At 33.6% G+C, this 243,793-nt stretch overlaps 22 protein-coding genes and 1 long non-coding RNA gene across 38 annotated transcripts; 15 read left to right on the top strand and 8 right to left on the bottom strand.

The window, feature by feature from the left end:
• The first annotated feature begins 756 nt into the window (after positions 1-756).
• On the top strand, positions 757-4,365 carry LOC140060884 (uncharacterized). The gene is made up of 3 exons (XM_072107246.1): positions 757-766; positions 1,268-3,735; positions 3,889-4,365. The coding sequence occupies exons 1-3, from the start codon at positions 757-759 to the stop codon at positions 4,180-4,182; spliced, it is 2,772 nt and encodes a 923-aa protein (XP_071963347.1). The 3' UTR covers positions 4,183-4,365.
• A 176-nt stretch (positions 4,366-4,541) lies between these two features.
• LOC140060883 (uncharacterized) lies at positions 4,542-14,015 on the top strand. The gene is made up of 7 exons (XM_072107245.1): positions 4,542-4,771; positions 5,744-5,840; positions 6,064-8,525; positions 8,723-9,015; positions 9,286-9,315; positions 11,036-13,157; positions 13,672-14,015. Exons 2-7 carry the CDS (start codon positions 5,753-5,755, stop codon positions 13,927-13,929), a joined length of 5,253 nt encoding a protein of 1,750 aa, XP_071963346.1. The 5' UTR covers positions 4,542-4,771; positions 5,744-5,752; the 3' UTR covers positions 13,930-14,015.
• A 1,057-nt stretch (positions 14,016-15,072) lies between these two features.
• LOC140060036 (uncharacterized) lies at positions 15,073-18,703 on the bottom strand. 2 transcript variants are annotated; one of them, XM_072106076.1, is made up of 2 exons: positions 17,037-18,703; positions 15,073-16,444 (listed from the first exon to the last, which is right to left on the bottom strand). In XM_072106076.1, exon 1 carries the CDS (start codon positions 18,600-18,602, stop codon positions 17,367-17,369), a length of 1,236 nt encoding a protein of 411 aa, XP_071962177.1. In that variant the 5' UTR covers positions 18,603-18,703; the 3' UTR covers positions 15,073-16,444; positions 17,037-17,366. The 2 variants fall into 2 exon arrangements, with proteins under 2 accessions (XP_071962177.1, XP_071962176.1); XM_072106075.1 differs by having other exon boundaries at positions 15,074-15,557; positions 16,402-18,703.
• Positions 18,704-18,790: 87 nt separating this feature from the next.
• On the bottom strand, positions 18,791-67,155 carry LOC140060034 (uncharacterized). Of its 2 annotated transcripts, XM_072106071.1 has the most exons (24): positions 67,066-67,155; positions 66,320-66,387; positions 66,017-66,102; positions 65,414-65,578; positions 64,994-65,076; positions 64,442-64,519; positions 63,809-63,863; positions 62,356-62,454; positions 59,515-59,634; positions 58,909-59,018; positions 58,658-58,739; positions 58,479-58,551; positions 56,759-56,822; positions 56,213-56,323; positions 55,643-55,850; positions 55,252-55,383; positions 54,990-55,128; positions 22,195-22,274; positions 21,629-21,661; positions 20,922-21,074; positions 20,710-20,812; positions 20,298-20,504; positions 19,864-20,013; positions 18,791-19,590 (listed from the first exon to the last, which is right to left on the bottom strand). In XM_072106071.1, the coding sequence occupies exons 2-24, from the start codon at positions 66,381-66,383 to the stop codon at positions 19,529-19,531; spliced, it is 2,457 nt and encodes an 818-aa protein (XP_071962172.1). In that variant the 5' UTR covers positions 66,384-66,387; positions 67,066-67,155; the 3' UTR covers positions 18,791-19,528. The 2 variants fall into 2 exon arrangements, with proteins under 2 accessions (XP_071962172.1, XP_071962173.1); XM_072106072.1 differs by lacking the exon at positions 21,629-21,661.
• LOC140060037 (uncharacterized) lies at positions 22,780-23,092 on the top strand. Its single transcript, XR_011847272.1, has 2 exons — positions 22,780-22,821; positions 23,017-23,092. It is a non-coding gene; the product is annotated as an uncharacterized lncRNA (long non-coding RNA).
• Positions 28,558-34,196, top strand: LOC140060035 (cell adhesion molecule 4-like). Of its 2 annotated transcripts, XM_072106074.1 has the most exons (3): positions 28,558-28,776; positions 30,083-30,830; positions 31,141-34,196. In XM_072106074.1, the coding sequence occupies exon 3, from the start codon at positions 31,142-31,144 to the stop codon at positions 32,816-32,818; it is 1,677 nt and encodes a 558-aa protein (XP_071962175.1). In that variant the 5' UTR covers positions 28,558-28,776; positions 30,083-30,830; position 31,141; the 3' UTR covers positions 32,819-34,196. The 2 variants fall into 2 exon arrangements, with proteins under 2 accessions (XP_071962175.1, XP_071962174.1); XM_072106073.1 differs by having other exon boundaries at positions 30,083-34,196.
• Positions 67,156-68,908: 1,753 nt separating the features above from the next.
• On the bottom strand, positions 68,909-80,026 carry LOC140061087 (BTB/POZ domain-containing protein 17-like). Of its 5 annotated transcripts, none has more exons than XM_072107522.1 (3): positions 79,931-80,026; positions 72,553-72,966; positions 68,909-71,219 (listed from the first exon to the last, which is right to left on the bottom strand). In XM_072107522.1, the coding sequence occupies exons 2-3, from the start codon at positions 72,934-72,936 to the stop codon at positions 70,125-70,127; spliced, it is 1,479 nt and encodes a 492-aa protein (XP_071963623.1). In that variant the 5' UTR covers positions 72,937-72,966; positions 79,931-80,026; the 3' UTR covers positions 68,909-70,124. The 5 variants fall into 5 exon arrangements, with proteins under 5 accessions (XP_071963623.1, XP_071963625.1, XP_071963627.1 ...); XM_072107524.1 differs by lacking the exon at positions 79,931-80,026 and adding an exon at positions 75,860-75,957; XM_072107526.1 differs by lacking the exon at positions 79,931-80,026 and adding an exon at positions 75,493-75,561.
• A 254-nt stretch (positions 80,027-80,280) lies between these two features.
• On the top strand, positions 80,281-87,569 carry LOC140061086 (polyribonucleotide nucleotidyltransferase 1, mitochondrial-like). Its single transcript, XM_072107520.1, has 24 exons — positions 80,281-80,463; positions 80,741-80,801; positions 81,089-81,163; positions 81,263-81,368; positions 81,611-81,660; positions 81,998-82,061; positions 82,337-82,498; positions 82,605-82,791; positions 83,023-83,074; positions 83,272-83,329; positions 83,438-83,534; positions 83,943-84,045; positions 84,302-84,372; positions 84,482-84,518; positions 84,633-84,699; positions 84,803-84,892; positions 85,011-85,064; positions 85,358-85,464; positions 85,646-85,717; positions 85,868-86,012; positions 86,275-86,465; positions 86,566-86,621; positions 86,852-86,930; positions 87,060-87,569. Exons 1-24 carry the CDS (start codon positions 80,306-80,308, stop codon positions 87,234-87,236), a joined length of 2,319 nt encoding a protein of 772 aa, XP_071963621.1. The 5' UTR covers positions 80,281-80,305; the 3' UTR covers positions 87,237-87,569.
• A 70-nt stretch (positions 87,570-87,639) lies between these two features.
• LOC140061088 (zinc finger protein ubi-d4-like) lies at positions 87,640-93,622 on the bottom strand. The gene is given in 10 exon segments (XM_072107527.1): positions 87,640-88,186; positions 88,188-88,227; positions 88,313-88,394; positions 88,653-88,765; positions 88,892-89,020; positions 90,237-90,368; positions 91,596-91,683; positions 92,171-92,382; positions 92,809-93,089; positions 93,571-93,622. Coding segments are annotated over 10 exon segments (1,194 nt in total). The 5' UTR covers positions 93,612-93,622; the 3' UTR covers positions 87,640-88,110.
• Positions 93,623-93,890: 268 nt separating this feature from the next.
• Positions 93,891-105,230, top strand: LOC140060067 (uncharacterized). The gene is made up of 21 exons (XM_072106125.1): positions 93,891-94,136; positions 94,582-94,786; positions 94,990-95,189; positions 95,480-95,643; positions 95,999-96,189; positions 96,691-96,776; positions 97,097-97,187; positions 97,353-97,485; positions 97,799-97,922; positions 98,233-98,631; positions 98,730-98,785; positions 99,005-99,445; positions 99,776-99,941; positions 100,110-100,188; positions 100,523-100,875; positions 101,219-101,703; positions 101,975-102,189; positions 103,099-103,343; positions 103,507-103,702; positions 104,174-104,280; positions 104,554-105,230. Exons 1-21 carry the CDS (start codon positions 93,982-93,984, stop codon positions 104,693-104,695), a joined length of 4,233 nt encoding a protein of 1,410 aa, XP_071962226.1. The 5' UTR covers positions 93,891-93,981; the 3' UTR covers positions 104,696-105,230.
• Positions 105,231-105,321: 91 nt separating this feature from the next.
• Positions 105,322-112,102, bottom strand: LOC140060068 (general transcription and DNA repair factor IIH helicase subunit XPD-like). The gene is made up of 21 exons (XM_072106127.1): positions 111,967-112,102; positions 111,706-111,805; positions 111,293-111,433; positions 111,028-111,141; positions 110,680-110,796; positions 110,175-110,291; positions 109,693-109,816; positions 109,459-109,555; positions 109,185-109,318; positions 108,901-109,069; positions 108,679-108,797; positions 108,421-108,490; positions 108,216-108,285; positions 107,850-107,951; positions 107,518-107,581; positions 107,097-107,188; positions 106,660-106,855; positions 106,295-106,449; positions 106,118-106,177; positions 105,887-106,030; positions 105,322-105,775 (listed from the first exon to the last, which is right to left on the bottom strand). The coding sequence occupies exons 1-21, from the start codon at positions 111,969-111,971 to the stop codon at positions 105,683-105,685; spliced, it is 2,283 nt and encodes a 760-aa protein (XP_071962228.1). The 5' UTR covers positions 111,972-112,102; the 3' UTR covers positions 105,322-105,682.
• Positions 112,103-112,227: 125 nt separating this feature from the next.
• On the top strand, positions 112,228-120,460 carry LOC140060658 (RNA polymerase-associated protein RTF1 homolog). Its single transcript, XM_072106960.1, has 17 exons — positions 112,228-112,380; positions 112,938-113,039; positions 113,209-113,329; positions 113,499-113,694; positions 114,083-114,279; positions 115,061-115,232; positions 115,319-115,402; positions 115,723-115,813; positions 115,921-116,003; positions 116,410-116,497; positions 116,866-116,973; positions 117,268-117,345; positions 117,475-117,596; positions 117,728-117,863; positions 118,094-118,198; positions 118,408-118,537; positions 119,138-120,460. The coding sequence occupies exons 1-17, from the start codon at positions 112,306-112,308 to the stop codon at positions 119,239-119,241; spliced, it is 1,992 nt and encodes a 663-aa protein (XP_071963061.1). The 5' UTR covers positions 112,228-112,305; the 3' UTR covers positions 119,242-120,460.
• Positions 120,461-122,386: 1,926 nt separating this feature from the next.
• On the top strand, positions 122,387-128,795 carry LOC140060053 (transmembrane protein 26-like). Its single transcript, XM_072106100.1, has 3 exons — positions 122,387-122,593; positions 126,641-126,839; positions 127,528-128,795. The coding sequence occupies exons 1-3, from the start codon at positions 122,406-122,408 to the stop codon at positions 128,392-128,394; spliced, it is 1,254 nt and encodes a 417-aa protein (XP_071962201.1). The 5' UTR covers positions 122,387-122,405; the 3' UTR covers positions 128,395-128,795.
• Positions 128,796-130,591: 1,796 nt separating this feature from the next.
• On the top strand, positions 130,592-143,320 carry LOC140060881 (uncharacterized). Its single transcript, XM_072107242.1, has 9 exons — positions 130,592-130,730; positions 131,248-131,369; positions 136,537-136,678; positions 138,773-138,894; positions 139,276-139,386; positions 140,358-140,403; positions 140,830-140,890; positions 141,199-141,289; positions 142,587-143,320. Exons 1-9 carry the CDS (start codon positions 130,592-130,594, stop codon positions 142,701-142,703), a joined length of 951 nt encoding a protein of 316 aa, XP_071963343.1. The 3' UTR covers positions 142,704-143,320.
• Positions 143,321-143,712: 392 nt separating this feature from the next.
• On the top strand, positions 143,713-151,495 carry LOC140060753 (uncharacterized). The gene is made up of 2 exons (XM_072107090.1): positions 143,713-145,243; positions 147,991-151,495. The coding sequence occupies exons 1-2, from the start codon at positions 145,177-145,179 to the stop codon at positions 150,360-150,362; spliced, it is 2,439 nt and encodes an 812-aa protein (XP_071963191.1). The 5' UTR covers positions 143,713-145,176; the 3' UTR covers positions 150,363-151,495.
• Positions 151,496-159,692: 8,197 nt separating this feature from the next.
• Positions 159,693-166,810, top strand: LOC140060096 (uncharacterized). Its single transcript, XM_072106165.1, has 6 exons — positions 159,693-159,707; positions 162,965-163,305; positions 163,675-163,910; positions 164,601-164,670; positions 164,880-165,443; positions 165,682-166,810. Exons 2-6 carry the CDS (start codon positions 162,972-162,974, stop codon positions 166,404-166,406), a joined length of 1,929 nt encoding a protein of 642 aa, XP_071962266.1. The 5' UTR covers positions 159,693-159,707; positions 162,965-162,971; the 3' UTR covers positions 166,407-166,810.
• A 298-nt stretch (positions 166,811-167,108) lies between these two features.
• LOC140060680 (vesicular acetylcholine transporter-like) lies at positions 167,109-168,909 on the bottom strand. Its single transcript, XM_072106991.1, has one exon. It carries the CDS (start codon positions 168,735-168,737, stop codon positions 167,268-167,270), a length of 1,470 nt encoding a protein of 489 aa, XP_071963092.1. The 5' UTR covers positions 168,738-168,909; the 3' UTR covers positions 167,109-167,267.
• A 241-nt stretch (positions 168,910-169,150) lies between these two features.
• Positions 169,151-172,403, top strand: LOC140060757 (tRNA (adenine(58)-N(1))-methyltransferase catalytic subunit TRMT61A-like). The gene is made up of 4 exons (XM_072107097.1): positions 169,151-169,650; positions 170,099-170,265; positions 170,452-170,551; positions 170,693-172,403. The coding sequence occupies exons 1-4, from the start codon at positions 169,320-169,322 to the stop codon at positions 171,148-171,150; spliced, it is 1,056 nt and encodes a 351-aa protein (XP_071963198.1). The 5' UTR covers positions 169,151-169,319; the 3' UTR covers positions 171,151-172,403.
• Positions 172,404-180,148: 7,745 nt separating this feature from the next.
• Positions 180,149-185,205, bottom strand: LOC140060880 (synaptotagmin-7-like). The gene is made up of 11 exons (XM_072107241.1): positions 185,178-185,205; positions 184,414-184,635; positions 183,986-184,072; positions 183,767-183,834; positions 183,030-183,150; positions 182,476-182,549; positions 182,201-182,326; positions 181,803-182,015; positions 181,339-181,450; positions 180,728-180,942; positions 180,149-180,427 (listed from the first exon to the last, which is right to left on the bottom strand). Exons 1-11 carry the CDS (start codon positions 185,203-185,205, stop codon positions 180,308-180,310), a joined length of 1,386 nt encoding a protein of 461 aa, XP_071963342.1. The 3' UTR covers positions 180,149-180,307.
• Positions 185,206-185,333: 128 nt separating this feature from the next.
• On the top strand, positions 185,334-192,335 carry LOC140060879 (sialin-like). Its single transcript, XM_072107240.1, has 7 exons — positions 185,334-185,385; positions 187,172-187,326; positions 187,805-188,041; positions 188,748-188,835; positions 189,079-189,180; positions 191,581-191,822; positions 192,192-192,335. The coding sequence occupies exons 1-7, from the start codon at positions 185,334-185,336 to the stop codon at positions 192,333-192,335; spliced, it is 1,020 nt and encodes a 339-aa protein (XP_071963341.1).
• A 1,898-nt stretch (positions 192,336-194,233) lies between these two features.
• LOC140060299 (adenosine 3'-phospho 5'-phosphosulfate transporter 1-like) lies at positions 194,234-198,130 on the top strand. Its single transcript, XM_072106446.1, has 4 exons — positions 194,234-194,318; positions 194,833-195,074; positions 195,388-195,488; positions 195,815-198,130. Exons 2-4 carry the CDS (start codon positions 194,834-194,836, stop codon positions 196,805-196,807), a joined length of 1,335 nt encoding a protein of 444 aa, XP_071962547.1. The 5' UTR covers positions 194,234-194,318; position 194,833; the 3' UTR covers positions 196,808-198,130.
• A 27-nt stretch (positions 198,131-198,157) lies between these two features.
• On the bottom strand, positions 198,158-201,778 carry LOC140060298 (mitochondrial ribonuclease P catalytic subunit-like). The gene is made up of 7 exons (XM_072106445.1): positions 201,644-201,778; positions 200,198-201,177; positions 199,842-199,980; positions 199,464-199,619; positions 199,048-199,190; positions 198,724-198,913; positions 198,158-198,295 (listed from the first exon to the last, which is right to left on the bottom strand). The coding sequence occupies exons 1-7, from the start codon at positions 201,656-201,658 to the stop codon at positions 198,170-198,172; spliced, it is 1,749 nt and encodes a 582-aa protein (XP_071962546.1). The 5' UTR covers positions 201,659-201,778; the 3' UTR covers positions 198,158-198,169.
• A 1,112-nt stretch (positions 201,779-202,890) lies between these two features.
• Positions 202,891-241,304, top strand: LOC140061008 (kinesin light chain-like). 9 transcript variants are annotated; one of them, XM_072107396.1, is made up of 16 exons: positions 202,891-203,025; positions 203,761-204,044; positions 206,635-206,865; positions 208,551-208,629; positions 211,386-211,617; positions 211,944-212,031; positions 212,957-213,058; positions 213,911-213,994; positions 214,344-214,571; positions 216,835-216,902; positions 217,394-217,502; positions 220,751-220,984; positions 225,508-225,626; positions 227,443-227,484; positions 230,514-230,565; positions 238,139-241,304. In XM_072107396.1, exons 2-16 carry the CDS (start codon positions 203,790-203,792, stop codon positions 238,235-238,237), a joined length of 2,022 nt encoding a protein of 673 aa, XP_071963497.1. In that variant the 5' UTR covers positions 202,891-203,025; positions 203,761-203,789; the 3' UTR covers positions 238,238-241,304. The 9 variants fall into 9 exon arrangements, with proteins under 9 accessions (XP_071963497.1, XP_071963498.1, XP_071963496.1 ...); XM_072107397.1 differs by having other exon boundaries at positions 208,548-208,629; positions 220,751-220,957; XM_072107395.1 differs by having other exon boundaries at positions 208,548-208,629.
• The last annotated feature ends 2,489 nt before the right edge of the window (positions 241,305-243,793 follow it).

Below are 243,793 nucleotides of genomic sequence, written 5' to 3'. Positions count from 1 at the left end.
CCCACAGGGGAGCCTCACCAGAGGTGCTGACCGGAGGTGCTGACCGGTCTTGGGCGACCAATGTTTTTTACTTTTTTTTAAAATAATTAGGTGATCATTTAGAATAAAATCATCACGGTGACCCCCAATTTTGTTAACTAATTTTGAAAGCCGTTGAGTTGTAGATATGAATTCATGTACACATTTTGACGTACAAAAAGACGTGACGTCATCAAATGGCCACTTCAATTTAAAAATTAGGATTTTTTATCTTTTTATTTTAGGTTATCACATTCAATAGAGCGCATCTCCGTTATTTGATCCCGAATTTCGCTCAAATTTTAGTATGTGCTTGCTAAATTAATTATCTTTATGATGAGTTGACACCATTTTCATTTTGATGACGTCATCACGCCTAAAACTTGAATAACGTAGGTCGTGTAATTCCACCTGCAGCGTATATTTGAATATCGCACAATTAAAGTTGACCTTGGTGATTATAATTTATTATGAAAGCTGATGAAATGTAGATATGAATTTATATAAAAATTAAGCTTATCAGATGTTGTGACGTTATGATATGGCCAGTTGAAGTTAAAAAGTAATTTTTTCATTTCTTTAGTCAAAGTTATACAAATTTCAAAGAGCGCGCACCGCCATTCTACGAGCCAAATTTTCTTCTAAGTCTTATCTTTATTTGTTCAACTCATTATCTTTCGATAATGTTATTCACAATTTTATTTTGATAATGTCATCATACCAAAAAATTAGAACATAATGTGTGTCCGTAATTTCACCTATGCTACACGTGTATATAGAAATACAGTACGGTATACTGTACATAATGTATGGCATATAGTGCACAACTCGGCACTATAGCGTATAATATGATGGAATACACCAACATTTTCCGATCGTATATTAACCTACGTGCATGTTTAAAAAATATTAATGTCAATAAAATTATAAAAATGATCACCTATAATTCGTCAAAGTGACGAATTAAATTCTAGTTGTTGTTTTATGTTGTATGTATATGTAGATGCATTTAAATAATAGTCCCCAAACTGACAAGCACTCGCTTCTTTTTTGGTGTACTGTTGGGTGATGTTGTAAAATTGTAAATTGTGAAAAAAAAAATGTAAATTGAAATTGTAATTCAGTAATACAAAGTATTAAAAAATGTACATTTGGAAATCATTCTAAATGCTGATGCGGGATTGCTATTGTAAATATAGATAATTCCATTCATCAATAATAAATTACGTTTGTTCTTTTTATTCATTAGAAACATTCACTATATATGGAACTGATGTTGGTGTTTGTTCAAATAATCACCTTTGCCAAGATAGATGCGGAAGTAGCCCTTCTGAGGCTAGGCAATGTGGATGTGACACTGAGTGTAAATATTACGGTGACTGTTGCTATGATTACTGGTCTGCTTGTACTTCTGAACCTAATCCTTCAGTTGTATTGATGTCCAGCCAATTGGAATGTTTTGACGGAGATGATAGCTTCTTTGATGGATATTATATTATAGCATTTTGTAGAGATGATAGTACAGTTGATACAGACACGATACAGAAATGTGAAAACCCTGGTTCTGGCGATGTTCTTTTAGCAATTATTGTATCGGACACAGAGAATAACATTTACAAGAATGTGTATTGCGCCTTGTGTAATAATGTGTTAATAACGGACGTGACAGCCTGGAAGGTAACGTTTATCTGTAGTGCCGACGATGTTAGAGTCGAGTTTGGTGAAGATCCCGCTGGGCCTATCGCTCCTCAACCTATCCCTGTCCCTGTACCTGTTCCTGACCCGTCCCTACCTACCCTACCACCCCTTACTACACTTCCTCCTACCACAACCGAAGCTCCTCAACCAAATATACACGAACAAATCAATGATGGTACATATTGTCCTTCTATGAGTTTTAGACCACCATCGGGAAAACAAGATACACGGCGTCCATGTTTGGCGACAGCAGTGTCACAATGTAGCGGTAGTTACATGAATGAAAGTGTTATTGAAGCATGTTTGACCAACTACAAAGCTATAGTGTACGTTAATGGGCCTGTTTACAGGAATCCACATTGCGCAATTTGTAACGATAAGCCATCTTACAATTGTGACGTTTTTGTTACTTCTTCAATTTTTCCTGATGGTTTCACGTCACTGACAGTAATAGTGGATTTTTCTGATCAAAGTAGTATCTCTGTTAGTTCGAAATACGGATCTTACACTAATGGGGGAGTCAGTTGTTCTACTGGTGAAGTTTTTGATCCATTTACTAATCAATGTCTTCAACTAACATGTAAAGATGGATTCACACTCGAAGGTAGCAAATGTGTCGTCATTTCCACTGAAACCGGCTGTAGCAAAAACGCCCTCCATATATCGAGTGAAGTCTTTTGTGAATGCAAGCTACAGCAGCAGTCTCTACAAATTGAGTATGAATACGATTTTGAAGTTGATAATTTTGCAACAGTTGTCGAATTTACAAACTCTTTGACAACATTTGACATCGAATACACTAACCAATCTTCAAATGCCTTTAACAAAACCATTATAATTATATCAATTGAACAGATGAATTGTCAGTTAGTCTATGACATATCGGAATTGGTCGTAAGAGCGATAAATAATAACACTGATGCACATTTAAATGTCGTCACTTTTCGACAAAACTGTTCAACAAAAGCAATTCCAAATGCGCTGCTATGTGAACAAGACAGCATTGTATTGACAGCAAATGAAGCATTGGAATATGACAATGTTACAAAGAATATCCATGTTGATAATTCATCTTTACAAATTCCTGACGAGCAGTATGTTTTAGAAATCGTTCATGAACTTGGAAATGAGTCGTCCGTTTGTAGTATTCTGTCGGTATCCACTTGTAATGTATGTCCACAGATTCAGTTATCGATAGAAGCTTTTGAAGAACAAGTTAATGCAACTCTCATTTACAAAACAACTGGCGACGTATTTCAAGAGCATCAGTACATGTTCACAAACACATCCAATTCGAGTTTACTAGTTTGTTCTTTCTTAAATCAAACTGGAGGGACAGAAGAAAACACCGAGTTCTTCCATTATTCTGGTGCTTTATTGATAATCAGTGTGGTCGGTACAATTATCTCACTTATTAGTCTTCTTATTACGATCCTTCTTCGTGTTTTCATTGCTGAATTAAGAACACTTTCAGGAAAGATAATTTTAAACATTTCAATATCCTTATTTATTGCATTGCTTCTGACACTAATCCAAGGCAATTTTACTCAATGGCCAACATTCTGTGAAGTAATGTCAGCTGTCTTGCACTATATGTGGTTAGTCTGTTTCCTTTGGATGAATTCGATGGCCTTTGAAATTTTCCAAACTTTTCGAACGGTCCGAAGTTCATCGAGATCTTCTAGAAGTAGCAAATCACAGAGAAAATCTTTCATAAAATACTTCATTTATAGCTGGGGTTTGCCTGCCATCTACGTCCCTATCATCGTAGGTATAAGTCTGTGTGAATGTACCAGTTTGGACGTCAGGTATGGTGATGATAATGTTTGTTGGATTCGAGATGAACTTGCATCATTGTATGTCTTTGGAATTCCACTGGCTGTTATTCTGGTCCCTAATCTTATACTATTTGTGGCTACAATCAAAGGACTCAGAAAGTCAATGAAATCGACTGCAGCAGTTCGAAGTGGAAAATCAGGTCAAGATCAACAAACTGAGGAAATGATTATATACATACGGGTATGTTAATATCGTATTTAATGATCTTAAAGTTTCAAGCAAAATATGTTTTGAATTAAACCTAAAATTATAAATTATCACACTCTATTGATGACGTAACCACTAATTATGAATTCTAAACCATATGATATTAACCTCGTTTTTTTGTTACAGATTTCAACCGTCATGGGATTAACATGGATATTTGGTTATGTTGCGTCATTCGTTGATCACGTGATATTCTGGTATATCTTTACCATTCTAAACTCTCTTCAAGGCTTGTTTATCTTTATAGCATTCAATATTAACTATTCAATGAAGAATTTAATGAAAGCACGTAGAGAAAAGCAAACGTCTTCTTCGCAACCAAAAACGACAGAAACTCTCTTACAAACGAACGAAAAACCTTCTGGTACAAATATAACGCGTCAGAATGAATCTGAACCACTGGATTCAACGCGTTTATAATGATTTTTCAACTGGTATTATGGACCAACTTCGTTTTACGCGACTGTCCAAATTCTCCATCGCAGAGGCAATGGATCTCTGTTCCAACCTAGAACACATTAGATTAGACGATTAGTAGGCTCTAAGTAATATACCGAGTACTGTAATAATATCTAAGTACTTAAGAAACCTTCGTTCGTTTTATCAGCCTATATTAATTATTATTATTATTGTTATTAGTAGTGTTATTATCATTATTATTATTATTATTACAGTATTATTAGTATATTATTAAATTTTATATACGATTGTAACGAAGTAGTGTAATAAAGTTTTAAAGTCTACTATCGTAATTTGTTTGTTAATTCATCCTAGCCCCATCAATTTTGGCCGAGAGTATCGTAACACAAAAGGTGTATCCTGCGAAGGCGTGTATACAAAGGCCGGATTAAGAAATAACGAGCAAGGTCAGTTTAGTCAGATATGGGCCCGTGAATACATCCTGTATCTACTCATACAACAAACTGTTGTATTTAATACGGTTCGTCACCAACAGATCACCAGTAAAGAAAATAACTATCAGTCATACAGTACATATATTAATATAAAGGTAAGTACACACAACATTATACACTTTATTTTACATTTAGCATCAACAGATGTAGCCTACTCGTACCATCTCTGTTAAGAGATATAACAGAGACAGCGGTGGGCCCAAAAAAGGTGAATCTATTTTATCTTGGCCCGGTGTATAATAATTGTTTTGAATGTGGTGTGATATTCTGTAGAAGGGTCTTTATTTCGTATGTAATTCTATAAACTTATTTATTAATTGCCTTTTGTTGCTTTTAGTCAGTATTACCGTGAACCTATAAAGTACCACAGAGTTGTAAATACTTGTATTTTTGTATTGTACTGAGTTACGGTCCCGGGTTGTTACGGTATTGTTATTTCCGGTACCGAAGTTCACAATCGTACAGTACTACAGTAGTAGTATAATCACAGGAAATAGCGAGTGAAATTCATTCTTGTATAAATGTCAAATGAAAAATATTAACAATATTATATATACCACTTGTATTCTGAAATAGGCTTTTACTTCACCAATTAATTTAAGCTTGCAGGCCTAGTCTTATTAATACAAATACCACTAAAAGTAACGTACGTCACGTCAGACAATTAACTAACTCTATGACCCGGATATAATTAGACATTACATTGAGTACTTCGGAATGATGATGACACAAATACTACAGATTCCGAAATTTGCATTTGATGAAATCAGAATAATGGTAGACTGACGATAGCATAACGATATAGTATTACTAAAAGAGAAAATTGAATCATAATTGTATTGCTATGCCAATGTCCTTTTTTAATGAATAAAATAAATATCAGTCAATATAACGATAATTCGTGAACTGGTTCATTCTAGAAAACAATAAAAGTCCGAGGTATTCATATGGATAAAAAGTAAACACTCCTAATCCCAGCAAATCTTGTATTAAAATGGAAAGGGTAAGTGACCTACTGTACCTTTGACAGAACATGCTCATACCAAAGAACACATTTTTCTTTACAGATTGGAAACATGAATGTACAGGCATCAAGGTTGTACACATATCTACTAGTCGTACTGTGTATGACTTACGAAGCCTTTTGCCAGTTTAGACCAGACGGTAAGTCAGTAAATACAGTAGCTAGCTGTTTTTCCAGCTGGCGTAAGATAAGAGATAAGATAAAAACCCGATATCTTTCGACATCTCAGTAATAAAAAGTATTCAAAAATGTACAGTTGACCATGGAAATCCTTCTAAATTCTGGTGCGGGATGGCTATTGTCAATAGACAATCCCATTCATCAATAATAAATTACCTTTGTTCTTTTTTTATTCATGATTAGAGAAATTCACTATTTATGGAACTGATGTTGGTGTTTGTTCAAATAATCACCTTTGTCAAGATAGATGCGGAAGTAGTCCTTCAGAGGCCAGGCAATGTGGATGTGACACTGAGTGTGAATACTACGGCGACTGTTGCTATGATTACTGGTCTGCTTGTACTTCTGAACCTAATCCTTCAATTGTATCGATGTCCAGCCAATTGGAATGTTTTGACGGAGATGATAGCTTCTCTGATGGATATTATATTATAGCATTTTGTAGAGACGATAGTACAGTTGATACAGACACGATACAGAAATGTGAAAACCCTGGTTCTGGTGATATTCTTTTAGCAATTATTGTATCGGACACAGAGAATAACATTTACAAGAATGTGTATTGCGCCTTGTGTAATAATGTGTTAATAACGGACGTGACAGCCTGGAAGGTAACGTTTATCTGTAGTGACGACGATGTTAGAGTCGAGTTTGGTGAAGATCCCGCTGGGCCTATCGCTCCTCAACCTATTCCTGTCCCTGTACCTGTTCCTGACCCGTCCCTACCTACCCTACCACCCATTACTACACTTCCTCCTACCACAACCGAAGCTCCTCCACCAAATATACACGAACAAATCAATGATGGTACATATTGTCCTTTTATGAGTTTTAGACCACCATCGGGAAAACAAGATACACGGCGTCCATGTTTGGCGACAGCAGTGTCACAATGTAGCGGTAGTTACATGAATGAAAGTGTTATTGAAGCGTGTTTGACCAACTACAAAGCTATAGTGTACGGCGGCACTGTTTACAGGAATCCACATTGTGCAATTTGTAATGATGAGCCATCTTACAATTGTGACGTTTTTGTTTCTGTTCCGAGGCGTGTTGGTTTCACGTCATTGACAGTAATAGTGGATTTTTCTAAACAAAGCAGTATATCTGTTAGTTCGGAATACGGATCGTATAATAATGGGGGAGTCAGTTGTTCTACTAGTGAGGTCTTTGATCCATTCAGTAATCAATGTCTTCAACTAACATGTAAAGATGGATTCACACTCGAAGGCAGCAAATGTGTCGTCATTTCCACTGAAACCGGTTGTAGCAAAAACGCCCTCCATATATCGAGTGAAATCTATTGTGAATGCAAGCTACAGCAGCAGTCTCTACAAATTGAGTATGAATACGATTTTGAAGTTGATAATTTTACAACAGTTTTTGAATTTACAAAAGCTTTGACAACATTTAACATCGAATACACTAACCAATCTTCAAATGCCTTTAACAAAACCATTATTATTATATCTATTGAACAGATGAATTGCCAGTTAGTCTATGACATATCGGAATTGGTCGTTAGAGGGATACATAATAACACTGATGCACAGTTAAATGTCGTCACCTTTCGACAAAACTGCTCAACAAAAGCGATTTCAAATGAGCTTCAATGTGAACAAGACAGAATTGTATTGACAGCAAATGAAGCATTGGAATATGACAATGTTACAAAGAATATCCATGTTGATAATTCATCTTTACAAATTCCTGACGAGCAGTATGTTTTAGAAATCTTTCATGAACTTGGAAATGAGTCGTCCGTTTGTAGTATTCTGTCGGTATTCACTTGCAATGTATGTCCACAGATTCAGTTATCGATAGAAGCTTTTGAAGAACAAGTTAATGGAACTCTCATTTACAAAACAACTGGCGACGTATTTCAAGAGCATCAGTACATGTTCACAAACTTATCCAATTCGAGTTTACTAGTTTGCTCTTTCTTAAATCAAACTGGAGAGACAGAAGAAAACACAGAGTTCTTCCATTATTCTGGTGCTTTATTGATAATCAGTGTGGTCGGTACAATTATCTCACTTATTAGTCTTCTTATTACGATCCTTCTTCGTGTTTTCATTGCTGAATTAAGAACACTTTCAGGGAAAATAATTTTAAACGTTTCAATATCCTTATTTATTGCATTGCTTCTGACACTAATCCAAGGTAATTTTACTAAATGGCCAACATTCTGTGAAGTAATGTCAGTGTTCTTGCATTATATGTGGTTAGTCTGTTTTTGTTGGATGAATTCGATGGCCATTGAACTTTTCCAAACGTTCCGAACGGTCCGAAGTTCATCAAGATCTTCTAGAAGTAGCAAATCGCAGAGAAAATCTTTCATAAAATACTTCATTTATAGCTGGGGTTTGCCTGCCATCTACGTCGCTATCATCGTAGGTATAAGTATGTGTGAATGTACCAGTTTGGACGTCATGTATGGTGATGATAATGTTTGTTGGATTCGAGATGAACTTGCATCATTGTATGTCTTTGGAATTCCACTGGCTGTTATTCTGGTACCTAATCTTATACTATTTGTGGCCACAATCACAGGACTCAGAAAATCAATGAAATCGACTGCAGCAGTTCGAAGTGGAAAATCAAATCAGGATCAACAAACTGGGGAAATGATTATATACATACGGGTATGCTAATATCTTATTTATTGATCTAAAGTTTCAAGCAAAATATGTTTACATTAAACGTATAATATAAAGCATTAACCCACTGTAGGCCTACTGATGACGTCGCCACTGATTATGAATTATAAATATGACTTATGCTTATAAATATGACAAAAACATCTATGATATTAATCATTTGTCTTGTATTTTTGTTACAGATTTCAACCGTCATGGGATTAACATGGATATTTGGTTATGTTGCGTCATTCGTTGATCACGTGATATTCTGGTATATCTTTACCATTCTAAACTCTCTTCAAGGCTTGTTTATCTTTATAGCTTTCAATATTAACTATTCAATGAAGAATTTAATAAAAGCACGTAGAGAAAAGCAAACATCTTCTTCGCAACCAAAAACGACAGAAACTTTATTACAAACGAACAAAAAACCTGCTGGTACAAATATAACGCGTCAGAATGAATCTCAACCACTGGATTCAACGCGTTTATAATAGACATTATTTCAAATGTCATTACTGACATTATAGACTGAGAGTTTGGCCTTTTTACACGACTGGACAAACTCTTCTGCGCACGTAGACATTTCTATACAAAGTAATATGAAAGGTGCCTAAGGGAAATTTATCTGTAAAACTACCCAATCCAGAGAAAACCCCAGATAAAACTGCACACGCATTCCCCTTCCTGAAATTTATGGGTAATCTCAGTTAAAACAAACAATTAAATACTGTATTGCTAAATATGATTATTTAAACTATAGCAGTCCTCTATGTACACACTATGTGAAAAGGTTAGTATATTTAGAATGAGGGTATACCCCCAAGTATATATGGGAGAAACAGTGAACAAATATAAATAAAACACAAACATTTTTCAATGTTTTTATATTTAAAAATACTATACTATGTATATATATATATGTATTTATGCATTACTGTATATCATACATTTGCTAAAACATTAAATTACTTATATTATAGAAAATAATACGTTTCTATTTCATGTTTAATTTAACAGTAGATTAAGTAATTGACCTGGGTTCCATCAATCAACAATAACATGTAATATAATCACAATATACCAGCAAATAACCAATCCGACAACTTTCAATACACTGTGACCATTCAATTTTTTTACAGGGAGGTTTTGATTTTTATTTAATTGTGTATTTAATGAAAATTCAATAATATGACCAATCTGAAATTATGAATTTAGGCATACAAGTCAAAAGCAATAGGTGCGTATCTTTAATAAATATAATGGAGGATTTGTGTTTGTATTATCGTTATTACGAAAATATGGCCTCCTGAGAAGTAGTGTGTTCGGCTGTGAAGATAATCTGTTTTGCTTTCTTAGCATACATAAATTCATCACGAGTAATTTATCGTTCAGTGTGTACATTTGAAATCTAACATACAGGTACGTATAACAATCTTTATATTTTGCATGTGGTAGGTCTATGCATTTAACAATCTTTATATTTTGCATGTGGTAGGTCTATGCATTTGACTATGGTCTATGCGTTGTTGCCGAGTCCCCTTCTTTCGAAGAAAGTTGTTTCCGGAGGAAAGGTTCGGCAAACATAATAGACCAAATAATAACGTCATATAATATCCAATATTACTGACGACACCAGGTTTGCCAAAATGCGTTCCGACGATGGCTGATTGGTTTAAATTAGTAGATGCGGTATAGACAAGCCAAAACACAGACAGATAATCAATTAAAGAAACAAAGTCTGACAAAGTGTTATCATTTGTTTGAGTTACGTTAAATGTATTCAGTACAGTGTCAATTACATTAATTGTATGGTTTAAAACTAAATATCTAACTTTGTATTTGCATTTAAGTCAATATTTTAGTATATAAGAATTATATTTTAAACACATGGGTGTCGATATAAAGATTGAGCCTATTTTATTTTTCTAAATAATTAACAACTACAGTACTGTATCTATTTCGTAGCAAACGTGAACGTTGGTGAACATTCTCCAAGAGGTTTGAATGCAATATCAAGAAGAACTCGGCTATTTCCCTTGTTTCTCAGAAATATGAAGACCAATAAGTTCTTTTGGTATATTTTATTCATCTTTTCCACCTTTGAGTTGAGAACAAATCAACAATATTATCCATATCAAGCAACAGGTAAGTTGCACGTCATTTCCTTTTTTACGTAGTCGGTATCGTCGTACTGTAGGCTTAAGTATCATCCAGCGTCATAATCACCGTACCACCAAAGTAAAGACATTTACAAAGATAAGTGTAATAAAGATGTTTTAAATTGTATAATTCGCAGATTCTCCGTCTCTTGTGCCTACTACGCTTTATGGATCAGAAGTGGATATATGCCCTTCTAGTCACCTGTGTATGGGAAAGTGTGGACTTCCGCCAATCGACGCTTATACGTGTGGATGTGACGCATTGTGTACATACTACGACGACTGCTGCTATGATTACCCATCTGTTTGTAATTCGTCTGATATCACTCCTCCATCGGTGGTCGACTTTAGACAAATGAAATGCATTAAAGGCGATTTAAAGTTTACATACGGGTATTTTGCTATATCCAGTTGCAAGAACACAAGCTCTGTTAACATCGAAACTAAAAATAATTGTGAAAACCCGAGTCCGAACGACATAATATCAAACATCCTTGTATCGGATACGCAAGATCATGTATATACAAATGTATTTTGCGCGCTGTGTAACGATGTGCCGGTCAATGAACTGTCGGCGTGGAATGTAACTTTCCATTGCTCCAATACAAGTCAGTCTGTAGAAGAGATATTAAACGGAATGGCTTGTCCAAATTTTGATTCACTGGCACCTTCTAATAGAAAAGATTCTAGGAGACATTGTTATTTTGACGCAATATACAGTTGTAATGAAACATACACAGATCAAACCGTTATCGACGCGTGTAAGGTCGGTTACAACGCCGTTGTCTGCCGCGAGGCACAAACCACGTACAGGAACCCACATTGCGCAATATGCAATTACGATTCTTCTTACACATGCTACGTGGAACAACCTGCTGATAAAACAACCCTTGTGGGTGAAAACGGTGAAAGCTTGACGTCATTAACGATAATTATGGATTTCTCCAATCCAAACAGCGTCACAGTCAACTCTGTCAAATACGACGTTAAAGAGGTAAATTGTGTTGTTGGTGAAGTTTTCGATCCGTTCAGCAGTAAGTGTCATCAAGTGTCGTGTCAAACCGGCTATGAACTTCAAGGCTCCAAATGCGTAACCCCTTCATCTCCATCACCAGACTGTAACGATCGTGCTATTTTAGTGTCAGAAGAACTGTTCTGTTTGTGTCAATTAGCAGAACACTCAATGTTAATTGCATATCATGACAGTAAAGTTGAAGACGAACAGACAAATGTTGCTAATTACACTGACGTATTGGTAAACTTCTTCAAGGAATATGACGTCACATATTTCAAACAGGAATATACAGATACAACAGAATTTGCTATTGAAACCATAAATTGCACAATGGCTCATGTAATTTCTAGTCTTATCACCGATAATATAAACAGAGATGTTAAGAACTTTAACAACAAAAAAATAACCATTCAACAACAATGCTCTATGAAAGAAATCGAAAAGAGGTTGTTGTGCGAGGAGGAAAATATTCCAAACTTGAAGATGTTGAAAGTGAACACAAGTGCGCGCACTATCAGTACTTCTAACGTTTCTATAGACGTCCCGGAAGAATACATTCTACGAATCGTGCACCAAATTGTCAACGAGTCCTCAATATGCAGTAGTTCGTCAGTATCGACATGTGAAGTTTGTGGCCAAGTCACTCTGGAATCGCATGCATTTGAGGATGTAGGCAATGAGACTCTTCTATACAAAGCGACAGGTGATAAGTTTGATAAAAACGAGTATTTTCTTTCCAATTCGTCAAGCTTTGTTACAATATGTTCGTTTTTAAATCAAACTGGAGTGGTAACGTCAGAAACACAGTTCTTCAACTATTCAGATGCTCTTTTAATAATAAGTGTCATCGGTACCGTCATTTCTCTCGTTTGTCTGCTAATTACCATCATTCTTCGCGCCATTGTCAGTGAACTAAGGACACTTTCTGGACAGATCATCTTGAACTTGTCAGTTGCGTTGTTTTTCGCATTATTATTGACGTTAGTTCAAGGAAACTTTACTAAAACCGTAAAGCTTTGCCGAACAGTTGCTGCCGTGTTGCATTACTTGTGGTTGGTTTGTTTTTGTTGGATGAACACAATGGCCATTGAGCTTTTCAGAACATTTACATTCTTCAGAGTTTCTTCAAGAAGTAAACGCTCTCAGAAGAAAGCTTTTCTAATTTACTTTCTCTATAGTTGGGGTCTCCCGGCAATTTTTGTTGGCGTCATTGTTGCCATAAGTTTGTGTGAATGTACCAGTTTTGAAGTTCGATACGGTGACGATACAGTTTGTTGGATTCGAGACGAACTCGCCCTATTTTATGTTTTTGGAATCCCGGTTATTGCGATATTGCTGCCTAACATAATATTATTCATAGCGACAGTGTTTGGAATTCGGGAATCCAAGAAATCTTCTGCAATCGTAAACAAGTCGGCGCAGAAGAAGTTGAACAAAGAAATGATTATCTACATCCGGGTAAGTATATGCATTTAAGCAGAGAGATGATCTTCCCGATTCAAGTGGGAAAAAAAGTGGAACAGTAAATTAATTAACAACCACCGTATTTAGTTGTTAAATCAAGATAGTATATCGTAACTCTTGTCATTAAGTTGGTCAAATTTGATTGATGTCTAATACTCTTATATCGGATTTTGTCTTTTTAATCATAGAGAAAGGATATTCTTATTTGGTTTTTACTTTAATAACGTTAAATTATATGCATCAATCAGGGCCGATATAGATTGTCATCCGGAATAAACGTTTTTGACAGTTTAATATCAAATAAATCTAAGCTGGAATTATAAGATCAATACTAATTGTGATTCTGATAACAGAAGCCTTCACTAATTGCAAAACTGTTTTGTTGTGAAAGACAGTCAAAACTACGTCTCACTTAAACTCTGTAATCTTCATACGCAACATTTGCAAAACAATTACCGTATTTTAAGTATACAGTAGTAACATTTGTCATGTTATTGTTTAATTGCAGATCTTTACACTGATGGGGTTAACTTGGATATTCGGCTTTCTCGGTTCTTTCACTGGTCACATGATATTTTGGTATTTATTCACCATTCTGAATACCCTACAGGGCTTGTTTATTTTTCTAGCATTCAACCTCACTTACTCTGTCTACAACATACTAAGAAAGTATCGAGGAGGAGATGACGGTACATCATCGTCAAAGTACAAGACAAAAGAAATATCGACATCAAAAATAAAGATGACGGACAAAATATTAACTTAAAAAATCCAGACGGGTAATAATGAAATTGTATATAGACACAATTAGGAACAAATTAAGAGTTCCATCCACTTTAAAATCGTTTATTTGTTGTAATCCGTCATATTATATATGATGTACTCCTAATAAGATGCATGATAGACTGTTTATTATTGATCATAATGAAATGAAAATACTGTAGTGATTAATTTAGCACCTACGACGAAAACAAGTCTGGATCTATGTTGCAGTAATATGTAGCGATATTATCTACCTTGGCATTATTTATTAATAATTATAAATACGTATTCGTTTTTATACTGTATAGCATTTACATGCAATCGAATTGTATCGGTTAAAATTAAAATAGCATCTATGCATGTGTAGGTACTGTAGTTTTTTCTAGATGCAATTTACTATATTGGAGCCTCCCAACCATAATAATAATCGATTTCCTAGAAATTTCGAGTCATCACCCGTTAAAAATAAATATTACTAAGGCAAAAATGCATTGGTCCAACGCACTTCCACCTTTGCCATACCTGGAAATGCATGTCCCAAGTTTTGTGAAAGCGCCCTCTGTAGTTCGATGTATTTTTTATACCGCCCTTTCTTGTTTGGAAACGCTTTGATAAATTTTCTGTGCTGTACTGTGTTTCATATTTGTTGTGGAGTGGTCTTGTGCACGACGAAAATAGGCATACATAACTACTTCATCATCATACTGCATGAATTGAAATGAGACAAATCTACATGGGCCAGTAATAAGACGGGATGCATTGTGCTTACTTTATGTAATGTTGCAGCGAAATGAACACAAAATATTTACCCGTTAATGATTGGTTAAAAGCTTCAGATGATATTTCAACTACTGCATGCATTTCAAAAGGTTAGCATGTTCGAAGCGTTTACAAATACTCATGGAGATAATTTTACCTCCATGAAATACCGTAGTAAAAATCTGCTAAACGACGACGATGTTGGTGGTGAATAAGGCGCGATTGAAAACGAACCTGCCGAGTACCAAGTCTGCTGCCAAATTTAAGCGAAGTATTTTACACGGCGTATAAATTTACTTCCGAACATTAATTACTATTACTGTCTATATGTAGTCTCCGAACAGTAATATTCACATCTGTATATTGACAGCAAACAACTGAATTAAAGTATTTATAAACAATTTATTCAACGTAAACTTAACTACAATATACAGTATATATATATATCGACTTATGTATAAATATAACACTCTATTTTCAATATGTAAATCATTAGAAATAAAAACAAAACTTAACTCTTTTAGTCAAAACAAAACGTCTTAAACAGTATCACTGCTTGTATAGTTATACCCCTTTAACTATGATGCCACACACTGGCAAGTACTTGCGTGGTTTGGTTGGGTACTTTGGCATGGAAAACTGTCCTACAAATTTCAAAACTACGATAGTAGATTTTCTAAACGTTCTGCAACACTTTACCAGTACTGTACCACTGACTTGAGATCAAGAAGAGAAATTAACCTAGACTAAACCTTTTGAATACATATAATTACCTAATTCATAACTTACTAGATAGAGGCTAACCTTCAACATGGTGCAACGAAGGCTAACAGGTTCAAAGTTCAAGGCTCTTCTATTAAGTAGTAGGTCAAGCTATGGTTGTTGGAAGGAAAAATGAAAAAAAAAGTGTTATATAATAATTCTAAATAGTATTCTCCGAAACATTCTATACTTGCATGCAACCACAAAAACTGAACACCTCAATGGTGGAATTTGAATTTTCCAGTGCTAAATTTAAGAGGTTATTGCCTTCACTGATCATTAAAGAAAATTATTGAACATAGTTATCTTGGCAAATTAATGATTAAAATGTTAGGACATTCACAGTAAAATTATGTTGATTGACTCAAATATAGATTGGTTCAGAGATGAGATATCTATGCAAAGACTTTTGAAACCAAATTGTTTTTTTTTTAACGGCCTCCAACCTCCCCTTATAGCCGTCCACACCACCCAATTTATTTACATATCATACAGTTATATTATACAGATAAGAATTTGACGTCTTTGCATAAGATAGTTTTAAACTTAAATAATGTTGATGCCACAATGAATAAACCATTGTTGGTTATGCAACAACTACAACACTTTTATAATTTTGGGTTTATGAAACAAACTAAATGTTGGCTTTCAAAACTGCATTTTTCTGAAAATATCAATTTTTTCCACAAAAAAATGTTTTGCCTAGGACCAGTACATTACACTTAAAATTCCATACAACACTACTACATAAATAACAAACCATTCTTTTGTTCTGGCATTGCAATCAGAGAGGCACTTACAGTCATCAGGCTAAATATATTTCAGATAGTCATCTGTCCACATTTATCAAGAAATGTAAACTGCCTTAACTTGTCAAGTGCCACACCCTGTGAACAAGCAATGCCAGCATCAAATAAAATGATTTTTTTTTCTGCGCAAGTCTAAGAGACCTTACCATAAGTACTTGTTATTGAATAAACACCAGTCTGCATGGTATTCTGTAAAAAAACAAATGGCTTTGAAAGCAGATTTCACATGTGTTCTACCCAAACTGAATGGCTCTTACTTTTTATATTATACGGTACTAAATTTAAACCATCTCTATCAAATAAATTTTCTTGAACAAAACAAATGCTATTTCATCTGAAAGCATAGAATATTTTTTTTATTTGTAATTCCTTTCAAATTCATTTATTTTTTATGTTGAATTTTAGCATTTTTTTTTTATTTTTTATATACAGTAAAAGCAATTTACTTACATAATTTTCTATATGCGATTACTACATCCAAATATAAAAAACGAAATAAACATTTTTTTTTTCAATTGATTTTCTTTTTTTCAAAGCATAATTTTTTGTTTTAAATGTTATTCTACAATAAAAGTCCAAAAAGTTCTGTTCAGTATCTTGAATAGATGGATTTAAAAAATCATCAAAAAAGTACAAATTTATTTATAAATTTTCTGCCTTTATAAATTTTGTTTTTGTCAATTTGTGAAGTTTTAAACTTGTATTCATATTGTCTTCAGTTGATTTGCATCGAAACTCATGCATTGAGGATAATACCCTTTCAATAATACATGATACAGACCATTTAAGTAATACGAATACCGGTTGACATTTAGTGTAGAGAAGCTCCCACCTGGTGCCTGGTGAAATCTGGAGGGAAAAAAAACACATTAGCCTCATACATTGTAAGAGACATTCATTAGTTTCAGTAATATACATCTTAAATCCTACACAATAATAAAGGGTATACAGTATGTTTCATAAACAGTACAGTAAAACAATAATTGTTTTTGTTCTCATGGAATGTTACTTTTTTTTTAAATCACTCTGGTCATCTTTTCCAGTTTCAATCATTAACAATACCGACCATTTTAAATTTTTTTGTCCACAGTAAATGTTTGACCTTTCATCTTCACACTATTTTGCTTGAGGACGTCGTCTGAATTGTGCTCTGAGCCTGCCGACTACAATGTGAACAGAACTCAAGAGAAACATTTTTTCCGGATACGTGAAGACAAACTCCAGCTGCTGGTTGGATTTTTAATGAGGCCTGTTTCTTTCCATTCAATCTCACTGATCTCCTCTGCTCTTCATCACCCTCTTGCACGAATGTCTTGATTTTCTTTTTCTCAACTGAATTATCTTGTGTGCGGCTTCGTTTCCTTGACTGGGATGGTTTCTCATCTGAAAGACTCACTACATCAACGTCTTCATCATCAGATTTAGATTGGAAAACAGAGTCAATGTCTTCTTCGGGTATCTTATGAATAAGGTCCATCGATGTGTGAAAATTTAGATTTGTTGCTTGTATGTTTGATAACAATGATGACAAAGAACTTTGATTTGCCAGTATGCCTTTCAAGTAACTGACTTCTGTTTCGAGGGAAGACACTCGTGAGTTCAAACAATTATTTTGTTGCAAAAGTTCAGCATTTTCTGTTTGCAGATTGTTCACGGTTTCCTGAAGTGATTCAACATGGTTCTTTTTTCTTAACCTATTCAAGCGAGCTGCAATGGCATTTCGATTAACTGGATCGCATACTAGAAGTTCCTTTTCCAACTGTTCAATCATGCTTACTTCGCTTGACTTTTTGGATTTCTTAAATTTATTTGATGTGGTAACGTACTTCTTGAACAGCTTTGTCGAATCAACTTTCATATCTTGACAAGATGTGGCAGGTCTAGTGACATCATCAATAACACACTTTTGGATTTGTTGAGATGATTCAGCAGCCATTTTCTTTATGATTTTCAACTTTGGAGTCACGCCATTTTTTAGATCTTTTCCCATCAAATATTTAACCAATGCAGTTTCATCTTTAGATGAATTAACAATCACTTTAATCACAGACTTTCCTTTCGTCGATGAGGTAGTCATTAACGTTGGATTATTACTAGGGCTAACAATACCTTGTTGTGTGTTCGAAGTAGCCTCGCCGGTATCTTCACATTCATTGGCTTGATCGCTGCTAGTGCTGGCGGCGTTCACCTCGGTCTCGGCAAGCTCGTCGAAGCCAGTGTTTAAAAAGTCTGACTGGACGGAATCCAGGAACGACAAATCTGGAAAAAGATCCATTTCACTGCCGTCGTACGGGGGGCTTAGATCACCAATAACTTGTTGATGTGCTTCGTATTCCATACCAAACATATTTTTTAGTTTAAAATGTTTAAAAACAAGAATTTTACGGTAAAGAAATTCTTGATCAAACAACAAAGAAAACTGGCAAAGCACAATTATGGCAGAAATGCCGCTCTCAGAAAAAAGCGTTTTCACAACGTTTGATCACGTGAGTCACGCGCCCTCTTACGAGCAATTACGTCATTTTCTATTTTTAAATTGTTTTTGTTAACCCCCTCTATCAGTAAGTTGAATTGAAACTTTTGTGCTGTAGTGCAGTATAATAACAGTAGCGAAATATATATTAATACTACTATAATCTAATTCACAATCATTTGTTTAAAGTATAGGATTATACTAAAATGTACATGTAAGACAAACAAAATTAACACACACAATTATAAAATCTTTATTCAAATATGTAATAAAATATTTACATAGAAACTGTTTATTATTTGTATTATTATCTGGAAAGATGAAATGTTCATACTTTTCCCTGGTGTGGCACCTGTACAATAGGTGCTGATGATAAAACAAAACACATGACTTGTTTGTAAGCAAGAAAATTAAATGCTCTTCAGATTAATACCACCTGAATATGGTAATAATTGATAATAACAACACTTTCTCTTGTTGAATTGATTTTAATTCTGTCTTTTCTGTCCGTGTTTTCCTGTATGTATAAGGAAATAGGCGCATAAAGATATATAAATTATGATTATAATAATAATATTTATTTGGTCACAATGATAGGACCACTCAGGGTGCTTTAGACAGTCATGGCTTGGTTTCATCCATCATTCAGATGAATGTAAAACTATTGACATTGTTGTTTGTGACATACACAAACATCATAAAATGCAATGAAAAGGATGGACCAGACAAGTATGCAGAGCTTTTAAATGTAAAGCCCCAAAATAAATAAACATATAAATTAATAATTGCATTCATCTGTTTCATTTCAAATCAATAACATTTTCTTGCTCAACATCAACAATCTCTGAAAGTGGTTCTGCCCCTATTATTGAAAAACAAAAATAATGGTAGATGAAGATTAGAACACATTTATATTTCTTCAAGAAAGTTAAAATTTTGTCTGCAACAAGAAAATCTAAACATTGTTGCTAACAATAGTATTTATTACATCTTAATGAATAGGAGCCACCAAGAAAATTGTTTTTTTTTAGCATTTTACATTATCTGTTTTAATCTTTCTTGATTGGTATTAAAAAAAAATACAATATCTTAAAAAAAATACAATATCTTAAGAAAATATATATATATATCTTACATCTGACATCACCATCTCCGGTCATTGATTCTTGCTGTCTTAGCTTTGTAATGCTCTTTGGTGGAAGGCTGGTATAGGAGTCTAAGTAATTATTAAAGGCTGTTGAGGGCCTAATTGATGGTTGATCTGGTTTACTACCTTGTCTTGTATCTGTATTAAATACAAACCATGTTAAGCCTTGTTTACTCTATCAAACTTTATGTGACAAACAAAATAGTTATGTGCCCACATGATGATGTCATATCACTACCATATTTGGGCATATCACTACCATATTTGAGTACATCATTATTTTTGTCAAACTAGTGTAGAAAGAAATTTAAAGAAGTTTATGATTTTGCAACAGAGGAGAAAAATCTATTGTATACTGCCTAGATAAAGGTAAAATAAATCGCTATGCTGCCCTCGCCTACTCTATCTTCTGTTGAACTCACCAAGAGGTCGTCTGCTTGATACGTTTTCAAGAAACGTTGACAGAAGTACAAGTTCTTGACAAAGCTGGTCTGTGACCCCCGCTACTTTTTGTTCTCTTTCATTGGTGCGATGCTGAAGATCGGTAATTCCATCAAGGAACACTTGATCCCGTTTTGCAAATTGTTTTTCTAATTTTTTATTCTCCTTCCATCCTTTCTCTAAAACACCTTCAATATGAATTAAATAATATTTATTAGTAATATTCATAGAATAATATTATTAGCAATATATAAGAAAAATTGAAAGATGAAAAAAAGTGAACTTATGTTGAGATCTGAAATTAAACAATGAATTACATTGATTTTGTGTGTTAAATTTTGAAAACCGACTGTTAAATGATTCATGAGAGAGATAGTGAACACTGAGACTGACCTCGTTGCGAGATAACTTCTGTCTTCAAGGTCTCTTCCAATACGTCATTCAACTTTATCAGTTCTTCTAATTCTGTAGTATCAACATCCATCTTCGTATTAAACTAAAAGTTTGTAGAAAAAATTGAGAGCAAAAAGTTTGCAAAAATAATTATGATAATGAGTAAGAAAGAATGATAATTAAACTTCAATATACTTTGAATAATTACCAACCGTTTTAAACTTGTCATTTTCTTCAAAAACAGCTTTCAGTTTGCGACCGGCGTGGTAGATTTTTGTTTCAATATCTTTCAACTCCTTGCCTTGTGTCTTCATGGTGTCCAGGGCAACACTGCGTTGCTCTTTTATTTTCTGTCGAAGTTGTGTCTTTAAAAACAAATTGTGTCAAAATAATATTTGAATTTAAAAATTAATATCATACAGTGGGTACAGTGGGCTGCTGTGGGTGCAATAAGCCCTCTTAATTTGAAACAAATTTAATTTTTAAAAAATCAATGTTAGTAATGCTAAAAAGTTGTGGAAATAGTCTGACACTTAATAAAGTAAAATCTGAACAAAACAATTGCAAAGATTTGTTGGTGACAAATATATTAGTGCTTTACAGTGTTAGTTTTATGTAAAATAGTAACTAAAATAAAGATACAAAATTAGTCTTAGCTTTTATCAAACAAAAAGATATTTGTAATAATCATAAAAACAACATAAACTACAGCTATACATACTTACTCAAAGCATGAAGGTATAAAAATAATTATTTATTACCTCTATGCTCAAGTTATGTACATACTTAAGTTTAAAAAAGGTTTAGGAAAGTTGACACATATTATTTTTTAAATAGGACAAAATAAAAAGTGCAAAATCCACTGAAAAAGTGAAAATTAATAACATTTAAAATCAATGAAACAAATTGTTGTTTAAACCTGTTGAGATGGTGAAGTCTCTTCACTCTCCTCCTAAATTATTGATATCATGTTTGGTATAAGAAGAGAAAATAAACACATTAAAATAAGTAATGAGTGTTGATATCTGCTGTGGTACTTTTTTGTGTCTCAGTTCTTACTGTTTTCATTAATCTTCCATCAACTAAAATTGACAAGATCATTCTAGTTGCCATTTAGGTATACGTCTAATTAACCCATTTAAATAACATGCAACATCTTATGTAACTACAGTCAACAAGTCTGTCAATACCGGACAACATTGGGATAGCTAGGCCTTAAATATGTCTACTTTTCCAGTTATTCTGGTTTCTAGTCCACAAGAAAGTCTTTTTTCCGGTTTCCAGAGAGTTTGGTATTGGGAGAGTCGAATGTATACCAAAAGGGTAACATTTTTTATCAGAAACTTCAATGACATTGCTCTATCTAAAATCGTTTGTGGTCAAAATGATGATGATGATGAAGTACAATCTGATGACGGTCCCAAGTACAAAGACCTCTTACCCTACGATATAGGGATGGGCTGTGTTTATTAAGAGGATACTCACAATTGGGATGGCCAGTTTTTCTATTCTATGTTTGGTTTGACTGGTTGTTGTCTCCAAATTTTGCTTCTTGTTTTTCAGTTCTAAAATAAGAAAAATTTTAAGAACGTTAAAAAATCATATTAAATAAAATGATGACATATCACAGAGCTTTATACCACTTTTCTCACAAAATCAAAACTGGTAAAATAATAAAAAATATAATTCATACATTGATATAAGCACATTCCCAGTAATTTTCTGGAAAATGGTGAATACATATTTATGTATGTTTGATTTATAGTAATTCTTGGTCAATGGTAGTAATTTGTATAAAAGTGCAATACTAATTTTGTTATGTCCAAGAGTAAAGATTTGTCTTGGAATAAACAAAAGATATTTAATACAGTGCAGCATTCAATTTCTATACTTGCTATTGCTTTAAATTGTAAACATAATTCAGTATAAACAAAACTGAAACAAATGTTCACAAAGCAAGCGAGCGCAATCAAGACTAACTTTGCTGAAGAAAACAGATTTAGATTTCTATACGGTTACATTTTTGTAGACAACAGTATTTCATAACCGTAATAAACATTGTATCGTCTTTAAAAAGGAAACCATGATTGTATACAGAGAAATCAATGTACTGTAAGTAATTTTTAGTTTATACTATAAGAAAATAGCATGTACAGTATTTAAGTTATTAATGTGTCAGAAGGGTAATATTTATGTTAGATGGCCGTCAGGCCGTCAGTACAAAACTTAAATTGAATGATCATTTTGATCGAATGTATGAATGTGTTGAGGTAAGCTACAGTTAACTTTTGTTTTATTTATTTGTAGAAATAAATATTACAATGGGTCCAGAAGACATCTTTGCAATTGAAGAATAACAATTCTAAGTACTGTAGATCCAAGATATTTTTATTTTCTTCAAGAAAATAAAAATATGAAACTGCTAGTTCAAACAGAATTGTCAGGTACACTGATATCAGGATTATTACTTATTTACTCCATTGTTGCCATAGCTTGTATTTTATTATGTGTAAAATCACGAATTAAAAAACCACAAAAGAACTGTCGTAAATATGCGCATGCTCAGAATACCAATCGCAATTGTGGGACTAAAAACAAAGCAAGCAAGCCTAAAAACTGGGATACTATCAGCAAACGTCCACCGATGCCTGCACCAAAGCCAAACTACACCAATTACGGGAAAACTAAATTTAGAGAATACGATACCGTCGAAATACAAACTTTAGAAACAACACAACTAAACAATGATGATGAAAGCAGCACGTTCAACGTAGTTGAAGTTCTACATAGGAACAATTTCTTGCCAAGATACACCAATGAAATAGTCGCTAAACATCATCATAGTAGGATAAATAAACAAGAATTGCAAACTGTACACACATATGTATGATCAAACATTTTAAGGAAAACACTTACCCTTAAATTTTAACAAATCACCTAAGTGAATTTAAGGGAAATACTTAAATATATATTAGGTTAAGTGAAATTTAAGGGAAATATCTCACTTAAGTGTGATTTCAATTTTAAATAAATCTTTTGTAGAAACTAAATGTTATCTTTCATATTGAAGGCAAGAAACAAACTGACTACATAGTATTTCACTTTTAATGGGAAGAATGAGGTACTATAAACTGCAGACATAACGCGGAAAATAGATGAATGTGGAACGGCAAAGATGACTTACTTTGCCAGTAAATTTGTTTATGCCATGTTTTAATGGTCTCTCTCTTCCAATTGTCTTCCTCTTGCAAAACTAGAAATGTCCAAAAATTTCCAAATCCTTTACTCATTTGAAAACTAGACTTTTAGCCAAGCCCAAGGGTGTCCACTGATATGAGGAGGGTTGTGTTAAAGCTCTGCATAGGATGGTGGGTATTTAATTAATATACATGATATTAATTAAAACGATGAATGCACAAATTATGCAAATGACCACAATTGCTTTTGTTTCAATAGTTTCGCTTCCAATTTCACACAATGAACTTATGTCACACTTGTGAAACCCAAAATACAAAGTCTAATAAGCGTTTAAAACACGGAACTTGACATTATACAGCATCAGACCTGTTGTTGCTTTCACATTTGATTGTTTTGCCAGCAAAGCATACCGTTTTTACTTCTACTACTCAGAAGCATTGTCGTAAACAGGTATTGTTCTTTTTCTTTTTGCCTTATATTATTATTTTTTTTACATCAAAAATATTGTCTAGATATTTTCCCTACTCTAACGTACGTAATTGTACTTACTACTCTAACGTACGTAATTGTACTTACTACTCTAACGTACGTAATTGTACTTACTACTCTAACGTACGTAATTGTACTTACTACTCTGTATATAAAGTGTATAAACAATCAGTAGTTACGGTCAATTGTTTACAAATTGTTTTTGTATCAATAACAATTAAATCAAAGCTGGGCAAAACATCTGACCAATTAAATTCCTTGATGCAAGACTACTTTAGTTTTGTTAATGTTACATTAAAGGAACTAAGGCATATGCGCATAAACAATTCCAACTTTTATTGATACAGGTTAAAGTATTTGGTTTTTATTAGACAGAGCATGTTCATACATATAATGAGCCCATATATGGATATGATATCATATCACTACCATATTTGGGCATATCACTACCATATATTTTGTCAAAGTAATTTGATAGTGTAGACAGAGCTTTTTTTCAGATAAACCAGAACTTTAAAAAAAAACCTATCAATTGATTTTACAGTTTGCATTTATCAATTCCAATCTTGAAGATGAATACTACCATGTTGGGTTTGTTTTTGATGGTTGCTAGCAATATGGTATTCGGAGACAACATAACAATTTTTCCTAATTTGACGATGATGACCACAGATTCACCACGAGAAAACAGTGCTTTTATCATGATAGTCTTTGTAACTATCTCACTCTTTACGGTCACTTCTTTCATCGTCTCTCTATTGTTCTGTTGTTATTGGAAATGGCATAAAAAGTCAAAACATATGCCTCGATCTACTCAAGCTGTGATCACTGGCAAGAAATCACCGAAGCAAATGAAAATGCACTATCAAAACGCTCTCTTTCAAAAGAAGAATAACGAAAATGTTAAATGTACAGAGTATGCAAAAATCTCACAACCTGAAGAGGTGGAATACACATATGTTGAGGCAAGCCCGTCGAAACAAGAGAACTACTATGAGAAACCTGTGAATTGCAAACCGTTGTCTTCAACACTCAACAGCAACGAGTGTTATGTTAACGGGATGTTACGTACAAATAAGAAAAACAAACCCAAACAATAATATGCACGAGCCAGCAAAGTAAAAAATAACTTTTAGTTTTATAAAAATATGAATAATTGTTGAGAAAACCGGAAAATATTTTTTTTTTCATTTCGAAACTAAATTAATTACATTTCATTGTTTTATTCATTGAAAGTGATTGATATTTGTTTTTCGTAGAAAAAAATTGTTTTACGACGCATCATTTTAATCACCAAATATAAAAGTAATATATAAGTAAATATTGAATCAGGCTGTCATAATTTAGTTTAGACTTAACCAATGAAGCTATTATGTAGTCCTAGTATTTCGTTTCTCTTACACTACTCTGAATGGTGAGGATACCTGCAATGAAAGAGAATAAGGCCATGGGAAAATGTTTAGAAACGGTACCATTTTATTCCTCATTTTGTTTACATTTTAAGGGTAGCCATAAAAATGAGCAATGCTCTTTAGGTTTTTCCCTTCATTTTTACTTCATTTTAAATATTTACTTTATAATTTAATCTCATGCAAAAAAATAAATTAAAAAATTGAAATTTATTATTTGGATACAAACTTTGAAATGTGCATCTTCTGATTAAAAAAATACAGCAGCAATATGTTCAGGGAAATGGGTTCTTGGGTCCATGTCTCATCAAGGAAAAATAAAGCCAAATTTCTAGTATGCAAATATTACTGTTTAAAATGTTATGTGGGAATCCATCATTTTAAGATCATCATGTTTAAAAATGAATGTAATGCGTCTAACTAACAATAGTTGTTTCCCAATAATAGTAGATTTAGAGAAAATATTACAATTTGGGACCTTCTGCATGCTATATATGTCGTCATAAATATAAGTTTCATTTCTTAGTCATCATGTTTTCATCCTTAACATTCTTATCCTCCTTAGTCATCACAGCACTATATCTAAATATATCTGTAATAGTATCTCATAGCTTTGCCGCAATCTCAATTTCTGTCATCTCAATTTCCAGAATACAGTAAACCCCTATTATCAGAGGACACCATGGGACCCAGCAAAGGGTCTTCTTAATACGGGTTTCCTCCCAGAATAATGATTGGCCATAGTTAGTTAATACATACACCTTATTTCATTTTATGGGAAAGTGTTCCAAAGGAGTGGTTCTCTACTGTACTATAACGTTGTTACTGCAGTTTAGAAAAGCTTTTAATTTTGTGATTTTTCCAAAATCTTATGTGCCCAAATATGGTAGTGATATGACATCATTATGTCCATGGGAACATCATATTTATTGTAACATTAAGTTTGATAGTGTATTTTTCAAATTATAGAAAAGATACCAACATAATTTTTGCAAAATTGTGTAAATTGATGGAAATAAAAGAGTAGAAATAAGATTTTAGTTCTGCGAAAATAAAATATTATTTTATTGTCAAAGAAAAATCGTGTAAATCTATTTGTGAAAGTGATCTCGTCATCATAACCATTGTGGTTTATTGGATTCTTTAATAAGCAGTCATACCGATAATTAACAATAGTTTTTACCTCCCACTAACACTAATTATCAACTAACACAAGATAAGAAGAGTAATTACCTGAGAAAACTGTGACTTATGGTTTACAATACAAGATTCCTGCCTTAGTAATTATGGCTTGATATTAATGAGAACAGGTAATTATAATGTTCAAGGAAAGACGACGATAATAGTTTAATTAAAAATACTCTAATAATATACACTGATCACCTTGAAGAAACACATCAACATTGTTAAAGTCCTAATTTCATGGTTAAAGTAATTTGGTATAATTTTAAGCATGAAAACCAAGTCATAGCGTTAAGATACAAACATGATTTTCGTGACCATAAATATTGTCTACAAATTTCCTAAGCTCCACATTGAAAGAAGGATAGTAAAAATAATGCCCTTCTCAAAGGTGGTAATCCCGTTCACAAGACAAAATACAAAAGATGCTCTACATAAAACAAAGTCTTAAACAAGTCTTTGGGAGTGGAGTTGTCATTAGCCAGACACAAAGAAAGAAATATCATACTTAAAAAACCTCAAGACAATAACCAAAATAAAAAGCAATATTATCAAAATGATGATGATCAAATAAAGATCGAAAAATGAATCATGGCTTGCCTCTCATTATTTTTATACTATGTTTATTGAAACAAAATTATTGTATAGTTTAATATAACTATAATTAACACTATTTTCCCTATTTATTGCATTAGTATTAGTACCATTATTATAATAATATATTACAGCAAATTCAAGAAGATCATCGTTATGTAAAACAGTTTATGCCAACGATAATAATATTGCATGTAATGCATTTAACAGCTGTGAAAAAGAATACTAAATATATATTTATAAAAACAGACATTAGTAACGGATAAGTAAGCACATTGGTGAAAGTGGTTTGACAGTGGACTGTTGTAAACATTGGATATTTACAAGTCATTCTTAACTCAACTAAGTCATACTTAACTCAACTGATTCACTTCGCAAATATAATATGCACGACACCATGGAATATATCTTGTGGGTGAACTTAAAACAGATTGTATAAGATTTTTTAACTTTAAAACTAAGGTGAGACTTATAATATGTTTGTTTATTACGACAAAACATATGTTTTGATTGTAGAGTAATTGCAATTCAGGTAAATAATGTGTTCTTTATAATATCATTTAGCATTCAGTTGGAACTATTCTAACTTTTGTGAAATTTAAAGCAGTACATAAAACTAATAATAATATAAATGAATAAAAATTAGGCATTTTTTTTTCATTCTTTAGATAATAAACTGTGTTTTATACTCGCTCCAAATCATGAACAAAAGTGCTTGATAGAAGATGTTTGACGTCACTATTATGTTAATTAAATTCAAGGCTATTTACACCACCTGTCCTGCATAAAACCTAAATCCATGCACACTCCAACCTGCAAATAATATAATCTTTATCCTTAGAGCAAAGTGTAATGCCAGTATTATTATCTTCAATGCGCCATACACAAACAAAGACCAGGCTGTGAGTGAGCCCTCTTTATTTAATTGGTTTAGCAAACTTGCTGGTACTGTAGGTATACAAGTATGATATTTAGATAGTTCATTCTGCCATATGATAGGTTGGTGATGAGTGTATTCAGTCGATATGTGTACAAGATCTCAAATACATCTATTCTGTGAAACTTTATTGTACAGTCTATGCTAATTTCAATAAAATTCTTTAATGAGAGGGAACATAAAAAATCTTTTTCTACTTGGACATATAAAATAATTCTGTTCCTTCCTGGAATATTAAACTGTATACCAGTATCTAAGGTAAGAAAACACCTTTAATTATTCTAATTAGTTAAATATTGAGTTTTTAATTTAGTCTTAATCTCCAATTATTAAAGAGAATGAATAATTTTTAAAAAAGAATGCTGATTATGTTTCAAATGATGTACATAATATTCAACTTCCTTTTAAACAAATTACGCTGAAATAAGAAAATAACAATAATTTAATAATGGGTTCTTTGATCCAAAACCATTACTGTAATTGAAAATATAGATTTTCAATTATCAAACCAAAATTATTTATTAATAAATGAAAAAAAGACCACCATTTTCCTGAATAAACGACATTTCATTTTAGGAAGGTAGACCATAGTTAATATTCAGCAGTATGATGTACAAACCTGTTATACAAATTACTGTATGAACCGTGGGCGTCAATAAATAAAAATTAACATTTTTGCATCATGTAGCTATTGTTCAAAACAATTATATTCATCTCGTTTGAATAATTCTACTGTTTTAAAATATGAAATTCTACTAGAAAAGTTATTTATAAATTTTTTTTAAAAAGTACTTAAATTGGGGGCGCATACAAATTGCGTATTTTTATTGTGTCCCACTTGGCCCATTTATTGAACTCTGTGTTTGGCTCAGACTTTTTTGCCATTTCAGGACAAGAACTAAAAATCACAAATAAGTTTCACATAACGTATTTGATTGATTTATTTATAGGCACACAGCCAAAGTTTGTGTGATACTAAAAGGTTATTGTTTATTAATGATTGAAAAGTGCCAATATTAAAAAGACATTCACTAGTACATAGGGTTAGTTAGATTTTAATAACTCCTATTTTTTTAGTCTAACTTAAATGTTTTAAAAAGAAAACATGCATGATGAATATCATATCAGGTCAGACTCTTGTGCATTTAAATGAATATGCAACTAAACACACATCCAATTAAATGATGTTCCTTATCATCCTAGTAAGTAGGCCTTTAGTACGCAAAGCAACTAAAACTGATTTTTATACAATAACTATTGTTCTACAGTATAATAGAGTAATGTTATTATTATATATTTATTCATTTCTTTTGACTGAATTGCATTTTCAGTAACGTATCATAGTAGGTCTTTATTAATGATTTGATTGTACCTGGGCTCCTACAGAGATTGCTAATATTGTTTGTTTTTATTCCTTAAGGCATAAAAGGCAATTGAAGTGTAGTGCTGCTATTGGTGAAAATAGAATCAAATTGTTACTTTATTTTATATAATAATAAATAATAATAATTAGAATTGACTGTTTAAACATAAAGATTGATTGTGTTTTAATATTCATTTACAGTATCTAATTTGATTGGAGTTTCACCTTACAACTACAAATAGGATTCGAATCTAAACAGAAAAAGGTAGGCATCCCAACATCATTTGTTGTCCAATGAAACAGGAGTATCTTTTACCATATTAAAGTGATTGAGAACTTAACTTTTGTGAACGGCTGGTACTGTTTAGACAGGAGTGTGACCAATCACATCAAATCAACTACAACAACACAAGGTTTTGTTAAAGGATCATTACTCGAAGGTCAATAGAGTGTATGAAACAATTGCAATTGGTACATAAGCTTAAAAACACATTATATTAGAGGAAAAAGGAAAGGTGGCTGTGTATTATACCATATTGGTATGGACATTTCGACAAGTGTTTACACAGTACAACACGGTAGCAGACGACGTGACACGGTAGCAGACGACGTGACAAGGTGGCACAACTTAAGTGAATTCCAAAGATCATTCACAGCTTCAGTAAGCAAACTATTGGTTGATTAAATATAATTGAGAGGTGGACAAATTAAGATCACCGATGCAAGTTAAACACAACCAAAGAATCAGTTTAATTTAAGGCGGGTAATATATTGTGTTTATATTGAAATTATTCATGAGTGATAAAGGAATGGAAACTTAGTGGAGCCGAAAACTTTTCTTTAAAGACGAAAGGTAAACACCATCAGGAGCTGACTAAATTTGCCGTTTTACACCCAGGTTTTAAATCTGTACTAGAAGGCCCTGATCTTGTAAATATTTATACCATAGGTAAGTTTTCAAAATATCAAATATACTTTTGAGAATGACAATCTTGCCTGGCGAAAATATCATTTGAGCAACAGTTGACAGTACTGCAAATTATAATTTGAATGACAGTATGTTTGATTTCTAAAAATATCTTTTAATGAATATCTAATCTTCGTGTTATTGTTTAAACAGCTTAGCATGTGCCCCATAGGGTTAATATTCACCCCCATGGGGTTACAAAATGAACTGGTATTATGACTATTATAGGAAGTATATAATCTAGATAGTATTAAAACATTTTAACATTCTATATTTCTATGTCTTTCCATAGGATGGCGGAGACTGGTTTTTATCGACTGATGATAATCACAATCTATGTAATAAAAACTATGGTACTAGCCGGTCGTTTTTCTGGCACTCCACAAGATGCAGAAGTTATTGAATCAGCAGATGCATTATACACATGCACGGTACAATCGTTATATGATAACGAACTAATTAAATTTTCCAAAGATGGCGTTAAAATAGAACCAGGGATAGGTAAATGGGAACGGTTCGAGGTTGAACCTCTACATACGTTTGTAGTAAAATTGAGAATTTCTTCAGTTGAACGTTCAGATCGCGGTAGTTATTCATGCGAGATACGTACAACAAATGATGACCTTGTGGAGAAATCTGCAGAGGGAATGCTTACTGTTTTGGAAATACCAGGAGACAATTGGCCAAGTTGCCAAAGCACTGCTGCATCAAAGAGTTCGCATGTTGAAGGTGAATCTGTGGAGCTGGAATGTATCTCAGAGGAGACTAACCCATTACCTACTCTAAACTGGGATATAGATGCCGACGTGAAGGACTCGCAGATACGGAATTCAACAGACAATGGATTCTTTTCTTTACATTACAGTTTTATTACGCAACAGAGTGATAACGGCAAAACATTTAAGTGTTTGCTTCAGACAGCGTTAGACACGGGTGTTAATCGTGAATGCTTTTATGGACCAATTTCGGTTCAGTACGCTCCAAATGTAACTATAATCACTCAAGATTACTACACCGGTAAAGAGATGGTTTTAATTTGCAATGCACAAGCAAACCCAAACCCAGCTACATTTTCTTGGTCGTTTTCAAAAGCGCTTGACGATACGCAGCATAAAATAGAGAACAATAATCAGATTTTGCGATTACATCATTTAAACCCAGAGCATGACAATCTAAAAATAGAATGTACTGCTACCAATACGGTAGGAAGTCGTAGCGCACAGTTCACAGTCATTTTTAAAGACGAACAAACAACAAATTATCCAATGGAAAACGACCCTGTACAACAAGACGCAAACACAAGCATGAGTAACTCTGATGCTACAACCGACGGCCTTGTAGTAATTCTCGCTATAATTTTTATCTGTTTGTTTTTTGTTGTTCTCGTATTAGCAATTCCAATTTGTATAATAAAACTTCATAAAAGTCGAATGGAATTAAATCAAAGTCAACGTGAATTACCACCACAACCAAGCGGTTACTACGATCAATTCAATAACTTTCACATCGGACATCAACACATGCAAAACCAAAATACGATGGGTTATAAAACAATGAACAGCAGTAACGGCAGTGAACATAGTTTTCCCGTTTTTGAAAGTCATACATTACCACTAAGCCACAGACTTCCACAAACAAATAACATTAGCCAAGACTCGTGGGTAATGACGCTTCCTGTACGGCCGCACACGGAAAGGAAACTCACACGTCATAGAAGCGTGGAAATTCAAGCGTCAGAAGACACTTGTCCTATATATGAGGAACTTGGAAAATCCCGGGGGAAGGCTCGCACCGAGAGCAAAAGCATTATGACAGAGCCAACATCAAATCATTATGGAAGATCTGATACAGTCTTGGAAAATATTTGTGAGGAAAATGGAATAACCAATAAACTGGACAAAGTAATTGTAGCAAAAAGTCCAGAATTGAATCCGGAATTAATAGTATATGCAAAAACTGAATTTGTATAAGTAACCGGGACTACAATGAGGATAGAAAAAAGGGGGATATTACTAGTGAGATACAGAATTTACTGTGGGGTAGAATAAAGGGGGTTACAAGGGGGTTACTAGTGGGATACAGTAACAGGGCTACTGCGTGAATAGAATATAGGGGTTACTATTAGGATAGAGTAAAGGGGTCTTAAATAAATTTAGACAATATAAATAAAAGTTTTAATATAAATTTATATTTTGTATTAGGAATAAGATACTTTATCTAATTTTGTTTTTAAATATTACACAGATTTTTTTTTTACACAATATCAGCTAATAATTTATTGAATGGCAATTGTACAGTATTTTTTTTAAATATTTTTTTCATACATAAATTATGATATAAAAAGAAGTATAGTTTTAATATGGAAAACATTTCATCTATAATTTCTTTTATATGTAATAATAATAATAAAACATGGTTTTTGTTGCACTATTTATAAACACACTCTGGAGTATATTAATAAGTTCACCATGAGTATATAAACTCCCTATTAAATTTTAGGAATATCTTAGGCTTGTCACAAGTTGACTACTGTATATATCAAGTTTAAGTCTTTTACTTAACATTTATCACTGCAAACAAGAAAAACAATACTTGTATGATTAATGTTAGACATTATAAAATGATTTTAATGCAGACCTTGCATGTCATAAATTATGTAGATAAAAGAAAGTACATCACAGCGTCACCGTGGCAGTCTGTTATCAGCTGCACTTTTATATTGTTTTTTTTTATTATGTCGCAACAAAATTAAAAATACCATCATGAATATTCATGAACAAAATCTATGTTGTATTTGTAAAGGTAAAATGAAAAATAGATTGGTGCTTCATTAAGGAACATTTTCAAGAAAATAAGTTACTGTAATTATCTAATTATTTTGTTAAAATTATAATATGATTCCAGAAGAATTCTAATGAAACAACATTTATTTTAAACTATTTTTTTTATCTCAAATTTGAACAACTCAGATCATATTAGTTAAAGAGTACTTTATCTCAGATACTCAGAAAACATTCTTTTACTAAAATACACTAAGTGAAAATGTTTACAAAATTAAACGTTCATAACAAATTGTAAACCTTTTCACTTTGATAATACTATCAGTCAAAAATGATGCATCTTTAATACAGTATCACCATATATAGCAATGTTATATTCTAAGATTAGAAAGAAGTGATACCCATATATGGTGTGCAACAGTATTTGTATGTTTACCGAACAAAATCAATATGTTTGGGCCTAGTTTATGGTACATCATGTATTTGTTTTATTCAAGTTACTGTAAGAAAACATTATTATCATATAAATACTTTTTTTTGCTAAATAAAAGAAATGTTATTATTATAATCATCAATGCTTTTATGTTTATTTGCGGAAACCAACATTTTGTGACGGACTCAGGATTTTAATATAGAGACAATTTTTTTTTCTTAATTTTAAATTTTTTTAACGTAAAATTACTAAACTTAATCTGATTCCCTACTAATTGTCTAAACTGAATTATTTATAACTGATTGACTAGATTTATTAATTTTTAATTTTTTTAACTTAAAATTACTAAACTTAATCTGATTCCCCACTAATTGTCTAAACTGACTGACTAGATTTACTTTTGACTGCTCCAGGTTATGAACATGTCACAATGCATATAAAAAATTGTGATATGCACACTAAGCACATACCGTAATCGAATAATATTTGGGTCAATATTAATTAAATGAAGAATATTCAGCAACCGATAAGCTGCTATATAAAACAGACAGAAGCAAGAGTCAGCGAGTTAGACAGATATTCAAAAGTAATGACATCTTTGAATCGTTACCAGCTTTTGAAGTCAAATAGCTTTTAAAGGAGTGTTGAAATACCAATAGGCCTAGAAGTCATTAGGCCTACAAGTCATTAGGCCTGCTGTCAATAAGCCTCAACTAGGGTGTTTAAACACCCCACATTAGTAACATCCTACAGCTTTATATTGAATTATAGGCTGTTTGAGGAGTTTAAATATGCAGAGAATTAAAATTCAATTGTTTTTACCAATTCAAATTTAACAAACAAACAAAACCATGCATAAACTAAAAATGATGATATATTTGAAAGGAAATTGAACAAATATAATACATAGCTATATTTGATTTTATCATCTTTCTAAGAAGAAAAACCTTGTTTTTTTTGTTGTTGCAATAAAGTCAATCATACTACTATAGGATATCAAACTGATGACAGTGTTTGAAGAAATCGTTATGCAAAGCTGAAACGAGGATAAACTGCGTTTAGAGTCACTCACGTGCAAGTACCAGTAAAAGGTGTTTTACAGTTCCATGTCATTAGCTTTCAACGTTGATACGATCAGTTTACATTGATTAAGAATCTTATTAAGCATCTAGTATTAAGAATCTTATTTTCACCCATATTTTCTCAATAATATCTACTGTATATTCAGTTGAAATCTAACTTCTAATCTGGCATTTTACTGCTAATTTGAGATGACAGATCGCAGTTTCTTAATTAATTTTGATTGAGAATTACCACTACATCAACTTAATGACTTTGCTCTCGGGAAACTGTAAAGATATTAAAATATTACACTTTATTTCGTCAACAACTTTATTGTTTTCAATTACAGTAGGATTTTACGTACCCTGATTTTCCGTTCACTGGATTTTATGTTATCATAAAATGACTGACAACATATCATTTTGAGTGATTTAATACAATACTAATAATAATACTATATTGTTTTCTGTGTATTTTTCATTTATGTAAAGTTTGTGCTTTTCTAGGCCTACTCTTCCTTTTCAAACATTTTCCGTCAATGCGACATTACGCTTTCCACAATTTGTTTCCATATTTTATGTTTTGAGCAGGATGGTTTGTTATTGTGCTAAATTCTACTTTTTTTATTTGATTTATCCAGTTTTGTGGGTCTTCCTGGTGGTTGTCTTATCTAGGCCTAGCTGTACACAAAATATTACTACAGCCTTAGCTAGAATCCAGTATTTGTTTGGTGGAGGTGGTGGGGTAAATTTAATGTGAACTTGGATTTTACAAACCCCATGTTTTTGGTCCCTTACCAAATGTAAAATGTAGGTCTAACTGTATTAAAAACAGAAAACAAAAAATGTTAGAGCATAATCGACCCTGAATGAAAGCAATTTTAATAATTAGTACCTTTAAGAATGATATTTTTTTCTCTTTTAGTTAATATTAATGTATTCAAATTAAAACTACTCTAGATACTAGTAAATAGCCACTCGTGTTGAATTGAGTTTAAGATGTAATCGATCCGCATCAGTTATTTGAATTGATCTGATAATGAGGAAATCGTTTAGGTACAGTAAACTGAAATGATGTAAGCCATAGAGCAAAGGGGAATTTAGTGTCATTCACCATTCTTGACATTCGCAAAGTGTGAATTAACTGTCACTTGCACAAAAATTGGCATTAATTTATGGCTTATCATCTTCAATGATGACATATATTATGGATTCTATATCTATGCATAGTGAGCCGTTCAATGCTGGAATTATAGTCCAAATTCTTTTAGTCCACAGGCTTATAAACCGCACAATAGTTTCAATTGACACTTTATCAGATCATGTCAGGAGTCAAAACTTAATCTACTTTTATGTTTTATATACTAAATAAGAATTAATTGTTCTTTATGTAATCTTTCCCTACTCCTAATCCTATCGCCACAATAGCATTTGCATTTGTGGTATTGTAGACTTGAATTGAAGCAATATAAAGTTATGGGTTCAAATCTATGATTGTTCTCACATGTCCAACATAATGCTAAAAAACCATCTCTTTTGCATAGCATATGCAATGACGTAATTTCTACCTAGTTCAAGCCTTGCGGTCGTAGCGCCTTGGAGAACATTTATTTTGGTTAGGCGCTATATAAAAGACAATTATTATTATTATTAATTAGCTATTATTTGTGATTTAATTAATTGCTGGATGTACGCTTAAAATATTCTTGTCTAGTTACAAAACATTCTGAATTCTAATATTACCATAAGTTAGCTTAGTATTACGATTGCTTAGTTCTGAATCAATATCTTGTCGTCAATATACTGTGTACTCTTTACACTAATAGGTGACAAGAGATACCTCTTCTCCTAGCTATCCTTCAAAAGGCCTCAGTTTCACAGCTATAGAGTCATGTACACGTCGTGATCAGACGTTCAAAATCAATATAAATTTTCAATTATTTTTTATTTCTTACATATTATGTTAAAAAAGGAACTCATACTTTTATATCATTTGATTGCATAAATGGACGTGTGTCATATCGTATTAGTATTAATACGGTACAGAATAGCAGTTTGGTTTTTAAAAATTATCTTGAAACAACATTCTTTGATGATGGATATTGAGCCTAGAAAAACAGTTTCAATTTATAAAACATAATATAGTTTCTCTTTTTGTGTTTTTAATGTTCATCTGTAAGGAAACCTAAGAAAATATTACTGTGTTTTTATTCAAAGCAAAAGTGCATTACACATCACCAATGTCAATTTAAGAGGCAAAAATAAATTAAGATACTATATATAAAAAACATTTTCTAAGAATCAAATTAACATATAAATTATTATTTGCACATTGAATTATTCCTAGGCAATAATTTAACAATTTTATGATGTAATAAATATAATTGGTATAATTTGCTATCAAAAATACAATACTCTATTATTATAGAAGTTCGATGCAGACCTACTGTATAGTTCAGAAATCATAATAGAAAATTTAAACAGAAAATTAGTATTTTTATTTATGGTATTATTTATAAGAAAATAGTTGGTTTAAAAACATACTACAGTTTTTTGGGAAAATAGATTGCATGATAATATTATTGTATGCTAAAAGTTCATTTAGCCTTCACAATGAGAACGTTTTAAGTTTCAACATCAACAAGCCACAATATACATTACACCAGCAGAGTGTGCATTTGGTATTTAGACCAGTTAATGCATATCTGGTGATGTATTCATTCTGGTGGTCTGCTCAGAAATAACAGATTGAGGTGCATGATGGTCATGCATAAATGTGTTTATTCTGTAAGCTTTGTGTTAAAAGACTGGGGTATCTTTGAAAATACCAAGGAAATATTGTATGTGTAACATCCAAAAGATAATGATTTTAATATTAATATATTTTAGCAATTTCAATTTGACAACACCGACGGTCCATTTATGAAAAGAGTAAGAATAAACGAATGTGGAAATAATTGATGATTTAAATTAATAAAGGAAAGAGAGAAATGAAGGGGAAAACAGGGATAGAATGAAGGCATAAGCAAACAAATGAATATCTATCATTGAATAAAATAAATGAACAAAATTATGAGTGAATGACCGGATTAGAAAACGGATGAAAGAAAAGCAAATGAATACTTGATACATTAATGAATAAATTAATAGGTATTTTCTGAGAATGCTTGATATCACCAACATACATCAATATGCGTGTAATGTCAAAACTGTAACCTCAGTTTCCTATGACAATCAATAACTTCTATTTTAATATTAAATTTTGTAGATATCATTATTTTACAGCTTTGGCATGGATATTAATAAATATATAATTCAGTATCATTCAGTATCACAATCATGTGGACATTGAAATATGGAGAGGCACATGTACTAAAATTCATTGCTGTGTATTTGCCCCTTTTATCAGTTACTATAGGGTGGTTTTTAATTGTACTTTTGATACGCCATTTGTATGGAAGCTTAAAATTGCAAAACATCGTGCAACATTTATAATCAACGTTTAAACGCTATGGATTATCGCTTAAACTGTAGAGGGTAAATCTGTAAAACTGTTTATCCAATCACAAATAGTACAACGAACTTTCAACAAGAGAAAGTTTATGTTCAATGATTTATTTAAAATTCCATCTCTTTTTTTCATGTTTGGCCTTTCGAAAAAAAATTGCTTGAACAATAATAAATTTACTTTCAATTCCATTTAAAAGTACCTTGGGACGAGCGAGCTCTAAACCCGCAACCGCACTCAACTTGTTATTATCTGGATCTCAGGAAGACAAAGACTTTCTTGGCTCGGTGAGTTTTACGATCACCGTCACGGTAAGTTCTATGCGATGACGACTTATGCCACCCTTTCCCCACGCGTGAGTATATAAAGCACATTATATAAACCATTTTTACCAACTATTACATAAATTGTTTGAAGGTTATACAATGTACTGATGTCATTCTACGCTACATTGACTTTGGTTTTCATCACGTTTTTCTTTCATCAGCCGATGTTTAACATTACATTATTATAATTCAGATTTGTTTAAAACATATTATTATATACCTCAAAAACATGTTAAATTATAGATAACAATATTGCAAAAAACATCATAAATAAATCAACAGAAAACAGACATTGCTAATACCGTGCGTTCTGAGAAAATTTGAAATGAATTTTGAACATGACTGACGCCCTTCTGATTTTAGGAGGTATGTATGATTACAATTTAATCTAAAGCTCTGTCTACACTATCAAACTAGTTTGTGATATGCCCAAATATGGTAGTGATATACCCAAATGTAGTAGAGTGATATGACATCACCATGTCCATATATGGATATATAAAAATGTTTTTGTCACATAAAGTTTAGTGTAGACAGAGCTTGCACATAAATTACAAGCAAGAAAAAGAAATCCAAATTCAATAAGTATACGTTTTGATTAGACTGATTTGGTACTCAATAAGAACATACAATAATTCAATTACAATTTTAATCAAAATCAGTATGGTAACATATATAGAGAAATATTAAAGCATTTCAAACTATAATATATATGATAACTTTAAAAAGTTTTAATCGTGACAACAAACCTACACATTTATAACCAAATTATCAAGCAGAGAAGCTAGAAAAACAAAGTATAGGTGGGAAGCAAACAGATGTATATTACTCAAATCTCACAATATGACAATAATTGGTGAACATCATCAAATCAATTCAGTGGGTTTATTTATATTTCCATTGCATCACTTAAATAAACTATCCACCGACAAAAACTAATATTTACGAGGCCAGATTTGACAGAAATGCGAAGCTATCCGCGATTATTCAACCGTACTGTGAAACTCTCATTGATCAAGAGTATGACAAAGCAGATGACACGCTTCATTGAGCAATAAGTCGAATAACCCTCGATAAATAGGGTGAGTGGATAAACTGCAAAACTTCATTGGATCGTGTAAATCAGTCTCACAAGGCCGGTTGTGCGTCGGCTTTGAGTGAGGTGTGTCTGGTGCGTGAATCACGAGTGCGGAGCGTAATCACTTTGTGTTATCGCGTGTTATCTTTGCGCATTGTTATCTATCAGGTCTTTTGTAGTAAGCGACTCGGTTAACTCGTGTGTGAATTTGTATATTTGTCTTGCTCACCTAGCATTTCATTTGATTTTATTTGTTTAAATGATTTGTCATTGTTTAAATTAGAAGCTAAGTTTGTTGAAACGTCTGTCATAGACCCCAGGATTGTTCATCACAAATATCTACTAATTAACAACTATTTGTAATTGTTACATCTTAAAAAGCAAAGCTTAAACATCTGGGAAACTCACCATCTGTCAAAAATATAATTAACATAAACCAGGTGTTATCAAATATTAAACATTTGATGTCCAGGTGTAATTGTTTGTAGTTATACATAACAAGCTGGTGAAGATTGGATATACAGTAAGTATATACAAAATAATTAATAGGGGTCTGTAATTATAAGTAACTGATACAGATTTACCTTCACTACTGCTTTTTTTAAATGCATTTTTTCTAATGATAGATATTAATTTTAATTAGTATCTTCCTTGAAAATTGTTTATGTACAGTGTTTACTTTTTTTTGTTAATGTATTATGGGCAATCCCAAATTTTGATTATATTTTTACCATCAATGTAATTAAATATTGTACAACTAAATCTAATTCAGTGTAAATTTTACCAAAAAAGAGCTTTTTTATATTGTATGAAAGATCGAATATTGAGGTCTATTAGATATTGTAAGATTCTGTATAATAAGCAAATTGTTAACACGCATCAGGATGTGTACATCAGGGGTTGTAATGGCTTAAACATCATTTAGTATGTTAAATTAATTTAACTAGGCATGGTATAAAGTGTGTGCGTGTTTCTCTCTCTGTGTGGGCCCTACAATTCAGTGCGTAAAATAATGTTAATCTATTCCTCCTTCACTGTACTTAGAAAACTATTATTAATTAAGCATACTCTATTTCAAAACTGAAACAAATAACAATTTTTCCAACATGTTTTCATAATTGATTGTACAACACTGAGGCAGAAAAGAATCAAACAAATTCGCTATCAATATCGTAATAATAGTACATAGTTTGAAGATTGAAAGGTACGGTAGAAGAAAAAAATATTGAAGGATTACGGAAACAATTTACAGAAATCCATTTTGATTAAGTAAATATTGTAAGCGCCTGGAGGTACAAAGATAATTCCTGGTAAATACAATCTGCTCATTTATAATAATTGATGAACTATGGTTAAATTTGAAAGACAAAATATACATTTTATTTATTTATTTGTTCTTTCTTTAAACTGAAATACACTTTCAATACAAATTAAACATTAAACAGTAAACATATTTATAACAAAAATAAAATATAAAAAAAAAAGCAAAAAGAAAGAAAAGAGATATAAAACTATTTACAACTATGAGGCAAAAAGGTTAATACATATGTTTTCTATAGTGAAGATTTAAAAGTTGCCAAAGACATGGGGTTCTGATTTTATGTTATTTGGTAGAGAATTCCATAGTTTAGTTGATATTGGCCCTGTTTCTGCTGCCAAGAAAATACCGTATTTTATACGGTATTCAAAAAATACTGTATAAAATATATAATATATACCATATTTTTTGTCAGCAGAAACTGCGCTCATAAAAAAATACCGTATTTTGTAAACCGTATTTTTCCAACAAAATTTGTGGATAAAATACGGTATTTACAAATTTATACCGTATTTTTTGTACCCTTTTCTGCTGCCAATAAAAAATACCGTTTTTTTTTTTACCTATGACATGAGGACAACATCGTGTTTTTATTTTCTGTCGCTGTCAGACACGTGTATAGATATATTCGGCGATAATGTGGAGCGAAGACGTCACAGTATTTACTATATAAATCTGTGTGGGGAAGGAGCTAAAATGTCCGGCCAACTAAAAGGTAATAAAAGGGACAACCACATTTATAAAGACATTTCTAAAAAAATAAATCAGCAGGAGTACGGAATAGACTTGTCTCCAAAGCAAGTAAATTCAAGGCTAAAGAGCCTGCGAAGCAGTACAACATTGCAAAAGAAAATAACTCGTGGAGGGAATGAATTACTTGTCCCCATTACGATGTTTTCTGTGCTCTCACAACATCTCTATCACTAGGGCTAGGCTGTTGAAAGTGAGACGTAAAACTTCCTTTATTGCGACTTTTAATTATCGACCAAATAAATGAATTGCAATTTGGGTAAAAAGGATGAAATTTAACACGACCACCCAAGAAGTATTGTTAGCAGAAACGGGATACTAAAAAATACCGTATTTTTATACCGTATTTTGAGCAGTTGCAGCAGAAACAGGCCCCTATAAACAAAAGTTCTTTTACCATGAGAGTTATTCCATAACAGAATAGATAAGTCATTATTACTTTGAGAGCGAGTGCATTTATTATGGTTATCTAACAGTAAATTGAAATATTTGTACTCAAATTGTACTCAATTAGGTCCAGATAAATAATAACAAAATATGGAATCCATGCTACTATAATCCATGTAATGTTAATATTGAAAAGATTTCTGGCATCTACTATTATACTGTATAAAACAAACAAATTAATACTGTATCAAAAACAGTACTAAGTGTCGAACGTGATGTAATAATATTCAACACAGTTCATCAACAGAAGGTTAATGTATATTTTCTATTTGGGTTGAAATCTGTGGCCTCTTATAAGCATTCAGTTACAGATTTTTGGTATAAAAGAGTGCGAAAAAACAATAACACCTAACCTTAAAATGTACTTTATTTAAACAACAGTATGGATGATAAAGGGCATGTTTACAGTTCATTTTAAAAACACTTCCTTATGTATTGTAACATGGTACCATATTGCGATTGTTTCGAAGATTATTCGAAAAGGAAATAAGGACATACGGGCCAAACCACTTGAACAATATTACCTCTTTAGAACAGAACTGGTAAACATAGAACTTCAGCCAAATTACATGGTTCTTCAAGAAAACCTGACATAATATTCTATTAACTATTGCCAAAAGCACATGATAACGATACTAGGCCTTGAACAAAAAAAAAGGGTTTTTATAACTTGAAAGTAATTCCACAAGGAAAAGTAGCTTTGGTTTTACAGTGTTTTTCTTCCTTTTTTATCATCTGCCAAAATAGTTTAAAACCAATATTTTAATAGACAGTGAGGAAGTTGTTAGAGTGAAAGGGAGAAAGAAACCTCTGAATAACCTTTTTAAAGTAGTGTCTTCTTGACCGTTTTGTATAAAGGCAGTGTTTACAGTAAATAACTTAGTACTCAAAATTAATTAAAATTAATGGTAGATTTCATAATTGCTAGTTGAGGAGAGAATTTTAAAACTCAATTCAATTTGAATGTATTTTCTCCTTTTCTTCCATGATCATAAAACTATTAATAATGGTAAATAACTTAACATTATGTTTGCAAGTTATGTAATATAAAGGCAGTGTCTAGAGTAACTCAGTGTTGAAAGAGACTTGATCTGACACTTGTAGGCCCTGTTTCTGCTGCATAAAATTGGTAATTCTAACAATTAATACCAACTGATTTAAATTAAACAGTTATTTTGGATAAAAAAATTGAGCAGAAATGCAATCCATATAAAAATTAGATTTTTTAAATAATCGGTTTATTCGGCACTATGTAGCAGAAGCATAATATTTATTTAGTTGCCAGGGAAACTTTTTGCACTCTTTGATCTTCAATATTTTAATGCTAGGAAGTTTTTGAATTTCTTTGCATTTAGATAATAAACACACTACAAACAATGATACTGCATTTATCATTATTCAAATAGCTATTATCCCAGATAAAGTATTTCTTTCTTTTCATTCAGAAAAGAAAACTTTTCATGAAATGTTTGAATAGGAAAGTGTTTGTCAAATGTTTGTATATAGAAGTGTTTTTAAAGCATATGGCTCTTGAGTTAATTACTTTAACAGACTGGTTACATATCCTGGATAACAATAGGATCAAAGCCAAAACTAAAACCTAATACAGTACACACACAGGAACAAGTTGAAATAGGGATTAAAGCTGTATCAAAGATTTAATCACACGAAAATATAACATCCCTAAAAAAAAACTTGTAGGATAATATTAATAGTTAAAATCTTTTCAAGGAACAAGGTGGGTCATATCAATACTAGATCATCGCCTGGACCCAGAAACCATCAAAACAGTCAATGGTGGAGACGGTGAAAGCCTGTTCACACTTTTGTAACAAATCACAACTTACATAATGTAAAGTATTATAATGCCTGGATAGCAGTTAAAAGAGCAGTTTATAATTTATCAGTTAAGGAAACCTATTCTTTAATTGTGTAATAAGAGTATGTAAAAGCTATTGGGTTTAAATAATTTTGAAGTCAAAAATACTATTACAGCTAGATGAGGATAAATGGCAGCACTCAAAAAAAAAGTAAAATCTCTACTACGTAACCTCATATCACAATTTATACAGTATTTATGATAAAATCTATTTCTCTAAACAACAAAACCATTTTTAACACTTATATCAAAGACTCTTGAAACTGTAAGCTTTTTCCTCATTTTTAACGGACCTGATTTTTACAAATACAATAATAAAATAATCCTCCAAACCATAGAATTTGGCGCCCATCTCTTAACTATTATTCTGTAAAACAAAACTTCCCTCTGTAAATAGATGTCTTTTATCAATAAAGAGTTGTTCTTTTATCAGATGCATTCATTACCAAAACAAATGTTTGTTGTAAAAAGGCCTATTGTTAGTTTATCATAATGACTCACAAAAAGTTTTTAAAACCACAAACGCGCTTTATGAGTAATAGATGTTGACTTATTGACATTTTTTGTTACGATTCATATATCATATATATTGTTATATTATTGTTTGAAGGTTGCCATGGCAAATGTGTACATTTCTAAAAAGAATTGTCGAGTTTATTGATGTTTCGATATACTTTGATTGTCCTTAGGGTTGAGCATTCAATTTCGGAATCATTCAACTTTTGTAAAAATTTAGTTCAAAATAAAAGGGTATCTAGAGCAACTACAGTATCTACGCTTTCATTGTTATTTGGAAAACAAAATGCACAGGATCAAGGGTTAATATACAATAACTTGTTAGTATAAAGGGTGGAATAAATTGGGGGTGGAAACTAACAATTCAATAATGATGACTCATCATATTCAAGCTATAGAGAATAAAAAGCCAAAGAAAAACATTAGAGTGTATATGATAATAAACTTTAATAGGTGTGAAAAGAAAGAATAGAATAGCAATCACTGAAAGTATTGAGATGGAGCCATTATTATAAAACTACTTTTTCAAATAAATTGAAAACGCATATTTGAATTTTATCACAAAAATGTATTTCATCATTTTTTTTGTTGTTTTATACTTAGGTTTATAGGTTTCAAATCCAAGTTAGAAAACAAGAAAACAAGAAAACTTGTACAGTACAGTAATCTAGTATTGACCAAGGGCATACATGTTCACATAAGAAATCTTCGCCACACACCTGTCGTAATACATTTTATTTCTAGCGTTTAATAATCTATTTCAGAAAATCAATAAGCCATCCATCCTAAAGCAGTTTTTGAAAAGATTAATTTACTTACAGTACAGTTCTCTAATCAACCACTATGAATAAACGAATAATCTAAAGTTGACTTATTACTGCTACTATTAAATCATTAACACAGATTAAATTTACATAGTACAGCTCAGTGTGTCTGGTTAACATTTTGATGGTGGTCTCTAAAATTAAGTAACAAAATCAGTATATTACATATATGTTAAGTTCAGCAAGACAATGACTACAGAATTAATTGCTATAAAGAAGATGGTTATTTCAGAAGGATATGGACCACAACAAACTAATAATAAAGTTGGGTTGCCAGACATTATTACCTTAGTGTGAACAAGGAAGACAATACAATAATATCTGTGGTAATAGATGAAATTAAAGTACAAAATAAAAAGAAAACGAAAGGATGTCAAAAATTGACAATGGTTTTGTGAGGAACCAACTAATGACTATCAGACTCGAACTATGACATTAAGGAACATTGTTGCTTACCACAAACAATTTTACTAGAACAGAAACGGTTTAAAAGAAAAACTGCAACACTTATTGTAACAATTCTTAAAGACCCCTTCCCTGCAATTTTGGACGTTTTTTGGAAAATAATAAATATATCACTTTAAAAACATTAAACCATGTCATTCCTTGTCTTAAATGTACGTTTTATGGTAAATTATGATAAAAAGTGAGAAACAATGCACTACCTAAGTAGCTCGCGGCGATCGACCTCTTGTGGACGGTCTTAGGCCTGGCCTAGCTAGGCTTAGTTTTGTAGGCCTAGCTGGTAAACATCGATAACGTACGAACATCGTACGCTAGCTATATACCTAGCCTGACGTTGTATAGTTGCTGCATTAATTGTCTTTCTATTTTTGCCAGACTCCGTTGATACAAATTGGGGAAAACCCGGTATTTTCGCTGAAAAGTTAGGAGTCTTCCATTTGTTTTGGCTTCACGATCGATCGAAAAGTGGGCGAATTACAGGTGAAAAACAAAAATATCAATCCGCGCGCAATGCATTTTGGGATTTATAGCGGGCCGCTATAATTATTAGAATCGATTTATTTTTCACATTTTTAACTGTTTAAAAGACGAAAAAAGTTATCGCAATAGGACCATATAGTATTATTTTTACATTAAATATAGTTTGTGATCTTAAATTAGATCTAAAAAACGTAGGGAATGGGGCTTTAAACATTACAATAAGTTGCCATATTTTGTATCATTCTCTCTAAAAACAGAAACAGTTGAAAATGAGGCTGCAGCAACATTTGAGGAAAAATTAAAGAATATGATCAATGCAGATGAACATATTCATACATTTTCGCATTCAAACCAAAAAAAATACTTGTCAAAATGCAGTAGCAACAGAGAGTATTTAACATTTTCATCTCATATTGAAGATGCAGATATAATATTAATAACCTGATATTTTAATAAGCTTTTATGACATTAAATCAAGATATCGATTTTCTTAAAAAATCAATTTAGGACGACAACTTGAAAATTGCGGACGTTATCGTGCAAAAAAATCAACAAAGCAAGCAATATATACTTGCTATTTTGACAAGTATGATGATGATGATAGTTGATACTGATGAAGATGATGATAATGACGATGATGATGATGATACTGATGATGAAGATAGGAATATTAAATTAAAAGCAATTATAAAATGGGTTCAAGGATGTAGCCAATAAGACGAGCTGAAATGACTTACGTGTGCACTCTTTATTTTTTCACTATCATGCACTTTGCATGATACTTTCCCTAGTGCATATCGCACCATTGTAAATACCCTTTAGTGCGCCACATCTCCACTAACGCACTCTGACTTGTGCATTATTTGTATACTAATAATATTTCTTGTATGATGCATCAAGAATGCATTATAGACTACGGTAGTCCAGATTTGAGAAAAATGAAATGCTGTAGGCATTTTGTGTTAAAAGCGAATAAACATGTGTTTTAGGGTAATTTTGGGGTGCTAAATTCAAATTTGCTGTTTAGCCGGCTCAATTTTTAGATCTTCACCATTAAAATGTGAAAAACAAAATGGCCGCCATTTCAGACTTATTTTGGCTTATAAGTTGACTTTTAAGTGACGTAGCAAGTTAAAAATGGTGTCTATGCCTATGTTTGTGATAGTGAAGATTCCAACTATATTGTTATTAAAGTTGAAAATATTCTATTTCAGCCATCATGTTGAAATCCAAGATGGCCGCCATTTTAAACGTATTTTGGCTTATAACTTGACTTTTAATTAACATAGCAAGTTAAAAATGGTTTCTACCTATAGTCCAGTAAAAGTATGGTTGAACCTAGAACAAATTGCAACATAATTTGTTTTTGTTTTGTCTGGTTGATATGGTCCAAATTAACATCATATCCAAAGTTTACCAAAATCGGACATCGTGAAGTGGGTTCATTAGCATAAATTAAAAATGGCCGCCATTTACCATTTTGAAGCCCTGTATATTATCTCCTTAACAGTTGGTTTTACTTATAGACCACCTACTGTAAGTGAATTACTATTAATTATTATTAATCAGATGTCTTGTTAATTTTGGACTGAACAAAAGATGCATGTTTCGAATTCATTCATAATTCATATCTTTGTTTCTTTGCAAGTACAGATCGTTTCTCATTCGAAATGCCATTGAAGATGTTGCCATTTGCTCCCCAGTGTTTTCCTTAACTACAGATTTTTCCACTATATTGCTTCTTCTGTCTTAAAATATTTTGTTAATGATAACAAAGTAATAGTAGGCCCCTAATAGATTTAATGCTCCATCTGCATTCAAAGTTTCGATTCCATTTCCTGAAATTTTTTGCCAAGGAAGTTAAATACTGCTTGTTGTAGAAATTTAAATACTGTAATTAAGTACCAATTATCAATTTATTCACCATTTCTAATTATTTCAAATTCATAAAGATTTATAACAAATGCTGGTGTGGATGAACAAAGCTTGTTTACCGGTCACCGGTAGTGATGGCAAGTTAGAAAATTACCCAAACCCTTTGAATACCGTTGATATGCAGTATCTTTAACTGATGGTTCTTCATCCTTGTTGGCACAATATAATGTCCTTTATGCTCGATGAATCTTGGAAACAGCATTATAATATAAGCCAAAAAAGTTGTTGACTTGGTCACCAAACAGGTAAAATTCTGGCAATGAAATAGCAACTTTGATTGCAGATGAAGATGCTCACTTGTTATACCAAAAACTGCAATATGAAATTATTTATTTCATGTGTCATTTCAATTTTGGATGTTTCCATACACGTTTGATCCAATAGACTGGGGTAATAATGTTTCACAACATTAGGCGCTATATAAATCAACGATAGTATTGTATGAAAACTATTAATTTGATATCTAATTATTATACTATAAATTAAACTTATATTTATGTGTGTAGGCCTACATATTACCACTAATTGCAAAGCATATATAGCTTAATGTTTATTGCGTAATAATTGTTTAATGGGCTAGGCCGGCTATGTGCAGTTGTTCACAGGTCCCCAGGGCACAGAGAACTACATGCACAACAGGCCTAGGATATGCGCAAAAGCAAGGCAAGTCAGAAATGTATGCGAGGCATCGTTTTACCATCATCAAAAAATGCGAGGCATCATTTTATCATTTCCCAAAATTTAGGATCGATTATTATTCTTTGAAAACAGAACAGTATCAGCAGTAACATATTACAGCATTTTTATTGACAAATTAACAAATATATTGAGATTAAACGTGTTTTTCACCAATAAATGCATGAGAAATTGACGCATTCCACTTTGTTTTAGTCCTCTATTATCATTTTGGCCGTGAAGCTAGTTAATTCTATTTCCTTATTCTGAATTGAAGGCATTATATATAATACTGTAGATGAAAATACCTCAAAACGAATCCTCTACTTCCTCTGGTATCCAGTATCATTTACTACTATGGCTAATGCTATCATCTTACACTATTGATAATTTTATAAATTACAGTACCTTTTTTTTATAAACATTTTGTACTGTACTTTTATAAGTGTTACACCCAAATTTCACAACAATCATTAAAGATGTATTGTCCCTTTGACTAATTCCAAAAAAATAAAAAATAATAGATTTCGAAAAAAGGTGGGTCATTTTGAAGTATCATAATAGTTATTAACTATCACCAAAAATTTTTCGAAAAAAAAAAAATTTAACTGAAATACAGACGTTTTTTTGGTAAAAAAATAACTTTGACTTCCAGTCAAAGTTTTCAATCAAAACATATCCCATAATGAAACGCGCTTGTTTGGCTACTCTGTATGCATAATCATAAAACTTCCTCATGATCTGTGTGAAAATACCTTCTTAACCGTGACGAGTTGTAAACAATCCTAATTTAGCATATGCATAATGCGTACTCATGGTTTGAAATCTTTGTTTACTTTCGCTCGTGACGATTTTCCAGATGAAATGTAATCAAACTAATTTACCTGTTAATTATGTAAACTTGTTGTTTTTGGCTCAAATTTTCGACTTAAAGTGAATAACTTTAATATTACTTTGATATGGCCACTTTAAATTTAGAATATTTTGACCTTCATTTTTTTGTGTTTCAAGGGACAATACATCTTTAATATATGGTAATATCAATGCATAAATAAAATAAATTATACACTATTTTTTAGCAGTTTTCTCAATTTATATATTATTATTATACTGATGTCTTTATCAATTGTTGTTTGTATACATTTAACATGTTTGTTTTTTTACCAATTTTACAATCTATTTCTATTCCGAGAAATGTTTTGATATAAATACGTTGTTGTTGTATTGAATTAATTCTGTGAAGTCTTTTTGACCAACTCTTTCATTATCATTATGAACAAACAATTTGAACATTGTAGTCAACTTATAGTAAATACCATATGACTTGAATGAAAAAAACAATCGTAACATTTTTACATTTATGAATTCCGTATTACCTCCTTTTTTCATAAATTTGTCTAAACACTTGACAATGATCATCATTATCATCTATCTCGTTTTAAAATATTTTACACATAAAGAACAATCCCTTTGTGAGTTTTTCATTTTCATTTGTTTGTTTGCCTCGCACTTTGTAACTACCCTGTGTGTGTGTGTTTAAAATAGGCGCCATCTTTGATTTCAACATGGCGGCTATTTACAACTTTAATAACAATATATTTGGAATCTTCAGTATCACAAACATAGGTACTGTGTAGACATCATTTCTAACCTACTATGTTACTTATATGTCAAGTTATAAGCCAAAATACGTTTTAAATGGCGACCATCTTGAATTCCAACATGGTGACTGAAATAGAATATTTACAACTTTAATAACAATATATTTGGAATCCTCAGTATCACAAATATAGGTACCGTATAGACATCATTTCTAACCTACTATGTTACTTATATGTTAAGTTATAAGCCAAAATACGTTTTAAATGGCGACCATCTTGAATTCCAACATGGAGGCTGAAATAGAATATTTACAACTTTAATAACAATATATTTGGAATCCTCAGTATCACAAACATAGGTATAGAAACTATTTTTAACTTGCTATGTTAATTAAAAGTTAAGTTATAAGCCAAAATACGTTTAAAATGGCGGCCATCTTGGATTTCAACATGGCGGCTGAAATGGAATATTTCCAACTTTAATAACAATATAGTTGGAATCTTCACTATCACAAACATAGGTATAGACACCATTTTTAACTTGCTACGTCACTTAAAAGTCAAGTTATAAGCCAAAATAAGTCTGAAATGGCGGCCATTTTGTTTTTCACATTTTAAGGGTGAAGATCTAAAAATTGAGCTGGGTAAACAGCAAATTTGAATTCAGCACCCCAAAATTACCCTAAAACACATGTTTATTCGCTTTTAACACGAAATGCCTACAGCATCTTATTAGAGTGGAAACATGACTATCTGGACTAGTCTATTATTGAGATCACCAATTGGAAACTAGGACATGATATCCATCACACAGTGTCACATTACATGCACTTCACGTCAATCTTTATCGTCATAACAATTAAATGTACTAATGATCTCACATGTTTCAGTTACCTGTTAAGCTGGTATGTAAACAATATAACTAACCATTAAAAGCTTGTTTATCAAAACAAATCATGTCTAATTGTCATCAAACACAACACCCAACGCAATGACTAACCAAGACAAAATATCATAATTATCATCTTCTCTAGGAAAGATCTTTTGTGAGTTGCATATGCAGTGGGTGGTCACATTATGCAGCTAAGCTTTCCAAATTTGATGTTCCATACGATTAATTAAATTTTTCATGTTTATTTAAAGCTCTGTTTACACTATCAAACTAGCTAAAAGTGTGCCCAAATATGGTAGTGATACAGTATACTTAAATATGGTAGTGATGTGATCATCATGTCCATATATGGGCACATCACAATTTTTTGTCACATAAAGTTCGATAGTGTAGACAGAGCTTTAAACATGTAAATCAAAAGGCAAAATTTTAATCTAGTAAATCATGCAAAAGATCCTACCTCACTCTTGCTGTATTGCTGTAACAATTTAACATACATTGCATCATGGAAGTGAATGTATATTGTACTTTAAAGCATCTCGAGTAATCACTCTTGCATGAAATAAAATTATGAGCTTTGGGGCTGATGGATGTTTTTCTGATTGTCAACTGCCCACACATTCATCAACTATGTTTAACAACTTGTTGAAAATAACTGCATCTTGCAGTCTTTCAAAACCACTAAATTAGCCGAGTTGAATCGGTCAGATGTAGGCATATAAGTTCTATCAGATCTTACATTGTGTTAAAACATGTTATTGTTCTTTATCATCACACGGTCCTCAAGTAATATGAAAGGTGAGTGAATACTATGCAAATTCGGTCTAGCTATGGACAACCATTGGAAATTCAAATAAATACCTACGACAATATATACAAACTGGCTAAATTATGATTTACTGTCGTCTACAATTATCTTTAAGCCAAAGCAACGGCCCATCCACCATAAAAAGTTCTTTATCTGGATTTACAATGAGCGTTAAATAACACCGCAAGGTAGCTTTTCGTTATTTCATGACATGTCATGTGACTCCTATATGCACATGAGCAGAACGACATAAACTCATATTTGTTTGAAAGCATCAATGTCATTATCCTATTTATTTTCTGGTCATCTGTGATAATTCTAATAAAAATAGCTATGCAAATTGGCTATCTCTTTATTTATGTGATTATTAAACAAGATCATTTTTTATTGCAACTTGGGGAGTTCCGATATACAAGGATTATTATTTGTTATTGTTAACTAGTATTAGAATGATCCCACATATCCTTTTCCTTGCCCCTAAGGTCATCTACACTTGGCAGGTCTTAATATTTGCTGGTAGATAACTCATTTCTCTGATTCAATACACCGCTATATATTGCTTCCTTTAATTTTCTAATGAATCAATTTTATTAGTTACTCTATCTGGCACAGTACTGTAAACGTTTCTAATATAATTGTATTGTATTATACTCTTAATTTTGTTAAAGATTTAAGATACCAACAAATAAATCAATATCCTAAACATGGAGTTATAAACAAGTCTAGGAACTCAAAGCCAATAAGGTGTATCTGTATTAGCCGCGGATAAGGCCAAGGAGAAACCGTAAACCATAGTTGGAGTTAAAGAGCTTATAATAATAGATGATAACTTTATAGTGAAAAAAACAAAAGTTTAAACTATGACATTTAGATGACCTACAGAAATTATATTGTCTTCCCACACCACCTTCAAATAATGAATTTAATAATCCTTATCTTAAAAAAATTCATATTCTTAGAATGAATCCAAATTTACATTATATGGTCTATCTTTAAAAAAAAAAAGACAGTTTTTTTTACTAATGTTTGAATAGAACATAAAACAGTCAAAATCCCATATGACATTGACAACATATAGTGTCTAGATTTACAGTACACTTCCTCGGAAACAGCTGCAGCACAACACTTCCATTCTGCCCACTTAAAATCAAACAATTCTTTATTCCCTAATTATTGTACACTAACAATGGGTTAATTAAATATTATAATGACAATTATTTTAGCTATACGAAGTAACTTTGCGCCAAGGAGTAATATAGAAAGTTTAGTTAATGTTTTTTCCAACTCTAAAGTAATTGTATTGAAAATGGTCAGTACACATTGTAAACAACAACTTATAATAATTACTATCTGTTATCAGAATATGCATATGAGTTGAAATTACGTCATCAATAAAAGTTAAAGGCAATTCTAGGAAAAATTTGTACAGGCAGTGGGCAATAGGTTGTTAACCAATATGATGCAGTTATATACAAAAGGGATTTAAAACAATGTACACCTCCCCTCAGGTTTGGCACATGGTTGACCACTATAAGTTAACCACATCCTATCTGATATCAAACAAACACAAGCTATCAAAACATTCTAATTTAAAAAACAGGAAACTTCACTATAATTTATGAGTTTGGTGTTGATAATAACACAAAACTTGAAACGTTTCCTATAACGTTTTATGATGGATATTTGCTGTGGAAAAACAGGTTAAATGGGTTTAGGAGCAGGATAAAATAAGGTGGATCTTCCTCTTTAAATGCAAGTTTGAGTTCCTTTGTTCGATTATTGTAAGATACTAAAGTAAACATATGGTTTCAATTATACATTTAACATTTTTTTGCCATTTTCTTTTAATGTAATTATTGTTTTTCTGAATAATTTCTCCTTTTTTCTTACTGATTTTCTAAGAACTGCAACAACTTCAGTAAAAGTACAAGCTTTAAATAAAGACCAGTAGTAGTAGTAGACCATATATGTTTTTTTAGCTAAAAATTTTGATTATTTGTTGTTTTTTTTAAAGTTTTTTTATTTCATTTACAGAATACAGCTTCAAAAACAATTAAAAAGACTCCGTTAGCACATTACTTAACTACAAACAAACAAACACCAATGGAACACCAAAGTTCAAAGGTTATTATTTTAAAGAGTATTGTTATAATATGAAGCACATACAGACAGGATGGCCTGTTTGCTAGTATGAAAATGATCACAGTAACACCTTCAATTACAAACACATTATTTTACAAGCTGAGTAGTTTCAATGTTTCTATAAATTCTATTTTGTGCCAAAACTGATAAATAACATTTTTTTTAAATGTGTTGGAGGTGCACATAAATGATGATGATCTTCTATATAGTTGTTTGTACTTACTGACAATTTTCTTCTTCTTATCTTCATATTCTTTAACTTCTTCCATATATGTATTTTCCAGTTTCTCATATGCTGGTGTCCTTTCTTCAATAGTATGTATCTTTTCTGCTAGTTGGTTTTCTAGTTCTTCAATTTCACCCTGAATTATAAATTTAAATTAATGAGTTTTTTCTTATTTCAGTAATTGGAATGGTCAGTAATTGGAATGGTCAATAATTTGAATGGTCAATAAAATCGAGACTTGTTTTGATAAGAATCTTACCTGTAAGTGACCAATAACATTTTCAAGTTGTGACTTCATCTTCCCAAATGCATTCTCTGATGTATGTAATTCTGATCCCAGTGTTTCCATATCTATTTCATCCTGTCCAATATTTTTCTTAAGCTGAATCGCCTGTAAATAAAATAAAACTTAACAATGAAAATCAATCCAAGTTTAAAGATGTATTGTCCCCCAAAAACATAGAAAAACGAAGAGTAATAAAAAAAAAAATTTCAAAAATTATTTTTTTCAGGGGATATTTGTAATACTTTCCCAAAACCATAACTTTATATAAAGCCTAATTAAATTGTTATCGTTAAAATAAATATTTTGAAAACTGGGTCATTTTGGGCAACTCTAAGGGTGTTTTGACAATTGTATGTATAAGCACCTCATTTTTCAGATCTCTGTGATCGGTCTTTGCTTTGTCCATTCTTTCGTTGATATTATGCATAAATTTGTTAAAACCTGAGCGAAAATCTTCCACTTCACGACTGAGTGCATCCCGTTTTTCCTGAAGGTCAAAGCGTTCTTTTCTTTCTTTCGCAAGTTGATTTCGAAAATCCTCGATTTGCTTCTGTAGCAGTTGAATTGTAATCCTGTGGCACAAAAGGTATTTTTAAATTAAAGAGGTATAAATTGGCAGGATTTGAAAGTCTAGAGAGTGACATTCTATCTAAAGGCTTAAGGTGCTTTCACATTGCGCCAGATTCGCTCCAGTGCCCCGAGAAAAATATCGTGGAAAATGGATCAAGAGGCCATTTTTTATTTAAAAATCGTACAATTTTTTACTTACATCCAATTAGCAGTGAGCATGAATGACCTCGCTTGACCAAAATCAAATTTGTGCTCGATGTGAAAGCACACTCAACACTCGCGATATTTTCCTCACGGCACTGGACCGAATCGAGGCGCGATGTGAAAGTATCTTTACACTAGTGTCATCATTTTCCCAACTTACTGATGGTTTTCATCTAATTGTTTCATTTGCATTTCCATTACGTCATTTTCTTGCTTCATTCTTGCCGTCTCATTTGCTTTCGTCATTAATTCAGATTTTTTGCTTTGTAATCTGAAAAAAAAACCTTTATTTGGTCATTCAGAAGGGATGATTGGTTTTTATACATGCATTAAAATTAACTACATAAAGCTCTGTCTATACTATCAAACTAGTTTAACAACAAAAGTGTGATGTGCCCAAAAATTTCATATTTATATGCCCAAATCCAGTAGTGATATGACATCACCATGTCCATTATAAAGGTACAGTCTATTTTTTTTTTACAGTTTGGTAGTGTAGACAAGGCTTTAAAATGTCTCTTATGGGACTCCCCTATTAGGGAGGTTTCATGTGATACAAACAATGTGTTTATTGTATCTCGATGGTGTTCCCTTTCAAGTGTAGCTTGACTAATATTTAAAATATTGTATGTAATTTAATTCAATATTCTTGATATTCATTCATACAGACATTAATTTAATTTAAAATTAATTTAATCAAACTCACGCATCATCTAATTCTTTAACTTTGACGCCTTCTCTCTTTTGAATATCAGAGGCAGTCGCTTCATCTGGTTATAAGAAATAAAGATAACATAAGAATAAAGATAATACAATAAATCATAATAGTTTTATTTAGATGTTTACATCTTGACGAGAAAAATGTGACACAAATTTGGCATAATGACTTGTTTTATATCTTCTCACCAGCCAAGAGTGTGATTGAAAACAAAACATGACAGAATGCAGCAGTCTTGCTGGTACATAATAAAATGTGTTAGTAATGTTAACTTGATCTACTATTTTTGTGGGATACCCTGTTCAAGGTACATATTCAACATACTGATGGTTTTCATCTAATTGTTTCATTTGAATAAAAAGTATATATACCGTACTGACGCGGGTATAAGCCCACCCCCCTTGAACATGAAATCACGTCAAGTTTGGGGGGTGGGCTTATACCCGAGGATCCAAAAATGCAGATCGTCAAAAACAGCACATGTACTGTGTATTCAATCATGGACATTCCTCCTCTGAAACCACCATGCGAGCGCCCTCACAAGGTGTTGCGACGTGTACGACGAAGAATATCTTATTTTAAACAACAAGAATTCATCAAGCAGAAAAGCAAGTATACAATGTTCGTTAGATAGAAATGTACCAAAGAAATTTAATAAGCTTGTTTATGGCAGCCGATACCAAATAGGGGTTTTCCGTTTTGGCGACTTGTGATTCGAGCGTCGTGTGTGAAGCGATTTTCGACCGTGATGGAGTGTAAACAAAACAGGACCGTTAGGCCTCATATGGCCTAGCGTATATTGTCAATTGTCAAGGGGACAATTATCTGAATATAAATTGAACTACTATTTCTGTGGGATACCTCTGTTCAAGGGACATCACTATTAAAATATAAGGAGACACTTTGAAAAGGATTATACGCCATATATGTTTTAACACTACAAGAAACTGCTATTCAGGAGATACATACACTATTAAGACATTGTTGGGTCACACAGGTATACTATGATATGATAGGTAAATATTACCCCTTTCTCACCAAAAGCAAAACTCCGGAGACACTCCAGAGTTGACGCCCCGCTGTTTGGTGTGAAAGGTAAAATCAAGCAACTCCGGAGTTTAAAACTGCGGGGTTGAACAGCTGAACATTCTCCGGAGAGCAAACTGCGGGGACACTCTGGTGTTTTGGTGTGAAAGGTACCAACATCAAACTCCGGAGTGTTCGGGTCAAAAGGTCATCCTCACACGATCACTCATTGCTTTAGTTTTATTTCAAAATACTTTAAATATTTGTATAAAATATATAGCGGGTCTAGTAAATAATAAGTAGTATCAATAAAACATTATATTACTTCTGAGACTTTTGAAAGTAATTATTAAATTTAAAATATAATTAAAATGATTCTAATGATCGTCGCTATGTAAACAAACAAAATAGAGGGCGACATTTACAATTTTATTTTATAAATCCCGGTGTTGCTAGGTTGGTGTGAAAGGGGTATCTCCGGAGTTTCTCGACGTTTTGAATGGTCATAAACCCTGCGGTGTCTCCGGAGATCACTCCGGAGTTTTGGTGTGAAAGGGGTATATGACCCATTGCATACACATCACTCTAGCATAGCTCTACTATAGTACACATTGAGAGCACACATGTGCATTTAATATTCAAAACTTGTTATTTTCTTATTCTTCTCAATCTGGTAACTCACCTACTCGCAAGTCTTTCCATTCCTCATCTAACTTGTCATATCCAACTTTTGTCTGGGCGATTTCTGATTGAAGCTATAAACAAAATAAATACATTATTGTACTCAGGAAGCTAAAATAGTAAATATACAATTCTGAAATGAATGAATGAAAGAAAGAAATCACAGACAGACGGACGAACCTGTTTCATGTTTTCATTATGCTCAAGTTTATTTCTTTCATATTTGTTTGTTAATTTCAGTTGCATATTAGCAAGATCCTCCCTAAAAAAAAAGAGATAAAATGAAGATAAAATAGACAATGAGATAATGTCATGATGATAAAATTATACCATGAGCATGAATTTCAATGTTGTATTGATAAAAAAATGATGTCATGATTAGAAGATGAATCATCATCATCATCATCATCATCATCGTCGTCATCATTTACCCCTTTTGGACCAGGTCTTCATTTTCTTTAAGTTCTTTGTTTAATTGAATTGTTAACTCTTCTTCCTGACCCTCCAAACGTAACCTAGATGTTTCATAGCGCCGTACCGTCTTTGAAATAAAACAAAACCCATTTTAAAACATAAAAAATAATCTCCTCATAAAATATTATATTGATTGAAATAGAATGGTATAGATACATATGTGTGCTCTCAAAAAAATCAAATTAAATGTTAGTAGCTTTTATTTATTTTTTTGTTTCAATGTTACATAAAAGTTATTCTTCAAAATCTTGCATGAATGATTAATATACACAAAAGTGAAATTAAAAAAAAATCAAGTCATCAATTATTGCAAAATGAATTAATTGGTATAAAGGTCTGTCTACACTATCAAACTAGTTGATAAAAAAGTATGATGTGCCCAAAAATGGTAGTGATATGCTCAAATTAATATAATAGTGATATGACATCATCATGTCCATGGGCACATCACATAAAGTTTGAGTGTAGACAGAGCTTTACACGAAGTAGTTTGATTTTTTTTAGAATATATACTTTTCTTAACAATATGACAAAACATAGATGAGCATTTAAGTAGTTTATACCCTTCGAATATCTGACAACTGATTCTCACTGATCAAGACCTGGTCATGAAGTTGGTCCAATTCCTTTTTCTTGGCAATATTTGCTTCTTTTTGTTTCTTTGTCCTTTTTGTCGTGTCATGCTAAAAATGAATCATACTACATACAGTCAAGTTACACTTTTCAGAATACTCTTTAAGGTATTGAGAATCTCAAGAAAGGTTTAACTGCTGACTTTATTTATTAAAACCATTATTATTATAGATAATGTTAGTGCTTTTGTGCGTAAACCCTAAAAAACCTATAGATTCTCTTCAATTTTTTATGACTGCGCTCAGATTTACATAATAATGTGTGGGCTGTGGCATAACGGCTATGAGCGCTCACTGGCTAAATCTAGACGCCCCAGAGCTCAGACCCCAGCAGTCCAATGAAACTACTCAGCGTTGGAGGGCACCTTAAGAGAGCTGTGTGCAGGCTGTGCAAAAATTGCCTAGATTACTCCAAACTAACATACTAAGGAGCTTTTCATTGCGAAGACCTACAAACATATGCATTCATTAAATTATTCCCTGGACTTAGAATTTGCCAAAACTTTGTCAAGGAATTGAGCAATGAAGTACATCTTATCTTCTCTGCATGCGCACAATGAATTAACATGACATGACTAGTTTCTAGGTCTTAGAAAATCCCAAGCTATTATTAGGTGGTGTGAAGAAGTGGTAATATTACTGTATGTATACTGAATATTATTATGCAAACTTTTTGGGGAAAAAATCTGAATCTATTAATATTATTGATTTGTTGATGTTGATGTTAATATTCATTCAAAGCATAAAAGACTCATAAAAAATGACAAACTAATAAATCAAGTGTCAAACTTTACTGTCATTTTATGACTATTAATAAATCTCACTATCAATTAGTTGATTTCAAACTATAGTCCCTAAAAGGCGTTGAAACACCGGTTCTCGTCAGATCACAGAAGTTAAGCAACAGTGAGTCGGGGTTAGAGCTTGGATGGGAGAGACCACCTGGGGATATCGGGTGCTGTATATATGGAGCTGGGGTCCCATTAGGCATTTGAAATCAGCACTGCTGACTCTTATGGCAGCCCCTTCATCTAGTATTGAGGTATTGACTCTCCTCTGGTCAAGGCAGGCACTAGACAAAAGAAGCCCTTGATCAATGATTGGACCAATCAAGGTGCTTTAAATATTTTTGCCTTAGGTCATCCATCATTCAGATGAATGTAAGACTAATTGACATAGCCACGACAAAATATTATATTATACCTTAGCTATAATATGTTAACAGTTGGTACAAGTAAATTGAAAAAACTAATTTCAAAGGTGACGTTAGGTCAGACTGTAACTACAGAAACAAAAACTTTAAAAAGTAAATTATTTATATTTGTACTTATTTATTTTCTTGTATTTTGAATAAAGAAAATTGTATTTATGAATTTAAAATCGGGAGGATTCTTAATACAGTTTTACAGTTGGCTGAATCAAGTTTATCTATGGTAGAATAAAACGTAATACTATTTAGTATTACCCACCTGCCTAATGTCAATTTATGATAAATCACATTCCTAAATAAACCTACTATACTGTATAAAAGAAATCCTTTTTCAAAATCCAATGCTTTGTAGATGGTAATAAAATAATATCATCTGCTGTTCACCTTAGTAACTTAGTAACACATTTTATATCAGTTTAATGAGTTGACATAAATTTGAGGCTCTGTACAGGTCAGTAGATAAGTTGAACAAGACAACGATGATACATATACATATACTATAATCATTTTCATTTCAGGTTGTGAAATATGCTAGTAACTAAGGTATAATAGTAAGTTGTCAACTTTATAAACATAGTTTATTGCATCAGCTGATGTCAGCTGACTCACTACACAGATGCAAGCAACTTTTAGTGACTGGCTAACTTGGTTTTAGTGACTGGCTAACTTAGTTTTAGTGACTGGCTAACTTGGTTTTAGTAGCTGCTAACTTGGTTTTAGTGATTGACTAACTTGGTTTTAGTGACTGGCTAAATTGGTTTTAGTTACTGGCAAACTTGGTTTTAGTGACTGACTAACTTGGTTGTAGTGGCTGGCTAACTTAGTTTTAGTGACTGACTAACTTGGTTTTAGTAGCTGCTAACTTGGTTTTAGTGATTGATTAACTTGGTTTTAGTGACTGGCTAAATTGGTTTTAGTTACTGGCTAACTTGGTTTTAGTGGCTGGCTAACTTGGTTTTTGTGACTGGTTAATTTGGTTTTAGTGACTGGCTAATTTGGTTTTAGTGACTGGCTAACTTGGTTTTAGTGACTGGCTAAATTGGTTTTAGTTACTGGCTAACTTGGTTTTAGTGGCTGGCTAACTTGGTTTTAGTGACTGGGTATACTTGGTTGTAGTGGCTGGCTAACTTGGTTTTAGTGACTGGCTAACTTGGTTTTAGTGATTGACTAACTTGGTTTTAGTGATTGACTAACTTGGTTTTAGTGGCTGGCTAACTTGGTTTTGTGACTGGCTAAATTGGTTTTAGTTACTGGCTAACTTTGTTTTAGTGGCTGGCTAACTTGGTTTTAGTGAATGGTTAACTTGGTTTTAGTGAATGACTAACATAGTTTTAGTGATTAGATGATGGACTAAATTGGTTATTTTGGCAAACTTAGTTTCAGCGACAAAAATTTGGATAGAAAAAATAGCACATTGAAATTAAAATAATTAAAATGTCTTGAACAAATAAAGAAATCTGCAAAAACAAACGTACTACATATAACACAAAAAAAGTGTGGCCATAGTTTGGTCACAAGACGGCGGATGCGATAACCAAGTAGTCTGAATGGCAGTGACTTACCACAGCTTGTTTGAGTCGTTTTTTCTCCTGTCTTGCATCAGCTCTTTCCTGTATCATATCCTCCTTCAGAATGATAATTCCTGTCTCTAAGTCTACAATCTGTTATACAATCAAAAGTCAACATTTTTAACCTGTAGCATTTGTCAGAATATCATCAGATATTTTCTGTTGTAGTGGAGCTTGGTGATTAACATGCTTTCCTTCCAATCCTAAGGTCCAGGGTTCAATCCTTACCTTGTGCAGTGTTGTAACTCACAACTCTTTCAACTACACTACCTAAGCCTCAAATGAGACTTAGTTAAGCATGATAAAATATAAAATAGTTTATCCATCCTGTAATTGGTGAATTACTCACTGTTGGATGCATATGAAAAAAAAAAGTGTTTTATATTGTGGCAGTATGACATTGATAGTGAAAATGATGCATGATGTAAGAAGGATGAAGATAATGATTATGCTGTTGATAATGAAAAAAGATGCAAATGATGATGGTAATGATGATGATGTAAAAGATGATTATAATGACATTATAATGAAATAAATAAAATTTACAACCACATATTCATATATAAATCTCCACCATTATATCATTACATATTTTTTTTCCAGATATCATAAAATCTATGAAAAACAGACACAGCCTGTGAAACAAACTTTAATGAGACAATAAAGAATTATAGACCAGTACAAAGCCTTAGTTACCCTTATATTACTAATTCTACGGCCTTGATCAGATCAGATCTTACCCTTATCTCACTATTTCTATGACCTTGCTAAATCATTTTTAACACAATGGGGGTCTGGCTTTGTACAGTTTTTTTTATCCAATTAAAATGAATGTTAAAATACTCATATTTGGACATCAATTTTTTAATTTTTTTATTTTATACGCATCCAACAGCGAGTAACTCGCCAATTACAGGATGGATAAATTATACTACTAACTAAACTATATAATTTATCGCGCTTATAAACTAAGTCTCTTGTTTGTGCAGTTGTGAGTTACAACCCTGGCACTAGGTCAGGATTGAACCCTGGCACTAGGTCAGGATTGAACCCCGGACCTTGGGATTGGAAGGTAAGCATACAGCCTACTATTAACAAGCATAGAAGAAAATCTAAACCACCCAGTGATTCTGAATATTAATTGATTTGAAATAATAAAACCACTAGACATAATTATTATACTTACAGTACATGGTTTGAAAGTAAACCAAAACAATAGAGGGCACTATATCAAATAAACCATGAATTTGTAATAATAATAATACTGCACATCAAACAATACAGACTTTCAATTACACCAATACCATCAATATTTCAAGCAGGAAAATATTGTAATGACAATCACAACAGGGAATACTTTGTGGGCATGTACAGATTGACTATGCTATATTGTCGTGAGTAGTGTCAATTATAAATTGATGACAATATCACAATGATTGTCACTAACCTTCTGATTGGTGTCTCTCAGCTGATCTCTGGTTTCATTCAATGTGATTTGCTTGCTATAAATAAACACATTTTTTTTACATTGTGGACAAGTCAGGCCTTTATAATTTAATAATCTATTTATTTTCACTTTTACAACAGTGGCACACTTTGATGATAAAAGTGCGTCCAAATAAGTGAAACAAAATAAATACAAAAACAACATGCGTGAAATACGCAGCAAAGAAAAAATTACATTATTATAACATTAAACAAGTATTTGCTAACAATAACACTGTAATGTACACAGCTAAGACCTACTTGAACAGGTAATTACTAATAACACTGTAATGTGGTTTAGGGAAAAATTTCATTTCAAAATTCTGTTTAGCAATATTGCTAATCAAACTAATTTTTGATTCGAGAAACATAGTTTTGTATTGTATTTTTTGCTACACAATTGTACAAATGTGTAGCAATAACGTTGTTTTGTATAGCTTTTTGCTATGCTACACTGGCGAAATTATTCCCTGTCCGGTTACCATTGGATTCTATTTTTAGTTTAAAAAAAATTAAAATGCCTCTTTCAAACTGACAACATTAAAGTTTTAATTATGATTGAATGATGAAACCAGAGATAGGGCAACAATTATACCTTGCTTTGTCCGCCATACGCTGGTTAAGCTGTGAGATGACCTCTTCATGTTGTTGCCGTACCATATCACGTTCAGGACTATTGTAGAAGAATATTATAAACACAAAACATGTTAAGCTCTGTCTACACATCAAACTAGCTGACAAAATATGTGATGTGCCCAAATATGGTAGTGATGTGCCCAAATATGGTAGTGATATGCCCTAATATGGTAGTGATATAACATCATCATGTCAATATATGGGCACACTACATTTTTTGTGCACATCACATTTTTTTGTCACATAAAGTTATTTACTCTATAGTATATTATGATATTAAAGTTAATTCACATTACACCTAGCTAGTTATCTACCAAGTAAATTCTTCTCTTTGCCAATCCGTTTTCAGATGAAATTAGAACTGAAACTACAGTCATGATTTTCTGATGTTAAATACTTTATGATGTGTTGCCATATATATGCCACAGATCACTAATAATAACTACTTATGTAATGCAATGTTTTTAATATGAATCTAACTTGTAAGAAATTCAAACCAATTTACACTTACTGTAGGATGGCATTTTCTTTGCTTAAATTCTTCTGTTTGTCTTCAAGATAAATGAGGCTATCATTTAAAGCGGTAAGTTCATCCTGAAAATGAATCAAATACACTACACTTTGTTTCTGAACTAGTAGCCGAGACTTAAGCTCTGTCTACACTATCAAATATATGTGACAAAAAAATGATGATGTGCTCATATATGGACACAATGACATCATATCACTACCATATTTAGGCACATCACTACCAATCCATATTTAGGCACATCACACTTAATAGTGTAGACAGAGGTTAGACAAGATCAGGTCATCGGGGTAAAGACTTGTCTATGGAGTAGTGATATATATAGTATATATATAATAGTGCACAGCTTGGTGGTAATAAATGTTTTGTTCAAAACGTAACAAAAACAAGTAAATATAATACCTGTAGATTTTTCAACTCTTCCGCATTTGAAGACCTAGCTGACTCCACAGCGTCTTTGATCTCTCTCTTGATACTTGATGGGAAGAATTGAAGCTTGTTCCTTAGCAAACTAGCGGCTATTGTCTCGATTTCAAGCGTGTTGTGCACCTGGACACGCTCTATATCCTGTTGCAGAATCAGTGAATAAAAAACTTGTTTCATTACAAATATATTATATTGTTCATAACACAATAAAGCTCTGTCTACACTATCAAGTTGTATGTGATATAAATATGATGTACCCATATAATGGACATGATGACATCATATCACTACCATATTGGGAATATCACTGCCAGGTTTGGGCACATCACACTTTTTGATAGTGTAGACAGAGCTTTAGATCATCCTTTATCTGTTTGTTTCATAATATTTAAGTGAGAAAATTCGGATTAGGTTCTGTGTGAACCAATGCCTACTAATCCTATGAATGTTTACGCAGAGTGTGAAAACAACTTGGTATAGTGGTTATGTTATTAGTTTCTATTATCAGTTACCAATTTCCCTTAAATTAATTAAAACTTGTGTTTTATTCAAGAAATAAACTTTAAATTAAATATTTACCAAATCTTTTATTGATTGTGAGATAGCATTTAGTAAATCCACATCTGCATCTTGGAATGTATATTCAGATGTTCTCATACGATCACCTAAATAATTTTTTTGAAATAAAAAAGAAATTAAACACATGTATATGTCTCATCTCTCAACTACTATGCATGAAATATATTTTTTATAAATTATATATACTTTTTAAAAGTTCACTTTTTAGTAGTAGGCTATGTATAATATCAACTTGTCATTATTAATATTATATGATCATTCTATATCATTATTATTATTCTTGTTATTGAGAGGTTATCCTACCTAACTCTTGTAGATGTTCAATAGTGCTGTTCACATTGGGTGCCTTTGTTACTGCTGTCATCATGAACCTTATAGGAATAATAACAAGTATGTTGTCAAGTATGGTTATGATTATGAGCAGCTCTACAACAAGTGGTTGAAATTGGCCATCCATGTCATCCACCATGCTGCGGTAGTGTTGATTGTCTGACAAACTGTTTTATTCATATAAGGTTTATTGTAAATAGCTTGATTTCGCGAGGGAATGTCATTGCACAATGCATGATAGGAATTTGAGAGCAAACGTCACGGCGCGTAAAAACAGGCAACAAAACGTATGTACGCACCATGACGTTTGCTCCCAAATCCTCCCATCATGGCATCGCGCACACTATATTTCTATTTAGCCCTAACTTGTGGTAAACCTTGTTATATTATTGTTATTAATATTAGTCCATTCAATGGCATACTCATAGGCCTACCGCACCGATAGAGAACCACCCACCACCAATACAACTAAGACATGAGGCTCATGCTTAGCTAGGAGCGGAATGTGAGGGTATAGTTAGCCTAGGCCTAGTAGTAACTACTGACACTGTGACTGTGTGTGGCACCACCTGGTCTGCTCCTCCTCCTCTCCGATCCTCCGATCCTATTTTTCTAGGCCTAGGGCAGGCCTACCTAGCCTACCACCACTTAACTGCCCAGCTGCTAGTGAATAGCTATCCTGTTATTGCAGTTCACTATGACTACATTATTAAACTTACTGGAAATGGTTCTATTCATTAAGATTTAACAAACTATAAATAAAACTAAATTCACGACGAAAACTTGTTTTTGAAGTAACCGGAATGGTAGCTATGGTCATGACAATAGAGGGCGACGTTTTATCCATCGTAAAAAAAGTTGATAAAAATTTAAATATTGAGCATTCAGGCTGATCACGTTTTTCTTATAATGATGTATTGTTTTGAATGATTCATAGGCTTAAGTTCGTTTGGTATAAGCCAGTTTAACCTCAAAGAAACGTTAATTTTAGTTTGAAAAGCTGCATACATCGAGTAATGCATTTTAAGGTCACTACACTACATTACTAATAGTAATACTATACGTGATCCACAAGTAACTACATTTTAATTTTTAATAGCAGAAACATATTTCAGCGGATTTTAATATATTTATTACTTTTTTTGTAGAGAAATTTTCCAAGTAGCAGATAACCTAATACGGTAATATTAATTGCTGACCAAATATTGAATCGAAGATGTCATAAGAGCTAATATTCACAATCATTGGGTTGGACATCAATAAATGTCAGAACATCGTGCTTTCTGATTATTTTCGTAACTTTTTTTCAGGGGAGGTATTTATTAATTCCCATATTGGGAAAGTTAATAGCTATATAATTTGTAAGAATCTCACATACGTTGCGTCTGTTAATACAGGGCCTTAAAATAATACATGTTGAAAAATATACTGGATTGAAATACCCTATGGTCAGGTGTTGTAAGCCCTGGGGAATGATGTTGTTCTATTGTCGGATTATTGGTATGAGAAAGGTCAATAGATTAGAATCAAATCTCAGATTTAATCTTCAATAGGACCAATAAATACTGTAGCATATCTGTAATTTGGGATTTTCTATTTAGGTCAATCAGTACAAGATGTAAATTCTGTTTTGTTTTTTTTCCTTGAAGTGTAATTAAAACTACGTTCACACTGAGCCCTAATGCGGTCAAGTTGTCGGAGAAAAGTCCGTGCCACGTTTTGCAATATCATGGGATGAGTTAAAGCTTGGTTCCCACTAGGACGCTATGCAAGGACGTAAACGCAAGCGTGTTGACCAATGACAAGGGAATAATCCATTGCTTGTGACTGGTCAACTCATTTACGTTGCGTTACGTCCTTGCGTTTCGTCTCCAGTGGGAACCAAGCATTAGTGCGAACGGTCGTCTTAAAACACCACACGTCAAACTCAACGAAAACGTGTGAAATGCGTTGGGGTTTTTGCAAATACTTATGTTCTGTACTGTATTACGGAATTTTTGTATTTGTATGGGTCGAAACTTTCGTTTACGTTTTATCACCAATAAAGCTTGGTTCCCACTAGAACGTAACGCAAGGACGTATAAACGCAACGCAAGCGTTTTAACCAATGACAAGCGAAGTTATAGAAAGTTAGCAATCACAAGCGAATAAGCCATCGCTTGTGATTGGTCAATTCACTTGCGTTGCGTTACGTCCTTGCGTTGCGTCGCTAGTGGGAACCACGCTTCAGTTTGCTCGAGTCGAAGAATATAAATAACATATATCAAATATTATCAGGAAATTGGTAGTACAGCAATTGGTCTAAAGTTTAAAATCGCTACAATATATCCCCTGATAGCTGATACTACGATATACTGTAATTGATTGTAAGCCTAAAGCTTGGTTCCCATTAGCAACGTAACGCAAGGACATAACGTAACGTAAGTGTTTTGACCAATCACAAGCGATGGAATATTCAAACAGTGGCTTGTCATTGGTCAAGTCGATGTCGTTGCGCGTAGGTCTTTGCGTCGCGTCTCTAGTGGGAATGAATGCAAAACAAATGAAAAACGTAAACAACAATTTATTTTCATTTTCATTTATTCTTTGAGTTAGTTAAAGATGTATTGTCTTAAAATAAAATATTTAAAAAAAAAGTGGTATCATAATAGTTGTTCACTTTCACCAAAAATTAGTCTGAAAAAAAAATCATTTAACTAAAATACAGACGTTTTTTGTTTAAAAAAAATAACTTTGACTTCCAGTCAAAGGTTTCGATCAAAACATATCTCATAATGCAACGTGTTTGTTTGGCTACTCTGTATGCATAATCATAAAACTTCCTCGCGATCTGTGTGAAAACACCTTCTCAACCGTGACGAGGTTGTAAACAATCCTAATTAGCATCATGCATAATAATGCAATAATGTATATAATGCATACTCGTGGTTTGAAATCTTTGTTTAGTTTCGCTCGCGACGAATTTCCAGACGAAATGTAATCAAATTAATTTACCTGTTAATTACGTAAAAGCGAATAACATTAATATTACTTTGATATGGTCAATTTAAATTTAGAATATTTTGACCTTTTGATATTTTTTGTGTTTTAAGGGACAATACATCTTTAAGTATATTCTAATGCACACACAAGTTAATTAACTTAACAGTTCATATCGATGATGATCCATTTATTAAATTTATTTCATACTGAATGTTGCAATGACTAATTCCAAGACATACAGATCTATATAATATTCTAAAATAGATAATAAATAATAGATAAAAATCCGCCAAAATAGCCAACACACATTAAATAATAAAATGGTTACAGTTTTTCTACAACTTCACAAACAACTGCAAACTTTCAATAAGTTTGTAATCAATTAATATATTCTATATATTAATGTTAAAAATTAATATTTTACATAATAATTTGGCAAATCAAACATTAATCTTGTTTGTTAAATTTGTATTCAATATTTTGAAAATCAGTTCACATTGAGCAGTACAAACTATTCTAAGGGGGAGGGGGAGAGGCGGCACCTAGTAATGAACGAAGGGGGGGGGGGGCAATATATGTTTTAACACTACGGAAAATCCTTATTCATTGAAAACCGGGACACTAATTAAGGGGACAATTGTTGGGTTTTGACAGTGTCCTCTTAATATAAATAGTGAACAAAGGAGGGCCAATATATTTTTCAACACTATGAGATATCCATATTCATTAGAAACCCCCAGGACACTATTAAGTTATTTTGTTGGGTCCTGAAGGTGTCCCCTTAATCTGCTGTAGTTCATTGTAATGGCTTGATAGAAACCTGTAGTACAACAGAATCATTGATAAGAAGCGGGCAACCAGGAGCCATCAACTCCTCCAACGTCACTTTCTTATCAATCTCAGTATCAACTTGATACCTCGTTTTCGAAAAGTTCTTTTTTCCTGATACAGTACGCAAGACGGCGTTATTACTCACCAACGACAGCAAGTACTCCATTGGCCTAGGCTGATCTAGGACCACGTTAGAATATAAGATGGCACGGAAATCATCGTTAGTTGACGACGACCCCTTAGGGTAAATTTTAATTTCCCAGTCCCAACTTGTGTGCGGATAGGCTGAGGAACGTGTTGAGAAACGAGGCATAACTTCCGAGACTTTTATATACTGCGAATAACCGGTTAGAACAATACGTTTATCCCAACGTAGGTCTGTGTAATTTCTCAGTAAGAAGGATGAAGTCGTAAAGTCTTTATTATTTGCGCGGTGCTCCAGTGTTAGCGAGTTGAATTTATAGGCTTGTAGAAGTAACGGTAGAAAAAGATCTTTGTGCTGTTCAATAATCTTATGATGCTCAAGGGCATCTAATTGTTCTGGCGTCATCATCGGAAACCGAATAAAATGCATCAGCTCGCGTAGAAGTTTTTCGCTGTTTTGCATCCGATTAGGATGTGTTGCCGACTCGATCCACTTAACTACAGCATAAAATAAAGTAATCTCGTTTCGGATTGTCAAATCAGAGCTGCGTAAAAACTCTGTCAATTGTTCTTTATCAAGGTTTAACCATTCGTGAGTCCATTCCGGCATGGACATGATGTCGTCAGCTTTCGGAGAGAGCGCTTGTATACAGTTTGTGATGAGTCGCTGATGATAGCACTTTGTTGCATACTGATACCAAATATGAAATACGTCTTTAAGCTGAAGTTTTGGTATTATATTGGTCATTGCGAAATGAATGCATACCCTTCGTAGATCGGCGACGTTGTACTTGTCTGCCAGCATGAGGGCCGGTAGCGTGTTCTCAGTTGTTAGTACTATGTGGCACCCGTACAAGAATCGTAGAAATGATGGGAATACATCAAGACATTCTGGTTCTTCGACGAGTTCCAACTCCTATGAAATTATAAAAAAACATGTGCGAGTAGTTTATTTAACAATAATTTTAGATAAGCTCTTTGTTCAAAAATAAAATTACATGGAAATATTTAAACATTATTGTGAAACCTAAAAAAAAAATTTTATTTGTTGAATATGCCATTTTAATGTCACATAATAGTTACTTAGTTTAGTTAATTCACTTTGACCAAAAACTGGATCGAAAAAAAAGAAGAAATTACCTGAAAAAAAATGTAATTTAAAGCAAAAAATGCTTAAATTGTCTGTCAGATAATGGGCTTTTGGTTGAAAATAACCATTTATTTTGTCTTTTTATAAGTGAAATGATTATTGTTTTTTTACAGAAGTAAGAACAGAAAAACTCTATTAAAACTGCAAAAAGTCTGATTTCATTAATTTTCATTTTTCATGTTTATGGGAAACAATACATCTTTAACATAAAAATGATTCAGAATTAACCATGGTTAAAAGAAGGTCTCATCTCCTGTTCTTATAACATTTATAATTGTAAATGTATATTTAAAGGAAAAGGAAATGTTTACATATCTACCTCCTACACATATCAAATGATAATTTATTCTGAATATCAGTGATGATATAATTCTATTTATGCCAACAATTAATTTGTTTGGCATTTGCTGAATTTTGTTTTGGAACAGTTTAAATGAAAACAAGCCAAGTAACAATTAACTGTTTCCACTTCTTGCCAATTTGTACTTATGAATTTGGCACAGTTTGGTTTGTTATCTAGCAAACTTTAATCCTAAGTACCTCTAGCTTTAAATTTTACGTTAATATTTACTGGTATAATTTAATAAGATACCAAGTATTAATGACTGTAATTTCAGATGCACAGACCATAAAAAATATCCTTTATTTCATATTCATTGTTTATCGACACCAGAATTGTTATTGTCATGTGCAATCAAGCGTTTAATGTCTGCAGCACACCTATGTATATCTATTGTTATCAGCTCACAAAATTAGTTGTGATGTCATCACAATTATTAAGATATATTGACATATTACAATAGTAACAGAGTTTCTTTCATCAAGAAATCAATATAGCAAAGTAAACACAGTAATAGCTTTGAACAATGTAAATAATTCTTCTAACACATATTAACAATAGAAATTTAAATACAATGAGAAATAAGATGTTGATACTCAATTTGAACAGGGAAATTGAACTACAATTATTGATAGTACATGTAGTACCATAGTCATATAATTGTAATATTAACCATTTCATTTAAGTATAAAGAATATTATATTTTTGCCATTGTTCTATGATTCTAGATGACAATTATTATCAAAACTTTTTTCTTACCCCTTTGTTAGGATCAATCCAATCAGCACTCAGCATTCTCTCAAACACTTCACTTGAACGGACGAGAATCAGCTTATGAGCGAAAAATGTAACCTCTCCAACACGCAATTTTATATCGCTGAGCAGGCTGTTGTTAAAAAACTTTTCCATATCACTCAGGGATTGTCGTTCATCGCCATGGCAATCCATACCACTCATTAATTTTGAAATGTCTGCTTCGTCAATGAGTTCTTGGCTTACGGACGATATAGAGACAGGCGGTTGAGGTTGTTGGTTTGGGGGGACCATGTAGATCGCTTGAAGGGCAGGTATATCGTTAAGATTGGCACCATGAGGGAAAGCCACATTCCCCCCTCCTCCTCCACCTACACCACCGGCAGCCATGACTCTATAGCCTACAACACGAGGATCAGTCTAAAAAAATAATAGAACGTTTTAATGCAATAATAATCGATTTCAATTTTTTTTTCTATATTTTTCCAACAATAAAACACAAATCCAGAAAGTTTGTTATTTAAAAAAAATCTTGAATGTAAATTTCTACATATTCTTTGTGAGTGATAAAAAGGTGAAAATAAATGTATTGTATTGTTAGCCCAAAACCTACCATTCCTAATGACACACGCATGAATACATCTGGAACAAAGACATTCCTAAACTAGACAAATATCATTTACAAATAACATTAATATTACATTCTTTGTAAAATAAAGACATCCAATGAAATAAAACCTTACCATATTTAGTCTTATAACTACTGTACATGAAACTAGCTGATAATATTCCACAAAAATAATTATTGCACACAAAAGAAAACATTGAACAGCTGAAAAAATTCCAGCTAATAAATTAATATCGATGACATCAAAGTTTCCTCTGAAACAAAGGATTTCCTAAACCAGACTTATCCCAATGCCGATAAACCCGCAGGATCCCCACTGCTTCAATTATGAATTTCACATGTTGCTTCCAACACGTATAATGTCGTCGACGACGTCCTTCCTAGACTGTAGGACATTATGTACTGGATTAATGTATACAAACTAGCCTACTGGCTTTTGTTGTAGACAAAGATGAACTCAAAATCAATTGAGAGTCATGCTTGAGTGCTTTTGGAGCCGTTCATGCATGAATTATGAAGTTGATTGTTAATATTGTATACAATATTGTAATACCATGTGATGGTCTACTTAGGACAAATGTCAACATTGACACAATCAGGGAAGAGTGAATGACATTATAATAATATATAAAAAATAAAATAAATAATTGTTCTGAAATTAAAAAGTTTAACTACTATCTATAACATACAATTTATTTTTTTGCACAGTAAAGTAAATATACTAACCCATTCTGCACATTGATACAGCAGACAGTACAAAAATAAATATTTAAAGAAATTCTCAACTTCACAAAAGTAAATGGATTGGAACATCGCAAACCATAGTGCAAACCTTATTCAACTATTATAACATTTCCTTATAAAACTATAAATCTGGGAAGAGTAAAATTTCACTCTTCCCTGCTATAAATAATATTTAAAAAAAAATAAAATAAATACAATATTTACTATTTCTGTTTCTACATACCATGTTGTTTTCCGGTACCGCCTCAGTGAATGGTGGCAGAATACTAAGCAAGCAACACAGAATCTAATCTACATTCCCTGGTAGATAGATGTGGCCAGGAGAAGAGACTAAAAACTACAAACACTAAACAAAGACAATGCTTACAAATACAGTATCAATCAAGTGGAATTCCCTATCCTAATCACTGTCCTAAACAAAGGCATTGATAATGAGGCAATTTGTGGAAAACTAACCTTAATATTAAAAGCAACAATTTCCAAAAGTGGTCACAGGAAGAATAGTCTACAGAAAGTCAACGCTCTATTTTGATTGGTGACTAAACATCCTCTTGGCCACCAAACTATGTCACATGACCAAAACTCGGACTTGTGACGTTTGGCAAAATATGGGAGACAGAAAAAGTTTGTATGACTTGGAGAGGACCTTGAGTTTAGACTGTGCAGTATATGGCAGCAATGTGATTGTAATTTGAGTCTTTAGGCCTAAGGAATTCCCAGTGTCAAGTATGGAATGTACTAAGATATGCAAAAATAACAACAAAGGTTTTTTTAGTAAGCAGAATGTTTTACGAGGTAAAACACAAATAAAATGATATTAAATGTCTTATTAATATTGGAGGTTATTAAATATAATACATTTTTTTTACAATAAATAGAAAAAGAAGATGCTATTTACTACAATACGTCTATTAATTAATAATTTTTTTAAAAAACTTTATATAATATAATAATGTACAATCTTTTATTAGGCGTAATTGTGTAAGTTTTTCTTTGACAAGTTAATAAAATTAAAAAGGCAAAACAGTAACCACATGACCTCCACAAAAAAGATTAAATATTAAGTATGAATCTATAATACCTTATTGGGCCTACTCAACAACATTGATGAACAAAGACATTCCTGATTCCCTATTGGATGCTGTAACGTGGTGAACTTAGGCCAAGTTCAGTCACTTTCAGCAGACAGAACGGATAGCATGACAGAAACCCTGTGGCGATGGAAATCTAGCTATTAATAGTATCGTTACTAAGGTACAAACATCATGCTAACACAAAACATGCCACGTGTGTATGGAGACAGACCAAAACCGGTCCTTTAAAAAATAACTCGAGAACACACCTATTGATGGATTAACAAGACATACAGTAATTTGGGAGTCACATTTAGGGACTATGCAGCGACACTCCTATACACAAGGTGGTACACATATTGAGTGAGACACACACAGCGATACACACAAAGAAAATGATACTGTACCATAATAACACTATAAAAAAGATACAGACCTCGTCTGCATTACTGGTATGTTCTTTTAGAAAATGCAATTGGAATATTCTAGGAAGATACTTACAGACTATTAAGACACCTAAACCATCTACTAACTGTAAATCAAACTGGATATTCATTGGAAATTGCATCCGAGCATCGCATATTGACTGAAGATTACTTCTAAAATAAGTTGCATCATGGTCGCATTATGAAGGAATAAATTACTATCTTGATGAGTCATGCTTAGTGAATGATCAATAACTAAGCATAAATGAAATTTGATTAAATATGAAACCAAAACATAGGACAAATCACAACAATGATGTAGTAGTCTCATACCTAGTGAGCTTCATAAAAAAAACATTTCCTATATCGTACATTTAGTAGAAATGCAAAAATCAACAGTAATAAATATATTAAATATAAATATTATTTCAGCTGACACTCACCTACTGTACCTGTATGTATACTACTGTGTACTATTCTGCTCTACTAATAACAATAGAATTTCTTTAAATTATACTGACTTTATAGTAAACAACAACTGTTCAACTGGTCAATATGCAGAAACTACATCAATAGAAGTACTAAAAAAAAGGCACTCAATTTTTAGTAATAAACTGACTAACAGTATGGTGAATAACACTTATAGTAATCCAATATACCAACGCCTTACCATAGATTTAAATATTACAATCCTGTTTAACAATACCAGTGCTATTATACACAACAATGGACAAAGCACTTGTCAATATAGTTAGCAAAATATACACAATAAGCTTGTTGAGTCAAGATCAGTTGGCATAAACCTAAATCTGTTAAGAAACACTAGTTAAATGTCACTAAGGCGACAGAAAAAAGCAGATACAAATACAAAACAGCCAATCCTGCGCTTTACTCTTAAATGTGAGATTGTATAGGCACTAATGGCCATGACAGTAATAGGTATAGTGTATAATGGTCGAGACAGTAATAGGTATAGTTTGGTCTTAAAATGCATGAAACATTAAGCTAATATCAAGACTGTGGTAGGCCATCACATTAACATATTTAGCAAATTTTAATTATTGAATAGTGGGTAAATTGATGTCAAAGGTCATTGATATGTGGATGAGAGACAACTTAGTAGATTCTTCACTTATTCAAATAAATTTACATACAAGTTATTATACTAGACATACCTCTGTGCATTTAGATACATTTGGCTTATTTTAATCTCCACACACAATCAAATGTATATTAATACAGGTACTTATAAGTATAAATGTATAATGTATGTGAACTACAACAATAACACTTTGAATAATAAACAACACATACTCATGCTTGATTAAGTGAATTTGTTTTTTATTTTAAAACAATTTTTGTTATATAATTACAATATAATACATAATATGAAAGTTCAATAACATAAAAAAAACAAATTGATGAAAGCATATTCGTTTGAAGGTCTTAGATAAACTTTCATTTTTTATTATCATTCATTTGATAAAATCAGAGAGTGAAAAATAACCTAAAATAAAAACACTGGAATTCCAGTATTTTGCAGAGTTTATTTCTGCACTTAATATTTAACAACAAATGTTCATTCACATATCCATAAGAAACAGCTGCAAAAGGTTGTTTTACTTTTAAGGGTCCCAGGAAAGTTTCAATTGTATAAAATTATAGACAATCTTAGGAACAGGTGTTATTTGAACTACTGTATAAATCTGATAATATATTAAATTGACATACAAAGATTAGATGGTGTGTGTATTAAACAGATCAAAACACCTCAAATACAAAGCAGAGGAATTCTTCCTAAAGCTCTGTCTACTACACCATCAAACTAGTTTGTGCCCAAATATGGTAGTAATATGCCCATATATGGTAGTGATATGACATCATCATGTCCATTATATTTATGGGCACATCACATTTTTTTGATAGTGTAATAAAGACCAGTTTTGGACCAGGTCTTTAATATTCCTAAGGTAATGAACAATTTTGTCCTTAATTAAAAAAGTTGAATCATGCAAATTGTGTCCACCCAAAATTGATTCAATTTTTATGTAATCTTGACTTTTAATAATAAATAAACATATACACACCACGGCGATATGAAAGGAAATCCGATAGGGGTGCTTAACAGATTTTCTTCATTTCGTAATTGTATTCTCTCTCAAGAGAGAGGGCTATTGTCAGTTTATCCAGGTAACCAGGAACGATATTGACTAAATCACTTTATAATTTAGAAAATAAATTAAGCAGTGATATGATGTTACTTTGTATCTTTCTAGTATAAACATAACCGCTTCCCATAAATCCACCTCTGGTCAATGTATATTATAACATAACAGTTTAAAGTAATTTTTTTTTACTTAATTTCTCTAATTTCAATTTCAAGTAATACATTTTTAATTGGTGTTCTTCTTCTGCTTGTTTTATTTGGTTGTTTAGTAACTGAAGTTTTCTATTATGTTTTTCTGCCTGAAAGTGTATTTTATCTTCTAAAAGTTGGATTCTCTTAGTACGGGTTTTATTATCTTGTTCACAATAACAGTTTTTCTTATTCGGAATGTGATTGTGCATTTGAATAGTTGGTTCTTCATCGATTGAAGATGGTTGCTCGGTAATATTGTTCCCAGAATGAGAAGTCAACGAAGTATCAGACGACGTTTCCAAAAAGTCATCCATCTCAGTATCAGTATTCTCATCTTCTGTTTTTATGATAACCAGATCTTTGTTTCTGTCATGAACAACTGTTTTCATCGCGTCAGTTTCATTTGTTTCATAAAAAACTTGATCTCTTTTTGGCGAACTATCACAACCTTCTTGCATCACAACATACTCTTTACTGGACATGTTGGCATCAGCAGCTACAAACAAATCAAAGTATTATATCATTAAAATTTGACACTTTGTAGTTTGTAAAAATTATTTTATTTATTTTATTTATTCAACTTCTCACTAACTCTGTTAGTGAAGGATCTGGACCAACAGGTGGAAAACACCTATAAAAGGTTCCAGTACCAATTGCACAGGTTGGCTATTTTTACATTATGTTTTAGTTATTTCACATATAATTAATGTACAGTGCATTTACTGTATGTCCATCAGTTGGAAGAAATTAAGCATTCAATAAATAGCATGGCAACAACTAAAATTATCGATTATTATTTTGAAATTATAAAAGAATACCTTTGAAATGAGCAAACACTACATTGTCCGGGAACTTGCTAGGCAATATCTGCATGATCGTGGCATATTCGTCGCGGAGAGCCTTGGCTGGTTCTCCTTCGTTACTACGATATACGTGATCCAAATAGCTTTTCTTTGCCCGAGTCTTCATGTTTGCCCAGAATTTGCGTAATTGGCTGTCAGACCGTCTCGTTGAATGAAATCTATCATTGTATTCTTTTGCAATGTTTTCCCAAACTATACACTTTTCCTCCATCATTTTCAACTCTCTATTCTCTATTACATCCTTGTATTTGTTGATTAATTCCAATAGAAATTCCTTCTCTTGTTTGGTAAATTTTTTTTTTTCATTAACACTCGTCATACTTTTTGTATTGTTGTTGTTTTAGAGTAGGTTTACTGTGGATGGGAAGATATGTATCTTTGGTAAATATGTTTGGTTTTTGTTGTATTTTTTTATTAAACAAAAAGTCTAATGATGATTGTAGCATATACAATTTTCAACAAATATAATTTTCATTAAAAATGGTGGTTTTCTAACACAAAAATAACATGAATGACTTTAAACGCTCACTTTCACAATATTACCTATTATGATACAGTCTTTATCCATTCACAGCAGTACTCTCTATTGTTACAAACCAGACAAAAATCATAATTCATGATGTTTGTAGAAAGAATTGATTTAATTAAAAATGGAAATGAAAGAAAAAAAAACCAATAATAACAATAAAACAATAATAAGTTTATTTATTATATAGATTCAACTAGACTAGGCAATATCTTTATATATTATAATATAATAAGGTGTTTTGATGGAAATAGTTTAGGCTAGTGCCTATTAGATTCCATTTCTAGCCAAAAATAGTTTTCAAGTCTAGACTAAAAGATGTTCACTGAAGAGGTTTATTATTAGCTAGGCCTACTAACATAACACAGATTACAAGGCTAATAAATAAGTAGGCCTGATATTAATATTATGTACCTCTAAGACATTCTACAGACGACAGGTAGCTAGCCTAGCTAGACCAGTCTAAACAATATGAATAAATAGAATAGAGGTCTAGGCCTAGTAGGTTACTCTATGTCACTATGTGCTATAGTATAGTATGCAATGCCTAGTTTAGTTAGGCCTAGCACATAGGCCTAGTACTACTACTAGGTAGGCCTAGCCCTGCTTAACCTACCTATAGTATAGAGACTAGGCCTAGGCCTAGCCTAGCGGCCCTAGCCTACTAGTAGTAGAGAGAGAGGCTAGCCTAACTAAATAGGTCCTTTATTATTCTTTATCAGTTTATCCTAGTATTATTATTAGAGAGTATAATATCAGGACGTACCTTTGAATGTTCCCTAATTTATCTTACATCAAAAACTCTTTAAAAATCTGTTTAATCAAACAAATCAGAGCAACTTTTCGAGGAGTGACCTCTCTGTAGGCCTAAAAAATGTTGACATTTGACAAGTGTCATATCATTGTATTTTCTATGTATATTTTACAAGTCATATTTTTATTTTAATCACAATTCAAATGAATAAAAAAAATAGAATAAATTATATAAATTACAAGCAATAATTTTACTGTAATCTAGATATATTATCTCGAAAATAAAAAAGTATATTTTATTATAATTGTGTTTTATTGTGAACAAGGATTACAATTAAACAAGATGGCTGCCTCCATGATAACGAAATGTTCGTTGTATTTACAACACATGAATTATGGTTTTCGGTTATTTAGTCACCGATCGTGTAATATCGGGAGATGTATAAAGAATGCGGGTTTGATTCAACAAAGTAAACGTTATTATTATGTAACATCATGGGATGTTTCAGGGGATTCTTCCGAAACGGAGGCCAAAGTTGGCGATAGGTACGTACGTGACGTGTGTAGATAGAGTAGTAAGTACTTGACATGTGTGGGATGCTGGAAGGTAGGTTCTAGTAACAAATAGTCAATGTCAGAAGCATGCAGTACCAAACACGTGGATTTAAGTTTAAATAATACCAATATATTAAACATGAAATATTAGCAAGCAAATTTACCACTTATTATCAAATTATAAATTTTTTGTTTTAATATGTGTGCCAACTGTGACAATATTATTATTAACCAGAGTCACAGTGCTGAAAATAAGTTTACTTTTCAGGACAATTAAGATTTCTTCTGGAAGACTAGCAAGATTTGCAAATGGAGGAGCTGTTGTTCAGGTAATTTTTTTAACAGGAAAGCGCTAACATACGATGATAATAGTCTGTCAACAAATTTCATCGACATCTCATGTTAGAAAATTAAATTATTAAGTATCCTCTTATAATTAAATTTTAAGTTTAAAAAAATTAAAAAAACATTTTTTAATAGTATAATATAATTTTAGGTCTTTGACCCACGATTATTGTTCTGTAATCTTCCAGAAAAACTAAATGAAAAAAAACCCATATTTCCATGTTTTTATACCTTAACACAATTGCTAAAAATGACCTTTACTTTTTCACAGATTGGTGAGACATCAGTTTTAGTGACAGCAGTAAGTAAAACAAAACCAATGCAGTCTGGATTCATGCCTTTAACAGTGAGTATTATTCACTCAGTGGCAGCATGTTTGTATGTCAGATTAAGTGCAGATTATTCTCGATTATCTATGGATTAAAATGTAATCCTCATTTTGCAGGTTGACTACAGGGAGAAGGCAGCAGCAGCTGGGAGAATTCCTACAAACCATCTTCGAAGGGAAATGGGACAAACAGACAATGAAATACTGACGAGTAGGCTTATTGGTAAGTCTTTCATTTAAGGCCTGATGATCATCCTGTTCTCGCTACCAAAGATCACTTAACATAATATTCTATTGTTTACATTGTAATTTCTACCTTCTTAATATGAAGGAATGTTAAAGGAAAAGATAGTGGTTAATGTGATGTGCTCATGCTATGTGATACATTCTACAATCTAGAATTTCTAACTATCTTACACAAAACTTGTGTAGTCAGTTATTCAGTGAAATTTATCTGCTTTACAGATCGTTGCATCAGACCTCTTTTTCCAAAAGGATATTCCTACGATACACAGGTAGGCATCTTCTTTAAATGTATTCTTCATTATATATGAGATTTAGAGCACTCATACTTAATAATTAAGAACAAAATGAAGGTTATTTCTTAAGACTGAAAAACAAATACTAAAGCTCTGTCTACACTTTCAAACTAGTTTGACAAAAAAGTGTGATGTGCCCAAATATGGTAGTGATATGCCCAAATGTGGTAGTGATATGACATCATGGGGCATCATTACATTTGTTTGTCGCATAAAGTTTGATAGTGTAGACAAAAGACAACTGATCACACATCTTTTTTGGCTACACATTTACATATTAACATCAAGTACTTTTTAAATGTTCTTATTTCAGATAATCTGTAATATATTAGCTGTTGATGGCTATAATGATCCAGATGTTATTAGTATCAATGCTGGTATGTTATTGCTTTTAATTTATTTATATGCAGACCTTCATAGAGTTGCTCTTGCTTGAGAATGTGCATTTAAAAAAAAAAAAAATTAAAAATAGAAAAAACTGAAGTTTTATCTACACTATCAAACATTGTGTGACAAAAAACATGTGATGTGCCCATTATATTGACACGATGATATCAAATCACTACCATATTTGGGCATATCACACTTTTTTTGTCAAACTATAGTTTGGTACTGTAGACAGAGCTAAATTTATTGTTTTGTGTCTTTGCAGCTTCTGCGGCCATCTCTTTATCTGACATCCCCTGGAATGGACCTATAGCAGCAGTCAGGGTTGGAAGAGTTGATGAGGAGTTTATCTTGAATCCAACAAGAGAAGAATTAAAAAATAGCGATTTAAATATGGTGGTAGCAGGCTCTAAAAAGAGCAATGTAGGTACTGTAAGCTTAAGTTTACAATTAGTAGTCATTAGTTAGATAAATCACCTATCCCATGCAAATACATTTCAATATCTAAAAATAATTTCCATTTCCTGTTTTAGTTATGATAGAGGCAAGTGCAGAAAACATGTTACAGAGTGACTTTTTGAAAGGAGTACGTCTAGGGGTCAGAGGTTGCCAGCCAATTATTCAAGCCATTGAGAACCTTGCAAAGAATCATGGGAAAGAAAAGAGAACGATGCAGACAGAGATGCTGCCATCAGAGGCACTGCAAACAAAAATAAAAGAGTATGTTACAAAGAGTTTATTTGATTAACTAGAGAGTGAATTCAAATGTATTCATACTGTAGCTAAAATTCAAAGAGTTCCTGCCCAATTTACTATTGCCTCTCTCTAGTTGATTATAATCTGGTTACAAATCCGATAGAATACTGTATGTAATGTAAGTACTATTAAATAAAATAATAATAGAATGTTTGGATTAATCAAGTATATAAGGTCAATTTTTATTTTTTTTAGGTTGGCAAATGATAGGATTTATGGAGTTTTTTCAGATGACTCTCATGATAAGGTTTTAAAATTCTTTCAATTTAATTTTTAACAAATTGTTATAATGTTAAACTAATTTCCATCTTAGTAAAATTACATACTGTACATCTTGTTCCAGTAAAATAAACTAAAATATTGTTTTCTGCAATTAGAAATAATGTTTTTATTTTACTTACTAGATATCATCTTTGGTACTTACTCTTATGTGTGTTTTTTTAGTTTTCACGGGACAATGCATTGAGTTTAGTACGAGATGAAGTTGTTAAAGAAGTTGCAGGTATGTTCTGCCATTTTCAATACTATTTTAGAATATTTTTCCTCTATTATAATAATAACCCTTTTCAATTGTTGATACTTTACTAACATTTCTTTCATTTTTAAACAGAGGTATTTCCAGATGAAGAAAACTATATAATAACTGAAACTTTCTATGCATTAGCCAAGCAAATCTTTCGCAATCTTATATTAGATGAAGATAAAAGGTGAGATTATGTTAATAGATTTGATTGATGGTTCTGAACTTTCTTTCAACCTTATAGATGAACACCTTAAATTTACAAGGTACCGTTTTATTTGGTTGTGTATGAAGAGGTAAAGTTTTGCTGACTTGATTTTCAGTCATACTACTACAGTCCTGACCTGAAAGTTGTTTTGTAATATAGTTGTATTTTTATAGATTTTTAACTCATTTTTAAAATTTTTAATACAAACTGTTTTAGCTGTGTGCTATAATTTTGTTCTTTTTATATAACATCAAATAAAAAAAAGCCACTTCCCCCACCCCCATTTTTTAAATATAAAAACCATCCCCATTTCAACAAAACTGGATCCCCAGCATGTAGTGTATGTGATATAGATCTTAACCATTACATTATATATATTGAATTCAGGTGTGATGGTAGAAATTTAGATGAATTGCGCAATATATGTTGTCAGGTTGATATGTACAAACCTTTACATGGTTCAGCGATCTTTCAACGCGGTCAAACACAGGTAACAGTCTGTCTACTAGTGTGATGTGCCCAAATATGGTAGTGATATGCCCAAATATGGTAGTGATACAGGACATCGTCATGTCCATAAATGGGCACATCACATTTTTTTGTTGCATAAAGTTTGATAGTGTAGACAGAGCTTAACAGTCTGTCATGTCATTCTGTTGTTTGTGTACTAATAATTGGCAAATGCCATAACAGTACATGGTTCTTTATAATCTTTCTTTCTTTCTGACATATTCTTGTGTTTTCAGGTTTTGTGTACAGTTACATTTGATTCAATAGAATCGGCATTGCGGACAAACTCGCTGTCAGACACATTAGAGTAAGTCAGTTTTGTTTGTTATAAAACATTTAAAAACAATTGAATGACAATGAATGAATGTGCTATGTTACATACAGTATTAATTTAATTAATATTTAATTTATTTTAGTGGAGTAAAGGAAAAGAATTTTATGTTGCATTATGAGGTAAGCAAGGAATATGTAAATACTGTAAATATAATAATATGTAAATACTGTAAATATTTAGATTCATTATAGTCCAATTTGAGTGTTAAACATGTTTGTCGTTTCAATTTGCAGTTTCCACCTTATGCAACCAATGAAATAGGACGGGTCAAATCTGGGTCAAGAAGGGAGCTAGGTCATGGTAAGTTTTGTTTGATCAGTTTTTAAAACTCTTTAATAGGCTGTTGTGTAAGAGACATAAGATGTTGCATACATTATTTATTTTTGTAAAAATTATTTTTTAGGTAATTTAGCAGAGAAAGCTTTAAAGTCTGTGGTGCCAGAAGATTTCCCGTTTACGATTCGTCTAACGTCAGAAGTTTTGGAATCCAATGGTAAGACAGTGAATGGGTTTTATTTATATTTTAGTTTTATATTTTGATTTAGCTTATTTTTCTGTCCTACAAAGAAAATCTGAAACCTATTATTTTATTGATTGTTTCCTTGTTCTAGGTTCCTCATCAATGGCGTCAGTTTGTGGAGGTACTTTGGCTATGATGGATGCAGGTAAGAATATCAGTTTCTAAAGCTCTGAATACACTATCAAACTAGTTTGTGCCCACATCACATTTTTTTGTCACATAAAGTTTGATAATATAGACAGTGCTTTAGATATTGTTTGAGAACTTACATTAGAAGAATAAGAAAATGTATTGATTAAGCACAGCCTTTGACATTAGAACTTACCGGTTTCAGGCATTCCTATGTGGCCTCTAAAACAACCACTAACTTTATTTCTTGTGTACTGTATGCACACTTTGTTCCCAGGCGTGTCAATTATTATCAATTATTAATTATAGGTGTGCCAATATCAAACGCAGTCGCTGGTGTTGCCATTGGCTTAATGACCAACGTTAACGAGGAATCTAACGAGATTGAAGAATACAAAATTTTAACTGATATTCTGGTAAGACATTTATTTATTACAATACAGTAGTAGGCCTTCATTTCATGTTGTAACAATCACTTCTTTTTCGTAAGAGACTGTCAAGCAGGTTAGTTTATGCTAATTTTTTTTTTCGCAAATAATACATTTATTAATTACTCGTATACTTTCTTTTATAATTAATTTTTTGTTTGTTTTAAAGGGTATTGAAGACTTCATGGGTGATATGGATTTTAAATTAGCTGGAACCAAAAAAGGAATTACAGCATTACAGGCGAGTATGACTTTTTTTTATATTTGTTGGTTCTGCACAGCGCCCTCTAAAGATCATCAACATGATCTGAACCTCCGTCAAGTTGGACTTGAACTCTACTCTTTGTAAATGTTTATTTTAATCTTTTTTTTTTATTCTTGTGTGTTGTAGGCAGATTTTAAACTCCCAATTCCAATGAAGTTAATTGCTGAGGCTGTTCAACAAGGAACCCATGCTAAGTCTGAGATCATCAAAATTATGAGTGACGTCATTAGCAAACCTAGAAGTGATAGGAAAGCTAATAGTCCAGTTACAGGTCAGTGAGTAATAGTCCATTTACTGGTCAGTGAGTTTATTAAGCACTGTCTACACTATCAAACTAGTTTGACAAAAAAAGTGTGATGTACCCAAATATGGTAGTGATATGTCCAAATATGGTGGTGATATGACATCATCATGTCCATATAGGCACATCACATTTAGTGATCATCACAATAGTATAGACAGAGCTTAAGAAACAGTACAATTCAAATTCTATAGAAACATATGTTTATTTTATCAACTCAACTATTGCACAGAAACATTAGAGGTACCAATAGCAAGAAGATCCCACTTTGTAGGACCAGGGGGTTACAACCTTAAGAAGTTACGGGCAGAAACTGGTATTACTATTACACAGCTTGATGAGACCAACTTCCAAGTGTTTGCACCCTCCCCTGTTGCAATGGATGAGGCCAAACTGAAAATTGAAAAACTGTTAGTAGATGATGTAAGTGAGAATTAAGTTGTATTTTAAATTGTGATTTGTTGTACTGTAGTTTTTTTTTCAAATTCATATCTGTGTATTACTTCTTTTGTTTTGGTTACAGAGAGAACCAAACTTGGAATTTGGTGGCGTTTACACAGCTACAATCAATGAAATTAGGTATGAAGTTTTTTATTATCATATTACAGTATCTGTAAAAAGAATACTGTATAGAAAACAGTATCTTTTTATGTTGTTGAAAGTCATATTCCCATTACATTGTTGATACAGAAATTACTTTGGACAAACTTATAATGAAGATTGCATAATCTTATAGTATAACACATCGTAGTAGATTCACACATTACTAAACACAATTTGATTATGTTTGTCTTACATGCTTGACATAGGGAGAGTGGTGTAATGATAAAGCTGTATCCTACCATGACGCCTTCACTGCTACATGTCTCACAGTTGGACCAGAGAAAGGTGAGAATTTGTAATCAAATAGCTGATATTATAATATTGTTTAAATGGTTGCATGGCTAAAGTTACTTTTTTTTTATTGCAGCAACAATTTATTTCTTAAATTTATGTTTGTGTTTAATTTTATTTAAGGTTAGCCATCCAAGTGCATTAGGACTTGAGGTTGGACAAGAAATACACGTGAAATACTTTGGTCGTGACCCAGTCAGCGGTAGAATGCGTCTGTCACGCAAAGTCCTCATGGCTCCAGCATCATCCGTTATAAAGAGTCTTGGAAAGAACCGACCACCATCATCTAATGCATCTTGAGAGAGAGGAGAGTGGTTAAAGAGGGAAATAAATCAAGACATGGATAGTTGCATCGAGCGGACCATGTGTACATAGTGCTGTGGTACAAAGCAATACAAGGGCAGTGATAGAGGAAGGATTGTGTCATCCCACTCCACTTGTGGAAGAGACAACTACACATAGATGGTGTAGGTTTACATCAATTTGAACTATGCATCAGTCACCAATTCTCATGTTATTGCAATAATAAATACAGCTTGTATTATTGTGAAAAGCTATCTGTGTCTTTAAAATTTCATACAACAGCAAGCAACTCGCCAATTACTGGATGTAAAAACTATTAGCATTGCTTTAAAATATATATTTTATTTCTAAATTTTATGAAAAATAAATACACATGAAATGCAGTTGCGGACTTTAGATTTATTTGGATTTTTTTTTTGTACACAAAATCTAGACATACTACCACTGTATGTTTAACATTATATCTATTCAACAGTTTGTTTAGTAGTGGATATGTAACAGGTTACATGAAGTGTTATAGTGCAACTAACATCATTTACTGGGTCAACATGATTAAGAGTTGTTTAAAAAATGTTTTATATAAAAAAGGTTTCTGTTATGTAACAGTATATGCAACAAATGTGTTTAGAATAAAATTAGACAAGATAAGAAATAAAATCGTCGGTAATACCCAAAGGTAATAATAGTGGATCAGCACCTATAGACATGACCACATCCATGATCATACAGAGTAATAAATAAGTTGACTGCAAAAATTAGCACCTTTTGGGTTCAATAAAATCACATGAATTTAGTATTCATATTATGCACTGAATCTGGTCACAGATGAGTGATCACAATATCAACTGCTGGTCACAGATGAGTGAGCACACTATCTACTGCTGGTCACAGATGAGTGAGCACATTCTTTACTGCTGCTCTCCGAGTTCTGACTCTGGTACCAATCCATCTTTTACTTGTTGAAGACATAGTGCACAACTCCAGTTTCCTAAAAACAAAACAAAAAGGTTTAGGTAAACAAAATATTAAAATTACTCCTAAAATAGTTAGTTTAAGAATTGTAGTAACGGTACCTTCAGGGGGCGCTGACATCGGTGGTGTGAGGCAGTACATGTGATAACCACGATCGCAGTCATCGCAAAACAGTAACTGATCCTATACAGATGGAAACAAAATATTAATATGGTTTAATAATACTAACAATGTACTAAGTTTACATTGAATTTGTCTATCTTAAGCTCTTTCAACACTATCAAACTTTGTGGGACAAAAAAATGTGATGTTCCCATATATGGACGCGATGATGCCATATCACTATCATATTTTGGCACATCACACTTTTTTGTCAAACAAATAGTGCAGACAGATCTTTATATTGACTAAATTTGATTGAAAATGTTAGATTTAACATACATCATTATCTGAGGTTCCGCACAATGTGCATGATTTGCATTCAATACACTGCCACCTGTAGTTCTTTACATTAGCTGTCATTCTGTCCGTGAACTGCAAACAAGATGGGTGACCTGAACAAGAAAAAGAACACTAAATTATAACTAGCTATTAATTATAACCTAGCTTCATGAGTAAGTAAGCAACAGCATTTATGTAATTCTTAAAAGCGAGATAGGGTAAAATAGAGCTTGACTGACCTGAGCGTCCGCAGTCTGAACAGGACACTAATACCTCTGCTTCTCCCGTCTTCACATTTTTCTTAGCATCACCAAGACAGAAGTCACAATAGCTGCTAACTTCAGGGACGCCATTTACCTTCTTGGGCGCTATCAAACAAATAATAACAGAAATTAATATTATAACTAATTTATGAATTGGGCTATTTCTGTTGTAGTTGTAAAAATATGTATGTTATCTTAAGCCTCTTCTTGAATAGTTAAGCAACCGATCTTTATAACATTTATCAAGCTTCTAGATTAAAATATTTAGTATACCATCCAGGGTTTAAATAGTTTCAATTCATTTTATTTTCACATATCACAAGGAGGATGCACATTTTAAAGCTCTGTTTACATTATCAAACTGTATGTGATGGACATGATGTCATATCACTACCATATTTAGGCATATCACTATGATATTTTTGGGCACATCACACTTTTTTGTCAAACTAGTTTGATAGTGTAGACAAAGCACAGATCTTTAAGCTAATATATGCACCTTTAAATACTGGTATATTAGTATACAGTATGTCATTTTACCGCTTGTGGTTACTACAACAATGTAATATAAATAAATAATAAATGATGAACATAAATGAAGGTGTTTTTTGTGGTTCATCTGATAAATTAATAACTAATTATCTTAACTCTGATTTAAAACAATATGATGGAATAAAGTAACTTTAATAATGATGATTAATAACAACATTTAAATTTCATGCACAGAAACCACTATGTAATGTTATATAGGAAGCCTAATGAAATACAGTATAGGCATTACACTATGTAAGCATGATTACCAGTGCGGCCATTCCAAGGCAAAAAAATGCAATTTCAAAATGTTACTTTTCAAGTAAATCTAAATAAAAGTTGTTTTAAACCCTGTCTAAAAATCAATGGGTTTCTGCTTAAAATCTTTTTTATAAGTGAAATCATTATTTTGTACTACTTTTTAACTTTTACCACAAAATGAAAACAAGAGTATATTCAACCTGATTTCATGCTTTGCTCATTGTAACACAAACAGCAACTGAACTTTTAATTCAATTTAAATAGTGGATATCAAAAAAAAAATTACAGGGATAAATAAAATGTATTGTTAGGAAATAAACATTAAATGTTAGTTTTGCACAAAAAGCTCCAGTTACAATAACAAACCATGCAAAATTCTGTTAAAATAACGTAAATATTAGCTTTTCTCAAACAAGAGCGCCAAGCATGCTACTGAAAAGAAAAATCTGCGGTGAAAAGAAATTTGTTAGAGCAAAACTAATGGTTCTGCATGCCTGCATTATTAACTGTGCTTGCCAAACGAACTCACTGCGGTTCGACGATGGCATTGGCATGGGAGAACTGTGCACAACCTCCGGCTCTTCTTCCTCATCCTCGTCTTGGTGCGTGTGCGTTACGTGGTAGTTCAAACCGGCTCGATTGCGGTACCGTTTGCCACACACTACAAGAAACCACACAGACTACATAGAAAACACTACAAACACACACTAAAGATTTAAGTGTGAAACAATGATAATATCATCATCTTTGTTATATTATCTTTAAAGATGTATTGTCCCTTTGACTAATTCCCCAAAAAAATTTTTTTTCAAATTTTGAAAAAAAGTGGGTCATTTTGAAGTATCATAATAGTTATTAACTTTCACCAAAAATTAGTCGAAAAGAAAAATAATTTAACCGAAATACAGACTTCCAGTCAAAGTTTTCAATCAAAACATATCTCATAATGCAACGCACTTATTTGGCTACTCTGTATGCATAATCATAAAACTTCCTCGCGATCTGTGTGAAAACACCTTCTCCACCATGACAAGTTGTAAACAATCCTAATTAGCATCATGCATAATGCATACTCATGGTTTGAAATCTTTGTTTACTTTCGCTTGCGACGATTTCCCAGATGAAATGTAATCTAATTAATTTACATGTTAATTACGTAAAATTGTTGTTTTTGGCTCGAATTTTCGACTTAAAGTGAATAACTTTAATATTACTTTGATATGGCCAATTTAAATTTAGAATATTTTTTTTTTCATTTTTTGTGTTTCAAGGGACAATACATCTTTAAGTTATTTCTAAAGCTCTGTCTAAACTATCAAACTCTATGTGACACTACCATATTTGAGCATATCACTACCATATTTGGGCACAACATATTTTTTAGTCAAATAGTTTGATAGTGTAGACACAGCCTTAATAGTATAAATAATTAATAACAACAGATTAATAACAAAGATCACTACACAACATTTTAATACATTAATTAAAAATAAAAGACATTGTTTCATTTATTTGAACTCCCTCAAAATCCCTTGATATTTTAAATACTGCATTACATCGATACTGTGGATTTTATTTGATAAGACAAATTTATATTTGTTACAAAAAACTCGTTAATTTGTAAGAATTATTTTCTAGGTAGAGAGTTATTTTTAGTTATTATACTACTGACAAAATTTCAAATATTTTATATTTTCTGTTATTGTGCTAAAACAACATTTAAATTTAAACATTTATAATTACACTCTGTATAAAAAAAGAAAAACATGTGACACACAAAAGAGAATGAAAAATGCACTACAAAATGTATAAAAAGAGTAAGGTGAAATATGTGTGCTCAATTCATGTTTATTATACTGTACAATCGTGTATATCAATATTAATTTACCTTTACAAGCGAATGGTTTTTCTTTTTCTTCAGGTGGTATCATTTGTTGATGGTCAGGGTCCTGAGTCTTACGCTTTCTACCAGGAGTCTGCAGACAGAATTAGTAATAATAATAATAATAATAATTTTCATTAACCAAATTCATTTAAAAAGTTAATATTAATTGATCAATTTTATCATTAATGAGGTAATTTATACATTTTTAATAATTTTATGAGATTCAGATATCCAATTTCTTTGTCATGTAAAAGCAGTGTAGTACAACCTATGAAATTTGTTTTTATTTATTAAACATTTAGCAAATAGCCCAAGAGAGACAAATTTTAAATTGTTTTTTTAAATTACATCAATAAAATTAACAAACGTGGTATAGTATAAAATTAGGTTTTGAAGTGTAATATGATTGATGATATAATTATTGATAATTCTAGTGAAAAACACAGAAGAAGGACATTTTTGTTTAAAATTATATCAATAAAATTAACAAACATGGTATATATTAGGTTGATACAAGTGTAATATGATTGATGAAAAGTTAATGATAAGTTCCAGAAAAACAATTTTTCTTGTATTACCTTAGGCTTTGCTTTTGCCTTCCTCTTTGATGGAAGGACAAAGTCCTCATCACTTTCTGTTTCAACGTTATCAATCTCCCCAGCATCTGGGAAGTCGTCTTGAGGTCCAAGATCACTGTAAAAAGCAGCATCTGGTCTCGTCTCGATTGGAATGCTACTCTCATCCATACTGACGCCTTCAGACAATCCTTTGATTAGAAGTTGATTGGAAACTAATAATAAGTATATACAGTGAGCATAAGTATATATCATGTGTGGCATCATGGCTTGGTATTAAAACATGGTTTTGCAATGTGCAAGTGTTTGGTGATTTAATTCAAGGGAGTTACATGATACTGCACTAACAAAAATTGAATTATAAATTGTAACAATATTTATATAGTTACAATTTTTTTACACTGCAATATATTATATCAATAATAATAAAAATAAATTTACTATAAATCAATTTTTAGGAATTTTGGCAAATTTTTTTATCGTATATATTTATCTTTTTTTATAACTTTTAAATATTGTCTGTATTTTTTTATTGTTTTATAAATTTCCCATGTATTGTAAACTACAGTGTATTAACAAAGATTTTTTGAATTTTATATGAATTAGGTCAATAAAATAAAGATGAATGAATGATATAATACCTTCAGAACTCTGTCCGTCCACAGTTGGCTTTGGTACGAGTACGTGTTGAGGTGGAGTGGGCCGTCGTTTCTTTCTCCATCTCTTAGACGGATATGTGTACATCTGCCCAGGGTTAAGACCCGGACTGCGAAACCTCTTCTCGAACCATATGTAGCAATTGCTCTGTGCTAACCCAGTTTGTGAGTCTAGGTACGGCAGTCGAAGGCGTCTCTCTATCATCATACGTGTATTGTACTGAGCTGCATTGTCCATTGCTTCCTTGTAAAAGTGCTCATATTCACTGAAAAGATTTAAAATACAAGTTGCTGTATTAATATTATTTATACAACAAGTCAGAGAGCCTGGCCCTAGGCTTACATATTTACAATTTTATTATTAATATTAATATTATTGATACACACTTTTTTTTCTTTATAATTTATTAAATTAAAATAAAATAAATATTTTTGAGTGAATACTACTTTACTTCTACCCAGCTAGTACTATTTAGAAGTCTAACATACACAACATTAATTAAACTAATGAGGACGAACCGACCCGTACTTCATCCTAAACTGCTATCGGCTTCTTCTTTTGCCATCGCCGCCGTCGGTAATTTCTTTTGTTCCTTCCAGGATAGATAGGTAGCCAAAATTATGTGGTTAACGGATACTATAACACTGTAATAATTGCCTGTTAACATAAAATGTTCTAGTCTATATATTACAGAAAATAACTATATAATTAATAAACCTAATTTCTCAGAAATAACCAATATTAACCTCGTTTTGTTTGTTTTTTGCTCCGTCCCAGTTTCAGCCATATTGTATAGTTGACCTTCGACATTGAATAAAAAATAAATTTAAATATGAGGCCGGAAAGAGAATGTGTAAATTATATAGCATTGTAAATCAACATTCTCATACTTTGTACAAAAAATTATATTTTGATTTAAAAATAAATGTTTAATTTAATTTTAAATATAATTAAAATTATAAATACACAATTTAATTTCAACCGAAATACTCTTTATCAGTAAACGCATGCGTACTCTATTTCTACTCTCGATCGCGGAAGATTTAAAAAATAAACGGCGACACGACACGATAGATTTGTCTTGAAACTTTCTCGTCTCAATATATGTCAACAAATAATACTCTTTTTTAGTAGTTGTAGATAATGATAAATAAGTGATGGATTCAGGCGTAAATGCAGTAAGTGTAGATCAATGGGAACTTTGCAAAGAGAACGTTCAGCCGTTGAAAAAGGGAAGAAACTTTACAAGTCTAACATCGGCTCTGCATGTTGATCACGACGAACATCAACGATCTCTACTTGCACAGCGGCAGTAAGTATTGGTTTCAAGCTAGGCCTAGCTAGCTAGGCCTAGATAGGAATATTTAGGCCTCCAAAAATGTTACAATAATTCAGTATGGGATAGCATATATCTAGGCTATTTCTAGCCTTATCCTAAAATTGTATAGGGGACTAGGCTAGGCATATAGGCCTATTTAAATTTTTATTTTATTTATGTTAAAAATAAAAAATTTAAAAAATAAATAAAAAACTTTTTTATTTAGGCCCCTGCTAGGCCTAGGCCCTATCTATAATTAATTAATACTGAATAGGCCTAGCTAGGCCTATTAACTTTAGGTTAACTAGGCCTATGCCATTCCATGGTCTATTTTAATAAAAAATGTTTTATTAAATCATTTGGATTTAAATAAATAAAAAAATGATTGTATTGTAATTTTTATTGTGTAGATTAATGATTATTTTTGTTTTCTACACAGACAGTTTGAAGAGGAACTTCGTAGTTACAAAGGAGATGATGCTCTCAGCGTTTGGACTAGATACATTAACTGGACCGAACAAAGCTATCCAACAGGTGGAAAGGAGAGTAACTTGGAGCAGATCCTTCACACATGCGTCAGCTTATTCAAAGATGATAAGAAGTATCACAATGATCCTAGATACGTACACGCATGGATTAAAATGGTTAGAATATTGCTACACAGCAATAAAAAAATAAATAAATAAATATAAAAAAAAAGAATGTTACACAGTAACTATGATAATATTAATATTTAATGAATAACTATATTATCTTGCAGCAGTGGTGTTTCTCTTCTAAAGCTCTGTCTACACTATCAAACTAGTTTTCTAACATTTCTTAATTTCAGTTGTTTTATTTTTTACAGGCTAACAACTACTTGGATGAGCCATCTACAGCCTTTCAGTTCATGCATGATAAAGGCATTGGTACAAACCTAACTATCTTCTACGAGGCCTGGTCGTGGAACTTGGAACAAGCGGGTAACACAAAGAAAGCAGATGCTGTTTTAAGTCGAGGTCTTGAATGTTTTGCAGCGCCTATTGAACAGCTTGTAAAATATCATAAGTAAGTGTTGTCAAGAATGCACCTAGTCTACACTAGCGAACTTTTGTTTTCAAAGTTTGTCAAGCTGGTTGACAAACTCTGGTAAACTGCAACAAAAAAAAACTTTACAGTAGTCTACACTGTACTAGCAAACTTTAGTTTGCAAAACACATTTAGTAATGTTTGCTGATACTTGCCTTAAGGAAATATATTCATAATAAAATACATTTAGATAAATATTTATTGACATGGTTAAGAACCTAATTTAATTTAAATCTGTTTTTTTTTTCATCTGATTTTTTTTTTTTCAGAGATTTTCAAACAAGGATTATACGAGGAACCATGGAAGGTGCAATAGAGTCTATGGAAACTAATGACTCAGCAGCGACTGATGAAAGGACTGTGTTAGGAGGACTTAGAGGGCGAGGAAAGCACCATAAAGTGGGAACGCAGAGAATAGGCCATGTAAAGAAAGGTATGCTTTTGGTTGCAAGTGTTTTTAAATCATTCAATTGTTGAAAAATGGCTGTGGTCATGTTACAAAGTGAGTTAAAGTTGCCAAAACACTATAGACTATCTCATAACTTAACCACATAAAACTCCTAGAAAGTAGGAAGCCTTTTGCCATTTTTCCCCTGACTGTGTTGCTTAAATTGGGGGAAATATTCAGATAAGTTAGACAACAACTCAGAATTTTCATTCTAAATTTCTCCTTACCATTACTTGCTTTTTGAGGTGTTTCTTTATGGCAAAATAAATTGAATTGAATACATAAATAGTAATACAAATGAGTATTTATAGATAAGCTGTATAAATTTGTTCTTGTTAAGATCCCAAGGGCCTCACAGGACTTCGTAGCAGAGAACCACTTGCTGGCAACCAACGTATAGCTGTGTTCTATGATGAGAATGCTGCTGCTCCAGTTGTACCAGATCCCACTGGCCAATGGGCATCAGTTCCTTCACGTGCTGTAGACTCTAAAGAAAATGTACAGAAACCGTCACAGTGGACATCACATAAGGTATGCTAATTAGTTAGCTTGTATGTCATTTATTTTTATTAATCCAAAGACAAATTACTGAAAAATGACAATGCTGGATGGGTATCAGTGGCTGGATCTCAATGGAGATACCAATAAAATAAGCATTGAAAAAATGACAATGATGTGGGTATCCGTAACCAAATTAAAAATCATAGACATTAAATCAAAATGATATATACAATAGGGAAAAATTTTATACATAGATAAAGCATATATGAATAATATTCATAATTTATTTTTATTAATCCAAAGACAAATTACTGAAAAATGACAATGCTGGATGGGTATCAGTGGCTGGATCTCAATGGAGATACCAATAAAATAGGCATTGAAAAAATGACAATGCTGTGGGTATCAGTAACCAAATTAAAAATCATAGACATTAAATCAAAATGATATATACAATAGGAAAAAATGTTATACATAGATAAAGCATATACTGTATTGAATAATATACATAATTCTTGTTATAATATTCAGGTTCCACCGCATGGACTAGCCATGCCACCTCCAGTATCAAGGCCATCCGTTGTCGTACACGTTGACGATGATACCGATCAAATCACGTAAGATAATTCATGATTTTATTAACTAAAGCTCTGTCTACACTATCAAACTAGTTTGACAAAAAAGTGTGATGTGCCCAAATATGCTAGTGATATCACATCATCATGTCCGTATATGGGCACACATCACATTTTTTTGTCACATAAAGTTTGATAGTGTAGACAGAGCTGCATGCTTGCCTCCTAAGATATGTATCTACTGTATGTACTTGCTACAAATTCTATTATAATTAATAATATGTTAGCAAACAGAATTTCTATGTTTTTTCTTAAAACAAAGGACAATAAACAATACTTGACTTGATGTTGTTTTCTTACAGAGCGGCACGCATGCCTCCTACAATGAACCATCCTGTACTGAGTGCTCGCAAGCCTGAGAAGAAACGGACAACTGTGCAATATCTTAATGCTGTAAGTGTACCTATCAAACATATAGGAAGCATAGAGTGTAGACAGATACTGAGATATCCATAGTTAAATGTGTACTGTGTCAATGTGATTGCTACCAAATGTACCTTGGAATAACTTTTACAGCTATAGTATTGCCTGGTCATTTATAAATCATTTATTTTTCAGTTCCCTACAACCGATGATAAAACTAAAGTTATGTATCCTAAACATCTTATCTACGGAGGAGTGTCAGAGATGTCACTTGAAGAACTAAGAGCAATACGCTACAAGGAGAAGAAGAGGGAGCAGTTATTAATTGGTAAGCATACTAAACCCACTGCATAGATTAGTAACAGCAGAGTACCAAAATTTGATTTTTTTTTTTTATATTTTTTTTTTCTGATTCAGAGGTATTCAGTTTTGATATTACTGCCCATGATGGTCCTTAGAAAACCACAGCTACACTGGTTGAACCATACTTAGCCACCATTATGATTCATTGTACTGTATTAAGCGGATCTGTCTACACTATCAAACTGTATGAGTAATGTGCCCATATATGGACACGATGATGTCATTTCACTGCCATATTTGGGCACATCACACTTTTTAAAAATGTATTGCTATTACAGAAGAGCAAGAAAGAATTCAAAGAGAAAAAGACGAGTTGATAAAAACTAAAGAAGCATTACGCCTACAACAAGAAGAACTTGAGAAAGAAAGACTTATGTTTCAGCACAAAATGCAACAAGAAAGGTGTGTGTGTGTAAAGTTTATATAGACTAAAGTTCTGTCTACACTATCAAACTTTATGTGGTGACATGTTCGGCGCCCCATACCTATGCGCCATCTTTGATCATTCGTATCACGACAGTTGTTTATGTTATGCTGTTCACATTTAGTTGATTAAAACATTACACAGGTACATGAAGACTATTCTCTTTATTGCTAATCACATTAAGTTTGATAGTGTAGACAGAGCTTAAGAAATGTCTATTATAAATACAGTAGATAGTTGTTTATTTCATAATATTTGCTGAATTATTTTATTCTGTGTGTGTCATAGACTTTTGTATGAAGAGAAACTTCAAGAACAGCAGAGGAAACAGGAAGAATTACGGCAACAAGAGTTGTTGCAACACCAATCTTTCCAAGAACAAGAGCAGCAGTTGCAGGAGGCACAAGCTCAACAACTCCTACAACAGCAATTGCAACAGAAACAAGAGTTACTTAAGCAACAGCAGCAAGAACAGCAGCGACAGAAGTTACTAGAGCAGCAGCAGCAACAAGATAGGGTGCTCGAGCAACAGAGGTTACTGGAGCAGCAGCAGCAACAAGATAGGGTGCTCGAGCAACAGAGACAACAAAAGTTATGTGAGCAACAACATAAAATTGAAACTAGGCAGTCAAACTCTAAACCTAATTCTACCAATAGCAGTTTGCGACGTGACTCTGATTCAACACGGTGAGTTTGTTGTTGATTTTAGTGTTTATATGTGAAGATTTACCGTTAATTTAGAATTTATAACAATATTAAACAATCAATTTTTTCTTTTTATTTAGAGAGTTTACAATTACAAAACAATTAATATTTGAAGATACAACAAATCTACAAGCAGGTAAAATTCGCGTTTTAAATGAAAAAAAAAAATAATTGCATATGTGAGCTGAAACATGTACTCAATACTATATAAATACAACCAAATGCACTACAACTATCTAATGTTCCTTGAAGTATTTCATTAGAAGGAAACATGAAATATGATATTAAGATATGTGTACAAGTATTATTACTATGTGCTGTAATATTAATCGAAAAAATTTATTGATCGTTTCAGAATTTAAAAATATATCTGTAAACCATGCAAGTTTTACAACAACACCTTCTACAAATTGCTCAGGCATGTTCTCAACGATACCTCAACCTACCCACAAAACACCATCACTTACACCACGGTCGTTTTGTACTAAAAACACACCTCAATCTACTGGTATTACTAACAAAACGCCTGGTTCGGAATCCTCTATGAAGAGGTCGTTCATACAGCCAACGCCAAAAAGCCAGTCACGATCTTACCATGATTTACAGCATGTCACACCAGGGAACGCTAGAGGAGGGATAGCAGCGCCTTCACCTACAGTGAACACAAAAGAAGCACTTGGTTGCGTTATGGCAATGCTTAGCAAACCTCTGGATGAGGAGCTGTTTGGTTGCGTTGGACAGAACAAAACATTTGAAAAAGAGGAGGAGATGTTCGAAGTTGAGTTTGCAAATACAGGTATGAGTTAATCTTTAGTTATGTAATCTGAGTTCATCTTTAATTAGCCTGTGTTAATTTCATATTTCAACTCAGCATCCACACTAATTAAGCTATTGGGTATCCTTAGTTACTTGTTCAAAATATGGCCATCCAATCCTAAAGCTTTGTTTATACTATAAAACTTTATGTGACAAAAAAATGTGATGTGCCCATATGGACATGATGATATCATATCACTACCATATTTGGGCACATCACACAAAACTAGTTTTATAGTGTAGACATAGCTTTAAAATAACATCATAGATATATTTTACAAAAATACTTATTAATAACATTTTATTTTAGATGGTGGTTTTAGTATGATGGAAACAAAACAAGATGTTTGTAGCCAAGAGTCTCTAGGCTGCCGAAAACCATTCACTATTTATGATGAGACTACTGTTGAGGATGACAAGGAGAATGAACTGAAGACTAACAAACAGTTTACCGTCTTTACAGACAGTGAAAATAAGTGAGTGTTTATCATTTTATTTTGTATTTAATTTAGTATGGTCTTAACATGTGATCAAATATAAAAAAACAGAACAGAATACAAAATGAATACAACCATTGAAAATATTAATCATCTTTGCTTGTGCAATTAGAAGAATCTCACTTGAATCTTATTTTCTTGTTTCAGGGCACCTATTTGTGTTTATGAAGACCAAGATGAAGATTTGTTTAATAAAAAGCAACTGCAACCCCACAGTCCTGAGGAAGTATGTGCTGTTTTACTAATGTGTCTGTAACTAACACTAACTACAGTATATTAAGGGTAACCTAGGTATAAAAAAAAACGTGATTACTATGTTTTTTTATCTATATGATGTACAGTAGGTTCTTGATTTAGGACCAATCAAGGTGCTTTAAACAGCCCTGGCTTCGTTTCATCCATCATTCAGATAAATGTAAAACTAATTGACATTGTCGTTCCCATTTTTAACAACCATGGTTGTCGGTTTATTACAGTTTTACTGTAAAGATGATTTTATTAATAAATATATCATTATGAATGAATGAATATAAATATTAGGTCATTACTTTCTCTTTTAGGTGAAAATGGTAGAAGGTATGGAAGCAATGACACTACATCTCCAGAATAGATCCACTTCTCAGGACTGTACATTTGCACCCCATGGCAACACGAACCCAGACTTCTCAGCCATGTCTCGGATGGTATCCACACCTTTTAACCGCAGTGAGATGCCTTTGTTCCCAGTCAGTCATATCAAACCTAGTCTGGTGAATACAGTGAATGAGATACCTCAACAGGACAATGATGTTGAGATGGAGGCTGTAGTTGTTGATAAAATAGTGGAACCTGCGGCATGTGTGATGTCAGTAGGTGGAGAGAGCTTTGATACTACCGAAGCTACTGTCAACAATAATTCTGCACGTCACCTAAGGTAGCTAAGTTTTTGATAAATAATTTTTCTATATTGTGAGTGAAAATGAAGATGAATAATTGATTGTAGTCTTTGTAGTAATTTTTACATAAATAGTTTAAGTATTAAGCACTGTCTACACTATCAAACTAGTTTGACAAAAAAAGTTGTGATGTGCTTAAATATGGTAGTGATCATCATGTCCATATATGGGCACATCAAATTTTTTTTCATATCAAGTTTGATAGTGTAGACAGAGCTTTAAAGATGATAATCTCTATGCAGATATTATGATGATAATAACTTCTTATATAGCTTTAAAATAGGTTGTAATAAAATATTTTAAAACTTTTTATTTTTTCAGTCCAATCATTGAGGAGAACAGTTCTGATTGTTCCAACTCATCCCAAAACAAGACTAGAGGTTCTTCTACTGCTCACACCTCACATCATCAACAGGCCATATCGAAAACCGAAACAAGCACCATCGATATGAACGTGACACGTAGACGGGGAAGCAAATCAAGCTCGTCGTCGAGTACATCATCCGTGCATCCGGATATCTCGCACCAGATAGAGGAAGATGTAAATATCTCTTGCAAGATACAGGAAACATCAGATACCTCTCACTTTGTAGAGAGAGCTCAAGAGGTGAAACCAGACACTTCAGTCTTTGATGCAAGTGCCATGGATGATGACTACTGTGAAGAAGATGAACTGGATCCTTTCAGTAATGATGTTATTGATGCACTTATTGCAAATCTAGATGAACCTCTAACCAGCTATTCAGGATATAGCCATTGTGAAGACTCCATGCCTGATGTACGTGCTGGCATAACATTATATTTAGGTTGGTATCATACTTTGAATGGAACATTTGTAATCATACTTGAGATGTGTCACAGGGGTCCTGGTTTATCTGTTCTTAGCTCTGTCTACACTATCAAACTGGTTTGCCTTGGTTGACTACCAAATATGGCTTATATGACATAATCTTGTTCATATATTTGCATATCACATTTTTGTCACATAAATTTGATAGTGTAGACAGGGCCGGTTAGTGATATTTTAAATTAGAAACCCATTTGTATGCTCTACTGAGTTTCTTCTGTTCTTATTAGGAAAGTACCTGTACAGCGTTGAGTCAAAGATTGGGGAAGGTGCTTTTGCAAAGGTTTATAGAGCAGCAATGCTCGATGCAGATGATGATACTGACCTGGATGGTGAAGGGTCAAAGGTTATTCTCAAGGTGCAAAAACCTGCCTGTCCCTGGGAATTTTACATCTGTCGACAGATTGCTGAAAGAATTCAGGGATTGGATGTCAAAGTTGATGTTGTATGTATTTTTTAACAAATCATATATTTTAAGATATAATATACCAAGTATAAATACTACCTCTGTCTACACTATAAAACTTAAAGGCCAGGTACGGGCAAAAAATTTGTATTGATCATACATTCCAATAATTATCGATCTATAGTTTCCCCTATGTTTCATAATTTTTGGGGATTTATTTGTGTTACACAAGCTTCTTGAAAATAAGCACTTATCAGTGGGGTGATAGTTCAAATTACACAGTAAAATCTCTATTCTTTTGTACACAAATGTTGTAAATAGAGAGGCATTTTTAAAAAACTATGAAAAATAAACAGTGTGGTAAAAAGTCTGACTAAACTTAGGTAATATAACTTGAATTTTACGTTTCTGGTATTTTTATTCAACTTCATAGTTTTATTTTCATGCTATAGCAAAAATTATCCACCGTATATCCACCATCTTTTTTCACCTTCTAGGGAGTCACCAGTCATGTTATTACATTAGGTTAAACTACCTAACTACTGAAAAAAAGTCTTCCTGGTTTTTATAGTAGAATTTTGCCAAATTTTGTATTTGACCATTTTAACGGGAATTAATGTTTTTTCGTCTAGATTTCTATTACAAATATTTGATTATGTACAATTAACCAGATATTATGTTTAAAATTCATGCATGTACCTGAGTTTTAAACAGATATTTTTATTTAATTTTTATATCCCTTCTATCTATAGGATATACGCTATAATACTCAGAAATGTATTACTCCTAAAGCTCTGTCTACACTTTTAAAAAGTGTGATGTGCCCAAATATGACATCATTATGGGCATACCACATTTTGTTTGATAGTGTGGACAGAGCTTTATTTGGGGGTTTTATAGGAAAGATTCTGCTGTATTTTAACATAACATTATATTATTGTTGTACAGCGGCCGTCCATTATGAACATCGACTCTGCGTTTGTTTACAACAACGGAAGCATCCTGCTCAATGAAGCATATTATAACGGCACTCTTTTAAACCTGGTGAACATGCGTAATAAGAACATTATTGAAGTAAATGAACGGCTGGTTCTGTACATCACGATTGAGATCCTACATATCATTGATCAGTTACATCGTTGCGGTATCATTCATGGAGATATCAAACCTGATAATTTTCTTATCAGAAATTCGTAAGTTTAATTATTTCTAATAACGGAGATTTTGATATCATTTAAAAAAATAAAATGTGTACCAATAAGGGAAAAGTACACAACAATAATATCAACTGGATATGTTAGACTATTGTAATAGCCAATATGTTTGTTACCGTATTTTATATCTTTCACTTTACAGAAGTCCAACAACATTACAAACTAACTCTGAAACTCCTAGTATACTCGGTGAAAGGACGTCCGGCATTAAACTGATTGATATGGGCTGTAGCATTGATATGAAGTTGTTCCCACCTGGTACTGTGTTCAGGTCTAGAAACGGTACATCGTGCTTCGAATGCACTGAAATGACGACAGGCAGGCCCTGGACTTACCAGGTTGGAATCCCACATAATTATGCCTAATATTTGAAGCTCTGTCTACACTATCAAACTTTATGTGACAAAAATGTGATGTGTCCATGTATGAATGGAGTTGTGGCTTGGTGGTTATGATGCTTGACTACCACTCCAAGGGTCCTGGGTTCAAGGCCCGTCACATGTCAGGATTTTTTCTAAGGACAAAATTACAACTCCACTCCCAAAGACTTGTAATAAGACTTTGTTTATGTAGAGCATCTTGTGTACCTCTGAGAATCACTAATGAGCAGCAATTGCTGGATGTATCACCCTTATTAAATATGGGTTTTTAAAAAAAATGACCACGATGATATCATATCACTACTATATTTGGGCACATCACACCTTTTTTGTCAAACTAGTTTGATAGTGTAGACAGCTTTAGTTTAATGTGTGTTTATTATTGCTTTGTGTGTAGTTTGATTTAAATTGTTTGTTTTTTTCCTTTAGACTGATTTATATGGCATAGCAGGCACAGTACACGCACTCATATTTGGAAATTATATGAAAGTGTTTGAAGAATCTGGTGAATGGAAAATTACAGGCAAAGTCAAAAGGTAATGAAAATGTTGTGACAGCAACCTCACTAAACAGTTTTAAAAATAGTCTGGACAAATTCTGGCAGAATCAACCAGTAATATACGATCACAAGTTAAGGATTCAAAATACCAGGATTGGTATAATTTTGTACTACTAGAACATGTTGTTTACCTAATTTTACTTGGTCTAACTCCAAAGATTTATTTATACTTTAAAATACATTTATATAAAGTTATGCAAAACGGTTTAAAATGTATAAATTATTAATAAATTTGTAATGTTGTTCACAGGCGTTATCGTGCTGATTGGAAAAAGTTTTTCAAAACATTGTTGAATGTGCCAAACTGCAACGAAATTCCATCACTTAGTGAACTATGTTTGGAGCTGGAAGACGTCTTCAGGGAAAATTACAGAAATGTTTATTCAAGTTGAGCTGATTTAATGTCATAAGACATCAATGTGTATTTTGTCAACATTTTTGTTTACTCTATAGTATGATTGGTCTCAAAATTGTTTTATTTATTTTTTGTGTGTAATTGGTTAATTTCACTGTGATTGGTTAATTTGAAAATGGGGAAAGTTAATGCATGGAGGAATATATATGTTGTATTTATATATCCCCCATTAATTATTTTAAAACAAATTCATTGTAAATTTACATATTATATAAACAATGATAATACAGTGAGTGAAAAATGTAGTGTGACCAGGTCTGCAACACCAACTTACATAATTTTATCACATTATATCTTATGAATCATGTACATTATCATCAATATAGAAATGTCTGTCTACACTATCAAACTACTCTGACAAAAAGGTGTGATGTGCCCAAATATGGTTGTAATATGACATCATCAGGTCCATATATGGGCACATCACATTTTGTTGTCACATAAAGTTTGATAGTGTAGACAGAGCTTAGCACATGACTACTAACATTATTAAACCTTTTTTGTAGTATTTTGCAGCAAAAAGCTTTAAATATTTTATTGTCAACCACTAACAATTGTATGTTTTGTATAAACTATTCATAATACTAGGTTTAGATATAGTATTTGTATGCATTTAATAAACTGGATGATGCTATGTATTTGTACTGCTTATATTTTCTGTTACCAACAAGTTTCTCGCAGCCTAGTTTGTTTCACAGTTTCAATATTTAGTTTGTTGCCCTTCTCTCAAGAATCAAAGTGCTCTCTTGCGAATATATGCAAGGAAAAATTGTTTGTTTTGTCAGTTGCTTCTCCTCTGGTTAACGTGTAGTTTCCCACCAACACCATAAAGTAAACATCAGACTGATTAGAATGCATAAAAAACTTGTTTATTTCCCCAGAAAAACTAAAACAATTCTATTTTTAATTTTCCAATTTTTTTTACGCTGAATATCATAAACGCTCAATGTATTTCTGAGGTTATTTACATTACATGAGCTGTTCTTTCAACACGTTTCTGCATTTCTTCTGTCTCCAATTGTTCAAGAGTCAGTAATGACAGGCCAAGTTGATCCTCCTGTAAATTTACAAAAGCAATTTATCACAAACTGTATTTGAATAATAATCGTATTTTAACTGTTTCTATCACATTATTTATATGCATGACTGAATTCATTTGACCTCTGACCTTTTTGAATGGTTGAGCCATTTGTCTAAGGAACTTCTTTGACACTTGTACAGCTTCATCTGTTGTCAGGTTGCAGACGCTATCTTTTAAATATTCCTGAATCCACTTTGGTAACTTTCCTCGTTTATCAGCTCGTCCAAACCTCTGTAGATTAAAAAAAATGGCAAATGTTCTTCATTGAGGTATTTTTATTGGTAGACAGCTGGTAAAACAAAATGAAAATTACTGTACCTTATCGGCAAACACCATTATTCCGTAGTCTGTTTTACCTCTCATAGCTCTGCCCACACACTGTAGATTAACAACAGAAATTTACTTTTGTTCACTCTGTACACTATACTACTAGAGTATGGCAAAGTTTGGTTTAAAAGTTACACTTATTTTGAAATATATAATGATTATCGTTACCTGAGCCGCATGTCTCATAGCGTCAAATGTTAAAAAATCATTTTCACGAATCTGAAACTGATCTCGTAAAAATTCCAGACGAGCTCGCAACATTCTAGATTGGGTGTACACATATGGTACGCCAAACATCACGACTGCTCTTCCGTAATGATGATCTAAAAATAATTATAAGAATGTTATACATTGCTCAGAATTAGATAGAATGTGAAAACTTATACAGACACTCTCTCAATTTTATACTGTTGGAAAATTTATTTTTACCATTAGAAACACATTCCGAATACCAGATTTTCCGGAAATCCAGACATAATAGGCCAGTGTCCGGTATTGGGAGAGTTGACTGTACTATAGAAGGAAATAATTACCGAAATCAATTCCCTCAGAAACTTTACCACGAGCGACCGACAACAAAACTGCACCACGTCCATTTTCACAAGCCTTTTGATAGTTATGTAAGGCAACGCTTGTTTCCGCCGTGTCTTGAGTTTCAATGAATAACAGTTTGTTTTTCTGCACATTGTCTATTATACCCTGTTCATACCACTTGGATACTATTGTCTCCTAAAACAAAATTATCAAATAAATTTGTCACTTGGTGTTGAAATTGGAAATAAATAAGTACTGTAAATGAATAATAAATACATACATATTCACACACTTTTATATTACTGTCCTCGACCAAGACAAGAGACTTTCTATATACTAGGTGTATAGATGGGTACATATCATCACTGCAATTTATCACTGCAATTCTTTGTAATTTTTTTAACCCAGGACTGAATTCTTTGTCTCATATACATACCATGTATACATAACTTGTAAAGAAACAAACAATACCATCAGGTACAATTGATGTAAGATCTACAAGCAAATTGCCATAGTTTCTAATAACAGCTAAAAGAAAAAGTAGATTGTTTTAGGGTTAGAAACTCGTACCTTACTGAATCCACCCACTTCTGTAATACACTTAAGCTCTGTCTACACTATCAAACTAGTTTGATAGTGTGATATGCCCAAATATGGTAGTGATATTACCAAATATGTAGTGATATTACCAAATATGGTAATGATATTACCAAATATGGTAGTGATACTGTATGACATATAGGAACGTCACATTTTTTGTCGCATAACGTTTGATAGTGTAAACAGAGCTTTAGACTACCACTGGGCTTTCACTTAATAGAAACAAGAAACAATGGTAAGGTCTAAATTAAACTCACCTATGTCTTGTCTTGTTTCAAACTTAGAAGTCATAGTAACTTGGTCGTTTCCTCTGCCAACAATCTAATACAAATTAATAAAATTGCTATAATTAATTATTTTATAAAATCACTTTATATTAACTCAAAACACCAATGTCTCAGTATACTGAAGTTAAGTTGATTAAGTTCTTCCTACACTATCAAACTAGTTTGACAAAAAAAAGTGTGATGTGCTCAAACATGGTAGTGATATGCTTAAATATGGTAGTGATATGACATATGTCCATATATGGGCACATCACATTTTGTTGTCACATAAAGTTTGATAGTGCAGAGCTTTAGAATCTTACCAACGGGCAAATACAAGTCCTTGCTAAGGTCATAGTAAATGACGCCATTGTAACAGGGCGAAAATCAAGTATCTTGGGGTACATATCCAAAGGCGATAATGTCTGAAAAACAAATCATTACAAAAATGTTAATTATTCAAATATTGCCAAAACAAAAACAAACATTAAATAAATATCAACTTTGCAATCAAAGGTTAAATAAAAGAATTTTGTATAACTATGTGATGTAGTAATATTTCAGGTCATTCATTTTTATTGCCAAAACAAAAAGCATAAATTAACATCAACTTCGCAATAGGTACCAAATGGTGTATACAAAACTGCCCTGAAATAATGGGTTTAAATAACAGACACTCTTATACTTACACCTGATGTTATTATGACGGTTTGGAATCGATCAAATACAGGTTTAATAGCAACAGAGGCATCCATACATCTGAAACAAATTAAAAAGTCATACTTAAAGTTGTATCTCTGTAATCTTCATTCTACCACTGTCATCCTCACCCCACCACTGTCACCTACACCCCCACTCACCATTGTCACCTCCTCTCACACCTGTAGAACTTACCGAAAGTGAAGAACAGGGTTAGGAATCGTTGGTGCTCGGTCATCAAATGGCTCGATAATTAAGGTGAAACCTAAAATGACAAACAGTTATGATAAAAATAATCTTATTAAAAATAGTCTTATATATCGCCTAATACAATGTTTCTAAGCGCTTTACACACAAAAATTATCCATAAAATATTCTTAATCAGGTCTTTAATGAATCTGTAGATATTTCACTTATTTCCATAATGTTTTTGGAAACTATACCTTTTCCTACCTTTTCCATATGTACTGACTAACGTTGCAAAGTTTGCTATCAATGAAAGTGGTGACAAGTCTTGCGCCGTGTTCAATTCTAATGTTCTTAATAAAGAGTGTAAACGCTCGTAACAAAATCTGTAAACAATTAAATAAGAGTGTAAGAACTTTGATGGACGTTGACTCGTGTGAAACCAAGTTATACATAAAAAGTTGGCAAATAAAATTTTGATTCTCTAACCTTAAAGGTTTACGTTCAATACACACTTTTGTATACACATCTCTGAGAAATGAGGGCGGGCTTTCCTGGACAACATGCTGTACACGTAACCGTGTCTTTAGATATTCTAAGAAGCGTTTTAAAAAATTTAGAAAATGTTCTGCATTTCGAATGTTTCCGGGCACTGCCTCTGCAAAAAAAAAGTTTTGACTTAATTTTTCTCTTTAATAATGACATCATAGGCAATAATGATGAAACCATAGCTAACAATGATGACATCATAGATAACAATGCATTATACTAACCTTGTAATATTTCATCTGGTAGTACAGGGTTTGCAAGTTGCGCATCAGTTTCACGTTCCTCGTTCGCAAGTCTCAGTCCTTCCACTAATCGCTGATACTCCCTCTTTAGTTTATTTTCATCTACTTCCTTTATTCTACATGACATTTGTGAAAAAAAAACAACAAACCCTTTCAAAAGTAGTTAGATTAGGTCCATGATTATAAATTTTACTAATTTAATTATGGTATACTATAATATATACCGTATTTACAATACACAAATGCTGGCACTGACCTTTCTATGGATCCTTTTAAGTACTCCAGATTGCCCTCACCCCGATCGAGTGTCCTCCGTGTAATATTTACACTCAGGGAGTCTATACACACATTATCTTCAATAAAAAAGTGTATTTCTAAATTTTGTATAACAAATAATTCCGAATACCAGTGACATTTTAATACATACAGAACTTACTGTAGTTATGAAGGTAAAGCATATAGAACACAATATAGAAGCTACTGAACTCACCAATGTTGTGGGCCTCATCAAATACAACAACAGACGTTTTCGGTAAATCTTTTGAGACAAGTTCAGCGATCTTAGGATCTAGCAAGTAATGGTAACTGTATACTACGATATTAGCATGCATAATCTGAAATTTAATTTAATACATTTGTGCTGTCATATAAGATAAGATAAGATATTAAAAATAAATCTTTATTGTCATGAACACAACAAGGCGAACATGAAATTTGTTTTCCTTGATGCTTAAAAACACATACAATATTATATAAAACATTAAAAAATATCAATACAATATATTAAAACTATATTAGTAAAAAAGTTATTTTTACAGAAGGAATAAAAAAACAAACTATCTTTGAAACGTTGAGTAGAGTTGTAGACAAATGATTTCCTACATGGTAGGGTGGTATAAAATACTGACATAACGATATATTGACTACACGGCAATGTAGCGTTACATACATATGCAAATACTTAATACTTACTGTATATCTGGCCAGGAAATAAGGGCACCAACCACGTTCTTGTCCGATATCTTTCAAATCATCTAAGTTGTAAACACCAGGATCAATAGGAGCATCTCGGCCGTTATCATCAAATGCCTGTCAGTAGAGAAAGTGATTATACATTATTATTATATTATGATTATGAAATGCAAGATATCAATACAAAGACTGATTGTCACGCATGGTTCCAGCCTCACTTGCTCCATGGTTCTGGTGGTAGAACAAGTCTTCTCGTATAAGAACTATCAACCGCAAACATCTAGCTCATGTGTACTTTAAAGAACCTAGTACATCTTTCAAGACGAGTAGGGGGTTACTCCGGTGTACTAGTACATCACAGCCACTGATCATAACTGGGAGACGTGACCAGTCTTTAACTGAAGAGGTCGCCCAGTATAAATAAAATATTTCAATTCAATAGGCTGCACCTATCAGCAATGGCATTGTTGATTTATTTCATTAATCTAGGCATCTTGTATTGTACCTCAAAATATGAACAGAGAGGAACAGAAGAATCATAATGGTGTTTGGTACGGATGTAAGATGCTGTTAGGCCCTGGCAGCCTGCATCCACCTCTTTGCCAGTTGGCTCCTTACTAACCTAGATATTGAGATGAAAAATAATGTTTTCATTAAAAAAAACATTAACAAATGATATAACAATGTTTATTTAAAGATTCATTGTTTTCCTCCAACAACAAAATCAATTGAAAAAAATTTTTTTCTGGAGGAAAATATATCTTTAATAGAGACACTTCCAAGAAAAGAACAAAAATAATGAAGATCACAAAATCAAGAAGCCTATGGCAACCAGAAGAGGAAGTCAGCTTACTCTTGGGTGTATGCAAAGATTCTTGCGAGAGCTGAGCGCTAAACCTAAGATTGTTGGTTGTTCTCCAAGTTCTTGTTCATAATATTTCATCAATGATTTTAACTCTTCAATAACCTAAAAAAAATTGACAAATTCATTTATTTATTTATAGTAGGTATTTTATCACAAAAGAGAAAAAATGTAGGTATTTTATTTGATTACTGTATATTCATTAGTTAAACTTTTAATCGTCACCCAAAGATCAAAATTATTGTTGGTCAGGTACCTTCTCTAATTCAGGAACAGTTCTTGAGCAGTAGACAAGCTTTGTGACATCTACCGGGTTGGTCCTCAGATAAGCAACAATAAGAGATAGAAGTGATACAGTCTTCCCAGTTCCTGAAGGCATCTCCAGAACACAATGACCCTAAAAAGACAAGAAGAGACGACTAAAATGTAATTTGATTGAGGTCATTTATAATTCTTTCATTTCAATTTAATTTTATTTTCATAAGATACATCATTGTTTTTTTTTTTTTCATTATGTGCGACTATACTCAAATACGGTTCTGCACAGTATAGGAAGATGATGATGATGATGTATAACTCAGAAATCCACAAAGCATTTAATTAATATACAACAGAACATCAGGGTAGGAAATTCTAGTATCCCCTCTTTCCCATACAAATGACATTTACTTTTGCATCAAGGGACCTCTTGAGCTCCAGCATATAGGTAAACTGTTCCGGATATATGTAGTCATATGGAAAGTACACAAGTAGTCCATCAACGTTTAACCTGTAATGAAATAAAAAGAATAGATTTAATTATAAAGAATTAAAATTCCCCCCACCCTATTCTCCTATAGACTGCTGACCTGTATCCTGACTTTATCAACAACAACATTCAATTTCAAAGACAACCTCACACTCTGTATGATGTTAAAACATTGAACTTACTTCATTATGACAACCTGTGCATTAGTATTATTAACAAACAACAATAGCAATCAAATGGCAGTAACTTAATTTTAAAACTCTGTTGTTTTATTGTGATCATGGGGAGTTTCTTGTTGGAAATGGAACATGGCACACAAAAAATAACAAAATAATGAGAAAGTGCATAAGGTAATACGCCCTCTGTTGTTGACAAATAAATGTGTTTTGTGGTGGCGCGGTAGAGGTGGTGGGAAGCAGAGGGAGCTAGAGGCTATTGAATTCCGCTGAAAGAAAGCTGAGTGGTGCTCCGCTGCAAGGCCTAGGAAGTGTTCCTCAGAAAGTTGCACGTTTTATCACATTATGTCGTCAAAAAGAAAGCGAACTGCCGTCGTTGAAGACTCTGATAGTTCAGATAGTAATTCAGATCTTGATGCTGTATGTTTATATTATGTATTTCTATAACTCTTTAAGCCTTAAAATAGATAATAAATGGGAATTTCCCATGTGTGCTAGGCCTAGCTAGGTAGTGGTAGCTAGGCTATTCTATGCCTTCCATTTAGTGAAATACGATGAAAGAGGTTTTAGCCCTACTAGGTAGCCTTAGGTCACTAACAAAAGATAATCTTAAAAGACTGTGAATTGAAGAATGATTCATTGAATTTGTTTTGTAGTATCATCACAACATGTAAGTATGATTTATAAATAAACAAAAATGATGCTATTTTATTCTTTTAATTTAAGATCGATTGAATTGAAGACATTTCCAATCTCCTTTTTTTTTTAAAGTTTTTTCTTTCTTTCTATGCAATGCTAAACATACCTATCCTCTACAGATCTTTCCTACCAATATATGGTACCATGTATCCATTTTCTTAAGATTATTCAATTGAATGAGCGAGCATGCATTACTGTATAATATTTCATTTATTAAACAATTTTTCAAAGATCAAGTGCTTCCAATATGTTGTCAATTTCTTGAACTTAAATTCTAGGGATTACGTACATTGGTAAAAAAGAAGAAGAAAAAAGAAGAAGTGCAAAATTCGTCTCAGAAAAGTGATTCTGATTCAGAAACATCTGAAAGTGATGACGATGTGAGTAAAACCTGTCAGGCAAAAGATTTTGTTTTTGTAATTTGAACAAATCTGTTATTATACCAGGTGAAATCTTAATCATTTGCAGACAAACATTTTTTTTATGCAGACAAACATTTTTTTTTAATGATGATAATCAATATACTATTGGCGTATTGCTTCCTTACAGTGGACAATGAGTGGGAAGAAAAAGAAGAAAGTTAAGAAAAAGGTCACAAAATCTAAGTCAAAGGTCACATCAGATGGAGGGTCAATTGAAAGTGATTCAGACAAGTCATCTCCTGAAGAAGGTATAGAAGAATTTTTTTATTATGGGATATATATACACACACACCTGAATGCTCCTTTACACATTACTACAAGGCCTCCAGAGCTCAGCATCCGGTTGTTACTGTATATTCGCTTGCTTGTACACACAAAATGAATTTAAAACACATTTTATTTCTGTGACAATTTCAGGAGAAGTTTCTGATTCCAGTGACAATGTTTCTAGTAACTTGTCAAGCTCAGACGATGATGAACAGTTTAACGATGGATATGATGAGAACCTGATGGGAGACGAGGCCGACAAGGCTAAGCTTGACATGATGACAGAGATGGAGAGAGAACAGGAGATATTCAACAGAGCAGAGAAGCGAGAAGCATTGATGACAAGGTAATATAAAGCCCTGTCTACACTATCAAACTAGTGTGACAAACAAAATGTGATGTGCCCAAATGCTAGTGATATGCTTAAATATGCTAGTGATATGACATCATCATGTCCATTTATGGAGACATCACATTTTTTTGTCACATAATGTTTGATAGTGTAGTATATTTCAATCTGGAATTATGGGTAAGATTATATGCAAATTTGTCATTTTGCATATTCATAGCACTCCAGAGTTTGATTTTCTTCAATGAAACTAACCGGTTGAGATAGGTTTAACAATGCTTTTATACTTGTACTTATTTTATTACTTCATTTAGAAACATTGTACAGGTCCCTATTTATTTTTCTGTGTATAGGTTAATACATTCTACATTCTATTCCACTTTAGGTTTGAAATTGAGAGAAAGTTAAAACATGCGAAGAAAGAGAAAAAGCGAAAGATGAAAGAGGACATCCATCGGAAGTTAATGTCGTCTCAGAGTGACAAGAGTAAAGAGAGAAGAAGAACTGTGGAAGAAAAGAAAGACAAGAAGGCAATAGCTATCAAGAGTTTGAGGGATGCAAGAGAAAAGAAGAAAAAGAAAAGTAAGAACTCATTAAAGGTCAAGTTCAATATTGAATATCGAAACGTGGCAGGCTGAAGGCGCTTGACCTTTGACAAGATCGCCTAAATTTCTAGTTTTTAACCTTACAATATTTATATTGTATATTCAGGTACAGCCGCTCCATAATCTCTTTGCTTTTCTTCCTTATATCTTTTTTACATTATATTATTTTTACTAACACTCATTACTGTTTATATACCTAATGTAATATGTTTTTACATCTTTAACATAATTTCATAAACATCTTCATGTCGTAAAACTACTCGTAACAATTTTTCGCAACTTTCTATCATCTAAAAGTCGTAGTTAGTCATGCCTCGGGTCACATTCTATGGTCACCGTACAGGTAGGCTACTACATTAGTACTTCTATGAATGGATGACTAGCCGGTGACAATAACGCTAGTTGGTCATACCCAGTACCGTTTTGATTTTACGATCTTTCGGGAAACCACCTCACGAAAACTTATTAAAGGAGGTGTTCTTAAATCCTTACGTTGCGCTGCAGTAGCAATTCAGTAGTTGTTTAATAGTAACAGCAGTAGATTAAAGCTCTGTCTACACTATCAAACTTTATGTGACAAAAAATGTGATGTGCCCATATATGGACATGATGATGTCATATCAATACCATATATTTGATCATATTTTACACATAATAAACTTGTTTTTATAGTGTAGACAGAGCTTAAGAACATACACAGTGGCCAGTATTACAGTCCCTGTTATACAATCATTACATATGTTTTTTTTTTCTTACAGCTGAAGCGCTTTTAGCCAAGAAAGAACCTTTAAAAGCAAGTGAAGTTTATTCAGACGATGATGACGAAGACGACGATGCGGAAGAAGAGGTGGAAGAAGACAAAGGAAGCAGCAAGAGCTCATCGTCATCAAGTGATGAGCAGGATGTTGTCTCAGCCTCAGACGCTGAAGAGTAAGTGTCTTGGTACCACTCGCCATCTTAAATATGGTAGTGATATGCCCAAATATGGTATTGATATTTATTTATTTTTTGCTTAGTGGGGAAGATGATAAACAGGACCAACCAATAGCAGATAAGTCAGATCTGAGTAAGATACGACTTTCAAGGAACAAAATGGAAAGGTAATTGTAATGTAAATTGTATGTCTATTTCCTCTTTCTAAATCTCAATGAATTTACACTTGAATTGTGTGACCTTATTTCTGCTTGATTAATCAAATCATAAAATTACCAAATTGTTAGTAGCTTCTTTCCTTGAGGTCCAAAACATTTCAGATTCTTTTTTTTACAATTAAAAACATCCAGTCATATTAAGCCAGCCCAATAATAATAAGTATTGAGAGAATTGACTGTAGCATGACTGTTAAATTAAGAACCACATGCCATAGTGTTAGTATTTAAATTAAGAACATTATTAACAAAGATCTATTTTGTATGCATAGATGGGTTCATATGCCATTCTTTCCTACAACTGTAATTGGGTGCTTTGTCAGGATAGGAATTGGTAACAATGAAGGACGGCCAGTATATAGGGTACGTATCATCATTATGCCTATATGATTAATATTAATTAAGCCAATTAAGATTGGCACATTTAAAGCAAATATTGGTAACTGAGTAAATTGTTATTTTTATTTTAGGTTGCAGAAATTAAAGAAGTTGTACAAACAGCAAAGATTTATCAACTAGGATCAACAAAAACTAACAAAGGATTAAAACTTAAGTAAGTTTACAATCCTTTGCTCTCACTTAGTTCACACTCTAGATTATCATTTCATTTATTTCATTTATTCCACATCTATTTAGTCATCAATTACAGTACATCATAATTACAGTACAACTGAAACAGGGATCCTGCATAAAAAAGCTGTAGCTTCGTTTTTTTGTAGGACCCTTTTACATAAGAACAAGTATATAGAACTTAAATAAACAAAGGTGTTGTTAATCAGCATATAACCTCTTTGGTATTTACTGATCTGTATTGTTTTTACACTAACTATTCATAGTTCATTCATTCTTAAGCTCTGTCTACACTATCAAACTTTATGTAAAAAACAAAATGTGATGTGCCCATATATGGACATTATGATGTCATATCACTATCGTATTTGGGTACATTTTTATTTTAGGTATGCAAATCAAGAACGAGTATTCCGGTTAGAGTTTATATCAAATCAAGATTTCACTGATTCAGAGTTTATGAAATGGAAAGAGGATGTAAGTGTCAAAATGTTGATTTTCACAAAATTGGATGAATTTAACCATATTTTATTTTCAATTTTCAAAACCGTATATCCTCTGGTATAATCCCACCCTCCTAAATCACAAAATTAGGTTGATTTTGTGAGGTGGGTCTATACCAGGGGAAACCGTGGATCAGGGGAAAAAAAGCATTTCTTGTAAAAACTCATCTGAACTGGCTATAATGATGCTTCCAGACCAATACTGGGACTATACCTAAGGATATGCCTGTTTGTGAAATCAGACATAAAGTAGAAGGGTGGGATTAGACCCAAAGTGGGATTATACCTGAGGATGTATGGTAATAAATTATGTGAAGACTATTTTATCATTTGTTGTTTCAGATGGATATGCGGCGATTGCCATTGCCAACTGTAGGAGATATTAATAAGAAAATGGAGGATGTTAAGAATGCCTTGTCATATCGATACAAGGAAGAAGATATTGAGCAGGTATAGAAATTATTTTATAATTAATTAACACAACACAAATGCAATTGTTCTTGGTGGAGCTAAAATTTAATTTTATCTACCAAATTCAACTCTTAAACATTGTCTATACTATCAAAATATATGTAAAAAAAATGTGATGGACATGATGATGTCATATCACTACCATATTTGGGCATATCACTACCATATTTCGGTACATCAAACTAGTTTGATAGTGTAGACAGAGATTTACATAAACTGAAATTTTGATTATGAAACTAAACTTAAATACATTTTTTTTTCAAAAAAATTTAGATTGTAACAGAAAAAGAACGATTCCGCAGAAATCCAAGGAATTACGCAATGAAGAAAACACAACTTATGAAGAGAAGAGTAAGTGATTTAATGAATGTCAATTAGATTTTTTAATGGATAAAAATAATGATTCGTAGATAGAAAGTAGTACTTCAAACCTTTTTTTATAATGCGCATATTCTAAATTTATTTTTGCTTTTTTTAAAGGATCTAGCGATGTTAGAAAGTAGAGAGAAAGAGGTGTTTGAACTGAACCAACGTTTAGAAGAATTAGAAGAAAGAGCGGAACAGCTTGATCGGGTTAGGAATAAAAATGTCAACGCTGTTGCGTAAGTATTTTTGATATCAGTTACACCATTACAAAAATAATTCTTAATATATAATTTTCTGTCACTTAAAGTTTGATATTGTAGACAGAGTTTAGAGTTTTTTATGTAAGTTTTAATGTTACTTCTTTTAGATATATAAATCAACGTAATCGTGAACGCAACATTGCGGATTCGGAAAAAGCTGCAGTAGATGAAATTAAAGAAATGGAAAATGCTCCAGATGATCCGTTTACTCGTCGTCAGTGTCGACCAACTCTTGTTACCAAGGTAACATTTCTAATAACTATCTTGTTATTTCATTAAATACATAGAAGCTTTTTGATATTTGAATACTGTTTGGTTTTAATTGTTTACTTATTTATTATTATTATTATTACAAATTTGATAAATGCCCAAGAGGGTATCATAGCCCAATATCTGTTCAAAAGCATGTTAAAAAAAAAACTGTAAAATAAAATTGTAAGAAGAAAATATTGACACAACTTTTGGTTTTGTAGACAAAAGATATGGAGGAAGATCACCAGTTACTGCTGCAAAAACTAAAAGATGAACAAGCTAGGAAGAGTGCAGCCTCAGGAGGAAAAATCAGCACTGCAGACATGGTAACATTACAAGTACTTTTACAGGCCAAAAATCATATGCAGACCCTGTCATTTGACTGGACTTACTAGACAACTACACTCACTTGCCTCTATTGTCTACTTTCTTTTCAGAACTATACATGGTGTACCACAAACTTTATATCAACATGTCAAATATGATTACTTTTGATAATAGCTTTTTTAATATGGATCTTTTTTCTGTTTTACAGACAGCAGACATCATTGCATCATTAACGCAAGAGGCCATGCCAGCAAAAGTTAACGAAAGAAAGGTTTCCAATGATCTCTTTCAAGCTCATGATTTTGAAATCAAAATTGATTTAGACGTTCCAATTGTTGGTGAGTGGTATTTTTGCTTTTTATTTTGTCTCCATAAAAAAAAACATCAATGATATCTACCCCATAAAGATCTCTGCCCCATAAAGATCTCTGCCCCATAACAATTTCTGCCACATTAAGATCTGTGCCACATTAAGATCTGTGCCACATAACGATTTCTGCCCCATAATGATTTCTGCCCCATAATGATTTCTGCCACATAAAGATCTCTGCCAGATAAATATCTGCGCCCCATAATGATTTCTGCCACATAAAGATCTCTGCCACATAAAGATCTCTGCCCCATAACAATCTCTGCCACATAAAGATCTCTGCCCCATAACAATCTCTGCCTTATAACGATCTCTGCCCCATAACAATCTCTGCCACATAAAGATCTCTGCCACATAAAGATCTCTGCCACATAAAGATCTCTGCCACATAAAGATCTCTGCCCCATAACAATCTCTGCCACATAAAGATGTAAAAAAACCAGCAATATTTTCACAGTGTTATTATGTTTATCGTTCAATTCCATTATAACAGAAAGCCAGCATATATATTTACATTTTTTTTCTTGTTTATCATTCATTAATCCAATCCAATTACATCTTTTAACAGAAAGCCGATCACAGTTGACTAAGCCTCATAACTCGTCCGTTGACGGGGCTCCCAGACGCTCACTAAACTTAGCAGAATACAAAAAGAAACGGGGATTAATTTGATTGATTAAATACATTATTAAAAACGGAATATGATTATTATAAATACTGATTATGTAATGAATAATCTGCAAAAACAAACATGAGATTATCACCAGGATGCATCAGCCGTCTGTGTATTCATGTATACTAATGTATTGTAAGTCTGTATAAATTATTTTCTATGCGATTGTGTTATACTATTTGAAATCTGATACAATAGTAAGAGAAGACGACACAAACATTACTACTGTACTTTACCAGTCTAAGCTCTGTCTAAACTGTCAATCTAGTTTGAGAAAAATATGGTAGTGATAGCCCCAAATATGGTAGTGATATCCTGAAATATGGTAGTGATATCCCCAAATATGGTAGTGATATCTCCAAATATGGTAGTGTTATGACTTCATCATGTCCATATTTTGGCACATCACATTTTTTTGTCGCATAAAGTTTGATAGTGTAGACAGAGCTTTATAAACTGCTGGTCTCGTTATGTGTGACTTTGACATGTAAGTGTGATACACCTAGCATGTGGCCGAGATGTGTTTGTGGTGACCCTAATAAGATGCCTAGGGTTGGTACCTTTAAGCTCTATCTGGACATGTATTTAGGAAGGAATGCATTGGGTGAATTTTCTGGTGTTACCCTAGATATTTAAATATTATGGTAGACTTCTTAGACATAAATCATGGATAAGCCTACTACTAACACTAGTATACTTAATTATTCCAAACAGCATATCATTTGGTTTAAAGGTATTTTTTCCATATACTATTTACCTTGATACAGTGGTGATATATTATTCCTATTTGTGAAATTCTTAGATTTGTAATTCCATGAACTTCCTGGCTAAGCATTATGGAAGTGATTATTCTGGCTAAGCATCATGGGATTGATTATTATTATTATGTGTTAGAATTTGTTACTTTTGTTTATGTACATATTTGTGTCATACATGTACAGGTTGTTTACATCACACTTTGTACAGATTTTCAAAAATGTTGTTAACCAAACTGTTTTTAATCAAAAATCTCAATTCTGAGGTTAATTTGTGGCCCTTTTTTATTTGCTTGACGTGATACAAGATGAAAACTATTTCTCACTCATCATCATCACTGTTTTTAGAATTTTTTTTACAATCAATATGGAAGGCAAATGATGCCAAAAACGATTTATCTTGTGCAAGTATTTCTAGATATACTTTTTGAAATTACCTATCATCTAATTTGATGTGAATTTCTTCGTAGCAGCATTGTCTGGACGCAAGTATTGTGATGTCAAACCTGTGTTGGGTCTCGTTTAATCTTGGTTACCACCTGGAAGCAACCCAAGGGCTACGCAAGTGAGTTGACTGATCACGGTTCGGATGATCCACTGCATCCACTGCGTGATTGGTAACATAGTTGTTTTGCGTCATTGCGTCCCAGTGGGAACCAAGCTTTAAGCTCTCTGTACACTATTAAACTAGTTTGATAAAAAAAAGTGTGATGTGCCCAAATATGGTGGTGATATGACATCATTATGTCCATATATGGGCACATCACATTTTCTTGTCACATAAAGTTTGATAATGTAGACAGTAAGTTTAAGTAGTGTAAGCGTTACTTCCAAGTACTATTGTAAATATTAGCCAGGTACTTGCAACGTATAATTGAAATGTAAAATTGCGTCCTCATTGTTGTAAGGGGTGGGTGTATTGTTGTGCAGCCTCCATTCTGTACTAAAGTAGCTACAGTAGTATTTTCAGAATAAATGTTACCTCATGCCACTATTTAAAATTTGATTTTTGTAGTAAAATATTTTATCAAATAAGCATAACATCAATCATAGGAGTGTCTGCTTTTAAAGTTTATTTTGAAAGCATTTTTTGACTAAAAAACCCATTAAAAAATTAATCAATATGTAGGCCTAAAAAATTAACACAACCATATTTTATTTAGTTCTTATTAACAAAAGAAATACAAATTTAACAAACGAGAGAGACATTCAAATTCACAAAAGGAACGCAAGCTCCATGTTGTTTTTATCTTGAAAATAACAGTAACAAGTAGGCCTATAGATCGAACCAAAGTGATTCTAAGTTGCTATTTATTAACTACCAGTACCACTGGACTGGTGCCCTATCGTAATCGGCCAATTTCCCACCCCATCAATAAATGGAGCTTATTCATCATTATTGTATAAGCTCTTGATGTATTCAAATATGCAGTGATATACCCAAATATGGTAGTGATATGACATCATCATGTCCATATATGGGCACATCACATTTTTCAGCTTTATGAAACTATGACATGGAACTGACCTATACATCATTTGGTCTACTCAATCAGTTGATATATACATTGCATCATTTATAACTCGTCACAGTTTAAGTATTCACATTAATGGATCATGCTTAACTTAATCCAATCGGGAATACATCCGATCAATTATTTTTAACAGATAATCCATCTCGCCGCTATTCATTATATCATGATCAGAATCGTTATCATATATACATTTCGATTTCTGAAAGTCGAAGACACCAGAAACTATAACTTAAGCTTTGTCTACACTATCAACCTATAGTTGTTTGACAAAGCAGTGTAATGCCCAAATATGGTAGTGATATGCTCAAATACGGTAGTGATATGACGTCATCATGTCCATATATGGGCACATCACATTTCGTTTGTCACATAAAGTTTGATAGTGTAGCCAGATAGAGCTTTAGTAAGGTACTTCGTCAACTAATCAGTATGCCATACTGTATACTGCTCAGTTTAAAAGGTTTGCGCTCAAATGCCACGGCATAATTTATCTTCATTTAATAATATTTATTAAACTTCTTTAAATCTGACTAATATTTTGATTATGGTACAATAATTCAAGATTTTTTTTTTTTCAATTAGTGCTTGTTTCCGTTTTAAAAAGTGCATCGTTCCCTTTTATTGCACTCTACCATCAATTTTGTGAAGGAATAAAGTAGCCAATCAGAACGCGTCTTATTATGATTTGTGAAGGAATAAAGTAGCCAATCACAGCGCGTCTTATTATGATTTGTGTAGAAATAAAGTAGCCAGTCACAGCGCGTTTAATTATGATTGGTCCATACCAATAGACAGTTATTATTTATTATACGACTACCATGTAAGTTATCTATTATATATAATAGTCTGTCAAGGGAGTAATTTCATTTGAACATGAAGTGTACTAAAGCAACCAAGCTGCTCTTAGCGCGTGGTATATACGCGGCGCACGCACTGGCCGCGGTGACCTATACAAGCCGAGAGTTTGAAACCGTAGATATAGTTGTAGTATCGGCTTGTATGCTAGCCCTGTTGATTGAGACTATCGTTACAATCAAAAGCAGCTCAGGAGAATGGAAATGGTGAGTTGTTTTTTTTTCGTTCAATTAGCAAAATATACTTTTTATTTATTTTTTTTTAATTATAAATATAATAGCTATTTAATAAGTTGCTCTCGACCAGGAAAGAGTGAAATTAGTAATTTCACTCTTCCCTGATTCGACGGATGATACGTGAAAGTCCGAATACGATCCTATCATCAGTGCTGCTGTTAAGGATATGTACAATCTACTATAAATTACTGAATAATAATTGTGTATACATTTACTTTAATAGAGCATTCTCACATTAGATATGAGTTAAATTTAGAATTAAGTAAACTAATTTTATATCAATACTTTCCTCCGTTTACAAAATGATTTGTTAATATTAATTATTTGTTATCTCTATTTATAGCTGTTTTCATTACGTATAATACATTTTTATTTTAGATAAGTTCGTTTGTCTTTTTTCCCTCTGTGATTTACTGGTAGTCACTTACCCATATCATAAATATTAATAACCTATGATTCAATTAAAATTACAGTCATGTAAATTCTAAAGAATTAATTTCCCCTTTTCTGATTAAAATAAGCTTCATTATGGATATCATTAACACTTTCTGCTGCTGGTACCTCTCATTTCAACACCTTTTTCATACAATTATCACATGTGTTTTAAACTGTTATATCGATTTGCTGCTGGTATATATCCTGTCAATGCAATATGTAGGAGGCCTAATAATATTTTATAATTATGTCAACTGTACACTTATTTATTTGTACAGTATGATCTGACCTGACCCGGGCCAATTCCAATTATTTAAAAGTGTGGGTTATGTCATTTTAAATATATCATTCCCTCCAAAATTACTATTCCACATGGGCCTATGGATAGCGCCTATGCAAATGTGTGAGCATCCATCCCATCCACGTCCCCTCTCGCTCCCTCAATCCCATGATCAGTTTCGTATTCCAAATGTATAGTGGGTGCGAGACGAGACTGCAAAGCTTCCCAGTAGAGACGCACAACACAATGACAGTTCGAATAATCCATCGCTTGTAATTGGTCAAACTTGGTTCCCATAAAGCGTTGTTCCCACTAGAACGCAACGTAACGCAACGACGTGTCGACGCAAAAGTGCTGAGGCTGTATTGCGTAATCACAACTCTGGGAACCGACGATGCAACAGTGCTTCAAACATCGCAGGTTTGATTTCACGCAGGCGGAGGCAAACACAATTGGAAGGAAATTAATGCTTGGTCCCCACTAGAGACGCAACGCAAGGACGTAACGCAACACGTTGCGTTTACGTCCTTGCGTTACGTTCTTGTGGGAACCAAGCTTTAGGTTGCGTTACGTTGCGTCGCTAGTGGGAACCAATCTTTAAACTTGGTTCCCACTAGAACGTAACGCAAGGACGTAAACGCAACGCAAGCGTTCTAACCAATGACAAGCGAAGTTATAGACAGTTAGTAATCACAAGCGAATAAGCCATCGCTTGTGATTGGTCAATTCACTTGCGTTGCGTTACGTCCTTGCGTTGCGTCGCTAGTGGGAACCACGCTTTACGTTGCGTTACGTCCTTGCGTTGCGTCTCTAGTGGGGACCAAGCATTAATTTGCGCCTGGTAACAACGCATTACACCAATATTTTGTATATACAATTTCGAAAACTAAATTGGTTGTGTAGATAGCCTGCGGTCAATTTCAAAATATATTAATAACTCGTATTGCAGTTTATGTAACCCATAAAAAGTTGACTTTTTAATCTAAATGCTAATATATATAATAAATTCCAACTATCCTAAATCTGTTTACAAAATAATGAAATCTTCTAAATCAGATATTGCTAAATTTGCACTCTACATCAGAATTTAATTTTTATTAATTAAAACAACTTTTAACAAAAACATTTATTTTCAATTAACTTAACCTATCTCAGTGCTCTATCTCCACGTGAAAATATTTATCCAGCATAGCCGTAATACAACGTTTCTGTGTTTCATCATGGAAGAATGTAATTTCACTCTTCCCTGGTTTCATGTCTGTAGGCCTACCATGGAAGGTTAGGCGTGGTTCCCACTAGCGACGCAACACAAGGACGTAACGCAACGCAAGTGAATTGACCAATCACAAGCGATGGCTTATTCGCTTGTGATTGCTAACTGTCTATAACTTCGCTTGTCATTGGTTAAAACGCTTGCGTTGCGTTTACGTCCTTGTGTTACGTTCTAGTGGGAACCAAGCTTTTAGGTCTATTATACAGGCTTTACATGTGCCTCATGATACAGGACACATTTACGGTGCAGATAAATAAATTTCCTTAAAAAGCTGATTATTATTATGAATCGGACCAGTCTCAGATCGTTTAATATAGGTCTAAATTGATTGATAAAAAGAATGATTAAACACGTGTTTAAATTCACTTATTGCCTTTTACCTTTCAAACGCTATTTTATAACTCTGTGTTGAAATAGGATACTTTAATTACTCGTTCAATTTTATCTCGTGGCAATAATAATCGCGTTATTATTTATATATTGTTGTCGTCGTGACCAAACTTACATTAAAGTTAATTATGTGTCAGTGAACTATTAACTATTTTCAGTTGATTGATTGTTGGATTTTTAATAAAGCTTGGTTCCCACTAGGCGCAACGCAAGGACATAAGCGCATTTGACCAATCAAAAGTGAAAATACGGATAATCCATCGCTTGTTGTGATTGGATTATTGCTTACGTCGTTGCGTTACATCCTAGTGGGAATCAAGCTTAAGTGTACCTTTTTAGTAAGTGCACTTCCATCATGTAAAGATCGATTCTGCCCACAACGGGCGTATACGGACCGTGCGCGTAAAATGTCGCGTGTGAATTCCTTACCTCAATCATTATATTGTGCATTTCGTATTCGCCACCACCACACAGTGCAATCAAGTTTGGTTCTCACTAGGACACAACGCAATGACTTAGACAAAACGTAAGCGATTTGACCAATCACGTACGACGTAGCCGCAACGCAAGCGAGTTGACCAATGACAAGCTACAGCAGTTCGAATAATCCATAGCTTATAATTGGTCAAATTACTTGCTGTGCGCGCTTACGTTCTTGCGTCCAATGGGAACCGAGCTTAATAGAGCTTACCCAGGCCTCTAATCATCTAAACACTCTTTATATTTCTGGAAAATCGAGAATCAAGTAATTTGTTGTGGTGTCCGTTTTAGTTTTAATTAAATGCTGATTGACGATTTGACTGATACACTATTTTTGTTTATAAATACATATGGTTAACTAATATGTTCAATAATAATAATAATTAAAGTGAAATAGTGAAAGGGATATAAACAAGTTTGTACTTTATAGAAATCCAAACAATGACAGTTTTTTTAATCAAAAAACTAATATTTTTTTAAAGATCGATAGTAGAAAAGTTGATTCATTTTATGAAAATTTTAATATCAAAGTATAATAAGTAAAGTAGGCCTACATTTGTAAACTCCTTTTTAATATATGTTAATTACCGGGTAATTATTAATTAGTCTAACAATATTATTCGGACAATTAACATGCAAGGACAAATACATAGTGTTACGTAATTCATGTGTTACAATATTAAATCTTTTGCAATATATAAATATAATAGTCTCTTACTTCTGTAATACAAGTGACACCTTTTGTACAAGAATTGTAAAATCTAAAACCTCGTCTTTTAGCGCTGCTGTGAAACATCAGTAAACAGGCGCGCTTATTATTCTTTTTCCGAATCTTCAATAAAATTAAATACATTTTCCAAATTTTACTGATACATAACATGCTCAGGATATACATATGTCATATAATCGATTAATCGATCAGCCAATCAATCAATAAAGCAATCAGGCAATTTGTTTAATCAATTGATTCAATACATTACGTTAATTATAATTAATGCCGATGTAATGAATATTGATTTATGAGTGTAAATCAATAATTGGTGGTCGGTTATCGGATTTCCATTTCAATCGTAATACATCAATCAATAAATAATCATTATTAATTTATTGAATATTAATTATTAATTAATCGATTCACACATTGTTCTTTCATATCCAGGTTTCTTCCGAGCGTACCGATATATCTGTGTATTATTTTGTGGTGTGTCTGGAAATTGGAGATGACTTTACTTGATAAAAGGCTAAGTTTCCGCGAGACAAATGATACCTGTGTTGCAAGTTGTAAGGGCTTTGAGGTGATGACGTGCGATGCTAATGGTCAAGTCGAAGAAGACAATAAAAACTCGAAAGTGGTGGAGGTACAAATTATCAACATCATACTTTCGAAAATTCAGTCGTAAAAATCCTCTTGCCTAAAGCTTGGTTCCCACTGGGAAGCAACGCGCAACGCAAGCGAGTTGACCACTAACAAGCGACGGTTTGAATAATCCATCGGCTGATATTGGTAAAATTACTTGCGTTGCGCATACGTCTCTGCGTTGCGTTCTAGTGGGAACTAAGCTTTAAGCTCTGTCTACACTATCAAACTGTATATATATATATATATATATATATATATATATATCACAATTTTTTGGGTCACATATATATATATATATATATATATATATATATATATATATATATATATATATATATATATATATATATATATATATATATATATATATATATATATATATATATATATATGTGACCCAAAAAATTGTGATGATGTGCCCATGGACACGATGACGAAATATATTATCACTACCATATTTGGGCACATCACACTTTTTTTTGTTAAACTAGTTTGATAGTGTACAGAGAGCTTTTCTCCATTCCTCGTATATCCATTCTAATTGACTTTTATCAATTAGTATTTATCATTTGTCGCTGTTGAAACGCGTATTACAACTTTTTAACAAATAGGCCTAATATTGATGATGAATACTGTATGAAGTAATGATGATATGTCGCTAATATTTCACATTTCTATGATTTTAGGAGTGTGAATCCATAACAACCAAGTCAGCCCTGATTCAGCAGACTATAATGCTGGTGCTAATCGGCTGTCGTTGGATCCTTCCAAAGGGCGAAATGACCAGAGATCAGCTGTCTCAACTCCTCCTGGTGTTTATTGGAATGGCGGCCGATATGCTAGAGTTCTCGTCTGAGTCTTTAAAACTTAAAGACACGGCCTGCAGCAAAACACTTATCTGTTTTGTTTTAATCATTTGGTCTTGGAGCTTACTACAATTCGCTATTGGATTAACGGCAACAAAGGCACGCAAGACGCGCGTAGCAGGGACTGGAATGGGAACCCGTTCGGCTGTGACGAAGATATGCCACTGCTGTGAGACGGAGATATGGGCTATCATGACCACCGTCGTCATGCAGGACGGCCCATACCTGACAATGAGGTTGTACCTTCTTTTTAAATACCAAATAGTAGACAGACAGATGTTGTTTTTCACCTGTAAAAACGCCCTTCTCGTTTTTCTGCAATCATACCGTCTTTATGTGATTTTATGCACTAAAGAAAAAGATGAAGATTTGTCCACAATTACAGACGAAGAAAAGGCAGAAATGGCAATGACAGTAGAATCAGGCGATGACGAGAAAAATACAATTGAAGAAAATAAAAATGAAATGAAAGTAGGCCTATGCCAACTAAAAGAAGAAATTGAAACTATCCCAGAAGATGAGCTTGTGAACGGCGATGACATGAAGGCAGTGGAAGCAGACGAGAATGAACCGACGACGGAAAAAAATAATGGCGGCGAAATTATGACAGTAGAAGCAGACAATGAAACAGCTGAAAATGAAAATGGCGGCGAAATGATAACAGTGGAAGAAAAGAATGACAACTAAACATCAACAATGTTACAATAAGACAAAACATCAACACTAGCAGAAAGTAGCCTACCACCAATGACATCATTTATCTGAGACAGTGCTATTCGTTTTTATATAGCATCATCATTCACTGATAAATTATGAACCTGTACTTGTATAATACACTAGACACTAGATATAGCCGTCGCATTTGTATATAAAACCACGAAGTATCTCCATACACAGTAGATTAAGTAAAGCTTGGAACGCAACGCAACTGGCTTTAGCACATCGCAAGTGATATGACCAATCACAAGCGATGACTTGAACCGTCGCTTGTCATTGGTCAACTTACGTTACGTTCTTGCGTTGCGTCCTAGTGGGAACCAAGCATTACGTTGTGCCTATACGTCCTTGCGTTTCGTCCTAGTGGGAAGCTTTACGTTGTGTCTACGTCCTTGCGTTTCGTCCTAGTGGGAACCAAGCTTTACGTTGTGCCTACGTCCTTGCGTTTCGTCCTAGTGGGAACCAAGCTTTACGTTGAGCCTACGTTCTTGCGTTTCGTCCTAGTGGGAACCAAGCTTTACGTTGCGTCTACATCCCTGCGTTGCGTCCTAGTGGGAACCAAGCTTTACGTTGCGCCTACGTCATTGGGTTGCGTCCCATGCTAGTGGAAACTAAGCTTAATTCTTCACCGGCGTGTTACAAACCTATACTGCAAAGTAAATACGGCAGTATATGCAATTATTAGATTAACTAAATCCCCAGATTATTCCGGATTAAATTTGTAAATGTATTATTATTGTTAATGACACCAATATGCATTTAATGGTCAATGACTATATCGAAGTATATATTTTTGTACTACTTTTGTATCGGATATAAATTTCAATTCATATGTTGGCTTGCATTCTTTTTTAAGAAGAATAATTAGGAATAATTAGCCTAAAATAATTACTGAAATGGATGGTATTGAATTAATAGGTCTATACGATCAGTTTGCCAACCATAATGTTAGCCCTTGCTGATGCTCCTCATGAGAGCAAGCAATCATGGTCTCTATACACTACAGTGTGCTATCTTTGTGGGGTTTTTTTCTTATAAAATATAATCTATATAATAAATGTATAAATAAATTTGTAATATTGTTGTGTTGACCTTTGACATACGGCATATTTGAAGGAAAATTAATAGCAACAGAGTGGTAATATGCCGCTCAGTCATATGTAATAACTATTAATCCAGATATCTGACTTAAAAAGTATCGTAAAGTCGATAAAAAGTAAATAAAAAATATGTATGAATTAGTAATTTAGGAATAAATTAGGTCTTTAGGGACACGTTAATAGACTTTGATCAGATCATCAACACTTAACAGGTAATTTATGAATATTGTAATATATAACTTTTTAATGATAAAAGACAAATGTAGTATTGCACCCGTCTTATATACTGATTTTCTGGAAAATATATTATAAATTGACATATGACATGTATGACTCACAAGTGTAAATAACTACTAGGCCTAGCTACTTTTCAATTGTGTTTATTTATCTATTATAATTTATCAACTAGGCCTACAAACAAACAGATATAAAAGGCAATCCCAAACAACTCGGACACCATGTAAGTGGTCAATTAGGCTGATAATAGACCTACAAATCCTACCCCAACCAAATGCTGTGGTTCCATTTTATATTAATTTTGTGGCTGCGTAATTGAGGCATTTCTAGACTAGAGTTCAATTGAGAGCCGATTGCCACATCCAGAACTTTCCTGATGGTAGTAGTCCTATAATGCCTATTACCTAGTTTGTTTTGTTACAGTGACCTTTAGTTCATTTAAATATATCTAATGGAGTTAGCCGTCAATTTAGAGCAAATATAAATGTCAATCAACTTCGAAATAAATTAAACTTAAGCTGATATTATATTATATTTTTATTTTCATGGTATTTGTAAAATTAAATCGCATGTAATGAAATAATAATAATAACAATAATAATATAGTTATCTACGAGTTTAATGAGTTTAGACTTCATTCATAAAAAATATATAATATATATAGGCCTAATATGCCTTTATAATTTTCTATAGAATACACACTTTTAAGAGTGACTATCTGTAAAAACAACATGTTTTATTATGGATTCAAAGCGTAATTAGGGGATTTCCCTTTACTTCATCCAAACAAACTGCGGTACTACTTGATCACGTGATACATTTCATCCAGCATGGAGGAGTCAACTGTTGCAGCAGACGATATACTGAATGATTTAAAAACAGAATTCACATCTCTCGTCCAACGAATACCCAAACATTGTATACAAGAATTTTCTAAAGTAGTCAGAGATTGGTTTGAGACAGTAGATGGTAAGTTCAATTATTACTGTGGTTCAAGAAACACGAACGAATCTAGGCCCTGAAATGCTAGACTTTTCACGTGGAATTCAATGAGATCGTAGCGGCGTGGACGTGACGGCGACCGCCTGCTGCCAAATAAGATTGAGTAGGAAGAATTCGTAGGCCTAAAGCAGATTACTTTTAAAATGTTAGGAATTAACGATATTGTGTTTAAACTGACAACCCCAATGTCATTAACTGTCTTTTTCATCTAGGTCTAGGCCTACCTTTAATTAGGGCCCTGTGTGCCGAATTCCATGCATTTTAATTATACTGTATTATATTAATTTTTCTTTCACTGCTGCTGTACTACATTTAATACTAGCCTAGAACAGTATTTTCATTTTAAATAACAAGATAATTAATATTAACAAAGATATAAATTAATAATTTGTCGTAGACCTGCCTAATATATTGCAAACTAATGGATACAGAAGTATTTTGACACGTGACACAACAGTGATATTTTATTATTATATTTTCTAAGGATTTGTTGACAACAATGATGTCTATCTGAATTCTATCCGTGAAGACATCAGGGACTATGAAGGATTACCATTATCTGCTGTCATGGCAACCGAACATGTCTCACACCCAGAAATTGGTGATGTATGTTCTTTTTATTACATAACATTAATTTTAGGTATTATGTTACATTTTAGGTTATTTTTTCATTGTTTACGTTTCTAAAAAAAAAGTAATTTGAATCAGAGTTTATTATTATGGGATGGACATTTTTTCAGTAACTCGATATATTATTTGTTTGTTTGCCATGGTCATGGTGGGTTAATTGGGTGTTCGGGTGGGGGGGGGGGGGGGGGAGGGCGTGGGGTGGGTGTGGGTGTGGGTGTGGATATTAAAGTGAAACAAAGTGCTGCTCTAAATCTTTAGCATTTTGCATTTACATTTCCCCCTACATTTCAGGATCAATTGCGTTTAATCCATCTGTCTTCATCCAATGTCAGTTTTGTAGGTCAGTGAATCTAGCAGCCTTCAATCAATCAATCAATCAATCAATTACTCAATCAATTATTAAACTGTTATTACCTCCGTCATTTTGAGAGCATTGGCCATATCATATGTATATACTTTTTACAGTTATTTACCTCAATTTAAATACTTGACTGAAATGCAGATGAATTGAAATGAAGATTAATTACAAATATTTTTTAATTTTCTATTCAGTTTTTAGTCAAAATGAATAACTATTATGTGACATTAAAATGACATATTCAATAAAAATATAAGTAAATGTTAAAGTATTTAAAGGCACAGTTTGATTTATATTGTCAATGTTAGAAAATAATAAAAGCTTACAGTACACTGACTTAGTCAGTGATAACTTATTTATACGTTCATGTTGACACTATATTTGGTTAATTTATGTTGAAATTATGGCTTGACAATTAAATACAGTCATAATGTTACATCCAGATTGATGTGTAGATTCAATATCTCAATATGTAATTAATCACCTGACTAATAGTAATAATGAAGTTAATTAACAAAGACTTGTGCTATGTAAAGCATCCTCTGTAGTACAGTGTTCATTCATTCATTCAATCTTTTATTTCGGAAACTCTGGTCCATAGAAAGTAAATTACATATAAAGGAAATAAATAAAATAAACAAAATTACTACTACCATCTCAGGATGGCATTCCATCTGGAGAGCATCTTCGACTTAAGTATGTAAAGCATCTTATGTATGTTGTTTTGTACAGTATATTAACTACTGCATACATTCGTAAACAAATACTCTACTCTACTTGATGTGTTTTTATTTTAAAGATGTATTGTCCCTCCAAAACATGAAATATAAAGATTAATCGAATCAGACTTTAAATAGGCCATTTCGCAGTTTTAATCAAGTTATTCACTTCTGTGGAAAAAAAAATATTTCACTTATAAAAAGACAAAAGAAATAGTTAATTTTAACCAAACACCATTATCTGACAGACAATTTAAATACCGGTACAGTATTTTTTACTCTAAATTACATTTTATGTAGGTAAATACATTTTTTTCTATCCAGTTTTTGGTCAAAGTGGATAACTATTATGTGACATTAAAATGGATGGCATATTAAAAAAAATTGTTAGGGGGACAATACTATCTTTTAAATTATGTGGGTCAAATGCAATATAACGTTTCTTGCACTCGATGTTAAAGACGAAGGATACGTAATTCGAGAACCTCCTAAGCACCGAACGTAACAACAATTAATTTACATTTTAATTATATAAAGTAAATATATTCACCGGGGAATATTTACCGTCAACTATGAATATTGAGTATTTCATTATCTCATACAATTACGAAATTAATTTTTATAATGTAATCGAATGCCCTGAATCGACCTTTTATGTGTACAGTCATCTGTTATAAACACTTTACCTTTAATTGGAAAACAACCGGGTTTTATTATATTGTCATAAATTATGCAAATTTTCGTGTACACTCAAAATGCTTTACATAGAAATATTCGTTACTAAACTCCATTTAACCTTTACAGAGGTATACATACGAGCCTTGTAACAATCCCATTCCCTAAAAATGTTATCAATTTTTCAAAAGTCCCGAATAATTTGATCAAACATCATATTTCGGATTATCCGATTGTGATTGGTCAAACGCTTACGTCCTTGCGTCGCGTCCAATTGGAAACCATCATTTTTATTAAAAGGTTTAAAGCTCTGTCTACACTATCAAATTATTTTGACAAAAAAGTGTGATGTGGCCAAATATGGTAGTGATATGCCCAAAATTGGTAGTGATATGACATCATCGTGTCCATATATGGGCACATCTGTGTAGACAGAGCTTTAGAGGTTGTTTTTTTTTAATTAACTAATGAAATGTTACAAAAACCATAGTTCCCCTTTAATTTCGTTGATATTATAAATATCATTAATGTATCATTTAAAAGGCATCCAACTCTGTAATTCAATTGTCTTCTTAATAATGTCCATTGATTTGATGGCGTATATCTTTATTATCTCACCTCGCGTTTAATCCAATATGGTGTTATTTGATGAATGTATTAGCAATATAGTTTCCCAAGAGTCACATGACCTCTCACATAACAGGAGCCGGTGTAGCTCGCGTTCACACTGAGGCGGGGTAAAAAAAAATCGTGTCTGAAAAATGCGCTGTCTATAACGCATTCCGGATTCCGTATAAAACGTGTGTGATCGAAAAACGTCATAACCCGGAGTTTTCGTAGGCCATATTTTTTGTATTGATAAAATTACCAGAAAAACAAACAACTCAATCATTTTGTTATTTTTCTTACTGAAACGGAAGCGATGTAAATATAAATTTTAATTGATTATGGTATGAAGGAGGTGGAAGTAAGATCATTTTAAAAGAAAAATGAAACAGGATTGGAAGCTGTAGATTGTAAGATAATATCTAAGTTTTGTTTTCTTTTTCTACTAAAAACTTGCAGAAAATGAACATTAACAAAATGAACTCTTTAAGGAGCCAAAGAGAAAGCGATGTAACTTTAAACACAAAAAATGTATTTTTTTTGCAACATTATACATGCATGGAAGAAAGTACGTAACCCTTCGCTTGGGACACCACTAAGGGAAAGTGTCCTCTTAGACTAAGAGGACACTTTCCCATGAAACAACCAGTGCAATGTTTTAACACTACGTTGGGTCCCGATAAAGGTTATACGTAAAATATAATACCTGTACGTAATCTACTACCGTATCTTTCCTAACAAACAAACATAGGCCTACATATTATTATAAGAAAATAATCATGCGTTGACTATATGGCCCTTTGACTGTGACGTAGTTATGAACGATATTTTGAGTAAACTTCCCCAATTCATTTTTTCGTTGAAAATTTAAACTATATTAAGAGAAAACGATAATTTAAATGAATTTAGGCCTTTAGAGAGACAGAAAACATCTGAATTTAGAATTTCATATCATGGTTTTAGTTGGTTATGAAAATATACAGTAAACATTGTATTTACAAAGGCGTCGTGAATAACAAAAACAAAGGTTTCCAATTTAACAAGGGCTTAAATTACTTAAAAATAGAATTAACAATTCCAATTAACTTGTAAGGGAAAACATCATTTATCCTCAAGTCCTTGAATTCTTCTAGCGTTTTAATATTTAATGCCAAAATATTAAAACTTAAAAAATTAATTTTTCTACCATGTGCTTGACTCTGAAATGGATTAAATTTGTAATCAAACCTGATATATTTATTTCATTGTTATATTAAATGTCTTGTTAGATTAGATAGTAACTTGGCATATCGCGTAGAATAATATTACAATGTTAGATGTATTATAATTGTCCAGGACGTTTTTCTAATGTTTAGCCTGGTTCCCACTTGACGCACAACGCAAGGACGTAAGCGAAACGTAAAGCTTGGTTCCCACTAGAACGTAACGCAAGGACGTAAACGCAACGCAAGCGTTTTAACCAATGACAAGCGAAGTTATAGACAGTTAGCAATCACAAGGGAATAAGCCATCGCTTGTGATTGGTCAATTCACTTGCGTTGCGTTACGTCCTTGCGTTGCGTCGCTAGTGGGAACCACGCTTAAGTGATTTGAGCAATCACTAGCGATGGATCCGATAGTCCGAATTGTCGCATGCAATTAGTCAACTCGCGTGCGTTGCGTCTACGTCCTTGCGTTGCGTCCTAGTGGGAACCAGGCTTAAGTTATTTGCCCAATCACAAGCGATGGATTATTCGAACAGTGGCTTGTCATTGGTCAACTCGCTTGTGTTGCGTCTACGTCCTTGCGTTGCGTCCTAGTGGGAACTAAGCCGGAGTGATTTGACCAATCACAAGCAATGGATTATTCGAACAGTGGCTCCTCATTGGTCTCTTGTCTGAGACCCAAGCTTAAGTTTGACCTCATCACGGTCAATACTACTGAATCATAAACTAAATCACATTGGTTCATAATAGTGGTCTTTATTGGGAGTACACGTATACCATGCCCATGCACCGACCCCTCAATGAAACTAATCGTAATCGACGTTTGACAGACAGCAATTGCCAACACGCTTTGCCAACTTGTCGTAAGGTCAGTGGAGTAAGTTCAATGCTGAGTTGTTTATTACGTTCGCACGTGTGTTAAATGCGTATTTAATTACCTATGAACAATTAACGGAGGTGCTTAAAAGTCAATTACCCCGTATCTGTGGTGGCCGTTTATACGGTGTTATGATGACGTATTAGGTTTTAAAAGGAGTTTTTGCTCATGAGTTTGGAGTTTCGATGCCAATTAGACAAAAATAATCATAAAAAAATGTTAAAACACATTGTAAAATAAAAACTTAAACCTATAATGTTAATAATCATACTTTATTCCGTGCTCGTCTTTATTAATCGTGCAAATATTAGACTAATTGGGTTGTATGTGAAACTACCGTAGCTTTCGTTAGTTATTGTCCACAATTATTATTTTGGGTTTTCTTTCAGATGTCTATAATATTCTTATTATGTTTAGACACGAATAACAAAAAAAGTTAACTGAATAGGCCTACTGTTACTGTTCTTGTCGCCGTCTTCTTCTGAAGACACATGGCCGTCATTGACGGATACTTAGTATCAGATGACTTCACTGCTGGTGTACTCAAGATCTACGTTTATACCATGTTATCATTTTAACTTTTGAATTATATGGCATTGAGAATAAAAGCTATACGTTATTTATTTAAATATCGTATCACGACTTAAAGTTGTTTACTTTCCAATGTTTCTCGTTTAGAGGCATCTTACTTTTTTCATTTTAGTTTGCGTGTTTAGAGCCATCTAACGTTGTGCATGTTGATCAATTTCTGTATGATGATGACGTAATAGATGAGCTTTGTGAAGATGGCCGTATGTCAAGAAATTACTGCTTGGAGTGTAAATCACACCGTACCAAACCGCTAAGTATGGATGCTTTATCATTTTGAAATGCATTTTAATGCAGTAGTGTACTTTATCATGTCTAGGGACAATAAACACCGTGGTGTATCGTTCCTACTGACTGCAAATCCAATACCATAGCACATAATTCATACATTTTAACATAACTTATAAATTATGAGTAATCCCTCACTTCCAACCATAACTATGCTAGTATCAAGGTTTGGAATTTTTTCCAGAAGGACAAATTTAATAAATTGTTTTATTTAATGAGATGGTAGCCTACTAACGTTGTATAAAGTTGAATATAACAAACGATAGTACCACTAGTAACTTAGACTATGCTTACATGTTTGCCGCCCTCATGTTAATACACCGGCTGTATAAATAGGAGGGCGTTTAATCGAATCTACGTGAAAGCATGGTGAAACCGTTCTATGATCACGGCTTGACATACAATAGCCGTACTGCTGGGTACAAGTTATAATGAGAGTTCCTGCATAAAAAATGACAATAATTTTGACTTCGAACGAACAAACAATATAATTTTATGAAAGGATTTGAAACTAATTAATGATATAGCCTAATCATTATACAACTAAGCCTTTGCGTGTTTTTATTTTCACGATTATGATGATATTGACGGTAGCATTTTCCTAGTACAGTCTCCAATTCCTAAAAAGAACAATAAAATGGGACATGACGGTTTTATTAACGTCTTCCAAGTAGACATAATATATCGTATATTATTCAGAATATCTTAAATGTCCACGTCATTAATGTTATTTCTTACCCGCACAATATAACATCGTAACAATTAGCCTATTAGAATTGTTAATCCCGTTACCAACCTGTATTATTATATTACAGTCATAGAAGGTTTATTAGAGGATATCTAAGTTGACCGGTTATTCAGTACTCAATACAACCAACCTTTTAAAAAAACCTCACGTATTCACAATTACATTTGCAATATTTAATAGTATACCAAAAGAAGCGACTGCTTGCCAGTTTGGTAACCATACAAATACATTTAACTATCCAAAAATACGTTTTGAATTTTTTAGGCCTACATTTTTCTGTTTCTATGATACGTCTAGGCCTACTATGAATGAAACTGTCATAACTCTTTCGTTATGTGAAAGTTCTTTCAACCATCTCGCGTTCAATGTTTTTTTCAGCAGAGCCAGATTAAAATATTAAACAGATTTAGCATTCTATTGCAAATACTAGACAGGTTTATTCGCTGTTCTATTATGTCGATTCGTCCTATACCCCAACGCATGTATATCCTAGCAGACGTTTTTTTCATTTCCCTCTCCGTCGGGATGGCATTTAATCCGCCATTGATCCAACATAGTAGCCAACAGGTTGTCGCCTGCTCAATATGACCATTGTGTATTGGGCGTTTCCTGTTGGATTTGAACTCATAATGATGTAAAAGTGAATTACTAAAATGAAGACCTAAAAAGTACATTTGTCGTGTTCGATTGGGAGTTTTACCGATGAGTATAGTTTTCCCGTTTAGTTACTTATTTAACGGAGTATTTTGAGAGTTTTCTTAACTAAAAAGCTTGCGTTGTCAAAAGTTTTCTATTCGAATCACGTTCTGTTGAGAACAATCCGTTTAAAATTTTAAAAATTTACCATTCGAATACAAAGGTACTCCTCAACGAATCTTTATGTTGACAACGAAAGTTCCCAATCGAATACGACAATTGTCTGATTGTGTAACAAGAAAATGGGGGGGGGGGGGGGGGGCGTGTTAGTTAGTCACATTACAATGGAGTTGAGATACCCACATGGCTCCCTCCAAAGTTTAGACTTTTTTTTCATTTCAAAGTCGTAAGTGCGTAAAGCTCTGTCTACACTATCAAACTTTATATGACAAAAAATGTGATGTGCCCATATATGGACATGTCATATCAATACCATATTTGGGCACATCATTTTTCAAACTAGTTTGATAGTGTAGGCAGAGATTTATAAATCAAATTGTTGTGAAGTATTGCTATGTTTTAAAGAGGGAATGTTGTTGCTTTTCCATGTACGCACTAAAATATCAAAAATACCATAGTCGATCTTGGCACTTATTTTAAGTCATCGTTTTTGTTTCAGCATTTATATCCCACTCGGCGTCATTGCTCATGTTGAAATATATATTTAAAGACGTTCTTCCAGACCTTAACGGAAAAGTACTTGTTGATGTTGGTTCAAGACTTGGACCGGTTCTGTATGGAGTAAGTGGAACAGTTCTGGTCTAATCACTTAACTGCCACTGGCCTGGGCCCCTTTTTTTTGTAAATACTGAAAAGAAATAAAATGAAGAAACGAAAGCTTAAAGCCACATTGCTTGCAGTAACCTCTACTACTTAAGTGGTACTATTATTTTGACGCATTTCTCATGATTCACACCAAAATGCGAATAGTTCTCAACATTTCTTGCGTGGACAACCATCTAAAATTTTAGCTTGGATATAAGTGTGAAGTTAGCCTTGGCCATGATTTTCCCCTCCCAACTGTCACCTGTATTGTCAACAAGCACATTTATTTCTTTCAAATATACTCGCTGTCAACAGACATGTTTATTAAAAAGTACAACTTTTTTTGTTATCGTACAGGGTTACTATTACAGCAATTCGTCTAAAATTGTGGGAATAGAAATGAATGAAGATCTCTGTAGATTACAATCACACGTCATAGAGAAATATCACATGACCGAACGAGTAAAGGTAATTGAGCGTTGAATTCATCTTGTCCCATTGTTCGTTACACTTTCAAAAGTGGAACGCGCTCTGTTGAGAAGAAAACATGCGGGCGCACTTATGCAAAATGTGATGGTACACTTTTACTAACAATATGTATTACCTGGTTTTCATAAAAATAAAATTTTACTGAGTACTCTTAGATTTTTAAGAAGGAAGGCAGTGCCCAACAAAATCACGTAGAATTTGCGTAATTTCACGCAAATGGAACGTGAAAGTGTTTCCATATTAGGTATAAAATGCGCTTGGTGACGCATAAACGGGTTAATATTGCTCCAATTTACACCAAGTGGACCTCTGCTTCAATTTCCAACGTGTTCTAATTAAAACAACTGGGAATTCGGGGAAAAGAAGTGTGGTTAATGACGACAATCAAGAGTAGACTGCAAACCTTGAAGAAGAAATACACATTGTGACTAATCAAAATACGTATATTTTAATTGTCGTCTTTGGTGCCAGAAACACAAGTAATATTTTAAATGCACTGTTATGATAGTTAATTGATATAAAGTGCCGTTAATTATGATATGATAGAAATTAGCGCTATAACTTTTAATATTAATGTTATTTATGAGAGGTGTACAGAGGCAGTGCGTGTACGCGTAATGCGTGCGTGCAATCCATCTCCAATTTTTCAGCTTACTATAATATGGAAGCATTGAGTAATCCTCAGAATTATTGATGAGTGTGTTAATATTATATAGTGAGCCATTTGTGGATCCAATTTTTGCTGAATAATGTATTTTATAATTCACCAAATACATTAAAGTCCATCTGAACTATTTACATTATAGATTACCATCCTTGGGATTACTCGCCCCACTCCCTATTATCAATAACTACCGGTATAGCGCAGCATTTTGTAGCCGCTTCAAATTTTTATTGATGTTAACAACTTTTGGATAATCAATAGATTACTTATTAATATACATTTTCAGGTTATATGTGCGGATGTTTTAGACAAAGATGAGATACTATTAGAAGGTTAGCGATTGTTTTCTTTAATACGAATTGTTTTATACCGGAATTTGCTATAATATCGGCACTTTAGCCGCCACACTTACTAAAAGCGTAATTTAATTTTGGCAAATAATCTTCTATAGTATGGTTTTTGATAATTTCAAATTGGCAAATCATCAAACTTGAGGCCATGTTTTTTACTTTACCGCTGTAATTCAATAAAGGTATTGTGTAAAGTTTTTGGCATAACATGGACGCTTCCTTCCAACAAGATCATATGGCGTCGACTCGTATGATAACAAATATCAATGCATATACAAGAGGTTATACATTGTAGCCATGAGTATAATAATAGAAACTAATTAAAAGTACAAACTGCTTGATAAGATAATAAAAGTTTAAATCGTGTTATGTTTACTTCTTCTATTTGTGTTTCTTTTCTTTTTTTAGCGGATGTAGTTGTTATGCATAATGTATTCGAGTTTTTCGCAAACATTGAACAACAAATAAAGTATGTATATTAGTTATTTTGGCGTAACTTTGTAAACAACAGTACATTAATAGTGTAAACCCTTTTTTTCACACAAAACTAAAGTTTGCTGGAAAAGACTTCCTCAATACGTTGTTTTTGGTACACCAGCACACTTTTGGAAAACTTTTGATAACTTGTTTTCTGCAGTTTGGAGGAGTTTGTCAACTGGTCTACACTAGCATACTCCGGAAAACTTTTTTTCTTAAAACTAGACTTAAGCAGCTAATTTATTCAATTTTCATTAATATTTTCATTATTATTTTGGTAAACCATTGTATTTCTTCTAGAATATGGAGGTTTTTGTCTAAATCTATTAGAAAGAAAGGCACATTGATTGTAACCATTCCAAGTATTGACGAGATGACGCAATCTCTACAGGTATGTAACTTTAATTTACTTTTTGTCTCGTCGTAAATGGTAAATAAAATAAATGTATTATAAACAGTGGTGTTAAATGTGCCATTTTATTTCAGATATGCTAATTAAGTAATTTCTGTTGACATTCATTTTGAGAAATGTCAATGTTAAAGCTGTCTTTTATCGTTTGTGATTTGATGACTAATCTAGAAGTTTCTGATGGAACTTTTCCGAATATTTTGATGTTTGTATTTCGCAAGTTCAGTTAATGAATTGATGACGTCATAACCACAACTTAACAAACCAATTAAGACCGCAAACTATCTTAATAATTGCGGCCAGGCGTCCCTTTCAATTCCTAAGGTGATATAGCTGACGCATGAGGGCGTAAATTTAAAGAAAATCCCATTCAAATGCGTCGTTCGCTCGATTTTGTACACAATGACGTAATCCATTGTTAATAATGGTTATTACTGTATATTTGACGTGACCTTTAAGTAACCTGGAGACCAGATTGAAAAACATTGACAGGAATCATCAGCTTTTCCTGTTTTTCACCTCGAAGTCACCGTCCCATTGTGATTAGCAATATGCACGTTTACAAAAAAAAAGAAGAAACTAATATTTTCTGGAGAAAAAAACACCAAATATAATTGTGAACGTTGTTAGTACATTGTCTGAGTCAGCGACATAATAATTGTACACTTGTCTGCACATTTGCTGTAGATGTTGATGCTAAAGGAAACAAAAATAGAGCTTTATTCAAATTATTAAAAATTAACTGAACTATATGCACCAAAACATTTTTTTTCATCGTCGGGTAAAACGGGTAAACACTTGTTTTAATTAACTTGAGATTTTTATAAACTTTAACCACAGTAGTAAACCTAGTCAACTGAACAGCGATATTTAACTTTAACTCCAACTTCGGCGTATAGCCGCAAGTGAGTTGATACATCGCGTCATGATTGGTCAAATCCCTTGCTGTGCTGTTACGCCCCCTGAGTTGCGAACAAGTTTGAAGCAAGCTTTAGTACAGTAATGAATATGTTCACATCGCGAACGAATTCGACTGCTGTGAACACAAAGAAGAAAACCTTTTTGATAGTTTAGTGATAAAAATGATGTGAACAATCCAACCTCAGTCGGCTCAGTATATATATGGAGTAAAACAATATATATGCATACAATAATCGATATACCTCGATATCGGTAACCTAAGTAGACCTAAATGTTTTATCAATTTTAAACTACCTAGTTGAGAGAAGGATTATACAACAAATTATTGAATGTTGTACTATGAATGTTTTCTTTTCAGATGGATTTTGATTTACTCTCTTGGGTAGAAGAACTTCCTCTGGCGCATGATCACCATAACCTTGACCCCGATGACATAGATGACCTTGAGCGCGTACATCTCTACCGTGTCGTCTGAAAATCATGGACCTAAAATCCCATTGTCTAAAAACAAGGTGGTATCCGAAATCGTTGCCACATTGCAGAAGTGTCGTAGCTTAGCCCAACCAGGGAGGTACCTCCCTGTCTCAACCATGGAGGTATCAAATAATTATATCTGCAGTACATGGCCCCAACACAACAAAACAACCATCTAATCTCATACTCTCTGAAAAGAGTCAGTGGAACGCATGTTATAGAATACGTTAAACAAGTAGGCCTATATTGCTGTTTTATTATTAGGGCCTAATATCACTCGATGATGTAATACGGCATTTGACTATAGATACACAGTAGGCCTACAGAGAATCGACTATCATCGGGTTATTTTGTTGTGATTGTTTGTTAATTATTTAAAGATGAACTTTATCGAATATAAAGGTAAAGTAAAAGGTTAGCACACACGCTTAAGGACTTTCAACTGAGGACATATTATTATTGTTATTATGCCAGGATGCTGAGGTATTAAACTGGCTCTTTCCTTCCGATTACTCTTAACTGGTGCATTGTTCTTTTAAATTCTATTTTTATCGTGTAATAATTGATTTGATAACGCGTTTTAAGATTCCAGTCCAAGACCTCTCGTTGGCAGTTAAAAACAGACCTGAATAAATCAATATTGGTATTCTGTATACTTGGTAAATTGTTTGACAGAAGCTCTGTCTACACTATCAAACTAGTTTGACATAAAAAGTGTGATGTGCCCAAATATGGTAGTGATATGCCCAAATATTGTAGTGATACGGCACTGTCCATATACAGCCACATCACATTTTTGTCACATAAAGTTTTAAAGTGTAGACAGAGCTTAAAAACGATTTGAGGGCCACAAGTTAAAAACGCTGAATATACCACATTTATAGGCCCAGTTTCTTGTTTTTATACTAACATAGGCCTACTGTATTCGAAAATACAAAACAAATATATGGTTTTTGTTTCAGTCTTTACAATTCCCACCCTCTTACAAAATAACTGAAGTATTTTAATAATCTCGTAGGAGGTGCTAATTGCAGTAATTTTTTCTTGTTGATACAACGTGTTTTGATAACAGTCTCGACAGTTTTGGCTTCGTTTCATGCACAATTATATTGTTTGTCTTGAAATGCAACCACGCCCTCCAGAGAGCATACATCAGAACGGGTTAATTATATCATAATAGGAAAAACATAACAATATTTTAGTATTATTTATTACCTTGTTTTTGTTTGCCTTTTAAAATTCGTTGTTGTATTGATTACGTTATGCAGTTAACATTACAGAACATTAATGTTTACGTACCGTCAAAACATCATGATTCATTCCCCTGCCCTCTCAGACACGTTTGCTGTTACAAATTATTTTTATTTTAATTTAACGCGTACAGGGTCTGTAAAGTTTTTTATTAAATGAAGAAAATAAAATAATGTAATCTATACCAAGAATGTAAGTTCAGTAATATTAATAGTATAGGCATAACTACCCGTAACCTTATATTTCAAAGTGACGTGAAAATAGATGAAACACTATTTTCGATATAGAAAGGAATGTAACCCGATAACAACATGGATGCAATGTGCTAATGAAATTGTCTGAATAATTTATGTTAACTTAAATGCAAGTCTAAAGAAATACAAATATCATTTAGGTTCTATACTACATCTAGGCCTTATAAATATAGATTATACAAAATATATATATAGATTTGTTTGTTACTAACTACTAACTATTACCAGGGAGTTGCTAATTACAACTCCCTGCTATTACTAAGTTAAAATTTGTTCCGGATCTATTAATTTTAATTGTGAACAGTAAGACGAAATAATAAGGAAACACACAGTGCATGATGGGATAGATATAAAGTCTTACATGTACAATTTTAAACGGAAATTTGTCATTTTCCTAGAAGAGCGGCAGTCTGTGTAGTTACAACTACTATTAGACGTTACAATCTTCGGTTGTTGTTGTTGTCTCTACTTTTAACAATATTTCATTTTCGTAAAGAACGAAAGTGTAGCAGTTACAATCTTTTGTGTTGGCTTTGATCATTTTGAAAGAACGAGAGTTACGGCAGACGATCTTGTCTTGTCTATGATTCGGCCCTTACAAAATATCTTCGTATTCATTTTCGTGTAAGAACGCAGTGTAACACAATTACGTTTGTCTCTGCAAGACAAAACGTTAACGTCGTTTTTAATCGCTTTTTATACAAGCAGCCACTTGCAATTGATTTCCGAACTGACTTCCTTTGAAAACAGATTAGCGAGACTCTCCTTTGATTGGTCTGATAGAAGATGAAGTTTGATGATTACACAGACCACGTGGTATACACTTTGCACTGTTAGGCAGCTGTAAGGGAAACAGTATGACAGTGTCCGTCAGTATCCCGGTGGGGCCCAACATAACACGAAATCAACTTATTTTGTAGATTTCATTTAGGCGTTCTCGTCGTCAGCTGGTTGTTTTGCAAAAGCAAAATGACGACTCTATCGTATTTTGGGATTTTACTAATGTTGATGGTTTCCAGCGTGTGTGCGTGTACAGGTAAGATTATTATCAATTACATTTCTTATTTAGCATAGTATAGTAGGCCTACATGGCCCTAATGACACCAACGTACAATATTTTTGTATTTTGCATAGAAATCCAGGGACTTTCCCCCCAATTTGCCTTAGGTTTTCTATATGTTTTCTCTACTGATAGTTAGACCCTTCGGTTGAGAATCTATTTTATGTGTGTGTTTTTATTCTTTTTTTGTGAATATTTTATCCGGGCATGTTCATAAAGGGAAATATGATGTTTAATATGCTGGTATATGTTATCTTTACATTTTGTGTGCTCTTTTGTTTTGTCTCTATTTTCAAGATATTTTCTGTCTTTGATGCTTTGTTAGACAAGCTTTTGTTTATTTTACAATATGCCAATCGCTATATACTTTTATTATCTAATAAGGGCCTAAAAATTTAACCTTATTGCTGAAACTCTCCTCGTATTATTTTATTTTGTCGAATACGAAAACGTTCGATCAATCGTTGTATACTTTTATTAGTTAAAAATATTCAAATTCAAGCCTACATAGTGGTTTCTTCAACTGTTAATATGAAATATTAGGCTAATGATCTGTATACTTGCCCTACAAATGTAAACATTTCATTTTTAATGTAGCCTATTTAGTAATCCAGTCACAGTACAGTATAAAATGATAGCAAAAATCTTGTACAAAGACCTGTTTTTACAAGAATCTTTACACAAGACACACTTATAAACAAAAATAAATAAAAAAACTTTGGTATCTATAATTTAGTGTTCACTACAAATTCATGCTATTGTGTATTCAAAAATTAGTATTAATGTAGTAACGCAAGGACGTAAACGCAACGCAAGCGTTTTCACCAATGACAAGCGAAGTTATAGACAGTTAGCAATCACAAGCGAATAAGCCATCGCTTGTGATTGGTCAATTCACTTGCGTTGCGTTACGTCCTTGCGTTGCGTCGCTAGTGGGAACCACGCTTTACATGGCCGGTTGTAACGTAAATATTCTCCGTCGTCGTAGGCCTATTCAAACACAATGCAAACTTTCATACAGACTAGGCCTGGCTAGCTTGGTTGGCATTTGTCCACGGAAGTATAATCTTAATATGAGCAGTGTTTGGAACCGATACAAGAATATAATTGTTTGCATCCTTGCATCCATTTCCTGACTTTCTATACTCGTAAACAGTTTTACGTGGCTGCTGCGGCTGCTGCTGCAACTACGAAGCAACCGAGCGTATCAATCATCTGCGCATGCTCGTCGAATTTGAAAGAAATGTTCATCATGTATGAGAATACTTTTAACGCAGTCCTATAAACTAGATCTGGTTAACAAATTTATTTGCTGACCAAAATTTAACTTGTTAAAACACCATTGCAATATCATATCAACAATGTAACAGACAACCCTTAGAAAGAAATTTTTATTAAGCATGTATGAGAATAATGTTTAACGCAATCCTATAAACTTAGATCCGGTTAACTTTTTAAACGAATTTATTTGCTAACCAAAATTTAACTTGTTAAAACACCATTGCAATATCATATCAACAATGTAACAGGCAACATGGTAACTGTCCTTGACTAGGTTACTCTGTCCTGTTGCTACTGGTCGGTTCCTGTATGCAAATCAAAACAATATTAAAATAAGTACTTCGTTATTCAATATATCGAACTGCAACAGAAAGGATAAAGCTTTGGGTTTAGTTGTTTTGACCTCAGGTACAACCCGTTGTAAAATAACAGGAAATTAGTTCTGATGTCCCTTGGGTTCCTTTACAGACATAGTTGTGCTTCCCCCGTAAACCAAAATAGGAAGAATTTTATCATTCGTTTATCTCTTTTCGATATAATCTATCTGAATAAAAACGACTGCGGTGTACTTCCGAGTATATGGTTAGATCAAATTATAAAGACCTATTAAATTAATAGTTCTTAAATACAGGTACTATTATGCTTATTTAAACAGAATTAGGCCTATGTCTAATGTCTAGGCCTATCCCATGTACCCCACACAGCTAAAACAAGTACCGTATCGCCGTGCAGAGCCTTTTCGAAAACGGCGCTTATTTCGCGATTTAAAATGCCACTGCACGGTTCGAGGTGTTTACTTTTAGAGGCGTTAGTTCAGTGATAATCGCTTTGTGTAGTTCATGGCTCCACGTTTTGGTATTAGATATATATCCCTTTTGATTTGATCATTGGTTATTTTGACCTACTCTACAGCATGTTTCTTATGTCCATGCCAAGAAAGACTCAAGTAGAATTAACGGCGTTCTCTTTACGTTATAGAACAATACTTGTATTAGGCTTATATACTTATCATACAGTTATTCAAGTTCGTATGTTTTTTTAACAGCTGTATACTTTCCTTATGTATTCGTTTAGTCTCTTTTATTTTAGTTATTAATTATAAGAAATGATGAGAAACATGAAAATGCCTATCATTTGCGTTACCGGTGCTCTAGTAATTTTATACCTTTTTTGTATTTTAATGTATGGATATATTAATACTAAAAATAGTTATTACTTTACAGACTTCCCTGCGTATGGCTATCTATATTAGTCTAATATACTATTTATAGCATAGAGCAAAGTGGGTTGGAACACCAACAACTTTCCTGTAGTAATTATCAAGTGTATAGTGCGGTATACCACACATTTAGTTACAGTATAACACTATTGCACTAACATGTATTAGTCTGTCAACTTACAAATATACTTGTTTGAATATCTTGTGTTATTATTTCTTTCAGATTGTGAACGTCAAGATAATAGAGGAACAGAGTTTATTTTTGGATTTTTAAATATAGTTGGACCCGATAACTACCCGAAAGTTACGCTAGTCGGGTCGGCTCGGCGCACAACACACGTAAACGTAACTATGGGCGTTAACGTATGGCATGTGACGCTTGATATGCATCAGTACATGAAAGTTGTGCGTATTCCAGGTCAAACGGAAGGAAAAGCTATTCTAATTCAATCTGATTACGAGATCACTGTTTATGGGGTGGATGAGGGCAATTCGATGGATTCTTTTCTTGCGTTACCTACAGATGTTCTCGGTAATGAATATTTTGTTGCATCGTATGATATTCCAATGAGAATCGACATAAAACACCGTGGATCTCAATTTCTTGTTATCGGTATTCACAATCGTACTGAAATTACCATTAAGCTGGAAGGTGAGCTGACGTATCAGGGTATAACGCATAAAAAAGGAACCGTTTTGGTGCGCACCTTATCGCGCATGCAATCTATTTTGTTCTTCAGTGACCAGGATGATCTGACGGGTACTCGCATTACGTCGAATAAACCAATCGTTGTCTTATCCGGTAGCAAATGCGCAGACGTACCACGTGGGGTGCGATATTGCGATCATTTAGTAGAGCAGCTACCGCCGTTTAGTAAATGGGGTAAAACGTTTATTACCACACCCCTGTACAACAGGACCGGTGGTGACCGTTTCCGGGTGATTGCTGGGAAAGATAACACCGAGGTTACTTTAAACAATGGCGATAAAAGGACCCTGAATAGAGGAAAATATGTGGAAATTGATATAAAATCCACAATGAGTTATGTGATAAACTCCACAGAGCCCATTCTTGTTATGCAATACGGAAAAGGTGGAGCGGCTGATAACACGAAAGCCGATCCATTTATGATGATGGTTCCGGCAATCGAACATTTCACGCATGACGTCATGCTCGTTACGCTTGACAACGCCGTCAACGGACAAGTGTTAAATAATTTCGCGAATATAATCATCGAATGCCGTCAGACTATAAAACTTTATCATAACATGTTTCAATTCCCCGAAACTGAGTTCCAAAAACTTGGGAAGTTAAAGGTTACAATCGGTGGTGTAGAGTTTTGCATGGCGCAGATTAGTCTCCCACATGGCGTGCATTATTTAGACCATCGCGATCAAAATATACCGTTCTCCGTTACGTTATACGGATACGGAACGCAGGAGGCAGAAACGGCTTATGGTATGCTTGCTGGGATTTCATTTGAACCGTCTTCAAGATTTGATGATACGACTAAAATAGAGCACGTGGCCATACCGTCTGGCAAGGTATCTCCTGGAGGAAGATTTGTGGAACCGTTTACGTTATCCCCAGAGGTTATAAATAAGTACGAAACGACAACGACGACAACAGAACAAAATATTCCTCATGATATAGGAAATGAATTGGTTACTTCAAACAATGCTGATGTTGATCCAACCATCGGACAGGTCTACAAATCGTACAACCCAAGTACGGATGTTGTATTGTCGTTGATTGTTGGCACTATCGGATTCACTGCTTTTATGATTCTAACAATGTATATAATATTACTGAAAAACCGAATCCACAAATTAAAAACACAAACTCAGTGTAAACGGAGCATGTACGGAGCAAACTCTATCGGTCCTGATGGTTACATGGGGTTAGATGGAACTCAAATATCACACCGTGAATACATGAGTCTGAACCTACCACAAGGGCTGTTCATTCGTCGGAGCCATAGTGTTCCAATGAGACCCGCTCTTCCGCCGCGAATGCCCATCACGCCGCTAACCAAAAAGAACTTGCGCACACACAGCGATTCCTCGACTCGATCACGAGAGACAGATATAGAACTAAACGTACTGGAACTTTCCAGCATTTCTACAGACATTTCACATGAATATAAAACTCCGAAGAAACTTTATAAAATGATTCGTGATACGCCGAAACGCTGGCAGAGTAGCCTGCGAAAATTCGGCAGATCGATGAGTGAAAGTAGCGCCATCACGGCAGACGACATGTACATGGACATGAGTAAAAACCCGCATAATTTATCACAGAAATCTTCACGTCACCAAAAGCGTCTAGATAGCGGTTTTGTTGAAAGTGTTAGCGAGGAGTTTTTTCCTGTAGTGTCGGAGGAGTACTCGTTTATATCGAACGATACGCCCCCTGCAGATGCATCGGCCCATAGCGGGTCATGTAGCAGGGAGTCCAGGGTAGCTTCTATAGGAAAGCGTAAACGACCAAGTGTGTCTACAGTCTTTAACATTCCAACACCAGTACTATGTCCAACTTTAAATTCAGATACGTATTATGACGTCGATGTACAGGAGTACACAGAACTAAACTAAACAGACATTTAAGTGACGTGTGCAAATACAATGTTAAAATACCCGTTCACATTTGACGAATAACGTTAATGACAAGTTATCCGTCTAATTGTGTGCAAATAGTCGATTATCGGTACTGTATCATAGTCAAATTTCATGATACAGCAACACATATGTGTACCATGTGCCACCAGTATCATAGCCCCTAATAACGTAACGTAATCATTAACGGAGGTGGTGATACATGAATCACATGCTAAACAGATAACATGCTGTGTTACAAACTGACAAGTATTATCATAATTATGTGGGAATACAACACTGAGAATCGGTTGCGAATAGAACTTTGATTTTTTTTTAAACGTGTTTATCATAGAATCAACAAATCTAAAACACAACACGTATACAAATATTAATCTGTTTGCTGTTTTCCAAAGTCGGTGTTTTTGTGACTCATAATGTCGTAAATGTCTATATAAATACAATTATTACAAACCAATTGTTTTGTACGAATACTTGACAAAAACAGTGTGTGTCTATTTATATGCATTAAAAAATAATAATAATTTCACTTTTCTCGAATGAGTAAGTTTCTAAAAGTGTTGAAATATAAAGCAGACCTGGCTCGATACTGTCTTTCCTATTTCTATAATCCACTCAATCAAGTTACTAAATTATATTTTACTGTAACGATTGTAAATGTATATGTTTATATAAATACTAATTTGTAAAAAAACCGTTTTACAAAATGGCAGGTCCATTAGATTTAGTTATCAAAATGTATCATTGAAATAAATGGAACAAAGTAATGTTAATGTTTTTAGTCATGTTCTTTTGTATATCTAAATGTATCTATCCCCTCCCCCTCCCCCTCCCACAAACAAAACAAACCCACTAGAACCACACTTGGTGGCAAGCATGCGATTATGTACACAATGTATCCAAAGATTTTTCGCAGATAAAATTGCCACCTCACCAAACGGAAATGACAATAAAACATTTATGAAGTTTGTAACTCAATATCATAACGTTTGACGCTTTGCACACCCGTTTGACGGCTCAGCTCATCAAATATTCAAACTTTGTTTAAGATAGTGATATGGATAGGCTATATCATTGTGCAGATCGTATTTCGCAATTTACTATTTTCACTTCATTTGTTTCCCAACGTCAATTGAAGAAGAATGTGTAATTTTCTTTTAGTATGAGTTTTAAAGGAGGTCTCTCTCAATCTAAACTTCTTGCAAAAAGGAAAAACACTTTGATGAAGTAAGTAGGCCGCTTGTGCTGCAGCAACGTGATAAACCAAGAAACATCCCCAAGGCACAGTCAGCTTATCATTATACTTGATATGAATTCAATTTGTTGAACCTGTATAATTCATTCACCCTGCTCCCGTTAATCCCTCATTAACGTTCTTGTTTCACATTATCAAACAAACATTTTTTTTAAATATAATTTAAGTTTAAGCTTGGTTTCCATTAGGACGAATATAAGTAAAGTTTGACTAATCATAAGCGACAGTTGGATGATCTTTTGCTTGTGATTGGTCGAACTATATTGCGTTTGCGCGTATTACCTGTGTAAGTGGTTGATAAAATGACCGTGCCCATGATACCAACATACCGGCTAAACAACGAAATCTGAACACCCGTTTATGTAGCTGTCACTCATACAGTCTAACAGGCTATTGCGACATTTAGAAAAGAGTCTTCGTGTATTATAGTACTTTTTAATATACGATATCTCTGTCATGTGTTCATTGTATGTGTATGAACCGGGAACCAGAATAGCAGGTCTGAACGGGCTTTCACTGTTGTTGTTACAGTTGAAGAAGAATATGTCATGGTGAAGAAAAGCTTTCAAAAGTTGAAGAAATTGCAAAAGCTATTTATCATAAACAAGATCATGATCAGAATCGTTATCATCACCATTCTATATATTTCGTTTTCTAAAAGTCGAAGACACCAGAAAATATAACTTAAGCTCTGTTTACACTATCAAACTAGTGTGAAAAAAAGTAGAATGTGCCCAATATGGTAGTGATATTCCCAAATATGGCAGTGATATGACATCATTATGTCCATAATATGGGCATATTTTTCTGTCACATAAAGTTTGATAGTGTAGACAATGCCAGATATCTCAGGCGTAAAAACTGTGTACTTCCTCTCAATGTACCACAAATGTTCTATTCTGTTCTGGACCACCTTAATAAATTGATTTGTGACCTTAGCCCGTAACGGATCAGTCATTCTGTCACCTGTTATACCGTCTTAGTTCTAATAGATTGAGATGTGTGTAATTATGACACATACTAACTTGATAATTTGTTTTTCGAATTAATTAGGATATTCTGTATGTGTGTTCTATTTTATTGTTGAGGCAAATGGTCATGTGATCACTTTAAATGTAATAATTTTGATAAAATCTAATTATGGTATATTTTCATTTTCTATTTTAATCTTGAGATTAAATTCTTAAAATTGAGATAATTATAATCAACAGTTAATTAAACCGTAATATTCACATTAATATGGTGGATCAATATTAAAATGGAGATATCAAATATTTACATTTGTTTCTAAAACTGCGGAGGTTTTTTTTAGTAGTCGATCGTATGCTGTATAGTGTATACTTTTGTACCAACAAGATTGTTACTAAAAACAAGTTGTATGAGCAGTAATTTGGTGTTATACATTGCCAAGCTCTGTCTACACTGTAGAAACAAACTAGTTTGACAAAAATAAGTGTGATATGCCCAAATATGATGACATCATCATGTCCATGTGCATATTTTCGTTTCGTCACATAATGTTTGATAGTGTAGACAGAGCTTAGAATGGTTTGTATCATCAGTTTTTACATGCTGTACTTTATTATATCACGTTGTCAAAGTTAGTTTGCTAAATGTTAGGATCTTAGTCATAAGATAATTATGGTGTAAATGATTAATCAAGAAGGAAAGCTGTTTGTGGTTGGACTCTTAGATGCAATGCTTCTTTTTGTAGTTTTTTTTTATTAGTCAGTGTACACAAAGTTTCTAAAAACATTTTTTTATCTACTTTTTAGTTGCCTTAAGCCTTGTCTACACTATCAAACATTATGTGACAAAAAAATGTGATGTGCCCATATATGGACATGATGATGTCATATCACTACGCTCTTTGGGCATTACACTACATGTTTTTGTCACAAGTTTGATAGTGTAGACAAGGCCTTAGGATTATTCTTTTTGCCATTTTATAAATTAAAATCAATTAATATTCCAGATAAAGCATGAATAATAGCTTAGCTGCTCATTGTAGTTTGTCAATAATAGATGACGCTTAAATCTAATATCTGAAACTCTATTATCTGTCTCTATCTATCATTGCATTTCCACTTCGAATTAAACTCATTATCAGTAAAACCTCCATGGTAAAACTACAATATCTGTTTTTACAATTTCCTCCAAGAACATGAAATATTGATATTATTAAAGTATTTATATTGTGTACACTTAAAAGTAGCATTTATCTAAATGCCAACTTTACTTTAATATGTCAATGGCTACCAGATGTCTCTATGAAGACGGTTACCTCAACCAGTACCTGTACCAGTATTGGTTGTTTGATTCAGGTTTATGGTAATCATTTATCATTCGTTTGACATTTAACAATATTTCCCCTAAATGCCCCTCCTAAACAAAAGTCAGGGTTCAAACCTCTCGAGTATCGTTCTATACTTACTTCCTATTTGTTTCCTGTGTTGCTACAATTTGTCAACGAGTTAAATGTCTCGACGACATCTATAAGTATATTATCATGACATCACAATCTAATTTCTGTATCCTATACCAGACGATTAAAATACGATTAGCGCGCAAATATTGTTAACAGCAAATGTATTGCGATAAGCTCGTAGACTGTGCCCAACAAAGTATACGAGTATAGCTCTGTCTACACTATCACATTTTATGTGACAACAAAATGTGATGTGCCTATATATGAACATTATGATGTCATATCACTACCATATTTGAACACATCACTACCGTAGTTGGTTTGGTATAAATTTTTGTCAAACTAGTTTGATAGTGTAGACAAAGCTTAAACATTCAAGGTACTTTCAAGATAACTTTATTTGAAATACTTTTAAAAATATGACTAATTTTAAAGTTCTGTTTAGGCCTATTACCAAAAGACCTTAACAGTACACTAATTACCTTACAGTAATCACATGAGGGTGAACGACAAGTGTTTCAGGGATCCCAATTGATACTTCCCGCCGGCTGACGATAATACTGTATAGCAAGCGTGGTCTAATCTGTTCAACACGTGCGTATTAATGGGCCGGCTAATTTTAAATATAACAAAATATGACAGAAATGGTGACAATTATGGTAGGACCCCCAACAACATAAAAATAATTTCATATGTGCTTTAACATTATGTGTATGTTAGCGAGTAGTGCATACGTTAATTTCCTTTGGATATTAAAATGATTATCATTTTGATAAAAACCACCGCCATGAGAATATTAAACTGCCGTGTCATTTTGGCATCCAATGCCAAAACTTGATTTAGAGATAGAAGGTGCAACAGACGTTTTATTTCAGGCCAGTTAAACATCAAGCGCAATCCTTCAGTTATTATGAAAACTAAAGTTTAGTGGTTCCCACTGTACTCGGACGCGCGCAAAGGGATGTTTTAAGCGCACCGCAAGTTGACCAATCACGACGCGATAACATCTAGAACTGTAGTCGAGTCGTTTGTGATTGGTAGGCTAAAGGGTGGTTCCCAATAGCGACGACGTAACGCAACGCAACGACGTATTGACGCAACGTGCTGATTGTGTTTTGTTACGACGTTATGTCGCTAGTGGGAACCACGCTTTACTGGCTTGCCTTGCGCTTACATCGTTGCGTTGTTAAACGCAAGCTAAATGTAATTGAAACGACGGATTAACACGTGCACATAAAACCTGCTTGTAAAGCCATGCATTTTCTTTCGTATAAATATTTTCCCACATTTTATACGTATTTTATAATGGTTCTACGAATGAGTGCGGTTTTGTTATCTATTGTTTTACTATAGAGGAAGAAAACACGGTTTGATGCTAGCTATATGGGTGTGGATGAGATTCATTGTTATGTACCGGACCCTAACCGCTCCCCTTTTCGTCCAGCTGCCATTTATTAGCCGACTATTAGGGCTGATGTGATGTTATCTGTAAACGCACCCAGATACAAACAAAGAGAATAAAAATGGGAGAAGTTTGCTTACCGGATATCCTTATCAAGGCATTTATATGAAATAGCCTATTCTTTCTACTATTGCATTTTCCCTTTTCCCGATAATTATAAGAATGTTATATAAGTGTATCGTCGTGAGGTGGTTTCCCGAATGATCGTAAAATCAAAACGACTCATACCGCGTTTGAAAGTAAAAAGAATCGATAGGCGATTACTTAATTATTTATTTATTTATTCAATATATCGTAATCGCAGCACAAGGCTAAATTAAAACAATATTAACACGATAATGTACACATCAAAAGGACAAAAATATAAAGGTGCAAAATTCAAGAATCTATAAAAAATATACAAAATTGAAAATTTACAAAAACACAAACACGCGAGCCAATAAAACAAGAATCATTTGTCATTAAGGAGTTTGGCGAGAAATGGTATAGCACTTTTGGCATATCTTTCAGTTCGAGCACGAGGGATGAGAAATTCGTTGGATTTTCTAAGGAGCATACTGTGAGAACGAGAATTAATAGGAAACCAGTCTTTGAAGGAATTGGAACAGACGCATCGATGTGCAAATTATTTACATAATTTAATTCTTCTCGTATCAAGCGCTTTTTTTTTAATTCGCTCAATCATGAGAGACTGTTTTATAGTAATACAACTATGCCACGCTGGTCGATTATAGTACTAATCAACCAGAGGGGAACTTTGAACTAGTGAAGGGGGGGGGGGGGGTCTGACAGCCACTTAGGAAAACAATTTCTATGATGCGCAATAATTCATGTTTTCACTGTCCTGACGCATCTTTCACTGTCCTGACGCATCTTCAGTACTGTACGTCTCAGAGCGACGTTCGACAATGACTTTTTTTTTGGTCGTCGTTAGTGTCATGACTTTGGGAATACTTGAATGACAGATAGTGCACAGACTATTGTGTTTAAAGTGATATTCATATATTAAATCGTCATTATCTAATCTCAACAAGCAAATTGTTTTACTCGGAAGAGTTCGACGGAAGCTCGATATGAAATGGTATTTTAAAAAAATGAAGGAAGTGGCGTTTCCGAAATCTGCGGCCTTGACATTACAATTTTTTTTTATTGTGATTTATTTTATTGAGCTTCATAAAATCGAGCGAATTGAACGCGCGTGTGCGCGCGTCCGTGGGTGTGCACGGATTGGATATTCAGTCTACATCATCATCATTAAAAAACTAAACTACTTCATTTTTATGTGAAAATCATGTTAAACCTCATTTGTTTGATAAGATACAAGCAAACGAAAGTGATCTAACTTTCGGTATCTAGTTCAAAATAAGAAAAAAAAAAACCCAAAAGTAACAATTTGATGTAGATATCCAGGTAAAGAGTGTTTGTACTTTCACTCTTGGCATACCAGTTTTTAGTAGCCATTTCTTGAAATACGACGCATCAACGAAACAACTCATGTATCCTTTTTTCGATTCGATTCTCGTTTAGATTTAAACATTTTAAAAATATAAACATTTTAATGGACGCCTGGACAAGCACGCATATCAATACACATCGAGTATCAAAATGACTTTAGATATATAATATATACTGTCTCTTTTTACCTTTATATCGTGTTTATTTGTGCTTTCAACTAAGGTGGCTATAGTAGTCTCATTCCATGCAACTTTTGTTCTATTCATTTTGTATGTCTTATTTGTTGTTGTATGGAAAATAAAATTCATTATTACAATATTATTGGGGGGGGGGGGGGGAGGTAGCACTATATATTATTAACATAACTCAAATGTTTAAAATTTAATTTTTACAGAATATTAATAATTTAATAATAATATTGGTCTTCTGGTGGTACAGTCATAAAAATAATGGTGGCGTGGTTCCTGTGATTATCAGCGTTAATTTACTCCCTAAAGTGGCAGTTAAGATAATAGGGTTATGGTGTCTTCGTTTATTCAGCAGAGTGAATTTGTTCATGGTTTCCGGTAATATTAAGATATTAACCTTTTATTAAATGAGGTTTGTTGAGTGATGAGTGCATTGTGTTGTATAGTCACAATGTAAACTAAAGTACACATGAAATGGATGGTTGCAGATAAGCCACAGTTGAGCACCGACGATCGACCCACTAATAATATTGTACTTATACAGTCATTTACTGAAGCAATGAGATAAAGTTCGGGACAAGGAAAACAAGTTGACCAATTACAAGCGACAGTTAAAAAAATCCATCGCTTGTGATTGGTCAAATCGATTACGTTACGCTTACATCCTTTTATTTTATTTTTTTTATTGTTATGTTTAGGTACATGTGGCCAAGGATTAATTACCAATAGTAAATTAATCATTTTCCTATCAGATAGGTGGTAACCCCACTAAGAATAACAATGAATAGTTATTATTATTATTAGAAATAACTGTATTAATCTGTTGATGAAATGAAATGAATAAATAGTAGTTAACGCCACAAAAGAGAAAAAAAACTTTAAAGAACCCATTTCATTATTTGAGAAGAGTAGGGGGTTACCCCGGTGAACTGGCTCACAAAATAGCCCCTGTATCAGGGGGGTTACCACCTATCTGATAGGACAATGATTAATTTAATAATAAAAAATAAAAATTTTAAAATACGAATATAAAAAAAAACAAAAACAAAAATATTAAAAATGCTTTTCTTACTCCTGTGTCTAGTTTTATGTCTCATGGTTATATTTGTTTGCTTATCTTCTCGTGCGTTACTTATGTTGCGTTCTTTAAAGTTTACACAAACTTGCGTTGCGTCTCTGGCAACCAAATGATTTATTTGCGCCAATTGAAAGCGTCAGTAAATATTCATCGTATGCGTTTTAAAAATATGTTCATCTACTTTTGTCACGTGTTTTGCGCAACCAATCGGAACTCAGGAATGTTTGATTCACGATTTTGCTAATGGAAAACAGACTTTTTAATATCGTCCTAAATCGAAAAAATAAACATAATGATAAATAATAAATTAAATACTAAATAGATCTGCTGGACCTTAGCGAAACTTTTAAAAATTGCAATGACTTTCGCGAAACATGGCCACAGAAATGATGTCATTATCAATCATGATTTTATGCAATCTAATTAGTCACTTGTAAGATTTTTATCGTGATCTTTTGTTTCAAAATAAGTCCGAAGGTAAAATACTCCAGGTTGTTGACATAGTATGCACAACAACAGGAAATTCTGAAGGATTTAAAGTTCAAAAGTGGACTCAATAAACAACAAGAAATATAGTAGCCAAGAATCGTGGCTTTCGATTGCTTTTTTAGGCCTAATTTCCTTATAAATATTCATTACACATTATAAATATTATTATAAACTAGACGTTTTCTTCCAGTCAGTTTAAAAATGAGCACTCGTGGATAATCAGATATAATATCATAATAATAATCAGTTTGACCAAATTGATCAATCAGTCGACTACATTGTAGTAGGGGCCATGGTGGTCTATTATTCGTTTAATTTTAATGTCCAGTTTATTCTGCTTTTGTATATACTTTTGAAATATTTATTATATTGTTCCAAGAGGTATACCCATTTCTGTGTTGTTGGGCCATTATGGCTATCTGCCAAATTTTTTAATAAAATAAATAAATAAGCGATGATGAGTAGAAAAGACAACAACTTCACAAGGAAGTTAAATACTGCTTGTTGTAGAAATTTAAATACTGTAATTAAGTACCAATTATCAATTTATTCACCATTTCAAATTATTTAAAATTCATAAAGATTTATAACAAATGCTGGTGTGGATGACATAAGCTTGTTTACCGGTCACCGGTAGTGATGGCAAGTTAGAAAATTACCCAAACCCTTTGAATACCGTTGATATGCAGTAGGCCTATCTTTAACTGATGGTTCTTCATCCTTGTTGGCACAATAATGTCCTTTATGCTCGATGAATCTTGGAAACAGTATTATAATATAAGCCAAAAAAGTTGTTGACTTGGTCACCAAACAGGTAAAATTCTGGCAATGAAATAGCAACTTTGATTGCAGATGAAGATGCTCACTTGTTATACCAAAAACTGCAATATGACATTATTTATTTCATGTGTCATTTCAATGTTGGATGTTTCCATACACGTTTGATCCAATAGACTGGGGTAATATTAGGTAATTTGATATCTAATTATTATACTATAAATTAAACTTATATTTATGTGTGTAGGCAAAGCATATATAGGTAGCTTAATGTTTATTGCGTAATAATTGTTTAATGGGCTAGGCCGGCTATGTGCAGGTGTTCACAGGTCCCCAGGGCACAGAGAACTACATGCACAACAGGCCTAGGATATGCGCAAAAGCAAGGCAAGTCAGAAATTTATGCGAGGCATCGTTTTACCATCATCAAAAAATGCGAGGCATCATTTTATCATTTCCCAAAATTTAGGATCGATTATTATTCTTTGAAAACAGAACAGTATCAGCAGTAACATATTACAGCATTTTTATTGACAAATTAACAAATATATTAAGATTAAACGTGTTTTTCACCAATAAATGCATGAGAAATTGACGCATTCCACTTTGTTTTAGTCCTCTATTATCATTTTGGCCGTGAAGCTTAATTCTATTTCCTTATTCTGAATTGAAGGCATTATATATAATACTGTAGATGAAAATACCTCAAAACGAAACCTCTACTTCCTCTGGTATCCAGTATCATTTACTACTATGGCTAATGCTATCATCTTACACTATTGATAATTTTATAAATTACAGTACTTTTTTTTTGTAAACATTTTGTACTGTACTTTTATAAGTGTTACCCCAAATTTCACAACAATCATTAATATATGGTAATATCAATGCATAAATAAAATAAATTATACACTACTTTTTAGCAGTTTTCTCAATTTATATATTATTATTATACTGATGTCTTTATCAATTGTTGTTTGTATACATTTAACATGTTTGTTTTTTTACCAATTTTACAATCTATTTCTATTCCGAGAAATGTTTTGATATAAATACGTTGTTGTTGTATTGAATTAATTCGGTGAAGTCTTTTTGACCAACTCTTTCATTACCATTATGAACAAACAATTTGAACATTGTAGTCAACTTATATCATATGACTTGAATGAAAAAAACAATCGTTAGGCCTACATAAAAATAAACAACATATCATGAGGAGTGTATACACGAATCTATTTCGATACGCTAGGCCTATTTTAAAAATATAAATAATTAATTATTAGGCCTATAATATAGCATAATAGCACGTTAAGAAATGCCTCGCACCTTTTTGAAATTGTAAACTATATGCCTCGCACCTTTCTGAAATTGTAAACTATATGCCACGCATGCCTCACACTTATATTTGGTGTGCCTCGCTGCCTCGCACAATCGAATTGGAACAATACAATGAAAACCCCAGTGGTCTAATGGTTAGGAGATCTGCATATCAAGCAGAAGGTTCCGGGTTTGAATCTTGGAGAGGGCTTTTTCTCATTCTCACAGGTTTCGTCATTTTTATATTTTCTAATTAATTAAATTTCATTATATCGGGCGGATTAGAATTTATTCTGTGATGTTTATATACTGTATATATATATTTTTTTTCTCCTTTGTGGCGCAAACACTACTTTTATTCACATTCCTATTATCTCATGTCATTAAATCATATTATTTAACACATTGTTAATTCCAAATGTCATCAGTAACATTTTTACATTTATGAATTCCGACGTATTACCTCCTTTTTTCATTAATTTTCTTATATTTTTCTAAACACTTGACAATGATCATCATTATCATCTATCTCGTTTTAAAATATTTTACACATAAAGAACAATCCTTTTGTGAGTTTTTCATTTTCATTTGTTTGTTTGCCTCGCACTTGTTACTACCCTGTGTGTGTGTGTTTAAAATATGCGCCATCTTTGATTTCAACATGGCGGCTGTTTACAACTTTAATAAACAATATATTTGGAATCCTCAGTATCACAAACATAGGTAGGCCTACTGTATAGACATCATTTCTAACCTTCATGTTACTTATATGTCAAGTTATAAGCCAAAATACGTTTTAAATGGCGACCATCTTGAATTCCAACATGGAGGCTGAAATAGAATATTTACAACTTTAATAACAATATATTTAGAATCCTTAGTATCACAAACATAGGTATAGAAACTATTTTTAACTTGCTATGTTAATTAAAAGTCAAGTTATAAGCCAAAATACGTTTTAAATGGCGGCCATCTTGGATTTCAACATGGCGGCTGAAATACAATATTTGCAACTTTAATAACAATATAGTTGGAATCTTCACTATCACAAACATAGGTAGGTATAGACACCATTTTTAACTTGCTACGTCACTTAAAAGTCAAGTTATAAGCCAAAATAAGTCTGAAATGGCGGCCATTTTGTTTTTCACATTTTAAGGGTGAAGATCTAAAAATTGAGCTGGGCAAACAGCAAATTTGAATTCAGCACCCCAAAATTACCCTAAAACACATGTTTATTCGCTTTTAACACGAAATGCCTTCAGCATCTTATTAGAGTGGAAATGTCAGGACTAGTAGTCTATTATATATCGCCTTTTTTTTAATTCGTCACGCTTCTCTAGAGGGCGTTTTGTTTAAAAAAGCATTCTTTCTTTTCGCCGTATAATTATTAATTAGCCTCTTATTATAGTAGTTTTCATCTATCAAGAAGTACATTTGGGTAACTTTGCATATTAATTATTATAATTGTATATATAATTATTATAAGTACTACTATTTAAGTGGCATTTTTGGGTTATAGGGCCTACATAAGCCTTGTCAACCTTTACTAGGCTCTTCCTAGTTTAGGCCTAGCCTATTAGGCCTAAATAGTACTTTTTAGTCACCTGTAAATTGGAGTCGTCCCGAGTCAAGGTGATAGAAATAAGCATGGCTGGGCCTAGCTAGATGAATGGCGTTTTGATGACTGTGGCTAAACGGGATGATGATTGTGTACTGTACAAAGAGGTAAAAGGTGCCTGGAAACCAATGAACCCACAACACATCATGGACTGTGCCGTTGCTATTCGACTCTAAAACGGGATCCATCTTTCCAAAAAAGGGTCACAATTGAATCGCATGGATAGACAAATCTTTTCCAGATGAGTCAACTAATCTAGCGATAGTAGAATACCTGGGTAAATTTCCAAAAACAAAGAGAAGTAGTCACAGAAACAGAAATATACCAGGAACAGAATATATATATATACCATTATTGTCCCGATTATTGTATTGACATTGACAATGAAATAATTCTGTACATACAATGAATATGCCCATGCATGCATGGTGGCCTATTATTGGCAAAGCAATAGTATTTTTATAGGCCAATCAAGTGTGTTTGATGATTATTAATCGTACTATTAATATAGGTTGATAATGAACAGTAGACGCGTGTTTATGAGCCAACAACGAGCACCTGATCCACAATTCCTAAATTTTATTCGTAATCGTACACCATTTGTTAGCTCACAATTTGGATTTCCCCCACCCCTTCAACAACACAACTATCAATATCCATATTCGAGACAAATGCAGCCAAACTCTGAAAGACATGCTTATTATAACGGGGAAGGAATGGAGTATGGACAACCAGCACAGCAGCAACAGCCTGACGGTGCATTTTGGAACAAGTGGAAGGACATCAGAAAACGTAGTCAAGAGTTGAAAGAATCTGATATCATGAAGAAAAGCATGAGAAAAGAGAGTAATGGTGAGCATTGAATTGTCAATAAAGCTTTGTCTACACTTTATGTGACAAAAAAATGTAGTGTGCCATATATGGACATAATGATGTCATATCACTACCATATTTGGGCACATCTCACTTTTTTTGTCAAACTAGTTTGATAGTGTAGACAGAGCTTTCCTCTCAGATATCCATGTGTATGAATATGAATACAAACTTATTTTACTTAATAAACTATCCAGTGTTTAATGGATCTCATTTTTACATTATATAGGCCATTCCTAGTATAAGACATCACTATAATAATGATATATTTGTTCCCAGCATTTTCACTCATAATAACCTAAAATATCATTCTCAATTCAATTCAATTTTTTATTCCATATTAATTAGGACAAAATGTATCCGATGAATATAGATCCAGGCCAAAATGGAAGAAAACAACGTATGGAAAGATGCCGAATCACCATGGAGACGGTCATGTGTTCTCGGTTTGTTCCTATAACATCCTAGCCCAAAATCTACTGGACATGCACCCAGACTTGTATTACCATTGTGCACCAGAACACCTACAGTGGGAGTATAGAAAAAGAAACCTGTTGAGTGAATTGACAAACTCACAGGCTGATGTAAGTAAGAGTATTGCTAACTTTGTAACTTAATTACCTTCAATAAGCAATTGTCACTTATTTGAAATGTAATTGTCACTTATTTGAAATGTAATTGTCACTTATTTGAAATGTAATTGTCACTTATTTGAAATGTAATTGTCACTTATTTGAAATGTAATTGTCACTTATTTGAAATGTAATTGTCACTTATTTGAAATGTATTTGTCACTTATTTAATGTTTCACTTATTTGAAATATGATTGTCACTTATTTGAAATGTAATTGTCACTTATTTAATGTTTCACTTATTTGAAATATAATTGTCACTTATTTGAAATGTAATTGTCACTTATTTGAAATGTATTTGTCACTTATTTAATGTTTCACTTATTTGAAATATGATTCTGATTGTCACTTATTTGAAATATAATTGTCACTTATTTGAAATGTAATTGTCACTTATTTAATGTTTCACTTATTTAATGTTGTCAATTATTTGGAAATGTAATTGTCACTTATTTGTCATTTACAGAATGTAGAGTATAAGAGTAACTGTTACCATTTCAAGAATGTTAAATTATTACTTTTTACTGTCAATAGTAATTGTGACAAATTCAAGAATATTGTCATCTACAGAGAGTAATTGTCACCATTCATAAGTAATGTGATAAATGTTTAATGATGTGATAAATGTTTTGTTTGTTTCAGATTATGTGTCTTCAAGAGGTACAGGAAGAGCACTTCCATGATGTGTTTAAGCCAGAACTCAAGAAATTAGGTGAGCCATACTGTTATCAGCTACTATCTAATATTCTAATATAGCTATATTTGTCATTTGTGATTTTGTCATTGGGTGAAAACTAAAAAAGATCTAGACAACTAAAGTAACTTGAATCTTCATTTCATAGACACCAGATCATGTCTTTGTTAGACAGCACACTTGCAATGGTAATCTTTTGTTTATTAACTCCCATGACTGTCTTACAGGTTTCAGCTGCGTATTCAAGAAGCGTACAGGAGACAAGCAAGATGGCTGTGCAATATTTTTCCGTGATAACTGCTTTGAGTTGTTATCGTGCCGCAGTGTTGAGTACTACCACCCAAATGTACGCATCTTAGATCGTGACAACGTTGGACTAATAGCGGTTCTCAAATCAAAACAAGTTTCTTGTAGACTTTGTGTTGCCAATACTCACTTGCTATTCAATCCCAAACGAGGGGACATTAAACTTGCTCAGTTAAGCAACTTGTTGGCAGAAATTGATGAAGTCGCGTACGAGGTAAATAACGAGAACGATACAGGATACTGTCCCATCATCCTTTGTGGTGACTTTAACAGCCAACCAAACAGCCCGCTGTATAAATTCATCGAGAACGGAACGTTAAACTACAGTGGTATGGTGTCTGATGAAGTCTGCAAACCGTGGTATGCAGATAGTCCGAAGAGAGGATCACGACTCAATGTGCCGTTATTGCCCAAGAGAGTTGGGATATCCGAGTCGTGTCAGTATTTACGTTTGATAAAACAGCGTATGGGATTGAAAATTAAAGGTAAGCGTACAAATGAAAGAAAACCGAAAAATTGGTAAATAATTAACATATCTACAAAAAGCATTTGATTCCAGAATGTTTGCTAAAGACACTTAGTAATAATTGTTTGTTGGTGGCAGTATTTAGATTAATTTATTAGAAGAGGAAGAGTGGTTTGCGGTTGCAAAACCATCATTACTTAAGATGAATTATTGATTTTAAATGATTGGTCAATTGTTTTCTTTGTTTTTCTTTTCAGAAAATAAGCCAGAGAATGTCCACCCACCAGTTATTGCAACTAAGCCTTATGAGCAGACGACGGAAGCTACCAGAGCTACAACGATGGCAAATAATGCCGGTTTAGCATCCACATCTGAACATTCAAGAAGTATTGCTGCAACACCAGATGACACAGGACTTAAAAGGAACGACGATCAGACATGTACAGAAGCTACTGATGGTGCCAGCATGTCTAGTATGGTTAAAAGTCTTCCTACATCTTCACAACACCTTGGCAACGATAGAACCTCATCTAGCCTCGTTACAAAGGCTAGATTTCTTTATAAACCTGCCGAGCATGGTACCACTGCTGTCTTGTCTAGTGAGGCTACAGAAACACAAAGATCATCTACACCTTCACAACAATCTATCACTTCTTCAAACCAATTTGACGCTGACAGAAATGATAGTCTGCCTGCCATTGGTCAGCTATATCACAATCTCAACTTGGAATCTACGTATCAGAATCATGATGGATTCGTCACCACGAATCACTCTAAAACCAACTGCACCGTGGATTTCATGTTCAATAGTCGGCCACGCCCAAGAACGGATATGAGATTCGCCGACATTAAACGAGTTGCTTGGCTTCCTTTATTTACAAACGAAGATGCCGAGAACATGGGTGGCCTTCCAAACAAACACTGGTCTTCTGATCATTACAGGCTTCAAGTGAAATTTATGTTACGTCCACGAACAAAGTAATGAGTAGAGTTGAACTACACTGCAAATCGAGACTCGGGTAGTGGTCACTATCATTTGACCCCATTCTCGTCTCTAAGTGATTGGTGATTAACTGTGAATTAAACATGGCTTGTGATTATTTTTTTAATTTAACTTATTGCAAACAGTGTTAATTTATAAAGCCCATATTTTAAATTTGTTTTAATCATTCATGTTGTCAATTTCTTTCAACTTGTGGCAACTCGCAATCGAGAAACTGCGTACTGTGTTCAGGGTGCTCCCTTCTGTGTTGTACTATAAATAGGACAGGTCATGGTTTTATATAAAACCTTAATGATTTTTAATTAAGAACTTGTATCATTTTAAGATTTTAATTCAATCTGTTACATAGTTTATTTTGAATATGAATAAATCAAATATTTTACTCCAAAAAATCTAATAAGCTCATTTTCTACACTATTTATTTGTCCGTAAAATGCTGTAGGATAGCTGGAAGCCACTACGTCGTGTTGGTCTAATCATGGAGAAATAATATTTCTCCATGGTCTAATCAAACTAGGAGTCTAAGGCCGGTTCACTATGACGTAACGCAAGGCCGTAAGCGCAATGACCAATGTGTTTGCGTCCTAGTGGGCCCCAAGCTTTAAGCAGCGACTAACACAGTCTTAATATTTTCCAGTTACAACATAAAAAATTGACACCAGAAATCAGATTTAACAGCAATTGATCATTTATTTATCTATGATTTTAATTCAATTAACTGTCTACAGTCATCTTTTAATAATTAGTAGAGCATTTTATTAATTTGCTTCGATCATAGTTCAGTTAAATTCAGATAAATAAGTTTATTCCCCCTGCAAAACAGAATGCTTATTTCAATCATTAACGGTTTCCAGTTGTCTCTGCAAACAGTGGTCTTGCCTCGTCCGAGGTTTGTACAGGACCTACAATGTGCTTCTGCCTCCTTAAAATGCTACCGACGAGTGCAAGCGGCGATGCTGTTAGTAGAACGGCTGCAATGATAACATTTAGATTCCTATATCCAATATCAACATAGATAACGGGAGCCAAGGAACCGCCTAACAAATATGTCGCGTCTTTGCCGATTTTTGTTAACGCATATACGCGTCCTAGAGCAGTCGGGTAGACATGCGCAGACATGTATGCCATGTGGTTGAACCGAAAGAAACGGAATAACGATTCGTGGAAATTAATGAAAGCGTATATGATGGTGACGATCAAAAAGGTTGGAGAAAACGGCATGATAATAATCAGGAATGCATTGACGGCCAAACCGATGAACATGAGAAAAAATGTATTGCGTTGAGAGAGCAGAAATCCAACCCCGGCACCGATGACATGCACACCGAATACCGGTAACCATATGATACCACGTTGTACGGTTCCGGTGTTAAAGTTTTCCACCAACCAAAGCGAAATAACTGGTTGTTGCGCGCATTTGACCAATCCGGTTACACATAGCAACACTGGTATGAGTATCAATGGGTCCGACAGGAGCTGCATAAACGACAGCGATGTAGCCTGCTGTTCTTCTTGGTTGTTATTTTGTTCTTGTATGCATGTTGTTGTGGCATTATCATCGTCAATGTTTTTACATTTCAAAACAATTAAAGAAACCAGTAATGCAGACAGAGTTAATAATATAGCCGCAGTCAGCAACAAAAACGGAAATGTTTGTCCGAATGCATCATACATTGGACCCATGTATACCGGCCCGAGATTGGAAAAGCCAATCAAAATGATCGAAACGCCAATCATTTTAGTCCGCATATCGTCATCTTTTAAGAATATTCTAGATACGGCAGCCGGTGCTATAAATATTGATGCTCCAGAAATTCCTGCGAGTAATCTAGCGATGACGTAAGCAATGTAATGTTTAAAGAATGCGAATATAAGTGACTCTATAAGAAGCATACATAGACAAAATATCAAGACAATGTCATACCCAAATTTGTCGGCAGCTACGCCCGAAAGTGGGCTAGCGAAAAATGCGGCAACCAAACTGTTCGACAAAAACAAAAGCGTCAACTTTAATTTGGTAGTATCTTTAGGTGCAGACTTAGTTGGTTCAATCCCTAGCGGCGGCGGTGGGCATTTTTGTGGAGTACTAGGAACAATTGTGTCAGTGGTGTTTTTGTTTAGTTTATGACGTACGTCCTGATTCTCCTTTGTTGAATTTAATGGCGTCAGTCCGCTCTCATATATTTCATTCCAATAAAGTGGATGTTCAAGTAACTGTGGTATGATTGGCACGATTGAATTTAACATGAGAGACTCCAAAGCCAATGCAGACAGTGTTGCCATTAGTTTGACTAACTTCCAAAATTCCATGCTAGAAATCAAGAAACGAGCAATTATCGCGTTTTCAACAAAGAGACTGGTTGTGTGGCTATAGTTTACAGTTTAAGTACCAGGTGGTTTAATATCATTTAAATATCCATTGTTTTTTTCTTACGTGCAATAAAAGTGGGCTGTCCCCATAAACGAGAAAATACCGGTGTAGCGTGACGTAAGTAAACGTACCTGGGAAGCGGCATGTACAAAAGTGCAATATTAGAAGTTTGTTTATGGGAAGATGCAATTGAACCAGACTCTCTGGTCTACCTTACAAATAAAAAATGTTCGCCTTGGACAATTGCAACTGATAAGCCTAAATAATATAATAATTTATGGTGATGAGGAAAATGTTTATAAAATATAATATGAATTTGGCCATAATAATACATTTTTTCCATGAGATTTAATTTGGTAAAACTGTTTCCGCCCTCTATAGTAACCTTTAAAATCCAATATGTCTGCCCCCGTACTCAAAAATGTGGAAGAAGAAATAAATGCTTGAAATTAATGTTTTTACGCTTTTTTTCGAGAACAATTTGTTATTATTTCTATTTTGAATAATATAACCAGCTAATAATGAGTTTTTTGGGCTACAAAAGTAATGTTGAAGAAGGAGATTTGGTGATTATTTTCCTAGGCCATGACTCGATGTTACCGTTGACAGTACGCCAGGGAGAAACCACTCAAACCCGCTTCGGAGCGCTCCGTCACTCCCAAGTGATAGGAAAACAGTATGGTAGTAAAATAGAGACGCTTGGTGGGAAAGGCTTTGTGTATGTACTCCACCCAACACCAGAGTTGTGGACTGTTAATCTACCTCATAGAACTCAAATTCTTTATTCAACGGATATTGGAGTCATCATTTCACAGCTGGAACTGAAGCCCGGCTCAGTTGTTGTTGAATCTGGTTAGTACAGTATTAGTCTAGTACCAATTTGTAATATAATATATATTTTTAATTTTTGTATTATTTCATACGCATCTAAAACAGTGAGCACAAACTTGCCATGATGGATTAACTTACGGTACTTCTAGGCCTATTACAATTTATCAGGATTAAAACTTAGTCTCAGTCATTTGAGGCTTTAAGGCTTAATTAGGGAAAGAGTCATGAGTTACAACCCTGGCACTAGGTCAGGATTGAAACCTGGAAGGCAAGCTACAGCTCCACTAGTTTTATTTATTTTTATCTACAACTTTATTTATAGAGGGTAACCCTTGTAGCTGGACAAATTAATGCCAGTAGATATTCAGGGGCGTAGCCATTCAGGGGCCCTCTTGACACCACTACTATTGCGACAAGTTTTAAATTATTTCTTTAATATGTGTATTTACTATTATCTCTGATTTTAAAGGTACAGGAAGTGGTTCACTGTCACATTCTTTGGCTAGAGCAGTAGCTCCATCTGGTCACCTGTATACGTTTGAATTTCATGAGCAAAGAGCAGCGACTGCAGAAAAAGAGTTCAAAGATCACGGCCTTTCAAACTTAATTACTGTCCAGTGTAAAGATGCTATTCAGGTAACAACAAATTCATCTTAACTGTACTAGATATATTAAGCAAGCAAGGCTTTGGATAAAAGTGAAGAGTAAGGGTGGGGTCAACTTTTTAAAGCAAAAAAGAAGTGTGTTATATGTACAGTCTTCCATTGAAGAATATACAATATAAAATAATATAATATAATTTCAATTATTCTTAATCAATAGGATGGCTTTGGTATGACAGATGTAGCTGATGCTGTGTTTCTTGACTTGCCATCGCCATGGTCTGCATTACGGCACGCCAAAGCTGCATTAAAATCGGCTGGTAAGATTAATCTTTTCCTTCCAAATGTTTCAATTTTCAATCATATTTGTTTTTCAACAATTTTTAAAATTATTTTTGTTCTTTTTGCTATTGTTGTCGAGCACACTGTTTTTAATTCTGTACTAATATTTATTCTTTAAGGTGGTCGCATTTGTTCATTTTCCCCGTGTATTGAACAAGTACAGAAAACGTGTTTGGAACTGACAGCGCAAGGTTTTGATGAAGTGACAACACTGGAGTGCCTTCTGAGGAGTTATGATGTACGCACAATCAGTTTGCCCATACCAAAGCTTGGATTCGAAGCGGAAGATTTACAAGAAAAGTCTGACAAATCGGTAAGAAATATAAGTGATGCTTGTGATGACATAAAAGAATCTGACAATGGTGACAACTCAAATGTTGAGGAAGTTGCTGAACAAAATGTAGTTAAAGACATTCACAAAGAAACAGGGAAAAAACGGAGATTTAATGAAGATAAGTTTTCTAAAGTTCAAAGCGGGTCAAATAAAAGTTGTGTTACAATGAGATGCACAACACAAGGCAAAGAAATGCCAGGTCATACTGGATATCTGACCTTTGCCACACTCTTTAGAAAATGAGTTTCCATCTGCAATTGTCCACCACAAGGATTTTTTAACTGGTAAAGCCTTTCTTGTAAGGTTTACCAATTTCCCGAGCGTTGTACCTGCCCATTTATTCCCATGGTTACATGTGATTGACAGGTAACCTGGACATACCCACCAACAGTATCTTGAGATGAGCACGTGTATGACATTGGTAGTGACGTCATAACGTCATTTAGAAATGCCATATCTTGATTGGTTGTTTCTTGTTGTGGAATATAATCACTCTGGTCTAGACTATCAATGATTTCCATCGCATGGCTGTAAGGAATACGAAACTTGTCGACGTCTCGCTTCAGTCGGTCGCAAACCAGTAATTTGGCTGCGCTTTTCAATGCTTGAAAAGGTTTGTAGGTGGTACTAGATTCTGTGACGCAATCACTATGTTGTCTGCTCTCTGTGGCGGCATCTGAAGCGCCCTCGCACTCTATGCAAGGTATTCTGTCATAGAGTAGATCCAGACTGTTTGGAACTGGTCCTCCATTTGAAAGAAATGTTTCTATTTGCGTTGCTGATTTATCTAGATCGTCGTCACACATGGTGTCGTCATCCAAAGTAGTTGATACCAAAACTGTTGCTGATTCACTGATGTTCTCTGTAGTGAGTTCAGGTGCTATTATCTCACCATTGTTGCTTGATACTTCATTCACATAGAACTCAATCTCCGATTGTCTAGGAAATTAGAATTTCAGATTATTATTTGGTATTATAAAATACAACTCCCTGGTATTATATAACACATAAATAAATTCCTGTCATTTGATTGGACGATTGTGGGTCACATGACATGCAGTAGTACGCACTATTAAACGGTCGTTCAATAGTAATTTTTTTTTACACTCATAAAAATTCATTATTTGGTAACATTCAATATCGATATTCAGAATACACATGAAAATAACAAATTATGTTACCGGATAATGTGGTGTTCCGTAATGAAATGCGTGGATGCACCCATTTCTCCTGCGTTTCTAATTGTTACGCTGGCATACCGTTGAGCTCCACATGTCGACAGAAGTCGGATGAGAGCCGATGGTTTTTTGGCGCCACCTGCACATCGAACCACTGTAAGATGATGTAATAACAAATAGTAAATAACCTGATAATAGTTTGTATGTTCTTCCTTTGTAAACTCAATCGCCAAATTACCGAAATGATTATTACGTCACATATACACACGTTTAATACGTCGTACACATACTTTTAATTCGTCACGTATATATACGTTTAATACGTCGTACACGCACTTTTAATTCGTCACGTATATATACTTTTGATACGTCGCGTACACATACCTTTAATACGCCGTACCAGAGATAATAAAAGGAGAAGATACAACAGTTCCTATTTATATTCTTTGGCCGTACGCATACTTTTAATACGTCACGTGCACATTGATACGTCACGCGCACATTGATACGTCACGCGCACATACTTTTAATACATCACGTGCACATCAATACGTCACGCGCGCATACTTTTAATACGTCACGTATACATACACAGATAATTGTACATACTTTTTAAATGAAGTGATCTTGCAGTGTTAAGATCTTCGTGGTGTACCAGTCTATACCAAGATGTACCTTCTAACTCGTGTTCATTGTATCCCGTGTAGAAAAACACACTGTTAAAAAATAAAATACTGTAACTTCGGTAGGCCTATAAGTAATCGTAACTTTCTCCTCTATTCTAAGATATTCATAGAAATGGCGTGTCGTCGATAAATATGTAGACTATAACTCTACTTGTGAAAGAGATTTGATTTAGCGGGAGTGATAAATACGCAGTGAAAATGTTTTACAGAAGCATAGAGAGGTATTCAAAATACGTAGGCCTAATTTTTGTTGTGACAATGATTCACTTTAGCGTTTAGGGTGGTCTAGTGGTAAATACACAGGCCTATTGTTGCTGTGTATAGAAAGTTGCATGCAGTTATAATTAGATTTTGCTTATTAATGATAAACAAACTTAAAATAAACCGGCTGATAGAATTGATCGAATCACCTCATTGTCTTACAACTGTTGTAATGCTATTTCCTTTGTGAAATATCTTGAATAGGCCTAATTGTAGTAGAATCTACTGTTTATCATTTAGCTTTATTTTATTGGCAAAGAACATATGTCGTTTGAAAGACTCTAATTAAACAAAGGCTGCTATGGAATACAAGTAAACCCCCGGTCATCAAATGTTGTATCTGTACTATGTTGTGTATAATTGTATTTTTGGCGGTATTTGCCTTCCATACAGATCACTAAATGTGATTATAATAGATAGTTTCTGTAGGTTTTTCTTACTTTGATGAAGCCTTTAGTATTTTCATATCAAGACTGTGCAGCATACAGAACGTCTCAGTGTTGTAGGGTGCCATCTCATCGTCGGTACCAAACGACCAGCATTCTATTGGTAGACAGGTTAGCATCAGTGCACGGTCCAAATGTCTTTGTGTTTTACAAAAATATGGAGAATAACGTCCTCGCATAAGAATTTTCTGTAACAAATCAACTCAGTTTTCATAATCAGTTGCAAACGCGCTTTTTTCATACGTATCCAACAGCGAGCGCCAATTACAAGCTATAGCTACACTACATTACTTTGTAAGGAATACAATTGTTACTTGCAATGTATTCAAATAACATAATAGCCCCGATTTAAGTTGTTACGGTACTTTTCTGAGTGGTTCTATTTCGAGAAATTTGTATTAATTGTGCTGATCCTCAAATTGTCATGTCTTATTAAATCATATATGTTATCGTTATTTTGCCATTAGTGAAATCAATAAATGTTTTTAAAATGGAAAAAAAATGAAATCGGTAAAGTAGGCCTACTAGGTCTATTTTCAATATGGATTTGTTAATTGTAATAATTTGCATATTTATTAACAAACCATCAAACATTTGCTGTACCTTGTTTTTAAGGGTTGTATCATTGCGTCGCATGTTGCGGGCAGTGTTCATTCGACAAACAAACGATATTTCGTTATCACCATTGAAATCTATTACATAAAAATACAAAATCATTGTGTATAATCATAGCGTTAAAAGGCGAGAAACTTTTTATATCAGCCTATATTTAAAATCATGTTAAGTTAGCCTAACTTAACTGTTGCATCATAATTTAAGTCAAACGTTGGCCTATTACGTACGTATCACGTAAATACGCGTGCCATTCTATGTGTCAAAACATTGATGGCGGCAGGAAATTCGTACTGTAAAACGAAGAGTTAAATATAATATAGGCCTACCATTTTGTTGAAAGGCGTTTTTAGAAAGATGATTATAAATGACGTCATGGTCACGTGAATCAATAACACTGTAAATATCTCCACCGGTTGCAAGCAGCTCTATCTGCATTATAGAAAAAGAACGAAATTTACATCAAAAATATGAATATAGCTATAGAAAAACAACAAAATTGACGTCAAAATATGAATATAATATATAGGTATTTATTCATAAAAAAACACATAAATAGTACAAACAGAAGGTAGCCCAACGGCTGAAAAATTCTGCAAACAACGTACAAAGTAAAAATTTAAAATACTCTAACAACAATATAATATATACAAGTACACAGTAAATCAGATCGTATCAACGTGTCAACGAATATATATTTGTTTTTCAATATTTTAACTTCAAAATGTGTTCCAATTGTGTTCACTTACCATCGAATGACCAAGATAATCTGTCACGTTTTCTGAAACGTATATCAGTTTTCCGTCACACTTCACAACCATCAGAAAACCGTTTACTGCCTTCATATAAACATAGTTAAAGATTTATTTATTTAGTTATGTTGTTTAAGCGTATTATTACAAATAATTACTACAGTATTATTAATATTGTGTGCACCGTCCTGACGGTCAACTGACAATCTCTAAGTCTAAAGCTCTAATAGCACTATCAAACTTAGTTTGACAAAAAAGTGTAATGTGCCCAAATATGGTAGTGATATGGCAGGTTGTGATATGATGTCACCGTGTCCATGGGCAAATCAAATTTTTTTGTCACATAAATTTTGATCGTGTAGACAAAGCTTTAGCTAACTATTTTTAAAAATCACAAGTAAACAAACAAAAGTAAGAAAGTTAGTAGTAATTTTATTATATTATATCCTTCTTGTCTTAGAGTTTGAATTTGCTTCGTATTCATTTATTCTGCCATTAATATTCATTCATTTGTCACGGATTAAGTATTAATTAATTTGAATGTTCTCAATTTCGATCATCAAATTACTCGTATTGCCACGGGGCCTTTTGTACATACAGTGACATAACACCACTGGGAGATAATGAACAGATTGACATTTATTTAGGATTTATTTCGTTGTTTTCTCTACCATTTTTCATTCTTCTGCCGACGTTGATCAAACATTTGAGCAAATATGTTCGTATTTGGAGAGCCTTCGATTGGCGACGGCTTTTGTGTTGTTGGTCGTCGTCGTCTCTGGACCTAATCCATGAGACTGTGATAAGGAATCGCATGAGAACTTAAACGCGTCCTCACATGCGCACTATGAATTGAATGATGAAATATATATTAATTGACATGATAACTAACCTGAGTAAAATCGAGCATAGGAACAAAACTTATCAGACTATTTGGTATTTTAAAGCCTGTAAAATGAATTAAACAATAAAGCTATAAAAAACAACGGATAACGTTTTGGTTAAATGACTTATAATTCAATTTGTAAAAGATTTTACTTGTCCAGTACCGTACAAAATACAATACAAAATTAATGTTTACGAGTTTGTTTTCTTTCTGTTCATTTTTCAAACGTTTACCAAATAATGGACCTTGATTAGAACCATTCAATATAACTTGACCCATTCAATGGAACCAAATAACCAACGTAATGTTATATGAAATCAATCAAATGTTACGTAATGGTAAAGTGCAGGTTTTTAATATATTGCAACTTTCTATCGAAACTTAGGTTTAACACTGAATAACTAACAACACAACTTTAAATGAAACTCTACCGTCATCTTTTATTATCTTATTCAAAATGGCCATTGTGCAGTGCTGTTTAAATTACGGTGAAGAATTGAAGTTACTGGACAATTCCAGAAGTACCATCAAAGCAAACGGCAAATAGAAAGTCCAAATAGTAGCAGTGCGTCCTTACTTTACTTACTCTATGATATTCCTCTTTGCAAACAGATAAATTGTAGACAGACGGAAGTTAAGTATCTAGCCATCGTAATGAGCATTGTGTTATGTTGTTAAGTACGTGATACTTGTTTAAGTAAGATGCACTTGATATTGGCCGACAATAAAACGTACTAACTGGCTTGATATGTACCAAGACAGATACACCATTAATTAGCAGGAGCCCACTCCACATTCGTAAAACGTTAACATGTATACAAATTAGAACATTTATTGCTGGTTCGTTGGAATCTACTGTAGGCCTATCTTTTTTTAAACAAAGCGTTGGGTTTTTTCTGAACTGATATAGAAATTTACATACAAACTTAATTTCAAAGGTGCTTCTATATTTTTAGTAGCGACTCTACAGCTTACTATGTCGGTCGATCTGTTGGTCGATCGGTAAACACTAACTAAAATTTGTGCACGCGACTGCAGCCATGTATATGGCGTGGTTTTTAAAAAGCATTACTTATTTATTCACATAGTTGTTTCCTCGTGTTTGTAATATACAAAACGATTCACAACAAGCATGATTGTTTCCTTTAATAAACTGCAATTTTTTCTTAGTTTCCAATTTTTCGAAATCTTGAAAAACTGTTTTTCCATTGGCAAAATGTTGTTTTTAAAATTCTGTAAATTCATGTTTTCTGATGCTTCGGATGCTATCAAGTGCAGGACAAGTTAACAGAAAGTGAATTGTATCTTCCTCTTCGTTTAACTTACGTACATTACAAGTACCATCATTGATCAATCAATCAATATTAATAATATTGTATTTATTTATTTATTTGTTTTTTTTTTTAAAGTTGTTAAGCGTTTAGAAAACTAATCCGGGAACCTAAAAGCTCCAAAACCAGAACAAAACCCCACATATATATTATATTCCTCCAATGGATGTTAGCTTACAGATCTGTGATCTGTAGCACATATTATATCTAAACATAATAATGCATCTATGTCTTTATTGTGCGTGGAAAAATACAACCAAATTGAAATTGAATATAGCTCTTTTAGTTTATCTAAGAATATAGCTCTTTTAGTTTATCTTTAAGTTTTCAATTAGAAAAAAAAATATTGCGAACTATAATAGACCTACAACAAACGAGAAAGAAAATTGTCTAGATTATAATATATAGAGTTTTAATAATGATGTGTTGTCCCTATTTCTCTTACCTGTGTTAAAGAAGTTTCCTTTTCTAATATAAGAGCATGTCAATGACATAATATGTAGATATGACAACCTAGACTTGACTGTGTCATGTAGTGGCAACATATCTCTTAGTTTCTGTATCTCGTTATTGATCAGGTCACGTCGAGATTTTGAAGATGTTCCTTCAATTCGTATCATTTCTACCGATGATTTTTCCCAACTTTATTTGATATCGATAATCTGTCTTTCATTGATGTGTGCTCCCGGGAGAAATTGGTAACATCCATGAGTTTATCAATCGTCAACCGTTTAATTTATACCCCCGCGTAAATCGCATGCGCAAACCACATGTGTAGTTTTGTTTTAACCAATCACGGCAGTGCATAACATAACACCATTTTGTATACAAATTGAAGACCATTGATAATATTGTAATAATGTAATATGTTCGTCGTCGTAATTCAGTTTTAGAATTCATTATCTTTAATGTTTTTTACATTTTCATCATCTTCATCATCATCATTATTATCATCATCTTCTTCATTATCTTAATTATCATCATCATACATCATCATCATCATCTGCATTATCATCATCATATCATCTTCATTATCATCATCATCATCATCTTTATCATCATCATAATCATCATTATCATCATCATCATCATCTTCATCATCATCATCATCATCATCATTATCTTTATTATCATCATCTTCATCATCTTAATTATCATCATCTTCATTATCATCTTTTTCTTCTTCTTTGTCGTCATCATCATTATCCTCATCGGCGCGCTCATAAGTAACAATTTAGACACATGCATCCGACTAAGGCCAATTTACACAGAAGAGCGATACAAATATAGAGTCTATGTTAATCCTTTATGACCATCTACACACGGAGCGGAGCGGACGGGCGGCCATCTACACACGGAGCGGAGCGGCGGACGGGCGGCCATCTACACACGGAGCGGAGCGGACGGGCGGCCATCTACACACGGAGCGGACGGGCGGCCATCTACACACGGAGCGGAGCGGACGGGCGGTTTCCGCTCAGGATAAAATACAGATTCTACGTGGTACAAGCTACGCGGTTTTTCCCGCTTACCGTTACCGCTCGTCAAATCAAATCAAATCAAATCTTTATTCGTTCCATATATACTAAATTGAACATGGAAAAATTGTTTTCCTTTACAGAAAAATATGGTAAAACATTCATAATTACATCATACATAGAACAGATTTACAATTTAAAAACATTAATTAAAACATCCCTCAACAGTAAAAACTTTAAAATATATATTGCATGTGCGCTATTATGATCTAACAATCTTTGAGTTAAAAATATGAGTTGAATTTGGTACAAAAGACAGTCGGTTTCTTGACGTATCAGCTCTAGGAGCCCGTAACCGGCCTGACTTGTTCTTATAAAATCTCATATGTAATGGATGTTTCTTATCTTCTAAAATTTTACTTAATTTACTTAGGACCTGTTTTTCATAAAGTTATTTTAAATCATTAACCGTACAACCAATTATATTTGATGCTATCTTAGTAATTCTAATGAGTCCTTTCTTGTGTGTTTCATTTAAATTACCGAACTAATAAAAGAGATAACTAGTACTGATTGAATAACGGTCGTCCGTATACATTTACGACGTTAATCCTTATTGCTGCTAAATATTGTTTTAAATATTATAACATGTTACAGCATACAAGCAATTACAAACAGGGAAGAAATGTCACTCTTCCCTGATTTTAATTACAATGAAAGGATCCGAGAGGTTTCCATCAATTAAAGATTGAATTCGTGATCTGCTGATTAAAATGAAGTATGGTGATCTCGAGTAGGCGTTCCTAACCCCTCGAATCAATTAGAAATATTTTACATTGTAAGTACGTTTATGATTCGTAAATTCGTTTGACTTAACTGGTTACCATGGTAAAATAGTACGATGCCTGTTTAATAAATACAATTTGGGTTAAAAAAAACAGAAAACAAAATTGTTTTTTTTTAAACCAGTGTTTGAACATTTATTAGGCCTAATGGTAATTGTATAAATTAATTTATGCACACGTGGCGTGTCATATTATGTTTTAAGTTGTACTGTTATGTCATGTTCTATTATAATATAAAGTATAATGTCGATGTAATTTCAAGATTTTATTAAGTTTTATTTAAGATACAAATTTTGTTTGAACAATAATCTGTTACTAAGTTTTCCCTTAAAGTTGCATTTAAGTTTGGACGGAATTGTCAAGTACTGTCTGGTATAAGTAAATATAAACCAATGAATGAATTAATTAATTGTTGTATTATTTTATAATACTGTACATTTATTAATTTATTTTTAGGAAATGAAATTATTCATCTTTAAAGCAAGTTCCTAATCAACAAGTCGCTAGCAGGAACATATCAAATTTGGGTACAATACATTATAGTAAAGATAATAGTAAATTGCATAGTTAAATAACAAAAGTACGTAAAACTGTCTACACTATCAAACTAGTGTGACAAAATGTGATATGCCCAAATGTAGTAGTGATATGACATCATCATGTCCATGGTCACATCACATTGTTTGTCACATAAGTTTGACTTTGACACGAACACTGAATAACGATACACAAAACGCTCGCCGGTTGTTCCTCCCCACACCATATGCTGCGCGTCACGTCAGTGGGTGCGCAAACAACAATACTGTGAAAGAGTCATGTTGTGTGTGATAGGTTAAATAATTGCGGCTGCGCAGTTAGAACTATCCAGGTGAAACTTTCATGTGAATTTTTCTGTTTTTTGTTTGTTTTTTAAACAATACAGCATTTATCTGTAATCGTTTGGGTTTTGTAAGGTAAGCCATTGAGCTATCGGTCGGTTGTGGTTGTTGACGACATCGGTCCAGTACTCCAGTTCTTCGCACGAGGTATCCCATCCAAGCTCCACCTGAAAATATAACATTAGACTGAACATAGTTATACATTATTATTCACATAGAATGTCCTAAACATTTTTTTTGATAAACGATATTTGAAAATGTGTACACAGTAAAGTATAAGCCTATACAGTAAAACTCAAGAGGTATCTTACTCCTGTTTTTAGATTATTTCGGTCCACACCTTAAGCTTTGTCTACACTATCAAACTCCATATTTGGCCATATCACTACCATTTGGACACATCACACTTTGTTTGTCGACGAACTAGTTTGATAGTGTAGACAAGGCTTTACAATATTCTAAATTACCTTTGCTATGGCATGGTGATTCTTCATCATATCTTTGCTCATCAAGGTCACAACAAACCGTACATCATTCATGTTCACATTTCCCGGTGGTACCAGAAACACCAGTTGATCAGCCCACTTTGGTCTTGTACTTATCTTTACCATCTTCGTTCTTTTCTTTTCTAAACGCGTTTGGTAATGAAACAATTCTATCTTCACGAAATAACCTACAGAAAATAAGTATAGTTATTGTGATTAGATTAGTTGAATAACCAAATAGAAATACTGGTGTTTTAATGTAGGATTTTGGTATTGCATTTATTGATGTGTTAATGTTAAAAGTTTACCAACGTCAACTTTGTTTTTATAATAATGGTGCACAGACCACTATACATTGTTTGTTGTCTGAATGGGTCATCCGAACTGTCGTTTATGATTGGTCAAATCACCTGCGTTTCGTTTACGACGCGTCGTTTGCGTTGCGCATCGATTTGCGTCCAAGTAGGAGTGTTAATAAGGTTCTAGAGCCCTTATTATATTATCTTCTTCTCTCCGTTTTTAAAATACTATTTCAAACTAGAACAATGAGGTTATTTATTAGACTCCTGATATAGTGGTATCAGTCAACTTACTACTTGCACTTGCAGTAGGTTTTGGTAAATCTCTAGCCTCTGCTATGTACATAACAACACGAAGAGCGTTTGGTTGGTACACTATAGACAAATGAAGATCACCGAATTCGGGCTGTGAAATGGAAAAGGTGCTATTAATATTGATTATTATCGTCGTATAGCTTTCTAAATTGCAATTGTCTGTTAGACTCTATCTAGTGACAGCTGTAAAATCGAGTGTGATTATGGTATTTTCTCTGAGATTGTTCTTAGTTTACGAAGCGATGTATGTTGGTAACTTAGGGAGATCAATAGGCTACTTTACCTGTCGGATGCTAGGCTATGTTGGTATAAACATCATGGACGTTTGGAACAATACTGGTTGTAATTTTTACAATAATAATATGGTTTTTGAACATGGTAGTATTAATGGTTCTGTTTTTTAATTGGATTAGTATATAGTCTATCAATATGATTGATTTTACCTCAGGAGTGGATTCCTCAAGTGTCATTACAAATGCCTGTCTAGTGGACAGATCTATGTTCTCTAACGGTAGCTCACATACACCTACACGATATCTACCTCTGCCGGATGTCTCTCTGATGTACACCTCCAGAAGGATGGTGATCTGCCACACGGACGAAAATGAAATTCCTTCCAAATCGAACACCTCCTGCCAATCCACGTCTGTCATTGCCTAAATTTAGGAAAAATGTAATAATTAATATTTCCTGTTTAACATGTATTAGAATTAGTGCCGTATTCATTTTGTATAGTACTTCGGTTGTTTTTTTAAATATATATTTTTGTTAATTTAATAGATTTGCAGTACAGTGGGAAATTCATTTAAAAAAACAACAATAATAGAAAAACAAAACTCACGTTGCTGATTGGTGAATTCTTAGTTTTAAACTTCTTTTGTTTCCCTGGCAACACACTGCCTTTTACGAATACCATTGGCTGCTTAAAGTGCTCCCTATGTTTATCAGGCATTTGAATTCTTGTTGCCTATCAAATATAAATGACGTCATCCTTTAGTTACGCGAACTTCTATCGCCTCTTCTACACGTGTATTTTAACTATATTGCCTTTGTTGGTCTTTTTACCATCACAACCTGTTGTGATTCTATCTTAAAATATTAATTTGAACCGCATACCTTGTCAATAACAATTCGAAGTTTTTCTTCTTGAGGAAAGTGATCTATTGCAAAACATAGTTCGGGGTATGTACCTGCAGGAGAAGACTATGTTATTATGCTATATGACAACAGTAATGTGATGTGACCTATTATACAGAAAGTTTTCTTTCTGTCATCCATCCCCCCCCCCACCCCATTATTTCTAAATAGCGAAATACCTGTATTGGTCATATATTTGTCTACGTGTAGGCCTGTACGATACTTTGTGAATTACAAAGATACAATAATAATTTGAAGTGTGTCTCCTGATTTGACATGGGATATTATCAATTAATCAATCAATAATTAATTAATCAATCAATCGTTCCATTCCAACGATCATTTTTAATCATTATACAGCGCTTATTCATAGACGTATTTTTAAGACGTGAACATGTAATCATATGGGGCGCTGTCCGGGACATTGCTAATAATATTATGTCAACATAATACATGTGACGTAATTCTATTCGGACATATTATGTTTATACATAATGTCCCGAACTGCGCCCCGTATGCATATACTTGTATACCTTCTGTCAATCGTAAGTCTTCCATCGATGGAGCAAAAGCCCTAAATGATGCTGTCACTCCCGACGGGACACGATAGAGTTGCTGGCGGCGAGACATCATCATTGGTACGCTGCAAGTCCGCTTAAAATCAAAGTAATAATTAAGTTTGCTTTAGATTACTCTTAAATCTTCAACCTACATTGATACATGTACTTAAGTGTATTGCCCCGCGTATGACGTGCTTCGCCTTTTGTCTTTTATTTGTTTAATGTGAATTACTATTGCGATGAATGTTTGGTATAATATCATATTCCAATATCATTAGGCTGTCGTATTCCAATCAATCACATCAAGTTAGCAATAATTATTGGTAGAGAAAAATTATTTCTTCAGGTATTGCTTATTTTTACGTAGCGCCACCAGCCACCGTTTTAATTTTCGAAAAGAGCTCAAATATAAGTATGAAGAACCATGTGTGCAAAAATGTTATTTCTTTTTACGAATATTAAGCCGTCTAGAACCTAGAATATATCCCTTTAAAACCAAAAGCCATTTTCAATCAAGCGTATGCAATAATAGATTCAATTCTACCTAATATTATAAGCGTATTCAATATTTCCCACTTGGACTCAACCCAATGACGTATAGGCGCAACGCAAGTGAGTTGACCAATCACAAGAGACAGATCAGATGATCTAACGCATCATCGTGATTGATCAAATTGCGGCGGTGCGTTGTGTTGGTAACCAAGCTTTACCTCTGGTAGTGGTATGCTGTTTGTAAATTCACATATAGTCGATTGTCTGTAAAGTTGCCGAGTATTATCTGTAAAAATTGTTTTAAAAAGTTATATTTAAAAACCCCAACATATTGAAAAAAGCAAGCCTACCATTTACACTGTTAATATAGGAGATAAAGCAAACAAAAAGTGGACGAAATATCATATTATATTACTAATGTGTGTAATATTACCAACCTGTTGACGTCAGTTTCATCCGAGTCACAGTGCCAACATTGGAAACGTCCTCGCTCCTGACAGCCGCTGTTAACAAAGTACTTTCATCTATAATAAAATATAATGGTTTTAATATCAACACTTATGAAATACATTGCATCTGTAGATAGATGGCGGCATATTCAAAGTTTTCCCTGTTACATTTAATTCTTGAAAAGCGCGCCTCGTTTCTATTCGTTAAGCTCTGTCTACACTATCAACCTAGTTTGACAAAAAAAGTGTGATGTGCCCAAATATGGTAGTGATAATGACACATCATGTCCATATGGCCATATCACATTTTTGTTGTCACATAAAATCTATAGTGTAGACAGCTTTAGTTTACTTTCACATTTTTTGAATTTCGTTGATTTTGACAAAATAGGGCTTCAAAAGTACAATTTACTTACTTGCTATTCGAACGGGTGTAACACCAAGGCTAGAATTGGAACTGTCTGAGAGGGCGCGGTCTCTGGTACTTCTTGTCGTCAGTGTATCTATGACAACCGGTGCGCGCTGTGTCATAGGTTGCAAAGGAATGATGAATTGAGGGGGTGAAGCAAGGGACAGCCGTTGATCTATAGTTGGTGGCAGCCTACTTGTTTCACTTGCTTTAAACGAAGATACGCCATCTAGAAAATAGATGAAATTAGTTTATATACATTTGATATGTTTTTTGTTAATCATTTCCATAACAAAAAAACCAGAAAAAATAATGTTTTCACTTATAAAATAACGAAATAAATGGTTAAATTCAACCAAAACCCCATTGGCTGCCTGGTAGCCAATTTGACAATTTTTGGCTTTAAATTACAGTTTTTTCGATCCAAATTTTTGGTCAAAATGGATTTCTATTATGTGTCATTGAAAAGGCACATTTAATAAAAAATGTTTAATAATTATTTATTCAGGGGGACAATTATACATCGTATTAAACCTGGTTCCCATGTTTAGGACGTTGACGCAACACAAGCGATTTAACCAATGACAAGTGACTATTCGAATAATCCATCGCTTACGTTGCGTTAAGCTTTGTCTACAATATCGAACTTTATGTGACAAAAAATGTGACTGGAATACTACTTTCATCTCGACTCTAGTCGCATTAGCAACCTCTCCACGAAATTTGTGGATAAAATACGGTATTTCTAAATTTATACCGTATTTTGTTTACCCTTTTCTGCTTCCAAAAAAAACCCCATATGTTTTAAATTTAATTTCTGTAAGGTTTTTACAGATGTTTTAATGCTTGAGTAATGCGGCCCAATGTCGATGCCACTATTACATTAGAGCTCTATTATTCAGTTTTAAATAGTCTTGATTTCCGACCATGAAGCAGACAGAGAAACAGATTGAGAAACAGCCGATTTTACAACGGAAAGGTAAAAAAATAAAATGAATTTGGCATTAATATTGGTCTTTGTTATCAAAAGCGTTTAAGCCGCAAAACACAAAAATGTGTATATAACCTAAAAGTGCATACAAAAGTTGAGCTACATATGCTGCTATTGAGTTACTGCTATTTAGATATAGCTATATGCTATTGAGTTACTGCTATTTAGATATAGCTATATGCTATTGAGTTACTGCTATTTAGATATAGCTATATGCTATTGAGTTACTGCTATTTAGTGTTAACTATATGCTATTGAGTTACTGCTATTTAGATATAGCTATATGCTATTGAGTTACTGCTATTTAGATATAGCTATATGCTATTGAGTTACTGCTATTTAGATATAGCTATATGCTATTGAGTTACTGCTATTTAGATATAGCTATATGCTATTGAGTTACTGCTATTTAGATATAGCTATATGCTATTGAGTTACTGCTATTTAGATATAGCTATATGCTATTGAGTTACTGCTATTTAGATATAGCTATATGCTATTGAGTTACTGCTATTTAGATATAGCTATATGCTATTGAGTTACTGCTATTTAGATATAGCTGTATGCTATTGAGTTACTGCTATTTAGATATAGCTATATGCTATTGAGTTACTGCTATTTAGATATAGCTATATGCTATTGAGTTACTGCTATTTAGATATAGCTATTTGCTTTTGAGTTACTGCTATTTAGATATAGCTATATGCTATTGAGTTACTGCTATTTAGATATAGCTATATGCTATTGAGTTACTGCTATTTAGATATAGATATATGCTTTTGAGTTACTGCTATTTAGATATAGCTATATGCTATTGAGTTACTGCTATTTAGATATAGCTATATTCTATTGAGTTACTGCTATTTAGATATAGCTATATGCTATTGAGTTACTGCTATTTAGATATAGATATATGCTTTTGAGTTACTGCTATTTAGATATAGCTATATGCTATTGAGTTACTGCTATTTAGTGTTAACTATATGCTATTGAGTTACTGCTATTTAGATATAGCTATATGCTATTGAGTTACTGCTATTTAGATATAGCTATATGCTATTGAGTTACTGCTATTTAGATATAGCTATATGCTATTGAGTTACTGCTATTTAGATATAGCTATTTGCTATTGAGTTACTGCTATTTAGATATAGCTATATGCTATTGAGTTACTGCTATAGATATAGCTATATGCTATTGAGTTACTGCTATTTAGATATAGCTATATGCTATTGAGTTACTGCTATTTAGTTTGAACTATATGCTATTGAGTTACTGCTATTTAGATATTAGCTATCGACTAGGCCTAGGTTTAAGCAGGGAAGAAACTCTTTCCTGGTTTAAGCCTATAATTAACACTAGAGTAGGTGTGTTTATAAAATCCATATATATATAATATAATGTTACTGTTTAATCAATGTGAATCAAACGTAGGCCTAGGCCCAACATTTTATTTGATTGAAATGACAGGAATCTATTTAGATGTTATAGGCCTATAAAAAAATAATGAATGTTTTATATTCGTGTAATGGTACAAATTAATGGCTTCGCCTCCTCATTGAAATATACTGTATAACCTTTCATGATTCACCTCATGCCATTATCTGTACCATTACACTCATAAACATTTTGTATACTATAATTATAGCTGATTAGTTGCGTGATAATCAATAGGTTAATTGTAAAACTTATGAAGATGATACAAACATAGGCTACGGTACATTGCTGCTATAGGACTGACGTATTTGATGATGTTCATATTCTTTTTCTTTAGATACTCCGCCCAAACCGAAGATTCGCTATGTAATTACGTTGTTATGTTTTGTTGGAAATGTTTTAATCTATGCTATGCGAGTAAACTGGAGTGTTGCGATCATAGCTATGGTGGCCCATCCACAAAATCATACGAATTCAACAGTAGTTGATAGGGTACGTATATCTTGTTTGATTATAATTTACTATAAACCACAGTACAGTGACTTTTCCATTTGTTTAGTGATAAACTCGATTTAAACTAAATCTACTAAAACTCGGCTCCACTTGAACGCAATGCAACGACGAACCATGGAACTATAATATAGTATTATAGTTCCATGGACGTACGTAGGTAGGTACAATGATATGCAAGTACGTAATTCCCGACGTGATTTGACCAATCAGAAGCGACAGTATTTGATCCATCGCGTCGTGATTGGTCAAATTACTCGCGCGGTGCGCTACTAAAGTTCTTTCTACACTATGAAACGTTATGTGAAAAAAAATGTGATGTGCTCATATATGGACACGATGATGTCATATCAATACCATATTTGGGATATCACCACCAGATTTGGGCACATCACATTTTTTTGTCAAACTAGTTTGATGGTGTAGACAGAAATAAATCAATGTTGATTTAATGTTACAGGATGTGGAAGTGTTTCACTGGAACATGGCAAAACAACAAGCCATTTTAGGATCATTTTACTATGGCTATACAGTGACTCCTTTTATTGGAGGTTGGCTAGTTGGCCGGTTCGGTGGTTATCTTGTTTTTATGACTGGAATACTCCTATCATCTATAGCCACATTAGCAACACCTTCCGTTGCAAAAATCGGCGTTGGGTTTTTAATTTTTAACAGAACTATTGATGGCATTGGACAGGTAGAGTATACATTGAGATTGCCTAATTCCATTTCTGTAAAATATTGTTTTCACGCCGGGGCTCTAGCCAGTTTTGTCCCATGAGGAAAATAAACTGTTTCATAGCGGTAGCTTTAGTAACTAAGGCCGACAATTTTGCGAATTTGCAAACTTGACTATAATTTAAGGTCCCAGCCGCTGGACCCAAAAAACGTCTGGGAAAAGAAAGTCTATGAGGGCTCACGGTTGAACGTGAAGTCACGTTGTCTCTAGAGGGTATTCAGTTGCATGCCTACAGTTCAGGTTGAGGTCACACAAAAACAGGCTATATTGAATATTTTTAAATGCCATTTTTGAATTAGTAGATTAATATTTGTTGACAAATAATACATTGTTGGAAAGGTACACATGTCTTCTTTCAAATGCTGTGTATGCAATTAACTAGTGAAAAAATGGGCATGTGATTCATAATTAAAGAACTATCTGTGATTTGTATGTATCCTTGCGATTAAAGGACATCTTTTTAATAATTATTTATAAATTAATCAAAAGAACAATGATTAATTTTAAAATGTCGAGCGGCGATTTTTGTAAGAAATATTTCTTTTTTAAAATGTCGTAACAAACCCGTAAAACTGTTAGGAAGTATTGTGTAGTGTAGTATCGTAAACTTTTTATTAGGCTACTAGTCTTTAAATTAAAAAATGTTTTCTGTTATCTTCTATAGGGTTTTACAATTCCAGCATTATTAGTTATGATCAAAAATTTGTCAGAAGTAAACGAACGCACTACAATGTTGGTAATTGCTTGTTCAGGTATGTTTTAGCCAGAACCATATTCAAACACATGGCTCTGGTTTCTTAGTGTGAAGGGGATTCCACGACGTGAACCTCACCTGTATAAAGCTTGGTTCCCTCTAGACGCAACGAAAGGACGTAAGTGATTCTAAACACGTAACGAAGAGAATTAGTAAATATAATCCCACTGTATTTAGCGAAGTGATGCTATTTGCCATACGCATCACGTAGACTACAAGAAAAACTTATTTCAATTCTTAGGTTCGAGTGTTGGACCAATTATATCCAGTTATGTCTCTGTCTTGTTGTGTTCATCGAATTCGTTCCTAGGCGGCGGTTGGCCATCCACGTTTTACTTATATGGTAAGTTTGAATAACAAGAAGATACAACAATAAAAAATTCTTTAAAAAAACAGTAGTAGAGCAACAAGAATTTTGAAGAGAGAAGAGAAATATCTCTAACTTGTCTAAAGCTCTGTCTACACTATTAAACGTTATGTTATATTTGGCTACATCACACTGTTTTTGTTGTCAAACTAGTTTGATAGTTTTGATAGTGTAGACAGAGCTTAATGTATAATGTGTTCACGGCGTTTTTCCAACGAGATTATTAAGCGAAATTGAGCTGATTGGCGATATTCATACTCACTTGAAAAGTGGAGTAGAACGCCTAAATATAACAACCCTACTATACCATTTTAGTAAGATCGTCGTTCAAAGTTACAGGCGCTAAAATATGGACTTTACCTACCAACTGAAATTAAACATATTCCCCAACAATTGCTTCATTCAAAGCTAGATATCGATCTCATTTTTTTCTAACAAAATAAACATTTTCCCTGATTTTTTTGGGGATTTAAGACAGGACCACAATGCACAACAGGGTTCTTTTACTTGATTGTGTAATCTTGTATAAAGATGTAAATAAAGATAAATAAATCAATAATAGAATCGGGATATGGCACCCGTAGATTCCAATACGTGTAGTTAAATTTGTACGTAGGCCTATATGTACGTCTAGTGTCAACACAAATAATATATCTATGTGTCTATTTTACAGGGACGTGTGGTGTTATTTGGTGTTTTTTATGGTGTTTCCTGGGATTGAAAATAGGCATACAATCGGGACAGAAACCTTCGGTATGTACAAATGATTTAACCAGAGGGGGAATCAGTTGACCAATGACAAGCGACAGTTCGAATAATCCATCGCTTGTGATTGGTCAACTCACTTACGTTACGTTACGTCCTTGTGTTGCGTCTCTTGTGGGAACCAAGCATTATTCACGAAATGCAACTGTAACAATTTTTTTGTTGAATTTATTAGATGGTTTTTAATATACGATTTACCACATGGATTTAATATGTCTAATAATTAGGCCTCTGTTTGGAATTTATTAAAACATTATAACGGTGTCTATATATAACGCCGCCGTGTTTGAGTTTGAAACCATTGTTGGAAAGATGCTAGAAAAAGTAAACCACATGTTGATTATAAACCTGTTTAATTAACCCGTAATTAATTCCACCAAACAAATATACGATTTGCCACATGGGTTTAAAATGTCTAATTCTGTTTGGAATTTATTAAAACATTATGACGGCGCCGTGTTTGAGTTGAATACAAGTAAACTATTGTTTGGAAAAGATGATAGAAAAAAGTCAACCACATGTTGATGATCATAATGATGTTCTGTAAATGTGTTAAATAGTTCGTTAGCATATAAACCCGTTTAATCAACCTGTAATTCCACCACCATTAAATGGACGCAGCGCATGAACGTGGACGCAACGGAAAAACGGCGCGCAACTCAATGACGTACGCGCAACGCAAGTGAGTTGACAAGTCGGTTTAGATAACGTCCAGGTTGCGTTGCTTCCTCTCAATGGTCAACTCAATTAATTAAATTTCAATATATCACTGGGTGGTTAAGGATTAATGTTCTGTGCCTGATGTCATGTTTATGATTTTTATTTCTTCATATGACTATAGGTGAAATATGCTGTTCCCTGGAAGAGATTGATTAGGTCAGCGCCTGTTTTATCTCTGTGTCTTGCACAGTTCTCTTTCGATTTTGGATACTTTCTACTGCTTATAGATATACCGATGTTTTTTAAAACAATATTAAAATTCGATATGAAAATGGTAAGTTTCGGCAGCAGGTAAGAGTGCGATTATATTATTTGCATTATTATTATATTTGTATTATTAATATTATTTTTTCTATACAGTCTGGAATACTAAACATTGCTCCTCACGTACGTCTCTATGTTTTGTATGAGCGTTATCGGTGGATTGCTCGCAGACTATTTGATTTCGCGCCAAAAACTAAGTGTAATTGGAACTCGGAGATTAGTTAATGTTTTTGGTGAGTTCATAGAAAGGTAGTGTTACGGTATTATTGTTCATATTTATCAATGAGTAAAAGTAAGGGTTTACTCTCGTTAAAATAAAAGATTACAATAGATACTTGTGTTTAAAAAAAGAAGACCCACGTCATCTCGGTCACACACAGTATCGAAGTAATAAACTTATACCGACAGCCCAACTCCCTCCCCCTTAATTTCTGTCACACTTTTTACGGTGGAATCTGTCTACACTATCAAACTTGTTTGACACAAAAATGTGCCCAAATATGGTAGTTATATGCCCAAATTTGGTAGTGATATGATATCATCATGTCCATATATGAGCACATCACATTTTTTGTCACATAAAGTTTGATAGTGTAGACAGAGCTTAAATGATTATCTCTTCTTCAGGCTTTGGTCTTTCATCTGTCCTCATCATAGCACTGGGGTACATTCAGAACAGTCAAACGCTATCAGTGATTCTCATGGTCTCTGCGTTTGGTCTTTATGGATTTAAATTTTCTGGCATTAATTCTAACGTTATGGATATTGCACCTCTTCATTCAGGAATAGTGATTGGAATTATGATTTCACTTGGAAGCTGTGCGGGATTTATTGCACCCATTTTCCTAGGAATACTAACACGAACAAATGTAAGAAAAAGAAATATAATATACAGTTGACCATCTCATTTACGTATCCCTTTGTGTGAGGTTTGGAAAAAACTCTATTAAAATCAGTGGTGTAAAAACATGCCCAAACAAATAACTTACTGTGTAGGCCTATAGTATAGTACGAAGAACAAACAATATAATACAGTATAAAACAATTAAATTTAACATGTAAATTAACACTGACTGCCAAAAAGATTGATATTTCTCTGCTTTTTGTTACACTCATTCTCTATACAATATTTTTTTTTTTTACTTTTTATTATTGCATATTTTGATACCACTGTAATTTACGAACGCCGTACAACGCCAGTTATATAACATTATGTGCCACGGGGTTTTTTTTTTCAGAATACTTTGTTTGAATGGAGAGTTGTATTTTGGACTGTTGCTGGTCTTCAACTGCTTGGTTTACTGGTATGCCTCATTTTTGGTACTGATAAGCCACAAGAGTGGGCTGAACCAGATCCAATTGAAATTGAGATGAAAGAATAATTTCACTTCGTATATTTTAAAAAGTAAAATATAATATTTATAGTAGGTTACAACGGGTATCAATGACTATAGCCTGGTTTCCATTTGGACGCAACGCAATGACGTAATTGAAACTCAATTGATTGACAAATCACGACACGACGGATCATCCAAACTGTGATTGGTCACAACTCTCTTGCGTTGCGCATACGCTGTTACGTTGCGCATACGCCGTTAAGTTGCGCATACGCCGTTACGTTGCATGCATGAGAAATATGTAGGGTTTTTCCTGCCTCAACCTGGTTATATACTAATTCACATTACTATCTAATTACGCGACAAATTGAGTAGCATTAATATATAGATGATAATCACTCACCAATAAGTTGCTCCTTTTCCTTGTGGCGGGACCGCCTCTTTGAGTATAGCCTCCAAATAAGAATAAGCGAGCAAATCAAAAGCACTGTACCCACTGCACACAGTCCCCATGTCAATCCACTTGCCACTGACAATGAATAAAGTTGATTTAATAATTCTTATTCTTTATTGACAATCACAAAACAACAACAAACAGTACAGACAACTACAAAGTGGCGCGTCAACGCATATAGATCATTCAAAATTGATACACTAATTTCACGTTGTCAGGAAACACAAAAAGGGAACTAAATCCCTATGACAAGAGTTTGTGAATTTTCTTAACAAGTAGTAAAGATAAAATATAGCATTTCAATAAATATATCAGAAAATATCCACACAAATAATAATCATATCCTGTATTTATAAAGCGTCTAATAGTTTAAAACCAAAGCGTTATACATTATGACCCACGGCAATCGCTTGTAATAAAAAATTAAAACTTACTTGTTTATTGACCGACAAACAGGTCTACATTTTGACGAAATACAGTGATATAGTTTTAATAATCCTTAGTCTATCGAGGTGGTGGGTTTCCTGACATATTGTGAAAATCCGTGAAAAATTGTGTATGCCTAAATGTCTCTACAATCTAACGTTTGTACCACAACCGTTAAAAAACAACATGGAGGGTTTGTTCAACTTGATTAGTTTAGACAATTGTAAATTTATTTAAGATAATTATCAGTCAAAACTATCAACGTGATTTATTTAGGTCTTCCCACGCGTATTGACAATGGAGTTGAACCTTGTTCGTGGACCAATATTTCACATATGGTGCTCTAGCCTGAGGGATTCAGAAATCCATATACTAGGCCTACGTGAGTGGTTATATCAGCACACATTTAATCAGTTTGTGTGTACGTACGTGGAACTAGTATACAACAATAATATGATCGATAGGCCTATAGCTTGTGCTCATTTAAATTATAAATCTTTTTTTTTCTATTATGGCTAATGCTATTTTTATTTTACACCCAATTCAGACCATTCACGTGTTTTCAAATTTACCGTTCTGGTCTTGGTTCAGTAAGCCATAGAATAAAAAATGTTATGGAAGAAATAACACCTAATTATGATAAAAATATTAAACACAATATCCAAATGGTGTGATTTGAGCTCCATTCGTGTATATATTAATATTATATATATATAATCTTACAATAGTCCAAAGTATGCTATTATTTGCTTAGCTTAGACAAAAAATGCATGCACCACTCAGTTTTCAGGCAATTTCTTAAAATTCATTCATTCATTTTATTCGGTGCTTTTGTATTCGGCTCCATTATTTGTATTGACGTATACTTTATTTATTACGTTCTGCTATTTTGCCATAGTCACATTTTTTTGCACGATTTGGTAATACGCCACAGAAAGCAGTACGGCGTTTCATAGTAGTGAATGCGGTCGCCAGAGAGCGCGCCCGTTAAAATGTTCCACAGAAGGCAGTAACAGCGTTCCATAGTAGTAATCGCCTACACCTTACATTTCCCTCCCCGTCAATGATCGTCGTGTGTGTGAGTTTGCTACGTGTACGACGTACGTACGATTTGTACAAAAGAAGGCCTACAGTAGCTAGACCAGAAGGTACAGTTAAAAACATGAAATTATAACAATACTTAATTTTTTTGGTATATCCAAACTACCTAATTATCTAGACATTTTACTAGCTAGGCCTGGGCTAGGCCTAGCCGGGGGTTAGTAGGCCTAGGCCTAGTAGTACTATAAAGCCTAGCCTACTACCTGCCGCCTCTAGTAGTAGCCGAGAGGGGACCACCGGGAGTAGTAGGCTAGGACTACTACTAGCCTGCCCAGTCAGCTAGGCCTAGGTTGAATATCTAGGCGGATCTAGCTAAGCTTAGCTGGATGGCGGCAGCAGATATAACCATTCATATTTACTTAAAAGAAATAGGCCTAACTAAGCCCTAACTATCTACCTACGCCACGGCCTTTCCCTTGTCAATTGTTGGTGAACAAAAAAAAAGGGAATACTTGTAATTCACTGTGTAGTGTAGTGTGTAGTCCGGATGACTGCATTTACCCTGGTTGGCAACATAACGTAAAAAAACAATAAACATACATTTTTTGTTTTTATTCATAGAATGAGGTTTGTTTATATTGTTTACACCATATTGGTGTTTGCAGTATGCTACAACCATGGAGCTGAGGAGGAGGCTGTCGTGAACGAACAGGTCAAGTTAGAGGTCAAACCAGCCGACTACCAATGGACAGACTTCTGGCTGGTGCGACTCATCTTTAACCTACTTGGTTATGCTTCAGTAATTTTCCCCGCTTGGATCGTAATCAAGTATATACGTTCAAGTGGATATCTAGATAAAGGAGGTGGGTATGATTGACATGCACCAAACAAAATGAAGACACTTGTTAGTTGGAAACTGGTCTTAAAGCTCTGTCTACACTATCAAACTTGATGTGACAAAAAAGTATGATGTGCCCATATATGGACATGTTGATTTCATATCACTACCATATTTAAGCATATCACTACCATATTTGGGGCATATCACACTTTTTTTGTCAAACTAGTTTGATAGTGTAGACAGAGCTTCAGATGGCAACCCATAAATTAAAAATCATGTCAGGATTTCTGTTCAAAGTAGCTGGTTTAAAGCTCTTGGTTTGTTTGTACTTGCAGGACATGGGTGCTTTTATAACGTTGTAAAATCTTGCGTACACGGCCAAGATGCTGATGTCAACCTGTGTGAGGATACAGAACAAACAACTCAAAAGTCTACGGTAAGTTTTTATTTCACTTTCAAATCATAACACTGTTAAGCTCTGTCTACACTATCAAACTATATGCGACAAAAAAATGTGATGTGCCCATATATGGACATGATATCATATCACTACCATATTTGGGCAAATTACTACCAAATTTCGACACATCACACTTTTTTTGTCAAATTAGTTTGATAGTGTAGACGGAGCTTTAGGGTCAATTTTTCTCTCAGACTGATTTTAATACCCACTTGAAAGTCGTCTCTGAATTGTGCTTTTTAAAAAATAAAATAACTATGCAAGCTTCCTCTATCATCATTGTTACTGTTTCTACCATTCAGATTCCAGGTTGGTTGACCCTGTTGATATGCGTTGCGGGATTACAAGGTTCGTACTTAACGTGGGGCGTGCTTCAGGAAAGAATCATGGCTCACGAATACGGCAAAGACGAAAACAACCCAGGAGAGAAGTTCAAGAACTCGCAATTTCTCGTCTTTATGAATCGTATACTGGCGTTGATTACTGCGTGGTGTATAATGTCTTTCTCCGTTCAAAAGCCTCACACTACGCCGCTTTATCGTTATTCTTACTGCTCATTGTCTAACATAATGAGTAGTTGGTGCCAATATGAAGCGTTAAAATTCGTCAGTTTCCCGACGCAAGTTCTAGCAAAGGCTTCTAAAATCATTCCTGTGATGCTGATGGGAAAGGTTGTCTCAAATAAAACTTTTGAGTTTTACGAGTACATAACCGCAGGTATGATTTCACTAGGCGTTACCGTGTTTTTGTTATCTCAGGGAGAAGAAAGTCGCGGGTCAGCGGTCACGACCGCCTCAGGGGTTGTCATTCTTATGGGTTATATGGTATTTGATAGTTTCACATCGAATTGGCAAGCAGAGTTATTTAATAAACATAAAATGTCCAGCATCCAAGCTATGTTTGGGGTGAATCTGTTTTCATGCATATTCACAAGCTGGTCTTTGATAGAGCAAGGTGGATTTCTTGAAGCATCAGGTTTTATTCTTAAATATAGTACCTTTGCGTATCACGTTCTTCTTTTATCTATTTGCTCTGCTACTGGTCAGTTGTTTATATTTTATACGATATCTCGATTTGGGGCAGTCATCTTCACAATTATAATGACCACGAGACAGGCTCTTGCCATCTTACTTTCGTGTATGATTTACGGTCATCCTGTATCGTTTATGGGATTTGTCGGCATTTTTATCGTTTTTATTGCTCTATTTCTTAAAATTTATGCCAAGGCTAGAAAAGTTAAAAAACCTGTTTCTTCAGCGTCAGAACAAAGAATTAGTGGATCAAACAAAATTTGAAATTATAACAAATGTTCACAAAAAATAATTGATAGATTTTAAGTATTTTGGGATTTTTTATATACTGTTTGTTTGGGGTTTTTAAACAGGTTACCTTTCCAATTTTGTAAATTTTTAATACTAACATTATTTATTTAAAAGAATTATCTTGCATATATTTAAGAAACGGTCACAGAATGGTTTGTATATGGAGGCAATACAGTGTATACCATTGGGTGGGGGGGGGGGGGGGGTTGTATATTGTAAATTGATGATAGTATGGAGTTTTCACTTTGTGATGACCTACGACCTATGCATGTTGTGTTGTTGTTTAGTAGTATCCGCCTAAATTGTGTTGAGGAATCAAGTCTCAATTTCCCTGCATGCGCATAATTAACATGATGATGTAATTAGGTCGTCCTTTATGCGCATAATTAACATGTAGGTCATCACAAATTAAAAGCTCCCTAGTGATAAGTGTGTGGAGGATGTAACTGAAAATAAGCAGACTAATTAATTTAACAAAAACTTTAGTTTTTATGAGGGAAATAATGATAATTATTTATTAAATATTTGGTGGTAGTGTTAATTGAACAAAAATTATAATTGGGAGCCTGTACTTATTACGTTCTAGTAAAAGTTGGTTTAAAGATGCGTCTATTTTTGGAATTTATTTGGAATGTCATTATGTGGCATACTTTAACTATTGGTAAACAGTTAGCTAGAGAAGTTATTGGTTTTTTTCAATTCACAATTATTTTTTTATAGATTTTATAGGGTGTGTTGTTAACATACTGCCTCAAGGCCAATTGCCAGTAATCTCTTAAGATTAGTAATTCAGTATTATGGTTGAACTATTCTTCTGAACTAATTATAATGTAATAATATTCTTTTGTTTTAAAGGTTATTGGTTATTTTATTTTTTATATTTTACAATTTATTAGTTTGCAGTAAACCCAAGGTTAGGGGACATTTCTTGTACTTTAAACTTTAGCATAAATTATAACCTTTAATATACAGTAACAAGATATAATAAATACCTTCATATTCTTTATATAAAAATAATTTTCAGGGTCCAAATGTGTTTATATCCACATGGTACAAATGATATAAAGCTGCCATAGATGATTAATAATATTACACAAGTTCATTTAAGTTGCTCAAATATTTTGAGGCTGCCTAAATAAGCAAGTACTTCAGTATAATAAGCACCCAACTGAAAACATAAGTGCGTCCTGATTACTTCACATTTATATAGATTAAGTTATATATTTTACTGTGCGGTAAACGATTCATTTTTAAATTGAGTATGGTACTTAAAATAGACAGACAAACAAGCTGGTTGATTTTTGTTATTTTTTTAAAAATCGTGTTTCTAAATGTTTACAATCTTTTGGCACAAAGCCAGGTGGTTGGTAGCTGATATGCAAATTGGTTGTCTTTAGCGTCAAGTGGTATATGCCATGTGTCACCTGTTGTCTGCGTAATCGTATCTTCAACTCTGCAAGACTAAATAAAAATGGTATTCACTTTAAATGCATCATCTCCACTTTATTAGATAAGTGAGGTTTATAAATTGTATTTACAGTTATGCAGTTGTATGGAATATTCTGTATATTGAGAGCACTTGCAAAGAAATGTATTTAGTTATTCTCAGGTTGGGCTAGAATTTAACCCTATGGTAGGCTAGTGGTCTGGTCCAACCAGAATAACCTCACAATGTTTCTCAAGCATTATCAATTACATGGATGATACCACTGTCTTACAATACCAAGAATATTTTTACTTTTTAACATGTTCTCCCATCGAAGGAGAAAGGGCCTATGTCGGTTTATCCAAGTAAGTTGATCATGTGATAGAATAATGTGAGTGTTAAGAACAAACTTCTAACCAATTATCTCAAATTTAGTATCGTTTATTTCAATTCGTCAACAAACCTTAAAATGTGGTCGTCCTCTTTTGAAATTGATGAACGCCAACTGATGACCTCGCTGCCACTTAATAAAACACACATGCGTCCTGTGATCAAAAAGCGCCTTGTGGTCGCGCAACATGTCGCGCGTAACAAATACCGCTTTTGGACCACTATGTAAGGTAGCGTATAACATGTACGGGTCATCTTCCGACCTGAGTGAAAGAAAGAATGTTATTTTGCATTTGACTATTTTTAATTGGCAAAACAATCAATAAAGATACTAGGTTAGAGAAAAAAGGCACCCTCCTAATTTTTTTGCTAATCTTTGAAAGGCCAGCACACTTACATATCCTCTGTAAAAAAGCAATCGGCGCAATCCATCAGTTTCTGCATGTCAAGTTTGTTCCACTGTTTTAGCATGTGATGTCTTCCAAGAACTAAACATTTGTAGCCACGGGTTTCCACGAGATACTGAACTACTTGCAGAAGCTGAGAAAAAGCAAATTATTTAATTAAATCTTGTTGATAATTAATTAAAAATATCTTGTTCATCCATGAAAATTCATAGGGTACTTAACACTGTACACTTTAATATAGATGCATATTAAACTTTAGACTTGCCCCAAGACTGTAGTTATTTCGGGGCTTTGCGATGTTTGTCTGAAATACAAGCTCAAGTAGTACACGTATGAAACGGCATATGTGCCAAAATATTTAACTTTTAACTAATATTAAGTCAAAACTCTGTCTAATTAAACCTACAAGTTGTGATTTGCGTAATGTTTTATTAAACTGAACATATGCGACATTGAGGCCATCGATAACGACGTCATAGGGGGCGCTTTTATCCACAAATTGTATGAATGCTTGTAGTTCTTGCGGAGATGTTTTTCTAAAGATGTCGGTACCACGGATTACCTGAAAATGAACAAAATATTTCTTTATTTTATTTCAACAATATTTATTGAGGGCGGTCTATCCAGTCGAAGCTGATCATTAAGGACTCTTACTACAAAACAATTGACAGGACAAAACTATTTCCTTTAATAATCTAGGTGGTAGAGTGGCGTTGATGCTTCGCCACGAATCCCAAGCTTCTGGTTCAAATTTCATCTCACAAAATGAGAATAGATATCTTACTTTTTTAATCACTTGCTCATGAAGATTTTTAAATTCTGCATCAGTTAGTTCGAGTTTCTCAAGAGGCGAAGAACATCGTGGACAGTTGTGTCGGTTGTCTATCTTTATAATCTCACTTTCCCATCGTTCAAAAGTACTTCTGTCAAGAAATAAGAATCAGAAAAGAAATTGTTATGTTGTGTTTTTCAATTTACAAGCAGAATGCAAGAATTGATCTTCAGTCCACTAGCTCTCTGCAGGTTTGAATCCACTAACTTCTTCACAAGAATTCAGCTAGATGGACCACCCTCGTAAAAAATATTGTTGAAATAAAAAAACAAATATAGTTTATAGTCATCTTAAAAAATCTTACAGACCTATTGAACCATTCTTTTAAAGCTTCCCCGACAACCATAGAAGGCAGTATTCTCTCATCTCGGAACAACATAAATAATTTCTCTATCATATATTTACATCTTTGACCCCATTCTGCATTGTCTGTAATCCCATCGTAAGTTGTAAGCAGAGCAATTATTGTTTTATCAACAATGAGCATTTTATCTGATATCATTTGATCAACAAGGTCATCCACGAGGTCATACTCTTTATGCGAGCAAGCACAGCAGACGACGGAGTTCACCGCACCACTGGATACGTTTATTGTTCCTTTTGCCGTTTCCAGAAATGTCAACGACTCTTTCCAGCGATCGGTCAAGCATAAACCATTTACGATATTCTTTAAAATTGCTGCGTCCAACACGGTAGAATTATTTGAGAACCAATCGCAGATACTTAACACTTCGTCACGTTTTTCAGCAGCTTTGCAAATGTATAAGTAACTGTTCATAAATGATTTCGTTGGATTGAAACCAATGCTGTTAGCGAAATGAAACAACGAGTTTGCTAGCTGCCATGATTTGTTGCGACAAGTAAGTGACATTGCTTTTTCCACAAACACCATCCTTCCGGATTTAAGATTCAGACGATTATCTTCATCCCACACTAGTTTTATTTTCATCCATTCATCCTCAGATAAATACGTATCTGGTTTATCTATTGCGTCATTCAAAACCTTGCTTCGTTTTACAGGTTTTTCTATTGCATTGTTTGAACAATTTCGACTATTTAAAATATTGTAAGTATTACAACCAAAAAGACTATCATGAACAGTGGACAATGTAGAATATTGCTTAATTTTATTTGATTGGAGATTTCCAACAGATGCGTATACATTTCTGTTTATTTTATTCTCGGTCAAAAAAATATGTTCTTCTTGATTGGCTCTGATGAAGTTGGATACACACCGATTATGATACACATATCGTCTACCAACGTAAAGGTGTGTAACGATTGACTTCTAAAATGTAAAATAAATAAAATGTAAATTAAAGATATATTGTACCCATGAAAGAATTTTATTCAAAGTCTGTAAACTTTAACTTTTACTTAAATTATGAGGGCGCTGTTAAACCTTTATCGAACACGTTTTTCATGGAACGCCAGCGAACGTCGCGTGGTGATACTAGGCCTAGCCTGACTAGCACTATCTAGATTGTTAATAAATTCATTAAAGCAATATTAATACAGTATAACAGAAATTTGATTATAATAAAACACGTTATTAGACTTTGTATAAAGTTGTAAAATAACCTAATATTTATTTTGTCGCCCAAAATACGTGTAGTTTTGTCTGTAATGATCACTTCCTCTCAATTTATCCAGAACTATATACACGGCAACGTTTATTTATTGTGTGTACTTAAATACAGTAACCCATTTTGTCTGGGGAGCATTGATGACCTTTTCTTTTACCATATACTCACCAAATGATGTGTCATTTCTTAACTGTTATAGCTGTTAATATCTTGATTAACTTAAAATGATACACTTATCATGCCTTCAGTAGTGAATAAAATCAGACCTAAATCAGCATGTAATTACACTACACTGTAGTCTACAGGGATTTTAGGCCAAGTTGAGCCGCCGTCGCCGACAAGTTGAGCCGCCGACAAGTTGAGCCGCCGCCAGAAAAACGTTATTTTCTATGAAACGCCAAATGCTTACTTTCGCCGGTGCTCGTTTCTATTTAATAGAAGTTCTATTTATATTACTTATTAGATATAACGATGTATATTCCAAAGTTTATATATCACGGTTTTTAGTATATATTATTAAATATTATAATTAAAGAGAAATAATTATGAATATCTGACTTGTAGATTCAAAAATATAAGGCCTAAAACATGACCGAAAATTATCGTTTTAGCCAAAAATGAAGGCGGCGGCAGTTGTATGAACTAGGCCTACTCCATTTTTCAGTAAAATAATTGCATAAAATCACCGTCTTTTATTAAAATATTTTGTGTATTAACATTGTAAAATTCAATAAAATATGATATTAAAAGATAGTAAATAAAAAATAATAATTATTTAACCTCATTCGAAGAATATCAATACTCTATTAGTCCTGAGAAACAACGTGATTTTACGTGGTAGGCATCATACATGCGAGAAAAATATTATGGAGTGCACTGCATTTTTAAGATTAAAAACAATTAAATTATTAAATATGACTACTTTCCTTTGCTGTGTATGGCGGTTCAAACCAACACAATTGTAGTATGTAATTATTATTTATTTTCATGACACAATAAACGTAAAGACCATGAACTTATGTACTAGGACACCACTCTATCACTACGCGAAATGTCATAAAAGACGCACTGGGCGTTTCATAGAAATTACCGGCGGCTCAACTTGTCGGCGGCCCAACCGGTCATATCGAGTCTATTATGAACTTCTTAGTGTAAATTGTAAAGTATAAAGTTCGTTTTTTATTGTATAATTATGGTAAAAAATAAATATTTTTGTATGAAATATAATATAATTTATAAAGTATCGATTTAATAGTATTAACCAAAACATGAATAACGTAATAGGCAAACATTTTTACAAATATTAAAAATTGAGCATGGTCCATTTGGTTTTTTAATTTCTCTGATCTGACAATTGCATTTTTGTGATGTACGCCCTCATTCTAAATAGAATTCTGGGTAAATTTCACCGGGGAGCAGAGAGCGAGTGATATCTCTATTTGGTTAGAAAAGTAGTCATCAAATAGCAAAATTTGACCAAGAAATCAAAAGAATATGTCATAAACTACACTTACGCAATCTGTTTCACTTATAGAAGGCAATCTTGAAAGGTATAGTTGTATTTATATGTTATTTTAAAGCAAGTTTTTGGGCGTAGTGTCCAGAAGGCTCTCCGCCGGAGTCGTCGTTTTCCCTGTTGTAGGAGAGACAACGTCAACGTTGGTCTATCTATCTGAGCCTGCTCAGAAAACACCGGGTCACGCCTCTTTTCATATTAAATAGTAGGCCTAGTATCTGGGCTCTATGTTATCTTGATAAATCTATTATTATTTAAATAAAAATATAACAAGTTTTAGAAATATAGGATCCGATTTTTATTTTATGTTTAAAACAAAAAGAATCGTGGTATTATTTTTGATAAAATTAAATTTTTTTTAAAGTAAAAAAGTGATAATACTAGGGCCTAGTCTAGCTAGTACGGTCTAATAATACTAGGCCTAATCATCTTCATCCATAAGGTTTATCGCAAATAGCATGCGCGACTCTTGTGGAAAGGATTTGGGAGGAAACTTCACAATGCGTACGTATGTGGTTTGTTGTTTGTACATATATGTGACGTTTGCTCCCCAAATCTTCCCATCATGCATTGTGCCATGACGTTCCAAGCAAATCAAGCTATTTGCGATAAACATTACTGTACTCCAATTTCTAGCTAGGCTGGGCAATAAGGAGCTAGTCGCATTTAAATACTGTACTATAATTATAAATAAGTTTAACATTGATCAGAAATAAAGTGCCAGTGTTACTGATTATTAATATTAATTCTTAATCTTTAATTTTTTTAGGGTGGTGGTTGTAGAACCCAAAACTCACGATGTCGAGTCCGTCTACTCCAGACCAGCAGTCATCTAAAAAACTGTCCCAGGATGATATAATATCGGACACTAAAGAAGTTATACAAGGCTTAGATCAGCTTAAAAATGAGCATAATAGTATACTTAACGGTCTGTATCAGTCGTTACGGGCTGTTAAGAAGGACAACGGAGAAACCCATTTAATGATGGAGGAGAAGACGTCAATCATAGAGAAATCTTTAGAACAATTAGAACTTGGATTAGGAGAAGCAAAGGTATGTGTATAGAAGAATATCACTTTTAAAGCTCTGTCTACGCTATCAAACTTGTTTGACAAAAAAAAGTGTGATATATATGCCAAAATGGTAGTGATATGACAACATCAAGTCCATATATGGGCATATCACATTTGTTTTTTCGCATAAAGTTTGATGGTGTAGACAGAGCTTTAGTTTGTACCATTTTTTTTTTAAATGTGTATAAATTATAAAAAGTTTGTTGGAGGTGCGTCGTATGATTTTGATTTTATATTAAACGAATAAATTTCAGGATATTTTAAGTTGACTAGATTAAATGGTTTAAACAGGCTTACAACACAGTCAATTCTAGTTTATACTCAGCATGTTTGAACTTTTCACTTGTATTACTTATTATGCTTATTGGTTTGATAGTGCGGACAGAGCTTAATATGTGAACCTTTATTTTCAAACCGTACACTGAATTATACAATATTTACCAATAGACAATCAATGTTATTCTATCCTTATCACTCTCACTTTAAGCTACAGGTATTATGTTTGCATTGATTAAAATACCGTTACATAAAGCAACCTCATAAATGAGTTTCTGTGTCAATTAATATGTGCATAACAGGGCTACTTCCTGTGCTATTGTATTGGGTTTAATTACACATGCATAACAGTACTGTAATTGCTACAGCACATCAATATCATGTACAGTATTCTATCTAGAATGTTCGGAAATTCATTAAATTTCTTTATTGAGGTTCATTTAAAGCAGATTTTTAAGTTTAACCATCCATGATTCATTTTAAACGCTTTATTATCTTTATTTTTTTATTCAGAATATTTGAATTCATAAAATAATCATTTTTAAATTATCCATAAAGATATTATAGTGACTATATCTCTATGAATTATCGTGACACACCCAAGCAGAAGAGTGTAATAGTATTTTTATTGGAAATAGATTATTAATATTTTACACAGCACAGTATATTATAAAGTGTTTTTAAATGTTAGCGTTCCAAAGTGTCGTAGCTAGTTACGTAGAAGTATCAGACATTTGACAAATTTTGTCTGAGACAACTAATTAATTATTATCAATTATAAGTATACACATTATAGAACTATAGTAAATTGGTGACATTATTGAGCCATCCCTAAATTAATTACAAGGTCAAATGCAAAAATTATTGACCATTCACCTAAACAGTTAGTGTCACTGCTAATTACTTCAGACATAACAATAGGAATTGTCTCTGCTTGGATTAGTCTGTGGAATTAATTAACAGTATATACCCATGGACAAAATGGTATATTCCTATATAATAGTATATTTTGTAATTTTTAATACTGTACATGGAGGACAGTTGCAACTTACATTTGCAACTTACATTTACAATTACAGTATAAGAATAACATGTAATGGACATTTATCTTAAATAACCAAAACTGTAATTAAATAATTGTGGGCGGAGTCATGCTGGGGTGGAGTCAGTTAACCTACCTTATATTGTTAATGTCTCCTCTTAGTTTATGAAGAAAGGCGTACTCTGGTAATGATGAATCACCACCATAATCTCCGAGTTATAATATATCATTGTACCTCGTTGTTAAAATGACAATAAATAATATCGTATCATATCCAATTTTAAACTAACTGCATTCATAAATGCATCCACTAAACAATTGATTTTTTAAAAGTTTGTATACAATTACAATACAGCATACAGTAGTGATAATATTACATTTTACACTGAATAAATTATTTAAAATGACATTAGAATTGGTATTTTTAATATGTTGTAGATCAGTAACAGAATGGTACCAATTTAATTATGAATTATTCTAGATTATGATGTAGTGTAGTGAGAGTTCATGAATGATAATGCGATGCTAAAGCCAATTTCAAACTGTGAATATTGCCAGCTTATTGATTTTCTAAACCGTGCGTCAGAATGTGTATCTTTTAAATGCCATCAATTGCATTTATTTTACAGTCTAGCTTCAGTATGAAATGTCTAAAATTAATTTTAAAATAGTAATTTAGAATTGGGTTTAACAACCAAATTTGTTAATTAACAAAATTGTTAGTTATTATTACTACTAACAGTAATTATAATCGTTGTTGGTTATTATCATTCGAACAATGGGCCTAAACAGTAATTAAAAAGTATACTGATTGTGGTTTATACTAAAATAACAATTGTCATAATATTACAATATAAATAATAATCCCCTTGCTATATTTGATATTGCTAAGTTTATACTTAGCAATCCCATGTACAGTATCAGTAGTTTTTTTTAACAATTTATTAATTTGAAATAATATCACTCGCACAAATGGTAACAAGGCAGTTTCTATGCTATTAAATGATATTCAATTAGTTTATAATAAACAAACATATTACAATTAGTTTATTTAACATAGTAGATAAATTACAATTTTTATAATACCAATATTGGAAGATTTTAAAAGGTAAGACCTTTATGAATAGAGATCCAATCTCTGTTTTGGAATGTTTTAATTTGTTTTAAATATTATAGAGTAATTTTTTAGTAGGGCACAATTTAAGAAAAATGTAATATTTTCCTAGACTAAATCCTTTTTTTCTTCTTCCAGGTAATGATGGCATTAGGACATCATCTTAGTCAAGTAGAAGCAGAGAAACAAAAGCTAAGAGCACAGGTACGTCGGTTAGTTCAAGAAAACTCGTGGCTACGTGACGAGCTTGCCGCAACTCAACAGAAACTGCAAATTAGTGAGCAATCGGCCGCTGAACTCGACGAGAAACATAAGCACTTAGAATATATGTACTCAATAAAGAAGTATGATGAGGACCAGTATCAAGATGTAAGTAAAAGTGGCATTCTGGGTTTTCACTTGCCTTCCAATCCTTGGGGGTTGGATACAAATCATATCTTGAACGAATCTACTGTACCTCATTAATTAGGTGTAAAAAAATCTATTTTGACTATCAATTAAAACACGCATCTTTTTGATACTGATAAACATACCAAGACATTTAATGAACACTAAAATTTGAATTTGGCATTAGATTTCAACGAAGCGTGAACTAACGTTTGATTATGTTTGTGATATTGAACATGAAATCTATTCTCGTTCAATTCACAGCTCTTTCAACTTGATCATATCACGCATTCTCATAGCTTAGAAGAACAATTGCCTCCTACAGTGTTTAGATTACACCATGCATTACACACACTCCTGTACACTTTGATTAGAAAGTCTTTCTTTGATCATTTGCGTAATTAATTACTCATTATCTTTATTAGAATTTACTGCAAAGGAAATTAAGTTGTAAACAAGCAACAATTCCATTATAATTATTATTGTATTATGCTTTTGTACAGTATTACTATTATTTCCATCATTGCTGTAACCCCGCCCTTTTTAAGAAGTAGATCCATGTGCAGTGTCCAGCATGTATTCATTGTAATAACCTCGCCCTTTTTAAGAAGTAGATCCATGTGCAGTGTCCAACATGTATTCACTGTGATAACCCCGCCCTTTTTAAGAAGTAGATCTATGTAGAGTGTCCAGCATGTATTCATTGCTGTAACCCCGCCCTTTTTAGGCAGCCGATCCATGTGCAGTGTCCATCATGTATTCACTGTGATAACCCCGCCCTTTTTAGGCAGCCGATACTTGTGCAGTGTCCAGCATGTATTCACTGTGATAACCCCGCCCTTTTTTGGCAGCCGATACTTGTGCAGTGTCTACCATGTATTCATTGCTGTAACCCCGCCCTTTTTAGGCAGCCGATCCATGTGCAGTGTCCATCATGTATTCACTGCGATAACCCCTCCCAATCACACCCTTTTTTAGGCAGCCGATACTTGTGCAGTGTCTATCATGTAGTCATTGCTATAACCCCGCCCATTTAAGGCAGCTGGTATACATGTATTCATTGCGGTAACCACGCCCTTTTTTGCCAACTGATCCGTGTATCATGTATTCTGTGGTTTCTTTTCTTCAATATATTGAACCATGATGCGTGTGGCTTACTGTTGTTAGCAGATTAATGATATTACAAGCAATTCTAAGTCATTACTCAAGGTCAATTTGTATGAATTGGTCTTTACAGTAGCTTATCGATTTCAGAACATTTTTTTATGTATATTGAGCTACTGTATCTTTATAATATATTTAGTTTTGATTTTATTTTAAAATGAACAATATAATTACAATTAAAAGTAACGTAATTGATTGATTCGGAATGGATTTTTTAACTAGATTAATTTTTCAGAAGAAACTATAAATATTAAGGCCTCATCTTATTTACCTTATTGAATATTTAATGTATCTATAGTAACGTGTTAAATGTCATTTATAATTTTATAAAATTGAACATTTTGGAGTTGCAACACACATTAACAACATTCAAAATATTTCATCAATCACATTTTTATTACAAGGCTAGATGATTCATTTTGGTATTTCCAGTAAGTTGTTATTAAATATATGATTTTTTTTTATTGGTGTTTTTTTGGTTGTTTTTTTTTTGTGGATAGCAGGAAGAAGGTTCATCTCCTGAACAAGTTCACTTAGACCTTGGTTTTCCAGAAGATGATGACGATATACAACAACCTGAAGGTCAGTGTAATTCGCCTTTTTATTCTTTTTTACAAGAGGTGCACAAAAAGGACGATATGTGGACAACAACTGTTTGTAAAGCTCTGTATACACTATCAAACTAGTTTGACAAAGAAAATATGGCAGTGATATGCCCAAATATGGTAGTGATATGACATCATCATTTCCATATATGGGCACATTATATTTGTTGTCACATTTAAAGTTTGATAGTGTAGACAGGACTTTACTGACGCTTGATAATCAAAAAAATCCAAAATGTTTTTAACCAGTAATGTCATTACACAGTTATTGCCCTCATATCATCCTATTCATTATATGTATTAGTATGTGTATTTGGTACAGTAGTTTAATACAGTACTGTATCATCATCTTTAAACAAAAATAATTTATATATAATATTTATCACTTCTCACTTTATTTGAAATTATTTCTCACTTATTGTATTCAATTCAATTAGTTTTTCTTGTTGTATCTTGCTTGTCACATACATAAAATATGATAAAATGGTTAAAATACAAACAAATCCACTTCTACTATTTATCTACTAAACTTTCTAGTCATCTAGCTTTATGCTATAGCAGACCTTGATTTAAAAGGAGCGCCATGGCGCTGACGCTCCTTGGCGCTCCTGAAAACGATCAAAGGAGCGCCTAAAATAGCGCTCCCCAACCTGTTACAGTGCGTCATAAAAATATATATAATGATAAGAATATTAACCCCGAATACAACACACAGTCTATATATAGTCGCGCAAACGATCTTTGTTATGGCTACCCCCGATAGGCTAGGCGCGCCTACGATCTTTGATGTTGCGAGAAAAATATCGTAAACAATTCATTCTAAATATAGTATCAGAATGTTCAATCGGTAGCTCAAAAAGACTGCCGTCAGAAGACCGTAATTATACAGACCTAGTTTTTTTGGTCACATGGCATGAAACGCGATACTCTCTGCTTTACCGCAACATCTCACATGTTTTTTTTTTTAACTCATATGTGAGGGTGGCTGCCGACGATAAACAGTAATCAATCGTGTACCTGGATTTTGTGTCACATGACAAGAAACATAATTATACTCTCTCTGATCTTAATAACTGCTCACATGTTTTCCCCTCCAAATTCTGGTCGGGCCTTTTCAGTCTTATACACATGTCGCCTTTATGTTAAATCTTATAGTAATTAATATGGAATATATATTTATTTTGCATATATTTTGTTGGTGTCCTAGCCTAGGTGTCATTGTTTTTATAATTTGCTAACCCAAGGTAGGATTAAATAATTTATAGTGTAGGCCGCCGAAACTAGACTAGGCCTAGGCCTAGATAGATAGCCTCGACTCTCTCTCTCTGCGTGAGCTGAGAGGTCCACGGACCCGATGTCGTCTCGTCGGCGGATTTCCGTCCAAATTAGGATAACCGATGCGTAGGCCTAGCTAGGGTGGCTACAAAAATTAACGTCTACTATCTTTAGATAGGATTTTAATTAGCAAACAATACATTGTTTGTTTGCATTGTCCATGCTTCTAAAGGCGATGACAATGGTGTTTACTAACCCTACGAACCACCCTACGATCGACGCCTAGTTAATTATCATAACAATACATCATAGACTACGTTCAGAGAACAATGACCTACGATGAATTTTACGTGCGAGAGTACCATTTCCGACCATCTAGAGGTGTCATTTATCAAAATTCGGCTCGTCACAGGCCCAACCATGGTGGGCCTGTGCCTCAAATACTTAATCAAAATAATGGCTCTCCTCAACATATTGAGGAGAGCCATTAGGAGCTCTCCTCTTATATTTATAAATCAAGGTCTGCTATAGTATACTATTTTAGCTTGTTCTTGAGAAGACTATACAGTATGTTAAGGGTTAGGAAAACTACAGTATACTCTAACCAAATTACTACAGTTGCTTAGATATGAGCAGTCTTCTGATTGGTCAGTTAATTACACGATGTGGCATGATTATATCCTATATGGGCGTTGTCATAGTTACAGATTCATTTCTACTTGAATAAATCTCAATTTCTTAGGTGTATTTTAACCAAAGATCTCATTTATGTCAATCCTTTTAGTCCCTCTATTATAATTATATTCAAAATCAAGCAGTATTTAGGTTGTTGTTTTAGAATAATGAATGAACACCAAATGTATGTAATACAATGATTTGTTAAGATCTGTCTATACTATCAAACTTTATGTGACAAAAAATGTGATATTCCTAAATATGCTAGTGATATGCTTAAATACAGTAGTGATATGCTTAAATATGGTAGTGATGTCATTATGTCCATATATGGGCACATCACATATTTTTGTCACATAAAATTTGGTAGTGTAGACATAGCTTTACAATAATAAATCACATAAATGTGTTTGCTTAATCCAGCGATGTATGTGATTAACCCAAAACTACTTGTTTGCACTATAACCCACACTCTTATCAAGATGTCAGTAAAGGTTACCCGGATGTATTGAACTCTTGTTTGTGAATTAATACTTAAGGGTGTATGTTAAAAAAATAAAACCGTGAACAAGGGTTTTGTAGGTTGGTGCTATGTTGAATTTAGGCTCAGTGGACCCAGACCTTTAGAATAGGCTATTGGCTGGGTAAAAACCTTTGGGTTTGGTTAAAGACTTTTAAGGGGTATGCCATCCACCGCTGCTCAGCACAAATACTTCCGTAAGGCTTGAATACTGTTGTTCATAATCATAGGCTTAAAAATGAAATATTATATTGTTTATATAGATACTTACCCACAACAGCAACCAGCTGGTAGTGACAGTATCAACGCATCAGGATACGAAATACCTGCACGTCTACGCACCTTACACAACCTTGTGATACAGTACGCATCGCAAGGCCGATATGAAGTCGCGGTACCCCTATGTAAACAAGCCCTGGAAGATTTAGAAAAGACATCTGGTCATGATCACCCAGACGTCGCTACAATGCTCAATATATTAGCTCTTGTTTATAGGTATGTTGTACAATTATTTTGTTGTTATTATTATACTAATGAATTATTCAGTAACTTGTCTTAATTATAATATATAAAATATCTTCTTTTTTTGGTGGGGGGGGGGGGGGGTGTCTGCTTTTCATTTGATTTTATTGAAAGTATGTAATGAAAGTTCTCTCTGGGAAAATGTCTTAAAAAGAATTTTATTTCAGAAGACATGATCTCATGTGAATGAAATTTGTTGGTTTACATTTTCATGTGTTTTTGGATATCATCTGACTTTTGTTTTTTAATTGTAAGTAATTTAGTATTAACAATTAATTTGGTGTCATTTCTGTCTGCAGAGATCAGAATAAATATAAAGAAGCTGGCAATCTTTTACACGATGCTCTAGCAATTAGGGAAAAAACTCTAGGCCCAGACCATCCAGCGGTAAGTCATCTCAATACATCTAATAATAAGCATTTTCAAAAAGAAGTCATGCATGTGATATGTACTACGCAATCTGTTTTGGAAGTTGACAATCTCATGTGTGTTATGTTATAGGAACTAAAGAGTTCCTGCTTTTCAAAGTTGACTTCTGTCTATATACAATGTCTACTATTATCTAAACTTATTCATTTGTTTTATTAGTGCGTGGGCTAGCGGTTTTACTTGTTTATATTTCTGCTCTTTTTGGACTTTGAATGTTATAGCAACTTGTTAAGTTTGTAGTGTTATCTCATAGCTTTACAAGCTTAATACACAATAGTGTAAATATTGCTATGTCATATGTTGACTACTGTTTAGCAGAAAGCTAAACCTACTGTTACTACTGTGTAGCAGAAAGCTAAACCTACTGTTACTACTGTGTAGCAGAAAGCTAAACTACTGTTACTACTGTGTAGCAGAAAGCTAAACTACTGTTACTACTCTTTAGCAGAAAGCTAAACCTACTGTTACTACTGTGTAGCAGAAAGCTAAACCTACTGTTACTACTGTGTAGCAGAAAGCTAAACTACTGTTACTACTCTTTAGCAGAAAGCTAAACCTACTGTTACTACTGTGTAGCAGAAAGCTAAACCTACTGTTACTACTGTGTAGCAGAAAGCTAAACCTACTGTTACTACTGTGTAGCAGAAAGCTAAACTACTGTTACTACTCTTTAGCAGAAAGCTAAACTACTGTTACAGAAAGCCTGTCTGTAGTTCATTGTTCAATATCTTCATTACATGTTTTCAGGTCTGTACATTAAAACTTGGATGAAAAAAGACACATTTAATCTTTGTGGCATTATTTTACTTGTTAATATACATCAATCATTAATATTCATTCAAATCTAGACACACTCTTTTTAAAATTTTCATTGCGTTATCAGGTTGCTGCAACACTCAATAACCTTGCGGTTCTGTACGGTAAACGAGGGAAGTACAGGGAAGCTGAACCACTCTGTAAGAGAGCCCTCGAAATCAGAGAAAAGGTAATTATTTTAATGTTCATTAATTATATGCAGCCAACAGCATTTCATATGCAATACAGAATGAAATATACACTATTAATTTATCATTTGAGGTTTAGGGAGTCTAGAGTAAGGATTGAACTTGGACAGGATTGAACCTGGACCTTAGGACTACAAGGCAAGCACGTCAACCACCAAGCTACAGCAACATTTATTTTACCTTAGTTTACTTACTGAAAGTCTTAAACATTGATTTATTTTAATGTTATTGATAGTCTTTAATAATGTTATTGCTTATCATGAACCTTGATATTTAGTGTAGACTGAATTATTGTAAATTAATGCATTAAGCATTCCTAGGATGAATTTAAACTACAAGCTTAAGCTATGTCTACTAGTTTGACAAAACAAGCTTACAATCTTATTTTGTACAATATGTCTGGTAGGGATGGTCAAATCGGTAAGCTAAATTCATCTTAATCCTTGAATTATATTTGCTACTTGTCAATCACAATTTGTTTACTTTTGTACAACTGTCTGTTTCTGGTCCAGAGAGTAAATATGCACTATAATGGATGTGTACCATTCATAGGGTGTACTAACCGGTAGTTATTACCTACTATAGTGGTACAGCTTTTAATAGAAGAATAGAAAATAAGATTAATAATTGCCATGCATCTGTGATCACAAAAAATTTAGTTTATTCAATTATCTTACAATACATTTTTACACATATTTATAAATACTAGATAAGCCATTATCTGCTATTTTTTTGTTGTATTTGTGAATTATTTCCCTACACTATTATTAAATAATTATATAATAATTAATTACCTCTTAATTAGATACGCACTATGTCATTAATGTTTTCAGGTTCTAGGCAGGGACCACCCTGATGTAGCTAAGCAGCTTAATAACCTGGCTTTATTGTGTCAGAATCAAGGGAAATATGAAGAGGTAAGCATTATAGTAAATCAATAATCTTTTTAAATTAAAAATGTATGAAATGTTTTGCACATTGTGCTGCCAGAATAAGAAAGCTGTTTTTGCTTACAATAATTGTTCTCAGTCCGTGCTTGTTTTGCTGAGACCTTATGGGTGTAATTTCATTTAAATATTCCTGTCCCATTTATGTCCGTGATATGGTGTTGTTCTAAAGCAAAGCTATGATTTTAATTAGGCTCCTCCACTTTATTTAAGTTATTAAAATGAAATGAATTTACAGTATTACACTTTCTTTGCATAGAAATTTCTCAAAAGCAACAATAGATTTTTAGGTTTTATAAATTATCAATTTTTAACTTAGGTTGAATGGTATTACCAACGAGCTCTAGAAATCTACCAAACTAGGCTAGGACCTGATGATCCAAATGTAGCAAAAACAAAGAACAACCTGGCCTCTGCCTACCTTAAACAAGGCAAATACAAGGCAGCCGAGACACTGTACAAACAAGTGCTAACCAGAGCTCATGAGAGGGAGTATGGCGTGGATGACAAGCCTATTTGGATGCAAGCCGAAGAAAGGGAAGAAAGGGTGAGAATAAATGAAACTAATGGGGAAAATTAGAGGAAAAGTTTATGCATGGTTCCAACTAAATAATTTAAACAATTATTTAAAGTGGTGAATTGTAAAAATAATAACAAAACATTATTGCTTCTACAAAATAACATTAATAATCAGAAAGAAAGTATAATAATAATAATTACATGAAACATAATTGTTTGTTTTTATGTTGTTTATGTACAGTTGATTGTTTTTTAGTTTGCATTGTTTTTGTTACGTAATTTATAACAGAAAAACACCATTATTAATGCAAAAAATATTTCAAATTGAATATACACATCAACTTGATAGTTTGTAATTAAATATAATTATCAATTTAGTAATTCTATGCAATAATAATTGATTAAGGTTTCTAAATATTTGCAAATATGTAATTTATTATATTCCTAGGTATATTGTTGTTAATCAATTCAACAACACTCGTATATTTTTATCAAATATTTTGTTATTTATTATTGTCTTTACTTATTATTTTCATTTATTATGTTTTAAAATTTGCATGAATTACTAATTAATTAATAAAATGAGATCCCTGTTTATTTTACAGTTTTAAATTTTTTGATTTTTTTTTTCTAATTTTCAATGTTTTGCTAAATAAAATTAGATTTGATATTGAATCTTTTGTGATTGTTATGAATGGTGGCGGGAGGTGTTTTATTTATAATTTATTCAATATTGATTAAATCCTATATGACCTTAAGCCCGCATAATATGACCGTTAACCCCATAATATGACCTTTAACCCCATAATATGACCTTTAACCCCATAATATAATTGCTGGTTATAAGTTCATGGATTAATTTGAAAAATAAACAACAAAAGCTTCATTCATTATTCCCTTTTAACCATATGCCAATTAATTAGTAATTACATTTGAGTGGATTGTGATTTGGTAGTCAACATGATTACTTTTTAATCCCTGGACCCTAACCTGTGAGACTTTGCTTGTATGTAGTTGTTGTGTGTACAGTGTGGTAGCTGTTGCATGTGTGGTGATATGAAACAGCCAGATAAGCATAACACAATTTACTAAATGCTGTGAACATTGTCCGAAATAGAGTATGAATTTCATTTGTACAATAATTGTAAAAAGTGTTACTCCTCATAGGTTTTAATTTAAGTTTTTATTATTTACATCAGGAAGTATACAAAATAATAACACGACACATTGGAAATATTTAATGTTTTACATAATCTATAAGGCAAACATTACATTTTAGCAATTCACATTAACAACATTTCATGCTATTTTATTTTCTATATCATGTACTACTATCATGTTTGATGTGTAAACACTATATGCACCCTAAACTATTATCTACTATACGCATTCAATGCGTTCATCATTCACTATCACAGCTATAGTAGCTATTAAGGGGACACCTTTGAGGCCCAACATCAGGAAATAGTGTCCTCTTAATAGAGGGATGTTTTCCCTGAATATAGATAGAGGTTCTACCTTGTACATATTGAATATGCTTATATAGAGTATAAATTCCATGTATAATCTCATATCCTTGATTATAACCCCATTTCCTAATTTCTGTTTACTTTAATATCTGTATATAAGCAAAGCAATATCTATATATGTATAATCCACCCATACCCAAGTCACCTGGGACTATACTTAATGATATATGGCGGAATGTTATTAAAGTATATATAATTATGTTCACAGTAAAATACATACTAATAACTATACCTTTTATATAAAATATTCACTATTACTAGAATTTATATATGAATATTACAAATGGGTTAATGGTATGTGTACTTCATTTTTCACATTGGGTTTTTATCATTTCAAGTTTCACTCATTTGGGTTTCTTTTTATTCAAAAATGCAAAATAATTACATAAAATTAATGATAATCATTTCTTAATACCACAACAGCAACCATCACCAATTGCAGAGGTAATAATATTAAACTTTAATTATATTAATTTATTGTAAAAAATTTCTTTTTTGATGATCCAATTATAATAATTCAACAAAGAGAACTATTTTAGAATCCAACAGTTTTTTAATTTAATAATTTTCATATTTTCTAACTGAACTCTAATTGTGTCAAATAATATACATACTTATTTTTACTTCATAATAATCTTGTTAAATAAACTATATTGATTTAATAACACACTAATAATCAAGTCACTAACATCTTTATTCATTTCTTTCAGCTGTAAATTTTCATATGTTTGTTTTATAAATCAATGATTTTTCACTTGACAGGGAAAACATAAAGACAACGCCCCCTACGGAGAATATGGAGGCTGGCATAAAGCCGCTAAAGTAGACAGGTAAGAACAGAGGCTAAGGGAATGGTGGCAAAGGGTGCCACCAAACAGAATTAAGCTCTGTCTACACTATCAAAATGTATGCGACTAAAAAATGTGATGTGCCTATATATGGACATGGTGTCATATCAGTACTGTATTTGGGTATATCACTACCATATTTGGGTATATCACACTTTTTTTTGTCAAACTAGTTTGATAGTGTAGACTCGGCTTTAGTCACTGGTATCCTAAAATATGAATATATACATACTTTTAACATTATCAAGGGACATCCCTGTTGAGGGAACACTTCGTTTGGTCCTGGTCCCAAGGGTTGTCATCATATTATGTCATGCCATGATATTAGTTGGGTACGTTTAAATCCAAGGTCCAAATGTAGTTAATTGGTCTAAACTCTCTTGTCTCATTTTGCCTTTTTTATATTAAAGATTAATAAAATATTTTATTTTATAATCATATGTTTTTTAAATCTCTTTATGAAATGTCTGTAGTCCAACAGTAACCACAACTTTAAAGAACCTGGGGGCGCTCTATCGTCGACAAGGTAAATATGAAGCTGCGGAAATTTTGGAAGACTGTGCTGTAAGGTCAAGGAAAAACGTATGTATTAGTTTTGTATTGACACTATTTACAAAAGTGTTTAGTTAAAGATGTATTGTCCCTTTGACTAATTCCAAAAAAATTTAAAAAAAAAAGATTTCGAAAAAAAGTGGGTCATTTTGAAGTATCATAATAGGTATTAACTTTTACCAAAAATTAGTCGGGAAAAAAATCATTTAACTGAAATACAGACATTGTTTTGTTCAAAAATTAACTGTGACTTCCAGTCAAAGTTTTCGATCAAAACATATCTCATAATGCAACACGCTTGTTTGGCTCATCTGTATGCTTAATCATAAAATTTCTTCGCGATCTGTGTGAAAACACCTTCTCCACCGTGACGAGTTGTAAACAATCCTAATTAGCATCATACATAATGCATACTCGTGGTTTGAAATCTTTGTTTACTTTCGCTCCCGACGATTTTTCAGACGAAATGTAATCAAATTAATTTACCTGTTAATTATGTAAACTTGTTTTTGGCTCGAATTTTTGACTTAAAGTGAATAACTTTAATATTACTTTGATATGGCCAATTTAAATTTAGAATATTTTGACCTTCATTGTTTGTGTTTCAAGGGACACTACATCTTTAAAATAATGTGGAAGAGAAATAGAATAATTAAAATCTAGTTTAAAGAAATTAGTATTGGCTTAAAAAACAAATTATAAGTTATGCCTGTTAAACAGTATAGTATTTTCACCAATATTCCTGTAGTTTGTAGCTATAGAATGTCTTTAAAATTTTATTTAAAAATGCAAAAAAAACATTGAGTGTTGCAATTGTAAATTATATTTGATTAAGCACTGTCTACCCTATCAAACTAATTTGACAAAAACAAGTGTGATGTGCCCAAATATGGTGTTAGTGATATGCTCATCAACTATGGTAGTGACATCATCATGTCTTTATATGGGCACATTTTTTTGTCACATAAAGTTTGATAGTGTGGACAGAGCTTTAGAAATAAATTGGGATTCTTAGTTATTTATATTATTCCATTTCTTCTTGATTGTGTCCTGTACTGATGTTCTCTTTATCAACTGAGCAGCCTGAGAGTGTAAGTTGTAAATCCTATCTCAACTTTAAGCATTTTGTGTGGTCGTGTATTTTTTTTTCAAAGTGATGTTTTTTTCAAAGGTCTGGCAAAAGTTGAAAATTGTCTTTTTAAAAAGGAATTGTTTTGTAATTCATAGAGTTCTACTTAGACATTCTATAACAAAAAACAAGTATATTCCTGAATAAAAATGTCAATATACTGCAGTTTAAAACTTTGCCAAATATTGGTAAGAACATATCATAACTAACATTGCACTCATTTCATTATATCCATAATATTTATATCATCATTATAACAAATAATAGTGGAATTTTTCTGCACACAAATTGTCATGAATAGTGATAACTTATTATAGAATGAATTTGAATATGCGATAACATAATTGAAAGACTACGAAATGACAACATATTACGATCATCTTTTTTAAAAAAATGTCTATAACGGTCATTTACTGTTACTAAATTTACTAAATTCTGAAATTTGAGGAATCTTGAAAAAAAGATAGAAGCTATCACATTACTGCCATCTTTGTGAGCATGTGCAGATGATCATTTTTGTTTCTTCGTAGTTCTGTAGTTGTATTATCACATTCCATTTGTAAGTTTCGCTTTGTGATTTCCACAATTTTTTACCATTTTTTTAATTCAAGCAAATAAACATTCTACTATAATATCTATAACAATCTGCACAAATCATGTCATGCATGAATGAGTCCTTGCATTTGTTTTGTGGTGTCATCATAGTGTCATTGCAAAAAATCTAGTATGCTTGTTGTTGGAAAAGCCAGTTTATAACATGCCAAACAAAATAGTACTTTGCCTGTTCCAATAATGAAAGAAAACATAGTATAGTTTAAGTACATACTGATAGTTTGAAGAAAAACAACATGAACTGAATAGTTGAGTATCAATAATAACGCATACAATTTTGAAAACGGAAATTAAGCTTGAAAAAGTATCAATATATCAAGCTATTAAAATTTAATGATTTACTGATTAAAATATGTTTTTGGAAAAGGATCATAGTGATACAGAGTGCACACGTTGGAAAAGGATCATAAGTGATACAGAGTGCACACGTTGGAAAAGGATCATAAGTGATACAGAGTGCACACGTTGGAAAAGGATCATAGTGATACAGAGTGCACACGTTTAGTAGATTTGCAGTATTCTGTTGGACATAAAAAAAAATGTTATTTGATATTTTAGTGAGGAATTGTAATTTAAAATGAACATTTTTAATTGCAAGTACATAATATATGAAACATCTTAAAGTAATAAAGATTAGGAGAAAAAATGATTACATCATTCTCAGAACATACAGTAGAGTGTTTATGTTTAGAACAAACAAGACCTTCTAACCCCACTAACCCCTTTCTACCCAATCTAACCTTTATATACAAATCTACAATACAAAGTGCATTGACAATATTTAGTTACTATTATTTTTAATCCTAATATTGTATTTTAAGTCTGCATGCTTGATATATCAACAGAATGTTTGGCTTGGAAATGAAATACTATATTAACAACTAATTAACCCCTTGTATTCACGTCGTTATAATATTTGTTAACAAAACTGGGTGTGAAATTGAATGAATTGGCAGTTTTTTAAATACAATACATGCCTTTTAAATGTACCAATATGTATTGTTATATTTTTGTACATTGTTTTAAATGTATAACAATACTGTATATTTAAAAAGGGAAATTTATTGTAAGAGATTTATAATTATCAAGTTAAATCATCATTTAGATATGAATTCAAATGTAAGATGATCCCTGAATATGTAATCCAGATTGGTGTCGTGCGCTAAGTTGGCTAGAATAACAAATGACTACATGATGAGTGAATACATTATTTATGTTGAATACCTGTGCACTGCAATGCCATTAAATGTATCTTAAATATCCTGGAGAATAATATGTAATGTTTTATAATATAGTATATCCAAAATGATTTGTATTGATGTCCTAAAATGAATTATTTATTGACATTGCAGTGGCGAATCCAGTATTTTGAAATTGGGGTGGGGGGAATGGAGAGTGGGTGGCCCGGGGCGGGGTTGCCAGGGCCTATGGCCAAAAAATGGTGAAATGAAGGACTGAGCTTAATTTGATGTCCTATCTTTTGCATTACAATTTGCGAAATCTAGTTTGTCATTGTTTTAATTTTTGCTAACTTTAGGCTCTTGACGTTGTGAGGCAAACCAAAGTAGCTGAGCTTCTAGGTACTGAAATCTCTCAAGATGTCCCGAAGGAAGTTGCGATGAGGGATCTGAAAAGGGATCACCGAAGCGGAAGCCGGACCAGCGTTGCTTCGAGCCGCCGCGAAAGCATGGGTAGCACCGGCAGCGTGGCGTACGAGAAGCACGGTGAGAGTGGTCTTGAAGAAGTGAGTATTGGGATGAATTGGAAGAAGGTAGGTGTTAAACAGTGTTTGACGACTCAACGATTCATAGAGGGCCTCCTTCCTAAGGCCTCGTTTATATTACTATTTAGCGTGTTGTGGGGATAGTGGTATCTCATGCATGAAGAGTGTTCAGCATGGCTTGGTTGATGGCGATTTATGTCGTGTTCTGTGTTTGTTTAATATAAGGTGGTGTTCTGCGAGTGAAGAGTGTCGTGTAATACATAAGAGACAAGGAACCTATCCTGGGTACTATGGTTGCTTTATCTGTTACATTTGGTGGTACACACATATTTACATCAAATTGAATTAACTATATCAATGGAAAGGCCAAAACAAATGTGTTTACTACATACAATTATTTAGTACTACACTTATATAACATATACATAATGAATTCAACACATTATCCTAAAATAAATATAATAATAATATATTCAGCCATTTTTAATCTTAATAACACATTCGCAAAAGGATTTTATGGGTGAACTAACTACTAATATTGAACTATTATAGTTATATAATATAAGTATAATACCATATACTATTTCAATAGTCTAGATATAACTTTTCAACCTTTAGTGTTATCATTGTAACAAACCAATATTACTTAATTAACACCAATTTATCATTCATTAGAAAGCATAACTTATTTAATTAGGGTTTTTTTTTCCTTTTTTTAGTAGTAGGCGCCTTAGTGTATTTTATTTTTTAATTACTGTCCAATTTACTGTCAATAGGTTATATTTATTTATTAAATAATGTAATTTAAAACACTGTAATACAATTTGTTGAAATATGGCATTCCTATACTGTGTCACCTCAATGTTGTGTTTGTGTACTAATTATGGTAATCTTGTTGTTGAATATTCATGTTTGTGATGATATAATGAATATTCATGTTTGTCATGACTGTGTTAATGAATATTCATGTTTGTGATGATTGTGTTAATGAATATTCATTTTGTATACCTACTGTACCTCATTTTCGATGACTGCTATCTTTCATCTTAAAAGTGTTTCATTATCATTGTGTATCATATTGTCTTTTTAATTTTTCATTTGTTTTATTTGTATGTTGTATTAGTTGTTTTTTTTTTAAGATTGTCTTATTTTTTTTTCATCATCCTCAAACTTTATCTTCAACATGGATTTAGATTCAACAATATCCATCATTTTTTGTCGTCGTTCATTCCATCCACTGTTTCTATTATTTCTACTTCTACCATACCATCTTAATCTGCATTCCTACCTCTTGTCTCTACTTATCATTGTACTGTTATTTGTCATTAACTGCACCAACGCCATATTAACTAGGATTTGTAATCAATCTACACTGTTCTTGGTCTAGTTTAAAGATTGTTTTTTAATAGCGTAGCATCACAGAGTGCCATAGTTTAGATTCTAGATGTATTTTAGATGCGAATTAGCTATTCATTCTAAATTTACATTTTTTCTAAAGGTTATTTTATTATAAATAAAGCTTAGCCATTTTTTATTTAAATATTTAAAAATATGCATACTAATGAGACAGGTGGCTGAATGCTTTTGAACACCTGGTTTTAGCCACAAATGTTGTTATTGAATGATAAATTTTAACAACTAGGCTTTGGAACAGGAAGAGAAGAACAGTTGAAAGGTGAGATCGTAAAATGTTGCCCATAATTGAGGAACAAAAGCGTGCAAGTTTATTCAACAATAAAAAAAAACCACATCATATTAAAATTAAATTTCTTCCTACAGCATAAATGAAAGAATTGAATGATTCTTTTACAAAGAATATTTTTTTCAATTAACGTCAAACACTGTTTAATGTCTTCCAACCTTGTTAATATATGCAAATTTATTCATATTTTATTTGATATTGCCTTCATAAAAATCTACCTATTTATTGGATATCATTAATTGAAAATAACCAGTGCCCTTAAGGATTTGATGAAAGAAAAACTAAAATAATTTTATGGGGAAAAAATCAACATTTTGAAAATCTGAATTTTCAAAAATTCAATCGGATTAATGCTTGAATAATTTTATTTATTTATTATTATTTTTTAGCTTATTTGCAGAGTGTCACGTTATGAAACATGCTAATTTATTCCCAATACATCATTAATGGTACTCACTATGATTATGTAGATTTTTATGATTTTTAAAATAAAAAGCATCTTAATAATTTAACTGTTCGTGCTGGAACATTTTATCTTAACTTGTCATGATTTTATGCAATTGAACAATTTTCTAATAGCATGATCATTATTTTTTTTTTCTGTGTATGCCTGTTGAATGAGTCAGCAAAAATGTAGCAGACCTTTGCTAGTCTCCTTGATACAGCCAGCCTTTTGCTAGCCTCCATTTTACAGCTTGATCAGTCAAAATTGATGCATAAAAAGCATCTAACTACTTGCCCTATCATGATGCACGGAGGTTTACCAATTTTAAACTCTTTACCAGTATTTAAAAAAAATTAGATTAATTTATTTAACTGTTTAATTTTTTTAATTACTAGGTTAAAAATGTAGAAGCTATAATATGTATGTAAATTATATTAGGATATACCCTTTGCTTAAACCTAACCCCCATTCCTACTATTCTCGTTTTTATTTTTGTTCCTCTTTTGTTTCTAAATGATCCCTCTTATCTTTCTTACTTTTATAAACAATTCCTTTCAACTTCTCTGTTCAACCTCCTCTTCTGTTTGGAAAAAAAAATTCCGTAAGTAAATAATAAAGTTTATTTTTTGTTCATTCATTCAATTATTTTCAGTTTTCTTTATTTCACAAGCATTTCCATAAACTGAGCAGCATGTAGTTTTCTCTTTCTTGGTTTATTTTTATCTGCTTCCAACTTTTAGCAATATCTAAGTAAACAAGAGGATAGTTAAATAATAACAATATTTGAGTAGCTACCTTTATTGATGCATTCTGGTTATTACAAATAATTAAACTCACTACTGTTTTCTTTTCATAATATACATAATAAATACCAAATGACCCTCTATCAGTCATTCACTTCCTGTTGAGAGCATCTTGAAAAACAGTCCAGAACCACAGGGGAATTATTCATTCCTCTGTGCTCATGCCTTAATGTCCTAAAATAGACATCATTAGCTAACATTTTAGCAGCAGTATTTTCAGTGGTGTAACGGCTATGAGTGCTCACTGGTAAACTGGAGTGGGGTGGCCCTGGAGCTTATGGGCAGTAGCCAGAGGGGAAAAAACAGGCATTAAAATGGTTTAAAATGGCCAAGGCCTCCATCGTCAGAGGGCCACTTGGGGTTCCTAAACCATGGGCCTCAGACCTCTGTGTTTACGCTACTGAGTATTTTGTGGAAATAAGACTTCAATTTATCCTCTTGTCTACTTAGGTACACATCTTCTGTTAATTTTGAGACTTTAAAGGTCCTCAGTTTGGGTGTCATCACTGTGATGAGATATTATAGTCTAGTTTTTAAGGGAATTCCTTAAAATATTATTTTCGTTTGACTTCTGTAGCTACATTAAACTAGTATTCACATTTGTTGGTTTCAGGAGATCTTTAGCTGCGGTTTATCTTTTTTCCTATCTTTCACCGTACATGCTTTAAATTAAAAGACCATACAACCATTTCATTATGGAGAACATTATAGTTATCTGTAATTTCATTGCAATAGTTTGTTTACCTTAAGATAGCTCAAATGTCTTTAATATGCTTGCATTTAGTTGTTGCTTTGTTCTAGTTCTAATAAGGGTTCCATCAAATGTTAATTTAAATTCAGTTATATGGTACCCTGAGTACAATATGAGGAATTTATCCTGACCATGGTAAAGATGGACCAGAGTTAGTGGTATGCCCATGTATAGTACTTGGCAGCCATTTTATATTACTATAGTACAACAACAAAATTATCCCCAGCTTTAAATTTCATGTTTGGTTATATTTCTAATTCCTTCGTGCTACAGAATTACATGAAACTCTCTAAGACTGGAAAAGCGAGTTTAGCTTTTTAGGTGTTTAAGCAGCAGGTCAGTAGACAGAATGTACGAGTAATTACCTTTTATGCGCATTTAAAAGTTAAGAACTTTAAAATATCCAGTCTCAAGCCACCTGCAATCAATTTAAGACAACATGTTTAGCAAATTTATCTTAACTCTATAGACAGCATGCAAAAGTACTTGTAAAATATGGTGTTGGGTATCCTGGCAACCCTTTTGATTCATATACTGGTGTGATGCAATATTTCTTGCCAGAATTAGTTGTGGTTGTATTTTTGAGGTACTACCTAATATTGATTTCTTTGGTGTTTTATTTTTGTTTTGTATTTATTTGGTAGTTGTTTAAGATTATTCATATTTGGCTTCTATATCTTCAGCTACGCTGCCGCGTACCAGTTGGATCTGCTTTCTTAGAATCATCATCACCATATCAACTTCTCATACAGACTAGATTTCCATCATCATTTTATTCCATCAAAACAATGTTGTGATTATGATTTTTTAGTTTGACCTTTCTTTTCTAACTTCATTTTTTCGACCGTGTTATTTTCTCGCTCGTACCAGAATGGTGACGGTAAATTGAAGCGTAGCGGTTCCTTTTCAAAGCTTAGAGCATCAATACGTAGGAGCAGTGCTCGAATCGTCAACAAATTGAAAGGCAGGGAGTTCGAGGACGAAGCAGGGTGTGTATATTAACTACGTATAAACCTTTGTTTAAGTTGCTTATCATTTTACCGTTAAGTTTTCCACAAGCTTAAAAAAGAACACATGATCATTTTTCCTCTTAAAGAAAATATTTAAAAAACAAATTATCTGCTTGGGATGTAGGTTCAATAACAGATTTTGTTACCTTAGAGATACTGATCATTCATATGATGGTTAAATATATTTTATAATCTGTCATGTGATTGATTAAATTTATTACAAACATATTTCAATCATCATATATTGATTAATTTTACTGATTATGATATGGTTGGGGTGGGGTCGGGGGTCAATCTGAAATGTGTTTCACCAATCACATGATAGCTTTAGTGTATTTTTTATCATACGATGATTACAAAAATGATGTGATTGTTTTAAACAATAATGTGGTTGTGGTTTTAAGAATTTATGCGATTCAATTAACATTAGGCTTTTATAATAATTTCAAGATGCTCAAATTCACATGCCTTTAAACAAACATAATCTTGGCTTCTTTTATTAACATCATTAATGTTATCCCAATCATTTTAACATCAGTTTGTTACTTTTGACGTCATTAAAAAAACATCTTGTAAAATAAATGAATGAAAATTGGCCAAAGAGAGGGAGTGAAGAAGTAGAAGTCTTAGAAGAAAGTCCAGTTTTATTTTCTCAATGCATTCAATTTTCTTTCTACATACACTTTATTTTTGTTTATAATTTTGTTTCATTATTTTATTTAATTTACTAACAACATGCATGTTATTTTTTGTTTTGTTGCTTTTTGCTTTTATCATCTGCTTTGTTATTTTTAAGTTATTTTGTGTTCAGTTTTCACTCATTTATTTTTGCCTGATCAGATTTCCCTAAACTCCATCTGTTCACTATCAAGCATGTTTGCTGCCATCACTCTTTCAGCAATTAGACACACACCATGACACGTTTGCTGCCATCACTCTTTCAGCAACTTGACACAACCATGACAAATACACTATCATATACAGTATTACTACACCCAATCATGAAGAAATGAATCATCAAAACTTTAGTATAGAGTAATGTCAAATCCATAATAGTAAAGAAAAAAAAACAAATATTTGTTTTGATGTTGATTATTTAAATAATTGCAAAAGAGAACCGTGCACATCCTGTCGGCACAGCAACTAAAACGTCCATCCTATGTTCCTCAGTAAGCCACTGTTGTTACCATAGTCAATTCCACAATGCACTATTTTAATATTTTCCTATTTTGTCGAGCATGTAGCAAGCAAACCCCCACTTTTTCTTGAAGTGTGCTTAATTCTAGAAACTAAAGACCAGTAACGATATTTTGACCGTTTAAAAAAAAAACGAAACCTACTGTAAAAATCCTGTTTACAGGCTTGTTGCACCTATCAATAAAGAATATTTATGTGCGTCACACCGTGGTATATACGTAGCAACTATCAATTCCAATTAAGAGCACATTATCTAAATTGTGCTGTGCCCAGTGGTATCATTTTACAGTTCTATTTTCCCCTTCCATCTTATAATACAATAAACTAAAAAATAACAGAAGACTCTATTATAATTTTATAAATTCCAAATTGCATATTTCTGCTATAATTTACTGATCCTACTCCTATGATTTAACATTCCAATTCCAATGTTACTTTCTCGCCATTTCAACATACAACATTCAACCTCAATATATTTTTTTAGTCAAGCATATCACATTTATGTTCCTTCCCGTACTAATAAAACATTATTTAATTTTAAAAAGAACAAAGTTAGTTTTAACTTGCAAACATTTTGTTTTTAATTGTGCAACAAAAGGTCTGATATATTTGGGGAGTTCGTGGACATGGTCAAGTCGGGGTGAGTGGGTTGTGTGAGGGCTCCTGTTAGACGTGAGTTGGTAGCGCTAGAGCTTGAATTGTTGTCAGTGGTGACATATGTGAAATCAAAAAAATACATGCGGTGTCTTGCATAAGCAAAGAGGGCAGCAAGCAGGCGTTGATTCTGGTTGACGACTTCTTTGCTTATCGTTGTTTATCCACCATGTTTTACCATGTACAGTAGTTTTAATATCAATCTATGTTTTGTTTATGTATTAGATTTTCATTAATCAGGTTATTTATAATTTCTTCCTCTCCTCCCAAATACAACATTGCACTAATTAAGATGATGCACTCTAGTCCATCACTGGTATATCTATGGTACTACTACCAGTGATATAAGACTATTGCACACAGCTTTGAGAACAGTGTACTTCGTTACAGTCTCTATCATGTACTATTAGGGCATTATAGTGTTAAATTACATAAAGTTCATCGCGTGTTGGGCATGCTTAAAGTGTCAGCAGGGCGTATGGATAATTGTGCTCGGTCGCAGAGATTCTGTCAAAGTTGCGAATTTCTTAGAAATACAGTTCACATGATAAATGGCATAGCTGAAGATTAGTCAAGATTTTGAATACCAGTTTCCTTACACCGTTTCTTTAGGAACTTGTAATGTACCTATTTATTTTTTAGTACTGTTGTCATAGGACCATTTTTAATTTTCTCTGTATTGAAATAAGATGGTTTTTTGAAAATTAGTTTGTGATATCATTCAAGGCAGTTGAATTTCATTTAAACTTAATAGTGTAATATCAGAAATAAATAATGATATAAAGCAACATCATGCTGCGATAGTTATAAAAACTGCTTTTAAGTGATTTCAACCCCAATTCAGAAGAGACATCTCTTGGTGACTTATTTGGAAAACCAGTAAATTGATTCTTTAGAATTAGGCCTAACAACATGTCATATTCTTGATCCGTTTTTTTTTTTTCGAAAATGAAAACTATGTAAAGCAAATTCATTATAGTGTTTGTGTAACACCGATATCTGCACGAAGAGTGACAACAATATTTTCTGTAGTTTTATTATTAAAATTAAACATGATATATTTTAGTTGCAGACTTATTGAAGCCGAGTCAACCATCTCGGTTCCTTGAGGTAAACAAGCTCTCTAGTCTGTAAATTCTACAACAAATTATTTTCAAGTTTGTCCTTAAATTCTTAATTTTCTTCGGTAATTTTGAAAGTATTATCAAAGCCGAAATTAGACAAGTTTTTTTTTTGTTAGTTTATTTAGTTTATCTGTCTAACACGAGAATGATTTTTTCCTTTTTTTATGCTCTCTGATATTCGTTTAGACAATAATATTGTATCAATAGAACAATCGGTGTTTAACCAAACTTTGTAAATGTTGTAGTAAACTACAAATAATGTATTATTACTAATAATCTGTTATAAGGCCGTAACTGTTGGTGTTATGCATGGATTTTAAGTAAATATATTTCTATTGTATACTTTTAAACTACGAAACTTTAAATTATTTGAGATTCATACAACCTTTGTTTATTACACTTTCAGATAGATATATTTTTATAGAAAAATAACACATTTGTATACAACAACAAAAAATGGTATCAAATGTGTTAATTGTTAAATTTAATATTGTAGTTAACTGAGAAGTTTGTATGACTATGTAATAAGTTTACATCATAAATTATGTTATTATGTATTAAATTACTGCTTAGATATATAATCTAGACTTTAGGTTAGACATTGTACAAATGAGTCTATAAGGGTTCATTCTTAATTCCACAGCATGCAGATCATATTGAACTACTAACAGCATGTTATGTTATCATACTTATTTTATTTCCTTCCCTACTATAAGCGCTGTACTTATCGTCAAGTAAATAGAATTTTTAAAATATATTAAATTTAGGTTGATTCTGATTGGAATCATCATTAAAGATGTGTAAAGTACATGAAATTAGATTAGATTACTACTTTGTATAGATAGGTTATTTTAGAAATATCAAATGTTAATATTTCTAGGGCCCCATGATTGCTGGTTTTTCTCATAGTTTCAGATCTTCAGATACTAACTAATTCTCATGTTGTTTTTTTTTCCCCTTATTTTGACTCTACTAGACGAAGGTATTATTTAGTACAATGACTTCAAAACTACATGTTTTATTTTTTAAACTGCTCATCGATAAAACATGATTGTACACTGTTCTCATGGCTCACGTTACGCAATGCATGATAAAACCCTGCACGTTACGCCGCCTGTTTTTGCACCGCTTTTTTTTTTGCACCGCTAGACTGTTTTGGTGAATGTTTGTTTTTACCCATTTTTGCATGTGGGTGTTTTTTCTTGTGTGTAATAAGATTGCTTTCTTAAAATGTACATGTATATGTATGCTTAATGAATGTAGTATGTAAAATATGTATTGACTTATTATGTGTAGATATGAAGTTACAGAAAGAAATTAACCTCAAAGTCCATTAATCAATTAGTTGACCGACGATCAAACCCATTCTTTTGTCACGTTGGGCGAGCATTTATATCTAGGGAGAGTGCTAGGGGAACACTTCCCTTTTTTGACAGATAAAATGAATCTACTTTTTAATATTTATTTTTGATATTAATATATGTTAGTGCTCTCCCATTTAAAATTTTTTTTAATCTCCTATCTAAGTGAATACAATTTAAGGGAATTTACTGAGTGAATAGTGAAATACTTTTTAAGAGAAGTATCTCACTTAAGTGTGATTAGTGAATTGGCCACTTGATCTGCCCCTGGTATAAAAAAATTTTTTTGATATAAACAATACAATTTAATAATTTTTCTAAACATTTGACTATAAAGAAAATTTCATATGCGAAAAATGTTATTGCATGCATGTAAGCTATTGTGTCTTGAAGTCGTTACCTGCCATGTTGTGGACGTCCCTCACATTCTGATTTTTAAGTACCGTAACAAAATATTGAATTCTTTATGTTTTGATTATTTTTTTCATGTTCATATTAATTTTATTGATTTTTATCTTGAAACTTTGCAGAATGAAAAGAGCTAGTTCGATGTCTGTCTTAAATATGAAATTGAATGATGATGTAAGTAAAAATAACCGATTTTAAACAATAACTGACTTTAAAAAATAACTGACTTTAAACAATAACTGATTTTAAACAATAACCGATTTTAAACAATAACTGACTTTAAACAATAACTGACTTTAAACAATAACTGACTTTAAACAATAGCAGACTTTAAACAATAACTGACTTTAAACAATAACTGACTTTAAACAATAACTGACTTTAAACAATAACTGACTTTAAACAATAACCGATTTTAAACAATAACCGACTTTAAACAATAACTGACTTTAAACAATAACTGACTTTAAACAATAACCGATTTTAAACAATAACCGATTTTAAACAATAACTGACTTTAAACAATAGCAGACTTTAAACAATAACTGACTTTAAACAATAACTGACTTTAAACAATAACTGACTTTAAACAATAACTGACTTTAAACAATAGCAGACTTTAAACAATAACTGACTTTAAACAATAACTGACTTTAAACAATAACTGACTTTAAACAATATCGTATTCTACCATACTGTATTATAATGAATGGTTTTCTGATATTCATTTGGTAACAAACTTTTGTTGGTTGATTTCAACTGCATAGATAAAAAAAACAATTACTTACCAACGCAGCTTATGTGGTAAAAGGTGGGGATTCCATGTTGGCCGCCATATTGGATCCAAGATGACAGCTAATTTTTTAATGTAAATTAGTTTAAAACATTCCAAATACCCCATGTATATGGATGCGTGCAGTAGTGAAAATTATGTTTAAAAAGAATGTGTTCCCTCCTGTGTAACTGGTGAACCTCGAGTTCACTGTTGGTTGGGAGAATGTGTTCCCTCCTGTGTAACTGGTGAACCTCGAGTTCACTGTTGGTTGGGAGAATGTGTTCCCTCCTGTGTAACTGGTGAACCTCGAGTTCACTGTTGGTTGGGAGAATGTGTTCCCTCCTGTGTAACTGGTGAACCTCGAGTTCACTGTTGGTTGGGAGAATGTGTTCCCTCCTGTGTAACTGGTGAACCTCGAGTTCACTGTTGGTTGGGAGAATGTGTTCCCTCCTGTGTAACTGGTGAACCTCGAGTTCACTGTTGGTTGGGAGAATGTGTTCCCTCCTGTGTAACTGGTGAACCTCAAGTTCACTGTTGGTTGGGAGAATGTGTTCCCTCCTGTGTAACTGGTGAACCTCAAGTTCACTGTTGGTTGGGAGAATGTGTTCCCTCCTGTGTAACTGGTGAACCTCGAGTTCACTGTTGGTTGGGAGAATGTGTTCCCTCCTGTGTAACTGGTGAACCTCGAGTTCACTGTTGGTTGGGAGAATGTGTTCCCTCCTGTGTAACTGGTGAATCTCGAGTTCACTGTTGGTTGGGAGAATGTGTTCCCTCCTGTGTAACTGGTGAACCTCGAGTTCACTGTTGGTTGGGAGAATGTGTTCCCTCCTGTGTAACTGGTGAACCTCGAGTTCACTGTTGGTTGGGAGAATGTGTTCCCTCCTGTGTAACTGGTGAACCTCGAGTTCACTGTTGGTTGGGAGAATGTGTTCTCTCCTGTGTAACTGGTGAACCTCGAGTTCACTGTTGGTTGGGAGAATGTGTTCCCTCCTGTGTAACTGGTGAACCTCGAGTTCACTGTTGGTTGGGAGAATGTGTTCTCTCCTGTGTAACTGGTGAACCTCGAGTTCACTGTTGGTTGGGAGAATGTGTTCCCTCCTGTGTAACTGGTGAACCTCGAGTTCACTGTTGGTTGGGAGAATGTGTTCCCTCCTGTGTAACTGTTGAACCTCAAGTTCACTGTTGGTTGGGAGAATGTGTTCCCTCCTGTGTAACTGGTGAACCTCGAGTTCACTGTTGGTTGGGAGAATGTGTTCCCTCCTGTGTAACTGGTGAACCTCGAGTTCACTGTTGGTTGGGAGAATGTGTTCCCTCCTGTGTAACTGTTGAACCTCGAGTTCACTGTTGGTTGGGAGAATGTGTTCCCTCCTGTGTAACTGGTGAACCTCGAGTTCACTGTTGGTTGGGAGAATGTGTTCCCTCCTGTGTAACTGGTGAACCTCGAGTTCACTGTTGGTTGGGAGAATGTGTTCCCTCCTGTGTAACTGGTGAACCTCGAGTTCACTGTTGGTTGGGAGAATGTGTTCCCTCCTGTGTAACTGGTGAACCTCGAGTTCACTGTTGGTTGGGAGAATGTGTTCCCTCCTGTGTAACTGGTGAACCTCGAGTTCACTGTTGGTTGGGAGAATGTGTTCCCTCCTGTGTAACTGGTGAACCTCGAGTTCACTGTTGGTTGGGAGAATGTGTTCCCTCCTGTGTAACTGGTGAACCTCGAGTTCACTGTTGGTTGGGAGAATGTGTTCCCTCCTGTGTAACTGGTGAACCTCGAGTTCACTGTTGGTTGGGAGAATGTGTTCCCTCCTGTGTAACTGTTGAACCTCGAGTTCACTGTTGGTTGGGAGAATGTGTTCCCTCCTGTGTAACTGGTGAACCTCGAGTTCACTGTTGGTTGGGAGAATGTGTTCCCTCCTGTGTAACTGGTGAACCTCGAGTTCACTGTTGGTTGGGAGAATGTGTTCCCTCCTGTGTAACTGTTGAACCTCAAGTTCACTGTTGGTTGGGAGAATGTGTTCCCTCCTGTGTAACTGGTGAACCTCGAGTTCACTGTTGGTTGGGAGAATGTGTTCCCTCCTGTGTAACTGGTGAACCTCGAGTTCACTGTTGGTTGGGAGAGTGTGTTCCCTCCTGTGTAACTGGTGAACCTCGAGTTCACTGTTGGTTGGGAGAGTGTGTTCCCTCCTGTGTAACTGGTGAACCTCGAGTTCACTGTTGGTTGGGAGAATGTGTTCCCTCCTGTGTAACTGGTGAACCTCGAGTTCACTGTTGGTTGGGAGAATGTGTTCCCTCCTGTGTAACTGGTGAACCTCGAGTTCACTGTTGGTTGGGAGAATGTGTTCCCTCCTGTGTAACTGGTGAACCTCGAGTTCACTGTTGGTTGGGAGAATGTGTTCCCTCCTGTGTAACTGGTGAACCTCGAGTTCACTGTTGGTTGGGAGAATGTGTTCCCTCCTGTGTAACTGGTGAACCTCGAGTTCACTGTTGGTTGGGAGAATGTGTTCCCTCCTGTGTAACTGGTGAACCTCGAGTTCACTGTTGGTTGGGAGAATGTGTTCCCTCCTGTGTAACTGGTGAACCTCAAGTTCACTGTTGGTTGGGAGAATGTGTTCCCTCCTGTGTAACTGGTGAACCTCGAGTTCACTGTTGGTTGGGAGAATGTGTTCCCTCCTGTGTAACTGGTGAACCTCGAGTTCACTGTTGGTTGGGAGAATGTGTTCCCTCCTGTGTAACTGGTGAACCTCGAGTTCACTGTTGGTTGGGAGAATGTGTTCCCTCCTGTGTAACTGGTGAACCTCGAGTTCACTGTTGGTTGGGAGAATGTGTTCCCTCCTGTGTAACTGGTGAACCTCGAGTTCACTGTTGGTTGGGAGAATGTGTTCCCTCCTGTGTAACTGGTGAACCTCGAGTTCACTGTTGGTTGGGAGAATGTGTTCCCTCCTGTGTAACTGGTGAACCTCAAGTTCACTGTTGGTTGGGAGAATGTGTTCCCTCCTGTGTAACTGTTGAACCTCGAGTTCACTGTTGGTTGGGAGAATGTGTTCCCTCCTGTGTAACTGGTGAACCTCAAGTTCACTGTTGGTTGGGAGAATGTGTTCCCTCCTGTGTAACTGGTGAACCTCGAGTTCACTGTTGGTTGGGAGAGTGTGTTCCCTCCTGTGTAACTGGTGAACCTCAAGTTCACTGTTGGTTGGGAGAATGTGTTCCCTCCTGTGTAACTGGTGAACCTCGAGTTCACTGTTGGTTGGGAGAATGTGTTCCCTCCTGTGTAACTGGTGAACCTCGAGTTCACTGTTGGTTGGGAGAATGTGTTCCCTCCTGTGTAACTGGTGAACCTCAAGTTCACTGTTGGTTGGGAGAATGTGTTCCCTCCTGTGTAACTGGTGAACCTCGAGTTCACTGTTGGTTGGGAGAATGTGTTCCCTCCTGTGTAACTGGTGAACCTCAAGTTCACTGTTGGTTGGGAGAGTGTGTTCCCTCCTGTGTAACTGGTGAACCTCGAGTTCACTGTTGGTTGGGAGAGTGTGTTCCCTCCTGTGTAACTGGTGAACCTCGAGTTCACTGTTGGTTGGGAGAATGTGTTCCCTCCTGTGTAACTGGTGAACCTCAAGTTCACTGTTGGTTGGGAAAATGTGTTCCCTCCTGTGTAACTGGTGAACCTCGAGTTCACTGTTGGTTGGGAGAATGTGTTCCCTCCTGTGTAACTGGTGAACCTCGAGTTCACTGTTGGTTGGGAGAATGTGTTCCCTCCTGTGTAACTGGTGAACCTCGAGTTCACTGTTGGTTGGGAGAATGTGTTCCCTCCTGTGTAACTGGTGAACCTCGAGTTCACTGTTGGTTGGGAGAATGTGTTCCCTCCTGTGTAACTGGTGAACCTCGAGTTCACTGTTGGTTGGGAGAATGTGTTCCCTCCTGTGTAACTGGTGAACCTCGAGTTCACTGTTGGTTGGGAGAATGTGTTCCCTCCTGTGTAACTGGTGAACCTCGAGTTCACTGTTGGTTGGGAGAATGTGTTCCCTCCTGTGTAACTGGTGAACCTCAAGTTCACTGTTGGTTGGGAGAATGTGTTCCCTCCTGTGTAACTGGTGAACCTCGAGTTCACTGTTGGTTGGGAGAATGTGTTCCCTCCTGTGTAACTGGTGAACCTCGAGTTCACTGTTGGTTGGGAGAATGTGTTCCCTCCTGTGTAACTGGTGAACCTCGAGTTCACTGTTGGTTGGGAGAATGTGTTCCCTCCTGTGTAACTGTTGAACCTCAAGTTCACTGTTGGTTGGGAGAATGTGTTCCCTCCTGTGTAACTGGTGAACCTCGAGTTCACTGTTGGTTGGGAGAATGTGTTCCCTCCTGTGTAACTGGTGAACCTCGAGTTCACTGTTGGTTGGGAGAGTGTGTTCCCTCCTGTGTAACTGGTGAACCTCAAGTTCACTGTTGGTTGGGAGAATGTGTTCCCTCCTGTGTAACTGGTGAACCTCGAGTTCACTGTTGGTTGGGAGAATGTGTTCCCTCCTGTGTAACTGGTGAACCTCAAGTTCACTGTTGGTTGGGAGAATGTGTTCCCTCCTGTGTAACTGTTGAACCTCAAGTTCACTGTTGGTTGGGAGAATGTGTTCCCTCCTGTGTAACTGGTGAACCTCGAGTTCACTGTTGGTTGGGAGAATGTGTTCCCTCCTGTGTAACTGGTGAACCTCGAGTTCACTGTTGGTTGGGAGAATGTGTTCCCTCCTGTGTAACTGGTGAACCTCGAGTTCACTGTTGGTTGGGAGAATGTGTTCCCTCCTGTGTAACTGGTGAACCTCGAGTTCACTGTTGGTTGGGAGAATGTGTTCCCTCCTGTGTAACTGGTGAACCTCGAGTTCACTGTTGGTTGGGAGAATGTGTTCCCTCCTGTGTAACTGGTGAACCTCGAGTTCACTGTTGGTTGGGAGAATGTGTTCCCTCCTGTGTAACTGGTGAACCTCGAGTTCACTGTTGGTTGGGAGAGTGTGTTCCCTCCTGTGTAACTGGTGAACCTCGAGTTCACTGTTGGTTGGGAGAATGTGTTCCCTCCTGTGTAACTGGTGAACCTCAAGTTCACTGTTGGTTGGGAGAATGTGTTCCCTCCTGTGTAACTGGTGAACCTCGAGTTCACTGTTGGTTGGGAGAATGTGTTCCCTCCTGTGTAACTGGTGAACCTCAAGTTCACTGTTGGTTGGGAGAATGTGTTCCCTCCTGTGTAACTGGTGAACCTCGAGTTCACTGTTGGTTGGGAGAGTGTGTTCCCTCCTGTGTAACTGGTGAACCTCGAGTTCACTGTTGGTTGGGAGAGTGTGTTCCCTCCTGTGTAACTGGTGAACCTCGAGTTCACTGTTGGTTGGGAGAATGTGTTCCCTCCTGTGTAACTGGTGAACCTCGAGTTCACTGTTGGTTGGGAGAATGTGTTCCCTCCTGTGTAACTGGTGAACCTCGAGTTCACTGTTGGTTGGGAGAGTGTGTTCCCTCCTGTGTAACTGTTGAACCTCGAGTTCACTGTTGGTTGGGAGAATGTGTTCCCTCCTGTGTAACTGGTGAACCTCGAGTTCACTGTTGGTTGGGAGAATGTGTTCCCTCCTGTGTAACTGGTGAACCTCGAGTTCACTGTTGGTTGGGAGAGTGTGTTCCCTCCTGTGTAACTGGTGAACCTCGAGTTCACTGTTGGTTGGGAGAGTGTGTTCCCTCCTGTGTAACTGGTGAACCTCGAGTTCACTGTTGGTTGGGAGAATGTGTTCCCTCCTGTGTAACTGGTGAACCTCGAGTTCACTGTTGGTTGGGAGAATGTGTTCCCTCCTGTGTAACTGGTGAACCTCAAGTTCACTGTTGGTTGGGAGAATGTGTTCCCTCCTGTGTAACTGGTGAACCTCGAGTTCACTGTTGGTTGGGAGAATGTGTTCCCTCCTGTGTAACTGTTGAACCTCAAGTTCACTGTTGGTTGGGAGAATGTGTTCCCTCCTGTGTAACTGGTGAACCTCGAGTTCACTGTTGGTTGGGAGAATGTGTTCCCTCCTGTGTAACTGGTGAACCTCGAGTTCACTGTTGGTTGGGAGAATGTGTTCCCTCCTGTGTAACTGGTGAACCTCGAGTTCACTGTTGGTTGGGAGAATGTGTTCCCTCCTGTGTAACTGGTGAACCTCGAGTTCACTGTTGGTTGGGAGAATGTGTTCCCTCCTGTGTAACTGGTGAACCTCGAGTTCACTGTTGGTTGGGAGAATGTGTTCCCTCCTGTGTAACTGGTGAACCTCGAGTTCACTGTTGGTTGGGAGAATGTGTTCCCTCCTGTGTAACTGGTGAACCTCGAGTTCACTGTTGGTTGGGAGAATGTGTTCCCTCCTGTGTAACTGGTGAACCTCGAGTTCACTGTTGGTTGGGAGAATGTGTTCCCTCCTGTGTAACTGGTGAACCTCGAGTTCACTGTTGGTTGGGAGAATGTGTTCCCTCCTGTGTAACTGGTGAACCTCGAGTTCACTGTTGGTTGGGAGAGTGTGTTCCCTCCTGTGTAACTGGTGAACCTCGAGTTCACTGTTGGTTGGGAGAGTGTGTTCCCTCCTGTGTAACTGGTGAACCTCGAGTTCACTGTTGGTTGGGAGAATGTGTTCCCTCCTGTGTAACTGGTGAACCTCGAGTTCACTGTTGGTTGGGAGAATGTGTTCCCTCCTGTGTAACTGGTGAACCTCGAGTTCACTGTTGGTTGGGAGAGTGTGTTCCCTCCTGTGTAACTGGTGAACCTCAAGTTCACTGTTGGTTGGGAGAATGTGTTCCCTCCTGTGTAACTGGTGAACCTCGAGTTCACTGTTGGTTGGGAAAATAAATAAACAAATAAAAGGGCAACATTATGTGTCTTATAAACTATAGAATAGTTTGCAAGATATAGTATGCTGTATATTGTATTCTTTATGCCGGGTTTAGTTAGTACACTCCATAAAGCATTTCCCTGATGCAATCGTTTCCCAATATTTTTTCTCGTAGGGTACGCCACCACCACGTCAACTAAGTCAAAGAGGACGAGTCGGTAGCCACGACACCCTTACAACTCGCAGCAGAAGAAACAACGGCGACTATATGTAACCTTTGTAAAACTCGTTTATTGTCATGTATTCCACGGTGTGTACGTCCAATTCCCTGTGTGCTGTCGTCAATCACCACTGTGCAAATACATACGTAATTATAGCTTCACGTACAATGTGATTTGAGGGCGCTTTATTGGGCATTACCTTTTTAATGTCTAAAAATGATAAAATATAACGGATTCAATTGTATCTGATTGTTAATATAATTGATAAATATGTTGCGCAATAACTGGATTATTATTTTTTTTTCAAATGGTTATACCCAATCAATCGAGGGCGCCCTATTGGTGCGTTTAAACGGCTGTCATCTTTAAAGTTGTACGTTTGCACTTTTGATTGGATATTGTATCTCTATGGTAATGAATGCTGTATGTATGAATAGGCTGACCGCTTCTAAATGTAATATATATATAGACTTATAATATGCATAAAGCTAAATGAATTCTACCATCAGATTCCAGTTAATTGACTAAAAACCATTATAATGTTTTTCGTTTTTTGATGAATATTCATTATGACTGATTTGCATATACAACAAAATTACATAATTGTAGAATTATATTTTACCATATTTATAGAAAATATTTGGCTCTTAAAAATGTTGCAGAATGTTGCTTTATTTTGAAAATAATATGATGTATATACAAAAACTGAATTAGTATCTGCAATCTATTGGTTAAATTGTATTATTTTGAAATTATAATTTAATTATAAATTGATTGAATATCCTTAAATTGAATTATTTTCTTTTGTTTTATAATAAAAAAAGAAAATATAAATAAGTTTAAAATTAAAAGTTTATGACATAACATATCATGATTACATGATAAAAGACAAGCATATTATACTTGCGGCATTGATATCATGAGCTTGTTACTGTCTCAGGCAGTGATAGCACACACATGTGATCACTATACGCAATTTTTTTTTTTTTTTTTTTTTTTTTCGTTTTAAAAATTAGGGATTGTTTGCATAAGTAAACAAGCACATAAATACTGCATAAAATGATATATCTTAGCTTCTGCATTGATAAATTGTATTGAAATAAGAAAACATTACCGTTCTGTGGAGGTGCATTGAATTATTGGTTGAATGTTTTGGGAGGAAAATAACCCACCCTATAGCTTTTGAATTTTACCATCGAGACATTTATTCTTTTACTGCCTATATGCTTCTTATACCTTGAATTCGTAATGTCTATGGCAAGCATAATTGTTTTTTTGTTTAATGTGAATTATTTTAATTTGTTATATTACATAAAGAAACCCAGAATAACTATTCATTGTTAAGTTAAAACACTGTGTTGTTATGTTCATAAGAACCTCTATTAAGGGGACATTTACAGAGGCACCTTAGGAACCCAACAATATGGCTTGTGGACACCTACAGAGGTGCCAGCAAAGTCTCCCATGAATAGGGGTTGGCTAAGTGGTAAAACATATATTACCCTTGTTTGTTTAACAGTAAAGTGTCCCCTTAATATAGGTGTACCATGAATAGGGGTTGGGGACACCTGCAGTGACGCCTTGGGGACCCAACAATGTGTCCCTTAATAATAGAGGTGTCCCTAAATAGGTCTGTTCCATGAATAGGGGTTGGGGACACCTGCAGTGACGCCTTGGGGACCCAAAAATGTGTCCCTTAATAATAGAGGTGTCCCTAAATAGGTCTGTACCATGAATAGGGGTTGGGGACACCTGCAGTGACGCCTTGGGGACCCAACAATGTGTCCCTTACTGTCCCATGAATAGGGGTTGGGGACACCTGCAGTGACGCCTTGGGGACCCAACAATGTGTCCCTTAATAATAGAGGTGTCCCTAAATAGGTCTGTCCTATGAATAGGGGTTGGCTATAGTGTTAAATTTTGGTTATGTAAATATTTTATAGGTGGTATTTGAAAGGATGTAATAGAAAGGTTTTAAGATCATGTTGATTTGTGACTCAGTCAATTGATCATTTTGATTTAAAGCTGCTAATTTATTGATTTATTGAATTATTGATTAGAGTATATTTCGCAAATCTATTTTATTTTTTTTATTTACAATTGTATTTAGTTGTGATGGGTTTAGTTTTTATTATTTAAAATGACAATGGTTTATCTGTTTTAAAATTTATTACAGAATTATTTATGTGATGTTATAGATTATTATTTGAATAATAATTCATGCAATTATTAAAATTTTTTTGTTGTTTTTTTTTATGTTGTAGAGCCCAAATGAAGGAGGCACATCCAATAATTATCCTCTTAATAGGTTCTAATCTAATTGTATTTTTTTTATTGAATGTTAAAAGATATAATATATATAAAAAATACACCCAATTATTTAAATGTTTTATTTTATTTCTTGATGAAACTCCAAGAAAGTATTTCAATATTATTTGTTTTGGAATTTTGGTTACAACTACTTCTGTCTGAAATTGCAATACATTATTTTCTCAAAATTTTGTAAATTATAGGTTTTCTAAATATTACTTAGAATGAAGCAACCAAGTTAAGCGTGGTTCCCACTAGCGACGCAACGCAAGGACGTAACGCAACGCAAGGACGTAACGCAACGCAAGTGAATTGACCAATCACAAGCGATGGCTTATTCGCTTGTGATTGCTAACTGTCTATAACTTCGCTTGTCATTGGTTAAAACGCTTGCGTTGCGTTTACGTCCTTGCGTTACGTTCTAGTGGGAACCAAGCTTTAAAGAATTTTGACTTACAACACATAATAATGAGAGATTGTATCGTGTACAATGTATCTTGTAGTGCTGAGAAAAATACGATATTGTGGCGGCGGCAGTGGTGCATCTAAGTGCAGTTATAGTAATTATATCCCGTCAAAATTCAGATTATTAATTATGAATAGAAAAATGTTTCATATTGTATGAAAAAAGGTTTCGAGCAAGCGAAACAATTTCTTGATTGGTCCCTCCCTCCCCTACTTTAGATACTCCACTGCAATTAAATAAATCACACGATGTGTGTAATATGATGACGTCATCAAAACGCTTGTAGTGTAATTGCTATGGCAACATGTCGATGAAGAAATAAATGAAATAAATGTTGCAATTAATTTGTTTCCATCATCTCTTTATCTGTGTCAAATTATATTATACTAATGTTTTATGCAATATATACGCTGGGGCGGATCCAAGGGGTCGTCTTCAAATTGTAATGCAAAAGATAGGATTAAGCTCAGCCCTTCATTTCACCATTTTTTCACGCGTAATAATAACGTTAAGTCAAAGAACTTCGTGAAATTGTTTATTATATACATTTGTCAATGTTTTTAAATTAATTTCTGCACATTAATGCAGTAATTGACATTAAATACCATCTGGACATTACATAACGCTTGCATGTTCCCTAGGTAATTAATTAGGCAAAATGTTTACAAACAAGGACTGATGACTCATTAAAGCATAATCAATGTAATTATATTACTCAATCTAATCAATCAATCAATCGGCGTCACTACTTCCAAAAAACACAAGTTGCTGAAACATATCATTATCAATTAATGATTTCTACAATATGATAGCTTCCTACCTATGACGTAACGCAATGGCGTACGCACAACGCAAGTAAATTGACCAATAAGAAGGAAACTAGCTACATAACACTCTTGGTTTGATATCCATCGTATCGTGATTACGTGTTTGTACGTTCTAGTGGGAACCAAAATTTAATACAGCGACATGCAGAGAGCGCGGCAATGTACGGCACTTCACCCCCTACGGCACCCCCGTCCCCCCGAATATAAACTTATCAAAATGATAACAATAGGTTGAACGCCAGCATATGTAAATCGACTGTGACTTATATTATACCCACTTCAAAACAATTGTTCCTTTGTGGAAATACGATCATTTATTGTATAACATTCTATATAGATAGATTTTGTTTAATTACTCTTCACTTAATTGCCTTTCACACGACAATAGATATGTTGTTGAATGTACGCATTCATCCGTGTTGCTGCTCAACAATACACGACTGTTCACTATCTAGGAGGAGTGTCTTTAAGCATGGTTGAAACTAATTCCTCGCTGACTTATCCGTTAAAGCTAAAGTTTGCAGTTACTCGCTACTAACATCGTGTTATCTTGTCTCATAAATGTACACGCTGTAAAATTGGTTCTTTTGCATGAGCTGGGGCGACTTCAAGTGCTTTGACAAACTTGATTGTGTAAACTGGAACAAGAGAAGTGATTGTAAACAAATATTACCGAATAGTGCCTTTATGACAGGTTAGTAGGCCTATCTAATATTATAACAATTGGATGGAACTTCGTGGCATGACAATGTCAAAAGTTTACAAAATATTTAGGCCCTAAGGATATTACTGATGAACTTATTATTGAGCGAAGGATCCCGGAATGCAGAGGAACTATATTCATAGAATAAAAGTAAGTCAGAGCATATATATTTTCCTCCGTGATCAGTCACTAGTTTTCCTTCAGTACCGTAACCCTTTTTATGACTGATCCAAAACGAAAAGAATTACCCTTGTTCCTGTTGGTATAGTCTCTAACCTGTAATCGGACTCACCACGGAGACCCAAGGAATTCTGTAGACTTATTCAAGTAATTCCGTCCGTACGTAAGGGATTCCGTATTATGGAATTCGGTAGGCCTATTCAAGTAATCCGTCCGTACGTAGGGAATTCCGTATTAAGGAATTCCGTAGGCCTATTCAAGTAATTCCGTATACGTAAGGAATTCCGTAGGCCTATTCAAGTAATTCCGTACGTAAGGAATTCCGTATTAAGGAATTCCGTAGGCCTGTTCAATTAATTTCGTACGCAGGGTTTGTGTAGGCACGAACATGATTTGACAATTACTACATAAATCATCTATTGGCATTTCACTTTTCTTTTCCTGTATCATCTCTTCTTTTCCGCCTCATTAAAGATGTTGAACGTGTCTTATGCAAAATAGGCCTATGGAGATTTGGGAGGGTTAGAGTCTACAAGATTTGCGTTTAGTTTTATACAATTAGGCTTAGTATTCCTAAGTTGGAATCATTGGTAAGACACTAAAGACAAAGAGCATGGAAAGTATTAGGGAGTGGAATTTCAAACTGATTGAAGTGAATTGTTGGTTCATCATCCTGTATTAAGAGTATACCTTCCCATTGAATAGATTTAGTTCGTAGCATGGGGAGAGAGAACACCGTCTTATCGTTTAGTAGAATGTAAAGCTTGTATCCCACTAGGAGGCTACGCAAGGACATCGTAAGCGCAATGCAAGTGATTTGACCAATCACTGTCATTTGAGAGTATTAACTGCTCTATATTGCGTTGCGTCTAGGCCTACATCTTTGCGTTCGTCTATTCCTTGCGTTGCGTCCTAGTGGACCAAGCTTAAAAACAACTGTAATGGGAAACATTCTTTAAATGTATAAATAAAGTACCGTATACTTTGATCTTAATTGAGCTCTTTCATCAACATAACATAATTAATACAACTATTCGATACACAGGATCGGAGTAGGCTATATCCATGATGTTTCTTAGCAAGAAGGCCCGCAAAGTTTAATACAGGAATCCAAGTAGGCCTA

The sequence above is a fragment of the Antedon mediterranea genome, chromosome 10 (assembly GCF_964355755.1).
Source record: "Antedon mediterranea chromosome 10, ecAntMedi1.1, whole genome shotgun sequence".
Taxonomy (NCBI): domain Eukaryota; kingdom Metazoa; phylum Echinodermata; class Crinoidea; order Comatulida; family Antedonidae; genus Antedon; species Antedon mediterranea.
This window is presented reverse-complemented; position numbering and strand designations above follow the sequence as displayed.

Coding starts and splice junctions, on each gene's coding strand:
- LOC140060884 (XM_072107246.1), top strand. Junction 3,736..3,888: donor AAATGATTATATACATACGG/GTATGTTAATAT, acceptor TTTTTGTTACAG/ATTTCAACCGTCATGGGATT.
- LOC140060883 (XM_072107245.1), top strand. CDS start 5,753: ATGAATGTACAGGCATCAAGGTTGTACACATATCTACTAGTCGTACTG. Junction 5,841..6,063: donor TTGCCAGTTTAGACCAGACG/GTAAGTCAGTAA, acceptor ATTCATGATTAG/AGAAATTCACTATTTATGGA. Junction 9,316..11,035: donor TGTACACACTATGTGAAAAG/GTTAGTATATTT, acceptor GGTCGACTTTAG/ACAAATGAAATGCATTAAAG.
- LOC140060036 (XM_072106076.1), bottom strand. CDS start 18,602: ATGTTTGGTATGGAATACGAAGCACATCAACAAGTTATTGGTGATCTA.
- LOC140060035 (XM_072106073.1), top strand. CDS start 31,127: ATGTCTTTCCATAGGATGGCGGAGACTGGTTTTTATCGACTGATGATA.
- LOC140060034 (XM_072106071.1), bottom strand. CDS start 66,383: ATGATGACAGCAGTAACAAAGGCACCCAATGTGAACAGCACTATTGAA. Junction 55,129..55,251: donor ATGTTATTGGTCACTTACAG/GTAAGATTCTTA, acceptor TTTATAATTCAG/GGTGAAATTGAAGAACTAGA. Junction 21,075..21,628: donor AGACTTCACCATCTCAACAG/GTTTAAACAACA, acceptor TTGTTTTTAAAG/ACACAACTTCGACAGAAAAT.
- LOC140061087 (XM_072107521.1), bottom strand. Junction 71,220..72,552: donor GGATTGATCCTAACAAAGGG/GTAAGAAAAAAG, acceptor ATAATTTCATAG/GAGTTGGAACTCGTCGAAGA.
- LOC140061086 (XM_072107520.1), top strand. CDS start 80,306: ATGAATTATGGTTTTCGGTTATTTAGTCACCGATCGTGTAATATCGGG. Junction 86,013..86,274: donor AGCTAATAGTCCAGTTACAG/GTCAGTGAGTAA, acceptor ACTATTGCACAG/AAACATTAGAGGTACCAATA. Junction 86,466..86,565: donor AAAAACTGTTAGTAGATGAT/GTAAGTGAGAAT, acceptor TTTTGGTTACAG/AGAGAACCAAACTTGGAATT.
- LOC140060067 (XM_072106125.1), top strand. CDS start 93,982: ATGGATTCAGGCGTAAATGCAGTAAGTGTAGATCAATGGGAACTTTGC. Junction 94,137..94,581: donor TCTCTACTTGCACAGCGGCA/GTAAGTATTGGT, acceptor TTTTCTACACAG/ACAGTTTGAAGAGGAACTTC. Junction 101,704..101,974: donor TGGCATAACATTATATTTAG/GTTGGTATCATA, acceptor TGTTCTTATTAG/GAAAGTACCTGTACAGCGTT.
- LOC140060068 (XM_072106127.1), bottom strand. Junction 111,434..111,705: donor AGAGGTCCCTTGATGCAAAA/GTAAATGTCATT, acceptor TTGTCTTTTTAG/GGTCATTGTGTTCTGGAGAT. Junction 109,556..109,692: donor TGATGAGGCCCACAACATTG/GTGAGTTCAGTA, acceptor TTTTTATTGAAG/ATAATGTGTGTATAGACTCC.
- LOC140060658 (XM_072106960.1), top strand. CDS start 112,306: ATGTCGTCAAAAAGAAAGCGAACTGCCGTCGTTGAAGACTCTGATAGT. Junction 118,199..118,407: donor AAATCAGCACTGCAGACATG/GTAACATTACAA, acceptor TCTGTTTTACAG/ACAGCAGACATCATTGCATC. Junction 118,538..119,137: donor TTTAGACGTTCCAATTGTTG/GTGAGTGGTATT, acceptor ATCTTTTAACAG/AAAGCCGATCACAGTTGACT.
- LOC140060053 (XM_072106100.1), top strand. CDS start 122,406: ATGAAGTGTACTAAAGCAACCAAGCTGCTCTTAGCGCGTGGTATATAC. Junction 122,594..126,640: donor AGCTCAGGAGAATGGAAATG/GTGAGTTGTTTT, acceptor TTTCATATCCAG/GTTTCTTCCGAGCGTACCGA. Junction 126,840..127,527: donor AAAACTCGAAAGTGGTGGAG/GTACAAATTATC, acceptor CTATGATTTTAG/GAGTGTGAATCCATAACAAC.
- LOC140060881 (XM_072107242.1), top strand. CDS start 130,592: ATGGAGGAGTCAACTGTTGCAGCAGACGATATACTGAATGATTTAAAA. Junction 140,404..140,829: donor AGATGAGATACTATTAGAAG/GTTAGCGATTGT, acceptor TTCTTTTTTTAG/CGGATGTAGTTGTTATGCAT. Junction 140,891..141,198: donor AACATTGAACAACAAATAAA/GTATGTATATTA, acceptor TATTTCTTCTAG/AATATGGAGGTTTTTGTCTA.
- LOC140060753 (XM_072107090.1), top strand. CDS start 145,177: ATGACGACTCTATCGTATTTTGGGATTTTACTAATGTTGATGGTTTCC. Junction 145,244..147,990: donor CAGCGTGTGTGCGTGTACAG/GTAAGATTATTA, acceptor TATTTCTTTCAG/ATTGTGAACGTCAAGATAAT.
- LOC140060096 (XM_072106165.1), top strand. CDS start 162,972: ATGAACAGTAGACGCGTGTTTATGAGCCAACAACGAGCACCTGATCCA. Junction 163,911..164,600: donor TGACAAACTCACAGGCTGAT/GTAAGTAAGAGT, acceptor TGTTTGTTTCAG/ATTATGTGTCTTCAAGAGGT. Junction 165,444..165,681: donor TATGGGATTGAAAATTAAAG/GTAAGCGTACAA, acceptor TTTTCTTTTCAG/AAAATAAGCCAGAGAATGTC.
- LOC140060680 (XM_072106991.1), bottom strand. CDS start 168,737: ATGGAATTTTGGAAGTTAGTCAAACTAATGGCAACACTGTCTGCATTG.
- LOC140060757 (XM_072107097.1), top strand. CDS start 169,320: ATGAGTTTTTTGGGCTACAAAAGTAATGTTGAAGAAGGAGATTTGGTG. Junction 170,266..170,451: donor AGTGTAAAGATGCTATTCAG/GTAACAACAAAT, acceptor CTTAATCAATAG/GATGGCTTTGGTATGACAGA. Junction 170,552..170,692: donor AGCTGCATTAAAATCGGCTG/GTAAGATTAATC, acceptor TTATTCTTTAAG/GTGGTCGCATTTGTTCATTT.
- LOC140060880 (XM_072107241.1), bottom strand. CDS start 185,205: ATGGGGTTTTTTTTGGAAGCAGAAAAGG. Junction 183,151..183,766: donor ACAGCATACCACTACCAGAG/GTAAAGCTTGGT, acceptor TTTGATTTTAAG/CGGACTTGCAGCGTACCAAT. Junction 182,327..182,475: donor TTCGAATTGTTATTGACAAG/GTATGCGGTTCA, acceptor TATATTTGATAG/GCAACAAGAATTCAAATGCC.
- LOC140060879 (XM_072107240.1), top strand. CDS start 185,334: ATGAAGCAGACAGAGAAACAGATTGAGAAACAGCCGATTTTACAACGG. Junction 188,042..188,747: donor CTATTGATGGCATTGGACAG/GTAGAGTATACA, acceptor TATCTTCTATAG/GGTTTTACAATTCCAGCATT. Junction 189,181..191,580: donor ATCCACGTTTTACTTATATG/GTAAGTTTGAAT, acceptor TCTCTTCTTCAG/GCTTTGGTCTTTCATCTGTC.
- LOC140060299 (XM_072106446.1), top strand. CDS start 194,834: ATGAGGTTTGTTTATATTGTTTACACCATATTGGTGTTTGCAGTATGC. Junction 195,075..195,387: donor TGGATATCTAGATAAAGGAG/GTGGGTATGATT, acceptor TTGTACTTGCAG/GACATGGGTGCTTTTATAAC. Junction 195,489..195,814: donor AAACAACTCAAAAGTCTACG/GTAAGTTTTTAT, acceptor TCTACCATTCAG/ATTCCAGGTTGGTTGACCCT.
- LOC140060298 (XM_072106445.1), bottom strand. Junction 199,620..199,841: donor ATGAGCAAGTGATTAAAAAA/GTAAGATATCTA, acceptor GTTCATTTTCAG/GTAATCCGTGGTACCGACAT. Junction 199,191..199,463: donor CATTACGCAAATCACAACTT/GTAGGTTTAATT, acceptor GCTTTTTCTCAG/CTTCTGCAAGTAGTTCAGTA.
- LOC140061008 (XM_072107395.1), top strand. CDS start 203,790: ATGTCGAGTCCGTCTACTCCAGACCAGCAGTCATCTAAAAAACTGTCC. Junction 211,618..211,943: donor ATATTAGCTCTTGTTTATAG/GTATGTTGTACA, acceptor TTCTGTCTGCAG/AGATCAGAATAAATATAAAG. Junction 225,627..227,442: donor GAGTTCGAGGACGAAGCAGG/GTGTGTATATTA, acceptor GTGCAACAAAAG/GTCTGATATATTTGGGGAGT.